This window comes from Macaca thibetana, chromosome 8 (assembly GCF_024542745.1).
Source record: "Macaca thibetana thibetana isolate TM-01 chromosome 8, ASM2454274v1, whole genome shotgun sequence".
NCBI lineage: Eukaryota > Metazoa > Chordata > Mammalia > Primates > Cercopithecidae > Macaca > Macaca thibetana.
Genome location: NC_065585.1, coordinates 116,802,849 through 117,091,206, shown reverse-complemented (window position 1 = coordinate 117,091,206; position 288,358 = coordinate 116,802,849). Strand labels below are relative to the sequence as shown.

Here is a 288,358-nt window from a genome sequence, read left to right as displayed (position 1 = left end):
GTGCCTTTGCTTTTTGTTTTGTAAAATGGGGGCTTACAATGCCGAATTCAGGCTAATTTAGCCATTAAATGAGATACTGCTTATAAAGTACCTGGCACACATAAGTACACAAAAATGTTAGCCAGGCGCGGTGGCTCACGCCTGTAATCCCAGCACTTTGGAAGGCTGAGACGGGGGGATCACGAGGTCAGGAGATGGAGACCATCCTGGCTAACACGGTGAAACCCCGTCTCTACTAAAAATACAAAAAATTAGCCGGATGTGGTGGCGGGCACCTGTAGTCCCAGCTACTCGGGAGGCTGAGGCAGGAGAATGGCGTGAACCTGGGAGGCGGAGCTTGCAGTGAGCCGAGATCACGCCACTGCACTCCAGCCTGGGGGACAGAGCAAGACTCCGTCTCAAAATAAATAAATAAATAAACAAACAAACAAACAAACAAATAAAATATTAGCTACACCAGATGCAGTGGCTCACACCTGTAATCTCAGCACTTTTGGAGGCCGAGGTGGGTGGGTCATTGGAGGTCAGGAGTTCGGGACCAGACTGGCCAACATGGTGAAACCCTGTCTCTACTAAAAGTACAAAAAATTAGCCAGGCGTGGTGGTGCATGCCTGTAGTCTCAGCTACCCTGGAGACTGAGGCAAGAGAATCACTTGAACCTGGGAGATAGAGGTTGTAGTGAGCCGAGATTGCACCACTGCCCTCCAGCCTGGGCGACAGAGTGAGACTCTGTCCCCCTGCCCCAAAAAAAAGAAAAAAGAAAAAAAAAGAAATGTTAGCTACAATAGTATTGTTATTGCATGGGAAGGTCTGGAATATAGTGAGTGTTCCAGACCTTTCTCAGGTGTCTCAGAGGAAGAATTCCTCCTTCTCTGAATGGCCTCAGCTATGTCGCCTCCTGGATTACTATCCTGTTATTCACCCAAAGATTGCAGGCAGCTGGGCCTCTCGTGGGACAACAATCTGAGGCAAGGGTGACAAACCAGGCAGAGGAAGTATTTGTTTTCCTAACTTCTTGAGTGGGATCCAAAGACATCAGTTTCTTAGCTGACTCAGCCTCTTTGCATTAGGAGACCATGACTGGCACCCACAGGGCAAACGATATAGCTCTGTGTCTGAGTTGGTATCCAGTTTGGGATTTGTTCTTTCATTCATTTGGTTGTTAAATTCACACGCAAGTATTAGATGCCTGCTATATGTCAGGCACTGATGTAGGCAATGAGAGACAATCAATTAAAATGCAATGCTTTAAAACTTAACAAGAGACTTGAACAAATATTTGTACACTTATGTTCACAGCGACATTATTCATAATAGCCAAAAGGCAGAAGCCACCCACGTGTCCACGGACAAATAAGTTAATAAACAGAATGCAATCTAGACATACAATGAAATAGTATTTAGCCCAACAAAGAAAGGAAATTCTGGCCAGGTGCGGTGGCTCACACCTGTAATCCCAGCACTTTGGGAGGCCGAAGCAGGGGATCGCTTGAGGCCAGGAGTTTGAAACCGGCCTGGTCAACATAGCCGGCCCATGGCTGTACAAAAGTTAAAAACAGATTAACCAGGCGTGGTAGTGTGCATCTGTGGTCCCAGCAATTCAGGAGGCTTAAGTGGGAGGATTGCTTAAGCCCAGGAGTTCAAGGTTGCAGTGATTGCACTCAAGCCTGGGCAACAGAGCAAGACTGTCTAAAAAAATTAATAAATAGGCCGGGCGCGGTGGCTCAAGCCTGTAATCCCAGCACTTTGGGAGGCCGAGACGGGCGGATCACGAGGTCAGGAGATCGAGACCATCCTGGCTAACACGGTGAAACCCCGTCTCTACTAAAAAATACAAAAAACTAGCCGGGCGAGGTGGCAGGCGCCTGTAGTCCCAGCTACTCGGGAGGCTGAGGCAGGAGAATGGCGTGAACCTGGGAGGCGGAGCTTGCAGTGAGCTGAGATCCGGCCACTGAACTCCAGCCTGGGCGACAGAGCGAGACTCCATCTCAAAAAAAAAAAAAAAAAAAAAAAAAAAAAAAAAAAAAAAATTAATAAAAAAAGAAAGGAAATTCTGACACGTGCTACTTAGAACATGGATGAACATTGAGGACATTATGTTAGGTGAAATCAGCCAGTCACAAAAAGACAAATAACTGTGAAATTCCCCTTATATGAAGTGCCTAGGGGAGTTAAATTTATGAAGACAGAAAGTAGAAAGGTGGTTACTGGTAGCAATGGGAAGTAATGGAGAATGGCTGTTTAATGTTTACAGAGTTTCGGTGGGGAGATGATAAAAGTTCTGGAGATGGGTGGGAGTGATAATTGCATGATGTGGGTGTATGATAGGAGACCAGAATATGCTATCCCAAAATATGCCTCTTTGACATAAGGGTTATTTTGAGCTGATTATTTTGAGAAACTGCAGACACAGGAGAAATTCTGAAAACAGAGTGGAAGTTACTCTTTGTAAGGGGAATTTACATCTATAAAGGAAATCTTTATTGTGGGTGTCTCAGTATCCGGAAGAGACAGGTGATTCTAAATCACTAGGCTCTCATCAATGGACAAGATGTGGGTTTAAATCCGCATCACAAGTCTTATCCTTGTTTACTGTACTTTTCCTGGGCATCTTTTTTTGGGGGGAGCGAGGGTGATGGAGCCTTGCTCTGTCACCCAGGCTGGAGTGTAGTGGCATAATCTAGGCTCACTGCAACCTCTGCCTCCTGGGTTCAAGGGATTCTTCTGCCTCAACCTCCCAGGTAGCTGGGACTACTGGTGCATGCTACCACGCCTGGCTTTTTAATTTTTTTTTAGTAGAGACAGAGTTTCACCATGTTGGCCAGGCTGGTCTCAAACTCCTGAGCTCAAGTGATCGGCCTGCTTCAGCCTCCCAAAGTGCTGGGATTACAGGGATGAGCCAGGGCGCCTGGTCAACATCTTCTTCTAATGGGCCTTCTCCACACCCTTCTTTCTTTGTTTCAGTTGAAGATGGTAATCTCAGCCTGATTTTCTAAGCCATCTCTTTGATATTCACTCATTTCTTTGTGTATCTTCCATATATACAGGAAGTACACGTTATTAAACTTCTGTTTGCTTTTCTCTTAATAATCTTTTTTTCAGGGGTCAGCCTCAACTAAGAAGTATGAAGGGTAGAGAAAAATTTCTTTTCCTCTCCTACAGTGCTTAATTGCCACTGATCTGTACACTTAGCCAAGGTTAAAATGATAAAGTTTATGATATATATATACACACACATATATATCACCATGATTTTTTTAATGTGAAAAAAAATCATAATAGCTTTAGATAGTGAAATCAAGCGTAGATATTAAGCTCATGGAAAAATTTACAGAACAGATTTAGCTTTTGCAATTTGTTTTTTTTTTTTTAAACTTCTTTTGAAGAGACAATTTATGAACAAGATACACGGATAACAAACAAGCACAAGAAAAGATGTTCAGCGTCCTTAGTCATGAAACCACCAGAAGGTGTCATGACACACCTCTCACGATGGCTGAAATGAAGAAAGATTGACCTTACCAGCTGATGACAAAGATGCAGAGCAAATAGAACTCTCATGCACTGCTGGTGAGAATGTAAAAGGGTACAACCACTTTGGAAAATAATTCGGCACTTTCTTGAAAAGTTAAACAGTACTACCCTATGATCCAGCATTGCATTCCTAGATATTTACCCAGGAGAAATGGAAGTGTGTGTTCCTACCAAGAGGAACACAATGTCCATCAACAGGTAACTGAAAAAAAACACACTGTGGTATATGCATACAGCACCATGTCATTCAACAATTAAAAAAAAAAAAAGAACTGGCCAACCACGGTGGCTCACGCCTGTAATCCCAGCACTTTGGGAAACCGAGGCAGGCGGATCACTTGAGGTCAGGAGTTTGAGAGCAGCCTGGCCAACATGGTGAAACCCTATCTCTACTAAAAATACAAAAATTAGCGGGGTGTGGTGGCACGCACCTGTAGTCTCAGCAACTCGGGAGGCTGAGGCACGAGAAGTGCTTGAACCCAGGAGGCAGAGGTTGCGGTGAGCTGAGATGGCACCACTGCACTTCAGCCTGGGTGACAGAGTGAGACTCTGTCTCAAAAAAACAAAAAACAAACAAACAAAAAACAGGTAAACTCTGGTATATGCATACAGCACCATGCCACATTTAATGATTAAAAAAATGAACTGTTACCACTCTATGGATGAATCCCAAAATAATTATGCTGAATGAAAAAAGGCAGGCAAAAAAGAGTGTATGCTGTATAATTACATTTAATGCAGACTATTATATGGTGACAGAGAGCCAGTCATTAGTTGCCTGAGAAGGAGAGGGAGGGGAATGAAGGAGGAAGAGATTACCAAGGGGCACAAGGAAGTTTTGGGGGGGTGATCGATAAATTCATTATCTTGATTGTGATTTTTTTTCCATGGGTGTGTGCCTGTGTCACAATGTATACAACTTTACACTTATGTGCAGTTTACTGTATGTCAATTATACATTAATAAATCTGCTAAAACCAAGATGAAAAAAAATGTAAATGCACACACAAAAAGTGCAATTAGGCTGGGCATGGTGGCTCATGCCTATAATCTTGGCACTTTGGGAGGCTGAGGTGGGAGGATCGCTTGAGGCCAGGAGTTCAGTACCAGCCCCACAAGATATTGAGATGTCGTCTCTACTAAAAATGTTAAAAAATTAGCCAGGTGTAATGACATGTGCCTGTAGTCCCAGCTACTTGGGAGGCTGAGGCAGGAGAATTGCTTGAACCCGGGAGGTCAAGACTTCAGTGAGCCATGATGGTGCCATTGCACTTCAGACGGGGAGACAGAGCAAAACTCTGTCCCAGAAAACTTCAGAAAGCTTTAAAGAAAGCTTTTAGAAAGTCAACCTGGGTGTTAGGAAATGACGTGGAGAAAAAGTAGGGCACATGTAAGAACTGGAGGGTCTAAGTAAGAAGAAGGGAGACGTTAACTGGTGGGGGAGTGGCTGGAGTCCAAAGCCACATGGATATGGTCTGTCCCTATGCCAGACACTTCCCTCCAGCTTTTCAAGACCCTGGAGAGGTAGGAAATTTGATCCCAGCTTTACAGAGAGGAGGGTGACTAGCAGCAGTGAACCAACTTGCTCAAGGGCACGCAGCTGCCGGAGAGCTGGGGTTTCCAGTCCTGTGGGTTCTGAGTCCAAAGCCCATGCTCACAAGCCCCTCTCTAATGTAGATAAAAGCCATCGGGGAAGACTCTTCCTTGTCTTGCTGTCTGAAATTTCTCACCCTTACGGGGGTTTGTTGCATGACCGTGTTTCCTTGGGAGGAGGCAGGGTGCCATGGGAGCGTGAATAGAGGAAGTAATGTCATCTCGGCACTCAGGAAGGGCTTCCTGGAGGAAGGGACATTCCAGCTGAGCCGCAAAGAATGTGCAGGAAGGGGAGGAGCTCAAAAATGAGCAAGGTTGAGGGTGGGTATGAGAAGGGGGAGAAGGCGTTCTAGAATGGAGAGGAGGGGAGGGGGTGAGGTGTGACTGCCTGGAAATAAACCAGGGCAGGGCCCGCTTGAAGATCTGAGCTGAATTCAGCATCGCAAAGTGGTGGCGTGAGATGCAGAGAGAGGCACCAGATGCTGATGTTTGTTCTCTGTGTGGCAGCTTAGAGAATGGAGTGGATGGGAGGGAGGCCAGGTGAGATCCTGCCTGCCAGGCAGCTGCCTATTGTGGTTACCATGGAAACATTAGACTGCAGACCCAGCAGCCTCTAGTTCAGCCCCTCTTATTAAAGATGACGAGACTAAGGACCAGACAGGGGGAGAGATTTGCTCTTTCCTGCTGGTGGCCTGGAAACCTCTGTCAAAAAATACTGCAGTAAAACACACTTAAGATAAAAGCCACTATTTACTTTGCAACCATTTTTATTTATTATTATTTAGACAGAATCTCTCTCTGTCGCCCAGGCTAGAATGCCATCTTGGCTCACTGCAACCTCTGCCTGCCGGGCTCAAGCGATCCTCCCTTCTCAGAATCCCGAGTAGCTAGGACCACAGGCACACACCACCTCCCTGGCTAATTTTTGTAATTTTTGTAGAGACGGAGTTTCACCATGTTGCCCAGGCAGGTCTCGAACTCCTGGGCTCAAGCGATCCTCCCACCTCAGTCTTCCAAAGTGCTGGAATTACAAGTATGAGCCACTATGCCTGGATAACCATTTTTAAACATCTCTAGAACTCTTCTCATCATTCTAAACTAAAACTCTGTACCCATTAAATAATACCCACCTCCCTTCCCCCTAGCTTCTGGCAACCATCACTTTACTTTCTCCTCCTCCTCCCTCCTCCTCCCTTCTTCTCTCTCCTCCTCCCTCCTCCTCCTCCTCCTCCTCTTCTTCTTCTTCTTCTTCTTCGAGAGAGAGAGAGAGAGAGAGAGATATTGAGAGTCTTGCTGTGTTGCCCAGTCTGGAGTATAGTGGTGTAATTATAGTTCACTGCAACCTTGAACACCTGGGCTCAAGCACTCCTCCCACCTGGGCTAACCAAGTAGCTAGGACTGCAGGTGTGTGTCACCACACATGGCTAACTTTTAATTTTTTGTGTGTGTGTGGAGACAGGGTCTCACTATGTTGCCCAGGCTGGTCTCAAACCTCTGGCTTCAGGTGATCCTCCCACTTTGGCCTCCCAAAGTTCTGGGATTACAGATGTGAGCCACCATACCCAGCCTCTACTTTTTGCCTCTATGAATTTGACTCCTCTAAGGACCTCATGTAAGTAGAATCATGATATTCATCCTCTTGTGTCTGGCTGACTTCACTTAGCATAATATCCTCAAAAGTTCACCCATGTTGTGGCATGGGTCAGAATTTCCTCCCTTTTTAAAGGCCAAATGCTATTCCATTGCGTAGGTAAACCACATTTTGCTTATCTGTTCGTCTGTTGATGGACCTAGGGTGGCTTTTGCCTTTTGGCTATTGTGAAGGAGGCTGCTATGGACATGGGTGTATTGGAAACCTCCTTCATAGACATAAATTGTTGGTACTTAGTGAAGAACAAAGACTTTTGTTAAGTTTTAAATATTAGGAAAAGAGCCCAGGGGTTCAAGATTAGCCCTGGTAACATAGTGAGACCCCACCTCTACACAAAATAAAAAATTAAGCCAGGCATGGTGGTGGGCACCTGTAGTCTCAGCTACTCAGGAGGCTAACACAGGAGAGTGGCGTGAACCCAGGAGGCAGAGCTTGCAGCGAACCGAGATCATGCCATTGCACTCCAGCCTGGGCAACAGAGCAAGACTCTGTCTCAAAAAAAAAAAAAAAAAATTAGCCAGTGATAGTGGCACAGGCCTGTAATTCCAGCTATTAGGGAGGCTGAGGTGGGAGGATAGCTTGAGCCCAGGAGCTAAGATTACAGTGAGCTGTGATCATGCCACTGCACTCCAGCTGGGGCGACGGAGCAAGACTTTGTCTCAAAAAAAAAAAAAAAAGAATTTGTCAAATGAGTGAATGACTAACTGGACCCTGCATGGGGTACAAGACAAACTTTCTTAGCTCAGGCAAGGAAGGACCCCATGGAGGGTCCAGTTAGTTATTCATTCATCCATTTGACAAATTCTTTTTTTTTTTTTTTTGAGACAAAATGTTGCTCTGTCGCCCAGGCTGTAGTGCAGTGGCATGATCATGGCTCACTGGGTAAGTGACTCGGGCACTTTCTCATCCCCCAGCTAGTGGAAATGACACCTGCTTAGCCAACCTCACCAGGTGTCATAAGCAGGAGCATCCAGGGGACCAGTAAATGAGTGCTGTCCCAATGGATGTCATGATTGTCCCTTGCTGTGACCTCTCCTCGCAGCACCAGCCCTGCATCTACCAGTAACCTCCCAGCTTTGGGCCCCGCTCAGAGCTCAGAACCTCTCTGTGAGCAGCCCTCCTTTCTGCCTTCCCGTTTCCTTCCTCCTTATATCATTATTTTCTTAGTCTTTTGTGCTGGAAACTCAAGTCATGTCTAGCTTTTCTCTCTCCGTGGCCTCCCCTGTCCTGCCCCAAGTCTGGCTGCTGCTTTCCTTTCATGGCCCTCATTTCCTCGGCCATCACCTCTAGTCAGGAGTCCCTCCCTCCGGTGTGACCATTGTCAAAGCCTTGACCATCTTCTGCCTCTGGACTTTTCTGCCCCACCTCACCAATATGGCCAGAGAGATCTCCCAAAGTGCAGCTCTGACCTCATGCCTCTAATTCAAAAATAACTGATGTGCCGGGCGCGGTGGCTCGCGCCTGTAATCCCAGCAATTTGAGAGGCCAAGGCACATGGATCACCAGAGGTCAGGAGTTCGAGACCAGCCTGGCCAACACAGTGAAACCCCATCTCTACTAAAAATACAAAAAATTAGCTCGGCATTGTGGTGTGTGCCTCTAATCCCAGCTACTCCCGAGGCTGAGACAGGAGAATTGCTTGAACCCGGGAGACAAAGGTTGCAGTGAGTCAAGATTGCACCACCGCACTCTAGCCTGGGTGACAGAACGAGACTCCATCTTTAATAAAAAGAAAAAAAATGACTGATGGATGAACCAACTGCACATAACCTCCTCTCTGGCTTTCCAGGGCCTCCCACCCCTGGTCCCTCTGACTGTCAAGAGGGACCGTCTTGGCCCCTGCGTCTATTCCCTACAGCTGCAGTCAGCCCCTGCCTCTCCTGAGCGTGTGCTGAGCGTCTGCCTCCCTGCCAGTGCACACTACTCTCCTCTGGCTGGAGCATCAATTCTCTCTCCTCCCTGCTCTGCTGAAATCCTTTCTGTGCTTTAAAATGCAGCCCAAATGCCCCACTGTGCTATTTCTATGCTAAATCCACACTCCTCTCACCGTACACACCGCATAGGCTCAGAAGTGTTTGTTTGCATTCCTTCCTTGGCTTCCCCACTAGACTGAATTCCTGAGGGTGGAGACGATGTGTCTTGTTTCCACTCCCAGCGCCATCCAGTCCAACCAGTGAGAAGTGATTGCTGGTTTTGGGAGACTCCTTGCTCTCCTTCCTTCTTTGCCTGGGTCTTGAGTGCTGACCTTATCAAAGGGCAGTCTGGGGTTTTTCTTGGCATAACCAGCACATAGATGGTTTATGCACACAGCACGTCGCCCGGTTCCTGGCTTGGAGGGAGGGTGCTCGTGTTTGATGGTTATAACAGTGGATGGGAACCCATAGCCAGTGGCTTCGATGCCTCTGTCCTGATGGGAAGCTGAGAAGGAATTGACAGAGCTCGTCTTTCTTTTGGGGTCACTACCGTCCTGCGGCTTCAGCATTTCTTTGTGCTGGAGTAAGTGCAGTTGCCAAGACCGCAGAGGAAGGGGGTGGAGGAATGGCCTCAACCGTCTCAGAGGACGGCACTTGTTGCCCCCCGTGCCACTGGCCAAAGACCTTTTCAATTACACCAGCCTCATTGGCTCTAGGCAGCCTCAGCTTCCTGTCACCACGGACTCTGTTTAGTGTCTCAGCTGGACTTGGCTGCATCAGAGATTGCAGGGAATATGGCTGGCCCACTTGGGTGGCTTTGCACATGGCCATCCTGTACATGTGCCCTTCTGCCAGCCTGGCAGCCTCTCCCTTCGTCTGCCTTTTCCTTGGAAGTGCATCAGCAGGGGGAGCTGGATCTATCCTCAACCTAATGGAAAGCAGACGTCCCCGCAGGCAGAGGAGCAGGCTGCCTTGCAGGGTTTTTCTGGAATAGCTCAGATGGTTGTTATTTTATTCATTGGAATGGAGATGAATTGCTAAATGTACCAGTTAAATGTGATTTGAATTGTATATCTTTGTCAAGTTTTTCACATAAATTCACTAATTAAAAAAAAGTCTTTGCACAGACATTTGCCTTTATTTTTGTGTTCCATGAGCTGGGGAGACAAAATGTTCTAGCTGGGAAGACCATTTTCTGTTACTAAAACTACATGAGGGGTTGCCTTTAAGACATTATATATAAGACACTAGAAGGCTAAAGTCAGCCTGTTTGGGGGCAGCCTTAAAGCATCCCCAAAGGTCCCCATTGAAGGACTAGTAGGTCCTCATATAACCGTTTATTTTATTTTATTTTTATAATTTATTTTTTAAAGGCAGGGTCTTGCTCTGTTGCCCAGGCTGGAGTGCGGTGGTATGATCATAGCTGACTGCAGCCTTGAGCTCCTGGGCCCAAGGTATCCTCCTGCCTGAGCTGCCATAGTACCTGGGACCACAGGTGTGTGCCACCATGTCTGACTAACTCCCATGTAACCATTTCTTCCCTTCCAATTGTCCAGCACCTTGACGATCCCTGTTTCACGATCCTCAGTTCCCATGTTGAACTGAAACTTTTGTATTCCTCATGTTGTTTTATTTTCTGCATTTCCTGATGAATTGGAATCCGGGGACTTGCTGATCTTGGAAAGACCACCCCATCCAGGGCCAGCTAATTCCTAGCTGCACTTGCCTGCAAGCGTGCCTTCCATATGGAAACCAGCCAATCCAAGGTCTACATCCCCACCTGTCTCTATGACAGAGGATGAAACTCCAGGCCTAACCACCCTAGGGCCGGATATGAGGAAACCAGGGGCAGCTCCTATGCTGCAGAGCCCACTGCCAGTCCTCAGCCTGCTCGCCCTGTCTTGCCTGGCCTTTCCCACGGAAACCACAATAAAGGCTCTTGCGCGTGTTTCCAGCCTCTCTCCCTCCGCCTCCTGACCCACCCTAGTGCCTCCCCATGTTGCCCTGTGTGGTGTGCCATACTTCCTCTTTCTAGGGGTCTGTGAATATAAAAAACTTCTTCTATCATGACAGCAATTTTCATGTTGCATGCTAAAACAAATCCTGAGTATAATTTACAACAACTTTTGACCTCTCTTCAGCTCAAATCTTGGTCATGCCCACTCAGACTCATAATGGGACTTGGCTTCTTGTCTGTGGCCCTGACTCTTTAGCCAGAAAGTGAAGCTATGATCTTGTTAACAGAAAAAGAGGTCCCAATCCAGGCCCCAGGAGAGGGTTTTCAGATCTCACATAGGGAGGAATTCAAGGCGAGTCACAGAATGCAGTGAAAGAAGCAAGTTTATTAGAAATTCTCCATTGCAGAGCGGGGTGACCTCAGAGAGCAAGCGGAGGAACGCACCATCTTTAAGTTTTTCTCATAGAGGGGTCTGGTCTAAGTAAAGACTAAAGCTAAGCTGTGTTTAGGTGCAGATGGGCGGACAGCATGACAAAATGGATTCTTCTATTGATTTAAAGAAAAATACCCTTGACATTTAGAGTGTAAGTACATCAAAGCATAACTATAATTATCTTTTTTTTTTTTTTTGAGACAGAATCTTGCTCTGTTGCTCAGAGAGTGCAATGGTACAGTCTCAGCTCACTGCAACCTCCGCCTCCTGGGTTCAAACAATTCTCCTGCCTCAGCCTCCGGAATAGCTGGGACTATAGGGGCATGCCACCACACCCGGCTAGTTTTTGTATTTTTAGTAGAGACGGGGTTTCACGATGTTAGCCAGGCTGGTCTCGAACTCCTGACCTCGTGATCCACCCGCCTCAGCCTCCCACAGTGTTGGGACTACAGGCACGAGCCACTGTGCCCAGCCACATAACTGTAATTATCTCACAAGCACATATTGCTATGGGTACTGGGGTATCTGGACTTTCTGTCGTGTCGGGGTGTGTCCTTGCAGGTGTCTTTGACTTGTTTTCTCAGCTGTAAGCATCTTATGACTATGTGACTGGCAAGGATGTGCCTTGCTAGCTTTAAGATGGAGTTGATTGTAAAATGGTGTCTCTCCGGCTCTCCTAGACGCCTGCTTTCCTCACATCCTGACTCTGCAGGCTCCCTTCGTCCATTCCTCTCTGTCTAAGTGTCAAACCAGACACAACAAGCGGAGCTGAGCACATGCTTGGAAGAGAAGTTCACGTTTGTGGTGTAATTCAGTTGGCCTAAGAAGTCTCCAAGACCCCAAATAAACGGGACTCTGATGCCTGAAAACTTCCACAACAAAATTCCTTTTCCTTGAGTATGACCCTCACCCTCTCCTTTTATTTTATTTTTGTCGAGACAGGGTCTCACTCTGTTGCCTAGGCTGAAGTGCAATGGTGCAATCTCGGCTCACTGCAACCTCTGGCTCCCGGGCTCAAGTGATTCTCCTGCCTCAGCCTCCTGAGTAGCTGGGATTACAGGTGCGTGCCACCATGCCTGGCTAAGGTTTCACCATGTTGGCCAGGCTGGTCTTGAACTCCTGGCCTCAAGTGACCTGCCCACCTCAATCTCCCAAAATGACCCTCTCCTTTCTTCTCATCTTTTTGTTTTAAAATCAGCTTTTCCAGTTACTTTCCCCGTATAATAACAGAATCGAGATTGGATCAAAATGGCAACCAAGACGTCATGTACCTGTTTCTCCTCCCACCCCAAATCACATAAAATGAAAGCAAATATATCTTTAACAAGGGGACCCTCCAAGCTCACAGTCATTAGTTCCCCACCACCCAGACTAAGAGTATTCAGTGGAATAATGCATATTCTGATTAGCACTAGATTTTAACAGATAAAAATGAATTTAAAGAATATCAGCAAAAAAAAAAAAAAAAGGATCATAATGTAGAATTTCCAAATCATTAGAAAAGAACTGCAATCCAATAGTTGGAAAAGAAAAAGAATAAGAAAGCATGGTAAAAAAAAAATTAGGAATAAAAGATAATTAGAAATAAATCTAAGTATACCACTACTCACAATAAATAAAATGGGTTTAAATGTTCTATTAAATGTCCCTCAGGTTGAGTTAAGAAAAAAAAAAAAACTCAAATCCAAGAATACACAGTATATAGGAGATCTTCCTAAACTAAAATGTTATAGGAGAGTTGAGAAAAAAAAATACATGAAAAAAGAATTCCAGCCGGGTGCGGTGGCTCATGCCTGTAATCCCAGTACTTTGAGAGGCTGAGGCAGGCAGATCACTTGAGACCAGGAGTTCGAGACCAGCCAGGCCAACAAGGTGAAACCCCATCTTTACTAAAAATAGAAAAAAATTAGGGGTGTGGTGGTGGGTGCCTATAATTCCAGCTACTAGGGAGGCTGAGGCAGGAGAATTGCTCAAACCCGGGAGGCAGAGGTTGCAGTGAGCCGAGATTGTACCACTGTACTCCAGCCTGGGAGACAGAGTGAAACCCTGTCTCAAAAAACAAACAAACAAACAAACAAAAAATGAAAACCAATTCCATGATTTGTACATGTATTGAAACATCACATTATATCCCATAAACATATACAATTACTATTTATCAATTAAATATAAAATAAAACTTTAAAAATTTAGAAAAAAATATATTTTAAACAATAAGAATGTAGAGCATTATTTGTGTCAGAAAAAATAAAATTCAAAGTGAAAATTTTCATAAGATTGTGATTATTAGTTATAAAAGTGACAGTTCGCCAAGGAGTTATAATTCAGTTATGCATTGCTTAACGAAGGGGGTTCATTCCAGAAATGAGTTGTTAGGTGATTTTGTCATGCAAACATCATGGCATGTACTTACAAAACCTACATGGTATAGCCTACTTCACATCTAGGCCGTATGCTCCTAGGCTACAAACCTGTACAGCACATCACTGTACTGAATACTTCAGACAATCGTAACGTGATGGTATTTGTGTATTTGAATCTGTCTATATATAGAAGAGGTAATGGATTGTGCTACAACATTATGTTGGTTATGTCACTCGGCAGTAGAAATTTTTTAGCGCTGTTGTATTATCCATGATCATCTCATGAGATCTGCTCTGTGTATGCAGTCCGTCATTGGCCAAAATGTCCTTATGTGGTGCATGACTGTAGTTACAAATCTTTATGTGCCTAATAACAGTTTCAAAACAATAAGGCATAAACTGAGAGAAGTTCAAAGTCATGGTGGGAAGAGTTAAGAAATTCCCCTCTCTCAGATGTTGACAAATAAACAAAATTTAAGTGAGAATATGTAGGGTTCAAATCAATGAACACATTTTACGAATAACTCTATGTAGAGTTTTATAGCCCCCAAAAGAGACTACATTATTTTTACACACTTAAGGTACAAGAATAAAAATCAGAGACCAGGCCATAAAGAAAAGCCACATTCCAAAAACACAGAATGTTCACAACAAAAATGACTGCAAAAGAGGAAATAAAAAATGAAATTATGCATATGGTAACTTAAGAAAGAGAATCCAAAACTATTCATAGTGATTACTTCTGGAGAAGAGAGTGGGGGGTGAATATGGAATTTTTACATTTCGCCACATGTATGAAGTATTTGCTCGAAGATTTTATGTTATTGTATTTATTTATTTATTTATTTTTGAGACAGGGTCTCACTCTGTTGCCCAGACTGGAGTGCAGTGGTGCAATCCCAGTTCACCGCAGCCTTGACCTCCCAAGTTCAGGTGATCCTCTCACCTCAGCCTCCCAAGTAGTTGAGACTACAGGCGTGTGCCACCATGCCTGGTTAATTTTTGTATTTTTTGTAGAGACAGGGTTTTGCCGTGTTGCCCAGGCTAGTTTTGAACTCCTAGGCTCAAGCAATCCACCTACATTGGCCTCCCAATGTGGTGGGATTACAGGCACGAGCCATGGTGCCCAACCTGCTTGAGGTTTGTATTACTGAGTGTGTAATTTTCAATTGTTTAAGGTAACAGGTAGATAAAGTAACAAATGAGTATATAATAAGCTCCCTTTTCCAATTTACAAAAAAACACTGAAAAAAGAAGTAGTTTAGAAATAAAGTCATAAAAACCATTATGTAGCAAAATCTGTGGATGATGACAAAGCAGTAGCCTGGGTAAATGTGCAGCCTCAAAGGTTCTGATTAGACAATAATAAACATGAGTGAAATAAGCATTCAACTGAAAACAGCTTTTTAAAGTCCCCCCCAAATTAAAGAAAGGCCAATCCAAATAAAAGGTACGAACATCGAAAAGAGATAAGACTATTATTTGCAGTTACTACAGTTGCTACAGTTATCTACTACAAACACAACCTAGAGAATCGATGGAAACATCCAGTAATCCAGTAAATAAGAATAAAATAAAATGATACTTTTGCTCCTTATTTAGACAAAATTTAGATTTCCTACTGTTGCTAGGGATGTGGGAAACAGGCACTTGAATATAATGTTGGTGGAGATACAAATCGGTCAACATTTTAAAAGTTTTAACGTTTATATATATATATATATATATATATATATAATCGAGATGGGGGGTCTCACTAGGTTGCCCAGACTGGTCTCAAATTCTAAGGCTCAAGTGATCTTCCCACTTCAGTCTCCCAAATAGTTGTGGTTACAGGTATATGCAACCACGCCCAGCTAAATTGGTCTATTTTTGACAGCAATTCAGGAGAATCTACCAAAGTTTCAAACACACTTATCCTTGGACAAATAACTGCACTTGTGGTTATTCTGTTAATTCTAGAGCAACAGTTTCACATTTGCTTGAAGAAACCTGTGCAAGGAATTTGCTGCAGCATTGTTTGAAATCATAGAAAATTAGGAGCAATCTAAATATTTATCAACTTGTAAAATACATTCTCATCTGTTTATGCTATGGAATACCACGTAGAATGAAAAAGAATGATATCAATATACTGACAGAGACTCTGTAAGACATATTGTTAATTGAAAGCATATACAAATGAAAAAACAAACATTTGGTCAGATACAGCTTTTTGGACAATTGTCCAAAAAGCAATTGTCAACTGCCTTCTTTGATGTCGTTCCCCCTGGTGGTTGAAAGAGTTAAACATCGGCCTTTCTAGCTTCCACTGCATCTAGAAGTGGCGTGTGACACACTTGGCAAATGAAATGTACAGAAGTCTGTCAGTGGGTTTCTGGGAAATATTTTCCTGATGAAAGGCTGGGTACAGCTGCCCTTTCCTTTTTTTCCTACATTGAACACACGGGGATGTAGCAGGTGGACTGTGGGAGGGGCCATCTTGCAGCCACAAGGTCAACAACACAAAGGAAAGCCCCTGAGAATTATTAAGACAGGCTGGGCACAGTGGCTCATGCCTGTAATCCCAGCGCTTTTGGAGGCAGAGGTGGGAGAATCGTTTGAGGCCAGGAGTTTGAGACCAGCCTGAACAACATGGCAAAACCCCGTCTTTACAAAAAATACAAAAATTAGCTGGGCATGGTGGTATGTGCCTGTAGTCCCAGCTTCTTGGGGTAAACAGGCAGGAGGATCACTTGAGATCAGGAGGTCGAGGTTGCAATGAGCTGAGATTGCACCACTCCTCTCTAGCCTGGGCGACAAAGTGAGATCCTGTCTCAAAAAAACAGAATGACTAAGACAGTGGGGCCACCTAATGTCACCGAGCCACTGAGCTAACTCTCAGACCTACTTATGTACAGAACTCTTGGATTGTGAGTCAAATAAAAACACCATTTATTTAAGTCACTTTTAGTAAAAGATTCTAGATGAACGTATTTCTGACAGATACAACCCCATATTGGTATAGGTACATCCATGTAAATGCATAGAGAAGATTTGTAACAATTCACACCAAATTGTATATGACTACAACTCAGGAATGACATGTGATTGCCTTTTCACGCTAAACACTTTTGTAGTATTCTGATTTTTTTTCTTTTTTCTTTTTCTTTTCTTTTTTTTTTTTTTTTTGAGATAGGGGCTTGCTCTGCCACTCAGGCTGGAGTGCAGGAGTGCAATCACCTCACTGCAGCCTCAAACCCCTGGGCTCTAGCAATGCTCCCACCTCAGCTTCCCCACTAGCTGGGACCACAGACATGTGCCACCATGCCTGGCTAATCTTTTTTTTTTTTTTTTTTTTTTTTTGAGACGGAGTCTTGCTTTGACACCAGCCTGGATTGCAGTGCATAATCTCGGCTCACTGCAACCTCTGCCTCCCAGGTTCAAGCAATTCTCCTGCCTCAGCCTCCCAAGTAGCTGGGACTACAGGTGAGCACCACCATGTCCAGCTAATTTTTTTGTATTTTTAGCAGAGACAGGGTTTCACCATGTTGGCCAGGATGGTCTCGATCTCTTGACCTCGTGATCCACCCACCTTGGCCTCCCAAAGTGCTGGGATTTCAGGCATAAGCCACCGTGCCTGGTCAGTATTTTTTCTTTTTTTAAAAATGGAGCCTTGTTATGTTGCCCTGGTTGGTCTTGAACTCCAGGGCTCAAGTGATGCTCTTGCCTCAGCCTCTCAAAATGCTGGGATTACAGGCTTGAGCCACTGCACAGAGCCCCTGAATTTTTTCAATAAGGAAGTATTTATGTCTCAATCACATAATTCAAAAAAATGTAGAAAATACAAAAATAAAACCTCACTGTTGGAATTTTAGGATTATAGCCACATAGAAACAAAAAGAGTGTCAGTTATAGTTTCATCACCAAGGAAAAAAATGTCAATTTGCTCTCTCTTTTTTTTAATAAAATATGAAATAAAACAAAAAATTAATTTTAAAAAATGTCCAAAGCAGAAATAAGAGTTTCTTAAAGCTTTAGAACAGTAGGAAGGAAGGAAGGAAAGGAAAGGAAGGAAAGAAAGTACGCTTGGAAGAGGGCCAAGTGGGCAACTTGAGAAACCAAGCAACCAAGTGCGTGGCTTAACCTCTTGACTCGTGGTTTTCTCCGCTGGCATACTTCTGGGATCTCGCGTTACTTCTCCCCACTCCTGAGATCTTACTGGGAACCTGCAGATCAGTTTCACGTGAGGATCAGGTATCTATTGGGAGACTGCCTTTCCCTGGGGCTGGCTGTGACCAGTCAATTAATAGATTTTATGTTTTGGGAGGTTTTGATTTATAGAAAAATTGAGCAGATAGTACAGATAGTTCCTATGTACTTCCTCCCACCAGTTTCCCTTGTTTATTAACATCTTGAATTAGTGTACTACATTTGTCACCATCAATGAGCCAATATTGATACACTATTATTAACTGAATTCTATGCTTTATACCAAGGTCACTTTGTGTTATACAGTTCATGGGTCTTGATAAATGCAGAATGTCATGCCTACCCCATACACCATACAGTATCACACCGAACAGTTTCACTGCCTTCAAATTCCTTGTGCTCTGTCTACTCATCCCTCCTTCTCCCCACCCTCCATCCCTGGCAACCACAGATAATTTTTATTTTTTTATTTTTATTTTTTAAGACGAAGTTTCACTCTTGTTGCCCAGGCTGGAGTGCAATGGCATGATCTTGGCTTACCGCAATCTCCACCTCCCAGGTTCAAGTGATTCTCCTGCCTCAGCCTCCCGAGTAGCTAGGATTATAGGCACGCGCCACCATGCCCAGCTAATTTTTGTATTTTCAGTAGAGACGGGGTTTCTCCATGTTGGTCAGGCTGGTCTCGAACTCCTGACTTCGTGATCTGCCTACGTCGGCCTCCCAAAGTGCTGGGATTACAGGCGTCAGCCATCGTGCCTGGCCAACCACAGATACTTTTATTGTCTCTATACTTTTGCCTTTTTTTTTGGAATGTCATACAGTTGGAATCATGCAGTATGTAGCCTTTTCAGATAGGCTTCTTTCAATTAGCAACATGCACTTAAAGTTTTTCCGTGTCTTTTCATGGCTTGAGAGCTCACTTCTTTTTTTTCTTTTTTTTTTTTTTTTTTTTGAGACAGTCTCTCTCTGTTGCCAGACTGGAGTGCAGTGGTGTGATCTCGGCTCACTGCAAACTCTGCCTCCCGGGTTCAAGCAATTCTCCTGCCTCAGCCTCCCGAGTAGCTGGGACTACAGGCGCCCGCCACCACGCCCAGCTAATTTTTTGTATTTCTTAGTAGAGATGGGGTTTCACCGTGTTAGCCAGGTTGGTCTTGATCTTTTGACCTTGTGATCCGCCCACCTTGGCCTCCCAAAGTGCTGGGATTACAGGTGTGAGCCACCGCGCCTGGCTAGAGTTCACTTATTTGTAGCACTGAATAATGTTGCATTGTCTGGATGTGCTACAGTTTACCCATTCACCTACTCAAGGACATCTTGGTTGTTTCCAGTTTTTGGGCATTATAGATGAAGCTGCTATAAACATCTGTGTGTAGCTTTTTCTATGGGCATACGTTTCAACTCAGTTGGGTATATATCTAGGAGCACAATTGCTGAATTGTACAGTCAGACTGTTTAAATTTGTAAGACGCTGCCAAACTGTCTTCCGAAGTAGCTGTACTATTTTGTACTCCTTGCCAGCAATGAATGAGAGTTCCTGTTGCTCTGTATACATTTGGTATTGTCAGATTTGGGGATGTTAGCATTTTGATACGTGTGCAGTGGTATCTCACTGTGGCTTTCATTTGCAACGATCTCCTGACATATGGCGTTGCACATCTGTTCATATGCTTATTTGCCATCTGTTGCTTTCTTTTCATAAAGTGTGTAACCTAGGTAACAGCTGGAGTCTTCCAGCCCCTTGAAAATCAGATAAGATTTATTAAATTCCTTATTCCAAGCTCTGTGAAGGCGCTAATGCCTATTCCAGATAAATGTAGACTAGATTAGACAAGGAAAGACACATAGCAGTGGATGAATTTATAATACTTAACATTCTTTACACGTGTTAAGTATTGAGTGTTTTACAAATGCCTTCCCTGCACTATCTCATTTACACTGGGCAGTAACCTTGTCTCAGATAGGCATGGCAGGTATTATCCCATTTTAAAAATCAGAATGGGGACCAGGTACAGTGGCTCATGCCTGTGATCCCAGCACTTCAGGAGGCAGAGGTGGGAGGATCACTTGAGATCAGGAGTTTGAAACCAGCCTAAACAACATAGCAAGACCCCTTACCCCCACAAAAAAAATGAAAAAAATTAACTGGGCTCAGTGGTGTGCACCTGTAATCCCACTTATTTGGAAGGCTGAGATGGAAGGATTGCTTGAGCCCAGGAGCTGGAGGGTACATTGGGTATGACTGTGCCACTGCACTCCAGCCTGGGTGACAGAGTGGGACCTTGTCTCTTAAAAGAAAATCAGGGTGAATTTCTCTGAAAATTCAGTGAATTGTCCCAGCTTATAAAAGTCTAAGTGGCAAAGCTGGGACATGAACAAAGTCTTTTTCACTCTGAAGCTAGAGCTGTTTTCACTATGCCCCTAAATTCCTTCAGGAGGAAACCCGCTCTTATCCCAACAACCTGGGAGGGCAGTAGCAGTCATTATCTCCTGCGGCTGTGAGGGTCATTGACATTTCCAAGTCCACACAGCTGGGAAGTGGTGGGAAGTCTGAGTTCTTTACTATTGCATCTAGGAACTTGATCTGGGGTAGAGCTGGGGTGTGGGGTCTTAGTCCCTCCCAGAGGGGCTTTGATTGCATCCCGCTTTGTGTTGATCGGGAAGGCTGGACATTCAGAGCAGGGTGTGGGGTAAGGGGGAAGGAGTGCACTAAGCATGTTTTTCTTTCCTGATACTTTGACATCTTGGGGCCTTGCTGACACTTGGGAGACTGCCCCTCACAGAGCTAGCCAGTTCCCAGAGATAATAAAGGACTCCCGCCCGGAAGCAGGCCTTTCATGTGCAAACCAACCAATCCAGAGCCCACACCCCACCAAAACCCCAAAGCACAAATTTCAAGTGAACACACTGATGGATTTAAGCACATCAGAAATAAGATCTTTTTTTTTAAGCAAAGGACAACATAGGTAGGCATTAGTGAAATAAGAGACTGAAAAGGGTATCTCCAACATTGAAAACATAAAGGCTAATATCCAGACTATATGAGCAAACTGCAGATCAAAGACAAATCAAATAGAAAAATAGGCAACATTTATGAAGAGAATAATCACTGAAAGAGAAAATGGAATGACTAACAAGTCTGTGAAGAGATGCATAAATTCATTAGTAATCAGAAATTCAAATTAAAACAACAGTGAATGCCTCTTCACAGTCATCAGACTGGTAAACTAGTAAATGGGATAATGCCAAGTGCAGAAGAAAATGTGGGAAAACAGAGGAGTGGAGACATGAACAGGCACTTCAGAGAGATTCCCACCAGTACGGGGCAATGGAATATGGGTATATACTGCTGCATGGCTAACTTTATGTGTCAACCTGATCAGGCTATAGTACCCAGATATTGGTTCAACAGTTTATTCTACATATTGCAGTGAAGGCATTTTTTTTAGATGTGATGAATGTTTAAATCAGTGGACCTGAATAAAGCAGATGATCCTCCTTTAAGGTGGGTGATCTATTCAGTTGAAGGTCTTAAGACTAAGGACCTGGGGAAGAGGGAATTCTGCCTCCAGATGGCCTTTGGAATTGAGCTCCCATATCACCTCTTCCCTCGGCCTACAGCCTGCCAGCCTGCTGGCCTTCTGATATGATTTGGCTCTGTGTCCCCACCGAAATCTCATCTCAATTTGTAATCCCCACGTGTTGAGGGAGGGACCTGTAATCCCCACGCGTCAAGGGTGGGAGGTGATTGGACCATGCGGGTGGTTTCCCCCATGCTGTTCTTATGATAGTGAGTGAGTTCTCTTGAGGGCTGGTGGTTTTATAAGTGCTCAGAGGTTCCTCCTTCGCTCTTCTCTCTCCTGCTGCCTTGTGAAGAGGGTGACTGCTTCTTTTTCTGCCATGATTGTAAGTTTCCTGAGGCCTCCACAGCCATGCGGAACTGTGAGTAAATTAAACCTCCTTCCTTTGTAAATTACCCAGTCTCAGGGAAGTTCTCCATAGCAGTGTGAAAACGGACTAATACACCTTCCATGCAAATTTTAGTTTTGCTAGTCTTCACAATCATGTGAAGGAATTGCCATTCATTAAAATTGAAACTCCTTCTCTCTCTCTCTCTCCATACACACACACACACACACACCATACACACACACAATAATTTGAATGTGTCCCCAAAGTTCATATGTTGGAAACTTAATCTCCAATGCGGCAGTGTTGAGAGAGGTGGGACATTTAAGAAGTGATTTATGTCAATATCTCAATAGTGCATTTATTACACAAGTGAGCTTAACCTCCTCTTGCTCTTACCCTCTCTTGTCTTCCACCCTCTGCTCTGTTACAACACAGCAAGAAGATCCTTGCCAGATGGTGGCACACTGATATTGAACTTCCCAAGTCCGGAACTGTGAGCCAAATACATTTTTCTTGTTTATAAATTATCCAGCCTGTGGTATTCTGTTATAGCAGCAGTAAGGCAACATCCAATTGGTTCTGTTTCTCTAGAGAGCCCTGACTAATAAACTTGTGTTGCTGAAATCTCCCTTCTCTGGCCTGGCTCCATCCCAAGGCAAGAGAGTAAAGGTTTTCTCTTTGGAGGAAGGGGGCAGTTTGAGGAAAAAGAGCCCCAAATCCTGACACTGGCTGGGTTCCCTCTGTGTTCCACACGGTGAAGCCCGTCAGTCAACAGGTCTCGGCAGTGCACCAGAACATTCAGTCAGCGTTTTTGTGCCTCATTCTTAAATGGTACATACAGAAAGTCAAGATTTCCGGATATTTGCAGAATGCATCCGGCATGAAAAACAGGCCAAAACAAACAAAGAAAAGGGACTCAGAGGGAAAAGAAGCAATACTGGGAGGAAAAGACAAACAAATCAAAAATTACCCACCTCCTCAGATGACAAAAGGAATGATCAAATTCATGGAACAAAACCAGGAGGACTTAAAATAAATAAGAAGAGGTTTTGGAAATTCAAATATGACAATAGGAATTTTTTTAAATGCTAGAAGAGAAAGTTAAGGAAGTTTCCAGAAAGCATAACAAAAGCTAGAAAGGATAAGAAAATGAGAGGGCTAGTCCTGGAGAATAATTTGTGTTTGGTGGAAATTTCACAAATAAAGAACAAGAAAAATAACAGGGGACTAATTATCAAAGAAATAGCACCAGGCATGGTGGCTTACCCCTGTAATCCAGCACTTTGGGAGGACAAGAGAGGAGGATCACTTGAGCCCAGGAGTTCGAGACAAGCCTGGGCAGCTTGGTAAAACCCTGTCTCTACTAAAAAATGGAAAAATTAGTTGGGCGTGGTCGTGCACGCCTGTAGGCCCAGCTACTTGGGAGGCTGAGCTGGGAGGATTGCTTGAGCCTGGAAGGTCAAAGCTGCAGTGAACTGAGATTGCACCACTGCACTCCAGCCTGGGCCACAGAGCAAGACTCTGTCTCAGAAAACAAACAAACAAATAAAAAACCCACCAACAATGACAAAAAACCAGTCTGGGCCCAGTATAATGAATGAAGAGAAAGAGACTCATACCAGGGCACATCTTCGTGAACATTAGGGATTAAAGAAAAGATCCCAGAAGTTTCCTGAAAAAATATCAGCTCAGACAGCAAAGGATTTGGGAATCAGAAAAGCAACTGACTTCTCAACAACACTGGTAAGTATTAATGCCTTGAAATTCTGAAGGAAAATTATTTCAAACACAGTATTCGATAGGCGGGCAAACTATCAATCAAGTAGGAGAGGAAAATAAAGACACTTCGATACCCGCAAAGTTAAAAAAAAAAAAAAAAGGGACTTCCCATTATCTTACCTCAGGAAGTAAATGAAAGATTTATTCTGTTAAAGGTGAAGAAAACAGAGACTATGTTACATGAATGAGGTAAGGGGACTTCCCAGGAGAATGAAGCAGGCCCAGAGGACAGCCAGGAGGAGGAGCTTGCAGGGCGTGTCTAGAGCAAGCAAAACAAACATGTGACAGGTTTCTAGATATCTTGGACCATAATGAGAGGAGTTTGAAAGTTGTATTGGAGAGTTTTGGGCCAAAATTAGGGAGCAGTACATATTTAGTAAAAAGCTAAGCCAAATTGGCCAGGCACAGTGGCTCACACCTGTAATCCCAGCACTTTGGGAGGCCGAGGCAGGCAGATCATTTGAGGTCAAGAGGTCGAGACCAGCCTGGCCAACATGGCTAAACCCCGCCTCTACTAAAATATAAAATGTTAGCATCACTTACACTTTTTGTGTGTTTCCTTGTATTCCACACATTTCTCAACCAACTTCAGTCTAGCTTTCGGCTCCTCATGCCACTCAAACAGCTCCTGATAAATTAATCAGTGATCCTTACGTTGTTAATGGCAAAACGTACTTGAGCCTCATCGGACTTGACTTCTTGGCTGCATTTAACTCTATGGACCACTTGGCCTCGCTTCTTGAGAGTCTCTTTCCCTTGACCTCGGTGATCCAGCACTTGGTATCCTGGACTGCCAGCCATGGAGATGTTCCTTCAGGCTTCGCTGCCTCTTCTTGGATACCACATGCTGCTTTTCCTGAAGGGGTGGGGGCCCTAGGCTCTCCTATCTCGCCATGCTCTCTCCTAAGCTCATCTTGTTCAGTCGAGTCTATAATCTGCCTACTACAGATGACTTAGAAATTGTCTCTGGCCCAACCTGTCCTCTGAACCTCAGGTCAGCATCGCCCTTTTGAACAGCTCAGAGTTTCCCTCAATGTGAACATGCTCCAAACCAAACTCCTGACTTTGACCCTAGTCCTAGTCCTCTTCCAGCAGCCCCTGTCTCCATCACCATCCAGATGGGCAAGCCAGGCGCTCAGATCCACTCTCCACCACTCCTTTCCCTCATCCCCTTTCCCAAGTACCATCAGTGGTAGTTTGAAAATGTTTCTCAAATCCATTCACTTTCTTCTATGTCCACCACCACCACCAAAAACGGTAGCAACATTGTTCAGACTGTTTTGTCTCACCTGAACTACTGCAAGTGGGACAGCAGGCAGTGACCTTATCAACTTGCAAATCTCATGTCACTCTCCTGCTTCCAGAATAGGTAACGCCCCTAGCGTGGCCCCTGCACCGCCTCCACTCACTCTGCTCCACTCAACTTGGCCTTATTTGGCTCCTCCTACCTTCTGCGTCCCCTCACACCACAGTTTTTTTTTTTTTATTATTATACTTTAAGTTCTAGAGTACACGTGCACAACATGAAGGTTTGTTACATACGTATACATGTGCCATGTTGGTGTGCTGCACCCTTTAACTCGTCATTTACGTTAGGCATATCTCCTAATGCTATCCCTCCCCCCTCCCCCCACTCTACGCTAGGCCCCAGTGTATGATATTCCCCATCCTGTGTCCACCTGTTCTCATTTTTCTATTCCCACCTATGAGTGAGAACATGCGGTGTTTGGTTTTCTGTCCTTGCAATAGTTTGCTCAGAATGATGGCTTCCAGCTTCATCCATGTTCCCACAAAGGACATGAACTCATCCTTTTTTATGGCTGCATAGTATTGCATGGTGTATATGTGCCACATTTTCTTAATCCAGTCTATCATTGATGGACATTTGGGTTGGTTCCAAGTCTTTGCTATTGTGAATAGTGCCGCAATAAACATACATGTGCATGTGTCTTTATAGCAGCATAATTTATAATCATTTGGACATATGCCCAGTAATGGAATGACTGGGTCAAATGGTATTTCTAGTTCTAGATCCTTGAGGAATTGCCACACTGTCTTCCACAATGGTTGAACTAGTTTTCAGTCCCGCCAGCGGTGTAAAAGCATTCCTATTTCTCCACACCCTCTCCAGCACCTGTTGTTTCCTGACTTTTTAATGATCGCCATTCTAACTGGTGTGAGATGGTATCTCATTGTGGTTTTGATTTGCATTTCTCTGATGGCCAGTGATGATGAGCATTTTTTCATGTGTCTGTTGGCTGTATGAATGTCCTCTTTTGAGAAATGTCTGTTCATATCCTTTGCCCACTTTTTGATGGGGTTGTTTGATTTTTTCTTGTGAATTTGTTTAAGTTCTTTGTAGATTCTGGATATTAGCCCTTTGTCAGATGGGTAGATTGTAAAAATTTTCTCCCATTCCATAGGTTGCCTGTTCACTCTGATGGTAGTTTCTTTTGTTGTGCAGAAGCTCTTTAGTTTAATTAGATCCCATTTGTCAATTTTGGCTTTTGTTGCAATTGCTTTTGGTGTTTTAGTCATGAAGTCCTTGCCCATGCCTATGTCCTGACTGGTATTGCCTAGGTTTTCTTTTAGGGTTTTATAGTTTTAGGTCTAACATTTAAGTCTTTAATCCATCTTGAATTAATTTTTATAAGGTGTAAGGAAGGAATCCAGTTTCAGCTTTCTACATATGGCTAGCCAGTTTTCCCAGCACCATTTATTAAATAGGGATTCCTTTCCCCAGTTCTTGTTTTTGTCAGGTTTGTCAAAGATCAGGTGGTTGTAGATATGTGGTATTATTTCTGAGGGCTCTATTCTGTTCCATTGATCTATATCTCTGTTTTGGTATCAGGACCATGCTGTTTTTGTTAGTGTAGCCTTGTAGTATAGTTTGAAGTCAGGTAACGTGATGCCTCCAGCTTTGTTCTTTTGGCTTAGGATTGTCTTGGCAATGTGGGCTCTTTTTTGGTTCCATATGAACTTTAAAGTAGTTTTTTCCAATTCTGTGAAGAAAGTCATTGGTAACTTGATGGGGATGGCATTGAATCTATAAGTTACCTTGGGCAGTATGGCCATTTTCACGATATTGATTCTTCCTATCCATGAGCATGGACTGTTCTTCCATTTGTTTATGTCCTCTTTTATTTCGCTGAGCAGTGGTTTGTAGTTCTCCTTGAAGAGGTCCTTCACATCCCTTGTAAGTTGGATTCCTAGGTGTTTTATTCTCTTTGAAGCAATCATGAATGGGAATTCACTCATGATTTGGCTCTCTGTCTGTTATTGGTGTATAGGAATGCTTGTGATTTTTGCACATTGATTTTGTATCCTGAGACTTTGCTGAAGTTGCTTATCAGCTTAAGGAGATTTTGGGCTGAGACGATGGGGTTTTCTAAATATACAATCATGTCATCTGTAAACAGGGACAATTTGACTTCTTTTCCTAATTGAATATGCTTTATTTCTTTCTCTTGCCTGATTGCCCTGGCCAGAACTTCCAAGACTATGTTGAATAGGAGTGGTGAGAGAGGGCATCCCTGTCTTGTGCCAGTTTTCAGAGAGAATGCTTCCAGTTTTTGCCCATTCAGTATGATATTGGCTGTGGGTTTGTCATAAATAGAGCTTATTATTTTGAGATACGTCTCATCAATACCTAGTTTATTGGGAATTTTTAGCATGAAGGGCTGTTGAATTTTGTCAAAGGTCTTTTCTGCATCTATTGAGATAATCATGTGGTTTTCATCTTTGGTTCTGTTTATATGATGGATTACATCTATTGATTTGTGTATGTTGAACAAGACTTGCATCCCGGAGATGAAGCCAACTTGATCATGGTGGATAAGCTTTTTGATGTGCTGCTGGATTCGGTTTGCTAATATTTTACTGAGGATTTTTGCATTGATGTTCATCAAGGATATGGGTCTAAAATTCTCTTTTTTTGTTGTGTCTCTTCCAGGCTTTGGTATCAGGATGATGTTGGCCTCATAAAATGAATTAGGGAGGATTCCCTCTTTTTCTATTGATTGGAATAGTTTCAGAAGGAATGGTACCAGCTCCTCCTTGTACCTCTGGTAGAATTCGGCTATGAATCGGTCTGGTCCTGGACATTTTTTGGTTGGTAGGCTATTAATTATTGCCTCAATTTCAGAGCCTGTTATTGGTCTATTCAGGGATTCAACTTCTTCCTGGTTTAGTCTTGGGAGGGTATATGTGTCCAATAATTTATCTATTGCTTCTAGATTTTCTAGTTTATTTGCGTAGAGGTGTTCATAGTAGTCTCTGATGTTAGTTTGTATTTCTGTGGGATTGGTGGTGATATCCCCTTTATCATTTTTTATTGTGTCTATTTGATTCTTCTCTCTTTTCTTCTTTATTAGTCTTACTAGCAGTCTACCAATTTTGTTGATCTTTTCAAAAAAACCAGCTCCTGGATTCATTGATTTTTTGAAGAGTTTTTTGTGTCTCTATCTCCTTCAGTTCTGCTCTGATCTTAGTTATTTCTTGCCTTCTGCTAGGTTTTGAATGTGTTTGCTCTTGCTTCTCTAGTTCTTTTAATTGTGATGTTAGGGTGTCCATTTTAGATCTTTGCTGCTTTCTCTTGTGGGCATTTAGTACTATAAATTTCCCTCTGCACACTGCTTTAAATGTGTCCCAGAGATTCTGGTATGTTGTGTCTTTGTTCTCATTGGTTTCAAAGAACATCTTTATTTCTGCCTTCATTTCATTATGTACCCAGTAGTCATTCAGGAGCAGGTTGTTCAGTTTCCATGTAGCTGAGTGGTTTTCAGTGAGTTTCTTACTCCTGAATTCCAGTTTGATTGCACTGTAGTCTGAGAGACAGTTTGTTATAATTTCGGTTCTTTTACATTTGCTGACGAGTGCTTTACTTCCAACAATGTGGTCAATTTTGGAATAAGTGTGATGTACACCACAGACCTTTTGCACACTCTGTGTCCTCCTGCCAGAATCCTTCAACCTTGCCTCAATTCCTAGCAGTGCCTGCTCAGTCCTCATATCTGGACTCATGCATCACTTAGCAAGGAAGCTGTTCCTTGGCGGGGACAAAGCTCCTTATGACAGCACAGGCTCTTTCTCCTGTGAAACGTCTGTCACAGTCTCAATTTTATACAGCATGTGCCTTGCATTTAGTGCCCGCTTTCACCATTAAACTGCCAGCTCCATGAGGTTGGAGATTATACCTGCTTTTGCTCACCATTTATCCCCAGGACTTAAAACACTGTCAGACTTATAATAGGCACTCAATAAATATTTGTCGAATGAATTGGTGACTGTATAAATCACTTTCCTATGGGGTCATCAACACAGGATTGATCCTCCCCGTCGCCTTCTCCTGAGGCTGGCAAAATAATGCAGATGGAAGAAAAAAATAGCCTGAAAACCTAAGTGAGTCTAACGCAGATGAATCCTATTAGACTCGGCATAAAGAAAGGTTTTTGACTTTCTGGGAAAGGATCCAGTACAAGGAAGTAATGTTTCTTTCTGCCAGCACACAGCTGTGTCCGAAGTCCAGTTTGTATTTGACATCATCCCCATTTACTTAGAGCTCAAGCAAAGCTCTCGGTATTTCAGATGCCAAAGTCTGGACACTTTTGTGAGGTTTGAATTTCTGCACCTTACTTACCTGACTGGCAGGAGGAAAGGGCCTGGACTTGGCCATGTCAGCCTCCTCTCCCATGTGGATCAGGTCGCCATATGATGGGCTCAGATGGGGACCTCTGTTTCTCCCAGGAGCACACAGCCTCTCTCATCCAGGACAGGACATGCATTGGGAGCATGTTGAGACCCTCCTGCTGAGTCATCTGCCTCCAAGCTTTGGAACAAATCCATTAAGGGCAGCTTTGGGGAACCAAGGAATATTTTTAGGTGCCTGCTCACTTCATGCCCCCTTCTCCCGAGAATCCCTTCTGCAGAAGGGCACGGCTCAGCTAGCACCAGTCTCAGGTCACAGTTGAAGGGACTATGGCGGGACAACTCATGGAGTGTGGGTAAATGAGATGATCCTCCTGGAACGGGCTGGCACGGAGACTCTTCTTTCTCGTAGACAAGTCAGGAGGCCACGTGGAGGCAGGGCTGGCATGACCTTTCCTTCCACATGCGCAGAGAGATGGGCAGGCTACAGTACAAGGAGACCACTGGGTCGCAGTAAGGTGAAGAGCATAATCTCAGTCCTTGGCCTTCCAGTTCCCGATTCCAGTCCTTTCTGAGGCCTGAACATGTTTCCCACCCTGATATTCCATGAGATACCCCTGAATCCTTCCAGCGAATTCTAATGTGTGCTGGAGCACGTTGCATGCAAACAGAGACAGAGATGGGGTGGGGCGGAGGGGTGCATTGAGGGACATTTCTTTTCTTTTCTTTTTTTGTGGACAGGATCTTGCTCTGTTGTCTGGCTGGAGTGCAGTTGTGCAATCATAGCTCACTGCAGCCTTGAACTCCTAGGCTCAATCTGTCCTCCCATCTCAGCCTTCCAAGTAGCTGGGACTATAGGTGTGTGCCACTATGCCTGGCTAATTCTTTTATTTTATGTGGAGATGAGGTCTCACTATGTTGCCCAGGCTGGTCTTGAACTGCTGACCTCAAGCGATCCCCCTGCCTTGGTCTCCCAAGTCACTGGGCAGAGACATTTCTAAGGAAGAAATTGTCAGTTCTCTGACACACTGGAAGTCGGTGAGTAAATGGAAAGAGAAGCGGGCCCTGCCATTGGCTGAATTCTGCCTGGTACTGTGCTAGGAGCCTCCCATGGAGCACCTCTCTTTTGAATTATAAGAACTTTCTGTGGTGGATCTTATTATCCTGATTTGACAGACAGGAATCAGAGGCTCAGGAGGTCAGTCAATGTCTCTAGTTTCTAGGTCACACAGCTAGTAAGTGACATGGAAATGGATGTGGAGCTGGCACTGGAAGCAAACAGCAACTCCAGTGGCTCTGGTCCAGACTGACCAGCTGATGAGAAGTGGGGGGATGGCTGGAGTGGCCATCGTGTCCCTGTCCATGGAAGCAGCAGCATTTGTGTCTCCTGTCCTGGTTACACCTGGTCATTATTTGTCCACACTACAGAATGTATCAAAGACATTGCCCTGTGGAAAATTCCTCCTCTGCCCTTCAGCCTTGTATCATTTCCTTCTCTGACATGACAAGGCGAAATTAACATTCTAACCTCTGCAGGCAGATGCCAGTCTGACCAATCACTCAGAGCAGCAGAGGTCCGTGCTCAAGTGACTGTGGGGCTGACATATTTCCCATTATTGGTGGCGGCAGGGAGACGGGAGCAGGAGGGAGGAGGAGGATGCTGTGTGTTCTGGTTGTAGGGGGCAGGCATTTTGCTTTTCCCTCCTGACGCCTTGTCTGCAGGTTCCTACCTGAGGCCCCACATTCTCTCAGGAGCCAGGGCTGACTGTGCTACAAGCTGCCCTTTGGATGCGCAGCACAAGCCTGGTTTCCATGGGAACATCTCAGGAGGAGGATGTGGATTCCAGGCTCTGTGTGGCCTTGGATAAACAATGCATTGGATGTTTCTGAGAATCCCAGAACCTTCCCTCTACCTTCTCTAACACTGCTTACAAAAAGCAACTGAAATGAAAATTAGGTCCATGAGGCTTTTAATATGTAGAAGGAAAATCCCATGTGTTTATTTAATAAACCATGTGTGAGTGGGGGGTTTTAAAAGACTTATATCTGTCAACCTGCTTAGACAGACAAAGAATTCTAGGAAGGAATTCTAGTGAGGGGCTGCAGGGTTCCTCCAGGCTTCTATCTGACACCTGTCTGCTCAGTCACCACCCGACTTAGCAGCCTCTGAAGTGCAGCTCACGCCTGAGCTGAGGCAGTTTGCTCCTTAGCTAAGGGTTCATTCATTCATTCATTCATTCCCACATTCCACCACCATTTATGGAGCACTTACCTGGTACCAGGGACTGCACCACCAGTTGGGGACATGAAGAACATGAAAGGAATTCACAGCCCAGCAAAGAAGACAAATAGTGGGAGAAGTGTAAATTACAGATGGATTCAGATCCAAGGCTGAAAAGATTTAAGCTCCGACTGTTACGACTCAACCGTCAAGATGTTTTTGTTAATGGTCAGCCCTTTACTTCCTGCCCTGGTGATTCCTGAGTGCTTTGGTGCCATAGTAAGAGAACAGCCTTTCTCTTTTGATATGGTTTGGGTCTCTGTCCCCATCCAAATCTCATGTCAAATTGTAATCCCCCATGTTGGAGGTGCGGCCTTGTGGGAGGTGATTGGATCATGAGGGTGGATTTCCCCTTTGGTGCTGTTCTTGTGATTGTGAGTGAATTCTCATGAGATCTGGCTGTTTAAAAGTGTGTGGCACCTCCCTCTTCGCTCTCTGTCTTCCTCCTCTCTAGCCATGTGAAGATGTGCCTGCTTCCTCTTTGCCTTTCGCCATGATTGTAAGTTTCCTGAGGTCTCCCCAGCCATGCTTCCTGTACAACCTGCAGAACTGTGAGCCAATTAAACCTCTTTTCTTTATAAATTACCCAGTCTCAGGTACTTATTTACAGCAGTGCAAAAATGGACTAGTAGATCTTTCTACACCACCTGCTAAGGATTGGAGCCCTGTTGTGGAGCCCCTGTGGTTCCCAGGACCTTGTTTTCAGCTGCCTTTTGGATGCTTTAGTACGGTAGGGCAAGACTATAGGCTTTAAGTCCAAGATCTGGGGTCAAAACTATCCCTGTCATTTGCCATGGTGGGTGACGTCTGAATCTTGATGTCCTCGTCTGTAAATTAGAAACATCTCATAGGGCTGTTTGAGGGATAAATGAAATAATATGTGCAAAGTTGCTGGTACCGTGCTTTGGCCTATGGAAAGAGCTAACTGTTAGTCTCCTTCCCTTCCACTTCGTCTCCGATTCCCATCCCTTTCCATTTGTTGCCAACTGTTTGTTGCCTGTGACCTGGAACTGTTGCTACCCGGGGCCCAGGGTTACTTGCAAAATGGCACCTTCCTTCTATTGGACCCTGTAGTGGTTAATTTATGTGTTAACTTGACTGGGCCAAGGGGTACCCAGACTAAACATTATTTCTGGGTGTGTGGATGTTTCTAGGTGAGATTAGCATTTGAATCAGCAGACTCAGTGAAGGAGTGCCGTCTGCAATTAGGATGGGTACCATCCAATCTGTTGAGGGTCTGCATAGGAGAAAAGGAAAAAGAAGAAGGAATTCAATCCTGTCTTTTCTGCCTCACTGCTGGGAGCTGGAGCATCTCTTCTCTTCCTCTTCTGCCCTTGGAATGGGTTTTATGTCATCAGCTCCCATAGTTCTCAGGTCTTTGAACTTGGATTGAGCTGCACCACCAGCTTTCCTGAGTCTCTAGCTTTCCAATTGCAGATTGTGGGACTTTTTAGCCTTCATAATCCCATGAGCCAATTTCTGTAATATATCTACACATCTCTGTATATATATCCTATTAGTTCTGTGTCCCTAGGGAATCCTGACTAATACAACTCCAAAGCAGAGTGAGATTCCCCCAGCTTCTGGCTGTTCCCGTAGATAAATTGTTTTCTGCACCTTAAAACGTTCATGACTCCCCTGTGCTCTATTCAGTTGTAAGAGAATAGGCAACCACGAGGTTCCTATGAAGGAACTTAATGAAATAAAGTATGTGGGGAAAAGTATGTTGAAAAGACATGCCCACCCAGCAACAGTAAGGTGAAGTTCTCCTCCTCTGTGCATTTAATTGATAATTGATGTTTCTCTTATTCCCTGAATAATCTCACTGCTCCACTTCCCTGAGTCTCAGTGCACAGAAGGATAAAAGTATATACCATATAAATATAAAAGTATATACCATATAAATATAAACCATATAATTTTATCCATCCATGTTCACTGGGAGGCTCTGAAGAAAACAAGCATGAACTCTGGGTCAGAAGGAAAAGTAGGCGGGGACTCTGGCTCAGAAAGCTGGGGAAGGACGGGAACAAAGAAGGACCCTAGGCACACATCGGGCCATTCAGATGCTTCCTTCCTCAAAGACCCTTGCCAGGGATTGGATCTGAACACTTTCACTAGAAATTAATGAATTACTAGACCTCCTTCTATTCTCATTACTGCAGGCTTCTCTATGATTAATAATGTTGCACTTGAACAGTGCTCTTTGGGCCTTGTTTTCTCTAAAAATGGCTTTTCATATTCAAAGTTCCTTACCACCTCATGAGAAAAATTCACTTCTTGCAATCCAAAGTCCCTTCATTCCCGAATGTTTGTTGTTGTTATTGTCTTTTTTGTTTTTGAGGCAGAGTCTCGCTCTGTTATCCAGGCTGGAGTGCAGTGGTGCTATCATAGCTTGCTGCAACCTCAAACTCCTGGGCTCAAACTCAGCCTCCCAGCCAGCTGGGACTACAGTCATGTGCCGCCACGCCCAGCTAATTTTTTCTTTTTTGTAAAGATGGGGTAGCTTTATATTGCCCAGGTTGGTCTCAAACTTCTGACCTTAAGTGCTCCTCCTGCCTCAAACTCTTAGAGTGCTAGGATTGATGACAGCCACCACATCTGGCCATTCCCAAATTATAACAGGTTCTCAGTCATACAACAACAGGTACCATCTTGGGATAATTTCATAAGAAAGGGAATTGAGTACTGGAAAATGGGGAGCTCACTGACTCTCTAGGAAGGCTGGACAGCCAGGTTCAGAGGCTGTACAACCAGAAACAAATCATGCCACAGTCAGGAGGACTCCTGGGCTCAGATTTCCTTCTTTTTAAAGGCTGCATCATAGTCCATTGTGTATATACAGTGCATTTTCTTTATTCATTCATCCATCTGTGGACATTTAGGTTGATTCCATAACTTGGCTATTGTGAATAGTGCTGCAATAAACACAAGAGTGCAGATATGTCTTTGACATACTGATTTTATTTCCTTTGGATAAATACTCAGAAGTGGGATTGTTGGATCTTATGGAAGTTCTATTTTTAATCTTTTGGAGAATCTCTGTACTGTTTTCCCTAGTGTCTGTCCTAATTTACATTTTCACCAGCAGTGTGGAAGCATTCCCTTTTCTCTACATCCTTGCCAACACTTGCTATTACTTTTCTTTTTGATAATGGCCATCCTAACAGGTGTGAGGTAGTATCTCATTATAATTTTGATTTGCATCTCCCTGATGATTAGTGATGTTGAGCATTTAAAAAGTACATCTGTTGGCCATTTGTATGTCTTCTTTTGAAAAATATTTATTCCATTCCTCTGGCCATTTTTTATCTTCTTTTTTTGAGACGAGGTCTTGCTATCACCCAGGATACAGTGTAGTGTTGTGATCCTAGCTCACTGCAGCTTTGACCTCCCAAGCTCAGGCAATCCTCCTATCTCAGCCTCCCAAGTATCTGAGATTGCAGGTGCATGCCACCACACCTGGCTAATTAAAAAGATTTTTTTGAGATGGAGTCTTGCTCTGTTGCCTGGGTGGGTCTTAAACTTCTGGGCTCAAGCGATCTTCCCGCCTCAGCCTCCCCAAGTGCTGAATTTACAGGTGTGAGTCACTGTGCCCAGTCCTTCTGTCCATTTTTAATGGGATTATTGCTTTATTGCTGTTGAGTTGTTTGAGTTCCTTATCTATTTTGGAAATTAAGCTTGGACCAAACCCTCTCAAGGAGAGTCTAAGCAGCGCCTCCCCATGCCTGCTGTGCTAGCTTTGTTCCCAAGCAAAGGGAAACGACCCCTCAAAAATGCAGAATATCTGCATGAGATTCTGAGTCTCCATCCATCCTAGGCAGGAGTGCACACATAGACAAGGGCATCTTGACAGCAGCCGCACACATCCATATTGCACGTGGCTTGTGTGATTTGTCTCATTCGGTGTGTGTTGGTTCCACTTTCCCAAAGAGCTTGTTAGTTCTCCAAAGCTACAGATTATGTTGAACTTTAGCAAACCCACAGAACCTTGCACAGGGCCGAGCACATAGTAACAGCCTCGGGAATGCTGAGCACTGCATCTGAAGGCTCCATGAGCACAGACCATCCCTTAAGCCAGGGGCCCACTCTCAGGGCGAATTTCCAACAGACAGTGCTTTCCTCCCTGCCCCCACCTCTGATCATTCATTGTTCTTGTCACAGATTGAAGAGGAAAGCAAACAGTGCTTACAAAACCTGCAGCCCCGCTCTTGACACCTCCCGCGCAGAAAAGCGTTTGACAACTGGTTCCCATGGCAACAGTCTTTCTTTGAAAGAATGTCTTGTTTGGTGCACCAGACCCCCACCTCTCTCTCCTTGGGAGTAATGGCCAGTGTTGACAATAAGACACATGAGACAAGCAGAGAACATCCGAGAGGAAGCCAGCAGGTGGGCAGGGGGCTCTCCTTGGCTCAGGGGTGGGGACAGCACTCCAGAGCCCTCTCTGGAGGGGCACGCTGGTGCTCACCAAGGGGTTAAAATACACCAGAGAGAGGTCTGAGAAAAACTGACGGCTGCGTCAACAGGCGCTATTTAGAGCCATGCAGTAGAGCAGAGTGCGCTAATTTTGGAAAAGGGCCGTGTTCGCACATTCTGAGCGGCAGGGCCTGCCCTGGAGGCTGCCGGCTTCCTTCTCTCCTTTGGTGTCAGCTGTGACACATGGGCAGAGTTTTTCCCTCAGACAGGAGTGAACCTTGTCCCTTGCCTCTCATCCTTGTCCCCACTGTGGTAAGTAGTGGGAGCCCCAGGCTTGACTTCTGCTATGAGCAGAACTGTGCTCCTCAAATTTCTTTTCTTTTTCCTTTTTCTTTTTTTTTTTTTTCAGACGGAGTCTCGCTCTGTCGCCCAGGCTGGAGAGCAGTGGCGCAACCTCCGCTCACTACAACCTCCACCTCCTGGGTTCAAGTGATTCTCCTTCCTCAATCTCCCAAGTAGCTGGGACTACAGGCGCCTGCCATCACACCCGGATAATTTTTTGTATTTTTAGTAGAGACAGGGTTTCACCATGTTGGCCAGGTTGGCCTCAAACTCCTGACCTCAAGTGATCTGCCTGCCTCGGCCTCCCAAAGTGCTGGGATTACAGGCGTGAGCCACCACGTCCGGCCTGTGCTCCTCAAATTTCTATGTTGAAGTCTTAACCCCCAGTCCCTCAGAATGGGACTGTATTTGGAGAAAAAGGCCTTTAAAGAGATAATTAAGTTAAAATTAGGTAGTTAAGGTAGGCTCTGCTCCAGTCTGGTTAGTGTCTTTATAAGAAGGGCAGATGAAGACACACAGAAAGACACCAGGGGTGCACAGGCTCAGAGAAAAGACCCTGTGATGACACAGCAAGGAGGGAGCTGTCTCAGTCTGTCCAGGCTGCTTTAACAAAATAGCATGAACTGGATAATATTATGCCTGTAATCCCAGCACTTTGGGAGGCTGAGGCAGGCAGATCACTTGATCTGTCAGTCAGGAGTTCAAGACCAGCCTGGCTAACATGGTGAAACCCCGTCTCTACTAAAAATATACTATAAACAACAGAAATTTATTTCTCGGGGTCCTAGAGGGTGGGAAGTCAAGATCAAGGTGCTGGCAGACTCAGTGTCTGGTGAGGCCCTGCTTTCTGGTTCATAGACAGAGCCTTCTTGATGTCCTCAAATCGTGGAAGGGTGATAAGCTCCCTTGGCCTCTTTTATAAGGACACTAATCCCATTCATCAGGGCTCCACTGTCATGACCGAATCACCTCTCAAAGGCTTCATCTCCTGATAGCATCATCTTGTGGATTAGATTTCAATTCATGAATTTTGAGAACGGGGCTTGGTGGATCCTGCTTGTAAGCCCAGCAACTCAGGTAGCTGAGGCAGGAGGATCACTTGAGGCCAGGAGTTTGAGACCAGCCTGGGCAACATAGCGAGGCCCTATCTCTAAAAAAATATTTAAAAATCTCAGCCGGGGATGCTGGAGTGCATCTGTAGTCCCAACTGAGGTGGGAAGATTGTTTGAGCCCAGGAATCTGAGAATTCAGTGAGCTATGAGCATGCCACTGTACTCCAGTCCAGATGACGGAGCAAGAGTTAGACCCCCTGTCTATAAAACAAAGGAACAGGTCGGGCACAGTGGCTCATGCCTGTAATCCCAGCACTTTGGAAGGCCGAGGCAGGCAGATCACTTAAGGTCAGGAGTTCAAGACCAGCCTGGCCAACATGGTGAAACCCCATCTTTACTAAAAATACAAAAAAATTAGCTGGGTGTGGTGGCAGGCACCTGTAGTCACAGCTCTTAGGGAGGCTGAGGCAGGAGAATCACTGGAACCCAGCAGGCAGAGGTTGCAGTGAGCCACGGTCACACCACTGTACTCCAGCCTGGGTGACAGAGTGAGATTTTGTCTCAAAATAAAACAAAAAGAAGGAACAAACTCCCCCTAAACACATGAGTTTTGGGAGAGACACAAACATTCAGTTATAGCAGCAGCCATTTACCAGGCAAGGAGAGAGGCCTCAGGAGAAAATTGCCAACATCTTGATTTCAGACTTTCAGCCTCCAGAAAAGTGAGGATACAAATTTCTGTTGTGTCTGCCACTGAGTCTGTGCTATTTTGTTACAGCAGCCTGACCTGGCTAATAGAGCTCCCCTCTGGGCTGCAGAGGCTCCCTTTGTCAGGCTGAGGCTCCAGAAAGACAGCCTGAAATGATGCTGTTCTATAGTCATATTCAGAGAGGGTTGGGCTTGGTGAACCAAGCATCCTGGCCAAACCCACTCCCCTCACGTCTTGCTGTGGGATGCCCTTGTGTCTGGACGTGCCTGGGGATCTGTTCTCTCACTGGATACTCACAGCATTCTGGGAAGTCACTGATGGAGGCCCAGTCATCCACCATTTACAGCAGAAAAAGGCAAAGATAGATCTGAGGGATTCCCCTTCGTAAGGCGTGGGAGGCATCAGTGGATGCCTCCTTGCTTCTTCCACCAGCCCACTTTTATAACTAGAAAAGTAAATCAAATAACACTTCAAAAGATATTGAATATCAGGTATTTTTAATGTTGGTGCCATCCAATAACAGGGTTCCCTGAGGTTTAGGATGCTATCTTGGGTCTCTTTGTATTTCAGCCACTGGGAAGGTTCTTTTGTTAGTCCGTTTTCATGCTGCCGATAAAGACATACCCAAATCTCGGTGATGTAAAAAGAAAAAAAGGTTCAACGGACTCACAGTTCCACGTGACTGGGGAGTCCTCACAGTCGTGGTGGAAGGCAAAAGGCATGTCTTACATGGCGGCAGGCAAGAGAGCGCTTGGGCAGGGGAACTCCCCTTTATAAAACCATCAGATCTTGTGAGACTTACTCACTATCATGAGAACACCCATCCCTCATGATTCAATTACCTCCCACCGGATCCCTCCTACGACACATGGGAATTATGGGAGCTACAATTGAAGATGAGATTTGGGTGGGGACACAGCCAAACCATATCAGTGCTTAACATGAAGGTGCTTGATAAATGTTTCTAAATAAATTATGAATTTATTCTGGCCAAGATTCAGGAAGCTTCAGATTTAAAGTTAAAAGACAGCTTGCTGACCTTTTGTTCCTAACATTCTTTTACAGAGGATGAGACAAAATCTCAGGGAAGTGAAGTGAGTTGCCTGAGGCATGCACGCTAAGACAAAACCAGGACCAAAACCAAGGTCTTCTGAATCCCTGTTCAGGATGCTTTTCCTCTGCCATTCAGTAAACTTAATATAGATGGCAACTGTGTATAGACCTATGCCAGGAGAACAGAAAATTAAACATATTCTCTTAGAGACAGCAACAATAAAAAAAATCACATCAAAGAACATTATAATCTAATTGTTGAAAAAACTAAGAGAACATTTTAAAGAAACTATGAAGATACATTGTATATAAGAGAACAAAAATTAGAATTAACACAGAATTTTTGTCAGAAAAAGTGCAAGTCAGAAGGTAAAGGAATGACATTTAACATGCTGAAATTTTAAAAAATGCCAACCTAGAGCTCTACATCCAGTAGAAACATTCTTTAAAAGTAGAGATAAAACAAGGACATTTTTCATACAAACAAGCTAATTCATTGCCAGAAGACTAGAACTACCAGACAATATTTAAAGAGTTTCCTTAGACTGAAGGAAAATGATGCTAGATAGAAACTCAAATGTATACAAAAAATGAAAAGTGCAAGAAATAGTAAATATGTGAGTAAATATAAAAGATATTTGTTCTCATTTTTTAAATCTTTTTTAAAAAAATGCAAGACAGAGGACTTGTGGATTCAGCCAAGATGGAGTAACAAGGATTGAATATACATTTTTAGGGGGTTTGAAACAATTAGAAAAGTAAATTAAATAATGCTTCAAAAGATATTGAGTATTAAGCAACAAAGGCCAGTGATCTCTGAGAATCAGGAAACAATTCAAGCAACCCTCTGATTGCTCCACCTTACTGCCCAGGAAGAATTTCCAGACTGCAGTGCAGACAGAGGGAACTCCAGTAGAAATCAGAGGTCTCCCTGAGTTAAGGAGAGAACTTTAAAAGGCCAAGATAGTCAGAGTTCACAAGGTGGCTAGAGTTCCCACCAGAGTACTGGAGATGAGAGAGGTTTTACTGAGAGAATTCTGGAGATCTGCAGAAGGTCCCGCCCGTCAGGTATTCAGCTAACTCCTGATTGGTTTCTATGTATGAAGAAGGTACATAATGCTGGGAAAAGAACCACTTAAAAGGATAGAGGGAACAGTCCTTGGTGCTATTAACATGAAGGTGCTTAATACATCTTTCTAAATAAATTATTGAATTTATTCTGGCCAAGATTTAGGAAGCTTGGAATAGTGGTCTAGGAACAGTGCCCGTTCCCATCAGCCAGAGTGGAAGCCTCATAATTCATGGAACATTGGCTAGAGTACTCAAAGATTGTGAGTCAGTATTGGGGCAAAATTTGGCCTAGATTAAATTCTGTTTTTGTGGTGTCTAACAATGCTTAAGAGCAAAAATCAAAAGGGTAAAGTTGTTATCAAGTAACTTGTCTGCATCACAGAACGAAACTCAAGAATATTTATAAGATTTTTTAAATCTAGCAGGCAAAATTCACAATGTCTGGCAAAAATCACCAGGCATGCACAGAAGTAGAAAAATATCACCCGCAAAGAGGAGAAAAAGAATGAAAACTAAGCTAAAAACAACTCAGAAGACAGAATTAGTAGAAGAGGTCATTAAGACAATTATGACTGTATCCCACATGTTTAAGAAGCTAGAAAAAAGATTAACCAAGTAGAGACACGAAAGATGTAAAAAAAGACCCAAATGAAATTTCTTGAAATAAAAAACTATAGGGTCAGAATGAAAACATACACTGAATGAGATTAATAACAGATTAGCTGTTGTAGAATAAAATACTAACAAACCTCAGACATAGCAATAGAAATAAACCAAAAAGATAAAGAAAAATTAATTTAAAAAAGATAGAGCAACAGTGACTTGTGGGATACCTTTATGCAGCCTAATATACATGTCACTGGAGTCACCAAAGGAAAAAGGAAACAAAAAATATTTAAAGAAATAATGACCAAAATTTTTCAAAATACGATGAAAACTATACACCTGCAGATTCAAGACACACAACGAACTCCAAGCATAAGAGATAAGAAGAATCTACACCAAGGTACATAGTAATAAAATTGCTTAGAACCAGAGCTAATGAGAAAACTCTTAAAAGAAGCCAGAGATAAAAGACCCCCTATGTATGAAAGAACAAATAAAATAATGACAGCACATTTCTCACTAGAAACAATGCAAGCCAGAAGACAGGAGAGCAACATCTTTAAAACTCTAAAAGAAAAAAATTGTTAACCAAGAATTTTTTACCCAGCACAGATATCTTTCAGAAAAAGAGTGTGAAATAAATTTTTAGACATAGCTAATGGAACTCATCCAACAGAATTGCACTGCAAGAAATAATAAAGGAAGTCTTTAAAAGATTTAAAGCAGAAGGAAAATGATACTAGGTAAAAATATGGATTTATACAAATTAATAAAGGGTGCTGGAAAAGTGCCCTAACTACGTGAGTCCATATGTAGGATTTTAAAATTGTTTAAATTGTTTTCACAAGAACTGACTGTTTTCAGTTGTTTGTTTTTGAGACAGGGTTTCATTCTGTCACTGAGGCTGGAGTACAGTGGCACAACCATGGCTCATTGCACCGTTGGCTTCTCAGGCTCAGGTGATCCTGCTGCTTCCACCTCTCAAGTAGCTGGAACTACATGCACATGCCACCATACCCAGCTAATTTTTAAAATTATTTTTAGAGATGGGGTCTCCCTATGTTGCCCAGGCTGCTCTTGAACTCCTGGTCTCAAGGGATCTTCTCATCTTGGCTCCTGGCATTACAGGCATGAGCCACCACGCATGGACAATAATTGACTGTTTAAGTATTTTTTAAATTTTGAATTTAAGGTATTCTGTTATAGTACTAATAATTGACTGTTTAAACAACAACCACCACCACAAAACCCAACACATTTTGAGTTTATAACATATGTAGAAGTAAAACATATGACAACAATAACACAAAGGCTAGGAGGGAAAAATGGAAGCCCATTATTATTGCAAGATACTTTAGTTATATGTGAAATACTGTAATATTTTAAGGTAGAGGGTAGTAAGTTAAAGATGGATGCTATAGATCCTAAAGCAATTATTAAAATAATGCAACCGATAGTTGTACATTGTAAGCCAACAAAGGAGCTAAAATAGAATCATTAAAAAACCCAAAAGAAGGCAGAAAAAGAGTGAAAAGGAAACAGAAAACAGATGGGACAAATAAACACAAATAGCAATACCAATAATTACATTAAATGTGACAATCACATTAAATGTCTAAACACCTTAATTAAAAGGTAGAGATTGCTAGATAAGGTAAGATCCAACTATATCCTGTCTACTAGTAAGTAACGTACGTTAAATAAAAAGATGCAATAGGTTAAAAGTGAAAGAATGGAGAAAGACATACATTAGCACTTATCAAAGGAAAACTGGAGCAAAGTAGATTTCGCAGAAAAGAATAATTCCAGAAATAAAGACAATAATTTTATAATGATTGAGCAGTCGATTAGTCAAGACAATCCTATATGTGCATGAATCTAATAACAAAGCTTTAAAACGTAGAGCAAAAACTGATAGAACTGTAAAGAGAAATAGATAAATGTACAATTTCAGTAAAATATTTTAAAAACTCTCTGCAAATTAATAGAAAGACTGAAATTCAGCCAGGCTACAGATGTCTTGAACACTATCAACCAACTCACTTTAATTGACATCTATATAACACTTCCTCAAAAAGTGCAGAATTCACATTCTTTGCAGGAGCACATGGAACATGTACACGTGGTGGGACATAAAACTAATCTTAATAAATCTGAAACTATTTTAATCACATGACGTTCTTTTATTATAAAGAAATTCAATTGTAAACCCAAACCAGATGATACATAGAAACACCCATAATATTTGGAAATGAAAGAGCACACTTCTAAATATCCCATGAATCAAAGAAAAAAAAATCAGAAGGGAAACTAGGAAGATTTTGAACTGAATGAAAATAAAGATGCAACAAATCAACATTTATGAGATACAGCTAAAGCAGTACTGAGATTAAATTTTATAGCACTAAGCACCTATATTATAAAAGATGACAAGTCTCAATGATTTTTCTGCCTCAAGAAACAGAAAAAAGAAGAGCAAAGAAAACTCAAGGTAAGCAGAAAAGAAAGAAAAAGTAAGAAAGATTAGAACAGAAGTTAATAAAAGGGGAAACAAAAAATAGCAAAATTAAAGATTTTTTTTGAGGAGAGTGACAAAATTGATAAGCCTCTTGCTAGATTGGTCAGGAAGAGAGAAAAGATACAAATTACCCAGGACAAACAGAGGAACAAGGAAGGTGATGCCACAGATTTTGCAGATATTAAAAAAACAATAAAGGAAATTACCAAAAAATTGTGCCAATAAATTAGGCAACTTCGATTAAGTGGAGAAAACCCTTAAAACCCCCAAACTTACTCAAGAAGGTATTGATAGTCAATGTAGCCCTATATGTATTAAAGAAATTGAATTTATAGTTAAAACTTTTCCCACAAAGAGAACTCCAGTCCCAGAAGGCTTAACAGGTGAATTCCAGGAAACATTTAAGAAAGAAATAATAACCAACCACTTCCAGAAAAATGAACAGGAGGGACTACTTGCCCTCATGCTGTGGGGTCTGTATTACCCTCATTCCAAGACCAGACAATGACGTTACAAAAGAGAAAACTAAATACCAATATTCCTCATATACTCATATACATAAATGAGAAAATTCACTTTTTTTTTCTTTTTTTCTTTTTTTATGGCTGCATAGTATTCCATTTAAATATATTTATTGAAAAATCATGAAACATAGAAAACAAGGAACTATCCTCGAGAAGCTAGAAATGAAATGGTATATTAATTCTAAACATGGTAAGAGGAAAGAAATAAAAATAAGAATAGAATTAATGAAATAATGATGCAGATGATTTAAAAACCTAAAAGCTGATTCTCTGAAAAACTAAATAAATAAAATGGCCAACTTTGGCCGGGCATGGTGGCTCACACCTGTAATCCCAGCACTTTGGGAGGCCGAGGCGGGTGGATCATCTGAGGTTGGGAGTTCAAGACCAGCCTGACCAACATGGAGAAACCCCATCTCTACCAAAAACACAAGAAATTAGCCAGGTGTGGTGGTACATGCCTGTAATCCCAGCTACTTGGGAGGCTGAGACAAGAGAATAGCTTGAACCTGGGAGGTGGAGGTTGCAGTGAGCAAAGATCATGCCATTGCACTCCAGCCTAGGCAACAAGAGCGAAACTCTGTCTCAAAAAAAAAAAAAAAAAAAAAAAAAAAAAAAAAAGGCCAACTTCTGAATATATTAACCCAGAAAAAAAGAAAGAGAAAAAAATGCAAAAAATTAATATTTAGAATGACAATGGAGCCATAACTACAGAAATATTAGTAATTTAAAACATCTGAAGAGAACACTGAAATTTTTGCCTATACATTTGAAAACTTAGATGAAATGAAAATATTAGAATATCTGAGTTATTAAAATTGACTACAGAATAAGATAGGAAACCTAAATACTTCAACTACCAGTCCAGAAATTCAATCAGTAGTTAGAAGTTTCTCCCCAATTGCCCCAGCTCACATCCCACTTCCCTCTACCAACTACTTTCACATATTCCAGGTTCAGATAATTTTAATGGCACGTTTTTACTAAACCTTGACTGAACAAATAATCCCTACTTATCCAGTGGCATGAAGATGTTATTGCCCTGTCTTTTGGTCTCCATATTTCTCATTATATGTGAGCACTAATTCCTACTGTTATTCCTTAGTATGTAATATGTCATTTTCCTCTGGCTGCTTTCAAGGTTTTCTCTTCCACAAAAAGAATGCAACACCTAAGAATACAACTATCCATGGAGGTGAAAGATTTATACTCAAGAATTACAAAACACTCCTCAAAGAAATCGGGGATGGCACAAACAAATGGAAAAACATTCCATACTCACGGATAGAAAGTAAATGAAAGTGAAAACGGCCATACTGCACAAATCAATTTACAGATTCAATGCTATCTCTATCCAAGTACCAATGACATTCTTCACAGAATTAGAAAAAAGTATTTTAAAAATCACACGGAACCAAAACAGGGCTTGGATAGCCAAGGCAATCCTAAGCAAAAAGAATAAAGCTAGAGGCATCACATTCCCCAAACTATACTACAGGGCTACAGTAACCAAAACAGCATGGTACTGGTACGAAGACACATAGACCTATGGAACAGAATAGAGAGCCCAGAAATAAAGTCACATGCTTACAACCATCCAATTTTCGACAAAATCAACAAAAATAAGCAATAAAAAGTCCTTATTCAATAAATGCTGCTGGGATAACTGGCTAACCATACCCAGAAGACTGAAGCTGGACCCCTTCCTTACACCATACACCAAAATCAGCTCAAAATAGATTAAAGACTTAAATGTAAAACCTAAAACTATAAAAACCCTGGAAGATAGCCTAGGAAATACCATTCTGGACATAGGCCCTGACAAAGATTTCATGATGAAGATACTAAAAGTAATTGCAACACAAGCAAAAATTGACAAATGGGACCTAATTAAACTAAAGAGCTTCTGCACAGTGAAAGAAACTATCATCAGAGTAAACAGACAACCTACAGAATGAGAGAAAATTTTTGCAGACTATGCATCCAACAAAGTCTAATATCCAGAATTTATAAGGAACTTAAACAAATTAGTAAGCAAAAAACAAACAACCCCATAAAAAAGTGGGCAAAGGACGTGAACAGACACTTTTCAAAAGAAGACATACATGCACCCAACAAGCATATGAAAAAATGCTCAACATCACTGATAAGTAGATACTTGCCAGTCAGAATGGCTATTATTAAAAAATAAAAAAATAAAAGATGCTGGCAGAGAAAAGGGAATACTTATATACTGTTGGTGGGAGTGTAAAATAGTTCAACCATTGTGGAAAGCAGTGTGGTGATTTCTCAATGAACTTAAACAGAAGTATCATTAGACCCAGCAATCCTATTATTGGGTATATACCCCAAAGAATATAAAGAATTCTACCATAAAGACACATGCACAAGTATGTTCATTACAGCACTATTCACAATAGCAAAATTATGGAATCAACCTAAGTGCCCATCAGTGTAGACTGAATAAAGAAAATGTGGTACATATATACCATGGAAGACTATGCAGCCATAAAAAAGCACAAGATCATGTCCTTTGCAGCAAAAATAATGGAGCTGGAGGCCATAACACTAAGAGAACTAATGTAGGAACAGAAAACCAAATACTGCATGTTCCCACTTATAAGTGGGAGCTATACATTGAGTACACAAGAAGGGAACAACAGACTCTGTGGCCTTCTCGAGGGTGGGAGGAGGGACAGGATTGAAAAACTACCTATCAGGTACTATCTTATTACCTGGGTGACAAAATAATCTGTGCACCAAACTCCTGTGACATATAATTTACCCATATAACAAGCTAGCACATGTTCTCCTGAACCTCAAATAAAGATTAAACAAATTTTCTCCTTATCTTTGGCTTATAGGAGTTTGACTGTGCTATGCTTATATGTGATTTTCTTCATATTTATTCTGCTTCAAGTTGTCTGTTCCCTTCTTATGTCTTATTCCACTTCTGATTTAAGTTTTAATTTATTTCCTTTTTCTTTTTTTTTTTTTTTTTGAGACAGAGTCTCACTCTGTTGCTCAGGCTGGAGTGCAGCAGTATGATCTTGGCTCACTGCATCCTCTGCCTCCTGGGTTCAAGCGATTCTCATGCTTCAGCCTCTCTCATTCTCCTGAGTATCTGGGATCATAGGCATGTGCCACCATGCCAGCTAATTTTTATATTTTTTTTAGTAGAGACAGGGTTTCACCATGTTGGCCAGGCTTGTCTAGAACTCCTGGACTCAAGTGATCCGCCCGCCTTGGCCTCCCAAAGTGTTGGGATTACAGGTGTGAGCCACCACGCCAGGCCGTAAGTTTTAATTTCTGTTGCTTGGTCTTTTGTTTCTGATGTAGGGTGGCAATGCCTACAGTGCGTGAGGGGGTACGGTGTTAGGTATGATCTCCTCTGCCTTTTTTATTCCTTCATCCGTATTAATTACCATCCTACCCCTGGGTCTGAGTGCTCTAATCACCTCCTAAGTAGATGTCCAGTTAGGGTATAACCTGCCCATTCCTGGAGAATGCTATATCCCCACGTTGGTAATAGAGGAAGTAGATGTGCCCAGCCTTACGCCTGCACTACAATTTTGATGGAGTCTTAAGTTGAACCAAAATATATTCTGGTTATGGGAGGAATACATTTCAGACCATGCCATTATGAATTCTGAAGCATCAGAGAACTTGTGGGCAAGGCTGGTGGAGGAGGAATAGCTCCTAAGTGGTTCAGCTACTGATAAACCTAGTGGTCCCAGTAGAAAAATATGACCTAGGGATTCCAGGGGGCTGCCAAGTAGCCCCTTTTGTAATTTACGAAAGCCCATACAAGGTCTTGGGAATAGCCTGTGAGACTCATACAGCTTTCCTTCTCATCCCACATTGCCACTTATAGGCCAAACAGACCAGTGACAGGGCTTGTGAATCCTAAGAATTACTACCTTAGCTTTAGACCCATAAATCACCTTGAACTTGGAAATGGCCTTGTCCATTCTGCATTGACAGATGTTATTCCTAAGATGGCAGCACACCTAGCTCTAGACATTTACAGTTACCTTAGGCTCATACAGAAGATTTTTATTTTGAACATAAAAATGTCCACTGACCAGTACTTGGAATAGTGAGCAGAGTCGCAAAGCTCCACAAATGTGATCAGAGGCTGACACTTTTGTATGGGATGCTGCCAGGCAGTGCAGTGCCACCGCTAGTCGGCAGAACCCAGCCTCCGGTACTCACCGGCCTGGTTTCCATAGCCTTGCTTATGCTCACTTACAATATAAAGTCTACTTTCGCGACAACTGCTTGTTAGTTCCAGAAAGCTTTTATTTTAGTTAATTGTGTTCATTGGGAAAGCTGTTGTGCCCAGAAGCCAGGAAAAGCATTCAATGGAACTTTCAGGCCACTGTAGAGCAGGGAGATCTGGTGGCATGGGATGGGGACCCCTTCCTGCCCCTTCCTTGCTGCCGTGGGACTACCTGCAGTGGCGCCCAGCCCCAGCACCCTGCACAGTCTGGTAACTCTTCCCCTTTGGTAAATTTTCCCTTCAAGTGGGAGGAGGGCAGATTGGGAAAAAGCCTCAGCTGCTGCTTCTGCTGCTTAAAGCAGTCCAGACGATTAATGGGCAGCTCCAGCTGCTATCCTGAAAGTGAGACTGAAATCTTACACCCTTTTTCCTTATGTTAAAATTGATTTCGGCATACACTTCTGTAATTTTTAAGACAGTGCCCATCTGGAAGGTCAGGGAACATTTGCATACAGCAAAGGAGTTGTGTCACACAGGTTAGGACCAGGACAGCTCCAGGGCCTGGTACCTAGGAAGGCTAGCTCCTTCCTCCCTCCCTCCCTCCCTCCCTCCCTCCCTTCCTTCCTTCCTTCCCTCCCTCCCTCCCTCCTTCCTTCCCTTTCTTTTTTCTTTCTTCTTTCTTTTTCTTTCTCTTTTTCTTTTCTTTCTTTCTTTCTTTTTTCTCTTTCTTTCTTTCTTTCTTCTTTCCTCTTCTTTCTTTCTTTTTCTTTCTTTCTTCTTTCTTTTTTTTTTCCTTTTTTTCTTTTTGAGACAAGATCTTACTCTATCACCCAGGCTGTAGTCCAGTGGTGTGATCATGGCTCACTGCAGCCTCGATCTCCTGGGCTCAAGTAACCATCCTGCTTCAGCCTCCTAAGTAGCTGGGACCACAGGTGTGTGCCACCATGCATGACTAATTTATTTAAAATTTTTTTTTGTAGAGATAGGGTCTTGCTATGTTACCAAGGCTGGTTGTGAACTTCTGGCTCAAGCGACCTCCCTGCCTCAGCCTCCCAAAGTGCTGAGACTACAGGCGTGAGCCAACCACACCCCGCCTGGAAAGGCTAGCTTCAGAAAAGCCTACTTATGGGCACCAGCTTTCCTCCAGAAGAGCATCTCCATGAGTATAAGTCTTCTCTGGGCAAACTCAAGGAATTCCTGACCCACCCTGACAGAGAGGGGGTAAGCGAGATGTCTGCCCTAATCCTGGGCCTTCAGACCAAAGATTCAGCTGGTGGCTAACATAAAACAAGCCTGCAGCACGTTCGACAGCACTTGTCTCAGATCTTCTTACCTAGCTTCTCCATTTCATTTCAGGCTCCACTCCTTCAAAACACTAGCTTCCAACCCTCTTTCCTATTCCAGTCTTGTAGGACTTCCTTGGATATGTCTCACGGTCATTGTATTTTTCTTCCTAGTTTTTGTTGCTTTAGATAACACCAGGCCACATTCAGCCCTAAAGGGACCCCTCCCTGCCTTGGCTTGTTTTGTCTTTGCTTTGTCATTGCCATCATCCAGGCCTGTCAGGGACACTCCACAGCAGGTGGTGGGACAGAGCGGGTGAGCTTACGCCAGGAAGGAACAAATGTATTTGCAATGACAATGAGCTAGGAGGAATGCTACCACCACCTTCCAGCCTCTCTTGAGCTGGGGGAGACTGAGCCACTTCCCCTCCAGGGTTTCACAGGCCACAGAGCACTGGGAGGAGGACCAGAGTTGAGTGCAGGAAGATGGTGACAAGGTATTCAGTAAGGACTCTGGTGTTCCAGGCTGGTTTGTATAGATACCATGGAACGTCCAGAAGGTAAGTTGGAAGCATGGCATAGCGGGTAAAGGAGAGCAAAGCCGAGAGTTGCTGAGCAAAGTCTTGCATTTAGGATGGGCAGCAGAACACAAGAGGAGGGGTGGCCTGGTGGGCATGGCTGGTGCAGGTGCATGGCAGGTGACACCTAAGGCCTAAAGAGGCAGGAGTCTGATGGCCTAAGTCTTCACCAGACAGCCCTGGTGGAAAGTTATCCTCAGCTGTGATTCGAGAATCTTGGAGCCTGTATTTGAGAGTTAGGAATGGAGAAGTATGAAGTATAGGATGAGACCACCCCTTGGAGGGTTTGCTTGGGTGAGTATGAGATGGTGTTGGGCCCCCTCGGGATATTCCTCTTTAATGGACTGGTCTGCAGTGTGTATGGCCCAGTGAAAGATGCTCCCTCATTGTACTTTAGAAAAAAAGAGGAGAAGCAATTTCAAGAAGGCCAAAGGCAAGAGGAATTTCCCTCCATATACATCCATAGAATAAAAGGTGACTTCAGGTTGGGCACGGTGGCTCACGCCTGTAATCCCAGCACTTTGGGAGGCCAAGGCAGGTGGATAACCTGAGGCCAGGAGTTTGAGTCCAGCCTGATCAACAGAGTGAAACCCCATCTCTACTAAAAATACAAAAACTTAGCTGGACCGTGGTGGTACACCTCTGTAATCCCAGCTATTCGGGAGGCTGAGGCATGAGAATCACTTGAAGCCAGTAGGCAGAGTTTGCAGTGAGCCGAGATTGCACCACTGTACTCCAGCATGGGTGACACCTTGTCTCAAAAAAAAAAAAAAAAAAAAAAAAAAAAAAAAAAAAAGGGTTACTTCAGTCCAGAAAAGCAATATTCTACCTTCAGGGTCATTCACCCTTGGTAGAATAGAGCCTGGAAATTTATCTGTACGGTTACTTTCCTAAGCAAATGAGCTGGGGGGTCTCTGAGGCAACTGACCTCCATCTTTTGTTTCTGTATATTTTAAAAGAGAAATCGATGATGGGTGGATCAAGCTCTCTCTTGTCCCCAGAGACATAGTTCAAGTATTCTTATTCAAGCATTTTTTGCTTTCAGGTTTTCTTGCCTAGAGGATTCTAAGACCTTTTGACTTTAGCTTGATTTTCTCAAGTTATCTCTCAAAATTTTTCAGTAACAAAGCTCCTTCTTCAGGCAGTAGTTTATAGAGGCCACAATACAGGAATCAGAAAAACTTAGGATTTTATTAGCATACATTTATTTTATAACTTCACATTTATAACATTTTACTTTGTATACTGTCAATAAATGACAATGAAACCATTTTCATAAATACAAAAGCACATGAAATTAGGGAGTCATGGTAACCACCGCATCACTTTGGTCGAACAGTATTAAAAATATAATTTAGAAAGATAAATGATCACAAGTGATACCTTTAAAAAAATGCTTTTCTTACAATCTCAGGCTATTCTTCAGTTAAACTGAACCACAATCAGAAAAAATAAGTAATTATTTAAAAGTCAAACCTCTCACAATTGTCAACAACTGCTGGAAGAGTCATCACAAATATAAAAAACAACAAGCACTCAAATTTACAATAAGAGCTGAAACGGTTTCTAACACCACGGTAGACTGGAAGTCAACTGGAAGCATATTAACTTGTGACCGCACAACTGTCAGGACAATAAAGAAAGCATGCATTGAATTGAGCAGACAGCAACATCATGAAAATCCTAAGCGCTTCAATGTATTGAGGGCTTTCCATGTTCCAGATGTCATGCAACGTGCTTTAAAAGCATTAAGTCATTTGTTCATAACAACCGTGTACTCTCATCTTCTTATTTTTCAGATGTGGAAACTGATGTCTAGAGAAGCTAAGCAATTTGCTTACAGTATGCACAAATCTACCACGAGACTACACATCAACTGTGTTGGAGCTTTGCCTAGCACATATAACTAAATGGTGCTCATCTGCACTGCACTCACACACTTATGTGATACACAGGTCTGACCTAAATACACAGGTCTGATCTAAACAGCCATGTGGTACTACCGCTTTTAAAATCTATGAACAATTAAAAGTTCAGATACGTACACAGACACCATAAAGGAAACTTTGCTCTAAGGTCTACACAAAATGAGCCCATCTGGAAATAAACGCAAACCTGGTGGTGAATGCTTCTGTGTTAAAATTTGGTTATCAGCCCATTTGAATCTAGCTGTTATTTACTAGAGATTTAAAGAGTTTAGGCCGGGTGTGGTGGCTCACACCTGTAATCCCAGCACTTTGGGAGGCTGAGGTGAGCGGATCACTTGAGGTCAGGAGTTTGAGACCAGCCTGGCCAACATGGCGAAACCCCGTTTCTACTAAAAATACAAAAATTAGTCGGGCATGGTGGTGGGCGCCTGTAATCCCAGCTACTTGGGAGGCTGAGGCATGAGAATCACTTGAACCTGGGAGGCAGAGGTTTCAGTGAGCTGAGATTGTGCCACTGTACTCCAGCCTGGGCGATAGAGCAAGACTCAGTCTCAAAATAATAATAATAACAATTAAAAAAAAATAAAGAGTTTAAAATACATTTTGGAGATGGAACTACTGGAAAATCTCTGCAGAACTGCAGAGCACAATGTGAAAGTCATCAAGATGGTGGAGGGTGGACTAGTGTGAGTCAAAGTTCTGGGTTTCTGTCTAGGCTCCATTACTTCTTAGCATTTTGGTGTTGAGGAGACCACTTAACCCATCTGAGCTTCAGTTTCTTTCTCTTTATAAAGAGCAAAATTATACCACAACAGGGTGGCTGTATACATTCAGTGAGATATACATGAAACACCTTGCACACAGTAGGCCCTCAATAAATGTGAGTTCCTTTTCTCTCCTCTTTGTCCTTTGTTGCCACTAAAAATCTTCTGTAAGCAAACCAGCCTGCTCACTAAATCCAAACCTGCCCTAAACACCTCTGCTCTTGAGCATGCTGTCCCCTTATGTCCCCCTTTCTCTGGGGACACCTCTCAGGCTGTGGACCTCTTGAAAGCAGAGCTTAGATTGAGTCATCTGTGTCTTCAGGGCCCGACACAGCACCTAGTTCTGGGACCATCTATCTGACACCTAGCAGAAAGGCAGGAAGAACACTTCCCAGGTTAAAACACAATAACGACAATATCAACAAAAACCTGCAAGCGGAGATGGTCCTATTCACTGGGTGATGACACTTTTATTGGGGTGATGAACTTAATTCACACAAAGGATTAGTTAGCCTTTTACCTGTCTAGATCATCTCCTCATCTAGACTGGAACCTGTCTGAGGGCAGGGCCCATTTTGTTGGTTTATAACTGCTCAACTGTAGGTTATAGCTGTAGTCTTGTAACTCCTTGAACCGTGTCTCACAAAGCCAGGTACTCAGGGAGAATTTGCTGATTTAAGGAAGCGAAACACCTGACAAGTCAAACAGCTTTATTTTTCAAACATATTACAAAAAGGCATTTTTTTTTTTTTTTTGACTGCCAATTCTTTCTTCTATGGTATGGGCCAATTCTGGTCTACTTGGGATTATGTAAAGAAAATTGGAAGTACAAGTGTTTCAGATTCCTTCAGGCTTACTATCTAATATTTGGAGTTTAATCTTTTATTCATTAATAATCTACAAAGGGTCTAAGAAACTCCTAGATATTTTTTCTTAAAAAGAAAAATCAAGGGCCAGGCATGGTGGTTCATGCCTATAATCCCAGCACTTCGGGAGGCCGAGTTGGGCACATCATTTGAGCCTAGGAGTTCCAGACCAGCCTGAGCAACACAAAACCCTGTCTCTACCAAGAAACAAAAGAATAGCTAGGCGTGGTGGTCCATGCCTGTAGTCCCAGGTACTTGGGAGGCTAAGGTGTGAGGATCACCTGAGCCTGAGCCTGGGAAGTCAAGGCTGCAGTGAGCCACTGCACTCCAGCCTGGGTGATGAGAGTGAGACCCACGAAATAAAGAAGAAAGAGAAAAAGAAAAATAGGAAGGAAGGCAGGAAGGAAGGAAGGAAGGAAGGAAGGAGAGAAGGAGAGGAGAGAAGGAGAGAGGGAGGGAGGGAGGGAGGCAGGGAAGGAAGGGAGGGAGGGAGGAAGGAAGGAAGGAAGGAGGGAGGGAGGAAGGAAGGAAGGAAGGAACGAAGGAAGGAAGGAAAGGAAGGTCAATAATTGGCTGTCATGCTTTGATTTTAGTCCCATACATTAAAGAAAAAAAAATTTAAAGGTCTTAGCCTAGTAAAGTGAATGTCCCTAGGCCCACTGGCTATGGGTCCTGCCCCCAGGTGGTTTTCAGTCGTCCCCTTCATGATTCCAGCCGCCATAGCCATCTCCTTCCTCTGGCTCTTCGATACTCTCATTCTCAAAGGAGGCCTCTTCCTCCTCTTCTTCCCGTATTACCTTCATTAGCTCAAGGAAGTTGGGGGGCGGGCCCTGATCCTTCAGCTCCCTAAGCCGGCACCACAGCATCTGGTTAAGAGTGGCCCCAGCCATGACCTGCTCCAGGCGGACCTGGTCCGCAATACGCCGAGGGATGGCGCGTTTCTCCACGGCTCTTCGGAGCAGGGTTTCTAACCGTAACACATAGGCTGAGACCTTCTCTCCTTCCTCCTGATAGGTCTTCAGATACCTCACCTGGGCTGTCCTGCGGCTCTCTAGGCTCCCAAACACCTGCTTAAAGGCCTCCAAACACTCTTCTACACTGAGGGACGGGTTGTCTGCCTGCACTATGTGCATGAGGTCCAGGGCAGGGCCCCGCAGGCTTTCTGCCAGCCACCTTTTCTTTTCTGCCTCTGTTACTGGCCACTCTTTGACTATCTCCGTGGCCTGTTCCAACCAGACCTCAAAGGGCTCTTCCTCTGGGGCTGGGACAGCACTCCCAGAGAATACTCGCAGTTTCCGGTATCTCATAGGTAGCAGGGGCTGAGGCGCATGTGCCATTGCCTGTCCCAACAAATGGGCCAGTAATTCTGGTGAGATGCAGGGCACTGTGGCTGGAGACATGCCCTCGTGCCCCAGGGCTCGAAACATACCTGAGACCGTCTGCCCCTCTTTTTCTAGAAAGAGGTTCAGTCTTTCCAGAAACTCAGTGTCCTGATTAGGGGTCTTAAAGACCACCTTCCAGACACCCCCCTTTCCCTGGACCTCACTGGGAATGGCCGAGACATCACTATCTTCCAGAAGCTCTAGTAAGACAGCATTGGCATTCTCCTGCTTCCGGAATATCTTGCCAAGCAGTCTATAACTGCCCAGAGACTTTAAAGTCTCCTGAAGGACCTCCTGAATCTCAGCCTCCTCATAGTCCACCGGTATCCCCGTAACCATCAGTGACTTCTGCTCATCCACACTCATTATCCTGCACCAGTCCTCTAACAGCGCCAGTGCCATTGTCCCAAGAACTGACCCGCTCTGACTCTACAGTCACCAATTTGTTAGTGGGGCAGCTATGCACTGACTTAGTATTGAAAATATCCTGAATGAGCGTCTAACCTTAGAACCCACCAGTGAATGGGTCCCAGACTAGGTCACTCAAAGACAGTCCCAAAGTTTTCTGGACAAATGACCCTGGCCTCCTCAGTGGCAAGAACTCAGGACTTCTTGTCTTTAGACCTGACCCAGGTGGGCAGGTTGTATCTCAGTTCTAACCACACCTCTGTCCGCAGCTCTGAAGTTTGGTTGCGGATGATTTTCTCAAAGATGCTGGCAGCCACGTCGCGCTGACCCTTCTGGGATAGTTGAGGCACCTGGGTCAACTGCTTTCTCCACAGCCTCCTGGTCTCCGATGTTTCGTCTCTCTCCAGTTGGTGGGAAAATGCCTTCCACTCTGGTACCCAGAATTCTTGGAGAGAAGCCTCCCAGCAGGGTGGCTTGGAACCCTGGTGAAACAATGTTCAGTTTTACTACATAGTGCTCTCTTTCCCTGGAAGCATCCATACTCTAGTCTGGAATGGAACTGGGGGCAGATAGGGGTTCTGCTTCACACTGTGCTTGCATTCATCCCACTCTTGTCACACCCCTTGTTTGCTTACTGTGACTTTTTTTCTCCTGAGGACTCCAGTGAAATCTGGCGTTCCCACCATATGCTCATCAGACCTGTTGATTAATGTCTGAGCCCCAGTTAAGGACAGGATTCAAGGTCTTTGCCATGTGAAAGATGAAATCAGGAGATGGGGCTAAATACCTGTTTATGTGTTCCCAAGTGTTCCGCAAGAGGTGAGGAGCTTATTTATTCATTCACCTTTTAGCACAGGAAGACGTCACCCACCTCCACACAATGGTGTGTCTGGCTCTTAGCTCCAGCCAAGCCAAGCTGCCCTGTTACACATAAATAAGAAGAACAGGTATTTATGCTTCATTAATATTCAGCAGGAAGACTGTTAATGCGCTTATTCAAAAATAGGACAATCTTTCACAATACTACTCAGTATTAAGTTGCTTTACCTCTTTGATTAACAAAACTAATTAGGAATCACTCAAACGTTTAAAAATAGTTTAATCTAGGTATAACAATTCGGGGGAAAAAAACCTCAGGGCCGACTAAGTTAAATTGGGAATTATGAATTAATTCTCACTTGTTGTCTCTGGAAGGTTTTGCAAACACACATTTGGGCTTTGCTTTTGCTATGAACAGTAAGTGAAATAGTTTGAATGTTTGTCCCCTCCAAATCTCATGGTGAAATGTGATCCCCAGTGTTGGAGGTGGGGCCTGGTGGGATGTGTTTGTGTCATGAGAGTGGATCCCTTATGAATGGCCTGGTGCCATTCTTGGGGTAATGAGTGGGTTCTTGTTCTATTAGTTTCCTCGAGATCTGATTGTTAAAAACAGACTGGCACCTCCCTCCCCTCACTCTTGCTCCCTTTCTTGCCACATCTGCTCCCCCTTTGCCTTCTGCTATGACTAGAAGCTTCCTGAGGGGTCACCAGACGCAGATGCCAGCACCATACTTCTTGTACAGCCTGCCGAACTGTGACCCAAATAAGCCTCTTTATAAATTATCCAGCCTCAGGTATTCCTTTATAGAAACACAAAATAGACTTAAGACAGTAAGTTACTAACACAACACTCCCCAAGCATTTGTTTCTGTTTCTGTTTTTTGAGACAGGGTCTCACTCTGTTGCCTAGGCTGGAATGCAGTTGTGTAAACACGGCTCACTGTAGCCTTGACCTCTCCTGGGCTCAAGCAATCCTTCCACCTCAACCTCCTGACTACCTGGGACCACAGGCACATGCCACCATGCCTGGCTAGTTTTTAAATTTTGCATAGAGATGGAGTCTCCCTACGTTGTCCAGCCTGGTCTCAAACTCCTGGGTTCAAGCAATCATCCCACCACAGCCTCTCACAGTGCTGAATTATACACATCAACCACCACACCCAGCCTTTCTTAACATTTGAACTTTAACCCATCATTTGAGAAAAAAGAAAAAAGGAGGAAGCACATCTATCAAGGAGTTTGTTCTGGAGAACATGTGGGGATTAGAGAACATAAAAAAGTTAGAGTTGTCCAGGCTCGGTGACTCACGCCTGTAATCCCAGCACTTTGGGAAGCCGAGGTGGGTAGATCACCTGAGGTCAGGAGTTTGAAACCAGCCTGGCCAACGTGGCGAAACGCTGTCTCTACTAAAAATACATAATTTAGCTGGGTGTGGTGGTGCGCGCCTGTAATCCCAGCTACTTGGGAGGCTGAGGCAGGAGAATCACTTGAACCTGGGAGGTGGAAGCTGCAGTGAGCCGAGATCGTACCACTGCACTCTAACCTGAGTAACAGAACGAGACTCTGTCTCGAAAAAAAAAAAAAAAGTTAGAGTTCCTAATACCTCCCAGTTACTGCTGCGGAGTATGTGTTAAGGGGCTACAACCATTTCCCCCTTGGCCTAAACATCTTCATCAACTCGAATGGGGGCCATACACCACAGTGCTGTCCTGTAACTCTATCAGCAGTGCTCCTGCTGTGGGCACATCTCCTGAGTCTTCTAGGAGGTGCTGAAGGCACCAGCGGTGCCAGAGAGCCAGGAGGGCAAAATACTGCTTCACCCTGTGCCCAGGAGTCTCACAGACCTGAGACTGCTGACTTCTCCATGCCTGACATTTCCTTTCTAAAATGTGGGGGCTGTGGGGGAGGGGCAGGTACAGTGGCTCACACCTGTAAACCTAGCACTTTGGGAGGCCAAGGCGGGAGGATCACTTGAGCCCGGGAGTTTGAGACCAGCCTGGGCAACACCGTGAGACCCTGTCTCTACAAAAAGGAAAATAAAAAAATTAGCTGGGCCTGTAGTCCCAACTACTTGGAGGGCTGAGGAGGGAGCCGAGCGGATAAAGGCTACAGTAAGCTGCGTTTGCACCATTGCATTCCAGCCTAGGTGACAGTGTGAGACTCTGTCTGAAAACAAAAACAAAAATAAAAAAACAACTGGGGGCAACCTTCCTCCTCACTGGGATATTTAGAGGAAACAGGGAATGTAAAAAGATACTGCCCAGGAAAAAGCATCTCTACGGTCTACAGAATGACTGCCATGCTGAAGTTAGGCTGTCTTCGGATGACTCTTCCTGCCAATGTGACCTGCAGTGTGACATTCAAATAAAAACATGGCAAAAAACACCCTTGATATACAATAGGGCCATGGATGGAAATATCTGGATACGGTAGAAATAGAAGAACCTTGTATTTTCTCACATAAAGGGGGTCACAGGACAAGCTGGAAAAGAAGCCAGACTTTGAGGTGGAAGCCCTCACTGGAATTGTTGGATCATTTAACTAAATACCCAACCTTGGCGATGCGCCCCAAGCTCTCTTAATCTGTTTCTTAACCTGGAAAGCAGTGCTGATAAGGCACGCATCTCAGAGGGGCTGTGAGGAGGAAATGATATAATTCATTTCCTTGGAATGAAGAAGGAAGCGCTTTTTTCAAATGCTTTATTCAAATGCAAAGCACATCTGGCGCTAAGTCCAAAATGCGCCCTCGGGTTCTCTCAGCCCCTCCACTCCTATATTCTTCCTCAGTCTCTCTTTCTCATCCGGAGACGCCTTTCCACCTATCACGGTGGGCTGATCTTCAAACTGCGACTGGTTGTCAACCAGATGTAACTCTATTCACCAAACTATCTCTCACAATTGGATGGTGGGGGTGGTTGGTAACCGCATTTAATCCTGGGCTGACAATGGGATTGGATTCCTGGTAACACGGCCCTGCGCGGTCGCCCTGCGGTAAATGGCCTCTCAGCCCAAACCCACCCTGGTTTACTGAGCATGCCCAGACCTCCCTCCCGGGCCACCAAAGGAGGGGCACCATTTCTGCAGGATTTTGCCACTGTGGAAAGAGAGGCGGAGCTGTCATCGCGCAGAGGCAGGGACTGATACGCGGAAAGGACGTGGAGATGGGAATAAGTAATGAAGGACCCGCATTGACCGTATTAGCACACAAATCTAATTGCCCTCTGGTGCAAACTTACCACCCTGTGGCCGTGGCTCAGCTACCTGCACACACACACCAAGTTCCTACACACCTTTCCCCCGCTTGGCCCCACACAATTCATGGCACTCACAGCCCACATCCTACCTCCTTCTCCGCACCAGATACGCACCCGCACTCACTCCCCAAACACGTGGCATCTGGTAACCTGGGAAACGCCGCGGCTGTGGCGCAGTGCGCAACAGGGGCGGGGGAATCAGGCGGGGCACTGGGGCGAGGGAAGCTGGAGATTTGGGGAGGGGGTTTCTATTTGTTTTTTCGCCCACTTTTTGTTTTTTGTTTTTTTGGTGGGGGAAGCAGAATAAACCAAACCGCGACACGTTCCTGCGCCCTTCTTGGTGCAGTGGCGCAGACATGGTCCATGGCGCCTTGGGCAATAGAGCAGGTCTGCACCCCCTCTCTAAGTCGTGGCACTGGGCTGGAATTCCCGACTGCACCCTTTGCTACACCCCCATAGACCACAGACCTGCGTCTCTCTCTATGTTCCTCTCCCATCTGCTACGCCCCTCTGCATTTCTTCCCGCCATGTTGTGTGTCCCCCAACTCCCCCGTCACCCCAACCACACCAAAGTGGATGCACGAAGCGGGAACCTTCTCGTTTCAGTCTCTGCTCCGTGCAGCCTGCCAAGGCGAGTGGGCAAACTGAAGCTTGGGTGTCCAGCGTCTTGGCTGCCCCCCTCCTGTCCACCCTGCGTGTGCTATCCCTTGTTCATCTTCAGTGTCAACCCCCTTCTCATACCCTGAGTAGCCTGGCGCATGGCTTGTCCCCTTTTCCCATCCATCAGCTCACACCCAGGGTAACGGGGCGGGAGCCCTATCCGCAGTGCGCCCTCGCCCCCGGCCCACCTCCGCCATGCGACGGGGCAGAGGCGCCTGGACCAGGCAGGTGGAGGAGAGGGGCACTGGGGCAGAAGGCTGCGCCCTCGGGTCCTCACTCCGCGTGCCCTGCCCAATACTTACCCAGGCGCGGAGAGCGGTCAGCAGGCCCTCCGCTCCGCATCCATTAGCTGGTGGTCTGGCCGCTTCACTTCCGGAGCGCGGGGCTAGGGGCGGTGCCGCCCTCCCCTCTCTCTCTCCTTCCCTCCTCTCCAGCCCTCCCCTGCGCGCTGCTCCCCTCCCCGGCGCCGCGCCCCACCCGCGCCTCCCTCCTCCCCGCGCTGCCGGGAACTGGCAGCCTCTCGGCTCCCGCAGCCGCCGCGGACGCCCTCCCAGATCCAACTTTGCCGCTTCCCCGAGCTCGCGCTGTAGCCGCGGGGGGCGTGGGCAGGGAGGGGAGAAGCGGGGTCAGGGGGAGGGACCGGGAGGGTGGGTCGCCGGCTCGCCAGCCCTCCTTCCTTTCTGTGCACCTTGCGGTGGGCGGCGAGCGGCAGCCGCGGCAGCAGCTAGGGGGCTTGTGCACACAGCAAGGGAGAGTTAGGGACTGGCAGACGGACGGACGGACGGCGAGGACCCTCCCTGAGCCCCCGAGCCATGGCCGAGAGAAAGCAATCCGGGAAGGCGGCAGAGGACGAAGAGGTCCCTGCCTTTTTTAAAAACCTGGGCTCCGGCAGCCCCAAGCCCCGGCAGAAATTCTGTGGCATGTTCTGCCCGGTGGAAGGGTCCTCGGAGAACAAGACCATCGACTTCGACTCGCTGTCGGTGGGCCGGGGCTCGGGGCAAGTGGTGGCTCAGCAGCGGGACGTCGCCCACTTGGGTCCGGACCCGCAGCCGCCGTACTCGCGGCAGGGCCGGCGCGCCGGCGGGGAGCCATCTGTTGAATCGAGCCGGAAGGTGGAGATCCGGAGGGCCTCGGGCAAGGAAGCCCTGCAGAACATCTACGACCAGGTCGGTGTGGGGGTGGGGGGTGGAGACGGAGGACGGGGCTCGGGGATCGCCCCTCCCTCGCCCCTGAGCCCGGCGCGCCCGCCTTCATGCCCCGCCCTGTACCTCGCCTCCCGCATCTGCACGCGCACCCCGCCCTACCCGCCCCTTCTCCGCGCAGGGTGCGGCGAGGCTCGGGCTGGGCGGTGGGCGACCGTGAGCCCACAAAGGCTGCCCGAGTCTCCTTGAGCTTGGGAGGTGGGGGGTGGGCGTAGGGGATGGGCTGATCACTTGCTGGGGCGGGCGGTGGTCGCCTGGGAGGGGGTTGGCTGAGGTTCCATTCTTCTGAAATCCTCCCGGGCGGCTTCCGATGGCAGCTGCGACTGGGTGCCCCACCCTTTTTTTGAGGCGGCTCGGAGCGTGCGGTGGAGGCTTTGCGTGAAGGCCCGCGGCTCCCCGGTGGTCGGGAGGGGTGGGGGTTCCGACGGCCGCTCCCCGCAGCCTCCGCCGGCGCCTTCTGCGCTCACGTCCTGAGCTCCGAGGCCAGGACCATGGTCAGCGCCCCCCGGACCGCCTCAGAGCACCGCACCGCCCTTGACTCCTGCTCGCAGCTTGAGAAGAGCCAGGGAGGCCGTGGAGTCGCCCGAGGAAACCGAGACGCTCCTAAATAGCCTATGTGGGGAACAAAGTTCCAATAAGTGTCTCAGCCAGGGCTTCACGGAGCTCTCCCCAAACCGCTATGTGGGAGGCGCTTTAGGAACCGGGGAACTAAGTGGATTATGTTCAAAGGGTCAAAAAGACAAGAAAAGGGGGAAAACCCCTCGCATTCGAAATAGACTATCGAAGAAGACTAAACCCCCTCTTCCTGTGTTAATGGGGGAAACAAAGGCCGTTTTGGTCACTCTTGATTTTAAAAAATGTTTGTCACTTTCTGACAAATATGAACAGTGAGCATTTTCAGCGCAGTAATAATCTCACACCACAATTCTCTCTTTATCTGAGTGATCCTTACACTGGTGTAATTCTTTTCCACAGCCTTAATTTCTTAACTGATAATTTACAATGCAAAATGTTTTAACACGTTTTCTGTTTCTCTCCCATGTCTGGTGGTAAAAATGAGAAGTCAATCAATGAATGATTATTGATTGAATACCTATCGTGCGCCTTGCCTTGTAGGGCAGGGGGAAGGTTAGTTATACAAAGTGCAAGAGGTTTCTTCTTCTCAGAAGGCTTCCAGAGTAGTTGGGAGTGGTCTATACATATTCAGTGAGGGATCCCACAAGCATTTACATTTGTGTACTTACAGTGACAGCCTTTGAGAACAATGCAGAGTTGGTGATGATGGTTGGGGCATGATGTGACTGTTTGCTGATGTGACATAGAGTTTTGACTTTTGTAGGGTCAAGTCTAGGAAATATAAGCCACTTGCTGTCATTTGTAAAAGGTGTCACAACTAATAATTTATATCCACCCCCAGCCCTGCCCTCTAATTTGTTCATGTAAGGGAGTGTCTCATATCCATATTTCACTATGAGTCAACCAGAAGAACCTAAACCCAAAAAAACTTGCTTTGTTCCAAGTGATCAGACAATTGAAGTAAAAGTTTCTAATAATTTAACTTATACTGAAAGCTGAGTGTGTGTGAAACACTTCCCTATGTGAATACATTGGGTGAGGGCCAAAATCATACAGCATCATGGTTGAGTGAGTAGCCTCATGCATGGCGAGTTGTGCTGGTGATTCTGATGTCCTAGACAAAGCAGAAAAAACAACTGGAGAATAAAAAAGAGATCATGTAAAAAATGGCAGATCAGAGGATAGGGGTTGAAAGTGGCCACCCCTATCATGATAGCAGTGAATTAAAACTCAAGTTTGAAAGGCATAGTTTCATCGGGTTGAATAACACTTCTTTTTTCTTGGCCATTTGGACTCTTAGATGTTTGAAATTCTAAATTGTAAATCTAAGGCACACAGAGGGGGAGATTTGAAGAGAAAAATACGCAAACGAACCACCAGGCAATTTTAGATTGCAATCCACATTGGCTTCAGTTGCCCAGTTATTACTAACAGAGGGCAATTCTAGCTTGGCCTTTCTGCAGCACCTTCCTCTGAATTTTCATGTTTAATCTTGCCTTATCATATAAGGTCTATTCAATGGGATTTTGTCATTCATGACTAAGAGCATTTATCTGGGTCAGTACTTGCAATGTTTTAATATTTCATGTCTGTACAAAAGGGGAAAGGCTGTGGCTATACATGTGTTTATATTTATAAAAATAGCGACTTCTGAAAAGCTCAACTGGCCCACCGTTTTGACTGAGTTGACTTGTCATTAGTTAGTTTTCAATGAATGAGCCGGGTGAGTGCCAGCATCTCCATGCATTCTAATTGGAAGCCCTGGCACAGAGAAAGGTAGGGGAGATTGAGAGTGGGTGGATCCTGGGACCCTGACTCACACCATCCCTCCTCTCTTGCAGCTTTATTTGTGTGTTATTAGTGTATGGTCAGACGTGGCTTTGCTCAGCTGTTGCACTAAGAGGCCTGCTGTTCCCCTAGCAAGGCTTTGGGAAGGGAGAGAACAGGCTTCCTTGACCCACATGCCACACAGCTCATGGAAGATTAGAGATGTTGGACATGTGCATTTGCAGGAACTAAATGAAATTATGTTCAGAGTGTAAGCCAGACAGCACCAGAAAGCGATGGGTGTGGCTTGACTTGGCATGTCAGATTTTGGCAGAGAGAAAGAGCTGGTATAGTGATTGTGAATGAGGAAAGCGTCTATCCTGTTATTCTCTTTTCCCTATAAGTCCACTTTGGGCTGCAGTGAGGTTACATTGATCACCACTGTGAAAGACTCTGAACCTCTTGGAAGAGAGAGAAGAAGGGCATCTCTGTTGGCCCAATCCTCCCTTGTCAGTGCCCAGGGGTCCTTCAGCCTCTTCCCTTCCTCCTAGGAACTCCCTCCATTTCACCCCAGACACAGTGTAGTGAGAATCAGTGGCTCCACCTGGGATACTGGACCATAAGAATGCTTTCCAAAGGGGCCTCTAGGCCCTTTTCCCAGCAGTAAACAACCTATACAGGCTGGGGTGACAGGGAGTGATTCTCTTCCTCTCCAGGGCAGGTGCCACTGAGTGAACTGCACAGTGCTGCTGAGCTTGACAATGTCAATGAGTCTGTGAAGTGCTTTCTGGTGCTCCCTTCCATCTGGGTCCCCATCCCTTCTCCCTGTGTTGAGTCTTTTCTGGCCCTGGGAGCCTAGTGCAGTGCTGCCCTCTAACTGTTCAACATCATCCCCACTCCATCCCCATAGGATGCCCCTTCTAGACCTTTCTTCTTCCAAAGGACAACAGGTTCTAAAATCACTCTTTGGCTGCCCTTCTCCCATTCAGAATTCTTAACTTGCATTAATCTTAGTTAAAGAGAAATTCCAATGATTAAAGCCATCTGCTCCTCAGGCGAATGACTGATGCCCAAGTTGTCCCCAGAGATCCGTGGTTTGGTAACAGACTAGACTATTAAACAAAACGAATGCGTAGTTAGTGGGGTGTGTGGTGGAGATTTGGAATAAAGGCAATACCTTGATACTTTACAGGTCATATTTGGTTCGAAACAGGAGATATGAGCATTTGTGTGTTCAAGATTCCAAAAAACCTAAGACCCACCTGGGTTCAAAAGGAGGAAAGTAGAGGTGGGGAGTACTTGGAGAGGGGAAGGAAATGATGAAAATCCATAATTATTGTTTGCTCTTGATTTCCCAGCTGATTATTTAACTAATCATATAATTAGTTAAATTAAAAAATAATTTTTATATAACATAAAATTTGCCACCTTAACCATTTTTAAGTGTACAGTCCAGTGGTGTTAAGTGTATTCACATTGTTGTGCAACCAATCTCCAGAACTTTTTCATCCCCCCAAGCTGAAGCTCTGTACCCATTAAACACCAGCTTCTCATTCCACCTCTTCCCAGCCCCTGGCAACCACCATTCTCTTTTCTGTCTTTGCCAGCTTGACTACTCTAGATTCCTCATATAAGTGAAATGACACTGTTTATGTTCTTTGTGACTGGCTTATTTCACTTAGCATAATGACCTTAAGGTTCATCTATGTTGTAATATGTGACAGCATTTCCTTCCTTTTTATGGCTGAATAATATTTGTATAATTAGTTAAATTATAACAAGTCTTTAATGATTTAAAAAGTTGTTGCTCAATTAATTGGCCTGCAATAATTAATTGCGGGAGGAAGGAAGAAGGATTAGATTTGGGATGAAATAGGCTTCCCCAGTCTAACCAGAAGAAAACTCCTGCCAGCTAACCAGCATCTACCATCTTTCCCCTTGGAGCTCAAGGATGGAGAGGAGAACTGCTGTCATTGAACCCCAGTGACAACTTCTGGCCATGACGTTTGCATGGTTGCATATGCAGTGTTGCATGGTTCACGAACTCATGGCTCTGTACCGTGGAAATCAGGGTGAGGCTGGGGAGTTTTTCTAGCCTGGTAAAGACAGGCCACGTATTCCAGGGTCCTTTGTTGCTAGCATCCCTCTCTACTTTCTTGAGCAAGAAGGGGAAGTCAGAAATGATTATGGATTCAAATGTATACCCTCATTGAATGTCAGAACTTGCAAGAGACCTAATGATTGTTTAATTACCTCATTCTACAAGTGAAGAAAGTGATGTCCTGAAAACTACTTCATTCCTTGGAGCCCAGGTGATAGTCCCAGGACTGGGATAGAGGTCTCTTGTTTTCAGTCCCACTGTAGTCCTCTACCAATAAAGCTGTGTTATTTATGTAGCATTATATAACTCTAGAATGTGCTTTTAAATTCTAGATTCTACGTTTTAGAATGTTTAGAGTATATTGTTCTATTAATAAAACCTTGCCCCAACACTGTCTGATACAGGCATTATTTATTTTCTGTAAATAAGGAAACTGAGATTTAGTGATATTTACTTGCCTAATTCCTAAGGGCTTGCTATTTAGTAAGTATGTAAACTAGGATTTGAACTAATATTTCCTAATCTAGTATCATATTTCTTCCAATAGTCAATTCTGTGGCTCAGTTACACTGCCAGAGATATGTAGTAAACATAAGGGTACAATTTAATTTTGCAGGCAAAATATTTTACATCCCATTAAACTCCATATTTTCTATGGGGTAAGTCCTGTGTTAAATGCTTTGTATGGACTATTTTATTAATTCGAAGATGACTCTACTAAGTAGGTGTTACTCTTATTTTTATTTTGCAAATGAAATATATAAAGGTAAATGCAACTTGTAAAATGATATGGTTTGGCTGTGTCTCCACCCAAATCTCATCTTGAATTGTACTCCCATAATTCCCACATGTTGTAGGAGGGATCCGATGAGAGATAATTGAATCATGGGGGCGGTTTCCCCCATACTGTTCTCATTGTAGTGAATAAGTCTCACAAGATCTGATGGTTTTGTAAGAGTTTTCCCCTTTTGCTTGGTTCTCATTCTCTCTTCCCTGCTGCCATGTAAGGCATGCCTTTCACCACCTGCCGTGATTGTGAGGCCTCCCCAGCCGTGTGCAACAGTGAGTCCATTACACCTGTTTTTCTCAATAAATTACCCAGTCTCAGGTATGTCGTTATTAGTAGGATGAGAACAGACTAATATATAAAGCAACTTACTAATGAAAAGCCAGAGGCAGGGCTTGAACCCCAGGGATATGTGACTAGAGAGCTTTTTATATATCACTCTGATATATACTGATTTGCTTTTGATATTAATTATTTTTTCTCATTTTATCTCCAAAGAATGTATTATTGCAAAAAAGTTCTGAATGCCGGTTTTTTTGTTTGTTTGTTTGTTTCAGTGTACTCTTTGGAGCCATTTATAAAATGGACTGTTGATTTGTCTTTATGAATGTGCCCTAAACTGCTGACATTCCATCTATCATTTTTTAAAATACAAGAAATGTCTTCAAATATCCCTGGGACACAAGTCAACCGTGACAGTATGAATGACATGCTTTTCTAAGATTAGAAATTAGAGCAATGTGATGACAGTGTAATTTTTCTACTTGATGTAAATCATTGTCTTAGTCAGGCTGTGATAACAAATTACCAGGACCAGGTGGCTTGAACAAGAAACACTTATTTCTCATGGTTCTGGAGGTTGGGAAGTCCAAGATCAATATGCTGGCAGATCTGGTATCTGGTGAGGGCCCACTTTATGGTTTCCAGATTGCCATCTTCTCCTTGTGTCCTTACATAGTGGAAGGGGCCAAGGGAGCTTTCTGGGGTCTCTTTTATAAGGTCACTAGTCCTGTTTATGAGGGCTCCACTCTCATGGCCTACGCACCTTGCAAAGGCCCTACCTGCTAATACCATTCCATTAGGGGTTAGGATTTCAACATAGGAATTTTGGAGAGGGGAACACAAACACAAAGTCCATAACAATCATGAAATACAAGCAAATGAAACTAATGAAAGAGTCATCAATAAAAGCATTGGCAGGTAGGACTGATGGACACTTGATTTAGTTGGTTGCAGCTGGTGGTAACCTAGTACCATAGGTACTGCACACAAATACTGTCTTGTGTGCAAGTGCCTGGTTTTAAAGGTGGTTTGTGTTTGTTTTTTTGAGAATCAAGCCTGTATCCCAGAGACGGGCGGAACAAGGTCAGGAGATGCATGTGGCTCTGACTTACTAGCCGGGCGAAGTGGCGGGCGGACTGGCCATCCTGCAGAAAAGCACAGTGAGCCAAGAGTGCACTCCAGCCTGGGCCACTCTGTCTCTGAATATACAGTAGTCCTGGCTCTGCCATTGAGCTGGTCCTGGCTCTGCCATTGACTGGCCGTGTGACCTGCACAGTCGTCTAACCTCAGTGGTCATTGTGTTGTCCTAGGAATCTCTAATGCTCTTTCTATCCAATTCCACTGAAGGCTCTGAAAGAAAGCTATGCTGCCCATGGCTGTTTTTTGTTTTGTTTTGTTTTTTAATAATCGAGACAAAATTCACATAACATAAAATTCTCGTTTTGGCCGCTTTGAAGTGAACAGTTTAATGGCTTTTACTGCATTCACAATGTTGCATAACCATTTATGTTTAATTCCAGAACATTTTCATCACCCCTCCAAAAGAAAGGTTGTACCACTAAGCAGTCATTTTATTTTTCCCACTCCCCCCAGCCCCTAGCAATCACTAATCTGCTTTCTGCTTTTTTTTTCTGAGTGGATTTGCCTGTTTCGGACATTTCATAGACATGGAACCAAACAGTACATGGTCTTTTATGTCTGTTTTTTTTTTTTTTTTTTCACTTAGTATAATGTTTTCAAGGTTCATCTATGTTGTAACATGTATGAGTACTTCCTTCCTTTTCAGGGCCGAATAATGTTCTATTGTTCTGTATGTATCCTATTCATTAGTTTTTCCAATTAGTTGATGGACATTTGGTTTGTTTCCACGTTTTGGCTGTTAGGAATAATATTGCTATTAACATTTTTTTACAAGTTTTTGTTTAAACATACGTTTTCAAGGCCGGGCACCGTGGCTCATGCCTGTAATCCCAGCCAAGGTGGGCGAATCACTTGAGGTCAGGAGTTCGAGATCAGCCTAGCCAACATGGTGAAACCCCATCTCTACCGAAAATACAAAAATTAGCCAGGCACGGTGGCACAAGCCTGTAATCCCAGCTATTCAGGAGACCGAGGCATGAGAATCGCTTGAACCCGGAAGCCGGAGGTTGCAGTGAGCCAAGATCGCGCCACTGCATTCCAGCCTGGGCAATAGAGTGAGACTGTCTCAAAACAAACAAACAAACAATTTCCAGTTTTCTTGTGTTCTGCCTAGGAGTAGAATTGCTGGTCATATAATAACTCTATGTTTAGCTCTTTGAGGAACTTCCACACTCTTTTCTATAGAAGCTGTACCATTCTACATTCCCACCAGCAGCATTTGAAGGTTCCAATTTCCGCACATCCTGGCCAACACTTGCTATTTTCCTTATTTTGGTTATAACCATCAGGTGGGTGGGAATTGGTATCTCATTGTGGCTTTAATTTGCATTCCCTAATAACTAACAATGATGAGCATCTTTTCTCATGCTTTTTTGGCCATTTGTGTGTCTTCCTTGGAGAAATGTCTATTCAAATCTTTGTCCATTTTTTTCAGCTGGGTTATTTCTCATATTGTTAAATTGTATGAATTATTTATGTATTCTAGACACTAAGCCCTTATCACATCTATGGTTTGCATATATTTTCTGCCATTCTGTGGATTATCTTTTTACTTTTTTGATGGTATACAAAAGTTTTAAATTTTGATGAAATCCAATTTACCTTTTTTTTTTCTTTTGTTGCTTATGCTTTTGGTATTATACTGTCCCCAGTTGTTCATAAAACTGCTGGATCATCTGAAATCTAGCAAAGGAGTTCCAGTACCTAATTTCCTAGAATCATATTCCTGTAGCTAAATCCTTGGGGAGGTTTGAAATTCATTTAGAATAGCATTTGTAGTAGCTCAGTATTCTTGAGAGTTTTGTGCACTGAATAAGCCTTGTTCTTCTATCTGAAGATCTTGTTCATATTTTAAAAACTCCTTCTTTGTGTGTGCATATATATGAATGTATACAGACATAGGGGTATATATGTGTGTGTATATATATATATATATAAATTTTTAATAAAGTTTTAAATTTGCTTTCTAATCCAATGATTTGGGAGTGGCAGGGATGGTGTTGAGGAAGGCAGCAACCAACAAACTGAGTTTTAAACTAATAAATTTAAACTAATAAATTTATTTTAAACTAATAAACTAATAAAATAAATGAGTTCAATTAAAAAATTATATTGTGATAGCATACACATAACATAAAATTTACTGTCTTAATGATTTTAAATGTACAGTTCGGTAATGTTAAGTATATTCACATTGTTGTGCAACCAGTCATCAGAATAATTTTCATTTTGCAAAACTGAAACTTTGTACCCATGAAGCAACAACTCTTCATTCCCCTCTCCTCCCAGCCCCTGGCAATCACCTTTTTACTTTGTGTCTCTGTTGATTTGACTACTTTAGGAACCTCATGTAAGCAGAAGCAAAGAGTAGGTGTCTTTTTTTGACGAGTTTATTTCACTTAGCATAATGTCCCCAAAATTTGTTCATGTTGTAGCATGTGTCAGAATTTCCTTACTTTTTTTTTTCTTTTTTTCCTTAAGAGACAGGGTCTTGCTCTGTCACCCAGGCTGGAGTGCAGTGGTGCCATCATAGCCCACTGTAACCTCGAACTCCTGGGCTCAAGCAATCCTCCTGTCTCAGCCTCCCAAAGCACTGGGATTACAGGCACAAGCCACTGCCCCTGGCCCAGAATTTCCTTTCTTTTTAAGGTTGAATTTAAAAAACAAGACTGAAGATATTCTATTGTATGTATAGACCACATTTTGTTTATTTGTTCATTTATTCATCAGTGAACAATTGGGTTGTCCATCTTTTAGCTCTTGTGAATAATGCTGCTATGAACATGGCTATGCAAATATCTATTTGGGACCTTGCTTTCAATTCTTTTGAGTGTGTACACGGAAGTGGAATTGCCAGATAATCTGATAACTATTTAATTTTTAAAGGAAACTACAGTTTTCCACAGTTGTTACACCATTTTACATTCCCAACAACAGTACCCAAGGTTTCCAGTGTCTCCACATTCTTGCCTATACTTATTTTTTGGTAGGTTCTTGTTTGTTTGGATAGGCATCATCCTACTGAATGTGAGATGGTGTCTCATTGTGGTTTTGTTGAGCCTCTTTTCACAAAGGATTATGTCCTTTGCTGAACAGACATTCTGATTTCAATGTTTATTTTGTTCTTTTTTAAAGAAATAATAACGAAAGTACCATGTTTATTGTAGATGACCTTGATAAACACATTTTTGAAAAAAAAAATCATCCATAGTCTTACTACGTAAAAATAACCACAGATAGTATTTTGTTGCATTATATTTTCCAGGCTTCAAATTTCCATTAAAAATGGATGAGGGCCGAGCGTGATCACTCACGCCTGTAATCTCAGCACTGTGGGAGGTCGACGTGGGTGGATCACCTGAGGTCAGTTCAAGATCAGCCTGGCCAACATGGCAAAACCCTGTCTCTACTAAACATACAAAAATTAGCCGAGCATGCATGGTGGCGTGCGCACCTGTAATCCCAGCTACTTGGGAGGCTGAGGCAGGAGAATCGCTTGAACCTGGGAGGCGGAGGTTGCAGTGAACTGAACTGAGATTGCACCACTGCACTCCAGCCTGGGCGACAGAGTGAGACTCCGTCTCAAAAAAGAGAGAGAGAGGGAGAGAGAAAATTACTGTTTTGCAATATTCCTGACATTACAGAATATTACAGTTCTTGGTGCTATTTCCCAAGTTTAGAGGTGTTGTTTGATGGTTTTCCTATCTGTGTTCATATTTCAGACTGTGATTTGTAAAAATTGCATGTTAAAAATGTATTCATTTTAATGTCATCTGCTACATATTTTTTCTTAGTTTTCCTCTAATTTTTAAATGGCTTTGATCTCTTGACATGCAAATTTAAAATTTACAAGTTGATCCATCTTTTCTGACATATTTTTTGCCTTTATAGTCATTCTGACTTTAAGATTATATAATTATTTACCTGTGCTTTCTCCTAAAATCTTTTTGAGTTTCATGAGACTTAAAACAGTTTTTTGGGTTGTTTTTGAGACAGGATTTTACTCCGTCATCCAGGCTGGGGTGCAGTGGCATCATCATAAGCTCACTGCAGCCTCAACCTCCTAGGCTCAAGCAATCCTCCCATCTCAGCCTCCTGAGTAGCTGGGACTACAGGCACATGCCACCATGGCTGGCATGTTTTTGTAGAGATGGGATCTTACTATGTTGCCCAGGCTGGTCTTGAACTCCAGGTCTCAAGAGATTCTCTTGCCTTTGTCTCCCAAAGTACTGGGATTACAGGCATTAGTCACCATGCTCAGCCTGAATTTCATGTTTATTTACATTTTAATCTGACAATTAAGTTTGGTCTTTAACTTGAAGTAACATATAAGTTAATTTTTCAAGTAGATGGTTTTTCCAATGGCATTTATTGAACAATGGATGTTTTTTCCACTTATGTTTTTAATATACTGAACCTCTTATATACACCAGGATCAGTTTTTTAGCTTTCTATTCTGTTTCGTTGATCCAGTTTACTACACGGTGGTTCTTTAATATCTTTAATATCTTTACTTTTCATTTTCATTTTCCCCATCACTCAAATTTGCTTTCCATTACATATTTGTAGTTACAGAAATCTGATACGATTTTGTAACCAGAATTATTAATGTATATATTGAGTTATTTTAAGACACATTTATTTTTAAAATAGTAAGTCTTTCTATTTAAGTTTATATTATGTCTTACCTCTTATTCAGATATTTTGTTTTATTTCTGTGACATTTCTTGTTAGATTTATTTCTAGATGTTTTGTTACTGTAATGAATGGGAAATTTCCCTGTTATATTTTGTAGTTTATGTTCTGGGAGACTCTGGGGTTTATTTTATTTTATTTTTTTGAGATGGAGTCTTGCTCCGTCACCCAGGCTGGAGTGCAGTGGCATGATCTCGGCCCACTGCAACCTCCACCTCCCAGGTTCAAGCGATTCTCCTGCCTCAGTCTCTTGAGTAGCTGGGATTACAGGCGCCCGCCACCACGCCCGGCTAATTTTTTGTATTTTTAGTAGAGACGGGGTTTCACTGCGTTAGCCAGGATTGTCTCCATCTCCTGACCTCATGATCCGCCCACGTTGGCCTCCGAAAGAGCTGGGATTACAGGCGTGAGCCACCGCACCAACTCTGGGGTTTTATATTAATTAGCAATAGGTCATGTTATTGAACTCCCTCTTGGCTCTAATAGTTTTCCATTGATTCTTTTTAGACAGTTTTATTATCTGTGGCTAATAATAGTCTTGTGCGTTTTTTGCCAATGGCTTTATTCATTATTTCTCTTCCTTGTCTGATTACATTGACTATAACTTCTAGAACCATGGTGGTAATATTAGGGTTCCCTGTTTGATTTCTGACTTAGATGAAAAGGCCTCTTTTGTCATTGTTTGAAAGCGATGCTCTCTATCATGTTAAAGAATCATCTTTTAATTGCTACTTGAGCATATTGTCAATGTCCTTCAGTGAGTGACCACCAGGAACACACCTGTAGTTGAACCAGTTGGGTTTGTGCCTCGTTGCAGTGACCCCCCTTGGTATGTTCCATGGGGGATCCATGGGGCGCCTCTGTCCAAGGGTGTGAGAAGGATCTGGGCTTTGGTTGGGTGATTTTGGAAGCCCCAGGAAGTGAGGGTGGCCTCTGGGTGGGGTGATATCAGAAAGTGGGGACAATCCTATGACTGGGCGTCTCAGTGTGTCTTCTGCAGAGCAGGGCAGATGAGACTGAGGCTAATGCTGTAGTTGACAAAGAAGCAGTAATCACTGCTATTAGTTACAGTGGGGGAGTGTGGCATTTTGCAGCTTGAACCAATGTTCAGATTTTATTAAATATGACTGTGGAGTGGGCTAGTTCTGTCTTGGTCCATCCTGGACAAGAGTGGCCTGGCTGCTGCTGACGGGCCCCGAACTCATTTCTGTTCAACAGGAGCATGCCCAACCCTTGCTGTGAGTGGCAGATCAGCTCTTGGTGACTTTTTTGTTTCTCAATATGCTGTTAAAATCAGGGATTGATGTGATAAGTTATATTGTCTGGTGTTTTATTTTTGTTTTAGAGATACCTTCCTAGCCTCCATTGAAGATGCTAAATATTTTCTTGAAAGTTTTTTTTTTAAGGATGATCTCTCCTATCCCTTACTGTGTAGTAATTTTTCATAAGCTTAATTTTTTTCCTTTGTATTTACCTTCAATTCAGATGAAATCCCTTTGGAACCCATGTTTTCGGCAGAGAAGTGTGTAAATTGTCTTTGGCTCTACTCCGATGACATATATTGGTCATTTCAAGCACCAGGTCCTTGTCCAATTCTTATTTTCTGGTGCAGAGGTTTCAGGTTTGGATTTTTACGTGCACCTTTCAAAAATAAATTGGGAGGCAGTTGCCAACTTTTTATGTTGCCAAATAAGGACCTTAAAATTATCACAATATTATTTCATAAAATAAATAACATCTTAACACTGAAATCATAAAGGGTAATTAATCCCAGAATTAAAAAATATGTACGATTTGGGCTTTATAAAAAACTAAATGTATGGTTCTTATTTGTCTATTTTTTTTTTTTTGACGGAGTCTGGCTCTATTACCCAGGCTGGAGTGTAGTGTAGTGGTAGGATCTGGGCTCACTGCAACATCTGCTTCCCAGGCTCAAGCAAGTCTCGTGCCTCAGCCTCCCGAGTAGCTGGGATTACAGGCGTGCAACACAGCACCTCGCTAATTTTTGTAGTTTTTAGTAGAGATAAGGTTTCACCATGTTGGCCAGGCTTGTATTGAACTCCTGGCCTCAACTGATGCACCTGCCTCGACCTCCCAAAGTGCTGAGATTACAGGCATGAGCCTCCGCACCCGGTGTCTCATTGTGACCCAGATTTGTGAACACTGCCTCAGACAACCTAGCATCAGCTGCTAGAGCAGCACTGGTGAGGTGGCACCTCTGCCTCTCCTTGTCTGCCCCGTATCCCGCTTCCTGCACAGTCCCTTTCCAGGAGCTGTGACTTCTGTTGAAGAGAGAAACAGGGCCCCTGGCAGACCGGTATGTGCAATTGTTTCAAAATGCATCTGGGATCAGGTATGGTGAGACACACAGATATGTAAATGACTGCCATAAAGAAAGAAATGGGCCGGGCACAGTGGTTCACACCTGTAATCCCAGCACTTTTGGAGGCCGAGGCAGGTGGATCCCGAGGTCAAGAGATCAAGACCATCCTGGCCAACATGGTGAAACCCTGTCTCTACTAAAATTACAAAAATTAGCTGGGCATGGTGACCTGTGCCTGTAGTCCCAGCTACTCAGGAGGCTGAGGCAGGAGAATCACTTGAACCCAGGAGGCGGAGGGTGCAGTGAGCCGAGATCGCGCTACTGCACTCCAGCCTGGCGACTAAGCAAGACTCCATCGAAAAAGAAAAAAAAGAAAGGAAAAAAAAGAAAGAAATGAATACTCACAGATCCCTGGAAACAGGAGGCACTGAACACAGTGCAGCGCCACTCGGGAAGCACCACATTGGCCAGGAGGCAGAGGGAGCCAGGGGAATAGGTGGCCAAGAGCCCTTATTGTGGTTTCTGGGAAGGAATAGGAGAGGAGGGGTAAACAGGTTTAGGGTGGCTAGTTTGGATAATGTTGATGGACCCTGGAGTATAGTGGCTGTCCCTGAATGTCTGGTTCCTGACCCTGGGGTGATTAGGGTAGGTGGATATTGGCCCTAAGTTAGAGTTTCCTGAAGGAGAAGGATGGAGTGTGAGCTCTGGATTAGTTGGTTTGCATATGAAAGACATGCCACCAGGAGAGTCATTTTATCATCTCTAGGAATTGGTTAGCTTGGGACGTGCAGTCTCTCCAGGGTCAGCAAGGCCCCAGATGTCAAAGCATCAGAAAAACAGAATAGAAAGGCATGATTCATACGGCACTACTAGCTAGCAATAGTAGGCCTAAGATCAGTATAAGATTCTGGCCTTAGGTTGTCTGTTGGTCTAAGTTTTACAAAACGATTGGGCATGTTCCTGTTTTTATGATCTTCATTAATATTTTAGTTGGAATGTTGTACATGGAGCGGCTGGCCAAATTCCTTTTTCATTTATATTTATCAATTTAGAGACAGGATCTGTCTGTCTCCCAGGCTGCAGTGCAGTGATGTGATCATAGCTCGCTGCAGCCTTGAACTCCCGGGCTCATGTGATTTTCTTGAGTAGCTGGGACTATACGTGTGTGCCACCACACCCGGCTCGTTTTTAAATTTTTTTGTAGAGACAGGGTCTCGTTTTGCTCCCCAGGCTGGTCTCAAACTCCTGGGCTCAAGGGATCCTCTTGCCTCAGCCTACCAAAGGGCTGGGATTAGGCATGAGCCACTGTGCTGCCTATAATTTTTCTATTAAAAACTTGATGCATGTTCAGAGTTATAGTCACATCACTAAAACCAGTGGAGTCCAAAACTGTCCATTCAACTGCTGAATTTTTAAATTTTAACTTTAATTTTTTTTTTTTTTTTTTTTTAGGAATGAATTAAATGTCTTACAGGGCATATGATTATGCCAAAGCTGGTAATGAAGATGACTAGAAAAGAATTAACTGGGGCCAGGTGCGGTGGCTCACGCCTGTAATCCCAGCACTTTGGGAGGCAGAGGTGAGGGGATCACCTGAGGTCAGGAGTTTGAGACCTGCCTGGCTAACATGGTGAAACGTCGTTTCTACTAAAAATACAAAAAAATTAGTTGGCCGTGGTGGCCTGTGCCTGTAATCCCAGCTTCTTGGAAGGCCGAGGCAGGAAAATCGCTTGAACCTGGAAGGTGGAGGTTGCAGTGAGCCAAGATCGTACCATTGCACTCCAGCTTGGGCAACAAGAGCGAAACTCTCTCTAAAAAAAAAAAAAAAATTAACTGAAAAGGAAACAAACCCAACTATCATCTACAACTCTGTTCACTAAATCTCCTCCAATTTCAGTGACAGAATTAGCAAAGCAGGATTTCCAAGTAGGGTCAGCTTTACCTTCTTCCCATGAGATCATCCTGTAACACTGAGCATTGTAATCACTGTGTTGTCTTGGCTATCTTAGCTTCATCATAGCACACCAGCAAATGTATATCTTTGCCGTATTATTTCTTGTGATAACATTTGGTTGGTCCGTGACATTTTGGTCACATCTTAATTGGATGTGGACTTTGAAATTGTCATGAGGCATTCAGGAATTAAGTCTGCATGAAGTTACCCAGGCTTAGAACCAGAGAGAGAAATGTGCAGACGTTCTACAAATTCCTCAATTTCCAATAGGACTCTGGACTGTTTTTAGGACCCTTTAAAAAATTTAACATGATCACCAGTCATTTCTTTGTCCTTCCTTCTGGCCATTTAGTTAGGTAAGAAGATGTACTTCTGTGAGGAAACCGTTCCAGTGCTGTGTTTCAAACTTAATTCTTGAGATTTCCTGGAATGTCACTGGAGAATCTGGTGTGCAAAAGATTAGGATGAGTTTCACCAGTTACAGTGAGTTTTTTGTGGCATACCGGATGGTGGCTTTAGCAAATCACCTGTTTCTTTTAGATTTGCTTCCTCATTTGCAAAGTGGGTATCATGACCTGTTCCTTCTTATACACTAGGTCTAGACAGGGAGGTCTTGTTACTGAATGACTTCCCAGTTAGATGTGGTGGCTCAGGCCTGTGGTCCCAGCTACACAGGAGGCTGAGGTGGGAGGATGGTTTGAGCTCAGGAGTTTGAGGCTGTAGTGAGCGCTGATTGTGTCACTGCACTCCAGCCTGGGCGACAGAGCAAGACCTCATCTCAAAAACAAAAACACAAACAAACAAAAAACAAAAAAAGTGATGAGGAAGCTCAACCGTTATGACCTAAGCACCTCCTCAAAGCCCCCACCTCTTAACACTATTGCATTGGGGGTTAGGTTTCCAACACATGAATTTTGGGGGACACATTCAGACCGTAGGAAGGACAGAAAACAAAATAAGGAAATAGCAGAGGAAATCAAGGAGACCCACAATGGAGGTCTGAAGAGAACACAGGGGCATTAATCCCTGTGGAATGGCAGCTTGGGGGCTCATGGAAGTTCCCACAGGCCCAGCAGTAACACTCCTGGGTATGTAGAGATCACCTCTCAACCTCTGCAACCAGCTGGAAGTGAGATCAGAAGAGATTTGGGGGCTGGAGATAGAGATAGGGTGCCATTGGCAAGGAGGTGGTGTCTGAAGCCATGAGGTGGATGAGATCAGTCAGGGAGAATGTGTAAGGTGGTAGAAAGAACACAGATGTTGGAGCCATCTAGAACTGGGGTGAGTCATTTATTCTGGGCCTTGGGTGTAACTGATCTGGGCTCCGGTACCACGTAAGACAAATAGAGAGAACCTCTGTTCCACGGTACTGTTCAGACTGGCCCAGAGGACTGGTGAAAGTATAAGGTCTGGTATTAGCAGGTGCTTAATAAAGGGTGATTTTATATTAATGACTATTTAAAAGTCAAGCTAGGGAAGGGAGACAAGGGCATTTCAAGAGGTACAGGATGGTCAACAGTATTAAAGGCAGAAAAAAAATGAAATAGTTTGAAACCTGAAAGGACATCACTAGTTGGGCTTAGGTGTTGGTCTTGGTGGGAGCAGGCTGGCGGGTAAGTGGCAGCTGCTGTGCTGTGAGGTTGGGAGAGTGGTGGGTACTTGGGGAACCTCACCTTGGTGTCCTTTGGGAAGACAGGTGGTTTGCCAGGGATATGGGCACAGGGATGGCACTTGTGCCTTCTGAAGTTCTTTTGCTTTTGGTAAGATGTGGAAGCCATGATCATGTTTGTGTAGAGAGAGGAAGGCCCCAGAAGGGAGAGCAGGACTGATAGAGATAGGAGGCAGGCGTGGTTCCCTGACAGGAAAGGAGGGACTGGCTTCAAGTACAGAGGAGGACACAGTTGCTGGAGGATGGTCAGGGCTTTCTCTTGTGGCAGGAAACTTCTGTGAACCCAGGGATGAGGTCAGAGTTGGATTTGAGGGACTTTATGTCTGGTGGAGTTAATTTTTAGGTAAAAGAAGAGGGGCAGAGTTTATTGCAAGGGCAAGTGGTACCAGGGTCGACTTTAGGAGAGGAATGAGCTTTGGTACAAGTATTTACTATTGAAATATTTTTCACATACCATAAAATTTGCCCCTTTAAAGTGTATAATTCAGTGGCTTGTAGGATATTCACAAGATGTGCACCCATTATCATTGTCCACTTTCAGAACGTTTGCGTCATCCCCAAAAGAAACCCAGTAAACAGTCACTATCCATTTCCTCCACGCCTAGCCTCTGACAACCACTGATCTGCTTTCTGTCTGTATGGATTTGCCTATTTTCACATTTTATATACATGGAAACATATACTATATGGTCTTTTGTGACTGGCTTCTTTCCCTCAGGACAATGTTTTCCAGGTTCATTGGTGTTGTAACATGTATCAGTACTTTGTTCATTTTCGTGGTGAATGAGGTTCCATTGTATGGATATAATACCTGGTTTTTAATTATTCATCAGTTGACAGGTAGTTGGGTTGTTTCCACTTTTTAGCTGTTATGAATAACGCTGCTATGAATATTCATGGTAGAGTCTATGTGGACATATGTTTTCATTTCTCTTAATTATATACCAAGGAGTAAAATTGGTGGCTTATTTGGTAACTCTATCTTTTTGAGAAACTGCCAAACTGTTTCCCAAAGTGGCTGCACTACTTTACATTCCCATCAGCAGTGTGTGAGAGTTAGTGTATGAGGTTTCCAACCTCGCCACATCCTTGTCAACACTTGTTATTGTCTGTCTTTTTGATTCCAGCCATCCTACTGGGTGTGAGTCAGTATCTTTTGTGGCGTTGGTTTGTATTTCCCTGATGACTTGATGCCATTGAGCATCTTTTCATATGCTTATGTCATTTGTATCTCTTCTTTGGAGAACTGTCTATTGAAATCCTTTGCCCATTTTTAAGTTGGAATATTTGCCATTTTGTTGTTGAGTTGTAAGACTTCTTTATATATTCTGGATACTACATCTTTAATATATATATTTTTTTCTCCTGCTCTGTGGATTGTTTTTTCATTTTCCTGATAGTGTCTTTGATGTATGAATGCTTTTAATTTTCGACGAGTCTTGTTGCTAGCTCATTGAACTCCTCTGTTCCTAAGATCTTCAATATCCTTAACAGCCCACTACCGATTCATTCCTTGGACCTTCAAAGCCCGTGGACTTCCCAGCTTCGTCCCACTTCCTAACTCCTAAACTCTTCCATTCCTCTCCTCCCACATGGTTACTCATTTTCACCACACCTGCTTTTCAGTTGCATTAATTAAGACTCTCTTGTCACTAGGCTGTCACTGGGTTCCCCCATCAGTCCCTGCCACCTCAGCAGCACCTCACTTCCTGCAAGCCTCAGTTCTTCCACCATCCTTTCTCCATCTGGGATCTCCGGGAGTCCTCTCAACCTCTTCACCTGAGAACATTTGACAGCTGTGGTCATTGACTTCACTCCTGATGCAGCCTTTTCAGCACCAGTGGTTTCTCTAATGCTGTGTGGCAATGTTTTGTCTCTAGTTTCTTGCCATCTCCTAAAATGCTTTTGCTAATCAATAAATGGAGTTGAGACAACTGGACATCCACAGGCAAAATAATGAAGTTGGACCCCTACCTCATACCACATAGAAAAATTAACTCAAAATGGATCCAAAATCTACATGTAAAAGCAAAAACTATGAAACATTCAGGAGAAAACACAGGGGTAAGTCTTTGTGACCTTGGATTAGGAAATACACTCTTAACCAGGACACAGGACTTTTATCAAATGAAAATATAGGACACACTGTATTTTTTATTTTTATTTGTTATTATTATTATTTAAGACAGGGTCTCACTCTCATCCAGGCTGGAGTGCAGTGGCGCAATCATAGCTCACAGCAACCTTGAACTCTTGGGCTCAAAGTCATCCTCCTGCCTTAGACTCCTAATTAGCTAGGACTACAGGCATGGGCCACCACACCAGGCTAATTTTTATTATTATGTTTTGTTGAGATGGGGTCTATGTTGTCCATGCTGGTCTCTAATTCATGGCCTCAAGTAATCTTCCCACCTCAGCCTCCCAAAGCACTGGAATTATAGGCATGAGCCACCACACGCATCCCAAATCTTGTATTTTATTATCTAGCTACAGCATTTCTATGACTGTTTCCTCATCACTTAAATTAGGGTTAGAACAGTGTCTACATCGTTATGTGTCTTAGTCCAAGCTGCTATAGCAAATCGGCATAGATTGGGTGACTTAAACAACTACTATTTATTTTTCACAGTTATGGAGTATGACAGTCTGAGATCAGGGTGCCAGCATGATTGGGATCTGCTGAAGGACTTCTTCCACATTGCAGACTTTGTACTTCTTTTCTCCTTGCATGGCAGAAGGAGTGTGAATTAGCTCTTTGTTCTCTTCTCACAGGGGAACTAACTGCAGTGTGAGGGCCCCACCCTCATGACCTGATCACCTCCCAAAGACCCTACCTCCAGATACCATCACAATAGGGATTAGATTTGGCTATGTGAATTTTAGGGGGACATGAAAATCCAGTCCATAACATGAGGATTGTTTAGGGAACTTAAATATGTCCTACATATAAAGTTTTGGAGTATGGACTGGCACATAAGAAAAACCCAACTAGAGGTTTTCCATAGAGGTCATACTCTGGTGTTGCATGACCTTTTTCTGCTCTTATTTGAAACCTGAATTCATTTCACAGAACATAAGTGCAGAGATGGTAGTGGGAACAATAAACAGAAAAGCGTGTTATGTTTGGGCCCATTTATACAAAACGGAATGCATATATATATATATGTGTGTGTGTATATATATATGTGTGTGTGTGTATATATATATATATATATTTTTTTTTTTCAGTGTAGGGAGCATGTGCAACAGTGTTATTAACTGGGATGCAAACTAGTTATCTACTTAGATGAGCTGGTCAAGATGATATTGTTAATTTGCTGACATTGCTTTGAAATGAACGTGCCAGGACATAGTGCAGTATATTCCGTGGCAACAACAGGAACTTCCTGTTAACACACAGTGGCGTTATCCTTGTAAAGTATTGGTACAAATTAATACAACTTTCTTCCCATCAAAATTATAAGCTCTCTATGGGTTGTGTGGGTGTGTTTGTTTGTGTGTGTGTGTGTGTGTTTGAGATGGGGTCTCACTCTGTCACCCAGGCTGGAGTGCAGTGGTATGATCATGGCTCACCACAACCCCAACCTCCCAGGCTCAGGTGATCCTCCAGCCTCAGCCTCCCAAGTGGCTGGGACTACAGGTATATGCCACCATGCCCAGCTAATTATGTATATTTTTCCTTTTTTTTTTTTTTTAGAGACAGGGTCTCGCTAAGTTGCCCAGGCTAGTCTTGAACTCCTGGGCTCAAGCAATCCCCCTGCCTCGACCTCCCAAAGTGCTAGGATTACAGGTGTGAGCCAATGCACCCAACCTTAATTTTTGTATTTTTGGTATAGATGAGGTTTCACCATATTGCCCAGGCTTGTCTCAAACTCCTGGGCTCAAGCACTCCTCTGACCTCAGCCTCCCAAAGTGCTGTGATTACAGGCATGAGCCACTGTGTTTGGCTTATAATATGTTTTTTAAAAAGTAAATTATAGGCCAGGCGTGGTTGCTCACGCCTATAATCCCAGCACTTTGGGAGGCCAAGGCGGGTGGATCACCTGAGGTCAGGAGTTCAAGACCAGCCTGGTCAACATGGTGAAGCGCCGTCTCTACTAAAAATACAAAAATTAGCCAGGCGTGGTAGCACACACCTTATAATCCCAGCTGAGAAGGGAGAATCGCCTGAACCCAGGAGGCGGAGGTTGCAGTGAGCCGAGATTACACCACTGCACTCCAGTTTGGGCGACAGAAACTCCATCTCAAAAACAGACAAACAAAACTGTAAATTATTAGGTGGGCATGACATGAATAGTGAATTTACAAAAGGGAATAAATTGTGTTTAATGAAGAGGAATCTGTAAGTAAGTCTTAAGGAAGCATAACAGTGACAAAAGAGAGACATTTGCAAATTATAGAGAAATAATGAAGGGCAAGATTCTGAATTGCAGCTGCATTGATGGGAAAGGCAGTGAGAGAATGGGGAGGACAATGCAAATGAGCTACATCTTGACTCGGCCACCAAACAGACTCTATTTGGGAATAGGTGAGAAAATGTCTACTGAATCTGACACTTCCTTCCCAACTGACAGGTATATAAATGAAGGTAATGGTAAATAATAAGGATGTTTTTTAGTAGAAAGTCTTAAATATTTGATTTTCTGATGAGTGGCTTAAATAGATTGGCTTATGGCTAAATTAATGTCAAAGGACCATAGGAAGTACAGATAATTCCTACAGAGTTGGTTAGGTAATATTATTACTGCCATTGTCATTATTACTGCCTAAATATTTGGACAATGAAATCAAAGTCAAATGTTCTGGGAGAAGCTGAGGAATGGCTTTGAATCTCCATGTTCCTATTTAGTGGAGCCTATTCTGGGCAGGCTGCCTTCGCTTGTTGCAAAATCAAGACAAGTTCAGGAGCTGCAGGATGATTCAGCGTGGGGTCCAAAACTCCAGTCATTTGCTAGTTTTTGTCATATCTACCTATAACATTTGCTATTATTTATCTAATGTTGTGTAGAAAAAAATAGCTTGTGCTTTTAAAGCTTTTTAAAAACTATCTTTTGGAGAAAATTAAAATGTAAAGAAAAGTTACAAATATGTTGCAGAATTTTTGTATACCTTTCACCTAGTTTCCTTAATTGTTGGCATTTTACTGCATTGACCTTACTCTCATTCTCTCTCTTCTCACACACACACAAACATACACATACACACAACGGTATATTTTTTCTCATTCATTTGAGAGTAAGTTGCCGATATGATGCCCCATTTCCCCTTAATACTTCAGTGTATATTTCATAAAAGACAAGTTTACTTTTCCTCATGACCAAAGTGAAACCATCAAAATCAGAAAATTAACATTGATACAATACTACCTTCTAATCCCCAGACTTTGTTGAAATTTCACCAATTATCCAATAACATTCTTTAGTAGATCCAACATTCAAGTCAGGATTATCATTTACTTGTCATGTATTTTTTTCGTTCTATCTGGAAGAGTTCATCTTTCCTTGGCTCGTATAACCTTAACACTTAATGAAAACTACAGGCCAGTTATTTTGTAGACTGCCTCTCAGTTTGGAATCGTCTGGTATTGCTTCATGATTTATACATTTTTGTCATGACTATGTCTGAAGCAATGGTGGATCTTCTGGGAGAATCCTATCATGAGGTGCAGGATGTCAATTTATCCCATTACTTGTCATCTTAACTCTGGTCACTTGATAAAGGAGGTAGCTATCAGATCGATTCACTATAACGTCAATTAAGAAAATTTTATACTTATTGAGGAGGAGTGATATCAGCAAGATGGTGGACTAGGAGGCACCAGTGCTTATCTCCCCAACAAAAACAATGAACAAACAGCTACATGCCAATGAAAATAGTTCTGGGAGAGCTCTGGAATACAATAAAGGAACTATAGTAACCCAGTGGAGCATGAAAACTGAGGATGACCGCACAGAAAAGTGTAGGAAGCATTTTAACCCGTGCCACCTCTCCCTCAGTCTGGTATACGTAGGTGCCAAGAAGGATCCCTTGGCATGACCTATCCCTGTGGGGGAAAAAGGGAGCAGGAGGACCCCAGTGGTCCTCATCACTGCCAAGGAACACTAACAGCTTTCTCCACCAAAGACTCCTACAGTCTTCAATGATGTTGAGCTCGTGTAATGACACTTCCTAGAGTCTACGAAGCTGTTCCTGCTTTGAGGAAGGAGCTGCTATTATGTTTCTACAGGAGTAAGAACCACCACTGTGTCCTGCCCTCCTTCAGGGCCAAAGCCACTACCTCCTTCCCACAATCACGTGCATCCTCCAGACCCCAGCTCCATGGCTACTGTGCATGTTCCCATGCCTCAGACACCAGCACAATCACTGCAGTGAGTATATTTACATGCTAGACCTGTTGCAAAGAGGAATTCTCTTGGGCATGACATCCCCCACTGAGATAAAAGAAGACCGCTGGGCCCCAGTAGCCTTTAACACCAAGGACCCCAACAACCCTCACCACAGCAACAGCCATCTGCAACCTTGGCCACTAAGGACCACTATAGTATCCAACAATGTTTTTCAGCTCTTGCTCCCCTCCATCCTTCCCCCTTCTAGTAGTTCCCAGTGTCTATTGTTCCCATGTTTATGTCCACGTGTACTCAGTGTTTAGCTCCCACTAATAAATTAGAACTCACAGAATTTTGTTTTCTGTTTCTGTGTTATATTGCTTAACTACCTCTACTTTATTTATTTATTTATTTTTTTGAGAAGGAGTCTTGCTCTGTCACCCAGGCTGGAGTCCAGTGGCACAATCTTGGCTCACTGCAAGCTCCGCCTCCTGGGTTCACACCATTCTCCTGCCTCAGCCTCCTGAGTAGCTGAGACTACAGGCACCCGCCACCATGCCTGGCTAATTTTTTTGTGTGTTTTTAGTAGAGACGGGGTTTCACCATGTTAGCCAGGATGGTCTCGATCTCCTGACTTCGTGACCTGCCTGCCTCGGCCTCCCAAAGTGCTGGGATTACAGGCATGAGCCACTGCGCCCGGCCAACTACCTCTACTTTTAACATATTTTAGGCATTAGGACTTGCTTAGCCTTTAATACACAGCAATATTAACTAAAATGCACATATAGAACAATGGTTAGACAATCTGAACTAATTTAGCTTATGGGCACAGAACCCTTCTCTCTGCGTGCTTCCTTCTCCCCCTGCCCACCACCACCCAGGGAACAGTCAGCATCAAAACATCCAGTTTCACAATTCCCTTCCCAACTGCAACCACTCCTGTGAGATAACAAAAAAATATTTAAACGGTGTTACTGTAGCCTTCTACTTTTAGCATATGTTGTGTACTTTTAAACATCTAGAAAGACTAGATGTTTCAAATAGGACATAAGTTTTCCACTACATACACAGTAACGTTGAATAAATGGTACACGTGTAATAAAAACTCTAATTTGAAAGTGTTATTATTTATTTATTTATAGACAGAGTCTCACTCTGTTGCCTAGGCTGGAGTGCGGTGATGTGATTTGGCTCACTGCAACCTCTGCCTCCTGGGTTCAAGCAATTCTCCTTCCTCAGCCTCCCGAGTAGCTGGGACCACAGGGATGCACCATCACGTCCAGCTAATTTTTGTCTGACTTCAGCAGACAGAGCTCCATGGAAACTACACCACCGTGCCCTCCCTGAAGGCAGAACTGTTGCTACCTTCCCTGCCCTGCCAGAGTAGGATTGCCACACTCCACCCAGTCAATACCCTCACACCCACCTGTAGGTGCAGGTCTTTCCCCACTGAAGCCAGTCTGTTAAGTCTGGAAGAAGTGACTGTTTCCACAAGTGCATAGACACCAACACCAACATATGGCTATAAAAAACAAACAAACAAAAAATCAAGGAAACATGAAACCACCAAAAGATCACAATAATTTTTCAATAATTGACCCTAAAGCAATGAAAATCTACAAATTGCCTGACAAGGAAATCAAAATAATTGTTTTAAGGAAGCTTAGTGAGCTACAAGAGAACACAGGTAGACAACCCAATTAAGTCAGGGAAACAATGCACAAACATAATGGGAAGTTCAACAAAGAGATAAAATAATCTTAAAACCTCAGAAATTCTGGAGCTGAAGAGTGCAATGAATGAAATAGGAAATTCAGTAAACAGCCTCAACAGTAGACTTGATCAAGCATAAGAAAAAAAAAATTGGTGAACTTGAAGAGAAGCCATTTAATACTATTTAGTCAGAAGATGAAAAAAACGAAAAAAGAGTGAAGAAAGACTACAGGATTTATAGGACACCATTAAGTGAACCAATGCACATATTATGAGTTCTAGGCCAGGCGCAGTGGCTCACGCTGGTAATCCCAGCACTTTGGGAGGCTGAGGCAGCAGATCACAAGGTCAAGAGATTGACACCATCCTGGCGAACACAGTGAAACCCTGTTTCTACTAAGAATAGAAAAAATTAGCCAGGCATGGTGGTGGGCACCTGTAGTCCCAGCTACTTGGGAGGCTGAGGCAGGAGAATGGTGTGAATCCGGGAGGTGGAGCTGGCAGTCAGCCGAGATCACGCCACTGCACTCCAGCCTGGGCGACAGAGCAAGACTCCGCCTCAAAAAAAAAAAAAAAAAAAGAAAAAGAAAAAGAAAAAAGAGTTCTAGAAGGAGAAGAGAAAGGGGGTAGAAAGCTCACTTAAAGAAATAGTGGCTGAAGACTTTCCACAGACTGTGGGAGGGAAATGGACATCCAGATTTCTAAATCTCAAAGATCCCCAAATAGGATCAATCACAGAAGACTACAAGTGCTCCTTGACAATGGATGTCCTGATAAATCCATTGTAAGTTGAACATATTTTAAGTTGAAAATAAATTTAGGCCAGGCGTGGTGGTTCACACCTGTAATCCTAGCACTTTGGGAGGCCGAGGCAGGCAGATCACCTAAAGTTGGGAGTTTGAGACCAGCCTGGCTAACATGGTGAAACCCCGTCTCTACTAAAAATACAAAATTACCCGGGCATGGTGGAATGTGCCTGTAATCCCAGCTACTCAGGAGGCTGAGGCAGGAGAATCACTTGAACCTAGGAGGCAGAGGTTGCAGTGAGCTGAGATTGTGGCATTGCACTCCCGCTTTGGTGACAGAGTGAGACTCCGTCTCAAAAAAAAAAAAAAAAAAAGAAAATATAATTAATATCCCAATAAAGCCATCGGTAAGTTAAAAAATTATAAGTTGAACCATCATAAGTCCAGATTCTCCTCAACTTGTGATGGAGTTAAGTCCTGATAAACCCTAAAGTCAAAAAATCTTGAGTAAAAACACCATGTTGGGAATTTTCTGTACACAAGACACATTTTAATCAAGTTGTCGAAAGTTAAGGACAAATAATTTTTAAAGCAGCAAGAGAAAAGTGATTTGTCACTTTTAAGAGAATTTCTGTAAGAATATTCGTGGATTTCTTGGCAGAAACTTCGCAGACTAGGAGACAGTGGGATGATATGTTCTAAATATTGAACAAAACACAACTTTCTATTTTTTTTTTTTGAGACGGAGTCTCGCTCTGTTGCCCAGGCTGGAGTGCAGTGGCACGATCTCAGCTCATTGCAAGCTCAGCCTCCCGGGTTCACGCCATTCTCCTGCCTCAGCTTCCCAAGTAGCTGGGACTACAGGCGCCTGCCACCACGCCTGGCTAATTTTTTGCATTTTTAGTACAGATGGGGTTTCACCGTGTTAGCCAGGATGGTCTCGATATTCTGACCTCGTGATCTGCCCGCCTCGGCTTCCCAAAGTGCTGCGATTACAGGCGTGAGCCACGGCGCCTGCCCGGCCAAAACACAACTTTCAATCAGGAGTACTATACCAGGTAAAATTATCCTTTAAAAGTGATGGAGAGATAGTTTTTCTCAAACAAACAAAAGTGAAGGGAGTTCATTACCAGTAGACCTAACTTACTTATCATTTACTTGTCATGTCTGTCTGTTTCTTCATCTGGAACAAAAAAAAATGCTTTAGAAACTTATTTAAATTGAAATAAAATTATCCTAAACAGCAACACACACACAAGCATATGAAAGCATAAATCACACAGGGAAAGGTAAATATATAGATGTAGACAGATTCATGTAACACTGTAAAGATGGTGTATAAATAACTTTTAATCCTAATATAAAAGTTAATAGAGAAAATGTCGCTAACGGATATATGATATAAAAAGGTGCATTCTTTGTCTACAAGAGTACAAAGTGCTTGTGTGGGGGAGTAAAATGGTAGTGTTTTTGTATGCAATTGAACTTAAAATAGAAGGTTAAAAACTATAAGATATTTTACACAAGCCTTTATCTAATAGCAAAGAAAAAAACCTGTAACAGATACACAAAAGATGAAAATTCAAAGCATATTACTACAAAAATCATCAAACAACAAAGGAAGACAGCAAGAAAACAAGAGTCAAAACAATGCAAGACAAATAGAAAATAATTAACAAAAATGGCAATGGTAAGTCCTCATCAATAATTACTTAAATGTAAATGGATTAAGTTCACCAATCAAAAGATATAGAGGCTGGGTGTGGTGGCTAATGCCTGTAATCCCAACAATTTGGGAGGCCCAGGTGGGAAGATTGCTTGAGCCCAGGAATTTGAGACCAGCCTGGGTTCAAACTATGTCTTTAACATAGGGAAACCCCATATCTACAAAAAAATTTAAAAAATTAATCAGGTGTGGTTGCACATGTCTGCAGTCCTAGCTACTAGGAAGGCTGAAGTGGGAGGATCGCTTGAGGCTGGGAGGTTGAGGCTGCAGTGGGCTCGCCACCGAACTCTAGTCTGGGTGACAGTCTGAGTGACCTTGTCTCAAAAACAAAACAAAACAACAAAAACCCCACAAAAGGTATAGTGTGACTGAATGAATAAAAAACAAGATCCAGTCATATGCTGTCTATAATAGGTACACTTTACTTATTGTTTCTAGGTTTTAAAAATTACGTTTATTAAAAAAACATTTTTTTTTTTTCTGAGGTGGCAGTCTTGCTCTGTTGCCCAGGCTGGAGTGTGGTGGCGTGATCATAGCTCACTGGAACCTCAATCTCCTGGGCTTCCTGCCTCTGCCTTCTGAGTATTTGGGGCTACAGGCATGTACCACTGCGCCAAACTATTATAATTTTAATTTTTTTCTTTTGTAGAGATGGCGGTCTCGCTCTGTTTCTCAGGCATGTTTTAAACTCTGGCTTCAAGTTATCCTTCTGCCTCATCCTCGTAAAATGTTGGGATTACAGGAGTGAGCTACCACACTGGGCCTAACTTTTATTTTTAAAAAGTTAATACATGCATTATAGGAAAGTGAAAAACACAAGAAACAAAGAACGAAGTTGTCCACAGGCAGTTTACAGTTTGCTGTGTCCTTCTAGGTCCTGTGTGTGTTTAGACACAACATCCAGTTTTATTGGAGTGAGAGCATACAGTATGTATGTATCATGCTTTTTCACACATCATGAATATTTACCAATTTAAAATCCCAAAGTGATATGAATATTTTGATAACCAAGAATACACGACACCGACTCAATCTGTTAGAAAAAAGTATAATCCCACCTCTTTTGGGACAAAAATTTCATAGAAGACAAAAATGGCAACACTACTCTAGATAAAGGTATTGGCGGAATTCCGATTAACATACTGCGCTTCCGTAGTGTTCAATTTAAAGTGAAACATAAAGCAACAGAGTACACCAAGTATAGTTTCTAAGATAATTCATTATCAGATCTATACCATTCAATGGTTAGCAAGGAGGTATATTTCCACTGAATTACTTTATTCCTGCAGTTCAGCCAAAGAGATGCACATACATCAGTTGGCTACAGTCAAAATGTAAATATGAACACATCTGCATACATCTCTCCCTTCACACTTCCTTCTGCTCCTCTGCTGCCTGCCTAACAAGTCCTGATACACACTGCTCAGGGAGGGGTTAACAATTCTGTATCCAAGGTGCATTTTTTTGTATCTATTATAATAAGATATTTACAAATTGGCTAACTCACTGGCGGTACCTTTTTTTTTTTTCAGATGGAGTTTCGCTCTTGTTGCCCAGGCTGGAGTGCAACGGTGGCACCTTGGCTCACCACAACCTCCGCCTCCAGGATTTAAGCGGTTCTCATGGCTCAGCCTCTCCAGTAGCTGGGATTACAGGCATGCGCCACCATGCCCAGCTAATTTTTATTTTTAGTAGAGACAGGGTTTCACCATTTTGGTCAGGCTGGTCTCCAACTCCCAACCTCAGGTGATCCGCCCACCTCGGCCTCCCAAAGTGCTGGGATTACAGGCGTGAGCCACCGCACCCGGCCAGTAGCTCTACTTTTTATCATACATTGTTCGCTCAGGGTGTTCCAATTTAAAAGATAATTTCAGGCCGGGCTGGTCTTGAACTCCTGACCTGAGGTGATCCACCTGTCTTGGCCTTCCAAAGTGCTGGGATTACAGGCATGAGCCCCTGTACCCAGCCTGAAAGTATCTTTTAAATAGGAACATTCTAGACTAGAACCCTTTTGCTTCCTACTTCTGTCAACCCAATGGGCAGATGTAAGCATCTATAGTTCTTAGCAGGGATTTTCACAATTTCACTTCCATAAGGGTTACGAACAGTCTTTTCTATGAATTTTAACACAAAATAGACTCAATGTATTAGTTTACTAACCCTCCTTTTCTCATACGCTGGCAACCTCTTTAACATCTAGAAGGACTAGATGTTATAAATCAGGACTTGCTTGTCTTTTATGTATGGTATTAACACAGTCAAGTAAAAGACAATGCACGGACATAAGGGACAGTGGCCAATTGTGCCTCACCATACACACACAGGTATCAAACCCTTTGCAATTCCTTCTCCTCTTTTCTTCCTGAACCAGCATGAATATAGTAATGTGTACTGCTCAGAGAAGTGGTATGATCATTCAGTTTCCAAAAGACAATATTTCATATGAATTTTACAAAAGGATATTTACACAATGTGTTCTTTATTACCTCTACATTTAATATACTTTGTGCACTTCTAAACACCTAGATGGACTAGATGTTTCAAATAAAGACTTAAGTTTGTCTTCTATATACACAGTAGTATTGAATAAGCTACACACATGTAACAATGGTTATATCTGAAAGTATCTTCTATATTGTTCTGGTCTAAAGTCCTTCATTTCTTCCAGTTCCTCTCCACCAACAACCCGATGGATATAAGTACACGTGTCACTTAGATGTGATGTTATCATTTTACTTCTAAAAGTCCTTTTGAGAAGACAGCTTTTCTGTGAATTGTACAAAATGTACAAAATTGTACACTTCTGTGAAGTGTACAAAATGAATAGGTACACTTTAGAATTAAAGACACATGTAAGTTGACAGTAAAGGGATAGAAAAAGATATTTTATAAAAATAGCAACCAAAAGAATCCAGAGGTGGCTATACTTATATCAGACAAAATAGACTTTAGGTCTAAAACTGTCTGTAGACACAAGGAAGATCATTTTATAATGATAAAAAGGTCAGTTCTACAGGAAAATATAACAATCGTGTACACACCCAACATCAGAGCACCTAAATATATTAAGCAAATATTGACAGATCTGAGGATAGGAACTGACAGTAATACATTAATAGTAGGGGACTTCAATACCTCACTTAGGATAAGGGATAGAACATCCAGACAGAAAATCAATAAAGAAACAGCTGACTTGAACAACACTATGGAACAGATGGACCTAACCACCACATGCAGAACTTCTTATCCAACAGCAGAAGTATGCACGTTTTTCTCAGGCACACACAAAACGTTCTCTGGGATAGATCACATATTAGGCCACAAAATGAGTCTTAACAAATTTAAGACATTCAAAATGATTCTAAGTACCTTTTTCAACCACAGTGAAATGTAACTACTAATCTATAACAGCAAGAAAATGGGAAAATTCACAAATATGTGGAAACAAAACACACTCCAGAACAACCATTGGCTCAAAGAAGATATCAAAAGGGAATTTAAAAAGTGTCTTAGCAAGGCGCAGTGGCTCATGCCTGTAAGCTCAGTACTTTGGCAAGCAGGTGGGCAGATCACTTGAGGTCAGGAGCTCTAGACTAGCCTGGTTAACATGGTCAGGAGTTCAAGACTGTGCTGGCCAACATGGTGAAACCCTATCTCTACTAAAAATACAAAAAATTAGCTGGGCGTGGTGGCATGCACCTGTAATCCCAGCTACTCGGGAGGCTGAGGCAGGAGAATCGCTTGAACCCAGGAAGCGTAGGTTGCAGTGAGCTGATATCATGCCACTGCACTTCAGCCTGAGCGACAGTGAGACTCTGTCTCAAAAAAAAAAAAAAATTCTCAACATTGAATTTCCCTGCTCCTTTATCAAAGATAAGTTGACTGTATTTATGTGTGTCTCTGGGCTCTCTGCTTTCTTCCCTTGATCTGTTTGTCTTGACAACCATACCTTTATAGTAAGTCTTGAAGTCAGGAAGTATCTGACTAGTTCTACTCCTTCAATTTCATGTTGCCTATTCTGGGTCTTTTGACTTTTCATATAAACTTTAGATTTCATTTGTTGAAATCCACAATTTGCTGGCATTTTGACTGGGATTTTGATTGTGTTGAATGTATAGATCCAGTTGGGAAGAACTGGTATCTTGACAATATTGTCTTCCAATCAATGAACATGGGAATATTTCTCCATTTATTTAGTTCTTCTTTGATTTTGTTCATCAAAAAATTATAGGCTTCCTTATACAGATCTTGGATGTGCGTGTTAGGCTTATACCTAAAGATATCATTTCGTGGTTGCTCATGTAAATTGTATTGTGTTTTTAATTATAAATCCCACTTATTCATTGTTGGTATACAGGAAAGCAATGGACTTTTATATATTAAACTTGTATCTTGCAATTTTGCTACAACTGCTTATCAGTTCCAGTTTTTTGTTGATTCTTTTAGACCTATGTAGATTATACCATCTGCTCAACAGATATCAAAAATATTAGCATTTTGGTGTATGTCTTTATAGAGTCTTTTAAAAATAAATTAGACACATTTACATTTATTATGTGTATATACACATAATTGTATGTAACATAAATGTTACATAATTGGGATTCAGTGAGAAGGCTTTTAATTTCTTATCTGAGGTGCTAGGTACTTGTGAGTTATGACTTCTATTCTCACAACAAGAAAAATCCTGCAGAAACCAAAAATCAACAACTCTTTATCAGTCAGATGATTGAGGTCACAAGGCAAGACACTTCACCTACAATTGGCAAGAGAAGTTAATACACAGAATCAAAGCTTACTGGAGGCCAGGAGCGGTGGCTCATGCCTGTAATGCCAGAACTTTGGGAGGTCGAGGTGGGTAGATTGCTTGAGCCAAGGAGTTGGAGGCCAGCCTGGGCAACATGGCGAAATCCCGTCTCTACTAAAAATGCAAAAATTAGCCGGGTGTGGTGGCACACACCTGTAATCCCAGCTACTCGGGTGGCTGAGGCAAGATAACTGCTTGAACCCAGGAGGTGGAGGTTGCAGTGAGCCAAGATTGTGCCACTGCACTCCAGCCTGGGTGACAGAGAGAGACCCTGACTGAAAAAAAAAAAAAAAAAAAAGCTTACTGGAGCAGAAGCCCACTGCAGTAACAAGAACCAGATTCCTTTTACTCAGTACATTGTATCTGTCCTTCAACAAAAAATGACAGGGCAAATTGAAAGACGAAAAACAATCTGAGGAGACAGAACAAGCATCATAACCAGACCCAGATATTGTAGAGATTTTGGATAGCCTGACAGGGAATTTAAAATAACTATGGTTAATGTGTTAAGGCCTCTAATGGAAAAAGTGAAAAACATGCAAGAACAGATGCATAATATAAGCAGAGAGATGGTAACTTTAATAAAGAATCAGGACTAGCCGGGAGACCAGAGATCTAGCACCTGGAGCAGCATGGCCAAGCCTTGTGGAGTGCACCTGAGTGGGGATGCCTGAAAGCAGGTGGAGGTCTTCAGGCAAAATCTTTTCCAGGAGACTGAGGAATTCCCCTATAGATTCTTGCCACAGAAAATCGTATCTGAATCAGCTCTTGCAAGAGGACTCCCTCAATGTGGCTGATCTGACCTCCCTCTGAGCACCACTGGAATCCCCATCCCAGACCCTCTATCCAAGAATCATGAGTTGGAAACAGATAAGCAGGCGAAGAAAGAAGTCTCCCCTGGCATGAGAAGGTCCTGTTCCTGTTTCCCTGGTTAAGACGGAAGTCTGGACTCTCAAAGAGAAATGCATTCTGGTGATCACACAGATCCAGCATCTGATCCCCAAGATTGAGAATGGACATTATTTTGGGGTATCACTCCAGGAGAAGATGCTAGAAAGGATGAATGCAGTCAAGACCAAAGTGGAAACCTTCCAGTCAGCCACGTCTAAGTACTTCTCCGAACACGGAGATGCTGTGGCCAAGGCCTCCCAGGAAATTCATGTAATGGATTATTACCAGGCCTTGGTGCACAGGCAAGATGAGGCACCCTACGGGGAGATTGAGGACACCGCGCTTGACCTGAGGGCTTTCTATGCTGAGCTTTATCATAATTTCAGAAGCAACCTGGAGAAAATTGTCAACCCAAAGGGTGAAGAGAAGCCATCTGTGTACTGAGTCCAGGGCTAGAAGAGAAATAAATGACTTACACTTTGTGTGGATTAAAAAACAATAATCAAGGCCTTTTCCTCTCAGAAGTCCCCTCTCTCACACTAGAGAGAGAGCTGTTTTCCTTTCTCTTTCTTTTACCTATTAAACCTCTACTCCTAAACGCCTAACAGTAATAATAATAATAATAATCAGGCCATGTGTAGTGGCTTATGCCTGTAATCCCAGCACTTTGGGAGTCTGAGGCAGGAACATTGTTTGAGTTCAGGAGTTCAAGACCAGCCTAAGCACTATAGTAAGACCTCCTCTCTTAAAAAAAAAAAAAAATCGCCAGACATGGTGGTGCATGCCTGTGGTCCCAGCTACTTGGGAGGCTGAAGCAGGAGAATCACTTGAGCCTGGTGGTCGAGGCTGCAGTGAGCTGTGATTGTGCCATTGCACTCCAACCTGGGTGACAGAGTGAGACCTCATCTCATAAACAAAACCAAACCAGACAAAAAATAGGCCGGGTGCAGTGACTCATGCCTATAATCCCAGCACTTTGGGAGGCTGAGGTGGGCAGATCATTTGAGGTCAGGAGTTTGAGACCAGCCTGACCAACATGGGGAAGCCCCGTCCCTACTAAAAATACAAAAATTAGCTAGGGGTGGTGGCAGGTGCCTATAATCCCAGCTATTTGGGAGGCTGAGGCAGGAGAGTCACTTGAACCTGGGAGGTGAGGCTGCAGTGAGCCGAGATCATGCCACAGCACTCCAGCCTGGGTGACAGAGCGAGACTCTGTCTCAAAATAATAATAATAATGATAATCATCATCATCATCAAAAGGATATGCTAGAAATAAAGAAAACACTATACTAGAAATGAAGAATGCCTTTTATTTGATTGATCAAGAGGCAGGACACAGCCAAAGAAAGAATCAGTGAGCTTGAAGAAATGTCGGCAGAAACTTCCAAAATGGAAATGCAGAGAGAGAAAATAATGAAAATGACAGAACATAATATCCAAGAAATACAGGAAAATTATCAAAGATTTAACATATGTATAAAGGTGATATTAGAGGGAGCAGAAAGAGAGAAAGGGACAGGGGACATACTGGAAGCCATAATGACTGAGAATTTCTCAAAATTAATGATAGACAGCATACCACAGGTACAGGAAGCTCAGAGAACACCAAGCAGGATCAGTACTACAAAATCTATCCCTGGGCATATCACATTCAAGCTGCAGAAAATCAAAGACAGCAAGAAAACCTTGAAAGAAGTCAGAAATAAAAAGCACTTTATAGATAGAGGAGCAAGGATAGTATCATACTGGATTTCTCTTGAGACCCATACAAGCAAGAAGAGAGTGAAGTGAAAGAAGTTGAAAGAAAAAAACCACCAACCTAGAATTTTGTATCCAGCAAGATTGTCCTTCAAAACTGAATGATAAATAAAGACTTTCCCAGACAAATAAATGTTGAGGGAATTTGTCACCAGACACTGCAATAAATGTTAAAAGAAATGCTTCAGAGAGAAGGAAAATGACATAAAAAGAGACTTGGATCTACTTAAAGAAAGGAAGAGTGTTAGAGAGAAATAAATGAAGGTAAAATAAAGTAAATAAAGTCTTTTTTTAATTCCTGATTGATCCAACAGATAACTGTTTGTCCAAAATAGCAACAGAAACAATAATAATGTATTTGGTAGTTACAGCTTATGGATAAATTAAATAATTAAATAAGGGAAAGTAACAATACAAGGGATGGGAGCATTGGGAATAGTCTGCTCTAAGGTATGTGCATCAGCTGTGATGAAGTGGTACAGTATAATTTGAACATGGACTTGGATTGGTTGTAAATGTATACTGCAAACTCAAGGGCAATGACCAGAAAAAGCTAAAAAGGGACATAATTGATTTTTTGAGAGGTGAGAAAATGCAGTTACATAAAGTAATCAATTAAAAAGACAGAAGGCAGAAAAAGAGTAAAAGACAAAAAAGAAACAAAGAACAAGGACAAAAATATAAAATAGTAACAAGCATAGAAGATACTAATCCAGCTATCAATAATCACTTAAATCTTAATCATAAATACACCAGTTAAAAGATAGAGATTATCAGAGTGAATTAAAGCAAAATAGAACTATATGCTGTGTACAAGAAACCCACCCTAAATATAAAAATACAGATAGATTAAAAGTAAAAGGATGGAGAAAGATATGTCATGTCTTTTAGTCAGGGTTCTCCAGAAAAGCAGACTGATGGGAGATAGAGAGATAGATAGATAGATAGATAGATAGATAGATAGATAGATAGATGACAAGTGGGTTATTAGAGGAATTGGCTCACTCTGTTATGAAGGCTGAGAATTCCCATGATAGACTGTCTGCAAGCTGGAGAACCAGGGAAGCTGGTAGGTGGCTCAGTGCAAGTCTGAAGGCCTCAGATGCAAGGATGCCTATGGTATAACTCTCAGTCTGAGCCAAAGGCCTGAGAGCTAGTGGGGAGAGGGGATCTGGTGTAAGTCCCAGAGCACAAGAGCTGGAGAACCCAGAGTTCTGACACCCAAGGGCAGGAGAAAATGGGCATCTTGACTCTGGAAGTGAGAGAGTTTACCCTTCCTCTGCCTTCCATCCAGGCCCCCAATCAATTGGATGGTGCCCACTCACATTACATCTGGATCTTCCTCACTTTGTCCACTGACTCACACACTAATCTCCCCCAGATACACCCACATAAACATACCTGGGGCAACACAATTATTCTAATCAAAAGCCAAACCCTTTCAGCAGAAGAGGGATGGTTTCAGTGCCTACTGACGCACTGAGAATAATTGATCCTTTACTAGCTATCTGGGTATCTTTTAATCCAGTCAAGTTGGCAGCCCCAATCTACCATCACACCATGCTAACACAAATCAAAGGAAAGTTAGAATAGCTATATTAATTTATGACAAAGTAGACTTCAGAGCTAGGAAAATTATCTGGGATAAAGAGGGGCACTACGTAATGATAAAGAAGTCAATTCTCCAAGAAGATATAGCAATCCTTACTGTATATGTGCCTAACAGCAGAGCATCAAAATATATGAGGCAAAAACTGATAGAACTTCAGAGAGATATAAACAAATCTGCTACTATAGTTGTAGACTTCAACACCCCTCTGTCAGTAGCTGACAGATCCAGCAGACAGAAAATCAGTAAGGACATAGTAGAACCAAATAACACTATCAGCTAAATGGATCTAACTGAAATTTATATAATACATCACCCAACAACAGCAGAATTCACATTCTTCTCAAACTCATATGGGACATGGAACATTCACCATTCCAGGCCGTAAAACACACCCTTAACACATTTTAAAGAATAGAAATCATACAAAGTAAGCTCTCGAACCACAATGAACTTAAACTAGAAATCAAAAAACAGGACTATAGCTGGAAAATCCCCAAATACTTTAAGAATATACTTTTATTGTATTTTATTTTTAGAAATGAGATCTTGCTCTGTCTCCTAGGTTAGAGTGTAGTGGCATAATCATAGTTTACTGCATCCTTGAACTGAGCTCAAGCAATTTTCCTGCTTCAGTCTCCGAGTAGCTGGGACTACAGATGCATGCTACCATGCCTGGCTAATTTTTAAATTTTTTGTAGAGATGGGGGTCTCACTATGTTGCCAATGCTGGTCTTAAACACTTGGGCTCAAGCAATCCTCCTGTCTCAGCCTCCCAAAACATTGGGATTACAGGTGTGAGCCACTGCACACAGCCTAAACAATATATGCTTGAATATCACATGGGTCAAAGAAGAAATCTCAAGAGAAACTTTAAAAATATTTTTTAACTATGAGAAAATAAAAATACAACTTATCAAAGTTTGTGGGCTGCAGCTTAATGAGAGATTTATACCATTAAATGCGTATATTAGAAAAGAAGAAATATCTAATACCAATAATCTAAACTTCCACTTTAGGAGACTAGACAAGGAAGAGCAAATTAAATTCAAAGTAAACAAAAGAAAAGAAATAATAATAATTAGAGCAGAAATCAATGGCATTGAAAACAGGACATCAAAAGAGAAAATAAAACTAAAAGCTGATTCTTTGAAAAGATCAGTACAATTGATGTCTCAGTCCATTTACTGTTGCTATAAACGAATACCTGAGACTGGGTAATTTATAAAGAAAGGGAAGTTATTTCCTACAGGTCTGGAGGCTGGGAAGTCCAAGGTCCATGTGCTGTGTCTGGTGAGGGCCTTCCGGCTGGTGAACACTCTTCTCTGCAGAGTCCTGAGGAGGTGCAGGGCATCACAAGTGAGAGCACTTATGAGAGACTGCCAAACTGGCTTTTATAACAGACCCACCCTTGTGATAAGTAGCCCACTTCCTCAATAACCCATTAATTGATTAATCTGTGAATGAATTAATCCATTCATGAGTGCAGAGCCCTCATGACCCAGTCACCTCCCAAAGAGTCTACCTCTCAACACTGCTGCACTGGGGATGAAGTTTTAATGTCAGTTTTGAAGGGACAAACGTTCAACCCATAGCATTTGATATAACTCTATCTAGGCTAAGAAAATAAGAGAGAAGACGCAAGTTACTAATATTAGAAATGAAAGACAGGCCATCACTGCTGATCCCATGGACATTAAAAGGGTAATAAAGGAAGATTATGAACAACTCTATGTCCACAAATTTGATAATGTAAATGATATGGGCCAATTCTTTGAAAGACACAATCTACCTAAACTCACACAAGAAGAAATAGATAATCGGAATAGACCTATTGCTATTAAAGAAATAGAATTGAAAATAACGTTCCAAAACAGAAAGCACCAGGCCCAGATGCATTCACTGGTGAATTCAATCAAATTTTTTTTAAACTTTTATTTTAGGTTCAGGGGTACATGTCCGGGTTTGTTATATAGGTAAACTTATGTCATGTGGGGTTTGTTGTACAGATTATTTCATCACCCAGGTACTAAGCCTAGTACCCAATACTTATTTTTTTCTGATCCTTTCCCCTCCTCCCACCCTCCATCCTCAAGCAGGCTACAGTGTCTGTGGTTCCCCTCTTTGTGTCCATGTATTTTCATCACTTAGCTCCCTCTTATATGTGAGAATATGCAATATTTGGTTTTCTGTTCCTGTGCTAGTTTGCGGAGGATGATGGCTTCCAGCTCCATCTATGTTCCTGCAAAGGACATGATCTCATTCTTTTTTATGACTGCATAATATTCCACGGTGTGTATATATATATATATATATATATATATATATACCACATTGTCTTTATCCAATCTACAGTGGTCATTTAGGTTGATTCTAGGTCTTTGCTATTTTGAATAGTGCTGCAACGACTATACACATGCATGTATCTTTATAGTAGAACAATTTATATTCCTTTGGGTATATACCCAGTAATTGGATTGCTGGGTCAAATGGTAGTTCTATTTTTAGTTCTTTGAGGAATTACCACACTACTTTCTACAATGATTAAACTAATGTATACTCCCACCAACAGTGCATAAGTGTTCCATTTTCTCTGCAACCTCATCAGTACCTGTTATTTTTTGCCTTTTTTTTTTTTTTGAGACAGAGTCTCGCTCTGTAAACCATACTGGAGTGCAGTGGTGTGATCTCTGCAACCTCTGCTTCCTGGGTTCAAACAATTCTCTGCCTCAGCCTGTGAATAGCTGGGATTACAGATGCCTGCCACCATGCCCAGCTAATTTTTGTATTTTTAGTAGAGACGGGGTTTCACCATCTTGGCCAGGCTGGTCTTAAACTCCTGACCTTGTGACCCACCTGCCTCGGCCTCCCAAAGTGCTAGGATTACAGGCATGAGCTACTGTGCCCAGCCATTTTTTGGCTTTTTAATAATAGCTGTTCTGACTGATGTGAGATGGTATCTCACTGTGGTTTTAATTTGCATTTCTCTAGTGATCAGAGATACTGAGCTTTTTTTCATATGCTTGTTGGCTACATGTATGTCTTCTTTTGAAAAGTGTCTGTTCATGTCCTTTGCCTACTTTTTAATGGGGTTGTTTGTTTTTTTCTTGTGAATTTGTTTAAGTTCTTTGTAGATGCTGTATATGAGACCTTTGCCAGATGCATAGTTTGCAAATATTTTTTCCCATTCTGTAAGTTGTCTGTTTACTCTGTTGATAGTTTCTTTTGCTCTGCAGAAGCCCTTAAGTTTAATTCCATCTCATGTATCAATTTTTGCTTTTGTTGTGTTTGCTTTTGGCATCTTCGTCATGAAATCTTTGCCAGTTCATATGTCCAGAATGGTGTTGCCTAGGTTGTCTTCCAGGGTTTTATAGTTTTGGATTTTACATTTAAGTCTTTTATCCTTCTTGATCAACCAAATAATTAAGGAGTAAATTATACAAATTCTCTATAATCTCTTCCAGAAAACAGAAGCAGTGGGGAACCTCCTAATTCATTCTATGAGGCCAAAATTACCCTAATACCAAAACCAGACAAGGCATTATAAGAAAAGAAATCCATAGACCAGTATCTCTAATGAACATAAATGTAAAAATTCTCCAAAATATTAACAAATAAAATGCAACAATATATACAAAGAGTTTCTATATTAGAACCAGTGGGATTTATTCCAGGTTTACAAGAGTAGTTCAACATTCAAAATCAATTAGTACAATCACATCAGCAGGCTAAAGAAGAAAAAAAAAATCACATGATTATACCAGTAGATGCAGTAAAAATATCAACAAAATTCTACATCTGTTAGTGTATGTACTCTCGGAAAACTCAGTATATAAGGGAACTTTCTCAACTTGATAAAGATCTACACAAACGGCTAACATCATATCTAAGGTGAGAAGCCATAAATTTTCCTGCTAACAATAGGAAAAGGCCAATGATTTCCCTTCTTAGCACTTCCATTTAACATTGCACTGAAATCCTAGGTAATACAAGAAGCAAGAAAAGAAAAAAAAAAAGGTATATAGATTGGGAAGGAAGAAGTAAAACTTTGTTTGCATATGACATCACTGTCTATGTAATAAATCCCAAAGAATCAACTACAATAAAAACTCCTCGAACTATTAAATGATTATATCAAGATTGTAGGATATAAGGTTATTATACAAAAGTCAATTGGTTTTCTATATACCAGCAATGAACAATTAGAATTTACATTAAAAACATACTATTGTTTATGTTAATACCAAAAAAATAGATATAAATCTAACAGAATATGTATAAAATCTATGTGAGGAAGCCTACAATTCCCTGTGCACAAAATCAAAGAAGATCTAAATATATGGAAAGGCTTGGTGCAGTGGCTCATGCCTGTAATCCCAGAGGCTGAGGCAGGTGGATAGCTTGAGTCAAGGAGTTTGAGACCAGCCTGGGCAACGTGGCGAAATCTCATCTCTACAAAAAAATACAAAAAATTAGCTGGGTTAGGGGGCATGCACCTGTAGTCCCAGCTGCAAAGGAGGCTGAGGTGGGAGGATTGCTTGAGTCTGGGAGACAGAGGTTGCAGTGAGCCATGATTGTCAGCCTGGGTGACAGAGTGAAAAAAAAAATTATATATATACTTGTATGTGTAGTTATATATATTAGCATATATACATATATAATATATATACATATACATGTATTATATATATAAGATACATACACACATACATACACACATATATATATAAAATTGTATATGTAATAAATCCCAAAGAATCATCAACATTAAAATCTCCTGGAACTATTAAATGATTATATCAAGATTGTAGGATATAAGATTATTATACAAAAGTCAGTTGCTTTTGTATATACCAGCAATGAACAATTAGAATTTACATGAAGAACATACTATTATGTACCAAAAATACTTAGGTATAAATCTAACTATATATATATATATATATGTATGGAAAGATTTTCCATGTTCATAGATAGATAGTCAAGATCTTCCTGGTTTGATCTACACATTAGATACAATCAAAATGCCAGCAAGTTGTTAGTAGATATCAACAAACTGAATCTAAAGTTTATATGGAGAGGCAAAGGAGATTTAGAATAGGCAACATGAAATTGAAGGAGAAAAACAAATTAGATACCATCTGACTTCAAAACTTACTATAGAGCTACAGTTGCCAAGACAGTGTGGTAGATACACAGATCAAGGGAAGAGAGCAGAGAGCCCAGAAAGGAACCCACATAGATACAGTTGACATATCTTTGATAAAGGAGCAAGGACAATTCAATGTTGAAAATACAGCCTTTTCAACAAATGGTGCTGGAACAACTGGCCAACCACATGCAAAAACATAAATCTAGACACAGACCTCACATCTTTCAGAAAAATTAACCCATAATACATTGTAGACCTAAATGGAAAATGGAAAACTATAAAACTCTTTAGAATATACGTAGAAGATGACTTTTTAGATACAACACCAAAAGCATGATCCATGAAAAAGATTAATTGATAAGCTGGACTTCAAAAGTAGAAAACTTCTGCTCTGTGAAAGAGACAGTCAAGAGGATGAAAAGATAAGCCAGAGACTTGGAGGAAAAAAATTGCAAAAGACACACATATGGTAAAGAACTGTTATCCAAAATATACAAAGAACTCTTAAAACCCAACAACAAGACAACAAACAACCCAATTAAAAAGTGGGCCAAAGATCGTAAGACACACCTCACCAAAGAAGATGTACCCATGGCAAATAAGCATGTGAAAAGGTGCTCCACATCATACGTCATCAGGGAATTGCAAATTAAAACAACAATCAGAACGGGCATGGTAGCTTATGCCTGTAATCCCAGAACTTTGGGAGGCGAGGTAGGCAGATCATCTGAGGCCAGGAGTTTGAGACCAGCCTGGCCAATATGGCAAAACCCTGTCTCTACTGAAAATACAAAAAAAAAAAAAAAAAAAAAAAAAAAAAAGAAAGAAAAGAAAAGAAATAGCCAGGCATTGTGACACATGCCTGTAATCTCAGCTACTCAGGAGGCTGAGGCATGAGAATCATTTGAACCTGGGCAGTGGAGGTTGCAGTGAGCCAAGATCACACCACTGCACTCCAGTCTGGGTGACAAAGCAAGACTCTCTCTAAAACAAACAAACAAACCCCACAACAATGAGATACCAGTACACACCTGTTAGGATGGCCAAAATTCATCCTGGATTTTCATGTGTAGTGGCATCTCATTGCATCGTCACCAGCAATGAATGAGAGTTCCTGTTGCTCCACATCCTGACACCAAATGCTGGTGAGGATGTGAGCAACAGGAACTCATTCATTGCTGGTAGAAAAGCAAAATGGTGCAGCCACTTTGGAAGACAGTTTGGCAGTATATTACAAAACTAAATATTATCTTACCATATGATCCTGCAATCGTGCTCCTTGGTATTTATTCAAAGGACATGAACACTTATGTCTAACAAAAATCTCTACAGAAATGTTTATAGCAGCTTTATTCATGATTACATGAACTAGAAATCTACCAAGATGTCCTTGAGTAGGTGAATGGATAAACAACCTGTGGTACATTCAGACAATGGAATATTACTTGGTGATAAAAAGAAATGAGCTACAAGTCATGAAAAGAAATGAAGGAACCTTAAGTGTGTATTGCTGAGAGAAAGAAGCCAATCTGAAAAGGCTACATATTGTGATTCCAACTCTATGACATTCTGCTAAAGCAAAACTGTGGAGTCAGTAAAAAGATCAGTGTTTGCCATGGGCTTGGGGAAGGGGTGAGTGGAAGAGAGCAATAGTAGGTAGAGCACAGGTGATTTTTAGACAGTGAAACTCTTCTACAAGATACTGTGGTGGTGGATACGTCTTATTACCTTTTTAAAACCATAGAATAGACAAACACCCAAGAGTGAGCCCTAATGTAAACTGTGGACGTCAGTGAATAATAATGTAACTGTACTGCACTTTGGAAGGCCGAGGCGGGCGGATCACAAGGTCAGGAGATCGAGACCATGGTGAAACCCCGTCTCTACTAACAATAGAAAAAATTAGCCGGGCGCAGTGGCAGGCGCCTGTAGTCCCAGCTACTCGGGAGGCTGAGGCAGGAGAATGGCGTGAACCCGGGAGGCGGAGCTTGCAGTGAGCTGAGATTGCACCACTGCACTCCAGCCTGGGTGACAGAGCGAGACTCCGTCTCAAAAAAAAAAAAAATAATAATAATAATGTAACTGTATTGGCTCATCACTTGTAACATATGTATCACACTAATGCAAGACGTTAATATATTAGTAATAGGAGAAACAGTGTTTGCCTTGTGGTGGGGGGAGAAAGGATATATGGGAATCTTGTTACTTTCTGCTCTTTTTCTGTAAACCTAAACTGCTCTAAAAAATAAAGTCTATTAATTTAAAAAGATGGGGTCCTAATGTATAAACTCTGTTGTATCTTGCTCTTTGTATTTAATAATATGTTGCACACATTAAAAAATAGTCATATGGTTAGATACACCATGAATTTAAGCAATTTTCCATTGTTTTTACTATTTTTAAAACTATTTATTTATTTATTTAGACAGAGTGTTGCTCTGTCTTCCAAGCTGGAGGGCAGTGGCGCCATCTCGGCTCACTGCAACCTCCGCCTCCTGGGTTCAAGAAATTCTCCAGCCTCAGCCTCCCGAGTAGCTGGGACTACAAGCGCATGCCGCCATGCCTGGCTAACTTTTTGTATTTTAGTAGAGTCGAGGTTTCACTGTGTTGCCCAGGCTGGTCTTGAACTCCTCAACTCAGGCAATCCGCTCGCCTCGGCCTCCCAAAGTGCTAGGATTACAGGTATGAGCCACTACGCCCAGTTTAAACTATTTCTAGTAGTGCTAGGAAGAACTTTCATAAACATGACTATTTGCCCATTATTTCCTTACAATAAATTTACAGAAAAGAAACTTCTGTATCAAGGGTTATGGACATTAAACATTTTAATCATATTTCCTTCCACAAAGATTGTACCAATTTACATTCCTGTGAAAGAAATGAAAGAGCTCATTGCTTCACACTTTGGTTAACATTTAGTACAGTATTTTCAATCTTTTCAGGCTCCATCTATTTAACATCTAAAATACAAGATCTCAATTTTTAAAAATTGTCCTTTAGTAAAGTTAAACCTATTTTCTTATATTTACTGAGCATTTAATTTCTTCTTTTATGAGTGGCTGGTTCATGTGCTTTTCTTAGTTCTTTAAGCAATTTGGAATATTCATCTTTATGATTCATAAAGAGTTATTCACTCATAGGTTTCAAATATTTATTTCTTAATTTATCTACTTTTAAATTTTATGTATATTAAGACATTTAAATTTTCTATATCATCGGCTCTATTGATCTTTTCCTTGATGGTTTCTTGCTTTGATGTCAAGGTTCCCTCTACCCACCCCAAGATCTTTTATACTCTAGCTTGTATTAAATTCAGCAAGTTTCAACAGGAGGTCAGGGTTGCAGGGAGGAGTCCTCTGGGATTGCAGTCCTTTGTGATGTCTCAGTAATCCCACTGCTCATTCCTAAATTCACCAACCACGCCTGGAGACCACGTTCCCATCTCAGCGTGCTGAGCTGAAACATTGCACAAAAGTCCTTCCTCCACTTTCCTTTGCGTCACATCCCAGCTCTGCCATGGCTAGTCCATGGGAGATAATCTGATATGCTAAGTCGAGTTGGTTCATCAAAAGACAGGGTGTAATCATTAATCAGGAGCAGACACAACCATGCCCGACGGCCTTGGCAGCTCACTCTGCCTGAACCTGGGTGGCAGGGGCTGTGTGTTTAGAACTTTCACAAAGCAGGGTATATTTCCATTCTCCAGGTCAGGCCTTCCGTGGATTATTTACAGATGAGGAATAAGACAAGCCTTAGGATACTTGTAGACAGAGCCCAATCAAAGGATTTATTTTCACTTTATTCTCTATCTTAGATTACATGTAGCTTTTATTCACAATGATTGCAGCCCTCTGCTGGTGGGATGCATCTATCTGCAGGCCTGGGAAGTTCTGGACCTCCATTTACTTGATGTTGAAGGCAGACATAAATGAGTCTGTGCACAGCTCACAGCTCACAGCTCACAGCCAGGCTCTGTGGGCTGCTCCCCATGAGAACTTTTAGGGGAAGGATTTGAGGGCTTCCTCTCTCCCAAGCAGCAAGAATGGGTCTTCGTGATACCCAATATCTCACTTGAGCCAGGTTCATCTCTATGCTTTAACAGAAACATTAAAACAGTAAGCAGCCATCATTTTTGGGCAGATGGAGATTTCCTACTGGTATTCTCCAAATATTAACATCCTCTGTCTCTGCAATACGTATAACTTTATCCTTTTAATAAAGGTGCATGTGGACGTTAGTATGATCTATGTAAATATAATCACCAGCAGTTACAATGTGCTGATTCCACCCATTTTCCAACCAGAAAGGAAAGAAACATCATTAATCATATGATGAGTGTTTGTCAGGCCTCCAAGTCTAAAGAAGAATTTAAATTGAGCTAGAGGAAGGGAAGTTGTAAGAGAGCAGCTGTCCACAGTTATTAATGGTACCTTACACTACACAGTTGCTGCCACATCCATCATTATCTCACCCTCCGCCTGCCCTCAGCAGCCTTGAAAGAAGCAGGGGGAGGGATGGGGGGGGGTGAGAATGAGAAATGCACGACTCTACTGGAGTTGGTCATTGGGCATTTCTGAGTTGATGCCCATGGGATGTGGGAGTGGTTATATTGCCTCTCAGCAGCCTTAGCCAACCACTCCTGCTTTCTTGAAATACCCTCCGTTCTTGGTGTCCAATACTCTGCCTCTCTCTGGCCACTCTTTCTGAGTCTTCTTTGCAGACCATCCTCTCTTTAGTTGAATCAGAGATATCAGGACTGACCCTCTTCTCTCCACCATTACCTCGTCCTCCGCTGGTGTCACACAATTCTTTGACTTGATTACCAGCCATGAGTGGATGTTCCTAAATACACATCTTAAGCCCCAACTTCTCACTTGAGTGCCTTATGATTTCCACTTGGATGTCTGAAAGGCATCTCAAGTTACCATGGCCCCAGTGGAAACCATCCCCCAATCAAGTGGAAATCCTGATCAGCTCCCCCATAATCCCATACCCCCACTTTACCCCGCTCCTCATTTGGTCTTTCTTACATCTGTTAATACAGCAGTCCCCAACCTTTTTGGCACCATGGACCAGTTTCATAGAAGACAGTTCTTCCATGGAAAGAGGGACTGGGGGATGGTTTTGGGATGAAACGGTCCCCAGATCATCAGGGCATTCGTCAGATTCTTATAAAGAGCACGCAACCTAGATCCCTCCCATGTGCAGTTCACAATAGGGTTCGAGCTCCTGTGAGAATCCACTGGCCAGCTGATCTGACAGGAGGTGGAGTTCAGGTGGTAATGCTGGCTCACTTGCTCTGAGGCCCAGTTCTTAACAGGCCACGGACTGGTACTGGGTTGCAGCCCAGGGGTTGGGGACCCCTGTGTTAATGTACCACCATTCACATTTGAATCAATTTCCAAATCTAGAGTTCACACTCGATATTATAGTTTTATTTATATACCACCATTCACTTTGATTCAATACCCAAATCTAGAGTTCACACTTGATAGTTTTCTCCTACTTACTCCACATCCAATCTATTGGTGACTTTTATTGGCGGCAGAAACAAGAGTGGATAAGAGGAAGGACACACACTGGTCAGGCTGCAGAGCTTGATTCCTGGCTCTGCCACGTGTGAGTTCTGGGTCCTGAGGAAAGTTCCTTAATCTCACTTTGTTTCCACTCTACCTCACAGAGCTGTTGTCAGGATTAAATGTATTCTGAGGCTTAACCAGAGTTAATACTTGCAAAGCACTGAGAACAGTGCCTGGCCCAGTAATTACTGCAAAAGTGGTAACTATTATTATTGCCTCCAACATAAATGACACTTCTGTCTATTTATCTCAAGTGCCCTTGCCCTGGTCTTAGCCACAATCCACTCTCACCTTCTTACTGGTTGCCTCTCTGTGACCCTTGTACCACCACATTACAGCTGGAATAATATGTAAAAAGTATGAGTCAGATTTTGTTGTTCCTAATTAGAGTGCTTAAATGGTTTCCTTTTAAACATAGAATAAAATCCGGCCGGGTGCGGTGGCTCACGCCACCCACCGTAATCCCAGCACTTTGGGAGGCCGAGGTGGGCGGATCATGAGGTCAGGAGATCGAGACCATCCTGTGAATGGTGAAACACCATCTCTACTAAAAATACAAAAATTAGCCGGGCGTGGCGGCGCCTATAGTCCCAGCCACTTGGGAGGCTGAGGCGGGAGAATGGCGTGAACCCAGGAGGCAGAGCTTGCAGTGAGCCGAGATCGCGCCACTGCACTCCAGCCTGGGTGACAGAGTGAGACTCTGTCTCAAAAAAAAAAAAAAAAAAAAAAAAAAAAAAAAAAAGCGTAGAATAAAATCTGAATTTGTTTCCATGGCCCACAGTCCTGTAGATGTGGTCCCTGCCTGCTGCTTTAACTTCAGTTGTACAAAGCAGATGTTACTGTGCAACAAATAGCCCCAAAATGTAGTGGCAAAGACCAACAACAGTCTTATTGTGCTCATGGATCTTGTGGATCAGGAATTTGAACACAGTAGAGCAGGGATACGTTGTCTCTGCTCCACGATGTCTAGGCCATTATCTGGGAAAAGTTGAATGGCTTTGGGTGACCTGAACAACTGGGGTGGAGTCCTCCAGAGTCTTTCTTATTCATGTGTCTGTCACGTTGGCACCATGGCAGGAAGGCTGGGCTGCGGGGGACTCTCTGCTGGAATTCCTACATTGGTCTCTCCATGGCTTGAGCTTCTTTACAGCAGGGTGGCCTTAGGGTAGCTGGATTTCCCACACCTGTGTCCGAACTCAGACCATGCTTTCTGTGACCTGTCCTTGGGAGGCATCTCTTCTGTCATACTCTACTGGTCAAAGCAGCCAGAAGCCCACCCAAATTCAAAGGGAGGGCATGTAGACCCCACCTTTCATAAGGAGGATGCCAAAGAATTTGTGGCACGGTTTTTAAAGGGCCACACTCATGTCTATCACTCTCTCTTGCTCACAGTTCTCCAGTCGCACTAGACTCCTTTCTGTTCCCAAAACACTCCACCTCATCCTAATCTCAGTCTTCCATGTTTTTGTTTTCTCTTACATAAACTCTCTTCTCCCAGATGGCTTCCTCCTTCTCATCTTGGTCCAAAGACGAAGTCTTCCCTTTTAATTAACACATTGAGTCAGAAACTTTGCTGCAAAAAAATGAATTGAAGCCACAATATCTTTTTCCAGACATGAAGTCCTGAACTCAGCTCCCGGACACCACGTTCTGCTAATTCCTTCAGAGGCTAAGTCTAGAACTCTGCTGCCTGAGGCTAAGTCCAGAATTTTCACTCCAGAGGCAAAGTCTGATTTTTGCTCTTGGGACTAAATCCCCACTTAAATGTCAGATCCCCAGAAAGACCTTCCTAGACAACCCTGTCTAAAGTACCTTTTTCACCTCTCTATCCTCTGTTTATTTCCTTGATGGCACTGACCACAATCTGAAGTTATCCTGTGTATTTGTTTCTTTACCCATTAATTAAATGGCTACCCCCTTGTAGAAGGTAACTTCCATGAGGACAGAGGTGTTGTAGGTTTTTTCACTATCATATCCCTTGGCACATAGAAGTCACTTAATGTAACCTTGCTGAATGAATGAATGAATGAGTGAGTGAATGAATGAATGAAGTGTGGAAAGGGTCAGGAATAAAGCTTTGGAAGTCAGAAATATTTAGGTAGTTGTTGAAACTATGGCAGAGAAAGAGGCTTAGGAGACAACCTCAGGGATCACTGATATTTAAGATTGGGTAAGAGGAACTCAATGAACATTTGGAAAGAAGAGTCATAAAAGCATGAAGAGAGCCAGAAAAAAAGGCATCACAGAAGCAAGGGAAGGGAAGTTGGAAGAAAAAACGTAGAGGCAATAATGTTAAGTATCACAAAGAGCTCAGTTAAAATAAAGATCACAAAGTGTGCATTAGCTTCCAATTAGCATGCTAATTGCCCAGCATTTCTAATGGAGTCAGGGGAAGAGGCCAACTGTAGTGGGTTGAGAAGCAAATGGAAGTTGAAGTTGAGACAGTGGAGGTCAGGAGTGTACGCTAATCATTCCTGAAGCTTAACCATGTAGGAACAGCAAGGGAGGGCAATCGTGGTGAGGAGCACAGGGCCAGGGAGATGGGAACGGCTGAGGGAGGTTTCCAAGCTCAACGGACTGAGGGGTGGAGAAGAAGACTTCGAGATCGGGGAGTAGGGCGGGGTGGGAAACAGCATGGATTTGGGAATAATCCTTGAATGGGCTGACCTCTTCCTATGAGACCTAGGGAGGGAGAAAAGAGGGTTGTGCATGATGCTGTCTTACAAATCCTTATTCCATTTGTGATTCCTCGTTCAGCACTGGGCTCTCCAGCTAGACTGAGCTCATGAGAACATGATTGAGGATGACCCAGGAAGCATGGCAAAGGTGGTGACAGCTGCAGAGAGGTGTGAGAGGGTGGCCAGGTCAAGGACCCGTGGGAAGTCTTCAGGGGAAGCTCTTTTGGAGAGATCTGTCCCGATTTCTTTCTAAAATAATTTTTAAAAAAATTTCAATAGCTTTTGGGGTACAAGTGGTTTTTGGTTACGAAGATGAATTGTATAGTGGTGAAGTCTGAGATTTTAATGCACCCATCACCCGAGGAGTGTACATTGTACCTAATGTGTAGTGTTTTTTTATGCCTAGCCCCCTTCCCACCCTCCTTCTTCTGAGTTTCCGAAGTCCATTATATCACCCTGTATGCCTCTGTGTACTCATAGCTTAGCTCCCACTTATAAGTGAGAACATACAGTGTTTGGTTTTCCATTCTTGTGTTACTTCACTTAGAATAATGGCTTCCAGCTCCATCCAAGTTACTGCAAAAGATATTATATCATTCTTTATCATTCTGTTTTATGGCTGAGTAGTATTCCATGGTGTATATGTACCACATTTTCTTTATCCACTCAATGGTCAGTGGGCTCCTAGGTTGGTTCCATATTTTTGCAACTGTGACTTCTGCTGCAGTAAACATATGAGTGCAGATGTCTTTTTGATATCATGACTTCTTTTTGTCCCAATCTTTAATGCAGTATGAGTGTTCTGTAGCTGCTCCCACAGAAGTGGTGAAGGAATAGTGAATTTTAGGGCTGCACCAGGATTGGGAGGTTGCAGGGTAAGAGTAGCGGAATGATGCTGCTGGTGACAGTGGTCCAAGCAATGAATGAAGAGTGTGGCTCATCACGTCTTGATAATGTGGTGAGGGGATGAGGACTCAGATAGCCCTGGGAGTGAATGGCTAAAGATAAGGGCAGGCCAAGGTCACAGGGGTCAGCAAAGTGAAGGAACTGAGAGTAGGTGTATTTCACACAAATTTTAAATTCAAACAGGATTAAGTTAGGAGTTATGGTAGAAAGAATACTGCTGCTATGATAAATAGACTCCACTATATATAATGACTCAAGCACAAAAGGAGTTTATTTGTGTATCACATAATAGTTCAAGGTAGGTGTTTCTGTTGAATGGGCGGAGAAAGGTGCAGGGTCCCTGCTCCATGCAATTAACTGGAAAGTCAAGCTGCTGGTGGTTCTAACATCTTCAACACACAGCTCTCAAAGTTGTCTGGGCAACCGTCATCCTGTCAGCTTGCAGAAAAAGCCTGGAGGAGGAAGAGGGAGTTGTCTATGTTCCAGGCCTTGAAGAGATGCACTGCGTTGGCTAGAACTCTGTCACATCTCACTGCCAAGGAGGGTGGGAAATGTAGTCCAGTTGTGTGTCCTGGAAAAAGAGGAGAGCCTTCATGGATTTCATGAAGAGCTAGTGGCCTCTGCCACATCTCAGTGCCAGATAAACATGGAAAAACCCAGCTGATTATGTCCTGAATAAATGTGCAGAAGTGTCCTGGAGACAGAGATGACAGTACACAGAAGGGCAGGGCTTCTGCAAGCTGATGAGAGAGTGATGGTCTGGAAATGACCTTGCTGGGTGGACAGATGGAGTACAGAGAAGTCAGACAAATCTTAGGGGAGGACCTGGGGGATGAGCAGGCTCTGGTTGATGTCTCTTGGAAGGGGCCTGGGCTCAGACACAAAAATCACAGGATCCCCCTCCCGCAAAGGGGCCCTGCAGGAGAAAGGAGGGGATTCTAAACCTGAGGGAATTACCCGGTTGCTTACTGTGAAATGCTGCATATTTTCTCAAAGAGAAAATACCTAATACTAACTCTTGGACGATAGGGCCTTATGACATGCATGTCCTCTTTGGACTTGATTACAAACTGAACAGAGGGTGGTTGACAAAGCAGTGGGGCTCATAGGACTGAAGGGCAGGTAAGGACACTGACAACAGCCTCAAGGCAAACCTCTCACAGGCTTGACAGGAGGGAAAGGAGTAGATGATGAGAAGAAAGAGAATAGAAAAGAAGCCACCCACAGTCCTCCTAGAAACTTTAACTAAATGGATGAGGCCTAAGACAGGACCTGGTTGTAAATTTTGTGCTTCGGAACGTTATGGTAGACTCCAGTCCCAGTGTGACTGCATTTTATAATGGGGACATTTGTGTAATGTGTTTATTCATCTATCCATTGTGCACCTGCCTACCCACCCATCCGTCTATCCATTCACCCATCATCTGTCTATCCATCTACCTGAGTGTCCATCCTTCCATCATCCATCTGTTCCATCCACTCTTCTATCCATCCACTTTTTCATCCATCCATCCACTCATCATCTGTCTATCCATCTATTCAATCATCATCCATCTATTCGTCCACCCACCCCTCGATCTATCCACCTACCCACTCACCCATCCGTCCATCCATTTGTCCACCCACACATCCATCCATCCATCCATCCATCCATCCACCCACCCACCCACCCACCCACCCACCTATCCATCCATGCATACAAACATCCATCCATCCATCCACCCGCCTGTCCATTCACACATCATCTGTCTATCCATCTATGCAAGCATCCATCCATCCATCATCCATCTATCCATCCACCACCCATTCATTTATCCATCCATCCATCCATCCATCCATCTGTCCATCCATCCATCCACCTACACATCCATCCAATTATCCATCCATCCATATGAACATCCATCCATCCATCCATCCATCCATCCATCCATCCATCCATCCATCTATCCATCTGCCCACCCACTTATCCATTCATCCATCCACCCCACCAATCTGCCATCCATCCATCCATCCATCCATCCATCCATCCATCCATCCATCCATCCTTCCTTTCAGAATTTGTTTGCCTATTACATGCAAGGCCATATGGTGGGTGCTGAAGAGAAAGAAAGTATAGTCTTTGTCTTCAAGATGCTTACTGTCTAAGAGAAGGAGACACTACAAGGAAATAGTCCAGGAGACTGCTTTGGCCCTCTGCCAAGAGTCTGTACAGACCCCAGTGAGGGCATAAGAGAAGGAGCAGCCAGCTGGACCTGAGGGCTAAGGAATGGTTGCAGAGAGGAGTGATGGTGTGAGGGGTCTGGGTACACTCGGAGAGGCAGGCATGTGAGCGCAAGTGTGGAGCTGCAAACAGCCTGGCACACTCAGGGAATGCAAAGATGGTGCCCCCGGTGAGGTAGTGGCCTTAGACGGAGAGGAGGAGAGATGAAGGGCATCAATTCCCACTTAGTCTCTCCAGGCTCCAGTGTTATTTTCTTCCATCAGTGCCCTGTCCTTTTAAAGTGCCTTTTTTTTTTTTTTAAGATGGAGTCTAGCTCTGTTGCCCAGGCTGGAGTGCAGTGGTGTGATCTCAGCTCACTGCCAGCTCCGCCTCCCAGGTTCATGCCATTCTTCTGCCTCAGCCTCCCAGTAACTGGGACTACAGGCGCCCGCCACTATGCCTGGCTAATTTTTTTTGTATTTTTTAGTAGAGACAGGGTTTCACTGTATTAGCCAGGATGGTCTCGATCTCCTGACCTTGTGATCAGCCCATCTCGGCCTCCCAGAGTGCTGGGATTACAGGTGTGAGCCACTGCACCCGGCCAAAGTGGCCTTTTTACTATTCTACCTCCATTTCTAATTCTCTGAAGAAACAGAGAGAACTCCTGAGCCCCAGGGGACATATGCAGGCACTCATTCCTCCACTGGTTTGGCAGTGCCCACAGGAGTTAAACACTGTCCACAGATGTAGAATTTAGTGTAAAGCCCACAAATGAGACTGATGGTTATTCCCAGCACAACTGCATTTGGCTGCTTATTCTTCCAGTGATTTCCTTATCTGCTTGATAGGAAGATAGGAAGAGTTCTAGCTGGTTTCTCGAGACGATGGATGTGCCCAGAAACTGGAGGGAGACCAGTCGTTGGGTTGATGACATTGTGCGGGTGGAGAGCCCCCAGCCCAAGCCTAGATAGAGGGGCACCGTTTGCGTGGAGCTGGTAAAGCATTGGTAAAGCATCACATGCCATTCATCTGTGACCTCTCTTTCTACAGCATTGTACTACAAGAAGGGGACTGTGTATGGGGAACTTGTAAACACCTCCTGATCCCCTTGGTCTCCTGAGGGCTGGCACATAAGGTCAGTAATAAATTCTCACTCCTTGAAAACAAACAGGGTGGGGGAGTAAGGAGGGCAGAAAGAGGACCAATTTATTTACTGGAAAGGTCAGAATTTTGTTAAATCTTTACAATACCCAAATGGACTACTTTCAAGCATTCACAGACTAAGCTAATAAATCGCCCCAAAGTGGCCTCTAGGGAACCGAAATGGACAAATGGCCAAGAGCTATGGCGTGTTTTTGGATGAGTGAGCAGTTTTCAGTCCATCGATCGTGGCAGGTTCTTTTAAGGGATGAAAACTCCTGAAATGTTATTTACACTTTCAGAGTTCATAGTTACCCCTTTTGCTTGGCCCTTTTCAGAATCGGCACAGATTCTGAATCAAGGAGGGCTCAGTTGAGGGGGATCTGCAATATTTTCTGGCTGTGGTGAGTACAAGCCTGAGTGCCGGATTGAAAAGAGGAACCTGGCTGCAGTTATCATGATTGGACCTCCAGGCACAGCTGAGCTTTGTGAATGTGAGGCTTGATGCTTCCCAAGGACAGATCCCAGTAGAAAAGGAATCTGCACGCTCTGCCGTGGATCATTAGAACCTAGGCCATGAGACCTTATCCAGTGAGGTGAATCCTCACCATCTGGTCTTTTAAAAACCTGGGGTGAATGCTAGGTGTGAGGGCTCACAACTGTAATCCCACTGCTTTGGGAGGCCGAGACGGGAGGATCGCTTGAGCCCAAGAGTTCCAGACCAGCTTGGGCAACATAGCAAGACCCTGTCTATACAAAAGATAAAAAGACTTAGCCAGGCATGGTGATGCATGCCTGTAGTCCCAGTTACAAGAGGGGGCTGAGGCAGATCACTGGAGCCCAGGAATTTGAGGCTGCAGTGAGCTATGCTCATGCCACTGCACTCCAACCTGGGTGATAGGGCAAGAACTTGTCTCAAAACAAAACAAAACAAAAAAACAAAAACAAAAAACACCCAAAGCCTGGGATGAATCAGGATTAGAGAATGGCAGGTACATATCTGGGACGCAACAGGTGGAAGATGAAGCCTCGGTCACCTGGGCTGAAGAACAGATGTCCTTAGAAAGGTTCTCCTGTTCATCTGTCATTTAACTCTTGTTTGTTGAGTGTTGTGTGGTCACTGCGAGGTGGAGTGGAGGACTAGGTGGCTTAGGGGCTTTGCAATTGAGAAGTAGAGACAGACTGGAAATACCCAAGTAAACAAATGCACAAACATACTTCCAAATTATACTTGTTGCTATTAAAGAGATAGTGTTGAGACAGGGAAGAGTAGGAATACATGGGCTGGCATCAGGAGGGAGGTCACGGAGGGCCTCCCTGAAGCAGGGATGGATGGGCAAGAAGGAGAGATGGGAGAAGAGAGAACAGCAGCAACAAAGGGCCCCTGCAGGCAAAGGAAGGAGATCAGTGTGCTATGGTGTGAGAGAGCTTGGGGACGAAGCACAGGATAGGGCTGGGAAAGCACAGAAGGGTAAGATCAGCCGGGCGCGGTGGCTCACGCCTGTAATCCCAGCACTTTGGGAGGATCATTTGAGGCCAGGAGTTTGAGACCACCATGGGTAACATAGTGAGACTCTTGTCTCTACTAAAAATAAAAGTAAAAAATTTAAAAAAGAAGGGCAAGATCACACGCAGCAGACTTGATAAACAGTTTGCATTTTATTTATGCGAGCAGCCTGGCTTGGTGTCTGAAATTCTACTAACCAGGGTCTTCTCTTTTTAGCAGAGTAGCACATTGAGCATTTATCATTCATTAAACCTTTATGTTCATCTGTCATGTTTCCTATGAGGGGAGGGCCAGGGCCACTAAGTGAAACTGAGTTACATTGGGTGGTGAGGAAAGAAAGAGATGGATAATTGATTTCAGGAGAAGGGGAAACATCTAAGGAATGTGGACTGGGGACAGTGGAAGGAGTAAAGAAAGACAGCGGATCACCTGTGCCCACTTCTTGCACAAGGGGGGGTCCCAGTTTGTACTAAACAAGCACTTTACCATTAAAAGAACTAGCCTCGGCCAGGCGCGGTGGTTCATGCCTGTAATCCCAACACTTTGGGAGGCCGAGGCGGGCAGATCACGAGGTCAGGATCTGTGACCTGGCCTGATCTTGAGACCAGCCTGGCCAACATAGTGAAACCCCATCTCTACCAAAAATACAAAAATTAGCCGGGCGTGGTAGTGGGCACCTGTAATCCCAGCTACTTGAGAGGCTGAGGCATGAGAATCACTTGAACCCAGGAGGCAGAGGTTGCAGTGAGCTGAGATCACGCCACTGCACTCCAGCCTGGGCAACAGAGTGAGATTCAGTCTCAGAAAAGGAAAAAAAAAAAAAAAGAATTAGCCCCTTGGGCTTTGGGGTCACACAGACCCAAATTAGAATCTGGGCCTGGAATAAGAGGTTTCCTTGTGCTTTTCTCTCCTCGTCTGTAAAATGAGGATCTGAAGATTTACCCAGTAGGATTTTGGAGAAGATTAAAGCAGATGTATTTAAAGCACTCAATGCCATGCCTAGAGCATGGCAGGTGCTTAATAAATGTTAATTTCCTCCTCACTGACAGCATAACAATATTTTAGAAGATTGTACTGTTTCCAGAAGGCAGACAAGGGGAACGAGAGTGATAATATTTACCACTCTTTCATAATGTTCCCACTGGACAAACAGCAGACCAGTGATGCCCTGTGGTGAGTGGAGCCCTCACTGGGTAGGGAGTGAGCCCTTCCTCCTAGTCCATGTTTTCCTCCTTTTATAAATAGAGGGTGGAGTGGGCTGGATCTGTCGCTAAGTGTCCAGAAGTAGACCAGTTTAAAAACCTTCCTGGACCTTACCTCCGGATATTCTGTTCAGGTTGTCTGTTCTGTTCAGGGTGATTCTGACGGAGGGGGGTACTTGGGCACTCCAACAGAAACAAGTGATCTCCAAGGCCCTGCCCTGGCTTGGAGACCAGCACGCAGGTGACCACACGCACACTCCTCGTTCGCCACCAGAGGGCGGGCCTGAGGCACGATGGCTGAGCGAGGTGCCCTTTGTCCCCGTCAGGGATAGAAAGACCCCAGGGAAAATCTGTAGTCACCCAGAGAATGAGGTGCAGGGTGGGCATTGCAGGAGTTCTTCAGGAGGTGTGTGCACTAACTAGGGATAAGAGGAGAAAGCTCGAGTCGACTAGATTCTGTGAAGTCATGCTCCCTCTGTGCCCTCTTGTCCAGCAGGATTTGGACAGATGAGCCTCTTGTCTTCCTGTAGGGAGGATGTGTCCTCAGGATCCTAGCAGAGCCCCCATGCTGGCCGGCAGTCTGTCCAGTTCTAGCCAAAGCAGCATCTGTTTCAGAGGGCCAGTCACTGCTGACCCTCATTTGTCACCACCGTCACCCCTGCTAAAAGGAGGCAGCCACAGGGGAAGGCAGTGGGCAGGTTCTGATCTGATCCGCAGTCTCTGCCCCTTCAGGGCTACACACACAAAGAAAACGATCATCATTGCCTGATTCCATCTGCAGTGAAGAAGGCATCACTTCCAGCTCAAGTGTCCTAGTCAATGCCCTTTGTTTTTGGCAAAGAAGGATTCCAGCAGCTTCTCCTTACTGTCGCATTCATTTCAACCTTCTCTGCAGGCTGCATTAGAGGCCACAGCCCTTGGCATCCAATTGCAGCACTCTGGGCATGGGGATTTTCTTTGCCACCTCTGGGCTCTGTTTTGTCAGCAGTTTCTGCTTTGGAGTTCCCCTACACTGTAACATTCTGAACACTGCACTAACGCAGAAACTCAGGGCGCCACAGAAGCAGAAATGGCTACTCTAGCTCCCTAAAGGGGAACATGAAACCAAGAGCAGTGGTGAGCTAGTCAGGGAGGGAACACGTTCCGGGCAGATGCTGAGGAACTGAGAGCAGCACAGTCGCCTGGGGCACTGGAGTTATGTCTGCATCTCCCCAGCCCCACTTCCCTGGAGCTTGGATGATGTGAACATGTGCAAAGGGCTGGCTGGGTGCCTCCACTCATACTTCCCTCCCTGCATTCAGTCCTGCCTGAGCCCCTAGCCTTGTCAGGCCCTCTGTAAGGATAAGGAATGAGTAAGACTTTTTTGTTTGTTTTTGAGAAGGAGTCTCGCTTTTTTGCCCATACTGGAGTACAGTGGCATAATCTCAGCTCACTGCAACCTCTGTTTCCAGGGTTCAAGTGATTCTCCAGCCTCAGCCTCCTGAGTAGCTGGGATTACAGGTGTCCCCTACCACTCCCGGCTAGTTTTTGTATTTTTAGTAGAGACGGGGTTTCACCATGTTGGCCAGGCTGGTCTCGAACTCCTGATCTCAGGTGATCCGCCCACCTCAGCCTCCCAAGTGTTGGGATTACAGGCATGAGCTACCGCGCCTGGCCAGGAGTGAGTAAGATTTTGAACGTTTTTCTTCCCCGTGAGCTCAAACCTTGAATGGAAGAAAAATCACACTCACCTAGTTATGGTGTCAGTGAGGATCATATCGTGTAGATGGTTTACTGCGATGAATGGGATCACACAGGGATGTATATACAAAGAATAATGGAGGATGGAGTAAAGGACAGTTTCAGAAATGGATAAAAAATTACTAGAGACACCTTGTATGACTCCGACATTCATTTAGCATTGGGTGCTGTCTCCCTGTGTTCTACCAGGCTTGGCCATACACAGCAGTTTTGTTAATAAGCTGTTAATAATAACATTAGGTCCTCCTGGAGTTTCAGGGGCTTGGAGACGGGGAGGCTGCCAAGAAGGAAGGCCTGACAAAGTGATATTCCTGACTGGGTGCGGTGGCTCATGCCTGTAATCCCAGCACTTTGGGAGACTGAGGTGGGCGGATCACCTGAGGTCAGGAGTTTGAGACCAGCCCGGCCAACATGGTGAAACCCCGGCTCTGTTAAAATTACAAATATTAGCGGGGTGTGGTGGTGGACACCTGTGATCCCAGATACTTGGGAGGCTGAGGCAGGAGAATCACTTGAACCTGGGAGGCAGAGGTTGCAATAAGCCGAGATCATGCAACTGCACTCCAGCCAGGGTGACAGAGTGAGACTCCACCTCAAAAAAAAAAAAAAAAAAAAAAAAGTGATAGTCCTAAGGGAAAGGCTTGCTTGCATTGGGGATTTTTTTTTTTTTTTTGACATTAAAACTCACCTTGGTGTAAGAACCTTTTGTCTTCGTCATAGCAATGACAGCACTTATTTATGCACCAAATGTGAAGGGCACCTGCCAGAGACCAGGCAGTGTGCTGGTGGCTGGAAGAAGAGGGAGCTCTTTGCTTCTAGGAGTCATGGCCTGATGGAAGAATTGGGCAAGTCATTACAGAGTGATGGTGTTATAGTAGGGCTGAACACAGGAAGGAGTGCTCAAGGCTGCAGGGGCAGGATGGGGAAAACTTCATAGACAAGGTGACATTTCAGTTGTTTTAGAGGGACGGAAGGGAAAATAACGGCTTAGGGCAAGATGTAGATTAGGGACGGCACACTGTTTTCAGGGGCAGTGAGAAGTTTGCTCTGACATTGTGTGCGTGCACCCACTGAGCATGGGGACAGAGTAAGTGCCCAGGGAGAGGAGTTGAAGCTGCGGAGAAGACAGGGGTCAGACTCTGAAACAGCACCTGGTTAAAACACATTCTTCCCACTCACGGATCTGCTCAGGCAGGTCCTCCCTTCCTGCAGACCATGCAGAATGCTCGGGATGTTACCATTTCACTAAACCATTGTCTCATTTAGGTACCACATCTGGCTCTTTCCTGCTGCCAGGAGAAAAGTATGGGAGAGCGGAGGTTTGGGAAGGGGCTGTGATTGCGCAACGGGCAATTTTACATTGCTTTCTCATGTTTGGCATGCATTCAATGTTTAAAAATTCAGAAAAGTCACGCTTGAGAAAAGGTACGAATATTAGATTCACAAATAATGATTCGTAATTTTACAGGAAATTTTCATTGAGTGTTTTTCTAGAGAACGTATAAGAAACTATTTATTTATTTATTTAGACAAGGTCTCACTCTGTCACCCAAGCTGGAGTGCAGTGGCACGATCATGGCTTATTGCAGCCTCGGCCTCCCAGGCTCAACTGATCCTTCTGCCTCAGCCCAACCTTCCCCTGCCCCCAGTAGCTGGGACCACAGGTGCCCATCACTACGCCTGGCTAATTTAGTTATCGTTTTTTTTTTTTGAGATGGAGTTTCGCTCTTGTTGCCCAGGCTGAAGTGCAATGGCGCGATCTTGGCTCACTGCAACCTCTGCTTCCTGGATTCAAGTGATTCTCCTGCCTCAGCCTCCCGAATGGCTGGGATTACAGGCCCCTGCCACCATGCCCGACTGATTTTTGTATTTTTAGTAGAGACGGGGTTTCTCCATGTTGGCCAGGCTGGTCTCTAATATTTGTATTTTTTGTAGAGACGGGGTTTCTCCATGTTGCTGAGGCTGGTCTCCAACTCTTGAGCTCAACTGATCTGCCTGCCTTGGCGTCCCAAAGTGTGGGATTACAGGTGTGAGCTACTGTGCCCAGCCTCTCATTTAATTCTTACAAGGATCTCTGAAGTAAAAGTGTGAGGCCTGTTTATCTGTGGGTTTTTTTTTTTTTTCTCCACCTTCATCAGTGCAAAGCAGGTGGAAAATTCTCCCTGGCCCTTTTTTACTTTTCCTCATTGCATTGAACAGTAAATATGGTTAAGAAATGCAGGTTGCAGACAGTTCTCTTCCTTGGTCATTTTAAACCATTTGTTTGGTATCTTTTATGTGCCAAATACTCTCTTAGGCTCTAGTCAGAACAGACAAATCAGTTTATACCTTACATTTTTAGATATTTACGAGTGGAAACGTCAATTATCATGGACTAAACCTCATAGCAATGGCTATAGAACTGAAGCCAATGAGACAGACACAGAAGCTCTTGGAAGCTTTTATCACAAAACAAACGATTCAATGGCAAACTGGTAAATAAGATATATTTAAATCCATTAAGCTTAAACAACGCGGATGGCGGTAGGGAATACAAGAATACAAACAATATAATTAGAGGTTACTTTGTTTTAAATTAATTTGAGTCTCGTTATTTACTCCCTTGCCAAGTAGTATTTTTGTGAGCTAATAGGACACTCCTCTCCACTGCCGTCAGCAGCAAAGCAGGGACTGACTGTTGGTTTTTGACAAGTAGAAAGGCATATTTTAAGCTTTCTCAGACACTTGACTTTAACCATTACCAATTGACGGCAATACTTGCCGACATCATCTCACCTTGCTTGCGGCATATCAGATTGCTGGAGGGGGAAGTGCTTCACTTTCTCCTTCAGGTGCACGGCTAAATTGAACTTGAATTAACCAGCGGTGAAACTTTCTGAGTGCCCTACAGCTCCTTTCTGGGACTTCAGATTTTTAGAGATATAGGACTGAAAAGGAGAATTTTATACCTTCTCTGAGTCGGGAAGGACGGACATTCCCCTAAGGTGGCTAAGGTGGTGAAGGGCATAAAGATTGGAAGTCAGGCCCACAGCAGCCCGAATTATTCCGGATTTTTCTAGCTAAGCTTTGCTGAGCAGGTGTGAGCCAATTACATATTCTTTCTCCCCCCACCTCCCCCGCCCATGGCTTGGATTACGTAGGGATTCCATGTATCCTTTGACCTCAAGCAGAGAAGCCTGAGAGCTACGAGGGCTGGTCCAGATGTTGTAGTTATTCTACCTGCCAGGGCAACCTCCCACGGGGGTTGGCCCTGGTAGACTCCTGAGGATCAATTGGATCAGCGTTTTTCTTTCCCAGGGACCCCGAAGTTAGAGCATCCCAGCATGGCTTGGACAGGCAAAGCTAAGGGGTCCCAGGCCTGCTCAACTGCTAGGGCCACGAAGGGGCCTTGAGTGCCTTTTAAAGTGACTAGGCTCTGCCTGGGCAGTCAGGACACTCTTGGTTTTAACTCCGATTCAGTAGGTTTTCCCCAAGACTCAGTTTCCCTTTCCTGTGGGATATAAAATCTTCCTTTCTTGCTCCTCCACCGCTCATCTCCTACTGTCTGCCTCACGGTGCGGTGTGGGGTCCATCCATTCGCCCGGGAAACCCTCAGGCCCCCGGGGCGCTGGGATGCCAGCAGCTGCCCCCGACAGCGCTGCAGGCACCAGCAAAATGCCCTGCGCCCCCACGCAACCCGCCGGGGGCCGAGGTGGGCGTGACTGCAAAGCGGGCGCACAGGGCCCACATCCGGCCACCTCGGCCTCGGCGGGCTGCGGCTGCTCCCCACTCCTCCGCCCCACTAAGTTCCTCGCGGCCGGAAGGCACAAAAGGATGTTTCAGGGCGGAGTTTCCCATATCCCGCAGCCTTCCCCGGATGCCTCCTTCCCGGCTCGGAGTTGCAAGGGTTTCCTCAGGGCTCTCATATCCTGCAGCCCGGCGCCTCCATGCGGGCCAGATCCCGTCTCTGCAGCCTCCCCTCGGCCCGCGCCCATTCCCCGCCCCCAGGAGCCGGGCCCGGACGCTCCCGGGTGCAGCCGCCCTCTCCAGGGCCGGGCGTGGCCGGGCCCTCCCCGCCTGGTTCCCGCCCGCCGCCGTTCGAGTCCTCAGCCCAGCCAGGGCGGGGGCCAGGGGAGCTCAGCGCCAGCAACGGCGGGGGAGGAGGGCCCGGGCGCCCTCCCGGGCCGCGCGGCGCCGGCCGGCGGTGCAGTCGCGCGCTTGCCGCCAGCGAAGCCATTGGCTCGGCGCAGTCACCCCACGCGGGGCTGCCGCGGCGGCCGCCGCGGATTGGCGCGCGGGCGGGCACGCACCGGGGCGCGCGCGGGCGAGTGCGTGCCGCCCCGAAGCCCCGCCGTCTCGGGGTCCCGCCCCTCCCCCTGGCCGCGACGACCATCCCTCCATTGTCCCCGCGTGGCCCAGGAGCGTCTGGGGCCGACGCCAAACCCGGTCCCCACCGCCCCGGCCCGAAGAAAGCGCGCGAAAGGCGCGCTCCCCGCGCGGGCGCCCGCGCCGCCTGCCGCCCCCGGCCGCTCACTGCCGCATTTCGCGCTCTCGCGCCGCGCCCCGCCCCACCGGCCCAAATTTACATATTCCAGGATCGCGGCCAATCGCTGCTCGTCTCTCTCGAAGCGGATGGCTTTTGCTTGAGAGGAAAGGGAGTGGCTGGCGGCGCATGCGCCACGGTGGCCGACTTGAACCGAGGCTTTTATTGCTGTAGTTTATTTCCACCCCCTTCCCTCCTGTTTCTCTCTCTCCCTCTCTCTCTCTCTCTCTCTTTTTTTTTCCGCCCTAGCTGGGGCTGTGTTGGAGGAGAGGAAGAAAGAGAGACAGAGGATTGCATTCATCCCTTACGTTCTTGAAATTTCCTAATAGCAAGACCAGCTAAGCGGTTGCACCTTTTTCAATCTTGCAAAGGAAAAAAAAAACAACAACAAAAATAAACCCGAGTCCCCTTCCCGGCAGTTTTTGCCTTAAAGCTGCCCTCTTGAAATTAATTTTTTCCCAGGAGAGAGATGTCTTATCAGGGGAAGAAAAATATTCCACGCATCACGGTGAGTTTGGTACTTGGGAAATCTGCGGTCGGCCAGTCACCTTTTGTAGCACAGAAGGTCTAAGGAATTTTTAAAAAGGAGGGGAAAGGAGAGGGACCGAACTTTTCTTTTTCTTTCTGTTGCTAACGGAGTCGATGGTGATGGTGGTGGTGGTTGTGGGAGATGCAGTGATCCAGGATTAGAAGTCGCATCGTTTGCAAGCCATTAAACAGGAGCGCGAGTGCACGAAGGTAGCCTTAGGTAGCGCGCCAGACCCGGTCTATCTTTTATTGTCAGTGAGAGATGCTGCAGCGCCGGCCTGCGGGGTGCAAGCAAATGGATGCCAGATTGAATATGCATGCCTGGAGCTCGGATATTGTTCTCTGGGCTGCGTGCTGCGAGGCTGGACTCCTCCAGCAGCGGTGGGGAGATAGGGACTTGGATCCTCCCCGGGTCTTCCGCCCCCTCCCAAAAAGGGCTTTCTGGAGCCTTCTCCAGGTCCTTGGAAAAAGGAGCGGGTTTGAGCCCGAAGGCGTAATGACAGCAGAGGGATGCTGAAAAGGGCAGGGTGTACCGGAATGGTGTGGAAACGGGAAGGAAAAACAGGGACGAAGTGATGAGCAGAGGAGGAAGGCGGGGGGCCAGGCGGGGGCTTCTTGTTGGCCGGGAACCGGTTTTGAGTGCCGTCCCCGGTTTTCTCGCTCTGTAGTTCGGGGCCGGGGCCCTGGCGGGGATTCGGGCTCGTTTTCGCGTCCCTTTTCCGCCCCTTCTGCCGCCCAGGAGGCGTCCGTGTTGGCGCATACAAAGCGGGCTGCAGGGTGGGCGCGGGGACCGCGGCGAGCGGCCGGGCGCTAATGGCGCTGCGCGACGCGGGAGCAGATGGCCCGGCCCCGGCCAGACAATGATCGCGGCGGCCGGAGGGCTCGGCGCGGTGCTGGGGCCTGGACTTGTTGGTTTGCAAACCACGGGGAAAATGTCTGTGCGGTTAGCGATGCCTCAGAGATCAGCACCGGTCTTGCTCCCACCTCTCCCCTGCTCCCGCCCTCTCCCCATCTTTTCCTGGAAAAATTCGTTCGTCCTATTCTTTCCATCCCCAGTGAAATCCCAGGGACGGGGGAACGCCAGGGAAATTCATTGTTATATAAGGATGTGCAATCGCAACCGGCCAGCTGATTCCCGGGTAGAACCCAGGACTGAGGCAGAGATCGAAAGAGTCTTTTAAAACAGTCAGGATGTGTTTTTAGGGCTGGATATAGGGACGCGCTTTGGCTCTGGTTTTCTCTTTAGCCATGGGCACCCCGGCTTCCTCTTCGAGCACAAGGGCACACCCATCCGCAGGAGAGAGAAGGAGAGCAAATGCATAGGGGAGGGGGCGTGTGCTCGGAGGATTTTCTAGGATGAGCTGAAGAAGGGCGCTAGCTGCTTCTTGAAGGTAAAAGACCCAAGATCCCAAAGGGCCGGGCACGGGGCACCCACCCTTGTGTGTTCACTGCGCTGAAGGAAGGAGTGGTGACTCTGGGGAGGGAGGATGGAGAGCAGATTTGCAGCAAGCCTCAAATAATTTGCTGTCTTCGTGAATGAACAGGCAGCTTCATTTTGACAGTGTGGGGAGAAAAAAAAAAAAGCAAACAATCAACAAGACTTTTTTTTTTTTTTTTAAAGAGCGCCCCCCCCCCATCCTTTAAAAAATCTGGTTGCATTATCATAGGACCTATAGCATGGTATTCCTCCCTCCCTCACCACTGGCAGCCTCTTATGTAAGAGCCTTCTGGAAGGCACTAGAGTGAACGGGGGTGTGGTGTTTCACTTTTTTTCTTGGCATCATGTTGGCTCGGGGTATTCGCAGTGATGACTGGGGCAGGTACCACAGTGACTGTGGAGGCAGGAGGTGAAGGGTGAGGCCTCTCCTTGCCTTCCAGGTGATATTTATTCCATGGAAGCTTAGAGGTCTGGGAGGGAGGTGGAGATCATTGTAAACAGAGGACAAGTGCACTGGTTTGGGTGACCTGGGCAAGTGGCCTAACCTCTCTGAGCCTCAGTTTCCTTATGTGTCATGGGAATAGACACATCCACCTCACAGACTTCTTTCGAGGCTCTGATGGCATGATGTGTACGGCAGGGCTTTGTAAAGGTCTTTACACTTACCTTATACAGGTGCAGGAATTATTGTTGGCTGTTCTCCCTTGGCTTTCCAAAGTCTACGTCAGGATCAAGGACCCTGCAGTGTACAAAATTAAAATGATCTTACTGGTTTTCAGTATGTTAGAGAGACAATAAATACTTTATGAACTAAAGTGTGTGTGTTTGTGTAAAATTATCTTTTCCCCTTGCTCTCTAGTAGCTTATCTCTTTTTTAAAGATTTTCTATGATTTCCTTTTCTTGGTAACTGCTAAAGAGAGATAGCACTTGCCGAGAATATTGTTTCGTAACTGAATTTTGAGTTAACTATTGCCAAAAGAATTAAATTCTTTAATTAAATTAAAAGGGCAATGTATGGTTCAGCTTGCAAGGTTTAAGCCCATTCTGGATAATACAGGTGCATATTTACTGAACACGCAGTGCTAGCATTCCCTTCCATTTGCTAGCATTTGCAATAACGATGAGTCATAATGTAGCATTTCTGTCACATTCTCAGCCTTTATCTGCTGCTTGTCCTTTATTTTTTTTTTGCATAAATATCACCGGTTAAAATATAAGTGCATCAGCAATCTGTAGTGCATTGCATCTTAGAATTTGCTATCTCATGTACTTACTCATGGGAGTTTACCTTTTTCTTAACAGCCTAGTTAAAATGGCATAAATGGCGTATTTTTTGTAGTCTTTTCCCTCCCTTTTTGCTATACTTCCTGTGATTTACCTCAAAGATAAATGCAAATATAAAGGACATACTGAATGGAAACCTTGCTGTGGTTGAATCCAGTGTGTTTGTGTGGTATATCCTGTGACAGCAGACTTTTTGGTCAATTGTGCTTGACGCAGTCTTTCCAAGACATGGCCTTCCTATATGTGGGTGTTTTTTGTTTGTTTGTTTGTTTTTAAATTGAGGTTTAGCCAAAACCCATTTTAAAAAGTACTATTTTTTTTTTTTTTTTTTTTGAGCTGGAGTCTTGCTGTGTAACCCAGGCTGGAGTGCAGTGATGTGATCTCGGTTCACTACAACCTCTGCCTGCTGCTTGCTGCTTCAAGCAATTCTCCTGCCTCAGCCTCCCAAGTAGCTGGATTACAGGTGCCCACCACCACGTCCAGCCCAGTTTTTGTATTTTTAGTAGAGATGGGGTTTCACCATGTTGGCCAGACTGGTCTCAAACTCCTGACCTCAGGTGATCCGCCCACCTCGGCCTTCCCAAGTGCTGGGATTACAGGTGTGAGCTACTGCGCCCGGCCCTATCTTCTTTATATGAAATAATTTTCACTGCTTTTTTTTTTTCTTTGGAGTTCAATGTCTAATTGAAATAGATGGTTCGTTTATCTAGGATAAGCTTTCCCTGTGTGTTCTGACTCATCAGGTGATGAATACGTTGCCACATATAGGCTTACCTTTGTCACTGAACCTTTCCAAAATGGGCTTATTTTGAACATCACTTTTGAATAGTGACAATGTATCCTTAACTCACATATCTTAGCACCTGTTTCTCACAGGTCAGTTACGTGTTGTGACCTTACTGCCTCTTTGTTTCAGAGCGATCGTCTTCTGATCAAAGGAGGTAAAATTGTTAATGATGACCAGTCGTTCTATGCAGACATATACATGGAAGATGGGTTGATCAAGTAAGTGTAACTCATGATATACAGATGTATTTGAACACTTTCCAGGCTTTCCAAGTATTAGCTACCATTAGCATCCATAGTATCAAACTTCAGGAACATCAGAGAGTGACCAACTTAGTATCTGTTTTAAATGGGTTTTGATTGGTGGTAATTAGTGAATTTGAAAACTCAAATTTAGGGAATTCAAAGCAACAATTAATGTACACCCATTGCATTATGTATTATGTAATTTACTATTTTTAACTGAGGTGATATGATATCTTTTTGTTGCCAGCTCAAATACTTGGTTTGTGATATGTTGAATGTATTAAAGGTTTTCCTAGAATGTAGTTGTTTGGGTTGTATTGCCCAAAGAATGCAAACGTGAAAGACAGTCTCCTCTATTAAGACAGCACGTCTGCTTTCTTCATCAAGAATCCAAGTTGGAGGGGCCAAAGAAAGACACCAAGTTAATTACCAAGTAATACAGACAAATTACTGCCTAAATCCTGAGGGAATTTTAGGTTTTATTCTACGTGGCAACTAGTGCAAATAAGACTGCCCTTGTGTTTATTGTGTTAGTGTTACAAAGGAGAAGCAACAGGGCAGTTCCTGAGTTTGGGTATTTTTGGACGCCAGAGGGTTAAGGAAGCTGAGTTCATCCCAGTATCCTCCTGCCCTTCCTACTGGGGCAGCTCCCTGGGCTCTGGAGAAATAGCACATCTGTTTAAAGACAAACACTGCAGCCAGTGACAGCTTTTAAATAAGCAGCATTCATCAAGGGATAGCTTTAAACCGGTCCAGAGGAGTGGAAAACTGGAGTGGCCTGGGAGCTCACACCCAGATTTACGAACCTAAAATAGATTTTAACATTTCCACGTTTAATGTTTTTTCCATGTGTGTTTGCTGTGACAGTCTCAGCTGCAGGCTCTCAAATGCCATGACTTTCATGTTCCATTTTCCCCCAATTATAAGACGGCACGATCTGGTCTGGTAGAACGACACTGGCCCAGAAGTGTGCAGGCCTGTGTGCTATTTTTACTCATCACTAATTTGTTCTAGAACTTTATCGACTTCTCCTAGATTAATTCTCCTTTTTAAAAAATTGGTAGAACGATGTAAAAATATTTTTTTAAAATTGAAACTGAATCATGTCCCCCAACATAATGAATATTCATTTTTCTGCCTTTTTAAATTATATTTCAGCTGTTAGCTTTTTCATTATCTGAATAACTGAACACACGCTTCCAAAATTTTAAATCATTGCAATCATAGTGTTCACTTGTTTTTTTTTTTTTGCTTTGTTTTGTCCTACCTCACCCTTCCACCCCTATTTTCCCTCTGGTGAAAAGGATATGATAAAAATAAATGTTTGCAAAGTATAGCCAGGTCTGGAGAAACTTGCTATAGGATAATTAGCTCAATTGCAGATGTTGTAAAGAAAGTTTAATGACAGTTTTTAGAAATACCCTGGGGCCTTGTTATCATTTGATCTTGGGGGGTTTCTTGGGAACAAAACGTCTTTGAGTGGGGCCTCTGGTGCCTTATTTAACTTTTGCTTTCTAGTATACTCTGCATTGCCTCTTGCTGGGGGATAGGAGTATATAGTGTTTTTATTATGAATCATGACAATGATCTGAAAAGCTCACAGCACAGAGCGGAGGATAGTTTATAGGTTAGTGAAAGTAACTGTCAGATCCCATTTGAGTCCACGATTCATTTACAACCCTTATCACCAACCCTGTTTATTTAGGCAAATAGGAGAAAATCTGATTGTGCCAGGAGGGGTGAAGACCATCGAGGCCCACTCCCGGATGGTGATCCCCGGAGGAATTGACGTCCACACTCGTTTCCAGATGCCTGACCAGGGAATGACGTCTGCTGATGATTTCTTCCAAGGAACCAAGGCGGCCCTGGCTGGGGGAACCACCATGATTAGTAAGAAGTTTAAAAATCATCATTGCAGTACTTAGGAAGTGTGAGAGTTTGCAAATAAGTCTGTGCTGTTTGATTCTCTTCTTCCAAAACTTGCTGTCCTGAGCCACAGTTCAATCTACCAAATAAGGGGGTGAGGATGTGTTAACCATTTGTCTTATTTATTTATGCTCATTTTCTGTCAAATTGTAAGTTCTCCCATTGAACTGGGGAGTATGGTTCTAAGGAGTTTTGATAAGATGAATGGCTTCTTGCTTTCTCTCCATGTGGACTTTTGTCTTTCTTGACCCCAAAATGTGGTTTTGAAAACACGGCATTTGAAGTCATCTTCAGCGCCACCAACTTTAAGCCATTGAGCATAAGTCTTTGATTGTGATTTTTAGAAAAATTCCTAAGAGCGCTTCTTTGTAGAATGAGGATGGGATGCAAATAATGAAATGTTGAAGCAGGAACTCCTATTCCTCTGATATGAAAATCAAATGGAGGCGATACTCTCTAGGCTGGGTTTAACATAAAAGGAATTGGACAGCCCTGCCTGGAGGGGAACCCCCAGATAATAATTGTCTTTTAGATACGAAAATTACTGGAACCCACACTTGGGTGCCCCTTACGTATTGCTCCAAGGACTTTGTGCTTTTTTTTGTTTGTTTTTTGATACGGAGTTTTGCTCTTGTTGCCCATGCTGGAGTGCAGTGGCGCGATCTGGGCTCACTGCAACCTCCCCCTCCCGGGTTCAAGTGATTCTCCTGCCTCAGCCACCCGAGTAGCTGGGACTATAGGCATGCACCACTACGCCTGGATAATTTTGTATTTTTAGTAGAGACGGGGTTTCTCCATGTTGGTCAGGCTGGTCTCGAACTCTTGACCTCAGGTGATCTGCCCGCCTTGGACTCCCAAAGTGCTGGGATTACAGGCGTGAGCCACCGTGCCTGGTTGCTTTGTGCTTTTTGTTAAACCAAATCTGAACTGTATTTACAGCACTGTGACACAGCACACATAATATTAAGAGTTTGCTTGTGAACTGCCAGATTCCAGCATGCCCACTGATTGTCCTTTTGACAAATGTCATTTTGTTTTTGAGGAGGTGGGCAAGCTGCACAGTGGCCCATCAGATACATATTTTTTAAAAAAAGGATTGCATCCAAGAGTGAAAGTCAACATGGAGTCCGTCATATATGAAAAGCTAGCAGTTCAGTTCAGAAGAGGGTCTGAGTAGAAAGAACTTAGCTATTTCTGCTATAGAAAAACCTTTCTTACTGGTTATTTTTCCTAGTGGTGGTCTTTTTGCATGTGGTTTTGGGGTCTATCTGGAAGCTTCTTTTCTATCTTGCCTGAGCTAGAGGAATGTTGCCCTGCCATCCCCTCCTAGTCTGAATTCCCCTGCATTTTAAATCACAACTCACCCTCTGGCGTTCTCTCTGTCCTGGTCTTCAGGGTCTGAAGCATCAGGAACAACTCTCTCCTGTTTCAGCTTTCTTGGCACCACTGAGAAAAGCCTCCAAGTGTAAGCCTTGTGACTTGTGTCTTGCTGCATACGTTGCCCTCTAACCTAGTGGGTGCCATTTTCCAGGGATGTCGGGGGGACCTTTCGTTCTCACCTGGGGAGAACAGAGCCTGCACCTTGTCAGTTGCTGGGGAATCACTGGCACCTGTGGGCGTTTCTGCCTCTCCTCCAGGGCGGGCTGTGGAGAAACACTTGAACTTAGAGAAGCTTAGACTGTTTGGGTGTCAGCTGGGAAGGCCTAATCAGGGTGATCATCTGCCTTGGTTTGGAGTTCACAGGGAGACCCTGCAGGCCCCTGGATTGGTCACAAAGAGTCAATAAGCCATTAAAAACAATATTTCTCTGGCAGGACGCTGTGGTTCATGCCTGTAATTCCAGCACTTTGGGAGGCCGAGGCGGGTGGATCACTTGAGGTCAGGAGTTTGAGCCTAGCCTAGCCAATATGGCGAATCTACTACAAATACAAAAATTAGCCAGGCATGGTGGCGTGCTCCTGGAGTCCCAGCTACTCGGGAGGCTGAGGCAGAAGAATCTTTGAACCCGGGAGGCGGAGCTTGCAGTGAGCTGAAAGTGCACCACTGCACTCTATCCTGAGCAATAGAATGAGATTCCATCTCAAAAAAAAAAAAACGAAAAAATTATCGCGCGAATGGTCAGTGTCATCTATCATTGGAGAGGGAAATGCCCTCAGCCAGGAGTTAGGAGTCTGGAGTGCTGGCCCCCTTCCGACACTGACTTGCTGTGTGACCTTGAGTCACTACCCTACTCCATGCTGTAGCTGTGCGTCTGCAGTGAGGGATTTGCACTAGGTGACCCTGGAAGTCCTTTCCAGCCCCCTACATTCGTCCATTCACTGAAACTCATTCACTGAAACTCAGAGAGATTTTGCCTCTAATCAAGTACACTTTGCTCAGCAGATACAGAAAGGCCCTGTTTTCTCTCACACTTGCTGGAAAGAACCCCTCAGCCCACCATCTCCTGTCCTGCGTTCCTGGATCTGCCTCTTCCCTCCACACGCTCGCCCCGTGCTTTGGCCCCCGCTCTTGTTTTTGACTCTTTCCTGCCTTCCCTTCGCTACCACAGAAGCATCGCCTTCTTGCCACCACCCTGAATTTCTCTTCCCCCTCAGCGGCTGTGGCCTTCTTTCCGTTCATCCAGATGGGTTCCTTCTGTTTAGGGACGAGGGACATCCCCCTCTGAGTGCCGCACCTGGCCCAGGGAGCTCGGAAGAGTCAGCAGATGGCCTTATGGGCAGGTGGTCCAGAAGGAGGAGTGACGAGTCTGACTGCCTGCTCTGCTTCCTTGGCCAGAATGCTATGGCATTTGCACGGAGGCTGTGTGATGCAATCCGGCGATAGAATGGGGCATCCAATGAGCGAACCTCAAGGAATGAAAGTCATCAGAGGGGGCAGTGTATGGTTAGCATTGTGACCCCCAAATGCCATTGCTTCTATAGTCTGGGAAAAGTACTAACTACTCTTACAAATAACCACCTATGGTTACTGACCCCTGTAGAATTTCTGCTAGCCTGCCTTTCCCCGGGGGAGGGAATGGTAATAATACAGATGAGGAACTGAGGAATTTTCCTTTTTCTGTTTGCTGGTCATACGTTCTGCATTGCTTTCAGTGAGTGAGTCCTGAGATTTGCTTCACAGAGAAGGAGGCCTTGCAAAGAGAAATAGCTTAATACCACTTCATTGGCACATATGACCTGCTGCTTTCTTTGACTTAATGTATTGAGTCCAGAAAGAAATGCTTAGGGCACTTTGGAAACTTCACAGGCCCACTGCTGCTTGCTAAAATAAACAATTGAAGTGAATTGGTACAAGAATCTCCCTCTTCCTCCCAACTGCCCCCGGCCCCACCCCTGGGCACTCCATCCCCTGGCCTTCTCCAGACCATGTCACCATGTCACCTGCCCTCACAGGTAAATCCTCACCTGCCTCCCTGCTGGCTCTGCATTTCCCAGGTCACAGGCCCTGGAGGCTCCTTTCTGTCTGAAATGGCGCTGCATGTAGAGGAAAACACAGCCAAATATTCTCAGTTTAAAAAAGGAGATGGCATGTCAGCAGCAGAAGATAATATTATTGCCATTAAACAGAGCCTGCTATTGAGAATCGCACAATGAGATCTTTATGAGGAGGACTCAGTGTGGAGCAGTGGGAACGTCCTTTGCCCTTTCCACCCAGTGGTGGGTGGGTAGAGACGGCAGACATACCCTGCAGGCGGCATCCAGACCGACTGAGGGCTTGCGGGGGCAGCCGCACTGCTGCTTGGGGAAAACCCTGCGGGCTTCCCAGGGCCTTCATGGTCATTTGAGTTTAGGATCCCAGAGTTTCCAGCAAGCAGCTGGGAACAGTTACCTCTGTTTTATAGAGGGGAAGACTGAGGCCAGAGGGACAGACACGACTTGCCAACACTTACCCTGTGCGTCGGTGCAGTTGGCCAGGTGTGGAACATACACCTGTAGCTCTGGCCTCGATGCTTGCCATGGGCCACCTTTGCTCTCAGCCTCAGTGGCCTCATCTGCAAAATGGGACAAGTTTTGACAGAGGTGGACTGTGGTGGCACCACAACAGCATCTGCCCAGTAGTGAGCACTCCCACGTGGTAGCTATTGTCATTTCATCCTTGGTGGATACTGGCACCGTCCCATCTCTTGTACACTGAGCTCTACTCTCCCCCGCGCAGCCCGAGAAACAGGTCCCAGCTGCTGGAGGGCTTGGCCTGAGCATTCACTGAGAGCGGGCGCTGTCCGGGCATGGCTGGTGGACTGTGTGCTTTGTGTGTTGCTTCTATGGGCTGCATCTTGAAACATTACACGTCCTGGGTCTCACCTTACCTGGTTAAAGTAGCAAATCTGCTGGTGGGGCCTGTGACCCTGTATTTGAATCTGGTGCTTGGGGAGCGGTTTGAAAGCATGACTTTTAGGGGTCCATGCTGGATCTGCACACTTTGGATCTCCAGGGCTTGGGAACCACTGTTCTAAATGTCATTTCTGCTCATCTGAACTCCAGGCTTTTCCTAGAGGATGTGCACCCTCAGGCACAACACACCCAGCAGGCTCCCTGGTCCCCGGGCAGCACCGCACAGCAGAGATGGGGATTGGACTCTAGCAGGGAGGAGGAGGGGAGGTGCTGCCGCCGCAGGGCTGGAAGGGGCCCTCCCTCCTGACCACCAGCCTTGTCACTTCTCCTTTGGCTGTGGTTCCCTGGATGTGCATCAGGCACCTCCATCCAACTGTCCCCAGTCGGACTCCCTCTCTGCTCCCTGCCACTTTTCCAGTGCCCAGTCCTGGAGAGGGCTCCTTCGAGGTCGTGCTGGCGGTATCTGCAGAGTCACCCTGGCATCTTCATGTCCTCGTGCTGCCTCAAGTTGCTTTCATCTCTGTGTTATCTCTTGCACTCATTCCCTTACCCACACAGATTTGACTTTTGTCACCTCTTCCTGGATTTTGGCCCTGATCCTCTGAGGAGTCTCGCTGTCTATCCCCCACCTCCTGCCTCTCACCAGGCTGTTTTTCTGGCGCAGCTTTCATCGTGCTGCCTTCTTCCTCTGAGGCCTTTAGTGACTCCCTCTTGCTCAGAGAATCAGCCCAAGTATCAGAGCCCTCCGCGACATGGCCTATTCCTGCTGCCCAAGCCCAGACTTGCGTTGTCATCTCAGCCAGGGATGCCCTCCCTTTCTTTCCCTACCTCTAGAAGCTCCGTCACCCTTGGTGGCCCAGCCTGGGTGCTCCCCATTCACTGATCTCCTCCTGTGATGTGTGGCTGCTGTGTAGCCCCTTCGCAAATGTTGGGCTTTTATCCCACAGCCCAGGTGGCATTCAGCCTTGCATGTGGTTCAGTCAAGGGCCCCTCTGTCTCCTACATTTTCCTATTCCCTGCCGCCTGGGCAGCCTCACTCCTCAGAGTCACTCTGCTAATGCCCATGGGTGAATGAATGAGTGAATGAATGAATGAATGAATGAATACACTAATGAGACTTGATTTCCTGCTTCCTCTGAGTGATGCCAAGAGACTTAGTGTCACGAAGAGGGAGGAGGGTTTAGGTATCCAGTGTGGACTGTGTTCACCCTGGTGGAAGCAGCCGCTTGCTCAGCAGTGGCTCCCTCTGCAGCCCCAGCTCCCTGAGTCCCTGTGGTCAGCTCTGGCCGTGGTGGGGGAGGGTGGCAGGAAGGGGAGGCCCAGAGCCCAGGCATGGCCTGTGGTTCTGGATGGGACAGCTCCCTCTGTCCGGGCTGTTCTTTAGAAGGGGGTGGGAACAGTAGCTCTCTCATTGGTCCTCTTGCGAGAGAGCCTGCTCTCCAAGTACAGAGGGTCACAACATGGAGAAATCACATGATCCTGACACCACGGTGGACCCAGCAGTCATTCCCCCAAGGGCCTTGGGCTTGTCCCAGCTCTTCCCAGTGAGCCTCCCCATGGAGGTAGGAGGGCTGGGAGGAAGGCGAGGTGGCTTCCTGAAGGGACGTGGCTCCTGAGTGTCACTGCGGTACATCCACGGCTTGTCATTTGTTCATCCATGTGGCATTTGGGTTGCTCCCTCCTTATGGCGAGTACACATGTGTGAACCCATGCACACACTGTAATATGGATGTGTCTGTAATTGATACTTTGATTATTCCCTTTGCAGCACTCATTTGACTTGGGTTAGAAAGTGTTTACAAAAACGCCTGACCACATCAGACCCAAGTTTCAAAGTCCAGGACCAAACTTGTTGCCACAAAATCTGCCTGTGGCCTGGCGATTAGAAAGCCACGTTATCCAGTGGGCCATTGGTGTGGGCTGGTTCTCTGGGCTCTTCCCCTCGTCCCCTCAGTCCCCACATGGTTGAAGTCACACATTTCTCCTGAGGACACGGGTGCCCTCTGCAGGTAGATGCTGGGGGCCTGGGTCCACTCAGGTGTCACTGTGTGAATCTCGGCCTTCAATGGCAGGACTGGAAGAATCCATCCGCCCCCTTGGCATAGTTTGGGCTGATCTAATGCCTGGCACTGAGCAGAGCGGAGGGATCTCCTAATGCCTGGTGTAGTGCAGAGGAGGAATGACGGAGCATCCTGAGAGATAGCACAGCTCTTCCCAAAGGTCCAGCACGCACACTTTACCAAATGCTTTTCTCATGAAGGGAGTCATTGGGTTGGGCTAGCCAGGTAGGCTGGGTAGGCCTGTGGGGGCTAGGGGCTTCTAGGCCCTTCCAGAAGGAAGGGCATCCCCGAGCGGGTGTCTAGACCCTGTTTCATGGACATTGTGGCAGTTTTCATAATATCCCAGGGTTTCTTGCCCCTGCCGGGCCCTGGGAGCTGGCAGTTACGGTGCTGGAAATGAGCCTGACTCACTGGGGTGGTGATCTTCCACCCCTTCAGGTGCCCTCATCCCACTTCTGACTCTGCCTATGGGTGTTGCACATGGAGCCTGGAGAGTCGCAGCACTGAGTGTTTCCCAGTGCTTGGGTCGTCTGACTTGCCCTAGAGCTGGGTCGTACAGACTATTGGGAACTTCCTGTTGATCCTGCTGGCCTGATTGACAGCTGGAGCCAGGAGTGGAGGTGGGGCCCGTGGGAATGCCAAGCTCTAGAAAGGTCTGCCTGACCTTTAGATGTGAGGGTCGGGCATTCAGTGGTTGCATCTCAGGGTTCCTCATTGCTAGATGAGAGCTTCCATGACACACGTGTCCGAGGGTGCCCTTGTCCTGTGTCCTGGCTGAGTGAGCTGGGCAGAGACTTCTGAGGACAGCAATTGTGTCCTCTCCATTTTTCTAAGGCCCCCACATGCCCGGAGCTGGCTGTGTGGGCAGCCGGAGAAGCTGCCCAATGAGTCTGATGGGAGCCAGACCCGTTACTCCTTCTACGCACAATAGTTTTAGCGTCGTTGTCCCGGGGCAACCCGTTCTCATGTGAAACCTTGTGTGGAACCCCCTCCACCTGAGACATGAGACTGATGAACGCAGAACTGCTCTGGTTGGAATGGTGGGTGGCGGGTGGGCTGTGGGGGAGCCCAGATCCTCTCTGCTTTCTCTTTGTCATCCCCCCATGGCAGCCCCTCTGCCTCTGGAGAATCCCAGAGCTTGGGGAAGCACAGGATGGAAACCACCCCATCCTGGCACTGCCTCCCCCTCTGCCCACCTTCCCTGCAAAGCTTGCAATGCGACTGGTCCTGGTATAGCCTCCATGTTGAGTTGCAGGGGAAAGGGTGTTCAGTAAGCAGGTATATACCCACGGAGTCGCTTAAGAAAACACCTAACCACACTGTAAGTTTTCAGTAGTTTCATTTAATATCTCTCTCTCTGTTCAAGACAGGAACCAGGGTAGAGCGCCTGTTTCATTTTCCCTGCCTAGGTTTGGATTGGTTTTCTTAGCTTTTTATGACAGCCCATAATAGGTGAGCATTCTGCCCTTCTTTAAAAAATTAATGGTGTAGAGAGTTTTATTTATTTATTTTTCAGAAATGGTGTCTCACTCTGTCACCCAGGCTGTAGTTCAGTGTTGTGATCATAGCTCACTGTAGCTTTGAACTTCTAGGTTCAGACAATCCTCTTGCCCCAGTAGTTGGGACTGCAGGTGGGCACCACTACACCCTGCTAATTTTTTATTTGTTAGTAGAGATGGGGTCTTGCTTGTTGCCCAGGCTGGTCATGAACTCCTGGCCTCAGTCCATCCTCCCGCCTTGGCCTCCCAAAGTGCTGGGATTACAGGCGTGAGCCACTGTGCCTGTTTGGTACATTAGCTTTTTTTTTTCTCTTTTTTTTTTGAGACAGAGTTTCACTCTCATTCCCCAGGCTAGAGTGCAATGGCGCAATCTCGGCTCACTGCAACCTCCACCTCCCAGTTACAAGCCCTTCTCTTGTCTCAGCCTCCCCAGTAGCTCAGATTACAAGCATGCACCAACATGCCCAGCTAATGTTTTTGTATTTAGTAGAGATGGGGTTACACCATGTTAGTCAGGCTGGTCACGAACTCCTGACCTCAGGTGATCCCTCGGCCTCGGCCTCCCAAAGTGCTGGGATTACAGGCGTGCGCCACCGTGCCCGGCCGGTACATTAGTTTTAAAGGGAAAATTGACTGTGGGTGGCCAAGGGATTTGTGTTTTCTGACTTAACCATCCATGGCTCTGACCCCAAGTCACCCATTAAGGGCTGTTTCTCTCTTTTTTTCCCTCTTCCTCCCCAAGCTGACCTTTCTCTTTCTTCTTAAGAAGTGATTACTGATTTCTTTGGGTTTTGAGGGTTCTGTCTTTGACTCTCTGTGATTGTTGGGTGAAGCCATTTGCTCAAATTCTTTGCTTTTAGAGCGTCTTAACTGCCATGGTAATGATAAAGGGGAGTGACAGTGAGTAGAAATTAGAGTTCTTTCTGGTTAACCCATTTGGGAGGTAGCTTTCTTTGAATATGACTAAGTGTTCCCCTAATGACAGAGGGGATGTTGCTGGGGGTTGGGTCGCGGCGGCTGAGGCTGCTGTCCAGTTAAGGGAATTTTGCAATGAGCTAGGGCAGTGGTTTAAAAACCATGACTGCACATTAGAATCCCCTGGGGAGTTGTAACAAAATGCAGAGACCAGACCTTCTGACTGAATTGTTCTAGGTGGGCCTGGAATTGGTCGTTTTGAAAGCCTCAAGGTGATAGCTGGGATTGAGAATCATGGATCTCAGTTCTTGTTCTGATACTTGGACTTCTGTTGAAACCGAATGAATGTCTGCCAAGATTTTCCAAAACTCAGAGCTGCCCTCTGCTCCCTGTTCCCTGCTCCGTCCTGTCCTCTTCATGGAGGGAGTGGGATAACACTCTTGCGATCTGGCCAGGGTGGATTCTACAGCCAGATGCTCCCCAGAAGCTTAACCATGGAGGGGCTGAGCTAATTGTCACTAGAAAGAGCCTCCTCCTTCAGTTGCTGTCCTTGGTGTTCAGGAAGGTTTTACTTGGCTAATTCCCTAAAAGGGCACTGGTTAGGACTTGGAGTAAGTGGTGGTGAGCAGGAGCAGGGCTGGCTGCTGGGACGGGGTGGGTGCGAGGGGCAGAGGGGAATTGGAACGTGGACTGCTGTCCACAGCCTGTGGCCACCTGCTGTGCTGGTTTCCCTGAGAAAACCCTACTGTCTTTAGGTTGAATCTGTAGTGTTTATGACCTAATGACTCTCTAATGATAGGTCAGGACTGGAATCTTTCCTTGTGGGGAGCCTGTGAAACAAAAATCAAAAGGGCCTGATAATAACATAGAATCACGGACTCTTAAGGCAGCCATTCACCTCCTTCCCAGCCTCCCTCCCATAGCCGGCACAGTTTATTGGACCAGGCTTCAGAGGATGGAATTGTAAGTAACTCAACAGGACAGGGATGGGAGCGCCCCAAGAATCAGATCTAAATTTAACTTCTCTTTCTAGAGCTTTCTGTTTGAGTGTGATCACCTAATGTGTTTCTAGATGGCTATTTCCACATCTGTAAAATGGAGACAACCAATTCTTATTTCTTAGGGCTATGGAAAACGTGAGGTGTTTTGTGCCATACTGTTTAAAAGTAGTCATCGTGACACCTTTGGAACGCGTGTGAAAAGATCTCCCTCTCTCTTTCTCCCATCTGTTTATATCCATCTTTATCTTTCTATCATCATCATATCTCTATCTATCTATCTATTCATATATATTTATCTATCTAGCATGACCTGGGATAAGCGAATTCTATAGCCAGGTGGCCTCCAGAAGCTTACGAAATGATCATCTACCAAATCTACCCTCTTATTTATTTCCCTACCCTCCTATCATTTATCTAATCTATCTATACATTGATATATATCTATATAGTCTATATCTATCTTGATATGACATCTGTCTGTACCTATGATCTATCATCTCTATTTAATCCATCATCTCTATATCTATTGATTATCTATCACTTACCTGTTTTATTTATCCTAATCTATCATTAATCTATTAGCTTTCTAATCTACATGTAGATATCTATTGTCTGTCTAATCTATCAATTGACCATTCGTCTGTTCATCTTTCCTATACCAAAGATGCAGTTGCATGCCACCTGATTCCAGGTGGGTTATCTCACTTCACTGTCGCTTGGTGAGATCAGGAAGAGGTCTCCAGGATCGTTTCAACTTCAAGCCCATGTACATGAGTTTGCGTTTTGAACACAGCGGGAAAAACAGCGACGTATAAGAAGCTTTCTTATTGGCGGGCATGGTGACTTACGCCTGTAATCCCAGTACTTTGGGAGATCGAGGTGGGAGGATCACTTGAAGCCGCCCAGAGTTCAAGTCCAACCTGGGCAGCAAAGTGAAGCCTTGTCTACCAAATAAATACATAAATAAATAAAAATAATAAAAATAAAAAATTAGCTGGGCATGGTGGTACATACCTGTAGTCCCAGCTGCTCAGGAGGTTGAGGTAGGAGGATTGCTTGAGCCCCAGAGTTTTGAGGGTATAGTGAGCTATGATTGTGCCACTGCACTTCAACCTGGGAGACAGTGAGACCCCATCTTAAAAAAAAAAAAAGGTATAATGTAGCTTATAGGGCTTATAATTCTGTAAGAAGACTTCTTATGCAAGAAAATAAAAAATTTACTTTTCGCTTTTTTTTCCCTCCTCCAAATAATCTCTGGAGAATTTGGAGCCTAATTTTTTTGACAACACATCTGGCCCTGCAAATGTAAAGCAGTGTTCCCAGAAAACAGCTCGTCAAATCAATAACTCTTGCTATCTTTGAATTTTCAGCCTTTTTTGGAATTCAAATGAGGCCAATTTTATAAGTGTCCATTGCTGTGCTGTTGAATTCAAGCTCCTCCATTTTTCATGGTGGATTCCTTGCGTTGTCTGCTAGGGGGGTTGCATTCCTTGCTGAACCAGACCTCCGCCCTCTTCCCCCCTGCCCTGCAGTTTGCTGAGCTTCCAGGCAGGGCTACAGGGTCGTGCTGCTGGAAGTATTGGTGACAAATTCTTCCCCAGTGGGTGTTTCAGCTAAGGAAGCATTTAGTCATGTAGGGCCTACCATGCCTAGCAGTGCAGCGTGGGAGAGACCTGGCATAGGGCAGAGCTCTCTGCTCTCCAGCCGGGTGTGGCTGGTGGCTCCTTCCTCTTTTGTGGTGTCAAACCAAGGGATAGTATGGACCCAGCAGAACTGAAAGCAAAAGGAGGACCCATTATTAGCCAGTTCTGGCAGAGGCGAACAGCTTCTTTGTGTGGACAGGCAAATCTCATGCCTTTTTGCTTCAGCTGGGAGTTTTTATTTTGTTTTGTTTTTTTTTTTTTTTTTTTTGTTTTTTTGTTTTTTACTGTTATTTATTTATTTTGTGCCTTAGCTCATTAGCTGCAGAAATCACAGGGGATAAAAAAGCAGGTAGGACGGGGTCCATCCTTAAGGCAAGGAGAGAGTTGAGTGAGGAAACTGTCCCCGAGGCCTTGACAGATATTTTGGAGCCAACTCTGAGCGCAGTGAGGGAGGACCTAATCTTTTGGAGGAAATGCAACTTTAGCTTCAGAGTTTTAAATGGAAACCGGGCAGAAAGCCACAGGTTGGGCACAGCCTTGGTGGCGTGTTGTTGTGTCACTTTACACAGTTAGAAGGGGGTTCGGCCTTCTTTGTAGGATGAATGTTTAGGTTCTTGTCCAAACGAATACACTTCTATATCCTACTAATAATGATTCCAGGACAGCAGTGCAAACCAGGGCTGTCCTAGGCAAACCCAGGCATCCATCATGCTAAAGGACACGTGTTGAATCCTCTTGTCCTCCAATGAGCTTAGGCAGGGGGTGACCCTAGCAGTTGCTCTCTGGACCTCTCCACAGGCCTGCCAGGAGTCATGGGCAGGAGTTGTGTGATTCCGTCCTTTTCACAAGAGGTGGTTGGAAGAAAGTGAGGAGTTTAGAGGGAGCAGATAATTGATATCATTTATTGGGAATTTGTGCGATGCAAGTCCTGCATACACCATTTCTCATCCTTCCATCAACCCTGAAGATAGGTAGGCTTATCCTCCTTTTATAAATGAAGTAATGGGAAGTCCAGAGAAGTGAAATGACTTGCCTGAAGCCACAGAGCCTGCCAGTGCGAGGGCTGGGATTCCAATCCAAGCTCTGGGCCAATGACCCTGACAGATCCCGGAATGTAAGAGGAACGTTTGCTTTATAGCAGTTAGACAGCCTGCTCATGAAAGCTGCTTTGTGTCCAACCTTGTGCCAGGTGCTTTACAACAATCCCGGACACAGCACCCACCTTGAGTTTGCCCTCAGGTACAGGGCTCCTATCCATCCTGGAAGAACAGAAAGATTTTGGTGTTCAAGTTTTATCCTGCCCTTCTATCCACCTGTTACTTAAAAGTAGTTTTTCTGTAATATATGGGGAGAAAATGATCAGATATCATACATCTCCTACTAAGTGGGAGGCTGCACCCAGCATGGAAGATGCTCAGCAAGATGGTGGTATATTGGGTGTCTCTTGTCTACTACAGAAGCCCTGGATTGATGCCCTAGATCTCCCCTTGCATCCCAGAGGGGGATTTGGAGAGCAATCAAGAGGAGTAACTGATGCCATGCATTCATCAACTGAACTTAATCCCTCTTCTGAGAGGCCTGGGAGCCTTCTTCCACGCAGGCCCAGATTGAGCTGATTTCTGTCACGTAGGCTGCTCCGAAGTTGCCTTGCCTTTGCCTGGCTCTCATCTTTTGCATTTCTCTGAATCGCTTTGGCATGGGCTTCTGTGAGGTTCATTAGGCTTAGCACCTCCCATGTCTGCTTGGAAAACACCACGGCATATGACATTTTTCTTTTCTTTTCTTTTTTTTTTTTTGAGACAGAGTCTTGCTCTGTCACCCAGGCTGGAATGTAGTGGTGCAATCTCGGCTCACTGTAAGCTCTGCCTCCCAGGTTCACGCCTTTCTCCTGCCTCATCCTCCCGAGTAGCTGGGACTACAGGCGCCCGCCACCACGCCCAGCTAATGTTTTGTGTTTTTAGTAGAGACGGGGTTTCACCGTTTTAGCCAGGATGGTTTCGATCTCCTGACCTTGTGATCTACCCACTTCGATCTCCCAAAGTGCTGGGATTACAGAGCCATCGCGCCTGGCGTGTTTTTTTTTTTGGTGGTGGTTGGTTTTTTTTTTTTTTTTTTTTTTTTTTTGAGGAAGGGCAGAGACAAGGAGGAAGATCAGACAATTTCTCAGAGTTGGAATTGTGTTCTGAGTATTGTTGTTCTCCTTTATGGAGATAATCCAGGGAGAAACATGAGGTGTAATGGAAAGAATTTGAGGCCCAACCTTCTTGATGATGCATCTTCACGGAGCTGGGAGACCTTCATGCCAGTGTCGACTCTGCTGCTTATTAGCTCAGGCTCCGTGCCCCACGGCTTGGTCCTGGTTTTCTCAATCATCAGAAGTGCCTGGATCAGCGTGTCTTGCATAATAGGGTTGCTTTGAGGATCCAGGGAAGTGGTGGCCATGGCAGGGCTTGGACAAGTTACATGTATGGGGGAGTGGCCCCTTCACCCCAGTGTTGTTCCTGACAGTTGAAGCTTTTTGTAATGACGTGTGGCCACTGGGGTATTCGAAGGGCTAAATTTGTTTTGTGGCAGTTGCCTTCAGCAGCCATCGCATTACATCATCTACCTCTTCTCGTGTTCTTCTGTCATTGAGAATCAATTAAAATGGTCAGCATTGCTATGAAATGGTTTATTTTTTTGTGGATATTTTAGAGCTCCTCCTCTCCATCTCCTGAATTTCTTTTCCTGCTAAGCCTATTCGGCTCTGTTTTTTAGAGAGTTCTTTTCCCCCTGCTCTGTGAAAACGTATTTTCCCTCTTAAAAAAGGAAGATTCATGTTGCTGTACTTAATGCTTCATGTTCTAGAATATTAGTGCCAGCAGAAAGCACCAGGAGACACCCGATGTACCCCCACCTTGGTGAGCACCTTTCCCCCCAGGCACAGCTCCTGCTTAGGGGAGATTCGAGGCATTTGATCATTTTCTCCCTTTAGCTTATAGCACAGAGTACTTGGAAATAAAGATTGGCTTGCAGGGCAGGTTGAAGCTTTAACACCAAAATCTCGCCGTTCCTTGTGGGTGGATGGGAGCCCGACAGCTGATTACAAGCTCTAGGTGAGGGGCGGATTTGAGACTTACACCTTGTTTATTGCAATCTTTCTTTCATTTTGCAGGGGGTGGGGTGGGGGAATGAACACCCAGAAAGGGATGTGGCACTGGGGCAGGACGGGACTGCTTCTGTGCCTTTTCCCCACTGTGCGCATTTTTAGCTGGGCAAGTGTCCTGCATGTGTGTTTCGCTCACACCCAGTGCGAGTTCCTTTCTTGTGAAGGAAGCTGTTTCTCTGTGGAAAAGCTCACTTTTCAGAGGAGAGCTGGAGAAGGCCTATTGGCCATCTTAGTGCTCAAATGTGAGTTTTCATTCCATGGCAAGTCTTTTTAATGAAAGATGGACCGGAGAATCTGATGTGTAGAAAAGAAATAGGTTCTTTTATGTAGAGAGGGAAAGTTCCCACTCTGCTCTATTTCCTGGGTCCCGTGGCTTGTAGGCATTTGGACTGTTTTGTCTTGGTTCTGAGAGAGTCAGATGATTCAGAAGCTGTGTTCTGCTGAACATTTCTGCCTTCTTGACAGAAATCCCCTATTTTTTGTTGTCCCCCTGGCGGGTAAAGGTGGCCTCTACTGACTCAGAGGACTTCTGTCCATGATTGTGTCTGAAATGTCATTTTTTCTGGTTGTTTTCTGTCTTCATGTATTAGCTTGGCTCTTTCTTCTCCTCTTTGTCTTTAAGGTAATTTGCAAAGTACACTTTATTCTTGCTTCTCCTTAGAAATGTCATAAGGGATTTTCAAAGAAAGAAAATTTCTGAGTGAGAATATCTCCCTCCTCTCCCCTCCTCTCCCTTTCCCTCCCTTCCCTCCCCTCCCCTCCACTCCCCTTCCTTCCCTCCACTCCTGTCTCCTCTTTTCCCCTTCCCCCTTCCTCCTTTCCTCTTTCTTTCTCCCACTCTCTCTCTTTCTCATTTATGTTAGCCTACATGAGTATACTGACTCTAAACATTCTTGATCACGCTACTGCACTCCAGCGTGGGTAATAGAGCAAGACCCTGTCTCAATAAATAAATAAATAAATAAATATTTTAAAAAATCTTTAAAAAATTTAGATATGATTTGTATACCCTCAGATTCACTCTCTGAAAGTGTATAACTCAGTGCTTTTTAGTATATTCACAGAATTGTGGAAACATTACTACTGTCTAATTTCAGAACATTCTTATCACCCCAAAAAGAAACTCTACCAATTACTAGCTACTCCCCATTTCCCACCTCTCCCCTTGCACCCCCTAGCCCATGGCAACCACTACTTCATTTCTATAGAGTTGCCTGGACATTTCGTATAAATGGAATAATACAATATGTGGCCTTTTATATCTGGCTTCTTTCGCTTAGCATAATGTTTTCAAGGTTTATCCATGTTGTAATATGTCTCAATACTTCATGCCTTTTTATGGTCGAATAATACTACATTTATGGGTAGACCACGTTTTGTTTGCCCATTCATCGATGGATGGCATTTGGGTTGTGTCCACTGTTTTGGCTATTGTGCATGAGTAATGTACATTTGTGGACAAGCATTTGCATGGACGTATGTTTTCTGTTCTCTTTGTTATATACCCAGGAGTGGAATTGTGGGGTCATGGGGTCACTCTATGTTTAATTTTTTTTTGGCCATGTTACTGGCAAGTATGTTCAACTTTCTGAGCAACAGCCAGACTGTTTCCCAAAGCGGTTGTGCTATTTTACACTCCCACCAGCAGTGTGGGAGGGCCCCGGTTTCTTCGCATCCTTGCCAACATTTGCTATTGTCCGTCGTTTTGATTATAGCCAGGCGAGTGGGTGTGAGGTGCTGTGTCATTGTGGTTTTGATTTTAGGCTTTATTTTGAGGGCTGTGTACTCATTCACTGACTCCTAGTCACATTTATCTTGACCTGTGATGTGAGAACTTGGTTTGAGTGTGTTTTCCCCACCCTGCCCTGGCATATCTGGTGTGGCCAGTGCAAAGATGTTCACAGAGATGAGAAAGAGTACCTGCAACCAGGGGTCCCCAGAAAGGCAGGCCTCTCAGCTCTCTCCACTGAGGACCCTTGAGCCCTCCCTCTAGGGCTCACCATTTGTGGCTGGCTGGAATGGCTACCTCCATTCCCTTGAGCCTGGCACCGCTTCTCCAGATTTGCTCTGATCTTACCGCGTGGCTGAGAGTAAGTCCTGTTTGGCTCCCTTTTGTGAGCCTTCTTCTTTCTGCTTCCTGATGGGGTGGGCAGGTAGGTGGTTCCATGTTGAGGAGGGAACTTGGCAGAGGCCCTGTTAGCCTCTTCCTCCAGTGTCACCCTTCTGACAGCACACAGCCTGTGGGGTCCAGGCACTCTCAGCCATGACGTGGACCATCTCCAGGGCCAGTCCATTCCTGCCGCTGGTGGAGACTCCCTCCTGACCTCCAGACGGCAGAGGAATCAGAATAGTTTCCTTGTACATTTGTAGTTTGCGGGACCCATTGCTCACAGCTGCTCCCTCCTTGGATGCTATACCCTCACTCTGTAAGATAGGGTGGGAAATGTCCCCTACTTTACCCATGAGAGCATCGCAGAAGGGAGAGACTGAGGGACTTACTCAACTAGCATGAGGCTGAATGAGGACTCAGATCCTGGTCATCTGGCTCCGGGGCCGGCACTTAATCCTGCTTGGTATGTTCCTGGGCCCTCTCTTACAGGAACTTCAGGTGCTAATGTTGCGGGATTTAGGAGGACGAGAGAGACCTTGGGTTGAAACAGGAGAATTTTTATTGAGTGTACTCAGACCCAGCTGACTTAGGTTTAAAAGACTGGGCCCGGAACAAAGATAGTACTTGACTGTTATATATATTTTATAAAAGGGGATGGGCTAGCTTGAAGTAAGCTTATAGTGTGAAAGCAGGGATATAGAGGCAGGACAAAGACAGGATTAGGTGTGACTGTTGCCAAGCAACCTAATGTTTGTTAGTTAGGTTTGCCTGGGCATGGGCTTATTTTATAACCTTTATTATGGTGCCCAAGCAGCTGTAGTTTAGGCTTATTTAGGCTTTTTATGACTTTTGTTGTATTTTTAAGATAAAACAGAATGCTTGAAGTTACTAGTTATAGAGAACAGGAATTTTTAAATTTATTTTATAAAACAAAGGAAAATTTGTTTTTTTTTTTTTTTATGTTGAGGGAGTGCTGCGAGAGTTTTAAAGAGCATATTAGATAATATTATTAAGACTTTTTTTGGGTCTGGGCTGTGCTTGTTGCTGCCTCTGGGACAAGTTAGCTTAATACAGGAAAATTTATATTTTTTAAAATTTTATATAAAAATTCTCCTGTTTCAACCCAAGGTCTCTCTCATCCTCCTAAATCCCGCAGCACTAAGCATGGTTCCCGTAAGTGCACTGGATTCAGGGTGACTTCCTCCTTGGTGTTGGATGTTTTGGCTGTAACAGCGATGAGATGGCCCCTCCCAGAACTGAGAACGGAGAGAGTATTGTGCTAGACAGCTGAGGCTGCAGCAATGTAGGCTGATGGAGGGGTGTCAAGGAGAAAGGATGTGGTCGCCTTCACGGCACCATCACAGCCTTTGGTTTGTTTAAACAAAGTAAATTAGTGTTGTGGTTTCTGCTGCTAAGAAAACCCTGTTCGTTTATTCATTCACCTATTCATTCATCCATCCATTCAGCTGACATTTATTGGCCATCTGGCAGGTGGCTGATCTGGGCATTAGAAGTACAGATAAGGACCCTCTTTGCAAAAAACTTCTTGTCTATTGGGGAGACCTACAAAGAAAAGATGAAAATGAAGTGTGAAGATTGTTGTACTGAGGTTCCGGTGGAACAGAGAAGAGAAATCTTTAAAATCTGCCTGGGAGAGCCAGGAGAAGCTTCAGTCTATAGGTCCTATGTGAGCTGACCCTTGAAAGCTGGCTCAAATTTTACCGTGGGGTGGATTTCACCCATGGGGTGGGCAAGAGAAGGGAGTGTCCACCCAAGAGAGAGATGTGTGTGTGGAAGAATTTGATAGAAGAGAGTCTGGTGTATTTTAGAATTTAGACTCTGAATTTGGCCATAGGATGTTTGAGTTCTACCTTCATGGCTTGCTCACTGGGCAAGTGACTTTTCATTTCTCGGAGCCACAGTTTTCTTCTTTATTTTATAATGGTAACATACATAACAGAAATTTTACCACTCGAACTATTATTAAGCGGGCAGTTCAGTGGCATTAAGTGTATTCACATTGTTGTTGTACAGTCATCACCATGGTCCATTTCCAGAACTTTATCATCATCCCTAACTGATCATCATCCCTAAACTATTCCCATTAAACACCAACTCCCCATTCCCACCTTTCTCTAGCCCCTGCTGACCCCCATTCTATTATCCATTTCTATGGATTTGACTATTCTAGGAACCTCATGTAAGTACATATGCATATGACATCACAGAATGTCATATGACATCACAGAACCTCAAGGTTCACCCATGTGATAGCCTGTGTCAGAATTTCCTTTATTTTCAATGGATAATATTTCATTGTATATATAGACCATATTCTGTTTATCCATTCATCCATTGATTGATAGATACATGGGCTGCTTCCACCTTTTGGCTATTGTAAATAATACTGCTGTGAACATGAGTGTGCAAATATCTATTCAAGTCCCTGCCTTCAACTCTTGGATGTGTGCCCAAAAGTGGAATTGCTGCATCATGCGGTAATTCTGCACCACAGTTTTCTGATTTGTAATACAATTGCAGGGTTACTGTGCAGCTTAAATTTGATTGAATGTACAAAGTACTGAGCATTGCTTGGCACATAATCAGTATTAAGTCCCATCCTGAAGGGCCCCTTCTAGCCTCTCCTGAAAAGTGAACCCTTTAAAGCAAAAGCACTTTTAGCTATTTGGATGAAAAAATACCTCTTCAAATGTAGTGCATGATTCTTAAATGGAGGTTCTTTTTGGCACTTTTGTGGAGTTTGGGTGAGGAGTCAGATGGCCAGATTTGCATAGTGAAGTGTGATTGGGTCCTGGGAAGTTATGCCAGGGAGCAGGTGAAAGCCAATGAGTATTCTGCCAGGTCCAAAGACCCAGTGGCCAGTTTCCATCTGGATGGGCCTAGAAGGCTTCCTGGAGGAAGGGGTAGTGAACCCAGCTGGGGAAAAAGGAGGTAAAGGAATGGATGAGAACCTGCCTGCTTCATCTTGAGAGAGGCTGAGGAAGCACAGACCTGGGAAGGTAGCCACTGGCTGCCCCTTGGTCTCCATGGCTGCCACGCTTTGAACATGCCTTTGCTGCAGGGCCAATGAAAAGTTGGACATTAGCTATCTTCATCTCAACCTACTCCCTGTCAAGTCTTGCTTTTTTATTTTTGACACGAGAGTCTTGCTCTGTCAACCAGGCTGGAGTGCAGTGGCGCCATCTTGGGTCACTGCAACCTCCACTTGCGGAGTTCAAGTGATTCTCCTGCCTCAGCCTCCCAAGTAGCTGGGATTACAGGCACATGCCACCACGCCCGGCTAATTTTTGCATTTTTTAAGTAGAGATGGGGTTCGCCATGTTGGCCAGGCTGGTCTCCTGACTTCAAGTGATTCACCCGCCTTGGTCTCCCAAAGTGCTAGGATTACAGGCGTGAGCCACTGCGTCTGGCCAAGTCTTGCATTTACCATGGGAAATTGTTAGCATGGTCATCATTTGGTCGCTTTAGTAGAGAGTATCTTTTATGTTTCTCAAAGGCATTATGTTCTGTTGTTGTAAATGTGTGGAATCAGCCACCCAGTCACCTGAACTTCCATTTAGCATCAGGTCCCTGGCCATGGGACTTGGGCAGGAGCACCAGGGCTGGCCCATCAAATACCTCAATATATTCCTCCCTGATGAGGGAGGGGCCGGAATACATGGTATCACTAACTTTTAACATGGTTCCGGATATGTTAGCCAGTGTAATAAGATAAGAAAAATAAGAAATAATAATAATGGGGAGAAAAGATAAGATTATCACTTTTTTTTTTTTTTTTGAGACAGTGTCTCACTCTATTGCCCAGTCTGGAGTGCAGTGGTGCGATCTCGGCTCAATGCAAACTCCACCTCCCAGGTTCAAGCGATTCTCCTGCTTCAGCCTCCTGAGTAGAGTAGCCAGGATTACAGGCACCCGCTACCACGCCTGGCTAATTTTGTTTATATTTCTAGTAGAGATGGGGCTTTACCATGTTGGCCAGGCTGATCTCGAACTCCTGACCTCAAGTGATCTACCCGCCTCAGCCTCCCTAAGTGATTATTACTATTTTTAGATAGTTTAGCCATTCAAAGGAATTAAATGAAGAAATATTTGATCTAAGAAGAAAGTTTATTAAGATGACTGATTTAAAAATAATGTAATAAAAATTAATAGTTTTCCTGTATGTCATAAATAACTAATCGGAAAATATAATTTAAAAAATCCATACACAATAGCAACATAAAATATAAAATTACTAGGATTTATAAGAATACATTCTTATATATGGAATCCAAGAAGAGTCTTAAATAAATTAAAAGAAATGCTATGTTAGCGAACAGAAAAACCCAATACTGTAAAGAAGTGTATACTTTAGATTAGTTTTAAAATTCAAAACCTCAGAAGGTAGTTGAGTTTTTATTTTGTTTTGTTTTCCATTTGACTGAATGATAATCTTAAGTTCAGGTGAAAGATTAAACAGGTGATAAAAACCGAAAAGTATTCAAAAAGGTCATAATGAATAAGGCTGGGAGACCACTGCTGGCTAGATATTAAAACAAACTGTAAAAATATAATAATTAAAGCTGTATGGTACTAGCTTCAGAAGAGACAGCTACACAAGCAGGTTAAAGTGGAAAATCTGCAAGTGTGACCGACTGTATCTAGGTGTTCATTATATAAAAAAGGCAACATTTCACACTCATGGTAAAATTGTAAAATATTCATAGTATTATGCTAGAAGTTAGCTGTTTGAAAACCAAAGTAAACATCTTACCTTACTTCATATACCAAAATATATCCCAGATGGATTAAAGAATTACATTTAAACAGTAAAGTCAGAAGAGACCAGAAGAAAATATAGATGAAAAGCCATATAATTTAGATATTTCAACAAAGGCAGAAATCAGAAAAGATGGAGATGCTTGACTACATAGCAATTAAAAATATTACTAACAGTAAAACAATAAAAGGATAAGTAGGACATTCAACTTGCAATATATGATGAAGGGTTGATGCATTTAAAATATGAAATCTTAACATTTTAATAAAAAAGCATGCTTTAGTAGAAAAGGTCAATGGTATGAGCAAGGTATTCACAAAAAGGAAATAATTCCACCATTGAACTTATAAAAAATATTCAACTGAATGAGTAACAAAAGAAATACAAATTAAAGTTTCACTGAGCTAAGTTTTTATCTACTAAACTTTCATATATTAAAAGGAGTTAAGTAAACTGAAAAAAAATGAAACTATGCTGGAGGATTCACTTTGATCTATTTTATTTCATTTCTTTTATATAAATAATACTTGAGGCAAATATGATAAACTTAATAAATGTCAATTCTGAGGGGGAAAGAATAAAAGGAGTTAAATAAATAGAAGTTGTAATACCTGCTGTTGACTAGGTTGCAGTTAAATGGACACTCAAACTGTTGATAGGTGTTTACATTGGCATGACCCTTTCTGGAGGGTAATAAGATAGTATCTAACAAGAGCTATAAAAATGTGTAAACAAAAAAATTCATACCCCTTGACCCAGAGTAATCTATATGCAAACATTTAGCTCTAAGGATGTTCATTGTAGCATTATTTGTAATGAGGAAAACAGGAAATGAGCTGAATGATGAAAATTGGTGACTGGCATAGTAAATTAAGGCCATCTCTAGAAAACAGTAGTATATAGTCATTAAATTTCATTGTAGGGGCTGGGCATGGTGCCTCATGCCTGTTATCCCAGCACTTTAGGAGGCTGAGGTGGGTGAATTGCCTGAGTTCAGGAGTTCAAGACCAGCCTGGCCAATATAGTGAAACCCCATCTTTACTAAAAATACAAAAATTAACCGGTAGTCCCAGCTACTTGGGAGGCTGAGGCAGGAGAATCACTTGAACCTAAGAGGTGGAGGTTGCAGTGACCTGAGATTGCACCACTGCACTGCAGCCTGGGCAACAGAGCGAGACTCTGTCTCAAAAAAAAAAAAAAAAAAAAAAAAAAATCATTGTGGGGCTGGGCATGATGGCTCACACCTGTTATCCCAGCACTTTGGGAGGCTGAGATGGAAGGATCGCTTGAGCCCAGAAATTCAAGACCAGCCTGGGAATCATAGAGAGACCCTGTCTCTACAAAAAATTTGAAAATTACCTGGACATGGTTGCGTGTGCCTGTAGTTCCAGCTACTTGGGAGGCTGAGGTGGGAGGATTGCTTGAGCCTGGCAGGTTGAAGCTGCAGTGAGCTATGATCCTACCATGAACTTCACAAAGCAAGACCCTGTGTCAAAAAGAAAAAAATAAATTGGCTGGGTGTGGTGGCTCATGCCTGTAATCCCAGCACTTTGGGAGGCTGAGGTGGGTGGATCACAAGGTCAGGAGATCGAGATCATCCTGGCTAACACAGTGAAACCCCATCTCTACTAAAAACACAAAAAATTAGCTGGACATAGTGGCACACACCTGTAGTCCTAGCTACTCAAGAGGCTGAGGCAAGAGAATCACTTGAACCCGAGAGGCGGAGGTTGCAGTGAGCTTAGATCGCACCACTACTCTCTCCAACCTAGGTGACAGAGCGAGACTCCGTCTCAAAAAAAAAAAAAAAAAAAAAAAAATTTGTTAATATGACCATGTTCACAATATATTGATGGAAATAAGCAGACCATGATTTCATTATGTCTGATTTGATACTACTTTTTTTAAAAAACGATTTTTTAAACATAAAAACATTATGATGCTACTTTTGTAAAAAATGTATATGTGTATAAGTAGATAGAAAAAAGATTGTCTAGACATACGTCAACATAGTGATTTTTTTGGATGATTGGATGAGTCATGGAAGATTTTATTTTTTTCTCCATTCTTTCTGGTGTTTCAGGGTTTTGGCATTGAAGTACTTTTGTACTTAGAGGAATTTTATAAAAAACAAAAGTTCCCTTTGAGGGATACTTTGCATCTGCATTATTATCTCTTACCCTCATCATTCCTGAGGACGAAGAGAAAATACCTGTGAGGAAGTATTTACATTTGTTTGCAGTGGTGCTGGGCTGCATTTGTGTGGACCCTGGACTCCCAGCTGTCCACACAGTTATAAAGAGTAATTAAAAGCTCCCTGAACAACAGGTCCCTTATCAGCCTTAAACCTTATTGTTCAGATACATTGGCTTTTATTCATAGTCTTACTAATCAACTGGGGACAAAAAAGACCCATTGAACCATTAGCCCTCAGCCTGAGATGAGAAGCGCATGATGGTACAATGGCCGTGGTTCAGACTCAGATGTTATGCTATGTTTTGAATTCAGTCCAGGTTCCTAGGAGGAAAACACCCATCAAATTATGTTGGCTCTAGAGCAATCCCAGTCAACAGATGACATCACCGACTTTTCCTTCCCTGCTGGACTTTATTTGGAGGGGTTGCAAGAATTGTGCAACCTTGGAATAAACAGAACAGAGACCCGACTCCTCAAGCATTGTGTTTCTGAGTTTAGTTTCAATCCAACAGCGGATCTGTTTTTTTTACTCCATGTGACGAGATTGTTCCTGCAGCTTTTGTACAAGGGTGGAGTGGGTGTCCATTTGCTGATGAGCATCCTGTGTACACGCTAGTTGTTATTTGAACGAGGTGCTCTTGTCTTGATTATGTATTGTCTGCCCATAAATGATGTCTTGAAATAGAGGGGTGAGCATCACCTTATTTATTTCAATCCATGTTTGTGCAGAAGGATTTTTGTAATCAGATCATGGGGTTTGTGTGTAGAACTCAGTAAGAAGTAATCATGACCCTGTCCATTCATTTGCTCATTGTTCTTTCCTGTTATTAACAATGGCTTTGGGGCTTTCGGGGAGCATTTAGTTCTGCGCCTTGTGTATGTAGGTATGTGTTCTGTGGGGGCTGTAAGTCCTTCAGTTATAGTCGGATTCCCTTCCCAGCAAGGAACCAACAGGAAGGAAAATGAAGTCAAACCCAGTCTTTGCACGTGGAAGCTTGTGGCGTGACTGTTATTTTTTTGTGATGTTCTGTACAGCCCTGTAATCTCTTATTTTTGGCAAGCCAACTCTGAATCTGTGGTCCGGTAGCCCCAGGCAACCAAAAGCTGAGACAAACAGAGGAAGTGTCGTTATTCACATGTTTCTCTGGCCACCTCATCGGGCTGGACGCTGCTGGCTGCCACCCCTCGCTGAGTTGGAGCTCTCCAGAGTGCAGCCTGGCCGGGCAGGGATTGTTGACCCTGGACCCCGTAGGAAGCACCTTTGGTTTGTCCCTCCGTCCCCAGGGTCCCTGCCACTCATTACTTCTCTGCAGTCTTTCTGTAATTTGTTCATCGTCTGGAATTTATTTCTGGCAGACTTTGTGGTCAAAACTGGGAAGTGTCTGTTTCCTTAAAACAGCCTTTCCTTAAACCCAGGAAGTGGAGTAGGGAACTCTCCTTCCTGACCTCCTCCCTGTCACACGCACGTGGGCATACACACACGTGTACACACTCTTACCATGTGCACACACACAGGCACACACATGAGAAAGGGACCGGGAGAGCCAGGGCGTTCACCCCAGCCTGGGCTCCCAGCATCCCTAGGGGTTTTGGAAGAAGAGTTTCAGTTTTTCAAAGCCTGCTGGAGATGTAACTGTCCAGCTGTATCGTGGGATCTGCAAGAGCCTGTGGCATCAGGTTTCTTTCCTTTTGAGGGATCATTTTTGTTATCTGCTCTGATAGGCAGTTTTACTTGCATTGGATTTTTGATAAAATGGGAAATGAATTGATTTGTTCCTGATACATTCCACTGGATCCAGTCCATCTGATAGGAAGGTTGTTTGCATCACAGTGTCCTGCGTCGGGTGGGGGGGCTGCCCTGGGAAGTGAAAGGTCTGTGTTTATGTCTGTTGACAGAGGGTCTCTATGCTTCTTACTTTTCTAGCATTTACTCTTATTTTACAATTAGTGCCTGCTTGCTGTGTGAACAGGACAGATTTGTCTTGTTTGTTTGGGTGGTATTCAGTTTCATGCAGAAGACTTAGCTAGATGAGTGACTCAAAGTTCCATGCCCGGGGCCCTCCGCCCTCCTTCCCTCAATCACGCCTTTATCCAGTCCCTTCCCACGCCCTGTTGTTCCTCATTGGAATCCTCTGTCCTAGCCTATCCCCCCTGCTCTCCCCTGACACAGAGGAGTGCATCTTGTCTCCCCACAACAGCACTGGAAGATGCTAGAACACTTGGGAGAATACTAGTTCTGCACCAGGGATTATGTTCAGCAGGTTTATCTCCTCAAGACACCCCTAAAGTATGTTTTTACTTACTGAACACATGATTGTGTAGGCCCTACTGTGGTTAGCTGTTTGTAGATACTATTTCAGAACAACGCTGTGAGTAGCTACTATTATTAGGTCCATTTCACAGATAAGAAACCTGAGGCCCTGACAGGGTAAGGAATCCTAAGGTTCTGTAGCTAGCCATGGTAGAGCTGGGGTGTAAACTCAGGCTTTCTGACTCCAGAGTTCATACTTTTAATCCCTATACAGTGAAGTAGGCACTGTTGTTATTTCTATTTTGCAGATGGGGAAACTGAGGCACTGAGGCGTTAAGTACTTTGCCCAGAGTCCTAGAACTAGTCAGTGGTAGAGCCAGGATTCCACCCAGAGAGGTGAGCTCTGGAGCCAAAGCCCTGAGCCTCTGTAGTAGATTCCTCGTGGCTTTCTGTCCTGTCCTTGTTCCCAGAAAGTTCCCAGGGGACAGTTACGGAATCACTGGGTGCTTGCTGTTCTCACACACACAGTTTCTACTGGCTCTCTAGCATTTCTTTCATTAGTGAGAGAATGTTTCAGCCCAGCTTTTCAGATGGTGGAGTTGAGGCCCCCTTGTCTGAGCTGGGTGTTTTAGAACCAGCAGGCTTGAGGGCCTATGAGGTCTCTGAAGAACACAGTGGTGGTGAGGCCAGGAGAAGTCACTTCTTGGGACTTTGGAAAGCCTAGAGGAATTCTAGAAATGAAACACCACACGCTTACTGGAAGCCAAGTTCGTGTTTCTCCCACTGGTGGAAGGGATATGAGGTGCTGTAAACGTGGCCTTTTTTCAGATGCAGAATGCCTGTCTAATTACAGGAAACAGAGATGTCGCCCCACACTGAGCCAAGGATTTCAACATCTCTTGGAGAAATTCTGCACGGACCTGAAGTTTGAAGCTTTGCATTGTAACCAAGTTGGCTCTCCTTGCCTTCTCCCCAGGCCACGATTTCGTCATCCTGCTTTACGGATGGCATTTCCTATTAAGTGTCTGTCTGTGAACATAGACATGGAGCTGAGACAAAGCACAGCTTCTCCCTGGACCCGGAAAGAGGGACTCAGGTGCCTGGGGCTGGGGCCTGACTCCAGAGCCGCTGCTGCTGCCTGGCCTGGTTCGGGGATGCCTAGCCTAACAAGGCAGCCTGGGCTGAGAATCGCTTAGGGCTCAGGTTGATGCGGCTGGGAGAATGGTTGAGAGGGCACTAGATCTAAGATGGTGGCCAGAGCCATTTAATCATGTGGTTGTGAAATTGTCAGTAACTTCTTTGTATGGCCAGTTGATCTGATCTCTCATGTAGGACTCAGTCCCCTATTTGGATCTTGGAAGGTAGCCATTTATTTGAAACAGACAGCCTGGTATAGTGAAAAGAGCTTTGTGTTTTACCCCCTCAGATAGTAAGCAAAGAAAATGGAAAAAGCAGCACTGTCTGGGGTGACATCCTGATGCATTGCTGGTGGCAGAGTGAAGAGGTGACACATTTGGAACATAATGTGGCCGTCTGTATGAAAAACCATAGTTCATCCAGTAATCCCAACCCTAGGACTCCCCAGAGAAAACTGTTTAAAATAGAGGGAAAGTTATTTGCATGAATATGTTCATAAGAATATTATGTATAATAGAGGAAATTTGGAAGAAACCTACAGGTTCTTCCACAGGGAAATGGTTAAGGAAATCATGGTAGACTCTCCGCAAGAATGGCTCCCATTAAAAATTGAATTAGGAAGACTCTAAGATAATGTGGTATTAAGAAAAAAACTCCATGATTAAAAGTGAGCATGGGCCAGGTGTGGTGGTTCAGGCCTGTAATCCCAGCACTTTGGGAGGCCGAGGCGGGTGGATCGCTTGAGCCCGGAAGTTCAAGACCAACCTCGGCAACATGGGAAAACCCCATCTCCGTTAAAATATAACAAAATGAGCTGGGTGTGGCGGCACCCACCTGTAGTCCCGGCTACTCGGGAGGCTGAGGTGGGAGGATCACTTGAGCCCAGGAGGTTGAGGCTGAAGTGAGATATGATCATGTCACTGCTCTCTAGCCTGGGTGACAGAGCGATACCCTGTTTTAAAAAAAAAGAAAAAAAAAAGTGAGCATGCTGTGTGATTCACCCACATCAAATATCTGCACATGACAGATCTAGAAGATAGTATAGAAAAAGATTAGCAGAGTCGGTACAGTGACCCGTGCCTGTAATCCTAGCACTTTTGGGAGGCCGAGGCGGACGGATCACTTGAGGTCAGGAGTTCAAAACCAGCCTGGCCAACATGGTGAAACCCCATTTGTACTAAAAAATACAAAAAATTAGCGGGGTATGGTGGTGCATGCCTGTAATCCCAGCTACTTGGGAGGCTGAGGCGGGAGAATCACTTGAACCCGGGAGGTGGAGGTTGCAGTGAGCCAAGATTACACCACTGCACTCCAGCCTGGGTGACAGAACAAGACTCTGTCTCTAAAAAAAAAAAAAAAAAAAAGAAAAAATCAGTAGTTATTATTTGATAAGTGGGATTATAGGTAATACTTTTTCCTGGTATAGAAAAAGAATAAAGGAAACAGTACAGATTTAAGATTCAGACCTGGGGGTTTAATTCTGGTTATTGTTATATCTGATTATGTATCTTTTAGAAATGCTTGAAACTTTTCTGAGTCTCAGATTCATCAGTAAAATGATAGAATAATTTCTAAGTGTCCTTTAGTCAACCCAATTCCAGCTGCAAATTGTTTCTTCATGTAGAATCTGCCAGACTTGTTTAATATCAATATCATGGGCAATTAGTAACATCACTGTGCACAAACAATTAAAGTCCTTGAGACCGGGCAGGGTGGCTCACGTCTATAATCCCAACACTGTGGGAGGCCGAGGCAAGCAGATTACTTGAGCCTAGGAGTTTGGGACCAGCCTGGGTAACATAGTGAAACCCCGTCTCTACTAAAAATACAAAATATTAGCTGGGCATGGTGGTATGCACCTGTAGTCCCAGCTACTAGGGAGGCTAGGGTGGGAAAAACACTTGAGCCTGGGAAGTCAAGGCTGCAGTGAGCTGAGGTCATGCCATTGCACATTGAATTAAAAAAAAAATGCTCCTACAGATTCGTTTTCAGGACTCAAGGTCTAATGAAACCTTCCTTGCAGGCCGTCCTCAGACCATGCATGACCCTTCCATGTGAGTAGAGAGCAAATGACCCAGTCCTAGTTTTTCAATAAAGCCATTCCTGGCAGAGAGGGTTATTCCGGGGTTTTGCTCCCCATGATTGACTCCGGAGCTGGGGATGTGCTTGCAACACTGACCCCTTGCTGCCTGCACATGGGCTGGAGGACTCTCATTCCCTCCATGTCTGCTTTCCGTGAGCCAGAGAGGGAGTTTCTACTCAGCGTTGGGCTCATCACTCTAAAGGATTTGCACGTCATCCTTTGGTGGTGGTGGCCCCTCATCACCACACACAGATTTTATTAGCCTGGCTTCTTTTTTTTGTTTTTTGTTTTTTCCTGAGATAGAGTCTCTCACTGTTGCCCAGGCTGGAGTGCAGTGGCACAATCTTGGCTCACTGCACCCTCTGCCTCCTGTTGCCTCAGCCTCCCGAGTAGCTGGGACTACAGGCACATGCCACCATGCCCAGCTAATTTTTGTAATTTTAGTAGAGACGAGGGGTTTCACAATATTGGTCAGACTGGTCTCGAACTCCTGACCTCAAGTGATCCACCCACCTCGGCCTCCCAAAGTGCTGGGATTACAGGTGTGAGCCACCATGCCCGGCCTAGCATGGCCTTTGATCTTGGATGCAGGGAGCCCATGAGTAAGCTATACCACGCCTCAAAGAGAAGGGTTTTAGGAGGTGCCGAAATGCTGACAAGCTCATTATCTGATGCCCTGAATTGGCTTTCTCTCATGCACATTGGGTTAAAGTCATTAGTTACCCACTTAAGTGAACTTGCATGTGTTTCCAATGACAGAAAAGGATTTAGGGATGGATTGTTGAGGTGACTGCTATGCATAGAAATACCTAGAAGGAGGTGGTGGTTTAAACTGTAGAAGGAGGCAGGTGCCAAGCGCTCCCAGTTTGGGGTTTGAGGTCTCACATCTGTCTGCACAGCAGCAGGCAAGTCCCGTGGCCCCCAGGGTCTGCATCTGTGATGTAAGGATCGTAAACCTGCCCTGCCTACCTTGTTTGAGCATCAGATGAGATAAGGTACGTGATAACGCTTTGTGAATCACTTAAAAACACTGTATCTATGTGAGGTTGATATTATTGCTATCAAGTACATGCAAACGTGTAGGAAATTATAAAATGGTTCAATGTTGCATTCCTGTTTTTGAAACTTTCTGAAGGGAGGTGGATATGTTTCCCTGAGGTGGGGAGCTAGGGTTGTGCCTGTGTTCATCCAGGAAAATGGGATGAAAAGCCCTAGATACCTCTGCGACATCATCTTCAGAATGTGAAATGACAGTGGGTTTGGAATCTGGGCCTTCTCTCTGCCTGCTCTCCGCCTCTCCTTCCCCGCCCACAGTCTCCAGCTCTGACTCCTGGCCTCTCAGGGTCCTCTCCCAGCAGCCTGGAAGGAAGGGACATCCTCATTCTAGGGCCCAGGCCATGAGAAAGGAAGCAGTGGGCAGGGGTGCAGGCTGCAGGTGTGGGCAGCTCCAGGTGCCCACTCTAGGCTTCAGGATGAGTGGCTCCCTTCGTGCAGTGGGTGCCCGTCCTGGCAGGTACAGTTGCCAGAGACGCCCACCTGCTTCAGCTGCATACCACGGGGTTCTTCCTGAGACTAAACAGGGTCCTGCTCCTCATATCCATCGACCAGTGAGTGATGAGGAAGACTGAATGCCGAGGGACGGGAGGAAGGAGGTCAGGAGAAAGGCAGAAGGGCTGGCCAGGAGGGAGGAGAGAGGAAATGACAGAGGAGAGCCGGAGATCAGGAGCCCCAGGCCTGCCAGCCGGGGAAGGCCCTGCTGTTGCGCTCTTCAGAACCCCAGCTCAGGACCTTTTGAATAAATGTTAGGAGTGTGAGTGGAATCTAATGAGTAGGACAGACCTCCTGGGTGAGCATTGAATATGAGGGTGGGTGGGGTATGGTAGCTCATGCCTATAGTCCCAGCATTTTGGGAGGCCAAGGTAGGAGGATCATTTGAGCCCAGGAGTTTGAGACCTGCCTGGGCAACATGGGAGATACTTTCTCTACAGAAAATTAAAAACTAGCTGGGCATGGTGGCACAGGCCTGTGGTCCCAGCTACTTGGGAGGCTGAGGGGGGAGGATCGCTTGTGCCCTGGAGATCAAGGCTGCAGTCAGCCATGATTGCACCATAGCATTCCAGCTTGGGTGACAGAATGAGACCCTGTCTCAAAAAAATAAGTAAAAAATAAAAAATAAAATGGGGGTGGAGGAAGAAGAGCCAGGGGAAGATTCTTCGGAGACATGGGAAGTAAATTTGCAAGATTGCTGTCTCGGAGCTGGGCAGACAGGAAGGGAACAGAGCTGGGATGGGGCAGGGACAGGTTCCAGGCACCGGCAGGATGGGGGCCAGTGTGCAGGGGGCCAAGAGGGAATGGGAGCGAGAAAGTGGGGCATCAGCAACATTCAGCTCCCTCCATAGCTCAATGAGAAGAGAGGGGTGGGGACAGGTGGTAGCTGGAGGGTCCCCCAGGATCATTTTATCTGTATCCCTTTCATATCTTTCAATGAGTTTTTGTTTTCCCTAACTAGATTGTTGGCATTTTAAGGGCACAGTTTATAACTTCTACCTCTTTGTTTCCTCCAAAGTTGGCTGATCACCAGATCACTTAAAGGAGGTTGTTTGTTTTATAAGCATTTTACCAGATCTTGCCTTAACACTTACTTCCCCCAGAGTTAGTCATAATCATTCTAGCAGGGCTTCTAGATACTGAATAATGACCGATGGCGCCACTTGATTTATAGGAAGATACTGGTTTAGTTTTAAAAGCAAACTTACATTGAACAAAGTTTAGGAAAGAGAAAGGAGAGGGCTACTCAAGTGCCTGAAGGTCTGAGCAGTGAAGAACACGTTTCCATATGCCTGCCACCCTTAGGCTCAGGACATGGTTTTCCTATCTGTTTATTGAATTGGGTCACTTGCTTTAGTTATAATATATGAAGGGATAAGACTGGATTTCACTTCTCAATTAACTAGCCCTCTTGCTGTCTTTTAATCACACGTTCTGGGGTCAGATTCCAGCCCTGCCAGTCAGTGGCTGCACTGGCCAAGGCCACGTGGTTGACCACCATCCAGAATTCTGCCAAGAGCCTTACCTGCTGGAGGCACGAGAGGTGTGGTTGTTATGCAGCTTTGGTGGCGCAGGCCCTCTGCCTGGTACATTTTAAGTAATGTGAACAGATTACTTAATCTCACTGTCTGTTCAGTTGAAAACTAGGGCCAACCCCGGCTCAGAGCTCAGGGGGCTGTTGTGAGGATTAAATGAGAGAATCCATGGAAGATGCTTAGAGTAATACCAGACACATAGGACGTGCTGAATAAATCAGAATGGTTTTTACTATTACTCGCATCTTTCAATGTTTGTAACTTACACTTATGTTACAGTTAGTCATTTCATTGGCGTGTGCTAACCAAAGGTGGCCTGACCCCTCACCATCCGTTAGGAGGGCTGGAGTTTAAAATCCAGGCACATGGAGGATCGATGGGGGAGCTGGGTACTCCTTTGACTTCAGTGTCCAGTGGATGCTGGGATTCTCAGGTTGGTGTATTGAGTCACATAGTTCCATGACTGAGTCCCTTGGAGGGAGAGGCTAAAGTTGGCTAGAGGCAGGTGTGATGTTTGGTCTGTCCTGTGTACACTGAGCACCTTGTGTATACCAGTCTCCCTGCTTGCTTCTTCCAGACAGAAGAAAACACGGATGGCAATTGGTTCTATTAGAACAGTGCCTCTTATAGTTTACAAACACCATCTTACTGAACACTCATGAAAAATGCTGAGATGTATGTTATTTCTGCTGTTTCATAGATGAAAAAACTCAGGCACAGACATTCTGAATAGTTCCAGCTCTTAGGAAAATGCTTCTTTAGCATTGCGGGAGAAACAGTACATTTACACAAGGCAAGTAGTTCACCATGTAAGGCGGCTCGTGCTTTAGAGGAACCTAAATACTACACAGTGTTTTATGCACGGGCATTTTTCTTACAAAGGAACATAGCTTTGTCTTCCTGGGGGTGTTTATCAAACCACATCTATGTAGCAGATGCTCTTCAAGCATTTCCCATATTCCCTCATTTACAACACCCTGGTACCCTGAGTTAATTATTAGTCCCATTTCGTGGTTGAGGAATCTGAAGCTCTGAGAGTTTGAACTTCTTGTCTAAAGTCACATGGTGAGGAAGTGATAGAACTGACCTGCACCCCAGGTGTCTGACTCTGATCTTTCCAATAGTGCCTCTTCAGTGGGTACCCCTTAAATTCTCATGGGGCAGGTGCTTTCTTCTCCTTTTCTGCCCTTTTTTTCAGAGCAAAACCACGTTATCCTAACTGCCAAGCACAACCCACAAAGGCTCTTATCTCTCCTCCAACAAAAGCCATTCCCTGCTTGGTTGATGAGGTCACCCGGCATTTTGCAGGGCATTTTGCTGGGTAGATGCCAGCTCAGGAAAGCCACGTAGATAAGTCAGTGGGTGGCTTGTGTTACTGCCTCCCCGATGGTTTGCTTTTTATTCAAGTCAATTCATTTATCTGAGATCAAAAAGGGAAAGGCTGATGCACACACATTGAAAAGCAGGGAATGGTGCTGGAGAATGAGGCTGTGACTATTTGGAATAAGATCCTGGAGATGGGCAGTGCTGATAGAGTAAATATCCAGGGAGCAGGGGGAGGTGTGTGCACTGACAACAGGAGTTTTAGCATCTGCCCTCCTTGCTTCAACGGGCTGATGGGTACCCGAGGGGGGTTGGAGGGCTGAGTGATGGCACCCCATCCTCCCTCTTCCCTCCTGCTCCATGGGTGTAACCTGGAGGTGGGATCGGAGAGCTGCGTGGAGGGCACCCCATCCTCTCTCCTCCCTCGTGATCCATGGGTATAACCCCAAGGTGGGATCACAGGCTGAGTGAGGACTCCCCATCTTCTCTCCTCCCTCCTGCTCTACGTGCATAACCCCCAGCTGACTTGCAGACTGTGGTACCTGCTCAACTGCTTCAATTCCAGAACAGGGAAGGTGTTTCTGACATCCCTGTGCTTTAATTACAAAGGACCCCTTGAGACCTTATCAGAAACACTGCCAGCCTAGCCCTTTGAAAACTCACGGTCTTGGATTCTCTATCAGTGTCGCTCCCTGGCTGTAATATTGTACTATAGTTAGGCAAGATGTTTCCTTTGGGGGAAACGGGGTGAAGGGTACGAAGGTTCTCTCTGTGTCATTTCTTAATTCTGCAGGTGAGTCTACAGTGAGTTTTAAAAAGAAAAATTCCAGCCTGGGCAGCATAGCGAGACCTATGTCTCTACACATAATGGTAATAAAAAAATTAGCCAGGTGTGGTGGTGCACGCCTGTGGTCCTGGCTGCTTGGGAGGATGAGGTGGGAGGATCGCTTGAGCCCAGGAGGTCAGGACTACAGTGAGCTGTGATAGCGCTACTGCGCTCCAGCTTGGGTGCCAGAGCGAGACCCCTTCTCAACAAAAGAAAAAGGATAAAAGAAAAAAAAAAATTTAAAGTAGGGTCATTTAAATAAGGCCAACTCCAAAGGGATCTTCTATTTGAAGTTTTAGGGAGCAGCTTATTTACTTTATGTCTCACACTTTGCTAATATCCAAAATGCAGAACAATAGGGAACCACTTGAGGCAGGAGGGGAATGAAGCACTGATTCTTGCTGCAGCATGGATGAACCTTGACGGCATGACGCCGAGTGAAAGCAGACAGACACACAAGACCACATCTTATGTGATTCCATTGGTAGGAAATGTCCCGAATAAACAAATCTATGGAGACAGGAAGTAGATTGATGGTGGCCAGGGTTTGGGAGTAGAAGGGGTAGGAAGGAATGGGGAGTGACTGTAAGTGGGTACCAGGTTTCTTTTTTGAGTCATGTTCTTTTTTTTTTTGAGACGGAGTCTCGCTCTGTTGCCCAGGCTGGAGTGCAGTGGCGCGATCTCGGCTCACTGCAAGCTCTGCTTCTCGGGTTCACGCCATTCTCCTGCCTCAGCCTCCTGAGTAGCTGGGACTACAGGCACCCGCCACCGTGCCCGGCTAATTTTTTGTATTTTTAGTAGAGACGGGGTTTCACTGTGGTCTCGATCTCCTGACCTTGTGATCCGCCCGCCTCGGCCTCCCAAAGTGCTGGGATTACAGGCGTGAGCCACCGCGCCCAGCTTGAGTCATGTTCTAAAACTAGATTATTGCAGTGGTTGTAAAGCTCTGTGAGTGAACTAAAAGCCATTGGGTTATATACCCTTTAAATGAGTGATTGCATAGCATGTGAATTATCTCAATAAAACTGTTAAAGAAAACAGTAGTGTCCTTTGACAGTTTTAATAGAAGTCATAATGAAAGGAATAGTCCTTTTTCAGAGACTTGTAACTTGCAAATTCAGGCCACTGTCCTGGTGCATGTTCTTGGCTGTCTCATAAACCAGATTCACAGGCCTATCACGCACACCGTGAGGGTGTTTCCAGTCACTCATCCTGAGGGGAGGAAAACCCATTGTGTGCCAGGCATTTTGCCAGGTGCTTTTACCTACACTTTATTATGTAAACTTCTTGCAGCCCTGCAGGGTATGTGGCTTTATGCCTTTTTTTTTTCTTAATAGTCCTGATCTGTTGCCCAAGCTGGAGTGCAGTGGTGTAGTCATAGCTCACGACATCCTCAAACTCCCGGGCTCAAGCGATCTTCCTCACTTAGCCTCCCGAGTAGCTGCGACTACAGGCACATACCACCATGCCCGGGTAATTTTTTTTTTTTTTTTTTTTTTGTAGAATTGGGATCTCGCTGTGTTGCCCAGGCTGGTCTCGAACTCCTGGCCTCAAGCAATCTGCCCACCTCAGCCTCCCAAAGTGCTGGGATTACAGGTGTGAGTCACTGAACCCAGCTCATGCCTATGTTTTTATAGATGAATAAATGGAGGTTCCTGGCTGGGCACAGTGGCTCATGCCTGTAATCCCAGCTCTTTGGGAGGCCGAGGCTGGGGGGATCATCTCAAAACAGGAATTCAAGACCAGCCTGGCCAACATGGTGAAACCCCATCTCTACTAAAAAAAAATACAAAAATTAGCTGGGCGTGGTGGTGCACACCTGTGATCCCAGCTAGTTAGGAGGCTGAGGCTGGAGAATCGCTTGAACCTGGGAGGCGGAGGTTGCCGTGAGCCAAGATCACGCCACTGCACTCCAGCCTGGGCGACAAGAGTGATACTCCGTCTCAAAAAAAAAAGAAAAAAGAAATGGAGGTTCCTAAAGGCTAAACCACAGTGAGGGAGTACTGCAGCAAAAACTAGAATTTGGGGGCTCCTTGACCCCCAAGCCCATTCTCTTTTCACTGCTGGTATAGCCGGGTTGCCAAGGCTGCCCTCTTGCAGGGGCCGATAGCTCAGGGAGGTCACCAGAGGAAAGGCCTGTGAGATCTGTGCAAGTCATTTTCAGGCTTGTGTCCTCAGTGGGGACTCTGCTCCCTCCGGAAGTGAGTATGACATTCCTCCCTGTCCCCTTGGAGCAGCTCTTCCCAGGAGAGCTTCAGTGGAAAGAGAACTGTGGGAAAACATGTGGAAGCTTTTCGTGGACATGTTTCTGAGTGTCATGAGCTCTTGAAGGAAGCATGTTTATTTCCCCGAAGTGCTCAACTGTGTCCGGGTCCTGAGCTTTTCAAGGGTTCATAACCCCTGGAGCTAATTTGGATATGCAAGGAAGCCATGGGATTGCAGCCGGGGAACGTGCTATTTTTTGTAAGTGATGATGCTGTTGTGTAGTAAACAGGCCCCTCGTGGTAAAATGGGCAGGAGGGAAAGGAGGTGGAGGGAGAAGTTTTGGGAAAAGATTTGCACTCGGTTAGTGATGCTCAAGGTGGTTCAAGGCAGACTCAGTAGTTCCCAGGTTGCTTAGTAGAAATGCAAATTACTGGGTCCCAGTCTGGACCTGCAGCATCAGAAACTCTGGGATAAGGTCTGAGAACCTGTGTTTTATATTTATCTTTATTTTTATTTTTTTGAGACAGAGTCTCGCTCTGTCGCCCAGGCTGGAGTGCAGTGGCACGATCTCGGCTCACTGCAAGCTCCGCCTCCCAGGCTCATGCCATTCTCCCTCCTTAGCCTCCTGAGTAGCTGGGACTACAGGCGCCTGCCACCATGCCCGGCTAGTTTTTTGTATTTTTAGTAGAGCCAGGGTTTCATTGTGTTAGCCAGGGTGGTCTCAATCTCCTGACCTCGTGATCCGTCCACCTCGGCCTCCCAAACTGCTGGGTTTACAGGCGTGAGCCACTGCACCCGGCCTATTTTTATTTTTATTTTTATTTTATTATTTTTTTGAGACAGGGTCTTGCTGTGTTGCCCAGGCTGGTCTTGAACTCCTGGGCTCTAGCGATCCTCCTGCCTCAGCCTTCCAAAGTGCTGGGATTATAGATGTGAATCACCGCACCCGGCCAGAACTTGTGTTTTAATGAACACTGGAGATCATTACTGTGTACCCTGAAGTCTGAGGAGTCTAGCATCAGATGATCTGATGACACATCATTGGGATATGGAGTCATGGGTCCTGTCACCAGCCTGAAGTTGTCCTTGTCTGTCACCCTCCCCACTTGGTCTAAGAGTGAGTGGAGCAGAGACAGAAAGTAGATTAGTGGTTGCCAGGGGCTGGGAGTAGCAGGCTAGGAGGGAATGGGGAATAACTGTAGGTGGGTACAGCCTTTCTTTTTTGGTGATGTTCTAAATCTAGATTGTGGTAATGGTTGTAAGGCTTTAAGATGGCTTGCTTGAGCCTTGCAATGGAAATGAGTGCCTTGGCCTAAGGAGAAGGGGAGAAAATCTTATGAAGTAAATGAGCTTTTATTTTGTTTCCTTTTTTTTTTTTTTGAGGCAGAGTCTTACTCTGTCACCCAGGCTGGAGTGCAGTGGTGCAATCTCAGCTCACTGCAACCTCCACCTCCTGGGTTCAAGTGATTCTCCTGCCTCAGCCTCCTGAGTAGCTGGGATTACAGGCACCTGCCACCACACCCAGCTAATTTTTATATTTTTAGTAGACACAAGGTTTCATCATGTTGCCCAGGCTGGTCTCGAACTCCTGGCCTCAAGTGATCTTTTGCCACCAGATATTAAAATGTATTAAAAAGCTGCTCTATTTAGTACTGATTGAGATGAATGGAGCAAAATAGTCCAGGAACAGAACCTGGTATTGTCTCTCTGTAAGGTATGCATGAATTTAAAACATTATTAGATATGTTATCTAGTAGTAATAATGATAAAGTATTTTTTGAAGTCATCATAAATCAATAGAAGGAAAGGATTATTCAGTAACTATGAGCATGTGTCACCAGTACTTATCCTTCTTCTTAGGAGGGATTTGTTTTTTCAATCTTAAAGGAAATAGATACATTGAACATATCAGGCTTCCTTATTTACATTGGCTACAGAGCCTAACTCTAAATTTAGCCCATGTATAAGACTAAATATCAAGTATTTATCTATACAAACACACACATATGTACATACATACTTGCATCCACATATACATACACGTATTTTACGTACACGTATTCACATATAAATATACATGTACATACATACACATACATACGTGCCTCATTCCTGATTTTATTTTACCATTATTTTTCTTCCACTTTAGCTTGCATTACTCTTTCTGGTTTATCACTTTTTTTTGTATTTCATGTGTCTCTATAAACCACCTTAAAACTTTTTGGGGGGAGAAAGTGGACTATAAATAAAGAAATAGAATAAGGTATAATATATAGAAAAAAGGCAGTGAAAATACACCCAAATTTGAATAATCTGATTTTGGGGTGGTGATGGTAATGGGATTATTAACTTTCCCTATAATTTTCTGTATTTTTGAAATGTTCTACTCAAAGCATCATATCATCAGAAAAAATGATTATTTCTGCTCATTCCCCTTGCTGGCCAGTGAAAGGAATGCATTTCCATAAGTGAGGGTCTGGCAGGGCAGTGTTGAGGGGAGGGGTCTTTGCTGCAGCAGAAGCTGGTCCGGTTCCCAGGAGAGCCCCTCTTTTGCTGCTTGACCTGATTGCAAGTGGAGTGTGAGAGCCGGAAGGAAACATTCCGTCACTTATTTAGAGCATTCATTTGGCTATTCCCTGATCTAGGCGTTCAGTCCCTGCTCGGAGGGAGTTTACATTCTAGTCAGCGGTCAGGCAGTAAATGAGTGAAACGGATTCAGAAACGATGCCACCCTGGGATGGTGACGTGTAGCCCCAGTGAGAAGGATGAGGAGATGCCCATGTCAAGAGCGAGGGGAATGGGTTTCCAGAGAGAGAGGGCTGCTTGTGCACAGGCCTGGAGTTGCCCAGGGGTTGGGCAGGTCAAATTGAAGAATGGCCCAGGGTGGCCATTGTGGGTGAGCAGGTCAGGGATAGAGAGTACCTTGGAGAGATGAGCTAGGACCGGATCTGACCGGCAAAGGGAAAGAGTTCAAATTGGGCGCTAAGGACGGTAGACAGCTACTGAAGGATTTAATAAGGGGAATGGCAGTGTCTGATGAAAGGCTTAAGATCCTTCTAGCTGCTTCTGAAGGTTGATTTGTAGGAGGGCAAGAAATGAAGCCAGGGGAGTGGATAGGGAGATTCTGCCCAAACTGATTGCTACACAGTGATATTTGTATGGTTTTCTTTTTGTTGTTGTTGTTGTTTGTTTGTGTTTTTGTTTTTGGGGTGTTGAAGGGGGGACATACAACTTAAGAAAAATTGGAATTATTTTGTCAAGTTTTCTATGTCAGCATTTTACTGATGGAATACGCTTGCATTTAAAGTGGACATCATTTTTGTTTTTATTAGATAACATTATCTATATTACCGATACCAGATATGCATGTACTCATTTAATTACATACACTAATACTTACAAAAAGGTAAATTTGGTCAAAAGAAAATTCAGCTTAGATGGCCATATTTGTGTGTGTGTGTGTGTGTGTGTGTGTGTGTGTGTGTGTATATATATATTTTTTTAGGACAAGGTCTTGCTCTGTTGCCCTGGCTGGAGTGCGGTGGTGCAGTCTTGGCTCACTGCAACTTCCACCTCCTGGGTTCAAGCAATTCCCCTGCCTTGGCCTCCCAAGTAGCTGGGACTACAGGCACGCGCCACCATGGCCAGCTAATTTTTGTATTTTTAGTAGAGGCGGTTTCACCATGTTGGCCAGGCCGGTCTCAAACTCCTGACTCATGTGATCTATCTGTCTTGACCTCCCAAAGTGCAATGGCTATATTTCTGACATATACAAAGCCAAGCCCAGTGGATCAGAATTTAGCAGCATCTGCAAGATTTGATCCATTTCAGAAATCGGAGCTCTCTAGCATTACATGGACTGACGTTTTCTTAGCTCAGAACTGCTTACCTGAGTGTAGAAAATCTAATATTTAGGAAGAATGATTCATTGCTTTAAGTGTTCAGTCCTGGTTTTTATCTTTATTGTTGCACAAGTTTGATTTGACCTTGGACAAATCATTTCAGTTGTATTTTAGTGCTTGTGTGCGGAAGACGGATAGTAATAGTCCCGGTAATCCTCCTGCCATCATGTCAGCTGGGCGAGAGCTCTCCAAGACCTAGGAGAGATAATAGCAGCTGCAAAGGCCCTATGGTGGGAGGCAGCAGGTAGATATTTTAGTAACTGAAAAACGGTCCATGTAACTGGAGAGCAGGGTACAAGGGAGAGATGGTTCAGGGTCATGTTATAGAGGTAGGCCAGGGCCACGCTGGTCAGGATTTTGTAAACCTTATTGGGGACTTGAATCTTTATCTGAAGAACAGGGGGAAACCATTGGAGGATTTAAATCGGGGAATGACGTAAGATTCATAGATATGCTGTCTCCTTTAATCCTCATAACAAATGTATGTGCTAGGTAATATTATCCCCATTTTAAAGCAGCACAGAAATTAGGGCAGTGGAGATTAAGGAGTTTACCCCAGGACACCATGCGGGTGAATGATGGAGCTAGGAAACCAACTCAGGTCAGCTTGCATCCAAAGTCCTCTGTCTTCCAGATCAGCCTACCTCCATAGTAATATAACAATGACTGCAGTTTTAAAACACTTTGAACTCTTAAGATGAAAGATTTCCCTTAAACTACAAAGTGGTATTAAGCTGCAGAAATGTGAGTGGTAATGAGAGAGCAGGTAATGCCCGGGAACTTTTGAAAGGCCCGGTCTGTGTGGCTCTGCTCCAGCACCTTCAAGTTCCCTGCCGTCTGGCGGGGGGCGTCTCATAAGCTGCTTTCAACACAAAGAAGGGTTTGGCTGCTCCCCGGCCATTTGACACTGCCGTTGTCCATAAGGACCCGTTGTCCGTGAAATGCACCCAACACTTGAGCTTTCAGGGGTTTTGGGAAATCAGATCTGGGCAGTGCATGTGTAGTTTCGCTGGAGACATCATCCAATGCCAAGTTTCTGCTTTCTGCTTTCTCCCTCTTGGATAATCAACTGGGTTATGTGGATTCTTGGAAGCTGTTGGTAGAGATCACCATCTCGATTTTGAACCCAAGAAGCCTTATTCAGGGTTCGAGTGGGAAAATACCTGCTGGCCCATGGCCCTTGAGGCTCTTGGTGATGACGACATATGTCTGTTTCTTTGTAGTTGACCATGTTGTTCCTGAGCCTGGGACAAGCCTGCTCGCTGCCTTTGACCAGTGGAGGGAATGGGCCGACAGCAAGTCCTGCTGTGACTACTCTCTGCACGTGGATAATGCTTCCAGATCCCATTTGCGCCTCATGCCCATGCCTGCCCCTGGGAAGGAGAGAGGGCTTTGGGCTGCAGCTCGTGCTGATTGGAGGTGACGTGAGAGAGATTGATTAGCCCTCTGGGATCTGCTCTTAGGTGACAGCTGCTCACAGCTTATTGGTTTGTGGGCACCGTGGTCTCTAGTTAGGGTGGGGAATTGAGGCTGCCGAGAGAGAGATTTACCCTCAAAAGATAACAAATACATATCTCAGGGAGGATGTGGCAGTCTCAGGAGAGTGTTGGGCAGCCCCTTCCTACAAACCTGGGCAGATCTAGGATAGATTTGAGGGCCATGAGATACTTCAAAACTGAGTAACAACCTGAGAGGTCTTTTGCATTCCCTAGAATTATTTTGGAGAACAAATTTCCAGGGATTGGGAAGATTTACAGAGAGGCAGGGGGAATCTTTACCACCTCAAGGTGCCTCTGGGACTCTTGTCAACAAGGACCTCGGGAGTTTCGGGGGAAGAGCCAGGCCACATTGTCTTCCTGGGTCTCATTGGGCTTGGCTAGAGATCAAATTAACCTCCCTGGATCTTAGCGTTCAGGGAAGCACCTAATGCTCTAGGGTTCTGGGACTTCCAGGTTCAGAAGCACCAAGTGCTGTGAGTGACATGGCAGGAAGGAAATCTCTAGGCACTAGAATGATAGAAAATGCCCTGGAATGAAAAGCAAGAGTCTTGGGTTTATTTCTCTGATATTCCACAGACTGTGTGACCTTGGGTAAATTGCTTAAATTTTATGGGTCTCAGTTTTTGAAACATTTCTCATATATGAGGGTCTTGGACTAGGTGTCCTCTGAGATTCTTTCCAGCGCGAAGCTTCCACATAAAAGAAAATAGGTAACCTTTGACTTTTCTCACTTTTGAGCATGCAGAGACTCCAAGTGGTTTAACTGTGGATACTTAGACTGAATCTGCTCCAAACCAGGCAGGAGGGTTACCATGGTAACTGTTGCCTGGCAACGGGAGAAGGGCCGGGATGTACAGAGGCATTTAACTCGGGCAGCTCCCAGCACCCCCCAGGTGGCTTGAATTAAGCTTCAAGGCTGTGAGGTTGTCAGGACAATTGTTTAAAATTGTGATGAATGTTGGGCAGGGATGTTTGGTCTGGTGCCTGGGGAGGCAAGAACTCCAAGACGCCAGGATGAGAATTGCGACATCTGCTTGTTGAACTAATGGACCCTTTCTTACTTAAAAAATCATTTTCTTAAAAATCAGCATGGAAGGCAATCTGTCTGCCAAAGAAAAGACATTTATCACAGTTCTTCATAGGCAGAAACTTCTAATTCATTTTCTTCTTACAGTCGCAACAGACTTGTTTGGTGGAGGCAGCTTAAAAAGATTAACTGTTGTAAAATAAATATAACATTAAAGTTACCATCTTAACCATTTTTAAGTGTGCATGTAGTTCAGTGTTTTAAAATACACTCAAAATGTTGTTGCAACCATCACCACCCTCCAGCCGCAGGACTCTTTATCTTGCAAAACTAAAACACTACACTCACTCATTAAACACTAACTCTCCACTCTCCTTCACCCCAGTCCCTGGTAACCGCTGTTGTACTTTCTGTCTGTGAATTTGACTTCTAGGGACCACATACAAGTGGAATCAGATAGTATTTGTCCTTTTGCAACTGGCTTATTTCGCTTATCATGATGTTGTCAAGGTTTCAATGTTACAGCATGTGTCAGGTGTCTTTCCTTTTTAAAGGCTGAATAATATTCCATTGTATGGATAGACCACATCTGGTTTATTCATTTATCAGTTAATGGAGGCTTGATTTTTGCTTCCACCTTTTGGCTATTGTGCATCATTCTGCTATGAACATGGATGTGCAAATACTGGCAACTTTTAATTTTGATATACTTGTAAACTTACAGGAAAACTAAAAGAATACTAAAAAGCATCCTTGTGCATCTTCACATTCTCCAGTTATTTATATGTTACTCTGCTTCCTTTACCATTCTTTGTCTCCATTTCTCTCCTCTCTCTTTCTCTGTACTGAAACACGCACACAAACACGTGTATACACACATACATATGTCTTATTTCCTTATTTGGTTATTTGGTTTATCTATCACAAGTCCACCTCTCTGTTTTGTCTGTACTAGGGGTAAATTCCTTCCTCGTGTACATGGCTTTCAAAGATCGCTTCCAGCTAACGGATTGCCAGGTAAGAAAGTTGGCTTTTCGGAAGAGGCACCCTGACATTTGGTACCTTTGGGCTGTGGCTGTTTGGGAAAGCAGTCTCCAGTGTGTGCATGTCTCCTCACTTCCTGGGAAGTGCCTGGTGGATGCAGTTACTGATGTAATTGAGCCTCGAAAGAGAATATGAACCCAGTGCCCTAGCTCCCAGTGCTGCCACTTCGCCGCCCTGGATCTGAGGCTCTGCCCAGCACGGCGTGTCTGAGAGTGGCACTCAGAACCTCCTTAGCAAACCTGGTGCAGAGCCAGGTGTCACCCAAGAGCTTTTCACTCCTGGTCCACATCCTGCTAAGTTGTACTGCCTCTGTTAATTTCTGAGGGGTCTTTCTTCATCAAATGTGGCCAGAAACATTGCCCTCGGTCGTGTTGAAAAAGCCAGGCTAATAGAATCAGCCTAGGTGTCCTGTTTCTCACCCCAGAAATGCTGCTGGCAGGGAAATGATTGTCCTTGTGAACAGGAAGATAGAAGTCCCTGTCTCTGATCCCACCCTCGTCTCTCTCTCAGATTTATGAAGTACTGAGTGTGATCCGGGATATTGGCGCCATAGCCCAAGTCCACGCAGAAAATGGCGACATCATTGCAGAGGTACAGGACTTTCTTTTTCATCATTTCTTCATCACCTGGAGGCTGAGAGGCAGGCTCAAGAAAGAGAGCAACACCTGTAGCTTAACACCAGGGTGGAAAAGCAGAGGGACCCGGTGTTCCCTTGCCGGAGCTCTGCTCAGTCTCACCCATGGTGTGAATGCCAGTGACACACGTGCCTCTCCGTGTGTCCCACGGAACATCTAAGTCAGTTACCATTGCAGAGAGAGGCCATTTCTCTCGGTGCTGTAATGCAGCTGCCTTGGGTGGGGTACGGGAACCCTCACGTCACACACAGGCATTTTACACCGTGACTGAGGGCTGCAAATGCACCAGCCGTTAGCATCCCAGGGAACAGCTGAATGGTTTTGGGAGGCTGTAATCGATCCATCCTGCTCAGGTGGGACTGGGAACGGGACAGCGAACCCTTCTCTTCATGAGGTCTTGGCATGAGGGTAGAACAATCAGCAGTGGTAATTTTCCGTCTTGCCCGGATAACTGCGTGCCTGGGTCTCTGCCATTAGAGCTGTGTGTATTCCACTCTGCCTCACAGCCTGACTTTCTCTCAACGTTGCAGGAGCAGCAGAGGATCCTGGATCTGGGCATCACGGGCCCCGAGGGACATGTGCTGAGCCGACCCGAGGAGGTGAATCGCCAAGCGGAATGCGTGAATCTGTGTCCCTTGGACACTGCGCAGAGCCGCAGGGAACCTGCTTCCTGCCTGTTGAGAAGGGGGCTTCTCTGATGCTGACTGTGGTCTTTCTGAGAAGCTGTGGGTCCCATGTGTGTCTGTCAGTCTGTCTACCTAGGCAAAGTGAAGTGTTAGATTGCTCCTGAGGGTAAGGTGGTGTGGACTGTTTGGCCAGAAGATTCCTCTTTCTGTCTGTAATTCTTCAAGCCCTTACTTGTATAGACACAAACAGTTCTTCATTGGCATCCTGCAGTCTAGATTTTAGTGGTTCACAACTTATGGTCTCCAAGATCTTACCAAAATTCACCAAAACATAGTTGGAAGGATGGAAAAGCTCTTCTAAATGCCTAGAAGGCATATGGGGAGTTGTAAGTTTTTCCAAAGGTAACCCTGCACAGGCTATCACATGATACGCAGAGTTTGGTAGACAGAATCTTTTAAACTTATGGAGGGAAGATTCACAGCAGGGGCCTGTGCTGGCTCAAAGGTGGAGACTCACCGTCTTGGTGAGGTGTGTGAGTTCCAAGGGAGGGTGAGCATGTCTTAGGTGACGGAGAACCTGTATTCATCAGTTAGAATTGGTGGCTGTGAAATGCTTTTCAGAAGTTGGCTCCTTAATGACAGACTGGATGTCGGGCTCTAGGGGCCCTGACTAGGGAGCAGCCCGCAGCTTTGAGTGAAGTCATGCAATGCGGGAATCTCCAGGGAACCACCAGGCTTTCCCCTTTATGGGAGGAAGTGGCAGAAAAGGGACTGGCGCAGAGCAGGGGGGTCAGATCACCAAGGGCCTGAGTGGAAGCCGACAGTGAGGAGGCTCCAGAAGCCCGGGAGGGAGGAGCTTAGCAAGAGCTCCCTGCAGGGCTGTGGCCACTGAGTCGCTGAGTGGCAGCACCACGCCACCACCCTGAGTTCGGGACGTGGTCTTGTTGGTACCAGGTTGGGAGGAGAGCCAGTCCCCGTGATGAGGAAGTGGATTCAGGAGGGCTTGGAAGCGAAGGCACCATCTGTGCACTGCCTTGGGTGAACGAGCACGGGGGGTTGGGATCCTTTCAGACTTGAGGGGAAGGGATGAGGCTAGAAGGGGAGAAAGGAATCAAGATAGGCAGAAAGAGGAGAGCGGGAGCCACTCGGAATGCTTTGCACACAGTGAGGGTCCCCGCTTTGTTTTGTCCTTTTTGCTGCATGCATATATGCACGTAGACACACAGACATAGGCACAAGCAGACAGGTAGACACACAAGAGACATAGACACACATGCATACACATAGACACACACACAGACACATAGACACACAGACACCTAGACACACACAGACACCTACACATATACATACACATACACATAGACATACAGACACATAGACACACACAGACACAGACACATAGACATACACAGACACATAGACACACACACAGAGGCAGATACACATAACTGCACACTTAGTACCATTTGAGGCCCTGAGGACATTTTCCTCTCCCCAGATGATAGGACGGAAGCCATGACATTTTCAGGATTGCACATCCCTGCTCCAGGCCAGGGATGCAGGCCCTTTTGTAGCTGTCAACCTTCTCATGCGTGCTAAAAGCTGAAAGGGTGGCCTGGCACTGGCCCGAGGATGAGGGAGACAGGCAGGCAACTGTGTCAGCCGAGGGAAGCCCCATGCTGAGACCGTGGCTGGTGGACAGTGATTCCAGGGGACAGCTTGCAGGCGAGAGCAAGCTAACATCAGCCGACGATAAACATGCCTGAGATTGATTTTATGCACATTTGTGTACACACAGATATACGTGCACAGGCACACATACACGTGCACACACTCACATTCACACACATATACATACACACACGTCCATAGGCACAGACATGCGCGTGTACACACATAGATACATTTTAGCATACGCACATGTGCACAGGCACAGACATGCACATATGTGTTGTACCCACATATTTTCACATACACATATACACATGTGCAAGCACAGACACGCACAGGTGTACACACACATTTTCACATACACATGCACATGTATGCTTGCACACACCTATGCAGGCACCATCCCACTTTTGCAGACACCTCAAGGGTTCCTTTCTGTGGCTTCACTTCTCCCTCTGGGCCGGCCTTTGTGACTGCCTTCGCCATTCCCCAGGATCCACCGGTCGGGTGGTTTAAACCATGGCAGCATAAACCATGGTCGCCCTCGGCCCTGACCTCCCTGGAATTGGTCCTTTCTTCAGCCCTGAAACAGTCTTGGGATCGGGCCTTGGACATGCACAGAGTCCAGGAGAGGCGGAGGGCTGACACAGTTCTCATGTGAGCCCTGTTCAAAGCTGCCTTCATTTAGTGCTCACGTGTGCTGGACACTGTGTTCATGGCCCACATTTCAGTTTTGTAACTGTCCTGTGCAGGAGGTACAACAGCATCTCCTTTGCACAACTCCGGGGGATGCCAGTCATGCAGGCTGCACGGCTGTCTCCAGCGAGCACCATTTACTACATTCTACTCCCCACGTGTGGTGGTACCAGAGCTGTGCTGCGGTGGGCTCCTTGGTTATCTGTCTTTATATGAGGGCACTCCGGAAGCATGAAGTTAAGTGACTGCCCAGTTATCAAAGCAGAGAGCTAGAAAGTGCAGTGTCCTGCCTGCTACCTCAACCCCTCCCGCAGTGTACACACACTCAGCTTAAAGCCACACCTGGGCCTGGGCTTTTTTAGAAAGTTTCCTCCTGGTTTCTTCCCGTTTGGTGACTGGGAGCCAGTCCCTCCGCCTGCCATGTACCAGCTGTACAAGGAGGTGAGAAGATGTCTTCTGAGAAAAGCAAATGCCACTTCTGCAAATGCCACATGATACTCCTGCCGGGACCCTCACTCTTGTCTAAGTTTAGAGCCTTCCGAGGGGCTTGCATTCCTTCTTTCTCCTGCTTTCTGCAGAGAAGAACACAGGGCCCTGGCTTTACTGAAGAGGAAAAAGCTCTCAGAGAACTGTTATTCTGGTTGCTTGTATTCATCCATTTTCATACTGCTGTAAAGAAATACGTGAGATTGGGTAATTTATAAAGAAAAGAGGTTGAATTGACTGACAGTTCTGCATGGCTGGGGAGGCCTCAGGAAACTTACAACCATGGTGAAAGGTGCAGGTCCGTCTTACGTGGTGGCGAGAGAGAGAGCGAACAGAGGGCAAACTGCCACTTTTAAACCATCAGATCTCATGAGAACTCACTCATTATCAATGAGAACAGTGTGGGGGAACCTTCCCCATGATCCAGTCGCCTCCCATCAGGTCCCTCCCTCAACATGTGTGGATTACAATTTGAGATGAGATTTGGGTGGGGACACAGAGCCAAACCATATCATTGCTATTTCGACCAGAGAAATTGAAACCATTTTTACACGATTAGGCCTGGCAGCCTTTGCACTGAGAACTTCAGAATCCCCAGCAACTGATTACGGAGTCTCCTTGAGGGCTGGCAGACCCGGGGATTCACCAGTATGGGAGGCAGTTTTTCAGCTGATTTAGAGGCCCCTCTTGTATGCCAGGCCCTGAGTCGTTTTACCCATGTGACAGCCCAGTGAGGCGAGGAGAGGGACACAGAGGGTTTTAAATGGTGAATGGTGGCAGAGCAGGATTAGAACTCAAGCCCATAGGCACTTGCCAGCTGACGTCTCCTCTCATGGTGAGTTTGTCAAGAGGGATCTGTTGTGTGTTAAACCCTGTGTGGGTGATAAAGAGAATACAGTATGGAATGATTTTGAGTGAATTTGAGCTTCCCAGTCTACTTGGGGAGGTGCCACTGATGGAATGAAACACACCCCAGTGTAACTTCTCTGCCGTTTGGTGACCTATCCATCACTAGCATGATGGCTCACTTGGATTTGAACTTTCCAAACATGTTCCTAGCCCACTAGGCTTTTCTTCCCAACCCACCATGTGAGACCACCCCGTAGGATTTTCCCTTGTTTTCAACCCAGAGGATTGGAAAGGACACTAGAGAGTGCGGACATCTGGAACTGAGCCGTCTGTGGCTGAGAGGAGTGGCGACTGAGCCTGCATGCTGAGCCGGGCAGTGCCTGGCATTGTGGGGATGCAAAACAAATAAAACAGGGATCCTTTCTGAAGGGACTGTGGACAAGGCAGGGAGAAAGAAGTAGACAGAAAGTGAGTGTAGAGATAGAATTTGACAGCAGCTCTGAGCTGTAGGACTGATGTCTGGGAAGAGAGTGGGGACTTGGAAATGAGGATAATGAAGAACCCTTCACAGGGATGGGCACTTTCCAGCATGCCTTGCAGAATGACAGATGTTCTGACACTGCTGTGTGTCCCTGGACAGGTCATTCCCCTCTCTGAGTTGCCTCATCATTAAAATCAGAAGATAGGCATAGTGGCTCATATCTGTCCCCCAGCACTCTGGGAGGCCGAGGTGGGAGGATCCCTTGAGCCCAGGAGTTCAAGACCAACCGGGGCAACATGGCGAAACCCCATATTGGGACAATAAACGGAGTAGTCACCTGTATCTCTGGGAGGTGCTGAGGGTTTTAGTGGAGTCCATGTCACACTTCACACCCATGCAGGATGTCCCTGCCCCCGCCTGGTGCTGCTGTGCCACAGGCATCTCTCTTGTAAGTGGAGAGAGAGGGCTTGTCCTTCAGCTGTCTCAGGAATGAAAAACATTTGGGTGTTTAATGAGCTTTTTCAAGAGCCTTTGCTTGGACTCTGGATTTCTAGACATCCCTTTTCACATAGTTGATGCCTGAAAGGCCAAATGTGAATGAAGTTGTCTCAGCTCTGCTAAATTAGATTACCACTTAATGCAATGACAGAGCTTAATCTTTTGGCCAAGCTCCAGTGGAGACAAGGTAGCCAATTCGGTTACAGGGGCTCAGTTATTTCTTGTGAAAAATAACAGCGTTCTGTGGAGCAGCCTAGATTGAAATACCATGAGCATAAAACGAAGTCATTTATTTGCTTAGCAAACATTTTTGAGCACCTGCTTTATACCAGGCAGGACACTGGGAGCTATTGGGGGCGGGGCATGGAAGATACTAAGCCGTGAGTAAGCCCCAGCCCCTCCCCTCCAAGAGTTCAAGCCAGAGCCCTTTTGCCGGGATTTGGAGAGGGAGCCAGTGATGTTCTGAGGTCTGCAGTCCACAATTTTACCAGCTCCTTCCCTTGCCGATTGGTGATTCCTCTGTAGGATAGAACTTGATGCAGGGAGTCTTGCCTGATCAGGTATTCCACAGTTGTCATGTGGGATTTGAAATATAATTCATCTGAACATCCGATTTATTTATTTATTTATTTATTTATTTATGAGACAAAGTCTCACTGTCGCCCAGGCTGGAGTGCAGTAGCGCCATCTTGGCTGACTGCAACCTCCATCTCCTGGGTTCAAGCGATTCTCCTGCCTCAGCCTCCTGAGTAGCTGGAATTACAGGCACATGCCACCACACCTGGCTAATTTTTCTTAATTTTTAGTAGAGACGGAGTTTCACCATGTTGGTCAGGCTGGTCTCGAACTCCTGACCTCAGGTAATCCACCTGTGTTGACCTCCCAAAGTGCTGGGATTACAGGTGTGAGCCATCACGCCGACTGGAACATCCAATTTAAAGCGCCAGATTATATACTCAAGCAGTTCTCCAATATTGTACTGAAGATCGTACCAGGCTGTGGCTGGCCACGTTTGTGCTTCACACACAGGGGTCCGTTGGTGTAGACAAACGGGGCCTGCTCCGTTCCCGGAGCCCTGTGAGGCTGCATTGTTTTGTGGGTGATGCTGAACTCATTCATGAGCATTTAATGGGAGCCCAGCACGAACTCCACATCACTGAATATCTTGACTCAAGATCCTGGGAGCAGAATGAATATATGGAATTGAGAGCAATCAGTGTCTGTGTGTGGCGGTTCTCAAACGTTAGTAAGTGTGAAAATAACCCACATTGCTGGGTCTCACCCTCAGAGTTTCTAGCCTGTGAGTCTCTGGTCCAGGGCAGAGCCAGAGAATCTGCATTTCTTACAGACTCTGGGCCAGTGCTGATGTCACAAGCTTGCTGCCTGCACCTGGAGAAGGGTCAGAAGCGAGTTTTCTTTTCTTTTTCTTTTTTTTTTTTTTTTTTTTTTGAGATGGAGTTTCACTTTGTTGCCCAGGTTGGAGTACGGTGGTACAATCTTGGCTTACTGCCACCTCTGCCTGCTGGGTTCAAGTGATTCCTCCTGCCTTATACTCACAAGTAGCTGGGATTACAGGCACCTGCTGCCATGCCCAGCTTTTTTTTTTTTTTTTTTTGTATTTTTAGTAGATACTGGGTTTCGCCATGTTGGCCAGGCTAGTCTTGAACTCCTGACCTCAGGTAATCCACCTGCCTCGGCCTCCCAAAGTGCTGGGATTACAGGCATGAGCCAATGTGCCCAGCCACAGGAGGGAATTAGTTCAACCAAACCAATGTTAGAGACACAAGGTAAGTCACACTTCTCCGAATTGTCCCCTGGGGTAGGACCCTGGAGACTCAGCAGCCTTGCTTTCATCCTAGCCTCTCTCTGGGGTGGAGGATAAAGGTAGGGGCTCGTGAGGTGGGCTGAGCCACGTTCTCATGCTCTGCTGCTGTTTTGCAGGTCGAGGCCGAAGCCGTGAATCGTGCCATCACCATTGCCAACCAGACCAACTGCCCCCTGTATATCACCAAGGTGATGAGCAAAAGCTCTGCCGAGGTCATCGCCCAGGCACGGAAGAAGGGTGAGTGCTGTGGCTGTACTGGCTGATGGCAGGCAGGCAGGTTTGGAGGGGAGGGGGGCTCTTCACTGGGGAGGGCTCCTTTTCCAGACCCTCATGCCAAGTGGGCCACTTGCACCATGTTCCGGCATTAACCTAATTACAGCCGGGCAAGGCAGGATCTCCAGTTTCCTCCTCTGCTCCACTGCTGTGGCCTTGTTAGTATCTATTTAAAGCCGTGTGCACGCCAAGGCGGGGTGGGCAGGCACATGTCCCCCAGCCCCCGTGGAAGAGCTGGACTTACTTTGATGTGGTTGAAATAAACTAGGCATATACACAGATGACGTCAGTTTCCATCCACCCCACAATCCTTGGTCGCATCATGCACCTCCCCTCCAAAGCTGGGAGTGGTTTCTGCCGGGGTATGTAAGGCAGCTTTGTGGGGTGTGGGGATGCATTTTGCCCCAGACACTATCACATCCAGATGTTTTGGTGCGTGATAAACTCTTTTGATGCATTCCGAGCTGAGGCTGGGTCTCTGGTATTACTAGGGTGTCCATTGAGAAGGGTCCTGGAAACGAACTGATTAAGTACAGCTTCCAGTGCTTCCTCTAGAGGACGCCCCCTGAGGCACCTCATGCATTATGAATGCATCTCAGCCCTGTTGTCACCCGCTGCTGACTGCATGAATTTCGATAATCACACTGCGTCTTTTATGCTTGGGAGTTCTCTCCTCGTACAGAAAGCCTGAGGGCATGTCATTCATTTTGATGGTGGATCTTAGGCTGATCTGAAATGAACATTATAAAAGGGTCCCCTTCTTCCTTCCTTCCTTTCTCCCTTTTATGTCCCCTCTTCCCCTTTGCCTATTGGGATCTCTCCATCTCTGTGTCTCCACTTCTCTTCCCTCCTTTCCTGATTTCTGTTTCATTTTATCTTTCATCTGACTCTTTCTCAGTCCCTCTGTCATTCTCTCTCTGTGTCTTTCTTTCCGTGTTAGAAAGGTAGCCATTTGACCTCTATGGCTTGGTTTCTACTTCTCTGTATTATGTGATCCACATGGATCAAGGTGGGCTGTGGGAGTTTTTTCACTGGCGGGTGACTTGCTGCAAGCCCTGGAACAAATTACTCAATGATGACTGAGTCATCTTGTCCCAGAGATGATGACTTCCAGACGGACCCAGCGACTCCTGGCCCTCGTTCTTTGGAGTGCTCCTGGGGCCTCCGTCCTTAGGCTGCACATCAAATGGTTGCCGCTTTTGTGTCTTCTCCTGGCACCTTGAAGGAATTGCCTTTTAGAAATAAGAAAGCATTCACCTAAAATAATGTAACTTACTGAGAATGAGCTTTGAGTTGTTTTCTAGGAGATATTGTGGATGACGATGGAATCGGTGGCCCTGGGTCACCCTGACACGCGTTTGCAAGAAGGCAGTGCGTTTGTGGGGATCAGCCTCTGTGCAGAAGGCCAGCCACAGCACCGCTGCCCCCACGTCGTGTGGGGGTGGGTGGCATAGTGTCTGAAAGGGGGAGAGAATGAGACGGCTTATTTTCTGTATTTTACCACTGCGCTCTACCTAGATGATGATGATACTTGAGTTAGGCTAACATTTCAACATGATTTTGGATAGAGGCCTTGTCTAAAGTTGACTCCATATTCAAACACGTACCTGTCCAGATGAGAAGAGAGAGGGGTCCTGCCTGTTCCAGACTTCAGTCGGGGAGGTGGAGTCGTCGGCCGTCCCTGCCGCAGGCCTCCTCCTCTCTGTCCTTCACGGTTCTTGTCACGTGGAGTTGCAGAGCTGCAGTGTGTTGTTGCAGTGCCCCGTTTGGACCTAGCACCCCAACTCAGTGCCCGGTAACCCCCTGTTTTATTTTAATTTTTAATTTTGCTTTTGAGATGGAGTCTCTTTCACCCAGGCTGGAGTGCAGTGGTGCCATCTCAGCTCACTGCAATCTCCGCCTCCTGGAATCAAGCGATTCTCCCGCCTCAGCCTCCTTAGTAGCTGGGATTACAGGCCCCCACTACCACGCCTGTCTAATTTTTATATTTTTAGTAGAGACGGGGTTTCACCATGTTGGCCAGGCTGGTCTGGAGCTCCTGACCTCAGGTGATCCACCCACCTCGGCCTCCCAAAATACTGGGATTACAGGCATGAGCCACTGCAACAGGGCACCCCTGTTGTCTTTATAACCTTGTGTGTCTTATGGGGTGAGCAGTGGGAGGGGACTTTAGTTTGTTCCCTTCCAGAGCCTTCTGAGTGAGAGTCCAGTGGTTCCCAGGATGGTGTTTGCATTCAAACTCTTACTCATTAATCCCTGAAAGCCTGAGCTTTAGACAAACCTGAGCTGCCAGAAAGGAATTTCCAGTGCATTCAGGTGCTAATGAGCAGGAATGAGAAGTCCTAGCTAACTTCCTAGGCTCTTAGGCTTTTTCCCATCTTGCTGGAACTTCCTAGCAACTTTGGGAGGCAGCCCTGGCAGGAATTTTTATATTTTGTTTTATTTTGCAGCTGAGTAAACTGAAGCTCAGAGCTCATGAATAGTGGAATTGGGGCTTGACTGTCAGGCATCTAACTTCAGGCCACAAATATCCGTGTTAATGTTTGACTGACTTCCCTTCATGCTTTGAGATTATTTTAATATGGTGATGCTTGTGGCCTGTGTGTGTTGGGGCTTAGTTCCTTAAGAATCCTGATTGAAACGGTGGCCTGACACCCAGCAGAGATATGGGTAATGGACACACAAGGATTCCCAAATGACCAAGAAGGAAAGCTCTGTAAGGGAGTATTAATTGTTTGCTCTCCAGGCTCAGTATTCATTCTTGGATCAAACCCCAACTTCACTGTACACCAGCCACGTGACGCTGGGTGCTTCCTTCTCATTTCCACATGTCTTTTCGCCATCCGCACGGGGAGGATAGTAACCATGACTCATCTCACAGGGTGATGATGATGTGTACCTGAGATATTGCAGGTAAAAATGGAGACGAGAAGCGTGACCAGTTATTGTGACTACAGGATGAAGGGTCTGGTCTAACCTTGAGCTTGCGAGGAAAGCAGAGCACAGATGGCTGCTAACCCTGGGCAAGGGTTTTCTGCTCAGAATTGTTAGTCCACTTCAGGTGGGTTTTTCTGGCCCTCTGAGGCGAGTGTGAGCACTGCCACAGCCCCCTTTCTGATGTTCCATTTCTTCCTCTGTGAATGGAGAAATTCTGAATTCATTCAATGTTTCATGATGTGATATTTCAGGCCCTGTGTTCCAGGAACAAGAAATTGTCCCAACCACAGTTAGCTCTTCCACTTGCAGGGGTAGGACGTTGAGCGGAAAGTCACGTTGGGAGGTGGTCAGGGCTACAAAAGGGGTACAAGTCAGGAGGGGTTGAGCCCAGAAGGGAGTCTCAGAGGGGTCAGGCTGCGTAAGCAGACTTGAAATTTTTCTACAAATGTGAGCTTTGGTGAAAAATGATAATCTTGCCCTGGGAGGAGTAGTAATGTCTCCTTGTCTTAGTGATCCACATGAACCTCCCCAGCCAGAGACCTGCTGGTCCAGAATCTGAGATGAGAGAAGTTCAGGGAAGTGAGGATATGAGATGAAACGAATGAGAACTGTTTTCACGTGCCTGCTTGAGCCAGCACCACTGTGTCCTGCCTTGCCTGAGAGACACGCTGCTTCCATCAGCCGCTCTGAGCCGCTCCCCAGGATGGCGTGTCATCAACCCAATTTGGCAGCTGAGGCAGTGAACACAGAGCCAGGACCAGATGACCTGGGGGCATTTTCACTCTTGAAAAGAACTTAGACCAACTTAATAGGCTCATTTCATGGAAGAGAAGTAGCAATGCAGAAATTGAAAATCTTGCCCTAGATCATGCAGCCCGTGGGAATTAGAAACCATGATTCCAGGCCCCTGGCCACCTCTCTTTCCATGGAGGGCCCCCTGTGGGGATTTCTCCTCTAGAATGGGCTCCCTCTCCCTCTGACCACATTTTTGTCCATGTGTGAGATCCAGCATGACTGCTGATGCCTTCCATGTGTGAGTGGTGGTCTGTGGGCAGTGCCTGATGACCTCATCTGGTGGATATTCTTTTCCATCCTCCTCCTCACCCCACCCTCGTAACCCGGGCGCAGAAACATTCAGGACATTAAACCCTGGGAACCTCAATTTGAGATAAGACCTCTTATGTCCTGCGGGTCTATGGGAGTGACTCAGGCATTATGAGAAGCACATGGTCATGGGGCCTGTGAGGACCACCTCCACTTGGGGATGAGTCCTTAGTTAAGCTTATGCTTGATGTTGCAATCTCGAACAGAAAAGGGGGCTGAGAGAGGAGAGAGTACAGTAGAGAAAGGGGGAAGATTTATTTTAAAGAATTATGTTTAAGGAATCAACTCACACGATTATGGGGATGGCAAGTCTGAAATCTGTAGATCAGGCCACAGACTGGAGACCCAGGGAAGAGCTGATGTTGGCATTGGGGTCCAAAGGCAGAATTCCTTCCCAGTCTGTGCCCTCACTTTAACAGCAGATGCTCTGCAAGGTTGGGAATTCAGTTTGCGTTGTAATTCAGACACTGGCAGGATGAGATCCTACTTCTGATTTTCAGCCATCTCAGCTCTGCATGTGTGAGACATACGGGCAGACACAGAAACTTTTGATTCGTTCATGTGGTGCTTGAGCTGGGAATTTGAATCCCTGAATTCATTCTTTTTTTACCGCCCACTTTGTTTAGTACAATTAGGAGCAACCGACCACTCTCGTTATACTTGTTAATTTGACAAAAATGTTTAAGGTATCGGCTACACAGTCACCTAGAACCTTCCCTCTTATAAGCCTTTGTGAGTATTTAATAATATTTTCTGTATCTCTATTGTCCCATCATACCCTGTACTCTCCTGTTTTTACTACTGGAAGTAGACTCATTAGTGCCTTTAAATCCAATCAGATTTGAGAACGAATTTCAGAAACCTCAGAACCCATTCAGAAAACTCATTTTTAAGATGATGTTCCTCTAGAACCACTCTTGCTATGAAAACCTGACAGCACAGGCCCCAGGCTGTTTGTTAGGGTCTGGCATGAATTCTTGCAAAGGCGAAGGAGAATGATGAGAGCGTGTGTAACTGTCTGCCTGTCTGTCTGTCCATCCCAGTTGGTTTTCACTCTGCTTTAGTGGCTGCATATTGAGCTACAGATACTGGTTTTCCACAGTTCCCACTTTGGATTTGTTCTCCTGCTTCTTGCCCATGGGAAGTGACCGCCAGAGCTGGGAGCTGTCAAGCAGTTTTAAACCCCAGCCTTGCGTTTATTCTTCATGAATGCACACGGGCCCCAGACTGGTTGCAAATGAGCACTAGCTCCCATACCCTGCAGTTCTTGGCCTTACTAGAGAGCCTGCCAGAGGCTGGCTTGGTCACATCCTTCAGTTTAGACTTTCCCTGAAGAAGAAAATCACGAAGGTCTAACGGGTGCCAAGAAAGCATCAGCAGTGTGTTTAGAGAAGTGCAGAAGGGCCAATTAAGCCTGTTCCGTGGTTTATTATTATTAGTGGTAATTATTTCTGGCGTGCAGTTCAAGGGTGTCTATGGCCTAGCTGAGCTCCGGAAGTGCATCCACAGCTCGCTGCTATGAATGTTTATAGACCCAGGAGGGGAGCCCTGGGTTGGGGGTTCCAGACCACCGGGGATGGGAGGCAGAGACTCCATGTATAGATCATACTCTTGTGGAGGTAGAGGCCTTGTACACGATGGCTAAACTCTTGTCCCGATTCTGGGCTAAGAAAGAAAGAAAGCCCAAAAGACAGCAAGGACCTCTGAATCCCTGAGGGAATTTGAACAGAGCAAAGTAGAAATGAGCCACAGGTTGGCTCTGTCCCTCCCCTAGCATCCATAACCCTGCCCCTGAATGTCCCTATCTTTGCTTGGCTCTGGCCCAGAAGTCCACTTGGCCTTTGTCTAAGGAGGCAGGTTCTGCTCAGCAGTGACATTGAAAGCTCAGACCTTGTTTTGGGTTTTCTCGAGGCTGAAGGCCAAGTTCATTCTCTTGAAGTGAGGTACATATTCCTGTGCACAGAGAGAAGGGGAATCCAGCTCCTCATAGAGCAGCTCCCCACCCCAAGCTGAGTCGTGTTTCGCAGGGAGAGATAAGCCTGTGGTCAGCAGCATTCACCCCCATGGTATTCAGGCCACTTTCCAAGAACCAGCCCCTCCTTGTACTCAAGTTTCCAGAGGCAGGGCTGAGGAGCAGGCACAGGGAGAGGATGAGCGTCGGCAAGTTACAGGAAACTCAGGAAAATGTTTATGTGTGTCCAGGGATTTTCAGAGACCATCCAGCCATTCTTTATCACCAAGTGCCTCTGCTCTCATGAACTTCTTCATGTGGACAAAAGCAGGAAGCCTTTAGGGCCGCGCATCCCTTGTTTTCTTGTGACTTACACAGCTCTCACCTTTGTGCTTAGATGGACTGTGGCCAGTGGGACCTCCAGGCCTGGCTGGGTCAGGAGAGTTTTGCTTAACCAGATCTGTTTGATGCTTGAACCAAAAGCAGGGAGCTAGAGAGATCCTTTGAGAACTGATGACTGCTGCTGGGTCCTGCCCAGCCATTGGCATTTTATAAAGGTCTTTGGCAGCGGCCAAGGCCTTCTTATTATGTGTTGTTTTTCCACTTTGGGATGAACCGGAGTGGTTCATGCAGCCACCCTGATAGCTCTTTGCACCAGCTCCTACATGGGAGGCTTTGAGCAGGCCAGGAGCCAAGGGGACCCTCCTAGGCCTTCCGAGCACCTAGCACTGGCCCTTTTCTTCCTCAGGGCTTCCTTCTGGAGGTTTCCCTGGGTTTGGAGTCCTCCCTCCTGCTGGGGGTGGGGGCGTGGTTGCTGGTGACCTGGAGTGAGCTGCCTGCTGTGGCCTCCAGCACTCCCCGGCTGAACAGCGAGTCCTTTGTGAAATTCCTGAGGCAGGAGGGGGCAGCTGTGCAGAGCCAGCTCTCAGAGTGGCCGACAGAGAGGGTGTTGTGGTGTATCATCAAGTGATAAGGCCTTCAGAAAGGCTGTGGAGAGGAAGGAAAACACATTCCTGACTGCGGTGTGTTTGCCCTTGAGGGCCTGTGTTTGGGGAAGTAGAGAAGCTTTGCTGCATTGTTGTGGGGTGCGAGTTAGCCCTATGCTGGGGGGAGCCAGTGAGAGATGAATTCAGCTGACCTGGGATCAAATTCCAGCTTAGATGCCTTTAATTAATAACATATTAGACCATTTAATCAATTTAACACACGTTTATGGAGTGCCGACTATATGCAGGCAGGTAAATGATCTTCAAGATGTCTCAATCAGGTGGAAAGTCAAAAATTTAGAACTGGGTAATGACTGGAGGGGAGGATGGGATTCTCAGATGGAGGGTGTGATACCCGAGTTGTGTTTTGGACAATGTTAAAGGAGGAGATCAGCTTCCAGTAGTGAAGAGCATCTGAGGCTTCGGTGAGGAGGATTTTCTTTTAAGTACTTGAATGCAGAAGAGCTCCTTTGGAATATTTTATGCAAGAGAATGGCATGGAAAGATTATATTTTAGTAGATGACTCTGGAAGTGTCATGCAGAATGAATGGAGACATAGGGAGCGGAGTTGGGAGAGCAAACATAAATCTAAGGTCCAATGGGGAGGCTCTGTTGGAATGAGCTGGGAGAGATGATGAGGGCCTGATTTGAGGAACGATTGTATTGAAGGCACTAAGGTATTGGCGTTCAGTAAATGTACATGAGTCTCAACTTTCTGGTTTACATCTGAATGGACAGAGAAGAGGACATGATCTGAGCATCAGGGAGTTGACATTTGTCTTGGATATTGCATTAATAGAGTTAGACTAGGCTTCCAGAAACTCTGAAATCCCAGTGGCATAATGTCCAGTTTGTTTCTCACAGAGTCGGCTGTGAAGCTGGTGGCTGTAACAGACGGCTTCTTCCAGGCAGTGACTCAGGGATCCAGGCTGTCTCTTGAGCACATCTGGGGGTTTATGTATTTGCCCTGAAATACTTCAGCCTGGTGATGTCATGGGTGATTTCCTCCCACAGACCTTTAGTCAGAGATAGACACTGTGAGGGGCTAGGAATTGTGAAAAGATTGTGTGAATGAACAGGAAGGTTAAATTTGAGGTGCCATAGGCCATGCATAAAGAACAGTCCAGATGGCACCTGGGACTGGATGTTTGGACACCATCTGAGCAGGAGATTAATAGAATTGAAAATCAGCAGTGTAGGAGACAGAAGCCTTCAGGATGTCTGGGATCCTGTAGGGAGGGTGTATTGTTTGAAGAGCAGGGGCCAAATATGGAATCTTAGGGAGCTCATGTTTGTGGGTGACAGGCTGATGGAGGTACTGGATTTCCCCAAGTCTCAGTTTCCTCATCTGTGAGACGAGCCTGGTGTTTCCCATAAAGGGATAGTGAGAGCACTGGGTGCTGCTGGGCAGGCAGTGGCTCCTCATAGGGGTGGTTCCCTTCCCCCTACATTGTGTTGGACTGAACCTTGTGTGTTCTATTTGTCAGGAACTGTGGTGTATGGCGAGCCCATCACCGCCAGCTTGGGAACGGATGGTTCCCATTACTGGAGCAAGAACTGGGCCAAGGCTGCCGCCTTTGTCACCTCCCCACCTTTGAGCCCTGATCCAACCACTCCAGACTTTCTCAACTCCTTGCTGTCCTGGTGAGTCCTGGCGACTTGTTCACACTTCACATTCTGTCTTTCTTGAGACCAGACCAACCCGTTAGGTGAAAACAACATGGTGGCCGAGAGCAGCCATAAAACTGGGAGACCGATGTTCACCAAACTAGATTGGCTACATGAGTACAGGGAATTGTCATTCTAGCACCATTTTGGGAGGGGATTCTGGATTAAACACCTGGGCCATCTTGAAAGTCAAGCCAAGAAGGTGGAGGAGGCATCAGAAGGATTCCACTGTGGTTGGTGTGATGCCATTCATGGGACAGCCCACCAAATAGGCGTGGGCGCGCAGCATCCTGATGAAGCTGTGGCACCACGTTATGTGTTTTCTTTGCAGTGGAGACCTCCAGGTCACGGGCAGTGCCCATTGCACGTTTAACACTGCCCAGAAGGCTGTAGGAAAGGACAACTTCACCCTGATTCCGGAGGGCACCAATGGCACTGAGGAGCGGATGTCCGTCATCTGGGACAAGGCTGTGGTAAGGAGCGATGGCCTCACTCCTCGGTGGCTCTCAGCCTTCCTTGTCCTCCTCATCTGGGGGCCACGGGGCTCATGGAAGCCTTGAAATAACAGACAGTGGAGGACATCCTAGAAGCCAGTACTCATATGACAATATTTCTGAGGGTTGGAAATCTAAGACCTCTTCTAACAGGTCATTTCTTCCTAAATATTACATATGTATTTCTTTTTAAAACAATTTTTAAACTTTTTTCACATAAGGTCTTGCTCTGTCACGCAGGCTGGAGTACAGTGGTCCAATCATAGCTCACTGCAGCCTCCAACTCCTGGGCTCAGGTTATCCTCCCACCTCAGTCTCCTGAGTAGATAGGACCACAGGCACACACTACTGTGCCTGGCTAATTCTTTGTGTGCGTGTGTAGATGGGGGTCTCACTATGTTGCCCAGGCTGGTCTCAAGTTCCCGGGTTTAAGCAATGCCTCAGCCTCCCGAAGTGCTGGGATTACAGATGTGAGCCATCACGCTTGGCCCGCCTATGTATTTCTTATCATTATCATCAATGGAGCAGTAAAGACTGAAAACCTACACAGCTTTAGATGTGACTCTAGGTCAGTCAGGAACAAAATTCCTTAGCAACCAGGTGACTTTTTCAGTTAATCCTCTTCTACTCTTGGAAATGGGCTCAATTTCCTTAAAAGTGTCTTTTAGGGCCCTCTGGACTTAGCATATCTTCTACTGCCAGCTTCCGGTAGGCCTGCTATGAACATACACTGACTTAGAGGATCTTTGGGCTTTTTCATTTTAATGTTTTAAAACATATTAACAGAATAGGTTTTCTGTTTTTTAGTGAATTTTTTAGATTATATGAAGAATATATCCTTATTCCAAGAGGAATAAGGAAATAAATAAAAGTCACCATGTTTCAGATAAAACGACAACACTTTGGCATATGTCTTTCCATTTTTTTGCTACTACACAAGTGCACATGTGTATATGCGATATGTGTGAGTGTGTAGATAATATTGGCATCATACAGCTGGGCCCACTCCCAGGCTCATGCCTGTAATCCCGGCACTTTAGCATGTCGAGGTGGGTGGATCAGTTAAGCCCAGGAGTTCAAGACCAGTCTGGGCAACATGGCAAAACCCTGTCTTTACTAAAAATACAAAAATCAGCCAGGCATGGTGGCGTGTGCCTGTAGTCCCAGCTACTCAGTGGGTGGAGGCAGGAGGATCACCTGAGCCTTGGGAGGTTGAGGCTGCAGTGAGCCACGATCGGACCACTGTACTGCAAACTGGGCGACATAGTGAGACCCTGTCTCAAAAAAAAAATAATAACAATAATATTGGCATCATACATACTATTTTGTAGTCTGTTTTTTTAAAAAATTAATATATCTTGGAAATATCTCCACCTGCTTCAATATACTTGAAAAAGTTGATTTACAGTAACAGACTCTTGCATGTGAATGCTAAACTGGGACTCATTTATTTATTTTTTTGAGATGGAGTCTCACTCTGGAGTGCAGTGGTGCAATCTCAGCTCACTGCAACCTCCACCTCCCGGGTTCAAGTGATTCTCCTGCCTCAGCCCCCTGAGTAGCTGAGATTACAGGCGTATGCCACCACACCCAGCTGATTTTTGTATTTTTAGTAGCGACGGGGTTTCACCATGTTGGCCAGGCTGATCTCAAACTCCTGACCTCAGGTAATCCACCTGCCTTGACCTCCCAAAGTGCTGGGATTACAGGCATGAGCCACCGTGCCCGGCCAGGACTCATTTATAATTCTTTTTTTTGGCGGGGAGAGACAGAGTTTCACTTTCTCCCCACAGGCTGGAGTGCAGTGGCACGACCTTGGCTCACTGCAACGTCTGCCTCCCGGGTTCATGCAATTCTCTTGCTTCAGCCTCCTGAGTAGCTGGGATTACAGGCGCCTGCCACCACGCCTGGCTAATTTTGCTATTTTTAGTAGAGATGGGGTTTCGCCATGTTGGCCAGGCTGGTCTCAAACTCCTGACCTCAGGTGATCCACCCACCTTGGCCTCCCAAAGTGCTGGGATTACAGGTGTGAGCCACTGTGCCCAGCCACATTTATGTCTTTGGTTGAGCATTTATGTTGTTTCTGTTTTTTTTTTTTCTTAACTGGAATGACATTTTTATAGACACATTCTTGATTATGTTTGTAGGAGAAATTTCTACAAGTGGCATTTCTGGGTCAAAGGACGTATATATTTTTAACAGTTTTGATACATATTGTCAAAGTTCCTTCCAGAAAGTTTGTACTGCTTTATATGCCACCACCAATATTATGTCACTCCCCAATGTCTACCACCTGGGTGTTGTCAGCAAAAATCCATTGTTTGCTGATTTGATAAGTGAATTTTGTGTCTCATTGTTTTACATTTAATGTATTCAGTTACTGATTAGAGTGAAAATTTTTTCCTATGCTTATTGGCCATTTGTACTTTTTTCTCCCTCTTAATGCCAGTTCATTTCCTTTGCCCAGTTTTTTACTGGATTTAGAGTGGGTTTGGGAGGGGAAGCACTTGAGGCAATGTGATTGGCACCTAAAACCAGACACGGGGCTGAGACTTCTCGGTTGGCTAGACTAGAAGATGACATCTGGCCAGGCGTGGTGCCCCATGCCTGAAATCCCAGCACTTTGGGAGGGCGAGGTGGGAGGGTTGCTTGAGGCCAGGACTTCAAGCCCAGCTGGGCACCATAGTGAGATCCTGTCTCTTAACAAAAAGAAAAATTAGCCTGGTATGGTAGTGCATGCCTGTCTTCCCAGCTACTCGAGAGGCTGACACAGGAGGATTGCTTGAGCCTGAGAGGCTGAGGCTGCAGTGAGCTGGAATCACTCTACTGCATTCCAACCTCAATGACAGCAAGATCCTGTCTCAAAAAAAGAGAGAAAAAAAAGGAAGCCTAGATCTGTGGCTGTATTTTGTTGAAAAGGACAGCCAATTGGGCCAAATGATATTTCCTAAAGAGGCATTGCCACCCCTGCAAATTAAACAAAATTTTTTTTGTTTTGAAATAATTACAGATTAAGAAGTTGCAAAGATAGTACAGAGAGGTCCTGCGTACCCTTCACTCAGTTTCCCTCATGGTTACATCTTATGTGAATGTAGTACAATATCAAAACCAAGACACTGACAGTGTCACAATGTGTGGGTATAGCTCTAGGCTATGTGGCCACCTGTGGAGTCATGTGACCCCCACCACACTCAAGATGCAGGTCAAGTCCAGCATTTCAGAGACCAACCTCTTGCTGCTCCTCCCCTCCACCCTCCCTAACCCTGGAAGAACTCATCTAGTCCCTCATCTGTTCTCCATCTCTACCATTTTGTTATTTGGAGAACATTATGGAAATGGAGTCATACAGTGTGTGACCTTTGAGATGGTTTGTGTTTCACTTGGCACAATGCTCTTGACATCCATCTAAGCTGTTGTATCAGTAGTTCGTTATTGAAAAGTAACTTTTTAACTTGTGTCTGCTGTGTGCCTCTTGTGCACACCTGTGCTGTCTCCCTCAGGTCACTGGGAAGATGGATGAGAACCAGTTTGTGGCTGTGACCAGCACCAATGCAGCCAAAGTCTTCAACCTTTACCCCCGGAAAGGCCGCATTGCTGTGGGATCCGATGCTGACCTGGTCATCTGGGACCCCGACAGTGTTAAAACCATCTCTGCCAAGACGCACAACAGCGTAAGACCTGTTCACTGTGCAGGCCCCATCCAAATGAATTACAGTCACAGAGACACGGACGGACGGAGAGCCCCAGCGTTTCTAAAAAGAACTTGCTGTGATGGGAATGCGCTTTTCCTGAGGATGTTACGATTTGCAGCTTGCTGGGAAAGGAATAGTTATTTCATTTTCTTTAGTGAGGTCAATAAGACCGTTACTCTCATAATCATTTTGGAATACCACAGCCTCTCTATCTGTAGACCTTTAGAGCCTCTATAGTGATGTCAAAGTGCAAAGTTTCTAGAAGTCAGGCACCGCTCCATTTTCATAGTTTGGTGCGGCACCTCTCATGGCAGTACTTGGTGCAAGGGACCTCAGTGAAACAGTGAGATGTCCTCTCCTGAGATGCTCACTGGGGACTTTGATGCTCTTAAGCCATTGTTTTCTCAGGCCAGTGTCCATGCGGAAAACTGGATGACAGCCGTTCTTATTATCTTAAAGGAATTGATTGACTGACTTCTCCCTAGTAGAAGTACCCCCCAGCCATCTGATTGTTGTTTGAGGATCTGCAGCTTTGGGTATCGCTACCCTCTGGGTCTGGGCTGCAGAGCTTAGAGATGTCCTCTCTTGTTAACAGGACCCAGGGCAAGTATGTTAATGTCTTGGGCTCCTCAGCTGAGAGTGAGGGATTCAGACAAGGTCTCCAAGTGTCCTGTGATTCTGTGAGGTTAGCAGACATTAAGCAGAGGTGTTAGACACTGCGGAGTCCTCACAAGCAATATGGTATAGGCAGAAAAACTGAAGGAATATGCACAGAGGGAGAGCTTTGGAAAAGAAATGGGCCTCAGGCAGAAGCGTTTCATGTCAGGAACTCATTTGAATCTCGAAGACAGCTCAGGCCAGCGAGCACTGACACCTCCCCCACATGTCATGACAACTCAGGGCAGGTTTCTGGCATTTCTCCAGAACAGCTCTGGGACTTTGTCCTGTCCCAATCCTCTCTCATTTGCACACACAGAGGTGTTTGGGCTGCAGTGAGCTCAGGCTCAGCTCTGGCTTCTGCTGCCACCTGTGAGGACCAGGACGGTGGGTGCTTCTCAGAAGACTGTTCGAGTCTGTGTTTAAAGCTGACTTTCTCCCTCCCACACCACTCACTGGCTCAGCCTGGCAGCACAGCCTTATGGTCACACCCTCTTACAGCTCAGATCATGATTTCTTGGGTGTCCTGACTGGCTATTTTATGGTCAGGGGTCCTAGGGTCCTGCCCCATGAACCTCCCTATTCGTGTGCCTGTAACTTCACATTCTCACTGACTCTTTCATTTGACCTCAATAAAGGGACTGGTATTATTATCCCAATTTGGGAAAATAAATAAACGGAGGCTTAGAGAGCTTAAGTGACCAGTCTAATGTTACATAGCGATTTTGCGGTTGAGCCAGAATTAGAACCCAAAATTGTTCAGGACTCTTCCCTGCCAGACTGCATATGCAGCCTCTTGGTCAGACTTAGATGGGGAAAATGCTTCCCCTTTCTTGGAAGGTTGCTTCCCCCAGAGGTGCTATAAATGACTGACAGGGCTCGTTAAGACACAAATGACCTAGCTGGGGAGCTTGCATTTGGAGTTCTTAACCTAGAAGAAGAGACAGTGGGAAGGAGTGAAGATTTGGGAAGACAGTTTCTGCCCTCCAGGCATTTTCACCCCAACCTACCCTGCTTTTACCTCCAGGTGACCAATGGAAGAAATGTTGACTTTCAAAGTGGTGCCTTTCCATCCTCACCTGTTTTAAAGAGCCAGCGCTAAACATGTCTGTTCATTGATCTTCTGGGGAAATGCAACTAGGAGACTTTCCCTGCATAGTACAGTGTTTCCTACCATGAGGCTAATTAGCTTTAATTCGGAGCATCTAGCTAACTATTATCGACAGCCCTGTTGCTAAGCCTTTGATTGGATTTTCCAGGCATCTGGCCCAATGAGTAATTTTAGGTAGCCTGTGTGGAGGTAGGTTAAAAATGTCTATGCATAGTGAGTGAGGAAGCCTCCCTGCATCATGGTTTGATGGAGAGTAGGCTCTGAGTATCTGGGAATTGTGATCTGACCCTTGGACTTGTCAGTGTTAAGTCACTGAGAGTCATGGGGCTGGTTCCTCCATCTTTTAAAGATGAAAGATGGCTCCAGAGGTCATCTAGGTGCTCTTTTATAAGCAACAAGACTCAACACATGCATTGTATGAGATCTTGGATGCTGCAGGGCTGGCAAGTGTTAGCAAAGTGCAGTAAAAAGCCAGACAGTGAATGAGTGAAGATTTTCTAAATACCTGCTGTGAACCAAGTAGTGAGCTAGGTGCTTTTCTTCTTTTTATTTCATTTGATTCTCACATCAGTACTGCAAAGGGGGCCCTACTTACCCCTCACAGATGAGGAGGTGGAGGCTTAGGGGTGTGAGGGATGCGTTCAAAGTCACATAGCTGGTGAATGGCATACCCGGGGTGTGAACCCAGGGCAGATGTCTCCATGGCCGAGGCTGTGCCCATACTCTACCCAGTAGGGCACAAGAGGAGGTTGTCAGGGCATAAACTGGTAGCTGTGGAGTGATGTGGAAGAGATGGCTCTTGATCCAGGCCTTAAAGGATGACTCACACCCTTTCAAAGGTTGTTTCTGAGACGACCAGGGATGAGGCTTTTTGTATTGTCATCTTCACATACGCCTCGGGAGGGTGGCAGATGAAGAAACTGAAGCTGAGGCGGGATTAAAGTGATCTCCCCAGAGTCACACAACTTCTCGATTTTACTGTATCTGAGATGCTATCGATTTTAAGATATTCCATTAGGTTATGTACCATGATGAAAGAAAACATACCCAAGACAAGGAGTCTCATGGGAGACTGGGCCACCAAGGGCCAGCATGTGCTTATTACGGCATCTCTGGGGAGTGCGTCTGCTGTGCAGACAGGGTGGCAGGAAATCTCGCAGGACTCGACCTTGGCATTGGTTGCCAAGAGGGAAAAATGTCTCCCCCAAGAATTGGAACTGAAAGTGGGTGCTTGTCCAGCCTTGTGGTCTGAATGTGAGCCGCCTGTGTGGTCCAGAACAATGTCAAGCTGAGAATTTACTGTAAAATGCCCTCAGTGGGGTTGTCCTCCAACGCAGTGGCACAAGCAAACCCATATTCCCCTAGAAGAACTTGGCTTTAGTCTAGGCCGGCAGTGCCTGCGTGGCTCTGGCTGCTGTAAGACACATTCTGACTTCAGGGATGAGTGTCTTAGAATTGACGAAAGACAATTTTAAGTCTTGGGTCTCGGGAATCCAAGTGCAGAGTCCTCTTCCCTCCCTGCTGGCGCCTCTCTGCTACGGTTCGTCTGGTAGCTTCTGCATGACTGCTTTGAGACTCAGAGCAGTGTCCTAACAGCCCTGGTGGTTGTTTTCACCCAACATTGTATGCGGGGCATTGTGCATTTCCATGCTCGATGTGAGCTGCTGAGCCGGCCGAATCCGTGTTACCAGCCGCTGCACTAAGCAGAAATGTCATGTTGAACTGCAGGGGGCTAGCACAGCTCTCTGTTCAGAGGCCAGCTCCCTGAGTGCTGATAACCTGGTCTGAACTTTCCCAGAAGCCCAGGGTGCTCTTTATGGTTGGAGCCACCTATTAATCCTCCAGTCCAGACTCAGCCACAGCCATTGGTCCCCGTGAACCAAATAGGCAGGAAGAAGCAGGAGGCATTTGGTATCTGGGAAGTAGCACTGGGTTAGCCGAAGCTGCAGGATGGAGTTTTCGATGTTAGGGTGCAATGACTCCTGTTTTCTGTTGCTTCATTACCAACCAGAAATTCACAGCCATGTGGAGACCCCACCTATTTTCCAAGAGGGCACACAGATGTGTCTCTGTTTTACCCTGAAAAACTTGAAACCAGAAGGATAGCTACATAGCTACATTGTTCTGGAAATTAACTAGCCCTCAATCATTTTATCGGAGGCATGTCTCTTCAGTGACCACAGTCCTTTCATTTAGGGACTTCAGTTTAACCACACCGCAAACAGACTGGAAAACCAGGCTAGCCAGTGGGAAAACCTACTTGTGGATGGCTCATTTCAAGATTAAATTTAGAACTTGGTCAGAGAAGGCCTTTGGAATTCAATCAGAATGGAGCTGGAGATGGTGGGAACACAGTCCCTGTTAATAGGAGGAACCATTTTCTTTATATTTGTGTAGCATTTACAAACAAGCACCCTTTCCACACAATTATTCTGTTTAATTGTCTTTCTTTCTAATGTGGAGAGGTAGGAAAATTCTTTCATATTCTAGACAGGGATATGGAGACACAGCGAGTAAGTGCCTGCTGGGGTGCCCAGTTGGGACAGGATCCCCGTCTCTGAGTCTCTCTTTTGTCTTTGTGGGGTTGGGGCAGTGGGTGCCCCACTGCTGGGTGGATTGAGTCCAGCCAGAGTGGCCTGTTCTAGAGTTTACTGTGCTCTCTTCCCAGTCTCTTGAGTACAACATCTTTGAAGGCATGGAGTGCCGCGGCTCCCCGCTGGTGGTCATCAGCCAGGGGAAGATTGTCCTGGAGGACGGCACCCTGCATGTCACCGAAGGCTCTGGACGCTACATTCCCCGGAAGCCCTTCCCTGATTTTGTTTACAAGCGTATCAAGGCAAGAAGCAGGGTGAGTAGTTTTGTTCTGATGAATTTTTTGTTAAACCATGAATTAAGTTCAAGGCCACAAACATTTATTGAGCACCTTGAGACAGAATATTAAGATGAATACAGTGGATTCCAGGGATAAGAGGGAGCCTGAATTTTTTATTCCTGGCATTTAAAATACTGGAGAAGGAGTCAGGCATGTCCACAGACAGCTCTAGCAAAGTAAGATCATGGTATATGCTACGATGAGGAGTGTGGAGTGAGGACCCAGAGGAGGGAGCCACTGCCGTAGTCAGGGAGAGTGTCATGGAGAGAGGACATTTTGAGTTGGGCTTTGAAGGTTAAGTAGGAGTTTGTCAAGTCAAAGAAGGGAGACGAGCGAATTTGATAAGAGAGTCATGAGTATAGACAATGCACAGTGTATTCAGGGCATGTGAAGCAGGAAAGAGATGGAGCTATAAGGGAATTAAAGGGAGAATGCAATTGGAAAGAAAGTTTGGGGCCAGATCTTGAACATGATACCAGATCCCCCTCACAGCATGTTTAGGGGATTCTCACAGGGTTTAAATTGAAGTGCCTTTGGGGGGAAAATGGTAAGGTGTGTTAGTTTTTGTAGAGTTAACCAGTTACCGGACCTTGTGGGGAGTTTTGGCCTGGCATTGTGGGAGCTGGCCCCACACAACACCTGTCCACCTGTCTGTAAGGAGAGCCCTCCATCCCTATATCTCACAGGCCCATCCTCCCTCCAGGAGGGTTTCTAGAGAGGTGTCCTCTGTGACTGTGGCCTAAGCTTGGGGGACTCTTGTGTTTTGCAGCTGGCTGAGCTGAGAGGGGTTCCTCGTGGCCTGTATGACGGACCCGTGTGTGAGGTGTCTGTGACGCCCAAGACAGTCACTCCAGCCTCCTCGGCCAAGACGTCTCCTGCCAAGCAGCAGGCCCCACCTGTCCGGAACCTGCACCAGTCTGGATTCAGTTTGTCTGGTAAGGTTGAGGCTTGGGGAGGGCACAGTCCAGCAGGGCCAGCTCACTGGTGCTGGCGAGGCTACAATTGCATTTGGAAAGGCCACAGAAATGGAAGTGAATGATATTCCCTTTCTCCCCAAAGTGGGAAATACAGTGGACTCAGATCACTGGAGATGTATTTTCTTTTTCTTTTATTTGAGACAGGGTCTCGCCCTGTCACCCAGACTGGGGTGCAATGGCGCGATCTTGGCTCACTGCAACCTCCATCTCCCAGTTCAAGTGATTCTCATGCCTCAGCCTCCCAAGTTGCTGGGATTACAGGCGTGCACCACCATACCTGGCTAATTTTTGTATTTTTAGTAGAGACAGGATATCACCATGTTGGCCAGGCTGGTAGAACTCCTGACTTCAGGTGATCTGCCTGCCTCGGCCTCCCAAAGTGCTGGGATTACAGGCATGAGCCACCATGCCCAGGCCAGCCCGACGTGGAGATGTATTTTCATAGTTAATGACTGGTTGGGTTTCAGAATCTTGAGATCAGTTTGTGTCACACAATGCCCATACTGTGTTTTACCTAATATATTAAGAAGACATTTGTTCAATTTGTTAGATCCATTATAAGAAAGGACATTGTGGTATTTCAGGACTTCTCTTCTCTCCTACAGTATATTGTAGTTTAGCTTGTGGAGTCTGGAGTTTCAACAGCCTAACTTCTTAGCTCAGCTCTGGCTATGCCTCAGTCTCCTTGCCTGTAGAATGGCAATAATAGTAGTTGCTCTCCCGTGAGGTTGTTGTGAGGGTTAAATGGATTAATATATGTGTACAATGCTTAGAACAGGGCCATTTGAGAACTGTGAGTTGTATTTGCTTGGGTAATATGTGTGATATCCCCTTGGTGAGAGGAAAGGGTTCAGATTTTTACGTTTCCTTACTTGAAACTTCCTTCCCATCTTTCATTTGGCCCATGACTAGAACATTCCACTCTTCCTGCTCCCTGGGCTACAGATTCCTATGGCGTATTAAAGAAATTGTTAAACCAGAGAGAATTTTTTTTCTTGCTGGTTGTACAGGTTTTAAAAAGTTACCTTTATGTACCATATATGGATTACAAATTTTCAAAACATTTAAAAATAACGAACTTTAGTTTGTTGTAAGTAAAATGTGTATAATCACGTCTGTGTTATCTGATCTCTCCAGGCTATTCCAGTATAAGGTGCCATCGTTCCTCCTATTTGTGATTGTATGTGTAGGGTTAGGGGATTAGAATGCCAGAAGAAGGCTGTGTCCTCAGAAAAGCCACAGCCAATTTGACTAATCAGAACAGGGGACAGGACAGAGTCTGAGGTGTAGTGATATTTTGTATATAGTTTTACTTTCTCCAGTAATACATCCAACAGCCTTTATACAGTGTCTGATTCTTTGGCTACCTTAGGCTCATCTCCTTTCTAAAAAGTTTATTTATTTTTATTTTTAGAGATACTAGTACCTCACTGTGTCACCCAGTACCCAGGCTAGAGTGCAGTGGTACAATCACAGCTCACTGCAGCCTCGACCTCCTGGGCTCAAGTGATCCTCCCAGCTCAGCCTCCCCAGTAGCTGGTACTACTGGCTTGTGCCATCACGCCTGGCTAATTTTAAAATTTTTCTGTAGAGATAGGCTCTCACTGTGTTGCCCAGACTGTTCTCAAACTCCTGGACTCAAGCAATCCTCTCACTTCAGCCTCCCAGAGTGCTGTTAGGAGGATTCCAGGCATGAGCCACCATGCCCAGCCTCCACCTCCTTACTGTAGTCTAAACTTCAGTGAGGTTTTAAGAGAAGAAAAAAGAATGTGAGGCCGGGCAGTGTGGCTCACACCTGTTATACCAGCATGCTGGGAAGCAGAGGTAGGAGGACTGCCTGAGCCCAGGAGTTTGAGACCAGCTTCAGCAATATAGCAAGACCCCTCTTTACAAAAAATTTAAAAATTAGCTAGGTGTGGGGGCCTGTGGCTGTGGCCCCAGCTTCTTGAGGGGGCTGAGTGGGAGGATGGCTTAAGCCCAGGAGGTTGAGGCTGTGGTGAGCTATGATGGTGCCACTGCACTCTGGTCTAGAAAACAGAGCTAGACCCTGTCTCCAAAAAAAAGAATGCGACTAGCACTTTTCCTCCTGAGCTGTGAGATTTCACCTTCAAGCAGGACCTTGTGTGACTGTCCTGGCCCCTAACCCATTCCTCTCTTCTCTCCCTCCAGGTGCTCAAATTGATGACAACATTCCCCGCCGCACCACCCAGCGTATCGTGGCGCCCCCCGGTGGCCGTGCCAACATCACCAGCCTGGGCTAGAGCTCCTGGGCTGTGCCGTCCACTGGGGACTGGGGATGGGACACCTGAGGACATTCTGAGACTTCTTTCTTCCTTCCCTTTTTTTTTTTTAAGAGCCTGTGATAGTTACTGTGGAGCAGCCAGTTCATGGGGTCCCCCTTGGGGCCCCACACCCCATCTCTCACCGGGAGTTACTGATTTTGCTCATCCACTTCCTTACACATCTATGAGTATCACACCCAAGCCTACCCACCAAGCTCATACACGGAACCACACCCAACACTCAGACATGCGAACAAGCAGCCCCCAGCAAGGGTCTTCTTCGCCTTCAACCTCCTAGTGTCCGTTAGCATCTTCCTTTTCATGGGGGGAGGGAAGATAAAGTGAATTGCCCAGAGCTGCCTTTTTCTTTTCTTTTTAAAATTTTTAAGAAGTTTTTCTTTGTGGGGCTGGGGAGGGGCTGGGGTGGGAAAGAGTCTTTTTTTTTTTTTTTTTTTTTTAAATACTAAATTGGAACATTTAACTCCATATTAATACAAGGGGTTTGAACTGGACATCCTAATGATGCAATTACGTCATCACCCAGCTGATTCTGGGTGGTTGGCAAACTCATCGTGTCCGTCCTGAGAGGCTCCAAAATGCCCACATCACCATTCCGTAGTCTTCAGGGTCAGCTGTTGATAAAGGGGCAGGCTTGCTTTATTGGCCTAGATTTTGCTGCAGATTAAATCCTTTGAGGATTCTTTTCTCTTTTACCATTTTTCTGCGTGCTCTTGCACTCTCTTTCTCTCTCTAGCTTTTAAATTCATGAATATTTTCGTGTCTGTCTCTCTCTCTCTCTCTGTGTTTCCTTCAGCCCTCGTCTCGGAGACAGTGTTTTCCTCCCCTGCCCCGTTATCTTTTCACCTCCCAGGTCTACCATTTCATGGTGGTCATGGGGTCTGCCTGAAGGATTTGAGTGTTTGCCATTGCAAGCAGAGTGCTGTGTCATCCTAGTCCATGTGGGACTGGTGCTACCCACCCGCCATCATGAGGACGTGTGCTAGTGTGTGGGGTCCTGGCCAAGTGCAGGAATGGGCCATGCTGTCTCACCCATAGTATCACACGTGGAACCGCAGACCGGGCCCAGAAGCTGAAGAGCTCTGAGGCTGCAGAACCAGAGAGATTTTCCTCTGTGCAGTGCTATCTGGCTAAAGTCACGGTCAAACCTCAACACCGAGCCTCAATAACCCAAGCGAGCCAACCAAAGTCACCAGTTCGGAAGTGCTAAGCTAATAGGAGTCTGACCCGAGGGCCTGCTGCTTCCTGGTTAAGTATCTTTTGAGATTCTAGAACACATGGAAGCTTTTCACTTTTGGGGAAAAACCAGATTTTTTTCTTCTCCAATTATTTCAAAAGACACACTACATAGAAAGAAGCCCTATAAACTCAAAAAATCCTTGGGAAACTTAAAAGTCCATTCTACTTTGCAAGAGCAATGTGTTTTATGAACAATAGGTTACATCAGAACTGCAGTGGGTGGGGGGGAGCCTTACAAATTGAACACATGGCCCCCTTAGAGACCACAGGTGATGTCCGTCTCCATCCTTCCCTCTCCTTTTCTGTCACCTTTCCCCCTAGCTGGCTCCTTTGGACCCACCCCTGTCCTTGCTGACTTGTGTTGCATTGCATTCCAAACGTGTTTACAGGTTCTCTCAAGCAATGTTGTGTTTGCAGGCTTTTCTAAAAACCAAATCTGCTTTTTGTAAAGCGTAAAAACATCACAAAGTAGTTCATTCCATCACCACCCTTGTCTCTCTACACATTTTGCCTTTGGGGTTCTGGTTGGGGTTTTGGGTTTTTTGTTGTTGTTGTTTAGTTGTTATTTTAGAGGTAAATTGCACTTTTGAAAAAATAATTGGTTGACTTAATATATTTGCTTTTTTTTTCTCACCTGCACTTAGAGGAAATTTGAACAAGTTGGAAAAAAACAATTTTTGTTTCAATTCTAAGAAACACTTGCAGCTCTAGTATTCACTTGGGTCTTCCTGTTTTTCCTGTACCAGGTCATGGTCATTTTTGGTTGTTTTGGTTGTTTTCTTAAAAAACAATTTAAAACCTGAAGATTTCTGCAGGCTGTGTAAGCATGTTTACCTGTTGGCTTGCTTTGTGTGTCTGTTAAATGAATGTCATATGTAAATGCTAAAATAAATCGACAGTGTCTCAGAACTGAATAACTGCAGTGACTTGATGCTCTAAAACAGTGTAGGATTTAAGAATAGATGGTTTTTAATCCTTGAAATTGTGATTGTGACCCATGAGTGGAGGAACTTTCAGTTCTAAAGCTGATAAAGTGTGTAGCCAGAAGAGTACTTTTTTTTTTGTAACCACTGTCTTAATGGCAAAATAATTATGGTAAAAAACAAGTCTCGTGTTTATTATTCCTTAAGAACTCTGTGTTATATTACCATGGAACGCCTAATAAAGCAAAATGTGGTTGTTTCAGGGGTGTGTCTGTATTGAGATGTTCGGGAGGCGGCTGTTTGGCTTGGGCCTTCAACCAGACTTTCCCTCCACAAGCATTCACGGAGCCCTCGGCTTCAGTTTTGTGCATATACCAATTCAAGAGTTTTCACTCCATGTCACAGGCTGCTACGTCCGGGCCACGGGATTCTAATTCTCAGCAAAGATGTAGCCTGCGGGTGTGTGGCAAGCCAAGTGTCAGAAGTCCACACACTCCATCCTGCAGAGGCCTCCAGAATCAAGCTGCATACCGAAGCTTGAAACTGGGAATGAGGTGGGACCATATACTTTCACGAGGGTGACCCCTCTGGGCTCTCTGCTTCCTTCCAGCTTGTTTACCCTGGAAAATCCTCCAGCTTGAAAGATAAGAGGCAGGTGTGTTGGCCCTTACCCACACTTCGGTCTGGAAGCTTTTGGGAAACCAGGTTATAAAGGCTTGGTCTTCCACTTTCATGCAAATGTCAAGAATGCACTTTGGCCAGGAGCCCCGCCCACCCCAGCAGGCCAGATGCTTGGTTTCCGTGGTTACCCTGATAACTGGCACTCACATTATTGATTTTGAGAACAGTGAATGAAGAGAGTGTGTGCCTTGGGCCCCCCAGGCCCATCATAGGGTTGATGAAGTCATTAACTTTTTTTCCCTTCCTCCTCTTTTCCCTTTCTCTTCCCCTCTATTTTTTTTTTTTCTTTTGAGACAGGATTCCACTCTGTTGCCCAGGCTTCAGTGCAGTGGCACGATCTTGGCTCACTGCAACCTTGACCCCTTGGGCTCAAGCGATCCTCCCAGCTCAGCCTCCTGAGTAGCTGGGACTACAAGTTGCACACCACCATGCTCAGCAATTTTTTGTTTGTTTGTTTGTTTTGTAGAGACAGGGTTTCACCATATTGCCCAGGCTGGTTTTGAACTCCCGGGCTCAAACAGTTCACCCACCTCGGCCTCCCAAGGTGCTGGGATGATAGGTGTGAGCCACTGCAAATAGCCCATTTTTGTTTTCTGTCTAGCCCTGTCCAAACAGGATATGAGGTGATTTATACAAATATATATACAATGCCACAGTTTATCAATAAAAAGTGTTTGGGTGAAGGGAAAATAAGAGCAAGGAAAATAAGATAAGGCCTTGGTGGAGTTAGTGTGCAACACCTGCCATGAGGCTGTAAACTTGTTAGGGAACTCCGAGTGTCCTGGCAACACGTACACAAAAGGGAAGTATGGCCACTTACACACTTACCGTGACCAGAAGGTAAAGAAGATAAATGAGTCCTTCATAAGGCATACAGCAAATCCTGGGTCCTCCCTGGGAACCACAGTGTTGGGTGTCTGGGGCTGGCTCTTACCTGCCTGTCACTGTCACTTCATGCTGATGGCAGAGCACTGTGAACCAGTCAAATCGAGTCTGTCCACACAGAAGGGACAAAAAGTCTCACCTTAACATTGATGGGACCTGGGACAAGAGTTAACATGAAGTCTACAGCCCATCCTCCTATTCTCATACTGGCTTTATCCCACACCAAGACGGGCCTCATGCCCAGGCCTGCAGACACTGCAGCCCATGTGCCCAAGTTCTGCCCAAGCCCAGCAAACAGCTGCCCTGTGAGGTGTCCATAGCAGCTGTGAGGTCTTCCCTCCAAAGAACAGAGCCAGCACAGAGTCCGTCTTAGGTCCCTTTGAGCAGGGACCTAGGTACCAAAGCTGGCCTGGAAGGGCTCTGGTTGGGAACATCTCACTGACCCTTGGAAACTCCTCACTCTCTGGTGAAAGGCCTGCTGGAGGGGGCCCAGAGAGAGGGCTTCTATAGGTAGACCAGCCTCGAACTCCTGGGCTCAAGGAAGCCTCCCACCTCAGCCTCTCAGTCTCCAGAATAGCTAGGACTATAGGTGTATCCACCACCACTCCTGTCATTTTTTTTTTTTTTTTTTTTTTTTTTTGTAGAGCTGAGGTTTCACTCTGTTACCCAGGCTGGTCTTGAACTCCTGTTCTCAAGCTATCCTCCTGCCTTGGCTTCCCACATGTTTTTAATGACTATTCTGCTCTCTCTTAGAAAGCTCCTGTTTAGAAGGGTGTGGGCAAAGGGGATGCGGAGTGTTAGAGAATAAGACCGAGCAGGTAGGCAGGCCCACGGGAGAAAAATGTGGGCAAATGAGAGCTTTGCAGAAAAGAGTACAATGACCTCAGGAAGCCAACACAAATTTGGAAATAGTGAGGCTCTAGATAAGAAGAAATGAAAAAGCCTACAAAATACACAAGAGGAGGAGTCAGGAGAAAAATGGCCTCGAGGAGGACGAGACAGGTAAAGGAAAGCAATAATCTAAGTCCTTTACATTTTTTGTTTTTGTTTTTTGTTGTTGTTTTTTCTTGAGACGGAGTCTTGCTCTGTCACCAAGCTGGAGTGCAGTGGCACGATCAGCTCACTGCAACCTCTGACTCCTGGGTTCAAGCAACTCTCCTGCCTCAGCCTCCCGAGTAGTTGGCAATAGAGGCGTGCACCACCACGCCCAGCTAATTTTTGTATTTTTAGTAGAGACGAGATTTCACCGTGTTGGCCAGGATGGTCTCCATCTCCTGACCTCGTGATCCGCCCACCTCGGCCTCCCAAAGTGCTGGGATTACAGGCGTGAGCCACCGCGCCCGGCCAAGTTATAATTTGTAGATAAGATCTGAGAAAATTGTGTTGATTTGGCAAAAAAATTACAAATGTGTGTTTATACTATGTAATTTTTATAAGGGTCTCAAAAGAGTAAATAAAAGAATGTCTGAAAATTCTTTGGGGAGGGAAAAAGGGACCTAGGCATAAATGCGTCATCATTTTACTAAGCCTTGGTATCAGGACAGGGCTGGGGCAGACGAGAAGACAACAGGCTGGCAGTGAGGGTCTTGTTGAGGCCATGAGGCATGGGGCCTCCACTCAGGATAGAACCTGAGGGGCCAGTGGGAGGAGCACTGGCAGGTTGACAAAGACCAAACATAAGGGCTTATAAACTTTCACGATTCAAACAACTTATTACATTGAGGTTATTCACGTGATTAGCTTTGGCATCTACACCTCATCCCTGCCAGGGGTCACACACAGTCCTCATCCTAACAAATGTCCCTGCACCACACAGGACCATGCAGCCAACCTGGCAGGTGAACGGGAACGGGGTTGGGGTCACAGAGGATGAAGGCGAGGTCTCCCCTAGCCGTGACCTTGCCCAGTACTAGCTTTTTGCAGCTTTATCCTGTGACTCTTGGGACCCCAGGGACCCTGGAAAACCCAGTGCGAACCCCTCAGGAAGAAGTGGGCAGGGAGGGTTGAACTCCCTGTTTCGCTGTCCACAGCTCCTTCAGGATCAATGCCTCCTCCTCGGAGGCCAGATGTGCCGTGGCCTTGACACTGAGGCTTCCCATTACTGGCTGGCATGTCTCTGGATATTTTCCTGTCCCTCCAAAGCTGTCCCTGTAAGTCCTCGTTGAGCCTCTCCCCAGGGGACCCAGGGAAGTGGCCTACTGGGTTCAACTTCTCCGTAGGGCTGAGCTCCCTCTGCTGGAGATATGCACCTCTTACCTTTTTGTTTGTTTGTTTGTTTGTTTTGAAACAGGGTCTCTGTCGCCCAAGCTGGAGTGCAGTGGCGCGATCTCAGCTCACTGCAACCTCCGCCTCCTGAGTTCAAGCAATTCTTCTGCCTCAGCCTTCCAAGTAGCTGGGACTACAGGTGTGCGCCAACATGCCTAATTTTTTTTCTTTCTTTTTTTTTTTTTTCTTTAAGGAAAGACAGGGTTTCACCATGTTGGCCAGGCTGGTTTTGAACTCCTGACCTCAAGTGATCCACCTACCTCAGCCTCCTAAAGTGCTGGGATTACAGGCATGAGCCACTGCCCCCGGCCTCACCTCTCACCTTTTATTATGGATTCCAGCAGTCAGTGAGGAAAGCACCGCATGCTAGTCCAGGACTGCAACATCTTTTGGTTCCATCCAAGACCCCATCTCTCAGGAGAACAAGGAGAAACTATGAGAATTCATGCCCAGGCCCAACTGCCTAGAGACAGAGAGAAGGGCTCTCAGCCCAGTCCCCGACTCTGGCCACTTTTCTCACCCACTCCCTCCCACTGCGCCCACTTTTGACGTCCTGCACCGCCAGTTTCTTGTCCTCTCAGTCTTCTGGCCTAAGCCTCCCACTAGCCTGTCCTCTGCACCCCACCAGGACCTCATGGCAGGTGCTTCAACTCTCTCACGAGTTCCCTCAGTTTCCTCGAACCCACGTCTTCCCACTGTGAAACCAAGAGGTGAATCCGACGAGGTGCCCCGCAGTCAGCCTGCCCTGCTTGATTCGGTCACTTGCATATTGTTCCTTTTTTCCACAGGTAGCTGAAGGCTGCACTGCAGAACGCTGGAACTTAATCCTGCTGGCTTCCTTAAGGATAACATTTATATGTCACCATGGTAACGGCTGCTGAAGTTATTTTTCAGGAATCTGGGGCTGCTCCTGTCCAGTTCAAACCAGCCGAAATCACCTACTGACCCTTCAACTGGGCCTCTGCAAGTGCCTGAGAGGTGGCTTTTTGATGTCAGAAGGACAAAAACTCCATCCTCAGATATGCTAACGCCACCATTTCTGAACATGCGTTCAGTGAAGCGCCATGAACCCCAATGACACTTGTGCAGAGCACTAATTATTTCATCTCCCCCATTACCAGTCACCTCTGCCTATGCCTTAGACCATCCCACTTCGCTAACCCACACATATCCCTAAGCCTTATTTTGGGGAAGTGGATTTGAGAGCTATTCTCCCGCCTCCTGACCAGGCTGCCTTGTGAATAAATCTTTTCTCCTTTGCCAAACCTGCTGTCACAGTGATTGGTTAACTGCTCAAGGGCAGAACCAACCTGGTCAGTGTCAACTGTACCTGTAGAACAACTCCACCAGCCATAGTAGGTTGCAGCTCCTGCCTGCTCTGTCTTAATCCAAAGCACTAACTCCAAAGGACAGGGACAGCGCGTACAGCAAAGAACCTTCCGACTCTTACTGGATTACTCCCTGGTGCTAGACCTGTTGTGCCAGACCATGAGGAATGGGAATTCATGCCCCAGCCCCAGGCCCTGGCCTCCCTCCTGGCCATGGCTAAATTCTGTGAGGCCCCAGTGCCACTGTGCAAAGGGGCTCTGGAAACCCAGTGATTGCACCTTGTCTTGTATTCTCAGTTGTCACCTACATATTGTCCCTCTGGGCATCTGTCCTCCTCTGTGCTCTTTCCCCTCGACAAAACCTCCCACTCTCAAACTCTCTCTGTGTGTTTTGTGATCAATAAATGCACTCACATTATTCCATAAACTCCCATCTTCACCGACTATTCGCTCCCACTTCTTTGCCTTAAAAATGCCCTGATCTTCTTTTCTAAGACATAATTTTGTCCTTAGTCCTCACCGTGGAGATTTCTCTGCATCTCACTGTCCACATTCTTCAGGGCAGGGGAGAATGACGTGTTGCTCAAGCCTCCATCCTTCCTTTATCCTCTGCCGTCTGGTTATACCACTCTCACACTCTGCACCCGGCTGTTATCTACTGACGTCGAGGGAGCTGCTTCTCATTCATGGAAGACTTTGGTATCAAACCATGGCATAGGTTTCCTCTCCATCCTGCCTCCACCATCAATAGAAGTTATTAATACTTCAATACTTATTAAAAGGTGGATCACCCAGTCAGTAGCCTTTTAATGTTGTGATGCATTATTTATTTATTTAATTTTTGAGATGGAGCTTTGCTCTTGTCGCCCAGACTGGAGGGCAATGGTGCGATCTTGGCTCACTGCAACCTCCGCCTCCCGGGTTCAAGCAATTCTCCTGTCTTAGCCTCCCAAGTTTACAGGGATTACAGGCGCAGTAATTACAGGTGAGTTTACAGGGAGTACAGGGAGCTGGGATTACAGGTGCCCGTCACCATGCCTGGCTAATTTTTGTAGTTTTTAGTAGAAATGGGGTTTCACCATGTTGGCCAGGCTGGTCCTGAACTCCTGACCTTAGGGAATCCACCCACCTCGGCCTCCCCAAGTGCTGGGATTACAGGCATAAGCCACTGTGCCCAGCCTTTTGTTGTGATGCATTCTCTATGATGTCTCAGCTATCCATTCCCTGGGCTGTTTTATTCCCCGAGATGTTTGATTTGCTGAAATCACGCATGCAGGCACCTCACTCTCTGTCAGCTCACCAGTCCTGCTGGGTTTGTTTGTTCAAGCACTTCCACTATGACTGTGCTTTGGCAGCCACAGGACCTCTGGTCGTTGTCCCCTCCGTGTTCCCCCTGCTCACCAGCTTCCTCCTGTCTTCTCTTTCTGCCCTCCTTGGATTCCATGGGATATCATTTCATTCACTCTCTTACCAAGAGCCCAATCCCTTGGCCCTTTGTCTTTCCATTGTCTCTTTGTCAAACCGCAGTCATAGATGAACCCAACTGTTCTCCACTCTAGCTCGGGCGTGAACCACAGAGTTCTGCCTGAGAAAATGGCAGAACTTGGCAGGTTGTTCTCATGACAAAATCATGGTCACTGACTTCAACTTAACACTGTGCCCTGAACATGTCCCAGGAATCCTACTGTGTTTTCTTCATAGGTGCGGTTCTACTCTCTATATTTTGAATTTCTGTCCCTCTTTTCCTCATGTCTCCCTCGGGAGATGTCCTCGCCTCCCACTTTATGAGGCAGATGTAAACCACCAAGTAGAAATGTCTTCAATACCCCTCGATCAGGGATAGAACTATCTGCAGCAACCCCCACCAAACCTGTTCTCTCCAATTCCACCTGTTATCCAAGTCAGAGCCTCTACCTGTGCCAGCTGCTCCCACCTTCTCAGAAAAACTTCTTATCTTTATCTTCAGTCCATTCAGCACCTGTCTCTACTGGCTCCTGGCTCATTTTATCAACATGTAAGCATCTTTGAAAATCTTTTTTTTCTTTTTATATCTTTTTTTTTTTTTTTACCAAAAGCTCTCTGCTGATACTGGTGTTTTTTTTAAAAAAAATTTTTATTTTATTTATTTTTTTTAATCTCCTCTTCAGAGCTAGTTTTCATGGATGAGGTGTTTACACTTACTGGGTCCATTTTTCCACCTCCCATTTACCACTTAAGCTATTCAAATCCTGAATAACCACAAAACGACCTTCCTGTTACTAAATCCAAAGAACATTTTCCATCTTTATCTTTTTTTTTTTTTTCTGAGATGGAGTCTCGCTCTGTTGCCCAGGCTTGAGTGCAGTGGCCGGATCTCAGCTCACTGCAAGCTCCGCCTCCAGGGTTTACACCATTCTCCTGCCTCAGCCTCCCGAGTAGCTGGGACTACAGGCGCCCGCCACCTCGCCCGGCTAGTTTTTTTGTATTTTTTAGTAGAGACGGGTTTCACCGTGTTAGCCAGGATGGTCTCGATCTCCTGACCTCGTGATCCGCCCGTCTCGGCCTCCCAAAGTGCTGGGATTACAGGCTTGAGCCACCGCGCCGGGCCTTCCATCTTTATCTTACCTGGCCTTTTATGGCACTTGATACAGTTGACTTCTCGCTTCTTTTTTTTTTTTTCTTTGATTTTCATGTCACTGGTCATACTTTCTTCCTGTCTCTCTAATGATTTGTCAGTGTTCTTTGCCAACCCTTTCCTCTCTAGTAAACTCAATATTTGGAGTCCTTTGGGGCTCTGTCCTTTGGCCCTTCTATTTCACTTCACTCTACATCTCTTCCTAAGCATTTTCTTCTACTTTCACAGCTCTTTTCATCCGTGCGAATGACTCCCAAAAGGTCACTAGGTGATAATGACCTCTCTTCCAAGGTCAAACCCACATATCCCCACCTGCTACTCAAACCTCAGTTGCGTGGTTTATGGTCACCCCGAACACATGTGAAATATGAAACTCTTTGTCTTCTTTCCTTCACCAATCTGCTTCAACTTTAGCGTTTTATAAAGTGGAGAGCACAAGCCATTCAGTTATTCTAAACCAAGAATCTAGTGGTCATCTTCAATCCGTAGCTATCCTTCACTCATTCTATGTAAACTATCTCCGAGGTCCATTCATTCTGCCTCTTCACTAGTTCTCAAGTCTATCATCTTTTCTCTGTTCTTACTATTATTGTTCCTCCTGCTCCTCTGCTGTTACTTTCAACTACCATTTCCTAGATAACTAAAGACACTCCTAAATGGTTTTATTGCACCCATTTCTGTTTGTTTTGTTTAATTTTTTTTTTGAGATGGAGTCTCACTCTGTTGCCCAGGCTGGAGTGCAATGGTGCAATCTCGACTCACTGCAACCTCTGCCTCCCAGGTTCGAGCCATTCTCCTGCCTCAGTCTCCCAGGTAGCTGGGACTACAGGCACCTGCCACTACGCCCTGCTAATTTTTTTTTTTTTTTTGTATTTTTAGTAGAGATGGGATTTCACCATGCTGTCCAGGTTGGTCTCGAACTCCTGACCTCAAGTGATCCACTCACCTCGGCCTCCCAAAGTGCTGGGATTACAGATGTGAGCCACTGCACCTGGCCTGTTTTGTTTAAGTTTTATTGGTTGAGGTATAAAGACAAAACATTGTGCAGGTTTAAGGGTACAATACAATGAACTTTCTAGATATATGTACCCATGTAAACAGTACCCCCAATTAAGATATAGAACATTTCCTTCACCTAGTAAGTTCCTTGTATGTCTTTCCAGTCAATCCCTACCACAATAATTCTAGATCCGTTCTGGGGTAACCAACTTTCTGATTGCTAGGCCATAGTTTAGTGTTGTCAGTTCTAGAATTAGCAGTTTATTTTTCACCATGTAAATTCCAGCTCAGGAGCCTCCTCTCCCTTGTGTGTCTTTTCTCAAAGTGCTAACCATGACTCTGGCTCCTTCCATTCTCAGAAACCACTGTCCTCAACACACGGCCTTCAGCATCACCAGAAGAGGAAGAGAGACAGAGATGTTTTTAGGACAGGTTTGGAAATACAATCATCATTTTCGCTTACCTTCCGTTGGTCAGAACTCACTTCATCATCCACCAACATGCAAATGGCTTGGGAAATATAGGCTTCCTGTGTGCCCAGGAGGAAAATGAAATTGCCTGGTTAACACTGAGCATTGTCTCTATCACAATAGTGGAGGGGTGATTCCCCAAAGGAAAACTGGTGTGAAAGAACTGTCAGAGGTGTTCGAACCAGAGCGACTTCATCTTGAATAAGGGCTGGGTAAAATGAGGCTGAGACCTACTGAGCTGCATTCCCAAGAGGTTAGGCATTCTAAGTCACAGGATGAGACAGGATGTTGGCACAAGGTACAGGTTACAAAGACCTTGCCGATGAAAGGATGTGGTGAAGAAGCCAGCCAAAACCCACCCAAACCAAGATGGCAACAAAAGTGACCTCTGGTCGTCTTTATTGCTCATTATACGCTAATTATAATGCATTTGCATGCTAGAAGACACTCTCACCAGTGCCATGACAGTTTACAAATGCCATGGCAACATCAGGAAGTTACCCTCTATCGTCTGAAAGGGGGAGGAGCCATCAGTTCCGAGAATTGCCCAACCCGTTCTCGGAACTCATGAATAATCCACCCCTTGTTTAGCATATAATCAAGGAATATAAAATACAAAAATAGCCAACCAGCAGCCCGCGAGGCTTCTCTGCCTGTGGAGTAGCCATTCTTTAATCCTTTACTTTCTTTCACTTTACAGACTCTCTCTGAATTCTTTTTTTGCGAGAGGTCCAAGAACCCTCTCTTGGGGTCTGGATCGGGATCCCTGTCATAACCACTGATAGGAGGCAACCCAGAGAATAATAAAGAAAATCTTGCACGAGATGTATTTATAATGAGCTGATTCAGTAAGACTGAGTTACTTCTTAAAATAGACTGAGGCTGAGAAGACATTTGTGGGCAGGGTTACACATCTTTGTATATTTCCACGTCAGCACGCATGGATGCTGGGCAGAAAACACTACTGATGTCACTCCCTTTGTAACCGCCAACGAGTTCCCCCTGCCCGCAGGACAAAGACCACAACACTGCAGTAAAGAGTTTAGTTGATGAAAGGCTGGCCACACTGATACGGGAGCTAGAAAGAAGTTATTTAGGCAGATACTGAGGGGAAAAGAGTCCTTGGCAGGGCTTCCTTTCTAACAAAAAGCAGCCCAAGAAATTATTTTTTCCTAACTAAAAGTAACCTGAACAATCGAGCTGCAAATATAGATAAGCAAGCTGGAAGTTTGCACGGGGGAATGCCGGCAGCTGCGTCAATATAAAAGGGCGACCTGGGAACCAGGCATATCCAACATGGAGGCGCCATCTTCCCTTTTCTTTGTTACCGCTTGTACAGTAAAGACAGAGGCAACACGGCACAGGCCAGGTAGAGAACCTAACTGCATAATTAAAGATTAGGGCGGAGGCAGCTAGCTTTTCTCGCCCTATGCAAATAGCACACACGGTCTAACCAATCTTTCATGCCCTATGTAAATCAGACTCCGCCTCCTCAAGCTCATCCATAAACCCCCCTGCATTTCACCGCGGACTGGAAAACTCGTTCGGGATCTCTCTCTCTGCAGCAGAGAGAGCTATTCTTTCTTTTACCTATTAAACTTCCGCTCTCGGCTGGGCGTGGTGTCTCAGGCCTGTAACCCCAGCACTTCGGGAGGCCGAGGCCGGCAGATCATGAAGTCAGGAGATACAGACCATCCTGGCCAACATGGTGAAACCCCATCTCTACTAAAAATTCAAATATTAGCCGAGCGTGGTGGCTCGCCTGTAGTCCCAGCTACTCGGGAGACTGAGGCAGAATGGCTTGAATCCGGGAGGTGGAAGTTACAGTGAGCCCAGATCGCACTACTGCATTCCAGCCTGGTGACAGAGCGAGACTCCATCTCTACAAACAAACAAACAAACAAACGGAAACACTTCCGCTCTCAACCTCACTCTGTGTCTGCCTCCCAGTTTTCTGTGGCTGTGAGAAAACGAATCTCGGGTACCACCCCAGACAACGAAGCTGCTTCAGCAATATATGGGAGACAGAATTGTTACTCAAATTAATCTCATTGAAGTCTTGTAGGTTAGGGGTCTTTCAAAGGCAGCTTGGGGAAAGGGGTGGGGGTGGCTAGACAATGGGTGCTTGCTGCTGATTGGTTGGGCTGGAGATAAAATCACAGGGACTCAAAGCTGCCTTTTGAGCTGAGTTGCTTCTGGGTGGGGCCACAGGAGCAGCTGGCAGGTCCAGGTTGAGTCGGGGTGTCAGACATACAAAATACCTGAAAAGACATCTTAAAAGGCCATTCTACAATAGTGATGCTATTTGCAGGAGTAATTGGGGAAGTTACATATCTTAAGTGACCTCTGGAATAATGACTGGCAATCCTTTATGTCTAGACCTTAGCAGAATTCAGGTTCCTCTCCTCTTCCTAGCCCTGTGGTCTCTCGTTAGCTTTACATAGGTGGCTGAGTTTTAAGGAAGGGCTATTATCATTTAAACCATAAACCAAACGTCTCCCAAAGTTAGCTTGGCAGCTTGAACGCTAAAGGCAAGAGGGGAACTAGCTGAATCAGATTTCCCTCATTGCCACAGTTTTCTCACTGATACGATTTTTGAAAAGGCGGTTTCATCTTCAGATTAATTACAAGATTATGTACAAGGTCCAAGTGTTCCCCCACTAGATGATGATCTTAACACTTTCATTTTGTGAAAACTGCAGAATAGATTCCCAAAGTGTTGCAGTTATTTATGCCAGGCTCCATGGATTCTAGCTGCATTTGAAGGCTCCCTGGCTCATGGCCTCAGCTCCTGACTCAATAGTCCTCAGTGTTTCATTCATAAATTCATAAATTTGAGACTGTCTCAAAAAAAAATTCTGATTGGTGTTGTGATAGGCTATAAACCACAAGATACATAATTAGGAGGATGCAGCTAACTGTGGGGATGAGAAAGACTTTCCAAAGAGTTCTCAAGCCTTCGTGAAATTGAATAAAGACAAAAACGGAAGTCTGAGACTGCAGAGCAATGACCCACAGGCCTGTTCCACATGTGTGTTGGGCCCAGTTCATCTCCAGGGGCACTGATCTGGTCCTTGAACGTCAGTTTTTTATGTAAACTGTTTGAGGACCAAGGTGTGTGTGGATCTGTTGTTCATTCCCTGATGAGCTGATAGTGATAGTGAGTTCTATCAGTTTTTAGCGGCTTATTTGCAGATCTGATCTTACTGAAATGTTCTAAAGTTCACAGAGGGCTACTCCATTGGGATTATTATTACTCTTTCTCTCCCTCATTCCTTGTTCTCCATCTTCCCCTCCACATCCCACCCTGCCATGCGGGTTCCAGCCATTCCCAAATGAGTATTCTGTCCTTCAGAGGTCCTTATTTAGAAAAATAGTCATTGGCCTGGTTGCCTTTAAATGTTCAATTCCACTTTCGTAAGGGGCCCTGTCTGCTCTTGCTCCTTTCCTCCTAGATGACAAGAGTTAGGATAATATGGTGACCTAATTAATGCTAGTCTTGGCTGACAAAGTATTTGTCCCTCAGTTTGGAACGAAATCTATGAAAAGTCTTCCTCTGGCGGCTTAGCATAGTTTTTCCAGTAGGTGGCAGCAGTGCACAAGCTGTGCCAGAGCAAGTTCACAAAACGCAATATCCGTTCCTAAGCAAGAAGAGGACAGAATGCAGTATCTGTTCCTAAGCAAGCACCCAGCCAGCTGTATCTGGATGTGGACCTGCATTCTGTCCATGAGAAGACCAACGGGTGACTCTGAGTTTAGACAGTTATATATTAATACATAATGGTGTGTAGATTTAGCAAGTGGCACTAAAAAAGTTGATTATTAGGGGCCACAATCTCAGATCCCCTTATTAAGTAAATTGGTTTTCCTGATAGAGGCGCCCTGTGTTCTGATAGCGTTTGTGTGGCAGAGCTGACTGCAAGGAGACAAAGGCTTGCTGGGGCTCTCATAGGATGGTACTGTGCTGGAGTGGGCTATGTACAGTATGATGACGCCAAGGCTGCAGGGAGCGAACTTGCAGGTGTCTGGTGGTATAAGTCGGGCACAGGAAGATTGTGAGTTATTTACACAGGAGGGCTGTGTGTCCTGGACCATGAAGAAAGGCAGACTTGTAGCTTATTTTCTTCTTTTTGTTTTCCCGTGCTTCCACCAGCCTGACTTTTTCCCTAATTAGGATTTCGCAGTTTGCAGCGTTGTCAAATTAGCTAACCGGATACAATAGGAGTCAGGCTCTCATTCCCTCTTGCAGCCTGTTTTGGTGCGTCATGTTAAAATCCTGTAGTTAGAGTCTCTCCCTCTCTTTCTCTCTCTCTCTCTCTGTCAACAGAGGCACTGTAAATTACCAGTGATTGGTAAAATTTGTCACCATTCTTTATCTCCTTCCCTCCTGTCCCTGAGTTTGGCTCTCGTACCCAAGCCTGGCTTTCATGTCACACTGGATGTATGGGGAATGAGGCTCGGCACTGTCACTGCATTTGTGTTATTTCGTCTGATCAGTGTTTTGATGAACTATAAACCACAAGTACTCAAGGGATCCCCCTGCCTCAGCCTTCTGGGATTACAGGTATTATGATACCTGAAATAGGTAATATGTTAGCTGCCTACATACTATTCATGCTAATTCATTTATCTGTACTAATTAAGACTTAGCACCTTAGGTGAACGGAACATAGGCCAAACAAGTTTTTTAAAATAACTATTTAAAACAAAACAAAAGTAATGTATGTTAAATGTAAGAACATACTTAAAAAGTAAAGCGCACAAAGGAAGGAATACATTTTGTTCATCTTTTGTTTATTTTTAGTTGGGTTGTTTGTTTTATTACTGTCAATTTTGGGAAGTTTTTAAAGTGTTCTGGATTCAAGTTTCTATCGGATAAATGCCTTTTGAGTTAAATATAGGGAAAACATTCAGTCTTTTAGTGTTAAATATGATGTTAGCTGTAGGATTTTTGTAGATAAGCTTTATAAGGTTGAAGAAGTTCCCTTCTCTTCATGGTTTACTGAGAGTTGCTTTTTTTAAAAAATTGTGAATGAATGTTAAATTTTACAAAGTGATTTTTCTTTATCTATTGAGATGACTATACATTTTCTATTTTTAAATTTGTTCATATGGTGATTACATAGATTGATTTAAAAAAAAATGTTAAACCTACTTTGCATTCCTGGGATAAACCACTGTTTTAGGAAAAACTCTCAAATGATGTTTTTCCTCTGTTCTCACACCATAACAACCGTCATCAACACAGAAGAAGACGTCTGTGACCAAGTGTGTGGGGGTTTTTCCACACATCCCAAGTAGTGGACACCAACTGGATGTCCTCCAATTCAGGTCTGACAATGTCTACCTGGAGATAGCATCAGATCTCACAGTTTGAGGGCTCAGTCCACAATACTGTCCTCTCCATCTCCCAACTCATAAGTCCGAGCCTCCAGAACTTCTGACTGATGGGCTTCATGTTGGGGTTCTCATGACCCCCTCTTTGGGTTTAAGTTGATAGAGCAGCTCACAGAACTCAGGGAAACACTTACTTACATTTACTTGTTTATTATGAAGGATATTTAAAAGGATACAAATAAACAGTCAGATGAAGAGATACATAGGATGAGGTCTGGAAGGGTCCTGAGTGCAGAAGCTTCTGTCCCTGTGGAGGTGGGATGTGCCACCCTCTTGGCACATGGATGGAATCTTTCTTCATCTTCCTGTCAGCATCCATGTGTTCAGCTCTTCAGAAGCTCCCCGAGCCCTGTCCTCTGGGGCTTTGATGGAGGCTTCTTCTGTTGTCCATGTTTGAAGCAAGGACAATCATATTGAAATGTGATTGGACAACAAGGGTATTATCTAAACCCAGCAAGACCTGTCCAGATTCTTCTTGGTGTCTTTGTGCAGCATTCCTTCCTCCAGAATATGGGTAGGACCCTCTCTGGAATGAGAGTATTACAACCCGTAATCAGATAAGAGTCCTGCCTTGGGTGGGTGAAAGTAGAAAGGAGAAGGTCAGAGAGAAAGGTTTTGTTTCCTGAGGGCTGCTTCTGAGGCCCCCCAACATTATAACAAAGGACTATAACAATCGTTATGGAAATTATGAGCTAGGAACTGTGGATGAAAAAAAATTTTACATATAATATCACAACTACCCTTGGTTACAATGTATTATCATTCTGTTATAGTCTTTGGTTCAATTGCTAAACTTTTACTTAGAATGTTTACATCTGTGTTCATGAGGAATATTGATCTGAGTTTTCTTTACTTGTAATGTCTCAGTTTATTATTAGCATAATATTGGCTTCCTCTAATGATTTGGGATGTGTTCTTTCTTTTTTAATTTAACACAAGAATGTATTCAAGGTATTATTTCCTCCTTAACTGCTTAACTGTTTGGTTGAATTCACCATTGAAACCATTTAGACCTAGATTTCTCTCTGTGGGAATGTTTTAAAACTACAAATTCAATCTCTTTAATAGGCATAGGGCTATTTAGGTTATCTGTTTCTTCTTGAGTAAGCTTTGGTAGTTTGTGTCTTCCATGGAATTTGTCCATTTCATCTGAGTTGTTGAATTTATTGGCATAGAATTGTTAATCATATTCCCTTATTATCTTTTTAATATTAATAGAATTTTTAGTGATGTCATCCTCTCATTCCCAATATTAGTAATTTGTGTCATCTCCCTTTTTCTCCTCATCACAACAGTTAGTTTATCAATTTCGTTGATCTGAAAAAATTAGCTAATGGTTTAGTTGTTTTTTTCTATTGTTTTACTGTTTTGTATTTAATTGATGCTTCACTCTGATTTTCATAATTTCTTTTCTTCTATTTACCACGAATTTAATTTGGTCTTCTTTTTCTCATTTTCTAAGGTGGAATCTGATGAATTTTTTCTTTTCCAATGAAAGCATTTAGTGCTATAAACTTCACTGAAGTTGCTATATTCATTTCCTCTTTACCCATGAGTTATTGAGGAGTATGCTATTAAACTTCCAAGTATTTGAGAATGATCCAGAGGTCTTTCTGTTACTGACTTCTAACTTAATTTCATTGTAGTTAGAGAACTTACATGGTGTGAACTTAAATAACCTTAAATTTATGGAGACATATTTTATGAGCCTAAATATGATCCATCTTGAAAAATGTTCCAAATGCACTTGAGAAAAATGAGTATTCTGCTGAGAGGGAATGGAGGGTTCTATAAATGTCAGTAGGTCAAGTTGGTTGATGGAGTTTTTGAAATATCCTACTGTCCACAGTGATTATTCATCTACTTGTTATATCAAGCCATACCAGCCTATTAGCTGAGAATGACTGGATCTGAAATTTTAGGGCAGTGTCAAAGTGCAGCCAGCAGCATCATTATTTGGTTTTCCACATTGTTGGGAGACATCCCTGTAACATATTCCAAAGTAAATTTCTATAAAATGCCAGTCTGGGGAGATGCTCTGTGGAAACAATGTGATATAGGTCAAATGGGTATGGAGCACTGGGGGGGGTTAGAATACATATATGAAAACTTGTTTAATTTGGTTAATTATTTCTCAAATTTATTTTATCATAGCATCATTTTTTTACATGACACTAATAAAATCCTTCAGAACTAAAATTATTTGGGATAAATTTAGAGAAATATATAGATATGGCTAGCATCTATTAGGTATTAGATACATTTCTGGTTTTTGTGGTCACATAGATACTTTTTATTTATAAAAGTATTATTACATTCCTATTTTAGTAAGTTCTTTCTTTTTTGAAAATCTGTAAATTTTCTTTATTCAATGAAAAAGAAAAAGAAAAGAAACTACTGTTTTTTTCCTTTTTTTTTTTTTTTAGAATTTTAAAAGTGGCTCTTCAACATCAACAACAACAACAACAACAAAATGGAATTCACAACACAACAAGACCCAGGATAGGATAGGAATATCTGCATTTTGGCTGTTGTGGATAATGCTGCTACAAACATGGGTGTACAAATATCTGTTTGAGTGCCTTCTTTTAACTCTTTTGGGTATATACTTTGATGAAATTGCTGGATCTTATGGTAATCCTACTTTCAGTTTTTCGAGGAACCACCATACTGTTTTCCATAGCAGTTGCACCATTTAAAATTCCCACCAACAGCACATAAGGGTTCCAATTTCTCCACGTTCTTGCTAACACTTGTTATCATCTTTTATTTATTTATTTATATTTGTGACAATAGCCATCCAAATGGATGGTATAGTTTATTGTAGTTTTTATTTGCATTTCGTGAATGATTAGTGATTTTGGCATCTTTTCCTGTGCTTATTGGACATTTGTATAATCTCCACGTCTTAGAGATGATATAGATTTCTACCCACTTAGAGGTGAGTAGATTTCTACCCACAATGACACTCCAAGACGTATGCATGAGGCTCTCCAGAGATAGAAAACCCTGATCAAATCTGAAAAAAAATCTACTCTTTTTAAAAGATTTTTGAAACTTGAACAGAGAGGCAAAGAGTCTGAAAGTTATTGGAGTTCAGCGATGGTGTATAGGAAACCGTTTGGTATATTCCTGCTTCTCATGCCCCATGAATTTATCTTTCCTAATGTTTAACTCCATAATTCTTCTTTTTATTCTAAAGTTTTTTTGATATTTCCCAATAAGCTTCTCTGTAGTCTCACTTTGAAAAGTTAATCAGAATGTGTTGCTCACAATAGATGAGCCTTAGCTATTCTAACCTAGGATACATTTCATCTAGGGAGTATCACTGAGATTGATCACCACCAACAAACTAGCATCGTTGTCGTTTTTCATGGCTGAGAGTAGGCTGCTGTTGTTTTTCATGGCTAAGAGTAGGCTGCTGTCCAGATCCAGGCAGATAATTCACACCTGAAATGACTGTAAATTGAATACATGCTTTACTAAACAGTGGCTTGAAATAAGCACAGAAAACTATAGTGCAATAGGATATTACTCACGAAAAATTTTGTTGAGATGGGATGTCTTTTTACACTATGATAGACAAACACTAAAAATTCAGAAGTGACATAAAAATACTCAGCTCTTAAAAGTTATGATGTTTTAAAGATTTCTTTTTCTTTTAAAGAATTGTGAGAATCAGGAAAAATGAGCAAAAGGATTTCTGAAAATATATAATTAGCAGAGAACGACTCAGAAGAGAAAGGAGGTCAAAAGAAAGACACTGAATTATTCTAAGTGTAATGGTTTTATTGAATAGACTGGCTGCCACAGGGCCCAAAAAGAAAGTAGCTTTGTGTTTCCTCCAAGACCAGCTTCAGAGATAGCAGTTCTGAGGATCTTCTTCCTGCTCTTTGATGGAATCTCCTACATCAGTCATCCTCAAACTTTTTGGCACCAGGCACTAGTTTCATGGAAGACAATTTTTCCATGGATGGGGGATGTGGAGAGATGGTTTCAGGATGAACTGTTCCACCTCAGATCATCAGGCATGAGATTCTCATAAGGAGCCTGCAACCTCGATCCCTCGCATGCATAGTTCACAATAGGGTTCATGCTCCTATGAGACTCTAATGCTGCTGCTGATCTGACAGGAGGTGGAGCTCAGGCAGTAATGCTCATCTTTCCATTGCTTACCTCCTGCTCTGTGGCCCAGTTCTTAACAGACCACTGACCAGTACTAGTTTGTGGCCCAGGGATTAGGAACCCTTGTCCTACATGACCTGTAACATTTAGGCTGCTTTAAGTAACAAAAACAAATCCCATTTTGATGACTACCACCTAATTTTACAAATGAAAACACCAGCCCCAAACTCCAGATGTTAACTTCCCTCCCAATTCCAGGTGATCTCCGGCTTGGAAACTGTGTCAGTTTGCTCTGGCTGCCATAACAGAGTGCCGCAGACTGGGTGGCTGAAAATACAGAAATTTATTTTTTCCCAATTCTGGAGTCTGGACGTCCAAGATCAAGGTGCCAGCAGGGTTGGTTTTCTCGAGGCCTCTGTCCTTGGCTTGCAGATGGCCTCCATGTCCCTGTGGCCTCACACGGTCATCCCTCTCTGTGTGCCTGTGACTTAATCTCCTCTTCTTACAATGACAGCAGTAATATTGAATTGGGGTCCATCCTAATGCCCCCCTTTTCCATTAGTTACTTCCTTAAAGGCCTTATCTCCAAATGCAGTCACATCCTGAGATACTGGGAGTTAGGATTTCAACATAGGAATTTTGGGGGACACAATTTAGCCCCATTATAGAATTCACAGTGAGGAAAGGGTCATGGTCATGTTCTCTATTTCTTCTTTCTTCCCTCAATTCCTTTTGTCTCTGTTGTTTTCAAGGTCAGAGGAAGGGAAAGGGAGGCTAGAGGAAGGGATCAACAAGTATTTTTTTTTTTTTCAACTTAAATGCTATAGTGCTATAGTTTGCTTTTGGCGAACACTAGCTTAGGATGGTGGAGACATTCTCTGTGGCAGGCATTTAAATTCTGACTCATCCATTGGGTGCAGGTGTGGCTTCTTCAGAGACTGATCTGTGGGCTCGGGAAGACACACTGTTGATGTCCCTGAATGAGGGGTGCACTGTGTGGCTGGTATCTTACACACTCAGCACCTGTGCTCTGGAGTACACCCTACAGTCTCTTGGCTTGTATATCCCCATGACAACTGGCCCCTTCTTGGGCTGGGTACCTTCTGCAGTGTCCACTGGACCGTAGAAAACATATATCCCTGGGCGCTGCTCTGTCCTTTGTCCTGCAGCTATGGACTGCTCCAGAAAGCCTCCAACGTCAGAATTATTTAGGCAAGAAGTATGTGCATCTCTGTCTTTCACGGATCTCTTAAACTTTGAGAGACACATGTCAGTTACCCCAGGAGTTCCCTACTGTGCTCTGCCCTGACGCAAGCAGATGGGCATCAGATGCAAGAATTGCCAGTTCTCACAGCTTAGCAAGTATCCTAGGCAGTGAGGAGAATCTGTTCTCCCCCTACAGGGCATGTGATCTTTAGGAAGTGTTCTGGGCCTCTGCCTTGGTTTGGAAGGGAGGAAAAATTCACTGGTGCTCCATTCCAGGCCAGCAGCTCACTACTCCTGGGAGCCCTTAGTCCAAGGAAGCTGATTTTAAAGCTCGTGTTCTCCTAGGACTCCAAGGAAAGGTCATGAAATTCGGCTAGGCTTTATGAAAACTGAGACTTTTTCCTTTCCTTTCCCTTCCCTTCCCCTCCCTTCCCCTTCCCTTCCTTTCCCTTCCCTTCTGTTCTTCTTTTCTTTGGGTCTTGCTGGGTCACCCAGGCTGAAATGCCTTGGTGCAATTATAGTTCATTGCAGCTTCAAACTCCTGGGCTCAAGCAATCCTCCCACCTCAGCCTCCTGAGTAGCTAGGACCACAGGTATGTGCCACCACACCTGGCTAAGTTTTAAACAATTTTTGGCAGAGATGTGGTCTTGCTGTGTTTCCCAGGCTACTCTCAAACTCCTGGCACTCAAGAGATCCTCTCACCTTGGCCTCCCAAAGTGCTAGGATTCCAGGCGTGAGCCACTGCACCCGGCCTAGGACTGGGACCACTCTCCTGCCCTCAGGAATCAGGCGTCTCTGGTTCTGCTTCCCTCTCCCCAGGTAGACCGTTCTCCTCTCTGAGACTGGTTTCCTCTGTGACCCCCTGGTATGGTTTGGTTTGCAGGTGGCTTTGCCTTGGTTTGACACAGACCTCAACTCTTCACAATCTGACTGTTGGATTCCCTTCAGATCAAAGTCTTACTTGATGTGTCCCTAATTCCAGAAGCTAAGGCCAGGGCTTTATCTGACCTCACACAGCCCAGCTGCTCAGGTGTCCACATGTCCTATCCTCCATGCCCAGGGATGGTGTGTACTGTGGTCCAAATGTTTGTGTCCCCAGAATCCATATGTTGGAACCTAACCCAAAAAGTGATAGTGTTAAGTGGGGCCTGTGGTGGGGGTAGGCGGGTGGGGGGCAGTGATTAGATCATGGACTCCACCGTTATGAATAGGATTAGTGCTCTTACAAAAGAGGCTTGAGGGAGCCCTTTCGCCCTTCACCATGTGAGGACGCTTCAAGAAGGCGCCATCTTTGAAGCAGAGAATGAGCCCTCACCGGACACTGAATCTGTCAGTGCCTTGATCGTAGAATTCCCAGCCCCCAGAGAAATACATTTCTGTTGTTTATAAGTCACCCAGTCTAAGGTATTTTGTACCCTGTTGTATAGCAGCCTGAATGAACTACGTGTGCGTCACACAACACAATACAAAGTGACCACCTACTAGATGAACGTTACAGGTCACTGAAGAAAGTTCTCTGTATGCCCCCAAGTTGAGGGAGAGCAGAAGGCTTCTAATTCAAAAATCTGGACAAGGAGAGAGAGAAGAAATCGAAATGCCATTGGCATATCAGAAATAGGAGTCCCTCCACCCTCTTCCCACTCCTGCCTGCTTATCCTAGGATTTGGTTGTGTTGAACATTAGTGTAGGTTCTAGGATTGAGGAAGCCCAGAATGTGAAGGAACATGGTTTCAGGCCATTAGATTGCGGCCAGAGAGCCTGGAGCAAAGGGAGCAGTTCAGGTTCAGGTGAGGTCTTCACATGGAGGATCTCAGTCAGAAATACCCTTTATTCACGCAGCAACCAAGGGCAGCATAATGGTATTTAGAACGTTGATATGTGGAGGAAACGGTTTCCTTTTAAGGTCTGTAGACTTACTATTTGATCTTCCATTTGCTATAATTAAGCCTCCTTAAGATGAAAGTTCCTGCATATGGGGTATTAGAAGGGCCAGTGTATTTGCCCAGATGTACTGAGAAATAGACATGTCCATTAATGTATGCTTTTCCCAAGCACGGAACTGGGGTTGTGTGGGATTAAGCCAGCATCCCCATGAGCCTCAACCAGAAAGTCCAACAGTTCTCCTTGTCATAATCCTTAAGTCACTTTGCAGAAGAGACAGTCAAGCCTTTTCCTGGTAAACCCTTTGACATCCCTCGAATGCTGGACAAGCTCTCAGTGGGCTCACTGATTGCTGCCTACGACCACATTTCCATTTGCTGTATTGATTGCCCAGATCTTTGGCCCTCACATAACTGAATATCCCCTTACTTCCCCAGACTGTGGGTGTGAAAGAGGTCACTTTAAAACGGACACCCTCATTTTGCCAACTTCATATCCCTTGTGTGCTGGTGTGAGACTTTAGCATCTTCCAACTCTCCCCCAGTTATTTCTGAGAGCCCCCGAGATTCCTCCCATGTGCTCTGGTGCCAGTCAGCCCCTCTGTCTCTGGTGGAGCTCCAGCACCCGTACTGGAAGCCACCGTTGTTTTCAGCACCTCTGTCACTGGCTGCCACCTCCAACACTGCCTGGTGTCAAAGCTGCCCGTGGTGGTGGTGGTGGGGGGGGCACAGTGGGGCTGCAGGTGGAAGAATTACCTTTTTCCCCAACTCCTTCACTCTTGCATGGTGAGAATTTATCAACGAAAATGGCTGTCCACCTCAGCTGCACGTTGGAATCACAAACTTTACAGATAACTGATGCCTGGGTTCTGGGAATCAGTGTTCTGACTTAGCTGGTTTGGAATGTAGCTGGACCTCGGGATTTTCAAAAGCTATCCAGATTCTAACATGGCTGGGGTTGAGGACTACTGTCTTGTGTCTTAAAGTATGGTTTGCAGTTCAGCAGTACAGGCATCCCCTGGGAACTTGTCAGAAATGCAGTGTCTCAGGCCCCACCCTGACCTACGGAATCAGAGTCTGGTGTTCACAAGCTCCCCAGGAGAGTTGCGTACATGTGACAGTGTGAGGAACACTGGCTTCGACCACAAGGACTGTCATCCAAAGTCACAAATGAGCTGACAGCGATCAGGTGGGTCCTGTTAGAGTAACATAAACACCTTAATGTGTTTATGCCTTATTGTGTTGAAAAATATCACTCCAGTCTTCTCTCCCCTCTGGAGGAGTGGTGGCCTTCCTGAGGATTTTTGGCTCCCCTGACTCTGCACACTTCTGCACTTGTTTTGGAGTGAATTGTGTCCCCCTCCAAATTCATATGTTGAAGCCCTACCCTCTAGTACCTCAGAATGTGACTATTTGGAGATGGGCTCTTCTTAAAGGGGTGATTAAGGTAAAATGAACTCATTAGGGTGGGTCCCAATCCCATATAGCTGGTGTCCCTATAAGAGGAGAAAATCTGGACACAGACACACATATAGGGAAGACCACGTGAAGAGGTAGAGAGGAGAAGACAGCTATCTAGAAGTCATATGGCAACCTCAGAAGAAACCAACCCTACCAGCACCTTGATCTCGGATATCCAGCCCCAGAATAGTGAGAAAATAAACTCTTGTGGGCCAGGCGCCGTGGCTCACACCTGTAATCCCAGCACTTTGGGAGGCTGAGGTGGGTGGATCACAAGGTCAGGAGCTCGAGACCAGCCTGGCCAATATGGTGAAACCCTGCCTCTACTAAAAATACAAAAATCAGCCAGGCATTGTGGCGGGTGCCTGTAGTCCCAGCTACTCGGGAGGCTGAGGCAGAAGAACAGCCTGAACCTGGGAGGCGGAGGTTGCAGTGAGCTGAGATGGAGCCACTGCACTCCAGCCTGAGTGACAGAGTGAGATCATCTCAAAAAATAAAGAAAAAAAAAAGGAAATAAACTCTTGTGGTATAAGCTGCCCAGGCTGTGGCCCCTTTGTCACAGCAACTGTAGCAAACAAACACAGGGCCCCTCAGAGCTTCACAAACCCCTCTCTGGCTGTGGCGTGATCTCCCATTATCCTTAAAACCCTCTTTATTATTATTATTATTATTTTACTTTAAGTTCTAGAGTACCTGTGCACAACATGCAGATTTGTTACATACGTGTACATGTGCCATGTTGGTGTGCTGCACCCGTTAACATTACATTAGGTATATCTCCTAATGCTATCCCTCCCCCCTCCCCCCAACCCCCAGCAAGCCCCAGTGTGTGATGTTCCCCACCCTGTGTCTATGTGTTCCTATTGTCCAGTTCCCACCTATGAGTGAGAACATGTGGTGTTTTGTTTTCTGTCATTGCAATAGTTTGCTCAGAATGATGGTTTCCAGCTTCATCCATGTCCCTACAAAGGACATGAACTCATCCTTTTTTATGGCTGCATAGTATTCCATGGTGTATATATGCCATATTTTCTTAATCCAGTCTATCATTGATGGACATTTGGGTTGGTTCCAAGTCTTTGCTATTGTGAATAGTGCTGCAATAAACACACATGTGCATGTGTCTTTATAGCAACATGATTTATAATCCTTTGGGTATATGCCCAGTAATGGGATGGCTGGGTCAAATGGTATTTCTAGTTCTAGATCCTTGAGGAATCGCCACACTGTCCTCTGCAATGGTTGAACTAGTTTACAGTCCCACCAACAGTGTAAAAGCGTTCCTATTTCTCCCCATCCTCTCTAGCACCTGTTGTTTCCTGACTTTTTAACCATCACCATTCTAACTGGTGTGAGATGGCATCTCATTGTGGTTTTGATTTGCATTTCTCTGATGGCCAGTGATGATGAGCATTTTTTTCATGTGTCTGTTGGCTGCATAAATGTCTTCTTTTGAGAAGTATCTGTTCATATCCTTTGCCCACTTTTTGATGGAGTTGTTTGATTTTTTTCTTGTAAATTTGTTTAAGTTCTTTGTAGATTCTGGATATTAGCCCTCTGTCAGATGGGTAGATTGTAAAAATTTTCTCCCATTCCATAGGTTGCCTGTTCACTCTGATGGTAGTTTCTTTTGCGGTGCAGAAGGTCTTTAGTTTAATTAGATCCCATTTCTCAATTTTGGCTTTTGTTGCCATTGCTTTTGGTGTTTTAGTCATGAAGTCCTTGCCCATGCCTATGTCCTGAATGACATTGCCTAGGTTTTCTTCTAGGGTTTTTATGGTTTTAGGTCTAACATTTAAGTCTTTAATCCATCTTGAATTAATTTTTATAAGGTGTAAGGAAGGGATCCAGTTTCAGCTTTCTATTTATGGCTAGCCAGTTTTCCCAGCACCATTTATTAAATAGGGAATCCTTTCCCCATTTCTTGCTTTTGTCAGGTTTATCAAAGAGCAGATGGCTGTAGATGTGTAGTATTATTTCTGAGGGCTCTATTCTGTTCCATTGGTCTATATCTCTGTTTTGGTACCAGTATCATGCTGTTTTGGTACCAGTATCATGCTGTTTTGGTTACTGTGGCCTTGTAGTATAGTTTGAAGTCAGGTAGCATGATGCCTCCAGCTTTGTTCTTTTGGCTTAGGATTGTCTTGGTAATGCAGGCTCTTTTTTGGTTCCATATGAACTTTAAGGTATTTTTTTCCAATTTTGTGAAGAAAGTCATTGGTAGCTTGATGGGGATGGCGTTGAATCTATAAATTACCTTGGGTAGTATGGCCATTTTCACAATATTAATTCTTCCTATCCATGAGCATGGAATGTTCTTCCATTTGTTTGTGTCTTCTTATTTCACTGAGCAGTGGTTTGTAGTTCTCCTTGAAGAAGTCCTTCACATCCCTTGTAAGTTGGATTCTTAGGTATCTTATTCTCTTTGAAGCAATTGTGAATGGGAGTTTACTCATGATTTGGCTCTCTGTTTGTCTGTTACTGGTGTATAGGAATGCTTGTGATTTTTGCACATTGATTTTGTATCCTGAGACTTTGCTGAAGTTGCTTATCAGCTTAAGGAGATTTTGGGCTGAGACGATGTGCTTTTCTAAACATACAATCATGTCATCTGCAAACAGGGACAATTTGACTTCCTCTTTTCCTAACTGAATACCCTTTATTTCTTTCTCTTCACTGATTGCCCTGGTCAGAACTTCCAATGCTATGTTGAATAGGAGTGGTGAGAGAGGGCATCTCTGTCTTGTGCCAGTTTTCAAAGAGAATGCTTCCAATTTTGGCCCATTCAGTATGATGTTGGCTGTGGGTTTGTCATAAATAGCTCTTATTATTTTGAGATACGTCCCATCAATACCTAGTTTATTGAGAGTTTTCAGCATGAAGGGCTGTTGAATTTTGTCAAAGGCCTCTTCTGCGTCTATTGAGATAATCAAGTGGTTTTTGTCTTTGGTTCTGTTTATATGCTGGATTATGTTTATTGATTTGTGTATGTTGAACCAGCCTCACATCCCAGGGATGAAGCCAACTTGATTGTGGTGGATAAGCTTTTTGATGTGCTGCTGGATTCGGTTTGCCAGTATTTTATTGAGGATTTTTGAATTGATATTCAACAGGGATATTGGCCTAAAATTCTCTTTTTTTGTTGTGTCTCTGCCAGACTTTGGTATCAGGATGATGTTGGCCTCACAAAGTGAATTATGGAGAATTCCTTCTTTTTCTATTGATTGGAATAGTTTCAGAAGGAATGGAACCAGCTCCTCTTTGTACCTCTGGTAGAATTCAGCTGTGAATCCATCTGGTCCTGGATATTTTTTGGTTGGTAAGCCATTAATTATTGCCTCAATTTCAGAGCCTGTTATTGGTCTATTCAGGGATTCAACTTCTTTCTGGTTTAGTCTTGGGAGGGTATATGTGTCCAGGAATTTATCCATTTGTTCTAGATTTTCTAGTTTATTTGCATAGAGGTGTTTATAGTATTCTCTGATGGTAGTTTGTATTTCTGTGGGATCCGTGGTGATATCCCCTTTATCATTTTTTATTGAGTCTATTTGATTCTTCTCTCTTTTCTTCTTTATTAGTCTTGCTAGCGGTCTATCCATTTTGTTGATCTTTTCAAAAAACCAACTCCTGGATTCATTGATTTTTTGAAGGGGTTTTTTTTGGTGTCTCTATCTCTTTCAGTTCTGCTCTGATCTTAGTTATTTCTTGCCTTCTGCTAGCTTTTGAATGTGTTTGCTCTTGCTTCTCTAGTTCTATTAATTGTGATGTTAGGGTGTCAATTTCAGATCTTTCCTGCTTTCTCTTGTGGGCATTTAGTGCTATAAATTTCCCTCTACACACTGCTTTAAGTGTGTCCCAGAGATTCTGGTGTATTGTGTCTTTGTTCTCATTGGTTTCAAAGAACATCTTTATTTCTGCCTTCATTTCGTTATGTACCCAGTAGTCATTCAGGAGCAGGTTTTCAGTTTCCATGTAGTTGAGCAGTTTTGAGTGAGTTTCTTAATCCTGAATTCTAGTTTGATTGCCCTGTTGTCTGAGAGACTGTTTGTTATAATTTCTATTCTTTTATATTTGCTGAGGAGTGCTTTACTTCCAACTATGTGGTCAATTTTGGAATAAGTTTGATGTGTTGCTGAGAAGAATGTATATTCAGTTGTTTTGGGGTGGAGAGTTCTGTAGATGTCTATTAGGTCCACTTGGTGCAGGGCTGAGTTCAATTACTGGATATCCTTGTTAACTTTCTGTCTCGTTGATCTGTCTAATGTTGACAGTGGGGTGTTAAAATCTTCCATTATTATTGTGTGGGAGTCTAAGTCTCTTTTTAGGTCTCTCAGGACTTGCTTTGTGCATCTGGGTGCTCCTGTTTTGGGTGCATATATATTTACGATAGTTAGCTCTTCTTGTTGAATTGATCCCTTTACCATTATGTAATGGCTTTCTTTGTTTCTTTTGATCTTTGCTGGTTTAAAGTCTGTTTTATCAGAGACTAGGATTGCAACCCTTGCCTTTTTTTGTTTTCCATTTGCTTGGTAGATCTTCCTCCATCCCTTTATTTTGATCCTATGTGTGTCTCTGCACTTGAGATGGGTCTCCTGAATACAGCACACTGATGGGTCTTGACTCTTTATCCAATTTGCCAGTCTGTGTCTTTTAATTGGAGCATTTAGCCCATTTACATTTAAGGTTAATATTGTTATGTGTGAATCTGATCCTGTCATTATGATGTTAGCTGGTTATTTTGCTCATTAGTTGATGCAGTTTCTTCCTAGTATTGATGGTCTTATTTGGCATGTTTTTGCAGTGCCTGGTACCAGTTGTTCCTTTCAATGTTTAGTGCTTCCTTCAGGAGCTCTTGTAAGGCAGGCCTGGTGGTGACAAAATCTCTCAGCATTTGTTTGTCTGTAAAGGATTTTATTTCTCCTTCACTTGTGAAGCTTAGTTTGGCTGGATATGAAATTCTGGGTTAAAAATTCTTTTCTTTAAGAATGTTGAATATTGGCCCCCACTCTCTTCTGGCTTGTAGAGTTTCTGCCGAGAGATCTGCTGTTAGTCTGATGAGTTTCCCTTTGTGGGTAACCTGACCTTTCTCCCTCGCTGCCCTTAACATTTTTTCCTTTGTTTCAACTTTGGTGAATCTGAAAATTATGTGTCTTGGAGTTGCTCTTCTTAAGGAGTATCTTTGTGGCGTTCTCTGTATTTCCTGAATTTGAATGTTGGCCTGCCTCGCTGGGTTGGGGAAGTTCTCCTGGATGATATCCTGAAGAGTGTTTTCCAACTTGGTTCCATTCTCCCCATCACTTTCAGGTATACCAATCAGACATAGATTTGGTCTGTTCATGTAGTCCCATATTTCTTGGAGGCTTTGCTAATTTCTTTTTACTCTTTTTTCTCTAAACTTCTCTTCTTGCTTCATTTCAATCATTTGATCTTCAATCACTGACACCCTTTCTTCCATTTGATCAAATCTGCTGCTGAAGCTTGTGCATGTGTCACGTAGTTCTCGTGCCATGGTTTTCAGCTCCATCAGGTCATTTAAGGACTTCTCCTCACTGTATTCTACTTAGCCATTTGTCTACTCTTTTTTCAAAGTTTTTAGCTTCTTTGCAATGGGTTCGAGCATCCTCCTTTAGCTTGGAGAAGTTTGTTATTACTCATCTTCTGAAGCCTTCTTCTCTCAACTCGTCAAAGTCATTCTCTGTCCAGCTTTGTTCTGTTGCTGGCGAGGAGCTGTGTTCCTTTGGAGGAGAAGAGGTGTTCTGATTTTTAGAATTTTCAGCTTTTCTGCTCTGGTTTCTCCCCATCTTTGTGGTTTTATCTACCTTTGGTCTTTGATAATGGGGACGTACAGATGGGGTTTTGGTGTGGATGTCCTTTCTGTTTTTTAGTTTTCCTTCTAACAGGACCCTCAGCTGCAGGTCTGTTGGAGTTTGCTGGAGGTCCACTCCAGACCCTGTTTGCCTGGGTATCACCAGCGGAGGCTGCAGAACAGCAAATGTTGTTGCCTAATCCTTCCTCTGGAAGCTTCATCTCAGAGGGGCACCTGGCCTTATGAGGTGTCAGTCACCCCCCTACTGGGAGGTGCCTCCCAGTTAGGCTACTTGGGGGTCAGGGACCCACTTGAGGAGACAGTCTGTCTGTTCTCAGATCTCAAACTCTGTGCTGGGAGAACCACTACTCTCTTCAAAGTTGTCAGACAGGGACGTTTAAGTCTGCAGAAGTTTCTGCTGCCTTTTGTTCAGCTATGGCCTGCCCCTTAGAGGTGGAGTCTACAAAGGCAGGCAGGCCTCCTTGAGCTGCGGTGGGCTCCAGCCAGTTCGAGCTTCTCAGCCGCTATTTATCTATTTATGTATTTATTTTTGAGATGGAGTCTCTGTAACCCAGGTTGGAGTGCAGTGGCACGATCTTGGCTCACTGTAAGCTCTGCCTCCCGGGTTCAAGCCATTCTCCTGCCTCAGCCTCACAAGTAGCTGGGACTACAGGAGCCTGCCACCATGCCTGGCAAATTTTTTGTATTTTTAGTAGAGATGGGATTTCACCTTGTTAGCCAGGATGGTCTCAATCTCCTGATCTCATGATCTGCCCACCTTGGCCTCCCAAAGTGCTGGGATTACAGGCGTGAGCCACCGTGCCCAGCCTGCTGCTCTGTTTACCTACTCAAGCCTCAGCAATGGCGGATGCCGCTCCCCAAGCCTGGCTGCCACCTTGCAGTTCCATCTCAGACTGCTGTGCTAGCAGTGAGCCAGGCTCCATGAGTGGGACCCTCTGAGCTGGGTGCGGGATATAATCTCCTGGTGTGCCGTTTGCTAAGGCCCTTGGAAAAGTGCAATGTTAGGGTGGGAGTGTCCTGATTTTCCAGGTGCCCTCTGTCATGGCTTCCCTTTGCTAGGAAAGGGAGTTCCCCCACCCCTTGCACTTCCCAGGTGAGGTGATGCCCTGTCCTGCTCCCTGGACTGCACCCACTTGTCTTGCAAGCTCCAGTGAGATGAACCAGTATCTCAGTTGGGAATGCAGAAATCACTCTTTTGCGTGGTTCACGCTGGGAGCTGCAGACTGGAGCTGTTCCTATTTGGCCATCTTGGTGCCACCAATAATTTCACTACCCTCTTTTTACTTGTTTCCTTACAGCTAACTTAAGCTCTGTTGGCTCTTCTTGTGCTCTTAGGAGTTCAAGCACTTGCATCCAATCTGACAAAAGTGCAGATTTGTTCTGCTCTGTTGCTTGGGCCCCACTTCGTCTGTCTACAAAACTTTCATATTTGGCCTTTGTGTCCAGCTTCTTTCACTTTGAAGAAAGTCTTCAATGTTCTTCTGTGTTGCAGCATCTGTACTTTATTCTGTTTATATCTGAACAATATTTCATTGTGTGGATCTATTACATTTTGCCTGTCCATTTAGCAATCGATAGGCATTTGTGTTGTTTCCATTTGGGGGCTATTATGAATGAATAATGTTTATTCATGTACAAGGTTTTGTGGAGACATACATTTTCAACTCTCTTGGGGTATATTTAGTAGTAGAATTGCCAGGCCGTAAAATTCACAGAAACAGAAAGTAGATTAGTATCCCTCAGTGACCTGGGGTAGGCAAACATGGGGAGTGACTGCTAATGGGTGCGTAGTTTCATTTTGGAGTGATGAGAATGTTCCAGAATTAGAGGTGATGGTTGCACAGCTTTGTAAATATGTTAAAAGCCAGTGAATTGTACATTTTAAGGGGTGAATTTTATGGTATGTGAATCATATCTCAAGAAAATGTATGAGAAAAAACAGATGGAGTAGTTGTGGCAGCGGCTGGGGTTTTATGAGCGTGGGAGTGGTACACACTATTGCTGGGGTCACTTTGTTTGGGAAGACAGGCAAGTGGCTGAGGGTGAGGGGGGCAGGCTATTTTAGTCTGGGCTGGCAGCTCATTTGGAAGTATCATGCTGTGTTGGATTTAACAGTACTGTATGTGCTGATAGCCTTCCTCATGGTGCTTTTGTAGGCCCACTTTATTTATTTGTTTATGTATATCTATTTTCCCCATCTTTATTAGGATATAACTGACAAATTAAAGTTGTGCATATTACAGTGTACATGTGATATTTTGATACATGTATATGTTGTGAAATGATTAAATCAAGCTAATTACCATATCCATCATCACACACACTACTGTGGTGAGAACACTTAAGATCTAATCTCTTTGCAATTTTCAAGTGTATAATACATCCTTATTAACTATAGTCACCCTCCTGTACAATGGATCTCCAGAACTTATTCTTCCTGTCTAACTGGAACTTTGTACCTTTTAACCAGCACTATTTACCATTTCTACCGTGAGCATGATAGCCATACACTTGACTTAGCCCTTGAAGTGAGTTTTAATCAACCTCAGTCACCATAGGAATTTTTAGTTTTAGCTTTATCTGTTTGAGATTGAAAAGCAATAGGTTTTTTTAAACCCTCTAAGTCCCCAGTTTCTGAACTTCCTCTTTTCCCTTTCATGCTTGTAAACAGTCAAATGCTTTCTGTGAGCTCCTCTGTTTCTTGCTGTCGATTGTCAGATGAAATCAGCAGAAACCAACATACACTACCAATGCTTGGGTTTCCACCTCTTCTATGCCTTAAAATCCATTAGGCTTATTGTTGGCTTTCCAAGTTATTGAGGGTAATGTCATGTTTAGCTACTGCTGAACACGGATCACTTTCTTGCCACTTTCCACGAACAGTTTCCTTGGTACCAATAATTCGACTGCTAAGTTAATGCCACATATTTTTAAGTTTTTGTTATGGTAGCAACCCTCTTCTAGGTACCAATTTCTTTATTAATCAAGAGAGGTTAACTGTAGTTGCAGTCCAACATTATCAGTATTTTAATACAAAAAATGTTTATTTCTCATGCGTCCATGAACATCACGTATGGCAAATTGTGCCCTTCCTCTTAAAGTGAATGCCTTGAAATGACACAATCACTTCTGCTTACATTTCACTGGACAAAGCAGGTCATATGACCACACCTAACTTAAAGGAAGCAGAGAGGCAGCACTGCACATCACACATCTGACTATGTCTTTACCTTGAACCATAATATATATATTTTTTATGTAAATAAAAAATATATTTATATTTTTATATAAATACAAATATGTAATATATATATATTTTTTGAGACAGAGTCTCACTCTGTCACCCAGGCTAGAGTGCAGTGGCACGATCTCAGCTCACTGCAGCCTCCACCTTCCAAGTTCAAGTGATTCTCCTGCCTCAGCCTCCTGAGTAACTGGGATCACAGGCACCTGCCACTACGCCTGGCTAATTTTTGTATTTTTTAGTAGAGATGGGGTTTCACCATGTTGGCCAGGCTGGTCTCGAACTCCTGACCTCAGGTGATCCACCCACCTCGGCCTCCCAAAGTGCTGGGATCATAGGCATGAGCGACCGCACCCGGCCTCATGATTGATATTTTGACTGGTGTACTAGTTTGCTGGGCTGTGAGAACAAAGTACCACAGATCAGATGGCATAAAGGAATCCTGGGCATAAAATGATTTGTCTTCAGCGTTTTGAAGACATTGCTCCACTACCTTCTAGTTTTTAGCGTTGGTGTTTTACAGGCTCCAACGCCATGCTGATTTCAGGTAATTAATCTTAATCGATCCGTCTGGAAGCATAAGATCGCTACGTGCCTGGTGTTTTGAAATTCCACAACGATGCAAATCCATTTTCAACCATTAGTCAGGCCTTTCATTCTTGCTTCATGGTTGTGATGCCCTGAAATCTCTTCGAGGGTCTTAATGATACTTTTTCAGGCTTTCCTCTTCTTGAATAGTATCTGTTTTTTCTATATTGATCTTTCTCAGTTTGTTTTTTTGTCTTTATCTTCTACGTTAGAGGCTTTTCTCAGATGTTTGGCAATATTTGCTTTTGGTCATATTTAAGAGGTACTGGAATGTTTGCTAAAGCTCCAAGGTCATATGTGAGACCTGTCAATCTGAGTGTCACTCCAGGATGACTGAGCTGGGCTGTTCAACTGACGGTGCTCCTATGAAAGTATATTTAACATTTTCCTCCTTAGCTGCCCAAATTCATGCCCGAAAACTAAGGGGCTGACTCTTCCCTTAATCTTGCTGGCCTGAATGATGCCTTGGGTCCCACAGTGCAGCAACACTGTGTCATCTTCTTCAGTCTTTTTCTAAGGAGAGGGAGGGCCAATTGCTCTGCAATGCACAGAGAAGTGAGAAATCAGTATTTTATTGCTTCTTAAATAGATTTTCAACCAGCTCTCCTTTCTCTCTCTCTCTCTTTTTTTAAATTTTACTTTAAGTTCTGGGATACATGCGCAGAACATGCAGGTTTATGTATACAAGTGCCATGGTGGTTTGCTGCACCTATCAACCCGTCATCTAGGTTTTAAGTCCCGAATGCATTAGGCATTTGTCCTAATGCTCTCCCTCCCCTTATTCCCCATCCCTTGACAGGCCTCCTGGTGTGATTGTTCCCCTCCCTGTGTCTATGTGTTCTCATTATTCAACTGCCACTCACGAGTGAGAACATGTGGTGTTTGGTTTTCTGTTCCTGTGTAAGTTTGCTGAGGATGATGGGTTCCAGCTCCATCCATGTCCCTGTAAAGGATGTGAACTCATTCTTTTTTATGGCAGCATAGTATTCCATAGTGCATATGTGCCATGTTTTCTTTATCCAGTCTATCACTGATGGGCATTTGGGTTGCCTCCATGTCTTTGCTATTGTAAATAGTGCTGCAATAAACATACATGTGCATGTTTTTCTTTCTTTCTTTTGTTTTGTTTTTTTTTTTTTGAGAGACAGGGTCTTGCTCTGTTACCTAGTCTAGAGTGGTGCAATCATAGCTAACTGAAGCCTTGACCTCCCAGGCGCAAGAAATCCTCTCACCTCAGCCTCTTGAGTAGCTGGGACTACAGGCATGCACCACCATGCTCGGCTGATTTTGAAATTTTGTTTTGTAGAGATGGTGTTTCACTATGTCACTCAGGCTAGTCTCTAATTCCTAGCTTCAAGAGATCTTCCTGCCTCAGCCTCCCAAAGTGCTGGGATTGCTAATATGAGTCATCATTTCTGGCCAGGCCTCTATATATTATTGGTCCCTGAACACACAGCATGAACTTTTCTACCCCATGGTGCACGGGCTTGTGCGCACACACACGTGTGTCCATGAGTCCAGAGCAGGGAGTAATTTTTGCCCCTTCTTGCTAGGGGACATTGGTGATTTCCGGATATAGTTTTTGCTATAACTATATATATTTGCTACCATATATATTTCCGGATATAGTTTTGCTATAAGCGGGCGGACACTTCTGACTCTAGAGAGCAGAGGCTGCGGATGCTGCTGAACATCTTACAAGGTGCAGGACAACCTTCCACACAAATAATTGTCCAGTCCAAGATGTCAGTAGTGCCTTGATTGGGAAACCATGATGTAGAAACCATGTATTTGGGGCCTCTTTCACTTCCAACCATAGTGGAGTACAGGAATAAGATATATACTCCCACCTGAAAAAAACTTTCAAACTAGACAAAATATATGAAACATTGGTTTTCTTTTCTTTTTTTTTTAAGGGACAATCTTATTCTGTTGCCCAGCTTGGGGTGCAGTCCTGTGATCACAGCTCACTACAGCCTCCAATTCCTGGATTCAAGCAAACCTCCACCTCAGCCATTACTTAGGCCCATGGATTCACTATCAGGAATAATTCTATTCCCATAAAACAGAGTAAAAATCTCATAATTCATATGCCATCAGGTGGAATACTCAAAAAATGCAGATCCACCTCAGTACTGGGACAAAATGCGGTATATACGTATGGTGGAATATTATTCAGCCATAAAAGAAATGAAATTCTGATACATGCTACAACATGGATGAACCTGGAGGATAGTCATGAATAATGAGTGCATCAGACCAGTCACAAAAACTTAAATATTGTATGATTCCACTTATATGAGGTATATAACATATACCTCATACATTCATAATGAGGTATATATACCTCATTATGAATTGCATTGCTGAACTTGCAGATGGGGGTAGGGGACACTTACTGAAGGATGATACAAAGAGTATGTCAGTTTCAAAGGTAGGAATCTGCATAATTACAGGACTTATTAAAGCTGGGCCCTAGGTTAATCAAGGAAGGTTTCTGGAGAAGGCGACTTTCAATCAGACACCTGCCTTCTCAGCATCTTTTAAGATACAGAATTAACATTTAGTTAGCGTTAGGTACTGTTATAAGCACTTTGCATGTATTTACCCATTTAATGATCACAAAACAGTGTGAGGTATATAGATTAGGAAACCGAAGCACAGAGACTTTAAATAATTTGCCTAAGTTTATACAGCTAGAGGGTGGCTTTGCTAGGAGTCAAACCCAGGCTGGTTTTAAATCCTGTGTTCCTAGCTACTAGGCTGTCTTTAAATCCTAAGTTCCTAGCCACTATGCTACTTTAATAACATGAAATACACGTAACAGTAAATTTTGGAATAAATGGAAGTATATCTCATTTTATTAGCGTTTTCAAATGGATTTAATATAGCTTTAAAATACAGTGTTAAAAAAATTACGATTCATAGCTTTTAGGGCAGTTTTGCAGAGACCAAGAGGCAGCATTCTGTTTGTCCACCAGAGGGCGCTTCCAGCACAAACTCTAAGTCCACGGTTCTCAGCCTCTCCGTGGTTCCCATTAGCGGGGGTTGGGTCTGTGCAGCAAGCTACCGATGAGAGTAGCCAACCTCACACGCACAGACAACTGTTCATCTTTCACAAAATTCACAGGCACCCAAACATGCACAAAGGAACTGTTACTTCCAAATAGCTTGCATATACCAGAGACGCTAGAAAAGGAAGGAGTTCTCTCACTAGAGTGTTTTGTTTGTGGCTTTTCTCAAGGGGAGGAAACTGGGCAGGGAAGGAGACCCAACTCTGACCCTCAGTGGCTATTGTGTCCTGTGTCCAGATGTTCTTCTGGGCTGCCTAAACGGAAGTCCTACAGGCAGGCGCACTCTCGGCTGGGGTGATGGGGGCCCGGGAGGCAGGCCAGGCAGGGATCTCCCTGCTTAAGGAAAATGTCAAGACATATTTGGGGCTAAGAGTGTGCCCCTTGATGAACACCCCCAGTTGTTAATGAATCAACCCTCTACTCCTGTGCAGTGCCTCAGGTGGGGAAGAAATTTCCCATGACAAGCCAAAAAGGGTGGGATTTGGAAGGGCTGCCTTACTGTGTTGGAGATTGTTGAAGGAAGCGGCAGAGTAACTATTGTTGGCCTTGCTCTCTCTCTCTGTCTCTCTCTCTCTCTCTCTCTGTGTGTGTGTGACTTTATTGTATCACCAGGCAGGAGGAGGTCTGTGCAAAATCTGCTCCAACAATAGAAAGGAATATGAAGGAGTTTAAAGAGTAGAATTTGCAATGCTGCAAGCATACAAATCAAAATAAAATGAGGGTAGTTCAACAAAGATATCTTTTCTGATAATTGTTTATAGCACTAACCATCACTTTATAGGTTTGAAGATATAGTATCCAGAGAAAATGAACATTAAGGCAGCTTGGAGAGACTTTAAAATGCCAGTGCATACTTTCTTTCTTTCTTTTTTTTGAGACAAAAAGTTTCACTCTGTTGCCCAGGCTGGAGTACAGTGGTGCCATCTTAGCTCACTGAAACCTCTGCTTCCCAGGTTCAAGTGATTCTCCTGCTTCAGCCTCCCGAGTAGCTGGGATTACAGGCATGCACCACTACGCCCAGCGAATTTTTGTATTTTTAGTAGAGACGGGGTTTCACTATATTGGCCAGGCTGCCCTTGAACTCCCGACCTTAGGTGATCTGCCTGCCTCGGCCTCCCAAAGTGCTGAGATGACAGGCATGATCCACCATGCCCAGCCTAAGTGCATACTTTCAAAAGCTCTAGGGATTGAAAGGGAGTTGCAAACACATGTTCTCCAATCTCTTTTTGATGCCTGAGTTGTCTCTGTGACAACAGCCTCCCATAGATTCTCTGACCTATGCCTGAAATCTTCACGGTGCCCACCTGTCTTAACTACAAGGCATTTCCTTCCATTTTGGGTAACTCCAACCCGTAGGAATATAGTCACCTTTCCTTTGTATCCACTAGTCTTAGATTCTAAAATAACCATCACTAGTGTACACTGAATACCAGGAGCTGGTTCAGGTGTTGTTTTATTTAATCCCCTAACTTACCCCTGTAGGTGCATCAGTCAGCTCTGGCTGCCATCACAGGCTAACATAGACTGAGGGCTTCAATAACAAAAAGTGTATTTTCCCACAGTTCTGGAGGCTGGGAAATCTGAGATCAATGTTCTGGCTGATTCTATTTCTGAAGGCTTTAAGGGCAATAATACTATCAGATCAGGCCTCCCCTACCCTAGCCCTCACTTAGTCTCATTTAACCTTAATTACTTCTAGATGCCCCTTCTCCAAATACAGCCAGACTGGAGTTCGGGCTTTTTTTGGGGAAGTGCCTGTAAGGGATTGATTTGCCCTCTCATGCAATGAATGCTGTGGTTAGGACTGAAACCCGATCTGCCTGATTTCTCTGTATGCCAACTGCACTGTGGTCCTTATTCTTGGAAATAACCTTGGACTTGAGACAACCTGAGGCCAAGTCCTTGCAGTGGGTGCTTTTGTCCAGCCCAGTTCACCAGGACAGGAGACCTGATGGGGATTTGGGGACACAGCCTTATTTGGAAACAAAATATGCATTTTTTTTTCTTTTTTTGGAGTGGGGTTGTAGCAGGAGAGGCTGTGGCCAAAGTAATCAGGGACTCAGAATATTAGTTTGCTCTGATTGCTATAATAAAGTACCGCAGACTGGGTGGCTTAAACAACAGACATTTGTTCTGTCACTGTTCTGGAGGCTGGAAGTCTGAGATCAAGGTGCCAGCAGGGTTGGTTTCTCCTGAGGCCTCTGTCTTTGCTTTATAGATGGCCACCATCTCCCTGTGTCCTCACGAGGTCATCCTTCTGTGCATGTCTGTATCCTAATCGCTCCTTTTAAGGGCATCTGTCGTACTGGATTAGGGTCCATCCCAATAACCCTATTTTAACCTAATTACATATCTAAAGACTCGATCTTCAAATAGAATCACATTCTGAAGTACTGGGGATTAGGACTTTAACATATGAATTTTTTGGTGAGGGGAGTGGCGGGGGTCACAATTTAGCCTGTAACACTTAGGGAGCTGTCAGTTGCATTTTCAGAGTCTTGGCCAACAGAGGACACTAATGCTTGTATCCCTGCTCCTAGGAAGGGGCAGGTCAGATCTGTCTCCCTTGCAGAATGCTCCTGGACGCACAGCCTGTTCCGCCTGGGTCTCCTGTTTGCTTGTGTATCCCGTCTACTTCCATACGACAGGGAAAGAAAAAGAGAGAACTTTTAATACAATAAAAGGTTGTGCTCTCTTTGAACCCTGGAGTTGTTTTTCTGTTAGCAGAAAACACTTTTTTCCCTCTCCATTAGATAGCATCTCTCTCTATGTGCTATTTACCTTTTCTTCTAGCCCTTGCCTTCTCTCCCCTCCCATCTGGCAATTACCAGTGCAGTTACACAAACTGGTCTCCGTACCCGTCATTATACATAGGAGTCGTACCCAGCCTGCCCTGGGTACACGCTGTCCTCTGAAAAGGAAGTGGATTTACAAAACTGCATCACTACAGGACTTTAGAAATATTTGAAGAGAGAGAAGCAAGCAGCCGTGAACTTGCCACACCAGAACAGATGTCCTCATTTTGTGTATCGCTGGCTGTTTCTTAGTTGCATGCTTATAAATAAATTTTGCTTCAATATCTGTGAGGATCCAGTCAGGGAAACAGAAGCTAAACTAGTTGTTTCAACAGAGAACATTTAATACAGGGAATTGCCCACACAGGGGCTGGAGAATTGAAACAGCAGAAAGCCATGAAGGGAAGGGGTGAGATGATCGAAACATGGAGCTTGGTGGAGGGTCTCTGTGAAGCTTGGGCTCAGATCTTCGAGAAGGGGGTCCTGCCCAGCAGCGGCTGGTGTCTCTGAGGCGACACGTGAGGCTGGCTCTGGAAGTTTGGAAAGAAGCTAGACACTAAGTAACTGCTGCACCGCAATGGAGTACCATTGCCAGGTGGTGCTGCAGGAATAGCAGGCTGGCGGGAGGGAGCCTGGCCCTGTCCTCCGGCCTTCCAACCTCTATCTCTACTGTTCCCTCTTGGCAGAAGCTAACAGGAAGCCGGTGGACAAAGGGGAAGTGCAGGGTGCAGAATTCCAGCTCTACCTTTGCAGAGCAGAGTACAGAAGTCCAGATTTGCAGATTTCCCAAATCCCATAACCTCAATCTAACCGTGAGGGAAATAACAGACAAATTTAAATTGAGGGACAGTCTTCAAAATATCTAACCAGCACGCCTCAACGTTGTCAAAGTCATGAAAAAAAGGAAAGGCTGAGAAAGCATCACAGAGTGGAAGAAATCCAGGAGGCGTGAAGACGAAATCTAGGAATCATATTCTGGAATAGAACCTGAAAAAACAAAACAAAACAAAACAAAAAACCAGTAACAAAAGCTGCTAACACTGAATAAAGTCTGGGGTTTAGTGAGTAGTAATGTATCAATGTTGGCTTCTTAGTTTTGCAAAGGTACCTCATTAACGAAAGATGATAACATTAGGAGAAACTGGGTAAAGGTTATAGGCAGGCACTCTGCACATCTTTGTTATATTCCAATATAAAATGTGTTGAAAACCTCCTTCTTTCACTGCCTATGCAATGTTCCCCTTTTCCTTACCCCAGGGCCTCAGCTGGTTGGGGTTCTTTATCCATTGGGGTGACCCCAATTTTATTTTATTTTATTTTATTTTTTGAGACAGAGTCTCACTCTATTGCCCAGGTTGGAGTGCAGTGTCGTGATCTTGGCTCACTGAAATCTCTGCCTCTCGGGTTCAAAAGATGCTCAAACCTCAGCCTCCCTAGTAGCTGGGATTACAGGTGCGCACCACCACATCCAGTGAATTTTTGTGTTTTTAGTAGAGACGGGGTTTCACCATGTTGGCCAGGCTGGTCTCGAACTCCTGACCTCAGGTGATCTGCCTCCCTCAGCTTCCCAAAGTGCTGAGATTACAGGCATGAGCCACTGCACCTGGCCCCAAGTTTTTATTCCCAAAGGGTCTGAATCCTTAGTTGTTCTGTCTGTTTTTTAGTTGCCATAGTTTTTCACTAGCTATTATTGTTGAACACAGGAGTGCTAAGAGAGTCTCTGAGAATCCACTGGAATCACTGGGTCATAGAAATATCCTCTCCCCTCCTCTGTGTAGCAGTAACCCAGTGACCTAGAATCAGGATGAGTCATCTGAGCCAGCACAGGGGTGCACTTCTCTGCCTGTTGATTCTGAGGCCTGAAAACCCCAAAAGGGGTCTCCTTCAGAATGGAACTATTGTATTTGTCCCTGGTCGTAGCATCCCTTCCCTGAGAACGAATACCTCCAAATCGGCAAAGCTTAAATTTGCAATGATGGAAACCAGAAATTCTGCAAGCGAATGCTTATGTGTAATAGTGAAGGGAGCTACTCTCATGTCACGCATTTATTCTTGGACTCAGCTCTCTGATTATGAGGGAAAAAGAGAATTGGCATTGTCGTTGCTGATTCAAAGCATATACTGCTTCCTATGAGACAGAGCCTCACCTTTTCAGGATGTTTTCTCCTAACTGAAATCACAGTTGAGGGTTCAAGAGGTCATTCCACTGGGCTCCTAGGTTTTAGCAGACTTGCCATTTCTAGGGAGGGACTTGTTGAGACAAGGGACTAGCATGGGCATGAGTCCACCATTTCACTTGTTTGGCTGTGAAGTGAGTTTCTTGACCAGAAGCAATGCTGTGTGGAATGATGGAAGATGAGGTATTCTGTGAGTCCGCAGATAATTGTTTTTTTGTTTTGTTTTGTTTTGTTTTTGAGATGGAGCCTTGCACTGTTGCCCAGGCTGGAGTGCTGTGGCATGAACTCGGCTCACTGCAACCTCGTCCTCCCAGGTTCAAGTGATTCTCCTGCCTCAGCCTCCTTAATAGCTGGGATTACAGGCATACACCACCACGCCCGGCTAATTTTTGTATTTTTAGTAGAGATGGGGGGGTTTCACCGTGTTGGCCAGTCTGGTCTTGAACTCCTGACCTCAGGCCATCTGCCTGCCTTGGCCTCCCAAAGTGCTGGGATTACAGGCGTGAGCTGCCGTGCCTTGCCAGTCCACAGATAATAGTACTGGCAGAAGCATTTTTACCCAGAAAGGCAAATGCACATCTATTCCAGTGAGGTTTATGCCTCCTGCTCTGTGGAAGTGGTCAGGGATAACCAGCCAGTGCCAGACGGCTGGCTGCCTTCCCAGGCAAAGGGGCCACCGTGCAGGCCCATCGCTGGTCTCTAATGTTGACAGATTAGGCAGAGGTGTTAACTGTATTAGCCTTGGTGGAGAGAAGTCCGTGTTAGTGCTCCACGCAGAGACTCCCGTCGTGAACATCAAAGCCTCTTGCACATGCGCGGACAGATGTTCCTTGACTTACGATGGGGCTATGTCCCGATAAACCCATCGTTAAGCTGAAAACATCTAAGTGAAACATGCAGGTAACATACCTAACCTACTGAACATCACAGCTCAGCCTAGCCTACCTTAAACATGCTCAGAACATTTACATTAGCCTGTAGCTAGGCACAACCATCTAACACAAAGCCTACTTTATAATAAAGTGTAACTTTATTTTTTTAACTTTTTTTTTCATGTAACTTACTGAATACTGTAGTAAAAGTGAAAAAGAAAATGGTTATATGGGTACTTGAAATACAGTTTTTACTGAATGCCTGTCACTTGTGCACCATCATAAAGTCGAAAAATCCTAAGTCAAACCGTCATAGGTTGGAGATCGTGTGTACAGAGCAAGAACTGGGTTGCTGGGATGGGGGCCAGCTCATATCCACCTAGTTATTAAGAGCCTCCACTGCAGCAGATGTCCTAGAGTGAGCGTTCATATGGGGCATGCATATCTCCACTATTCTCTGCTTATTCTCAGAGATCCAGCCACAGATGCCCTTGTCATTAATTTTCCAATCCTGTTCTCTCCAAGTCCCTAACAAACTGCCAAACCACTAGCCACTCCCCATGAGTCAGTGTAACTGTACCTTTGGCTACCTCTTCTGAGAGGACAACAGATGTACTGATTGAAGTTCCTCCTTCTGTCTTTTGGGGCATTCCTGATTGGGCTACAGTAAGCAGCAGTCCAGTTCCCATATTATGCAGAACTAGCTGTAAGCAAGGTCAGAGCTTTCCTCCCTCCTCAATCAGTGAGTCGGAGGGAACTCCCATGAGGATGTAGGAGTGGACTGAGGGAGAAGATGCAAGAACAGGAGCAGTTGTCAGGGAGTCTGAGACAGATGCTCATGCAGGTCACCTGTGCTTTCTGCACCTGCTTGAGCCTTATTCATTAGCCATTTCTACCTGGAAGTGTCCAGCTCTGGTCCTGTACATCCCCTGCTTTATGAGTCACTGTGTCAGATAGCACCACATTCGTGATGAGAAGCTCAGGCCACATAACCATGTGATGTCCCATGGTCAGGTGTTCAGTCCCTATCAGGTACGTTGCAAGGCAGGAGCCACTTCTCAAAAAGAGAATAATTACCTGAAGAAGAGGGCAAGGCTTGGCTCCTAAACCTTAGAGCCCCGCATGACAGTTGCCTTGCTGAAGCTGTCAGAGGCTTCACACTGCATTGCTAGTTTCCATAGAAACTTCAAGCATTGTGGATATTCTGGGTCATAAGGCCCAAGTGACAGTGCAGTTTTCTCTGAAGCCTGAGCCTGCTGCAGACACCTTCTTGCCTCTGGTCCCTGTTCAATACTGGAAGCCTAATGGCTAAATGGGTCAAATAGCACATTTAATGTGATATGTTTCCTCCAAAATTAAAAAATGAGACCCACCAGGTAGGAGCATCTTTTCAGTTATAAGAGGAGAAAGGTACAACAATTTTCACTTTGAATAGGATACCCCAACATGCTGTGTTTGCACTCAGGACTCATCTCCCGTCCTCCAGCCTGCATTTGTCTTCTTCCTATGGTATCTAAGGAAGTCCTTATTTGTTGTGCATCAGGTCTCATCTGCACAACACTGCCAATGTAGTGGACAAGTATGATTTTTGTAGGATGTAAAGACTGTTAAGATCTCTACTGTGAGGCAAAAAGACTTGAAAGTGTACTATTGGTTCTGCCAGTTAAAACAAATGACTTCTGATGTTCCTTGGAAAATGGGTAGAAAGAGAACCAAGCACCTGGCACATTGGGCACTACATACCAGATGCAGCGAGTTGTGCTGATTTGCTCCAGGAAAGGGTTGGCATCTGAAGCAGCAGCTGCAAGAGAAGGCAGCATCTGCTTAGGTTTACAATAATCCATGTTCTCTAAGATCCGTCTGCTCCTGACAGACCTAACCGATCTGTAAAATGAGCAAAGTATAAGTATCACCACTTCTTCCTTCGAGTCTTTGATGGTGGCATTAATTTCTGCAGATTCTTCTAGGGATATAGTAAACCTTTGTTTCTATCCTAGCAGAGGGGATGTTCCAGGACCTCTCTGCTAGGATAGAAAGTAGTGCTCAGCGTAGTGATCAGAGGGCCGACGTAGGCATTCCACATGCCACATTGAGTTGTGGTGACCCTAACTGTGCATCCAGGACATGAAGAAGTGATGGTAGGGATGTCCTTGTACCTAATGGGCCTGCTGTGATTTGGACTTGAGCTAAAACTCCATTCATCCGCTGCCTATTAGACCATTCCTCCCACTTTGACTAGTAGATCACGTGGATGTTTTGGGTCTTGGGAGTAAGCACCAGTTCCAAGCTAGGGTCTTGTAATGCACAAAAGATCTAGAGATTCTTCTTTCTAGCACATGATCACCATTTCTTAAGGTTGCATACCCTTTGGGAGAAGGCATGGAGGAGGACATACTTGTGACACGGTTGCAGGGGACTTTCTTCAGGTGACATGCTGTCTTCAATGAAGGGTCTGTGAAATGGCTTGTGTCTAGAAACTGGAGGAAAGTCTTTCCATTGGAGTGATGCAAGACTCCCCATTGTGGTGACTCAGCAGACCAAGAGCTATGTTAGTAGACTGTCCATGCACTGCAGTCCCAGGGACACTGTGATCCATCAGCCACCTTGTACCAAAGATCTGTGTGGATCAGAAGATTCCCGTTCACCAGATCACTCCTGCTGCTCATCACCCTAGATGTGTCTACCTTGTCTCTGACAGTTGAGTGCTGTCATTGGCCTCCACTGGTCATCTTTCCCCCTGAAATCAGGGAGCCCATCTCAGCAGACACATTCTGCAGGGTTACATTGGGATCTGGGAGATGGGCCCCAGAGAGCTTTGCTAGGACACTGCTGCTTTGCCCACTGCTATGATTCTCAGTGTCATAGTCAAGAGAATGCTCTCTTAGGGGACGAAGAAAGGGTAGGGCTGGGTGTACAGGTTGCGTGTGATAAATCCAGCCCAACATTCCCATATCCATAAGCTTTTGAACTCTGTCCTTTACATTATAGCAGGAAAGTTCTGGAATCCCAACCTTAGTGAATATAAGCTACCACTAAGTTATAATCTCCCAAACAAGCAGACCATTAGAACCAATCTCAGTTACAGTAGCTAACGTGTTCAATCCCACATCTCCAGCGGTTTGACCCCTATGTACTGATAGGGGTCTTAGTACTACTTAGGGCTACTTAGTACACTTAGCCCTGTCTCATGCTGTGTCCTCTCCCCCTTGGTCCACCATCCTTACAGTTTTCTCCTACACTTGTTGCAAAGTTTAGATGAGCACAATTTGCATTCTCTTCCTTGGCCAAGAGAAAAATGCTGGGGAGTCTTAGTTGGAGTCCACGAGGCTGCTGACTGATGACTAATCAAGTAACATGGTAATCCTTTGTTTTACTGCCTTATACATGTTTTGCCTTTAAGAATTCAGTTTCCAGAAATGCCTCCCAGGAAGAACTAAAGTGAATTTCTTAGAGGTCCCATGAGGACTGAGTGAGCCACCTCCTGCACCTGTGCTCTCTGCCTGACCAGCGAGAACAACATCTAGAGGCTTCTTTGAAGGCTCACCTTAGTTAGGGCTGTTGGACAAATAAAATATGTCAATGTCTTCATTTGAGAAGCCACAGAACTTTGAAAACCATTTTTTAAGGAGACTTGAATGGAGTAGCTGGTGTGTACTTTGCAAAGCTTGGGAGAAGCTTTGAAGCTGGCCCTAAACAGTGCAGGCCAACACGTTGAAGGCTTCTTTGAATGCTGGGTGTCCAGGGCTGTTAATGCCTTACTTGCACCTGCTATGAGGCTCAAAATAAAAATAACAACAAAATGAAAACAAAAAGTTGATCTCTTGTCCCGGCGCAGTGGCTCACACCTGTAATCACAGCACTTTGGAGGCTGAGGTGGGTGGATCACAAGGTCAGGAGCTCGAGACCATCCTGGCTAACACCCTGTCTCTACTAAAAATACAAAAAATTAGCCGGGCGTGGTGGCAGGCGCCTGTAGTCCCAGCTACTCAGGAGGCTGAGGCAAGAGGATGGCATGAACCTGGGAGGCGGAGCTTGCAGTGAGCGGAGATCATGCCACTGCACTCTAGCCTGGGCAACAGAGCGAGACTCTGTCTCAAAAAAAAAAAAAAAAAAAAAAAAAAAAAAAAAAAAAAAAAGGTAGATCCCTTGATTAAAGGAAAATGGAAGGCCACTGGTGTCAACATATTGATTTCAGTCCTCACATCTGACAGTAATATTTGTATACTTCTGTCTATACTTGTTAAATCTCTAATAAATATATTTTCTTGCTAAAAACGTTAACATAGCAAATTCTTACCAGTTTATTAGTTAAAATTGGACTTTCTGTAGGCAATGATAAGAATTCTTTGCAATGTCAAGGAGAACTGAGACCACCTCTCAAAATGTGCTACTGCATTAATGCGGATAGGTTGGAAGCCTTTGAGAAGCCTATTGCAAACCTCAGCCTGTTTATAAGAATTTTACAAGTCTAGTTCATACAAGCTCATACAAGTCATACAAGCTCATACAAGTCATACAAGCTCTATTGCTTAATTCACTTCCCAGACAGTGAAAGTGAAGTTTGTAAGCATCTGTCAGAAAGTGATACCGTTAGGAAAATGTAGTTATATGTCAGCTAACTCCATTTTACTCAATAAACCATATAATCAACACAGGCATGTTCACACGAAGCACAGTGAGTGTTGGTCTTTGCTTAATGGAGCCTCAAGAAGACATTTTCAATGCTACAGGAGGCCTTTTCTTTTCCTTGCTAGAAAATTCATAGTCTTATGACATTTTTTGGCAGTATGTGAAAATACAAGGAATTGATGGTGTGGATTCCTTGACACTTTAGGGAGGACTGCAAAGGGTTCAGAGCTTTGCTTCTGGTTTTTGATGGCATGAGATGCCATTTAGAAGCTCCTCTGAATGCTCACTATAGCCAGCTTTTAAGTGCAATGAGTTTGTTTGCTAACTATTATTTTGATATTTAAAAAAAATCAAACAGCTACTATTGGATTGTTTGCTTTTGTGGATCCCTAGGGCTTTCAAGTAGAATTTAAATTCCAGTTCTAGAAATCCAGATAAACATTCAGAAGCTTCTGTGCATATTTGTAGAAGTCAGGGATGAGTTCAAGTTAGAGTGCACCAACAAACTCCTCCATTTCTTCAGCCAAAAGCCTCTGCCTTCGTCATAGAAAGTACATCTGCATGGGACACCTGAAATGGATTCCTTTCAACTTGAAGCCCTGTGAAATCAATGTTTGGAAGTGTCTGTGCTTGGTGACTTTGCTTAAGGCTGAAGTGCAACAAAATATTACAGTAACTGCTTTACTGACACATCTCTGATAGCACTTAGTTTGTGAGAATTGGACTTGGGGACTCATTTATAAATATTAACTGTTGGAGGAGAGTTCAGAGTTTCTGTCTGCGCTCTCTCAGCTTGGTAAAGGCTGATTGTATTTAATGATACAGACTGGGCCACAGTTGTTCTCAGGTGGATTTCCTCTATGTTCATAGAGTCTCTCTGGGGTGAATCTTATGACCTGTCTGTGAGACCCAGTTGAAAGCACAAGAGATTCCAGTACTAAACATTGATAACAGTGTCAGCAACCTTCCTCCGTCAATGCTGTAAGGCCAGGGTTGAAATCTAGCCAAGTTTTATGCTCGTTGATTCATGCCCCTCACCACTTACTCCAATTTCACTTCTTAAAAATGTGGCCACTATCCAATATTCTTTTTTTTTTTTTTTGAGACGAAGTCTTACCCTGTCCTCCTGGCTGGAGTGCAATGGCGTGATCTTGGTTCACTGCAACCTCCGCCTCCTGGGTTCAAATGATTCTCTTGCCTCAGCCTTCCCAGTATCTGGGATTACAGGCACCCACCACCAAGTCTAGCTAATTTTTTGTTTGTTTGTTTGTTTGTTTTTTGTATTTTTAGTAGAGATGAGGTTTCTCCATGTTGGCCAGGCTGGTCTCGACCTCCTGACCTTGTGATCCACTTGCCTCAGCCTCCTGAGTTGCTTGTGAATTGCCTTTGTTCCTGGTTTAGGTGGCATGAGGCATTCAAGCTGTGCTTTCACTTCCTAAGATTAGAACTAGGACACTGGAGACTGTGTCTTTTGATTCTTCTTTCTGAGAATTCTTTCAAATAGCTTCAGGTCCACTTCCTGTAAGCAAATTAGTATCTTGACTGTGAGATTTTCACTTGCCTTAATGAAGTATTCATGATTCAATTGAAAGCAATTTAGCGATAGCTGTACTGCGTACCGACAGAAATCTCCAAAATGTCCAACCCTAAACTGCAAGAGTTTGTTTGGAATGGTTGTCTATAAAATGTCAAAGAATCACAACTGCTACTTGTTTCAAGTTATATTTTTGAAAGCAAAATACAGCAGCCTTGAAAGTCCTGAGCTGGAGGAAGAAAAAGGAATCAGAAGAGTCAATAGAATGACATTTCTTGGCTTTTCTAAAAAAATAACAGTCCTCAAAAAAAATTAGCTGGGCGTGGTGGCAGGTGCCTGTAGTCCCAGCTACTCAGGAGGCTGAGGCAGGAGAATGGTGTGAACCGGGGAGGCGGAGCTTGCAGTGAGCCGAGATCGCACCACTGCACTCCAGCCTGGGTGACAGAGCGAGACTCCTTGTCACACAAACAACCAACCAACCAAAAAACCAACAAAACAAACGAACAAAAAATGTCCAACCATCATTTTCAATACCTAGGACATGAATTTAATCACGTGTGGTGGCTTAGTTCTCCCCGAAACTTGAAGGGATCCTCACCAGCATCTCCTACATGTGTATTTCCTGTGAATAAAATGGTAGCAGCACTTAAGCAGGGAAACGAAGGTTTGATCATGAATCGGCTTCAGTACCAGCGATAGCAAGAAAAAACACAGGTATACCCCAATGTTTCTCTTGTTGTCTACTATTTGTTTCTGAATAACAGCATTTAGTTTTTTTCTCAAACTTGAAAGCCTGAGCAGCAGCTCTGCAAATGTGAATCTAGCTCTTAAAGTTTTTGTAAGAAGCAAAAAGTGACTTTATAGCTGATGAAATGTATTTAAGTGTGTAGCAAACTCAAATGCCCTCTAGGTGGAATATTCACAGACACTGGCAGAAATCTCTAATTGGGCTGACTTTATTTATAACCAGGCAGTGCATATTAAAACTGATATCTTAGCTCTCTGTGCATCTTTAGGGAAGCAACACCAGCTGTTCTTTGGACATTTGCAAACAAACTTGCAGTTGTTCTCAGTAGTTCATAGCAGGTGAAATAAAAGAGATATCACCAATCGGATTTGGGGGAGTTATGTGCTTTGGTTCTGTTGAGCTTGTTAGCAACCCAGTCTCCTGAAATCTTGCAATAGTACATTTGGAACATACTATACTATTGCAGCAATAGTCTCTCTTTTTCATGTTGTAGGTTTTCTTCAGTTGTCTGGTAAACTCTGATTGCTTGTTCATATTTAAATATGAGGCAATAGAAAGACTGACCTGGATCTTGGTGGGGGTGGACGTGGCCTGCTAACTGGGTGAGAGGGCAGGGGGACAGTCATGACATAAGGGCCCTCAAACTTTGTCACTGTCCTTACAAGGCTGTAGGCAAGGCAACTTGTGTCCCCTAGTTGATGTTTTGCTTTTTATCTTTTGCCTTTCCCTGTCGTGTATGTGTGAGAGGAGACTGTAGACACTCTGCTGCTTTGTGGTGGGGTGGTGAACTTGGGCATACACAGACCTTCCATAATGCCCTGTCTCCTGGCCTATCCTTTCTGCTTTCCCTGCACTCTGAGCCCAGTGTCTGCAGGTAGGTCTGTGGCTTCCAAGATTAGGTTCAAAGCCCTGCATGCTCAATTCTGTTTCACTGGCTACACCCCTCCATTTGTATCCTGTCCTTCAGAGGTGTATTGAGGTGCCTTATCTACTGGTGAACTTCTCCCATTTTCTTCCTAATGCTTGAAAAATGGGCTATAAAGCTATTAATAGCGGGATGGTGAGTTTCTAAGTAAGTAAAATGAAGGATTTATCATTCTGCTACATTTTGGGTGATGGCTCACTTACTTCAAGGAATCCATGCCAGCTATTAACAGCAAACATAGTTCATTAAAATCAAAGTATGGGCAGGGCATGGTGGCTCAAACCTGTAATTCTAGCACTTTGGGAGCCTAACGTGCTTCAGAGGCTGAGGCAGGAGGATTGCTTGAGGTCAGGAGTTCAAGACCAGTCTGGGCAACACAGTGAGACACTGTATCAAAAAATAAATAAATAAATAAAAATAAATTTAAAAAAATAGCATAACCTCACCATGGTATAGGTGAAATGGAAAGGTTAGCATGTAGAAGTAGCCTTCCTACTTTTGTTTTTATTATCTTCCCGTAAATTCTTTTTTTCCTACTCGATTGTGCAATGTAACAACTTTATTTTAAAAAGTTCCAGCTGGGATTCTGATGCTTAATAGGTGCTATGCTTTTTTTTTTTTTTTTTTTTTTTTACCCCCAGCAGATAGCCACTAACAGAATTGGAAATTAAAAACTTAGAGTAAGATTAATTATTATCCTCTGTTTTATACACTTGAATTAGTTATGTTAGTGAATATGAGGGCCTATAGATTTGGAAATTTAGGTCTTTAGAAAAAATAAAATAAAAGTAGATCCCTGACCAGCATTTCTTTCAATATGTTAATTAACTTAAAGATAAATACTTTTCAGTAAAATATAAGAAGGAATTCTAGATGGCTAAGAAACATATTAAAATATATTTAAGCTCATTAGTAGTAAAGTGCAAATTAAAACTACTAATAATGAGGTATCTTTTGCCTATAGAGTTAGCATCGATTTTACAGATTGATAGCACTCAGTACCACAAGGGAGCAGACTGAAAGCAGTAGAAACAGAGATGTTTCTGGAGGAAAATTTGGCAATAAATATAGAAACCTTAATGATGCATATGACTGTGTCAAATGGTTTTTCATTTAGGAGCTTATCCTAAACAAAGAAACACTCATGTTTGAAAAAGATATGTCTGAAAGAATGTTATAATAGTGCTATTCATTTAGCAGAAGTTGGGACCAACCTAAATATCAAAAAATGGGATAATGCTATAATCCCTTATGGTATACATGAATGGAAATCAATATAGCCAAAATAATGTAGAATGTTTACTAACTGGGAAAATTGTCCCAGTACATAGTTACAAAAAAGATAAAGCCTATGGGAGAATATTGATAATATGATTTCATTTTTGCCTATTCAATTATTCATTTATGCAAAAATAATCTGGAAGTTTGTACAGGCAAAGTTTATTGTCAGAAAGAAAACAAAATTTTGTTGATAGACTTTATGTTTTCAGAGCAGTTTTGGTTTATAGACATATGAACAGGAAATACAGAATTACCATATATCTGTTTACCTCCCACCCAGTTTCTCCTATTAACATCTTGCTTTAGTGTGGTACATTTCTAACAGCTAATGAGTCAATATTGATATGCTATTATTAAAGTCCTTGGTTTACGTTAGTGTTTGTTCTTAGTGTTATACATTTTATGGACTTGATAAATGTATAATGACATGTATCCACCATGACGGTATCATACAGAGGAGTTCCCCTGCCCTGAAAGTTCCTGTGCTCCAACTGTTCATTCCCCACTCTCCCTAAATCTCTGGCAGCCACCGGTCTTTTTACTGTCTCCATAGTTTGTCTTTTCCAGAATGCCATCAACTTGGAATATGTAGCCTTTTCAGACTGGCTTCTTTCACTTAGCAATGTGTATTTACAATTCCTCCATGTCTGTTCATGGCTTGATAGCTCATTTCTTTTAATCACTGGCTAATAATAGTCCATTGTATGGATGTCTCAGTTTGTTTATCTATACACCTGTTGAAGGTCATCTTGGTGACGTCCAAGCCTCACAACTATGAATAAAGCTGCTGTAAACATTAATGTACGCTTTTATGTATGTGGTCATAAGTTTTCAACTCATTTGGGTAAATAAGCAGGGAGTGTGATTGCTGGATCATCTGGTAAGAGTATGCTTTATTTTGTAAGAAACTGCCAAATGTCTTCCAAAGTGGCTGTATCATTTTTTTATTCCCACCAGTAATGAGTGAAATTTCTTACTGCTCCACACCCTTGCTGGCATTTGGTGTTGTAGTATTTTGGATTTTAGCCATTCTAATGTGTTATGTAATGATATCTCATTGTTGTTTTGATTTGCAATTCCCTAATGACATATGATTAAGCATCTCTTTATATACTTATTTGCCATGTGTATCTCTTCTTTGGTGAAGCATCTGTTCATATCTGTTGCCTGTTATTTGGGTACTTGTTTTCTTATTGTTGAGTTTTATGATTTCTGGGGATCTATTTGGATACCAGTTCTTTATCAGATATGAGTTCTGCAAATATTTTCTCTAGGCCTGTGGGCTCTGTTGTTTTATTCTCTGAACAATGTCTTTTGCAGAGCAGTTTTAATTTTAATGATGTATAACATAATTTTTCTTTTACAGATTGTGCTTTTGGTATTACATTTAAAATATCATTGCCAGACCCAAGGTTATCTAGATTTTTTTTTCTGATGCTATGTTCTAGGAATTTTATAGTTTTGCATTTTATATTTGGGTCTATAATTCACTTTCAGTTAATTTTTGTGAAAGATGTAAGGTCTGTGCCTACATTCACTTTCTTTTCTTGTGCCTGCCCGGTTGTTTCAACATTGTTTGTTGAAAAGACTACCTTTGCTTCATTTTATTGACTTTGCTCCATTATCAAATATCAGTAGACTATATTTGGATGGGTCTATTTCTGAGCTCTCTACTCTTTTCCATTTATTTGCTTGTCTATTCTTTCACCAATACCACACTGTTTTGAATAGTCTAGACTTTTAATAAGTCTTGAAGGGTAGCGTCAGTCCCACTTAGTTCTATTTTAATTTTGTGTTGGCTATTCTGGGACTTTTGCCTTTTCATATAAAGTTTAGAATCAGTTTGTCAAAATAACTTGCTGGGATTGTGATTGGGATTGCATTGAATCTATAGACCTTGCTGGAGAGAACTGATACCTTGACAATATTAAGTCTTCTTATCCATTGCTATGATTTGAATATATCCCCCATATTTTCATGTATTGGGAACTTAATTGCCATTGTAACAGTTTTAGGAGGTGGGGTCTTTCAGAGGTGACTAGAATGGATTCATGCTGTTATCTTGGGAGCAGGTTCGTTATTGTGGGAGTGGGTCCTGATAAAATGATGTTTGGTCCCACTTCTCTCTCTGTTTCGTGTGCTCACTTGCCATGTGATGCTTTCTGTCATATCATGCCCCTCACCAGATGCTGGTGCCATGCTCTTGGACTTCCCAGCCTCCAGAACTGTGATCCTAATACATTTCTGTTCTTTACCAATGGTGGTGTGTGGTGGTATGTGGTATTCTGCTATAGCAGCAGAAAATGCACTAAGACATTCATATAAATGGAATATTTTTCCATTTATTTAGATCTTTGAGTTCTCCCACCAGTATTTTGTAGTTTCTTCATATAGATCCTGTATATTTAAAAATTTATAGCTGTTTCATTTTTTGGTGCTAATATAAATAATATTGTCTTTCAAATGTTAAATTCTAATTATTTCTTGCTGGTAACAAACTTATTTCTAAGAGATCACAACCATATCAGAGGATGGGAACAGACATCTTCTCTCTTACCTATCAAGTTGTTAAATGGAATATTTTGTAGTAGTTGAATTAAAACATGGGTCAAAGTTTCATTTTAACATTAATGTAAAGGAAAAAGCATTCAAAAAACTCGCTTTTGGAAAGCACATTTTAGGGGAAAAGAGAATGATCAGATAGTCATTTTTAAACAATATACTAAAAAGTTATAGAAAAAATAAAGAAATGTTTGTCCTAAGAATTTATTGTCCCAACTGGCACACGTTTGAGAGAGCAAGGGCACACTATTGATGATTACACTGAGACAAACCTGGGACTGTTCCCTGCACCCAGTGATGTGTGTCCACTAGAATCTTGATGGACAGTCAGCACAGATCATGATTCATGATTTCCCAGAACTGGTCTTAATCCCATTAAAGTTTATCAGAAAATTGTGTAAGTATTTTTATCAGGAATACTGTTTTCCTTTCACAATCAACTGTGAATTACACCATAGAAAAAGTTTCTGTCCCAGGATAGGCTTAGCATAATTTTTCTTTGACATTGCCTTTTGATCCTTATGGAGTCAGCTTCTGGTAGGTGTCTAGGAGTCGCTTCTCTCTCTGGTTTCTCTTCTTCTCCTTCTTTTCTCCATGTCTCTCTGCCCTCTTCCTCAAGTTTCAGATCCTTGCTAGTGGTACTCCATCTTAGGATTTCTTAATAGTATTAGGAATAATAACAGCAAATCCTTATAGAGAGATTAACATGTAACAAATATTGTTCTAAATGTTATCCATACACTTACAAGAGTCTTCTGAAGTAGATACTGTACGTATCTCATTTTAGTTAAGGAAACTTACTCACAAAGACGTTAAACAGCTTGTCTAATGTCACAGAGCTAATAAGTGGTAGATATTTAAACACAGCAGCCTGGAGCCCCTACTTGTAACCACTTTGCTATCCAGAGGAGCATCTTTCACACAAACCTTTCTCTTTCTCATATGGAACACTTCTTGTCTGGGCAAGGAAAATAAGAAAGGTGGGAGTGAAGAGGGATGGAAAATCACTGGTCCACATTTAAAAAGATATACCTGTCTTAGTCTGGTTGGGTTGCTGAAACAAAATGCTATGAATTGGGTGACTTGTGAACAACAATAATTCAATTTTTCACAGTTCTAAAAGCTGGGAAGTCCAAGATCAAGGTGCGAGCTGAGTCATTTCGTGGTGAGGGCCCACTTCCTGGCTTGTAGATGGCAGCCTTCTTTCTGTGTGTGCACATGGCCTCTTCTTTGTGTAGCAAAAGTATAGGGGGAGGCTGGGCTGGTGGCTCATGCCTGGAATCCCAGCACTTTGGGAGGCCTAGGCAGGCAGATCACTTGAGATCAGGAGTTCAAGACCAGCCTGGCCAACATGGTGAAACCCCGTATCTACTAATAATACAAAAATTAGCCAGGCATGGTGGCACATGCCTGTAATCTCAGTTACTTGGGAGGCTAAGGCAGGAGAATCGCTTGAACCTGGGAGGCGGAGGTTTCAGTGAGCCAAGATTGTGCCACTGCACTCCAGCCTGGGTAATAGAGTGAGACTCTGTCTCAAAAAAAAAAAAAAAAAAAAAAAGTGTAAGGGGAGTTCTGGTGTCATTTCTTTTCTTATAGGTACACTAATCCCATGAAAAGAGCTCTACCCTCATGACCTCACCTAAATCTACTTATCTCCCAGAGACCCTACATTCCAATACTATCACATGGTGGGTAGGGCTTCAACATGTGATTTTGGGGCAACATAAACATTCAGTTCATAACAGCACCTTCCCATATGATGTATCAAAAGAACGTATGTGAACAAGTTAGCACTGGTTGCCTCTGTGTAGAAAAACAAAAGTGATGTATTTTTACCTATTTCTATTTGTCTTTAAAAGAGATTTTACTTTTATATAGGAGAACACATGTTATTAGAAGATCTTATAGTTTAATAATTACCTAGAATTTACTTCTGTCTCAGTTTTGCATTGAGGTATGAAACATTCTCCCTGAATTCCAGAACAAAGTACTTACAGCAAGCACCTTCTTTTAAAATAGGTGAAGTGACATTGTGGCATTCAAATCCACACTGTGTCGGCTCTGGCCTTTAGGGGAATTACAAACCAACTGAGCTAAGCTTTCAGCCCAGGCAGGGGAAGTTTCCTTCATACGTGCAGAGCATAATTATTGAATGCCCTTGCCATCCATTATTTCAGGTTCACTCCAGGACAAAGCATAGATCATCCCCTCTCCTATTAAAGAACAAGCAGAAGAGGCTCCTGGGAATTGCAATTAACAGCAGCATAAATCAAACTGGAAAATTGCCCACAATTTAAACCATTTGTTCAGATACTTTCCCCATCTCTCATTTTTGCCTGCTTTTCCTTAATTCTATTTTTTTCTTGTTAACACAGGATTCAGTTATGGAGGGATGCTTTATCTTTCTTTTATGAATGTAATAAAAGAAAAGAAAAAAGCTATAGAGCTAAAAAAAAAAAAAGCCTCCTTAGGAGCCCACATATGCCTAAAGAAAAAGACAAGCAATGAGGAGGTTTTCATAGAGGACAACAGCAGAAATGGCTGAAGCTATTCCCCAAAGGTTGCCAATCTCTATGGTGTTATTGGTGTTACCTTAGAGGTTATTGATTTTCCTAGACACTAAGACACATGAGCTCAGTAGGCAAAAAGTAGAAGTCTCATTTGGTATTGATTACAGCTACTTGATGTCAAGATAACCATTTACACTTTGGGAGGCTGAGGCAGGCAGATGGCTTGAGCTTAGGAGTTTAAGACCAGCCTGGGCAACATGATGAAACTCCGTGTCTACAGACAACAAACAAACAACCAAAGCATATAAATTATTGGAGAATGAACTCAGCTCTGTGCACAAAACTCAATCCCACCAGTTTTGGGATCTCGACCTTCTGTATCCTATGTTCAGTAATTCCATGTAAGAACTTGGATCCCATGTTTACAGGATGGAAACCGAAGGCCATTTTCCCAAGAGAATAATTTTCTATATTTTAAAGTCCTCTGTTAATACCTGAGTAGACATGACATTTCTCCCTGGCTGAGGACCAAAGAAAAAAGAGGAAATCTAAGCGTTTCACTTCTCCATCGGTAGCATTGGTAATGTGTTGACATAGAATTTAGATCTTTTAGTTGTGATGAGTCTCATCACATGGAGACCTGGAGTTTTCAGGGTTCCCTTTTCTGAAGTGGGGTCTTCATGCAAAGTAAACAGGGTCAGAAAATTATAAATGGTTTCTGTGTCCTAGAGAATCAGACCCAGTCTTCTTGCCTAACCTGTTTTTATTCAACTGGCCTTGCTCTACTTCTCAGCTCATAGGTTTGTCCCATCCCTGGAGTCATCTCCATTGTTCTGCAGGCCCTCCACGTTCACTTCTGTCTTTACAGGTTATCTAAGTGAAGAGGGGAGCGGCTGTGTTTCTTGTAGGCATTCCTATAAAATCCTACTATCCTTCAGAATCCAGCAAAAATTCCATAATATGTTTTCTTTTTCTTTTTTTTTTTGAGACAGGATCTTGCTTTGTCACGCAGGCAGTGGTATGATCACAGCTCACCACAGCCTCAACCACCTGGGTTAAAGCCATCTTCCCAGCTCAGCTTCCCAAGTGACTGGGATCACGGGCACACATCACCATGCCAGGCTAATTTTTAAATTTTTTGTAAAGACAGGGTCTTCCTATGTTGCCTGAGCTGGTCTTGAACTCCTGGGCTCAAGCGATCCTCTTGCCTCGGCCTTCCAAAGTGCTGAGATTATTACAGGCGTGAGCCACCGCACCCGGCTGCCGTATCATTTTTTTGGATCATTCTAGTTTATACCATTCCCTTATTATTCAGAACCATGAAAAATTGTATTTGGGGGTTCATTACTCAGAACAGAATTATTTATTTATTAATTATCTGATTTATTTATTCATCTAAGAAAATGATATGAGCCCCTACTGTCTGCTGTGCTCAAAAGTGGATGCAAAAATGAAAGAGATGTAAATCTTCTCCTTGAGAAGCTTGGAGTCTCACTGAGGAAAGAGGAAAAGATAGGAAAAGGTATAAAGTAGTGTGGGGGTTTATAGGAAGAGGACTTGAGTTTTTTAGGGAATGGGAGGGGCCAAAGATAAATCAGTGGAAGAAAATATGACATCACGACTTTGGGATTTTTATCATGACTCCCCAGCTACCCAGCTACAAGGTATGCCATTTGATGTTTATTTGTGAACTTCTCAGTGCTAGCTAGAAAGTAGTACTTTTATTGTAAAATATAATACACACAGAGAAGAGTACATAAAATGGAACCACGTGGCTTAATGAACTATTGAGGTGAACATCTATGTAACTACCACCTAGGACAAGTAATTGAATGTTCATGGCACCCTACATGCCCCTTCTAGATCATGTTAGTCAGAATTTTCTAGAGAAACAGAACCTATAGGACACACACACACACACACACACACACACACAGAGAGAGAGAGATCAAGAATAAAAAGAATTGGCTCATGTGATTATGTAGGCTGGCAACTCTGGAATCTGCAAACAGGTGTGCAGGTTGGAGACCAGGGGAAGAATGCAGCTGGAGTCTGAAGGCAATGTGGAGGCAGAATTCTCTCATCCTCTGGGAACTTCAGTCTTTTTTTACTTAATGCCTTTGACCGATTGGACGAAGCCCTCCCACATTATGGAGGAGAATCTGGTGTACTCAAAGTCTACTGGTTTAAATGTTAGTCACTTCTAAAAATAGCCTTCACAGCAACACTTAGAATTGTATTTGATCAAATATCTGGGAACTATGTGGCCTAGCCAAGTTGACCTTAAAATTAACCATCACAGAGATCACAATTCCTTTCCTTCTTTCTTTGTTTTGCTTGATGTTTTTTTGAAACTTTTTTTAATTTTTAATTTTTGTGGGTACATTGTAGGTAGATATATTTATGGGGTACACGAGGTATTTTGGTACAGGCATGCAATGGATAATAATCCCATCATGGAAAATTGGGTATCTATTCACTCAAATATTTATTCTTTGTGTTACAAACAATTCAATTATACTCTTTGTTATTTTAAAATATACAGTTAAATTATTATTAACTATAGTCCATCTGTTGTGCTTTCAAGTACTAGGTCTTATTCATTTTTTCTAGCTATTTTTTTGTGCTCGTGTTTTATAGTTTTATCAGCTGTGTATGCATCCCTAAAATTTAGTTAACTTTTCCTGATTTTGACCTTTATATAAATATAATTATTCAGAGTAAATATTGTTGTGTCTGGTTTGTTTTGTTGAACATTTACTTTTTTTTTTTTTACTTTTTAAAGTTTGGGAGTACCTGTGCAGGTTTGTTATATAGGTAAACTTGTGTCATGGGGGCTTATTGTAGAGATCATTTCATCACCCAGGTATTAAGCCTAGTACCCGTTAGTTATTTTTCTTGATCCTCTCCCTGCTTCCAGCCACCACCCTCCAGTAGGCTCCAGTGTCTGTTTGAATATTTAGTTTTTAAGATTCATCCATGTTGCTGTATGTAACAGTAGTTCCTTCATTTTCATTGCTGTATAATTTTCCATTAAATGAGCACAACACAGTTTATCCATTTTTTTTGGCCAATCTATTCTTCTGTGGGCATTTGGTTTTCTCTTTTGGCCTATTACCAACTGTAATGCTACTCTGACCACATCCTAGAGTGCGTAAACATGCATTTCTGTCTGGTAATTACTGAGGGATAGAATTGTTACGTTGTAGGGGGTCTGCATCTAAAACTTGATGAGATAATGACAATTTTCCAAAATAATGGGATCAATTTACTCTCTCACTGGTGGTATGTGAGAGTTTCTCTTCCTCTCTCTTCTCCTTTTCCTTTTCCTCCCCCTCCTGTTTGCTCACTTTTCAACTGTGAGTCAGGTACTGTACCCTCTTACATACTTTATTTCATCTCAAGGAGTAGTGATATTTTTATAATAGATGGTCAATAAATACATTGCCAAACTGATTGCGAGACTGAATTAGTGACTCAAATATTTTTCATGTCCATTAGGGTGGTAGCTTGAAATAAATAAAATATCATCATGCACTTACTCAGTTATTTTGGGGAACATGAACACTTTCAGGCAGATTTTAACTCTGCTTGAAGACTGCCTAAGAGAATTGCATACATGTGACAGTGCGTGTGTGTGTGTTTATGGGACAGAGTGTGTGTGGCACTAGGTCACATCCTGTGCCCAGGGCACCCCCATCCCTAATGTATGGAATGATAACAGAGACACCACCATCATCTGCAGTGCCCCTTCATCCACCTCTCCTCTCAGCTTCTAAGGCTCCTTCTTCCTTTCTGCACAGATCCCATCTGCAGTAAAGCCAGGCTCTTGCTTTCCCCAAGAAGTGCTGCAAAATTTTCCGTGTTCTGGAACTCTCTTGGTTCTGCATTTATCCACCTACTTCTCTTTAATTCATCTTGTATCCCACTCTTTCTGGGCCTTGATCTGCACTAATTAATCTGATGAACAATTTGGGTTCCAGTACATTGCTTGAGTCTTAAAATCTACTACAATGATTTAAAAGAAATATGGTCACATATAGGAATTTTTTGTGTAGTGGGGATCTCCAATTTTTTCTTATTTCCTGAGCACTCATGATGTTAGTTACTGTTGACTGAACTGCTCTAATTTCCATAGAGTAAGTGACAGCAAGAAGATTGGCCAATAATTCCATCCTGTATTTTAGGTATCCTTGGGAATGACAGAGAGAAAAATATGTAAATAAATGCAATATTTCATGAAATGAGAAAAAAGCACAGACCACAAATGGGCATGGGTACAACATTCAGGGGTTTCAAACATATTAATTTACATTGTTTTTTTTTTTAGATGAGTAAGCTGTACTCTCTGAGTTCAAATGACTTGTCTGAAATCATCAGCCAGCAGTTAAGAAAACTAGGTCTTCTAATTCTTTTTTTTTTTTTTTTTAATGGAGTCTCACTCTGTCACCCAGGCTGGAATGCAGTGGTGTGATCTTGGCACACTGTAGCCTCTGCCTCCCAGGTTCAAGAGATTCTCCTGCCTCAGCCTCCTGAGTAGCTGGGGTTACAGGCACATGCCACCATGCCCGGCTAATTTTTGCAATTTTAGTAGAGACAGGGTTTCTCCATGTTGGCCAGGCTGGTCTTGAACTCCTGCCCCTCAGGTGATCCACGCGCCTCGGCCTCCCAAAGTGCTGAGTTTACAGGCATGAGCCATTGTGCTCGGCCTAGCTCTTATAATTCTAAATCCACCCTCCATTTAATATTCCTTATCTTAGCAAGAAAATGTGAAGAAATAGTATTACACTATTGTGATTGTTGAGAAGTAAATAATTAGAATTAAGGAATTAATTTTTTTGTTTATTCTCAGTGTCAGCTGATTTACATATGTTTCTTATTGTCACTCAAGCCTTCTCAATAACCATGTGAAGGAAGTCTTACTAGCCTCACTCTGTTTTTTTTTCCTTCATAAGCACATTTATGATTGGTCATGTACTGCATGTTAAGAGAATTTCTAGTAAGACATGCAAGGACTAATGTTAGATCAAGTCTTGCTCAGCCCAATTCTAGTTTATTATACTATTATTTTTGTTGGATCCCAGGTGCACAGAATTGGGTTAGTCATAATCTATAATCATATTCTTTTTTTTTTTTTTTTTGAGACCTGGTCTTACTCTGCCACCCAGACTGGAGTGCAATGTTGTGATCTTGGCTCGCTGCAGCCTTGACCTTCCGGGTTCAAGCCATCCTCCCAACCCAGCCTCCTGAATAGCTGGGACTACAGGCATGCACCGCCATGCCATGCCCGGCTAATTTTTAGAATTTTTGTAAAGATGGGGTTTCGCCACGTTGCCCAGGCTGGTCTTGAACTCCTGGGCTCAAGTGATCCACCCACCTCAGCCTGCTGAAGTGCTGGGATTACAGGTGTGAGCCACCACATCCAGCCTAGAATCATAATGCTTATAACTGGACCATACATAGTCTACTTTTATTTACATAGTTGGCTATGTGATCTTAACGTGATAAACACCCTGAACCCACCACCGAAAACCAAAGCTGAGATCTTGACAACAACTGCATCTAGTGGGACGGGTTCTACTTCCATCTCCCTAATTCCTCCCCACTGAGGTAGCCCTCATCCTGGATCCTGTGTCCATTATTTCCTCATGTTCCTTTTTATGTCATCTCACTTTTTATAATGAATGTTATTTTGCTGAGATTCATCCATATTGTAGATTGCTACAGTTCATTCATTTTATCTTCTGTTATATTCCATTGTGCAACTGTATCAAAGTTGATCTACTCTGTAGTTGGTAAGCATTTGGGTTATGTCCAGGATTTTACTTTTGTGATGGTATTGCTAAGCACGTTGTGTGTGTGTGTGTGTGTGTGTGTGTGTGTGAGAGTATGGTATTGCTTGTTTGTATCTCTTGTACATGGGTACATCTTCTCTTGTATATATTTCTAGGAGTTGAATTTCTGAGTAGTCACAGATTATATAAATGTGCAACTATAAAAGAAGTGCATCCAACAGTTTTTCAATGTAGTTGCACACATTTATACATCTATGAGTGATCTTTAAAAAATTCTATGGCAATCACTTCAACCTGGGAAGTGGAGGTTGCAGTGAGCTGAGATCGCGCCACTGCACTCCAGCTTGGGAAACAGAGTGAGACTTGATCATCTCAAAAAACAAACAAAAAACAAAAACAAAACAAAACAAAGCTCTATGGCTCCACATGCTCTCCAACACTTGCTATTGCAAGACTTCTACATATTTTTTCTCACCAAATTGGTGTCAATGGCATCTCATTGTATGGTTTACATTTGCCTGAACAGGATGATGTTGAACATCTCTGTATGTTTATTGGTTCTGGGTATTTCCTCTGAGATGAAGTGTCTCTTCACTCTCGTTTTACAGAGGGGGAAACTTAGGCTTAAAGAGGGTAAGGCCAGGTGCAGTGGCTCATGCCTATAATCCCAGCACTTTGGGAAGTTGAGCAGGTGGATTGCTTGATCCCAGCAGTTTGAAACTAGACTGGGCAACACAGTGAGATTGTGTCTCCACAAAAAATTAAAAAATTAGGTGGGCACAGTGGCACACGTCTGTAGTCTCAGCTACTGGGGAGGGTGAGCTGGGAGGGGAGTTGGGGCTGCAGTGAGTCGTGTTTGTGCCACTGAACTCCAGCTGGGGTGACAGAGGGAGACCTTGTCTACAAATAATAATAGTAATAAAAATAATAAAAAAATCCACCCCATCTCCCCAGAAAACCAAAACCAAAACCAAAGAGGTTAAGTACCTTGACTGAAGTTACATTAAGTACCATGTGGTAGACCTGGACTTTAAACTTGGGTCTGTCAGAATATGAAACATTTGTTTTCTCCAACATCTGATACATGGGACTGGTGTTTTTTTCGTTTTTTTTTTTTTTTTTTTTTTTTTTTTTCTTGTTTTTTGTTTTTTTTTGAGACAGAGTCTCGTTCTTTTGCCCAGGCTGGAGTGCAGTGACGCAGTCTTGGCTCACTGCAGCGTCTACCTCTCAGGTTCAAGCGATTCTCCTGCCTCAGCCTCCTGAGTAGCTGGGATTACAGGTACCTGCCACTATACCCATCTAATTTTTGTATTTTTAGTAGATATGGGGTTTCACCATGTTGGCCAGGCTGGTCTCGAACTTCTGACCTCAAGTGATCATCCGCCTCAGCCTCCCAAAGTGCTGGGATTACAGGTGTGAGCCACTGCACCTGGGCATGGGACTGGTTTTTAAATAGACATATCAGAAGTCACTCACTCAAATAAGTAATTTATCTTAAAGGACTCACTTTAGAAGCCCATCCCATTATTCCCAAAATGAGGTCATTGTTTGAACAATTTGTAGTTTTGTTTTTTTTTTTCACAATTTTTACCATTTCAAACTGTCAGTTTATAAGACTTGTAAGAAAAATAAATGAAAAATTTCTCACTGTCTTTGAAATCCAAATGATAGTTTCCAGATAGCTTATTCACTTCAGGGACCAGGACCATTCTGAATCACTATTAGTTGTTTCCAAAAATCAAACCCACTCTCTATGGACGGATATTTACTACCATTGAAAATATTGAAAACACATGTGCCTCATGGGCTCATTTCAGTGGTTTTCCAGTTGTGTCCCTTGAGGTGTTAGCATTTGTGAACATAACTGAGGGTCCCCATGGGGGAGCAGCAGCTGTGTGCCTCATTTTAACTAGACATTTTCTATTTTCTATATTAGGCTTACGTATGTTATTTATTTTGGAGGAAAAGGAGTTGCTAAAAATCGATTTATGAGATGCCTTTCTTAAATCCTTCAGCCCCTTCCAACACTTTCTCCCCCTCCTCTGCTTGATGCCTCTTCGTAGCATTTATCCACCTAATGCATTTCTTTGGCTGCTTATCAACTCTGTGCCCACTAGAATGTAACCTCCGTGAGTGGGGAGCTTTGTTTAGCTGTTGCACCCTCACACCTAGAAGGGTGCCAACATAGAGTAGATGTGTAAGAGGCATTCAATGAAAGAAAGAATGAAACATGTATTGAGTGGCCACTGCTTTTTGAAGCAGCAAGGGGGCTCTTCCACACCCTCATGCCATCTTTGCCAGTTGTTCTGCCTCTACTCAGAGGTAGAATAAGGAAGAGGGATGATGGCAAGGGCGATTTCACCGTAAAACCTTTAACCCACCCCCAACCCCGCCCCCTCTAGATGAAGCATTCTCTGTGGGAGTCAGAGACTAAGAGAACTCGATAGCAGTACATTTTGGGGATTGTAGTTTTATATGTGCTCCATCTATTCCTACTATCAGAGAGCCAGGTGCTAGAAACAAAATTTTGATGACATTTTAGCTTAACAGAATCACATTGGATAAAACTTTCTAGACATGGAAATTGATCCAGAAGCTGAATATATCAACTCCTCACCAGCTGCATATTTGAGAATAAAATTCAGGCAGTACCCCAGAGGAGAGAGTTCAGGGACAAGGACAGACCACACACCTTCAATGTTAGTAAACACTGAGTTTAGATGGATATCTTCTCTTTATTGAATAAGTCGATAGCAAACATTTCATCATGGGGCTTATGAAATCCTACTGCAAAAGATGGGAGAGAAAACATCCTCCTGAAGATTCTGATGGAGAGGAACGTCTGAAACAACCTGCTGCAGAAGTAGAACATTTTAGGGAGTAATTTGCATAATAGGATGCAAGAAGACATGGCTTTAGTGACAAAGAGATAGAAATTTATAATGAGAAAACATGCTGCAATGAAAATCTAAGAGGATGAGACAAAAAGACGGGTGGGTAAATTAAGGAATCACTGCAAAGCAATTAAAATGCAACAGCTGAATTACAAGCCACACTGAAGGCAGATTGGACACGAAAACAATGGAACCACTGAAGTGGAGAACGCATGTGCTAATCTCTTCTGGAATGCAGAGAAAAAGTACAAGGACTTTTAACCATGACGATGTGGGAGTGGATAATAGCTATCAAGGATAGCAAAGTGAGAGTTAGGCTTAGAAATTTAGATATTTCCAAGGAGGAAACAAAACAGTGGAAATGGAAGCAATCATCAACGATTTGAACCAACTATCCTAAATTTGTTCCAAAGAGGACATATTTATTATATCTGAGGGAAATTCAGTGAAATGTCTCCCTCCTTCTTCTTACGGTTCTTATGTTTGGAGCAGTGTGATGGAGTGAGGTTCATGTGCTGAGGGTCTCAGATGGTACCATCTTGGAAGAGGAGTGCCTAATAGGTAAGGGATGTGAGCCGACCACATTCTCTGTAGTCTTTCTAGAAGGTCCAGTTCAGTGGCTTCTTGTTTCTTTCTTCCTTTTTTTTATTTTTTAGTTTTTTGAGTCTCGCTCTGTCACCCAGGCTGGAGTGCAGTGGTGCGATCTCAGCTCACTGCAAGCTCCGCCTCCCGGGTTCACGCCATTCTCCTGCCTCAGCCTCCGGAGTAGCTGGGACTACAGGCACCTGCCACTACGCCCGGCTAATTTTTTGTATTTTTAATAGAGATGGGGTTTCACTGTGTTAGCCAGGTCTCGATCTCCTGACCTCATGATCCGCCCACCTTGGCCTCCCAAAGTGCTGGGATTATAGGCGTGAGTCACCACGCCCGGCCCTTCTTTTTTTTTTTTTTTTTTTTTTTTGAGACAGTGTCTCTCTGTCACCCAGCCTGGAGTGCAGTGTTCTGATCATGGGTCACTGCAGACTTGAACTCCTGGACTCAAGTGATCCTCCTGCCTCAGCCTCCTGGACTACAGGCGTGTACCACCATGTCCAGCTAATTTTTGAATTATTTGTGTTTTTTTTTTTGTAGAGATGGCCTCACTTTGTCGTCCAGGCTGGTCTGGACAAGTGATCCTCCCACCTCGGCCTCCAAAATGCTGGGATTACAGGTGTGAGCCACAACACTCAGCCAGTGTCTTCTTGTTACCTTTAAGCTGCTACACTTTAGTCCTACCTAAAATTCAGTGGCTCTGAATTTTAAGAATCATAGAGCTCTCCAGAGAAATGGAAGCACAAAGTTATGGCTACCTACATGATTTATATTATAAGGAATTGACTCATGACAGAATAGGAATTGTCAGTTGCCAAGATCTGTAGGGTGAGCTGGCAGGCTGGAGACCCAGGAGAGCCAGTGGTGTAGTTCAAGGGTGAAGGTCAGCAGGACCAAGACCCAGGGAGAATCCATGTTTCATTTCGTATCTGAAGGCAGGAAACAGCTGATGTCCCAGTGAAGGGTCAGGCTTTTGGTTCTATTTAGGCCTTCAACTGATTGGACAAGGCCCACCCACATTAGCAAAGGCAATTTAATTTACTTAGTTTCCTGATTCAAATGCTAATGTCATCCACCCTCACAGTGATACCCAGAATAATGTTTGGCCACCCTGGGGTCCAACCAAGGTGACACATAAAATTAGCCATCACAGAGCCCTTTCCCGTCTCTGATCACATATGCCAATTCTTAATGTCTTTTATCTTCTGTGCTTGGGGGAGGGAAGGCACCAGAGTGAATTTGAAATAGCTTAGAAACACAGGACCCAGGTCTCCTTTATGATTCGGTGGCTATGAATTTTAAGAATCATAGGGTTCTCCAGAGAAACGGAAGCATGCAGTTGTGATTTTATCTATATGATATAAGGAATTGGCCCATGACATAATGGAAATTGGCAAGTCCCAAGATCTTCAGGGTGAGTCGACAGGCTGGAGACCCAGGAGAGCCAGTGGTATAGTTCCAGCCTGGAGGGTGGCAGACTCAAGACCCTGGGAATTGGCAGGGCCTCTGAGACACTGTTCATAAAGAAAAGCATCCCTCAGAGAATCAAATCATAAAAGCCCACCTCCCTCCCAGACTCTGGCAGGTGGGCCCCAACTGTTAGAGTTTGCCTCTGGGAAGCATGGGCTGAGCTCCTGACACAGCAGCAACATTCAGGTCAAACACGCACCACTGGCATAGACACCTGTTACTTAGCCTTGACTGTGTGCTGAAACTCCTGAGGAGTCTCAGAAAATACAGATACAAGGTCCCACCCAGAAATTCTGAATTAACTAGTCTAGATATGGCCTGGGCAGTGGGATTTAAAATAATTATAAACAGTAGTATTCACTTTTGTGAATGTCTATGAATTTTCTCATATGCACTGATTCACGTAACACTTGCCACAAACAGGATGCAGAGCAATCCCAAGACTCCAGAGATTTCCCCGGTGCTGACCCTTGTAGCCGTTGTGGCTTGCTTCTTCCATAACGTGAGGGTTGCTGCTTTCTTAACTGAACAAGAAGGAACATTGGATCAAGACCCAAGGACATTCCAGCAGTAGATCCAGAAAGGCGACCCAGTGTGGAAAGAAGATAAATCATTTTTTAAAGAAAAACAGGTGATGCAAATGATTGAAAAGCTAGTCCAGATAGAAAATATCCTAAAATGGGAGTGTTCTCTGAGCTTAAAAATAGGGAACAAGACTTTCTTGGCAAAAAGCAACATCCGATGACATGCCAGAGCCTCTAATGGCCATACTTAAGGGTTTGCACATAGGGGAGGAAATAAGACACCATTCATTCAGTCCAAATGAGTTAAATGATGATTGCTGCCAGATGTCCCTAGGCAAAAACAGGATTTCAAGCAAATGAAGGCTGTCTCTCTCTCTTCTCTCTCTCTCTGTGGCTCTTTTTTTTTTTTTTTTTTTGTAAAATCATCTCTAAGCTAAGACTATTATTACAACAGCAAGATTCTAATTAAGGTGCTATCGACCACAGAGCCAATTCATCATGGGGGGTTCTCAGAAAGCTTTGAGGGTAAAATTTATGGGACTTTATGGCATTCCTCTGTGTTGGGGCTTCAGGGAGGTTTCTCTTGGAGAAATGACAGCCTCATCTCCCTCTTTTGGGAGCTGATTGTGAAGACAGGATTCTTTTCCTTCCCAGGATATACCCCCCTCTTCCATCTCCTCAGTGCATATTCTTCTCTTGCTGTCAACCCCCACCCTCAGGCAGCACCAGGAAGAGTGCTGAAATTCAGGCACAAGTGGAGGATAATTGCGAGAAAGTCCCTGGAGCTCATCCGTGTCCACAGCGCCATATGCAAATGCATTTGGGGACAAGATTCATAGTTGAGTATTCTCTAATGGAAGTAGAAGCCTCTCTGGGTAATACTAGGAGACCAGCAAAATGAAAATTAAGCTTCATAATTTAATTTAACTGCCTCTTTTGGATCTTCAGAATGCATCAGGGGATTCTGCAATATTACAGTTTTGGGTTCACCTAAAAATAGCCAGACCTGAGACTGCACAAGTATCTTTCTGGCCATGGGGTACTCGGCTACTTAGCCTCCCACATTGTCAGTGGTAGGCTTGGGCAGATACAGATTCTGTTCAACAGGTTGAGAGTAATGTTTTTCCTATTCTCTGAGATCTGCAAACTTGTATATTAAGAAGCAAGAGAGGTTGCAGTCCTAAAGGTCCGTGACTGATCAAGGTAAAGTAACTGAGATCAAAAGCCAGAGCAAGGCTGGGCGCGGTGACTCACACCTGTAATCCTAGCACTTTAGGAGGCCGAGGCGGACGGATCATGAGGTCAAGAGATCGAGGCCATCCTGGCCAACACGGTGACACCCCGTCTCTACTAAAAATGCAAAAATTAGCTGGGTGTGGTGGTACGCGCCTGTAGTCCCAGTTACTTGGGAGGCTGAGGCAGGAGACTTGCTTGAACCCGGGAGGTGCACCCTGCAGTGAGCTGAGATTGCAGCACTGCACTCCAGCCTGGGTGACAGAGAAAGACTCCGTCTCAAAAAAAAAAAAAAAAAAAAAAAAAAAAAAAAAAAAAAGAGCAAGAAAAAATGGATCAGATGTTCTAAAACAGGGTTTGGTGTTCTCAGTTCTGGCACTTTTGGCATTTTAAGTAGGACTCTCCCTCAGATTGCAAGATATTAGCATACTGGACCCATGTCCTAAATGCAAACAGAAGCTCCTCCCAGTCCTTTTGACAGCTCAAACCTAACAAACCAAACAACCCCATTCAGTCAACCAACCAGCCAATCAACCAACCAACCAGACAAATTCTGCACCCACATGTTTCCAAAATGCCTTCGTTGAGAAGTACTGAATAACAGAAAATTTCTGGGAAGGAAGACTTACAGGGAATGACTCAAAGTGTTGATGGGCTTGGGTATCACATCTTCTTACAGGGAGAGTAAGCGTTTTTACTCATTAGAAAAGTTATATGTTCATTACAAAAATTTAAGCGATACAGGAGTGCATGAAGCAAAAATATCTGTAATTCCCCCGATAACCACATTTGTAACTGTAAACAGTGAAAGGTGTATCTATATTTGAACTCAACAATATCATTTTAAGGACTTACCCTACAGAAATAGTATCACTATTTTGTAATGACAGATGTGTAAGACCATTTGTTTCAGACAGGCTTATAATAGCAAAACAGTGGAAACAACCAAAATGTCCGTTTATAGGGAAGTCATTGAATAAGTTATGGTGTGTGCATGGAATAAACACAGTGTGGTCATTATAAGTGGCCAAAGTTGATGTTCACATCCAAAAATTGATCTTTGATATATTATTAAATGGAAAAGCAGTCTAAGGCAGTGGCTCACACCTGTAATCCCAATTGGTGATACCATTTGGATGCTGAGGTGGGAGGCTTGCTTGAAGCCGGGAGCTCAAGACCAGCCTGAGCAACATAGCAAGCCCCTGTCTCTACAAAAAATTAAAAAATTAGTCAGGCATAGTGGCATGCATCTGTAGTCCCAGCTATTTGGGAGGCTGAGGTGAGAGGATTGCTTGAGCCCAAGAGTTTGAGGCTGCAGTGAGCCGAGATTGTGCTACTGCACTCCAACCTGGGTGACAGCGCTGTCTCAATAAATAAATACATAAATGAAAACAAGTAAATAAAAAGAAAAAGCAGATGTAGATAGTTTCACATAGCAGATTTCCCTTTTCACTTAAAAATGCATGTAAATATTTTTGTGTGTGTGTTTCTGTGTAAACTTTGGAGTCAGGAAGGAGAGGTAACAAATGAAAATGGAACTTCCTGGAGTTGGGATTGAATGGGGCATAGGGGCGCATGGGGAAAAAGGATGACTCCTGCCTTAACACACTTTTTAAAAGTAGTAGAATTATTAATGACTTTCATTCTTTGTGTTTAAAATATTGTTAATAGCATTAAATTTTTTGTTAAATTATGTAATAGCACAGGAAGATGAATTTGTTATAAAGCAAAGTTGAACATAAGTACTTAGCACACAGTAGATACTCAGTGACATTTATTCAGTAAGTTAGAAACAGCAGAAATGAAGCTGTGCATTTTACCTGGAGTTCTTAAAAAAGTGACTTTTTAAAAAAAATTAAACTTTTTATTTTGAGATAATTGCAGATTCACATGCAGAATCTAAAGAGACATCCCAGATACCCTTCATCCGGTTTTCCCTGGTGGTCCCATCTTGCAAGACTATAGCACAATATCACAACCAGAATATTGACATTGATCATACTCATTAATCCTATTCAGATTTCCCCAGTTTTACCTAAACTCATGTGTGGGTTTAATTTCGTGTGTAAGTTCCTGTATCGATGACCACATTAACATCACCACGCGGATACCTTTGTTGTTCTCTTATAACCACACCAATGTTCTTAGCATCTTTATCTGTAATAGCCTCATTAGAAAAGGCCCAGGTGTCCTTCAGTAGTGAAAGGTTAAACACACCATGGTACATCCATACAATGGAATACTACTCAGCCATAATAGGCAATGAACTATTGATACACACAAAAATCTGGATGAACCTCAAGGGAATTATGCTGAGTTATTTTTTTTTTAAATATTATACTTTAAGTTCTAGGGTACATGTGCACAACGTGCAGGTTTGTTACATATGTATACTTGTGCCATGTTGGTTTGCTGCGCCCATCAACTCGTCAGCACCCATCAACTCATCATTTACATCAGGTATAACTCCCAATGCCATCCCTCCCCCCTCCCCATAGTAGGCCCCGTTGTGTGATGTTCCCCTTCCAGAGTCCAAGTGATCTCATTGTTCAATTATGCTGAGTTTTAAAAAAGCCAATGCCAAAAGTTTACACACTGTGTGGTTCCATTCATATAATATTTTTCTTCTTCTTTTTTTTTTCTTTGAGATGAAGTCTTCGCAATTTCATGGACAGAAGATTCATTCTTCCTGTGGGTCTTAGCAACCTCAGTAGATGATGTTTTTTTTTCCTTTTCCAGTATGAATTGGCTGTGGGTTTGTCATAAATAGCTCTTATTATTTTGAGGTACGTTCCATCAATACCGAATTTATTGAGCGTTTTTAGCATGAAGTGGGGCTGTTGAATTTTGTCAAAAGCCTTTTCTGCATCAATTGAGATAATCATGTGGTTCTTGTCTTTGGTTCTGTTTATATGCTGGATAATGTTTATTGATTTGCGAATGTTGAACCAGCCTTGCATCCCAGGGATGAAGCCCACTTGATCATGGTGGATAAGCTTTTTGATGTGTTGCAGTATTTTATTGAGGATTTTTGAATCAGAATCCGGGTTTTTTCACTATTTTATGAGGACTTTTTTTGCATCGATTTTCATCAGGGATATTGGTCTAAAATTTCTCTTTTTTTGTTGTGTCTCTGCCAGGCTTTGGTATCAGGAAGATTCCCTCTTTTTTGGAATAGTTTCAGAAGGAATGGTACCAACTCCTCTTTGGCTTCTCAGGAAATTATCCATTTCTTCTAGATTTTTTGGCATATTCGAATTTCCAGCATCACTACTTTGGTGCTTTGGGGCCACAAGAGCACAAAACAAGTGTAAAATGAGGGTGACTTGACCACAAGCAGTATAATGCTGCGACAATGGTTTTGATAACCTGGACGGCTCCTAAGTGACTGACGGGGCACGTACAGTGTGGATGAGTTGGACAAAGCAACAGTTCACATCCCAGCAGGATAGAGTGGGAGAATGCAAGGTTTTGTCATGTTAATCAGAACCTTGTGAAATTAAAAAGTTATAACTTTTTTATTTCTGGAATTTTTCATTTAATATTTTCAGACTGAGGTTGATGGTGGGTAACTTAAACCATGGAAAACAAATCCATGGATAAGGGAGACGTTATTGTAATTTTAAAATGAGAATTTATAATATATAATTTTTTTCATAAATTGGATTATTTTATATGTACTCTCAGGCAATTTATCTTTTCCATATTGGCCCCCACTCTCTTCTGGCTTTAATGTGTATGTGTCTTGGAGTTGCTCTTCTCGAGGATTGTCTAGTTCTCCTGGATGATCTGAAGAGTGTTTTCCAACTTTCACTTTCAGGCACCCCAATCAGACGTAGATTTGGTCTTTTTACATAATCCCATACTTCTTGCAGGGTTCGTTTCTTTTTCTTCTTTTTTCTTTTGGTTTCTCTTCTCGCTTCATTTCATTATCCTCAATCGCTGATACTCTTTCTTCCAGTTGATCGAGTCGGTTACTGAAGCTTGTATTTGTCATGTATTTCTCGTGTCATGGTTTTCATCTCTTTCATTTCGTTTAGGACCTTCTCTGCATTAATTACTCTAGCCATCAATTCTTACAAGATTTTTAGTTTCTTTTGCGCTGGGTACGTAATTCCTCCTTTAGCTCTGAGAAATTTGATGGACTGAAGCCTTCTTCTCTCATCTCGTCAAAGTCATTCTCCGTCCAGCTTTGATCCGTTGCTGGCGATGAGCTGCGCTCCTTTGCCGGGGGAGATGCGCTCTTATTTTTTTGAATTTCCAGCCTCTGGTCTTTGATGATGGTGATGTACTGATGGGGTTTTGGTGTAGGTGTCCTTCCTGTTTGATAGTTTTCCTTCTAACAGTCAGGACCCTCAGCTGTAGGTCTGTTGGAGATTGCTTGAGGTCCACTCCAGACCCTGTTTTTATTCTTGCTTTGGAAGCTTCCTCTCAGGGGTGTACTCCTCCCTGTTGGGGTGTCAGACTGCCCCTAGTGGGGGATGTCTCCCAGTTAGGCTACTCCAGGGACCCACTTGAGCAGGGAGTCTGTCCCTTCTCAGATCTTAGATCCACTGCTCTCTTCAAAGCTGTCAGACAGAGTCGTTTGCGTCTGTGCAGATGTGCCCTGTTTCCTTGAGCTGCTGTGAGCTCTTATCCCCAGCCTCGCTGCTGCTGCCGGTAGATCACAGACTGCTGCGCTAGCAACGAGGGAGCTACGTGGGTGTGGACCCTCACGGCCAGGTGTGGGAATATATGATCCTCCTGGTGTGCCTGTTTCCTTAAAGCGCGGTATTGGGGGGTGGGGAGTTACCCGATTTTCCAGGGTGTTGGTGTCTCAGTTCCTTTCAGGTTTCCTTGAGCTGCTGCTCCACCCAGTTGATATCCCCCAGCCTCGCTGCTGCCTTGCCGGTAGATAGCAACGAGGGAGGCTCCGTGGGTGTGGGACCCTCCCGGCCAGGTGTGGGAAATGATCTCCTGGTGTGCCTGTTTCCTAAAGCGCGGTATGGGAGCAGGTGTTGTTTCTCAGTTCCCCTGGCTAGAAAGGCTGTATCATGACTTTTTTTTTTTTTTTGGCTGGAGTACGGTGGCGTGATCTCAGATCTCCGCAACCTCCTCCTCCTGGGTTCAAGAGATTCTCATGCCTCAGCCTCTAGAGTAGCTGAGACTACAGGCATGTGCCACCACGGTCGGCTAATTTTTGTATTTTCAGTAGAGACAGGGTTTCACCATGTTGGCCAGGCTGGTCTTGAACTCCTGACCTCAAGTGATTTGCCTGCTTCGGCCTCCCAAAGTGCTGGGATTACAGGCATGAGCCACTGTGCCCAGTTCATAACTTATTCAATCAACTCACTTTTAATAGATTAGTAGATTGTTCATATTACAAATAATGCTACAATAAACATTTTTATAAATATAGTTTTGTGTATTAGAATGACTTTGGGTATAGAATAAAAGTGTATAGAAGTGGAATGGTTGGGTCTGGGGACAAGCACATTTTAGCATTTGATATAAATTTACCAAATCATTCTCCAAAGCAGTTATGCTAATTGATGCTCCTGCCAATAGTACATACATGTCTACTTCCCTACACTTGCATACTAATTTTAAAAGGCTTGTTCATCTACAGAAGCAGCAAAATCTATTTAGAAGTAGGAGCATGAATAGAACTATGTTCTGTTACACCGTGTCTTGTTCAATCAGTGGGGTCTTCTCCCAGCTGGATGAACAAAGCCTCTGGGAGCCCACCTCCAGCTTCAAGAATGATCTAGATTATGTCAGGCATTTTGTTTGGCAAACCCAGGGAGGTCTCAGTCTCACTGCAGAAGGGAGAGGGCGGCACAAGTAGAGTGGTAAAGCGCAGTGGCTGGCCTCGGTGACTTCCCACACTGCATTCTGCTTGTTCTTGTCTTCTGCTCTGATATGGTTTGGCTGTGTCCCCACCCAAATGTCATCTTGAATCGTAGCTCCCACAATCCCCACGTGTCATGGGAGGGACCTGGTGGGAGGTAATTGGATCATGGAGGGGGGGCTTTCCTGTGCTGTTCTCTTGATAGTGAATAGGTCTCACAAGATCTGATGGTTTTATAAAGGGAAGTTTCCCTGAAGAAGTTCTGTTATTCTCTCCTGCTGCCGCCATGTAAGAAGTGCCTTTCACCTTCCGCCATGATTATGAGGCCTCCCCAGCCATGTGGAACTGAGTCTATTAAACCTCTTTCTTTTCCCCAGTTTTGGGTATGTCTTTATCAGCAGTGTGAAAACAGACTAATACATGCTCTGTGCTCCCCTCCCTGGCTCTCCAAGTCCTGGGTCCATGGTCTCTCAGTGTCTCAATTGTCCCCTTTGAGATGTGATGACCAGTCTCAACTTCTCTCTCTGACTTACTGGGGCAGTGCCCTTGGTCAAATCTCTGTTCTGCACATGCTCCCAACTTTGGTGTTCCTGGAACCTTTCTGGGAAAACCCTCTCCAGCCTGCATTGGACACAGACTTTGAGTTTGGCATGACTGAGTTGGAGTCCCAGCTGTTCCTTTTGGCAGATGGTGTGAACTTTGCACAAGGTTTGCACAACTGAACAGGTCTCACAAAGTGGTCTTTTCTGCAACAAAGAGAAGCTCTGTTTTGAAGATAATTTTGTCCTTCACTATAAAATGCAGAAATAGCTTGCAGCATTCCCAAGGCCAGCATTGGGCCTTTAATAATTTGGAATGCCATTGTTGAGCCCCTATGCTGACCAACTCTGTGGACTCCTGTGGGGAATGGGGAGGAGACTCAGGCACTGAGCCATGTAAACCACCCTGGGTGACTTTCATCAGTACTGAGAGATGAGGAGGTCAGGAATTAGTCATGTTTCAAAGATGAAGAACTTGAGGTTCAGAGAACTTAAATGAAGGTTGCAAAGCCATTTAGTAGCTGAAGTGTGATTAGATTCCAGGACTTCTGAGTCCTAATCCCCCAGTCCATCTCATAAATACTACCACTCAAGTCTTCCTCATACTATTTCTGGGTTAATGCATTCATTGGCCTCCAAGATAACATTCTGGAGGTTCAGTTGATATTACCTCATTTTGACTGTCTGAGTTCTGAACCAAACGAGAGATGAGGCCCAGGAGTTAGCCAGCCTCAAATGGGTTGGCTCATAGGTCAGTCCCAAATTAGCCAGGTTTGCTCACATCGTCACAGGCAGCCATGATAACCCCAGGTCCCCCTGTAGGGACCTACCTTGCAAAATTTAGGGAATGGAGGAGCTGAGCAGAACCCCCAAGGAAAGGCTAGAGAAAGAGGTTGAGGCTCCAATGTTGAGCTTCTTGATCCAAATTTACTGTACACTTCTGCAGCCCACCGTGGGGAGAGGTGGAGGAGGCCAGAATATTGCTCTAATGGCTACCCCAATATGGAGTCGGGAAGGAATCCCTTTCACCTCCCAGTAATACAGAACTTTATTGTCAGCATCTCCCCTGTCCAAACCATTATATTAATGTCAGATTAACCTTTCTGAAGCATCTTTGGGTGTAGAATTTCTCTGAAAACCAAATATACATGTTTCCCCATTGTCTCTTACATCAAGCGAGATATCTCTAGACCCCTCGCTGCCCCACATGCCGATACACCACTGAATTCCACGGGAAACCCTCTTCTCTGGCCAGGTCAGGTATCCCACTATCTCCACGTGGGTTCTGCTCCTTCTTGCTTTTACATATTTCCTCATTTTTTTCACCCCACATGAAATGCCTTTCTCCTATCTCCTGCCCTATCAGAGTCTTCTTATCTTTAGAACACTAAATGAGGGCCAAGTTCCCCCATGAGACTTCCTGGACTGCTCCAGATCACACTCATCTCTCCCTTCTCTCATACCTCTTTGGTCCTTTTACCTAGTTCTCTAGGGCTAAGGTCATAATTATTATTATTTTTGTTATGGGCTAGTACTAGCATTAAATCACTTTAAAGCAAAATCATTTTTTCATATCCTCCCAATGTGACCATTTGTCATATTTGCCTATCCAATAACTGAATCACTTGCCCTCTTATTTTGGGAGAAATCTCATTATGTGAATCTTCGTGGAGGGCAGGGCCCCACCAATGGAAGCTGAAGGGGGCAGAAACTCTTATTCTCCTTCTCTCCATGCCTGGCAGACAGAGTGGGCACACAGCCTAGGCTTAGTCATCCTGGAATTTTGGATTTGCGGAGTGGGCTGTCAAATTGTTCAGGGTGATGGTGGTAGCATTGTCAGTCTAGCACAGGGATGATTATCCACTGATAACCACTGTTAGTGGCAGCAGAGGATTTGGAGCCAGGAGTGGGGTCCTCCTTTGACTGATGTTGTTATGTGACTTCATCTACATTCTCCTCTGGACTCCCTTGATGGATCTGCTCATTTTCTTAGCCTGGTTCTCCAGCCTTCCTGCCAATTTTATGAGATTGGTGATAGCCTTTTAATACATTTTAAGTTAGAGTTGGCTTCTGTTGCTTGCAGTCAAGAATCATGCCTGCTACACTTCACACTGTCTAGCACATGCTGAGCTCAATTAAGATGTATTGACTTTACTTGGACCTGCATCAAATGGTCCAGCCCTATATTGGGAGCTGGAGTGAACTGTCAGACTAAAGTTGTCTAAACTATGGCACAGCAATTATTTGAAAAGTGAGGAATTCAACCAATGAATTCCCTCAAGTTTTCAATTTGTTCTAGAGAGTTTTCTTCTAGAGTTGATGGCATGACTGGAGATGTATAGAATTGCAGATGGAGGGTACTGATTATTTAGCATCAGAAATTTTTATTGCATGTTTGACTTTGAATGTTAGACTTGGAGGGCTGGTGGACTCTATTGCTTTGGGCTGTCCAAGGTCAGCTCTGGGACTCAACTCTTACCTTCCTTACAAGCTAGTAAGTTAGTCTGTTACTGCTTCATGGAATCTGGCAGAAGACACAAGACTTTCGGGTCAGAGACAAAGGACTTTATTACTCATGGCACATACTTATACTAAAAAATTATTTAGGCCGGGTGCAGTGGCTCACACCTCTAATCCCAGCACTTTGGGAGCCTGAGGCAGGCAGATCACGAGGTCAAAAAATCGAGACCATCCTGGCCAACATGGTGAAACCCGGTCTCTACAAAACATACAGAAATTAGCTGGGCGTGGTGGCACATGCCTATAGTCCTGGCTACTCAAGAGGCTGAGGCAGGAGACTGGCTTGAACCCGGGAGGCAGAGGTTGCAGTGAGCTGAGATTGCGCCACTGCACTCCAGCCTGGCAACAGAGCAAGACTCGGTCTAAAAATATATATATATATTTCTTGGTTATTGGAAATTAACACTTAACTGGGTATCCTGTACTTTTATTTGCTAATTCTGGCAAATTCAGGCACAGCATACTGCATGTACATCAGTATGCTTGTATTAGCTGGTGGTCAGGGCCTCTATCCTCGGCATACCAAGAAAGGCAGACAGGAGCACAAGAGACCCAGGGGGCAGTGGCAACGGCACTTAAGGCAGCTGAGACACTGGAGGCATCTGTGGGCTCTAGCCACAGATGTGCTTTTCATCAGTGGGTGCACAGGCTCCTGGTGCTCTCAGAGCCAGCAGCAATGGCAATGCCTCCTTTGCACTCAGTACCTACGCTGTGCTTGGGGGTTCTAGGCAGGGATGAAGGCAATTGTCTGATGTTTGAGTGACAAATGTCTTCTTTATTTTGGTTCCCCCCACACCCTTCTTTCTTTTGCTCTTCTAGCCATTACAAAACATTTAAAACCAATTCACTGCATTACATTTCTCCTTGGATTATTTAGAGTGACATCTCTTTTCCTGGCTAGACACTGACAGATACAGGTACAGTGTCACATTCTTGATTTATAAGCCTATGAATTGTGGCCAACTTCTCAGCATGTAATGGATGAATAAGAAATGCTACTTAAAATGAATTAAATTATTGCTGGCAATCCATAGTTACAGGCACAGGATAAAATTATCCTAAAATAAATGGGAATCAAAGGCACTGGGGGATGTCACAGGAAAACTTTTTCGAGCCAAGTATTAAAAAAATGTAGTATTAGGTGAGACATTATATAGAGCTCAGAGAAGGAGGCAGTGGAAGACAGATTGTTATACCAAAAAAGTTTATTTTATTTTCAGTGCACTTCCATTCATAGTATTAATCACAGTATCAAAGTGTTATTCTCTTCTATAAATCTCCCCAAATGATGAAATGAAATACAATATTACATTCATTGGAGATGAGTATTTCAGCAGTGTGAGCACAAAAGTAAAAATGGATATTCTACAGTCATTGATTCAACAATACTTATTATGTGTTATGTGCAAAGCACAGGATATAAGGCTTTTATTAGTAGAGTTAAAGTGACCTTCCAGATACAGCACATCAGCATAAACATAGTGATTCTCAAGGGAATCTCAAATCTTTTCTTTTAGAATCTATAAGCTTGATCTCTCAGTTGCTCTCAAGCATAACTCATAAGAGCTGATTACATCTGGAATGTGGGTTGAGAACATAAGACACCAACTGATACTTACATTGTTACTTGGTTGGCTGATAAGTATTGCTTCATTCATTGCTCCTGTTTTAGGAGCTGCTAGAGGAAGAGCACTCGCCCCAACCCACCTTCCGACTACCACCATTACAAAGGGGGATTCTGGAAAAACATCTCACCTGAACTATAGGTGGAGCAAACCTGCTTGAAGATTTAGTGATTCCAAGTTTCCCAGTCTCTGATTTTAGGGATCTGTGATGCATTACTCATTAGTAGAGTCAGGGCCTACTGTTACCCCTGTGATGGTTAATTTTATGTGTCAACTTGACTGAGCCACAGGATGCCCAGACATTTTGTCACACTAACCTGGATGTGTCTATAAGGGTGTTTCTGAATGAGGTTAACATTTGAATCAGTAGACTGACTAAAGCAAATTGCCCTCCCTTGATATGTGTGGATCTCATCCAACCAATTCAAAATATACATAGGACAAAAAGGCTGAATAAGAGGGCACTCCTCCTGCCTGACTGATGAGCTGTGACATAGGTGTTTTCTAGCATTCAGACTCTACTGAAACATCAATTCTTTTTGGGTCTCAGTCCTGTTGGCTTTCAAACTGGAACTTATACCATCAGTTTCCTGGTTCTTAGGTCTTCAGACTTGAACTGCGACTACACATGAGCTTTCTTGGGTCTCTACTTTACAAACTGCAAATCTTGGGACTTCTCAAGCTCTATAATCACATGGCTAATTCCTTGTAATAATTCTTTCTCCTTCTCTATATATGTATCCTATTGGTTCTGTTTCTCTGGAGAACACTGACTAATATACTCCCTAAATCAAAGTAACACAGGTTCCTTGTCGGGGAGGGAGGATGCAAGGAGTTTATGAAAAGAACGTTGAACTTAAAATATGGAGAGACAAAAAAGAAACATGAAAAATTAAATAATATAATTGAAGTAATTGCTCAAATACAAAGAAAAAAGCTGTTAAATGTCAGTGCAAGAGTTTGTACCTTTAAATGGAAGGTACAAACAATAAATACATGTCCTTCATGCAGATATCATCAGAGAAGGTGGGATTTGGAGAAAGTGGGATTTCAGATGCATCACAAAGAAGGAATAAACAGACAGATGACATTCTAAGGGTGGATGTCACAGAGGAAATTGTAGCATGGCAATGAGTAGATATTAATAACTCTAGCAGAAGTGTTGATTTCACGTAGGGGGAAAAATGCTCACAGATGCCTGCTGTCCCTCAGCCACCTGCTGATTCTGCCCCAGCTGCCCCCACAAGTCTCTCATGCTCCTGTCTGCCTTTCTGGGTATGTCCCCAAAACAAGGCCTTGGCCAGGCGTGTTGAATCATGCCAGTAATCCCAGCATTTTGGGAGGCTGAGGTGGGCAGATCACTTAAGGTCAGGAGTTCGAGACCAGCCTGACCAAGATGGCAAAACCCCCGTCTCTACTAAAATATATAAAAATTAGCTGGGCATGGTGGCATGAGTCTGTAATCCCAGCTACTTAGGAGGCCGAGGCAGGAGAATCACTTGAATCTGGGAGGAGGAGGCTGCAGGGAGCCAAGATCATACCCCTGCACTCCAGCCTGGGCAACAGATGGAGATTCTGTCTCAAAAACAAAACAAAACAAAAAAACCAAACCAAAACAAAGCAAAACAAAAACAAGGCCCTGACTACCAGCTAACACAAATTTGTTGAGGATGTGCCTGCAGTGTGCTGGGCCTACATTTCCCAGTTTTAGCAAATAAAATAAAGACTACCCAGTTAAATTTTAATTTCAGATAAACAATACGTAAGCTTTCTTTTTTAGTAAAACTATGTGCTATGAGTAATAAAGTCTTTTGTCTCTGACCCAAGAGCCTTGTGTATTCTGCCAGATTAAAGATTGAAATGCAGACTGAGGTCAGATTGTGGAGGGCTTTGCAATTAATTGCAAGTGTCTGCAATTAATTTGATAGGCTCTGTATTACTACTGAAGACTTGCCTTCCAAATGATACTTGAGAGAAATTAGTTTGGTGGGTGTAGTGGGTTGATGTTATAACCCTAAAAGATATGTCCCCATCTGGAAATTCAGAGTATAACCTTATTTAGAATAAAGGTCTTTGCAGGTGTTATTAAGTTTGGGAAGGGGTCCCCAGTCCCCAGTTCATGGCCTGTTTGGAGCTGGGCTGCACAGCAGAAGGTGAGCGGTGGGCAAGAGAAACTTCAACAATATTTACAGCCTCTCACCCTTACTCACATACTGTCTGAGCTCCACCTCCTGTCAGATAAGTGGCAGCATGAGACTCTTACAGGAGCGCTAAACCCTACTGTGAACTGTGCATGTGAGGGATCTAGGTTGCACACTCCTTATGAGAATCTAATGCTTGATGATCTGTCACTGTCCCCCATCACCCCATCTAGTTGCAGGAAAATAAGCTCAGGGCTCCCACTGATTCTGCATTATGGTGAGTTGCATCATTATTTCATTGTATATTACAATGTAATAATAGAAATAAAGTACACAATACAGGTAATGTTCTTGAACCATCCCCAAACCATCCTTCACAACCTGTTCCATAGAAAAGTTGTCTTCCAGAAAACCAGTCCCTTGTGCCAGAAAGGTTGGCAGCCCCTGAGTTAGGGATCTTGAGTTAAGATCATAGGTTGGACCCTGAATCCAATAACAGATGTCTTTATAAGTGACAAAAAAGAAGACACAGAAACACAGAGGAGAAGGCCATATGAAGGTGGAGGCAGAGGTTGGAGTGGTACAGCCATAAGCCAAGAAATGCCAGGGAGGAAGTTCCTCCTACCCAGGAAAGTGGCATGGAACAGATTCTACCCCAGTCTTCAGAAGGAACCAACCCTGTCCACAACTTGACTTTGGATACTGGCCTTCAGAACTGTGAGTTAATACATTTCTGTTGTTTTAAGCCTCCACTTTGGTGATAATTTCTTACAGCAACCATAGGAAATGGACGCAGTGTGGTGTAGGTAGACTATACATGGCAATGAGCCTGGTGATGGGCAGATAGTGAAGAGTAGGATATTTTGGCAACCCAAGTTATTTCTGTGAGCTCTATTTGATCAAGGACCATAGTTTCTCTGTGTTGATTTTTCATAAACTCCATCTACATGACATGAACATGACTGGTTAAAAAATAACAACAACAAAAAAAGGGGGGTGGGGGTGGGCACAGTGGCTCAAGCCTGTAACCTCAGCACTTTGGGAGGCTGAGGCAGGTGGACCACCTGAGGTCAGGAGTTCAAGATGAACCTGGCCAACATGGTGAAAACCTGTCTCTGCTAAAAATACAAAATTAGCTGGGCATGGTGGCGGGTGCCTGTAGTCCCAGCTACTTGAGAGGCTGAGGCAGAATAATCGCTTGAACCTGGGAGGGAAAGGTTGTAGCGAGCTGAGATCCCACTACTGCCCTCCAGCCTGGACAACAGAGCAAGACTCCGTCTCAAAAACAAAACAACACCACCAAATTTAAAAAAAAGCAAATAGTCCGAATTTTAGGTAACATGATATCCAGATTGTAGTAGAATTTTTTTTTAAACCTCAATATTTGTACTTGTTGTGTTTAACTAAATTTATTGAGACTACAGTTGGCCCTTGAACAACATGGGTTTGAATTGCAAGGGTCCATTCATACACAGGGATTTATTTCC

At 44.3% G+C, this 288,358-nt stretch overlaps 2 protein-coding genes and 1 pseudogene across 3 annotated transcripts; 2 read left to right on the top strand and 1 right to left on the bottom strand.

Annotated features, from left to right (window-relative positions):
* Window positions 1-50,813: 50,813 nt before the first annotated feature.
* On the bottom strand, window positions 50,814-60,057 carry PNMA2 (PNMA family member 2). Its single transcript, XM_050802531.1, has 3 exons — window positions 60,009-60,057; window positions 55,761-55,894; window positions 50,814-55,455 (listed from the first exon to the last, which is right to left on the bottom strand). Exon 3 carries the CDS (start codon window positions 54,965-54,967, stop codon window positions 53,873-53,875), a length of 1,095 nt encoding a protein of 364 aa, XP_050658488.1. The 5' UTR covers window positions 54,968-55,455; window positions 55,761-55,894; window positions 60,009-60,057; the 3' UTR covers window positions 50,814-53,872.
* Window positions 60,058-60,084: 27 nt separating this feature from the next.
* Window positions 60,085-205,893, top strand: DPYSL2 (dihydropyrimidinase like 2). Of its 2 annotated transcripts, none has more exons than XM_050802590.1 (14): window positions 60,085-60,872; window positions 128,572-128,660; window positions 130,393-130,577; window positions 172,330-172,437; window positions 174,552-174,649; window positions 175,187-175,267; window positions 175,842-175,910; window positions 182,563-182,683; window positions 191,186-191,342; window positions 191,698-191,839; window positions 195,361-195,531; window positions 199,989-200,168; window positions 200,962-201,127; window positions 203,339-205,893. In XM_050802590.1, exons 1-14 carry the CDS (start codon window positions 60,519-60,521, stop codon window positions 203,428-203,430), a joined length of 2,013 nt encoding a protein of 670 aa, XP_050658547.1. In that variant the 5' UTR covers window positions 60,085-60,518; the 3' UTR covers window positions 203,431-205,893. The 2 variants fall into 2 exon arrangements, with proteins under 2 accessions (XP_050658547.1, XP_050658548.1); XM_050802591.1 differs by lacking the exon at window positions 60,085-60,872 and adding an exon at window positions 124,453-124,912.
* Window positions 93,228-94,935, top strand: LOC126961800 (proteasome activator complex subunit 2-like; annotated as a pseudogene).
* Window positions 205,894-288,358: the final 82,465 nt, after the last annotated feature.

Coding starts and splice junctions, on each gene's coding strand:
- PNMA2 (XM_050802531.1), bottom strand. CDS start 54,967: ATGGCACTGGCGCTGTTAGAGGACTGGTGCAGGATAATGAGTGTGGAT.
- DPYSL2 (XM_050802590.1), top strand. CDS start 60,519: ATGGCCGAGAGAAAGCAATCCGGGAAGGCGGCAGAGGACGAAGAGGTC. Junction 130,578..172,329: donor TGGGGGAACCACCATGATTA/GTAAGAAGTTTA, acceptor GTTTCTTTGTAG/TTGACCATGTTGTTCCTGAG. Junction 174,650..175,186: donor TCCAGCTAACGGATTGCCAG/GTAAGAAAGTTG, acceptor TCTCTCTCTCAG/ATTTATGAAGTACTGAGTGT.